The sequence below is a fragment of the Labrus bergylta genome, chromosome 8 (assembly GCF_963930695.1).
Source record: "Labrus bergylta chromosome 8, fLabBer1.1, whole genome shotgun sequence".
Classification (NCBI taxonomy): domain Eukaryota; kingdom Metazoa; phylum Chordata; class Actinopteri; order Labriformes; family Labridae; genus Labrus; species Labrus bergylta.
This window is the reverse complement of record NC_089202.1, coordinates 27843519-28123083: the sequence shown is the minus strand read 5'-3', so window position 1 is coordinate 28123083 and position 279565 is coordinate 27843519. Positions and strand designations below refer to the sequence as shown.

General features: G+C 40.7%; 2 protein-coding genes across 3 annotated transcripts; both read left to right on the top strand.

Annotated features, from left to right (window-relative positions):
- The first annotated feature begins 22412 nt into the window (after positions 1–22412).
- LOC109986373 (deleted in malignant brain tumors 1 protein-like) lies at positions 22413–31907 on the top strand. 2 transcript variants are annotated; one of them, XM_065958316.1, is made up of 9 exons: positions 22413–22507; positions 22654–22689; positions 23566–23880; positions 24197–24511; positions 26005–26319; positions 26637–26951; positions 27267–27581; positions 28977–29144; positions 29240–31907. In XM_065958316.1, the coding sequence occupies exons 1-9, from the start codon at positions 22441–22443 to the stop codon at positions 29551–29553; spliced, it is 2160 nt and encodes a 719-aa protein (XP_065814388.1). In that variant the 5' UTR covers positions 22413–22440; the 3' UTR covers positions 29554–31907. The 2 variants fall into 2 exon arrangements, with proteins under 2 accessions (XP_065814388.1, XP_065814389.1); XM_065958317.1 differs by lacking the exon at positions 26005–26319.
- A 6841-nt stretch (positions 31908–38748) lies between these two features.
- tsnare1 (T-SNARE Domain Containing 1) lies at positions 38749–195026 on the top strand. The gene is made up of 12 exons (XM_020637027.2): positions 38749–38854; positions 74292–74411; positions 97065–97142; positions 99394–99463; positions 118960–119050; positions 119158–119232; positions 119424–119480; positions 123878–124033; positions 146615–146687; positions 156658–156740; positions 173332–173441; positions 194414–195026. The coding sequence occupies exons 2-11, from the start codon at positions 74327–74329 to the stop codon at positions 173425–173427; spliced, it is 864 nt and encodes a 287-aa protein (XP_020492683.1). The 5' UTR covers positions 38749–38854; positions 74292–74326; the 3' UTR covers positions 173428–173441; positions 194414–195026.
- Positions 195027–279565: the final 84539 nt, after the last annotated feature.

The window sequence follows — 279565 nt, the reverse complement described above, 5'->3', positions numbered from 1 at the left end:
AAAAAACTTCATTAATCAAATGTCCTTAGTGCTTTTTCCACTGGCTCAGTCCACGGTGCCATGCATGTACATTTTAAAAAGACTTGTGCCGCTAACCAGCTTCTAAGGGGTCTTGATCATGTTAAAGTATTCAGGGTGAATAAACATGATATGGAGTTCTGCATATTTTGAATCTTAAGGGGAAAACACAAGAAGCTCATCTTCCAAATAACAAATACTGGGTGTTTGTGATTTTTCTAAGCTACTTGTGGAATTTTAATTTGGCTGTGAGGTCTGCTGGTGTGTAGTGCGAGGGATTAAAAATAAGTATGCGTGCAGACGTTGCAACGTCTTCATTGTAATAACGAAGGAGGACGCCCGTACTGTGGACTTATGGGATCTTCTGTCACTGGGGCCCATTCACCGTCACAAACATGAAGCTCTTTAAGGGCAGAAAGTGCATTTGGTGGATCCTTGAGACTGCATAAAACATTATGTAATCAATACTTTGTAATAGGTACTGATACCAGATGAGTAGAGTATTGAGTTGTGTATGGGGGTATGGATCGCCGTGGTATTGATCCAGACAGCTGTCACCCTCTCCTCTCTTATAGCTCGCTGCCTTTCTTTCTGATCCGCCGTGTTCTGAAGTGTTTTTCTCTCCATCCCCTTTTCTACTTCTCCATCTATATGCACTCCCACTAATCTGCAGGATTAACTTATTCTGCATCTACCTGTATTCTTTGATTATTGCTCAAAGCCTGAGCACTGGAAAACTGGCTGGGATTATCTCCCAGCGGAGTGTTTGATGTTCCCCCTCTTAATGAGGCTGGCAGCAGAGAAGCTGCCACGCTTAAAAAACCCCCTTCCCCTTTTATGTGCATGTAATGTTGCGGCCGTCTTAAAAGCAGTTATTACTGAGCCATCACATTCATTCAGGCATGTCCGCTCCTGCATCAGTGTTCGGTCACACCGGGGTCAAATGGTGTTTATGCTCATTGCATTGCTAATAGTTTGGATAGCTTGAGGCCGCGCTGGATTTCAGAGAGGGGCTGTTGAATTGCAACATCAAGTCAATGCAAGATAACACATCCACACACACACACACACACACACACACACACACACACACACACACACACACACACACTGTCACAGCTCATATAAGAAACACTTATTGGATGATGCACGGAGCTTAGTTCATTGACTGATAAGGATGTGTGTGCGTGTGCATGTGTGTGTCTTAAGGACTAAAATTATCATATCAAGGGACCCAGAAATGATAAAACTTGTACAAAATGTGTAATTCTATTGCAAACAGAAGAATCATTCCAATCCATCCACCTAAATATATTATTCTTATTATAAGCAGACAAAAGCAGGAAAGTTAGAAAATGGAAATGAATTATATGAACTGTATTTTTTTTATTGACTCTTGTTAGGTGCATGATTGTTTGGACAAAATGAAACCCTGTGCTTCTGAATTGAAAAGCGGCAGTTTTCATTATTGGCACAGTTCCATCGTCCTTGGAAAAGTGAAGTGGTCAAATATTGTCTCAGCTCAACCTCCACCACCAGACCTGAGCTTTTGTTTGTTGTGCAACCCATTTGGGATTAGTAGAAAAGGGGGACGGGAGGAATAGGAAGTGGATTAGAAATCTTTGTTTCAGCATAATTCATGAGCGTAAGCATCTGATTCATTGTCAAGGCCTGATGGGAGCTGTAGTAGGTGTATACTCACCAGCTAATTAGCTAATTGTTTAAGACTACTTTGATTAGTTTTTACCTGGATACTAAACGGTCTCAACTTTAAGCTGATGATTCTGTGTTTCCATTGAACCAGGACTCTCTCAAGTTAGATTGTCAACAGTGAATACAGCAGGCCCGGCGCCAGGATTCCAGTTTTGTTGGGTTCTTTTTTTCCAAATGTTTTTAATAAGGAGGAAACAATTGCAGCAGCAGACTGAGCACTTCGACTTTTTTGTGCAGCCACTCCGAGCACTTCAAGCTGAAAACTTTTCCACTTTTCAAAAAGGGGCTGTTGACGTCACCGGCACTCTTTTCAGACTGTATAAGATAGTCCCCTTATTTTTTGTCTCCTACTTATCGTGACCTGTACCCACCTCCTCCTCGCTCCGTTTCCAGACAAAGTAGGAGGACGGACATCCTCCTTTTTAATGCCCTTTTTAAAGTGAAGGGGAACAAAAGATCTCAAACATACAGTAAAAAGCAACAGAGCTTTGTTGGTCATACAGTGTTGGTCAAGTCCCTGTTGTCATAGAGACAACACACACTTTTATTCTCAGCTCGCAAACGCTTCATCCAATTTGCTCCAGAGCGCACAGCCATCCATTTCTGTATGAAAAAAAAAAACTCTAGATGGACACAGGGCAAAAGGAAAGTCTTTCTTCTCCCATTCAATAGGATGGACTAATAGCATAAGTGGGTGCCCCAGGACCTTAAGGTGGGTGACCCATAACGCCAGAACTGGAATACAGTACCGAGGTGATTTACAGCAGCTACGATCAGGACCCTGCCTCCTAGGAAAGTAAAGATGTTGAGGGTTCAGGCAGTAAGAGAGGCATGACGGCCTGAGAAAGGGTTAGCAGGGTTAGCCGTGGGATGCCACAAATCAAAAACGGCAAGAAAATCCACCTTGGATCTGTAAAATCCTTCACATCAACTTGTGTTAGAGTGACTGTTTGTTGACAACATGTGATGACGTGACGACATGTCAACATCCATGTCGTCAGACGTGCTTCCTTGCAGACATGCAGCACAAAATGCGCACGTTTCCAAACAAAAATAACCGCCGGTGTTTGTGCGAGTCAATTTCCTGATGTTTTTCATAAAAGCTGGGGTAATCATTTTTGCATTGCTTGATATTTTGATGCAACACCACAATTAAGACTTACAATATTGCACAGAGTACTTAAAGAACAGGTTTATCACTGTGACTCACTTTTCTGTACACTCAATAACTACGCAAAGAAAGCATAATTCTAGCATGGAATCATTTTTATATTGAGCATTTTGTGTAAGGGTACTTATAACTTATTTTGCTAATTCACTTGCAACATCATTTACTGACCAGCTATGGTTACACACATGAGGAACTTGACTTCTCTGAACTGTGATCTCTTTATACAAAAGTATGACAGTAAATAACCACAATAAACACAAAAAAGGCTAATATGTACACGACTAAATGAAACAATAGTTCATTGATGAGTCGTGCAAAAATGCTGACCAAAGCATTGCAACTTTGACGCAACAATCAAAAAAACCAGCCTGTAAAATCCTTGAGGGACTGATGAACCAATCACTATTGTTACTTGTTTTTTATTGATTTAAAATCCTTCCAGGTCAGAGTTTGCATCAGAGAGAGGGAGAGGCGTAAAAACCAAAGAACCGTATGCAACATGGCTACGCGCTAGATTGGCTAATTGATTGGCTAATTGATTGCCTTGATGATAAGAAACATTTAATTATTATCTATATTTACCACAGCCTGATTCTTTGTTGGTTTGAGATAAAACCTGGACTGAAAAACGGTTAGAGACATGGGATTGGTGTGGCACTTTAGTCTATAACGAACACAAGATGCTGCTTTGATTTAAGAGTTATTGAGATGACCAGTGCCATCCCCCTTTTTCCTCTCAGATATAAGATACTGATCGTTTTGATTGGGGACTGAAAGACCCTAATATCCTCTGCAGAGATAGATTAAGGCTAATGATTTAATGAACCTCTTTGAACACTGAAGGCAGGAAATTCTGAATTCACTTAAACATTTTTATGTGCTTTATGGTCATTGCTTAATCAGGCTTGTTAGGGGTGGCAGTTAGGAATAATTACAGGATATATTGATGGTACATTTGGTATGGCGACTGTATATGAACGACCATTATTATTGCACATTTATTTTAGAACCACCAGCAGTTGCAAAAAAAAAACTAGCAGCTTGAGATAATCAGAGAGCCTGATGGCTTCCTCCACCCTGACAAACCAATCCAAGCCAGCCCAGCTGCTCTGGAAGCACCAATAAGTCACGGTTCACTAACTGACCCTCCAAAAGGACCAGCCATGCAAAGCCGAGTGTGTGACCGGCATGGAATACATTTGCTGGGAGAGTGGTGTACATGCAAAAAGGAATCTTTCACACGTCTAATTCTACTGTCATCTTTACACGTTCATGAGATGTATGAATACGCACACACTAATGGATTGATGACTTAGAAATTGTTCTGGCAGAATGATATTGATCCAGGGCAGGACTCCTCCTTTTATTTGCCTGACCAGAAACTCTGTTTAATGTGGGTCTATAAATGCTTCTCTCAACAGATTCCAATGCCAAGCCAAGCTCTCAACAAATCAGCAATTTTATTCCACTTTAATTACTTAAATGGAAAATAAATTATGGCTGCACGATTCTTCTAGTTGATTCATCATATACGTCTGGGCTAAATAAAGCAGGCTAATTTAAAAAAAAAAAAAAAAAAAAAAAAGGAAATGAAAGAAGAATCCAGAGTATGCTGTCCCAGTCTTATTTTTGGAGCTGCTATTCATTTTTTGTGCTTCAGTCAAAAGGTGATAAAAGTGTCAGCTAATTCCTCACCTTTGTTTTTCCAATGCTGAAAATCAGAACACATGTCGTAAGAAATAAAAAAAAAGTGGCTCTGCTCTCTTCATAAAGCCAACGAGCGACAGGAAATCCATTTCTGTCGCATGCAATTACCGGCATGCTGATTCGGTGGAAAACACTCCTGCTTTATATTTCATCAAGGCCATGGAGGCGCTGAGGTGGCGCTCAATACTGGACTCCAGAGCAGCACACACAAACATAACATTACATTCATGAACAAATGTTAGAAAGGAGGGGACAGAAGCCATAATGGCACCATTTTCCACTTTTCAATCCTCACATTTATAGTATTAGTGATGAAAATATTTTCAAGCAATCATCCTACATGTGTCTGCAATCATAAGCCTCTTCAAGTGTTTTCTATAAAGTCAGCAGGAGGAATTAAACTGAACGTGAAACTCTAATATTTTATGAAATAGTGTGAGCTACAGTTTTATCAGGAGTAGTAGAATCAAATAAAGATTGATTTTACATGACGATGTGATATGGATGATCGTCAGAGAATCTTTGGCGCTTGAACTCTACAGGGTGACAGGGTGATTGAAGATGTCTGCCTTGTTTCCCCAGTGAGGTAAATACAGTTTTCTATTTTCATAAAAACTTGTTCCTATATTATTTTGTCAAACACTTTTTTGGTCCGAGTATTAGGCGACCCCACTTTTCAAGACTCGTTTTTGGAAGGAGCAAATCTTGTTTTTTAAATGATGGCACAAACATCTTGGGTGAAACAAGAAAAAAAAACCTTAGGATTGGAATGGAAAGTCTTTCTAGTCCATCAGGGGTAATATGGTTTGCAACAGAAGAAAAGAGGACATAAATACATCCGTAAAATACGTAACTACCATGGACGTCGTCATGATAAAGTTATTTCAAAGACGCCCACTCAGAAGCATAAAACATCCTTTCATGGTTAAAGTGCATCATCGTATGCTGGCTCTGTTAAGTAGATCTTTGGCTGCAGGTACTAAAATGTTTCTGACAGCCTGATGGAAGAAGCTGAAACTCTACATCAAAGAGGTTTTTTCATTTGTATGATAGGTAGGACAATTTATTTTTCCTCATTGAGTTTTCAAATGAATGCTTGTTTATCCATCTCCAAGTCATTTCTATACAATCAGTGATTGTTTGTGCATTTGGGTGAGAGGTTTGTAAAAGGAACAAGAAAATGCATGCATTAGTAGAGAAGAAAGAGAGGGAGAACATGTGGGTGTTGTAAGTTACAACTGGAAAAAAAGCCATTTTACAGCATGAATAAACATGATTACAACTTGGTACCAAAAACTAAACAGGTCTGATGAGTTATTGTCATCACTGGCAGACACTGTACGAGGGGTGACATTTTTAAAAATGTGCACCGTTTTGATTTTATGAATGATACGTGTTACCCGTAGTTAAGCGCGTAGCTGACATGATTGACAGGTGAGCGCGATGTAACGGCTAAGAGGCTGAAAACCCGCCTCAGCTCCAGCTCTCAGCCTGTCGATAGCTTGACTGAAAGTTAGGCTGAGACAGGATTTCCAGCATGGCGGCTGCTACTGATGAGACTCCTGAGCCCCCTGCAGGAACAGATGGCTGACGTCACTCAGGCTTCAAACAATCATATTTACAGTCTATGGTTTGGACATAAATTACGTCCATCAACCAATTATCCTTCAATGAATGTTTTTCTTTGAGGGGCCGGGCAAGAAGTCTTTGATTTTCTATAAAAGCTCTTTAAAAAAAAAAAAACAGTTGAGAATTGAGCAAAAAGAGGCTCAGAGCCTGCTATGGTTTCTGAGCCAGCAACAACACAGTGATTTCACAGCTTAAAGGGTCACCTTGTGTGTATGTGTGGGTAAAATGACCAGGTGGTCTGGCCATCCTGTAGAGATAGCTTGGAGCAGACAGAGCCAGGATAAGAGCACTTGTGACTGGGATTGTGTTCCTGTAGGTGTTTGATAATGGATGAGGTCCAGGGAAAGGGGGAAGCTGGAGTATCCTGCTCGGGCACAGGGTTACATCTGACAAAAAGGGAAGGAGAAAAAAAAAAAAAGGGAAGTGCATGTCTGTGTTAAATCCAGTGTAGTGAAAAAGGTGAACTTGTGCATGCATGTGTGTGTAAGTGCTTTCGTCTTTGTATTTTAAAGTCGGGGGCGCCGGTGCTCTGAATTGTTTTAAATAGGAATCTGCCCTCATAATTAATTGACATGCTCCTTCTCTTCCAACCGTTGTTGAATGTACAAAATATGAAAACTTGATGAGCGTTTCATGCATGAAAAGCTTGTTAATAATAAGTTAAACGTGAACGTCGTGTTGCCTGCTGTTTCACTTTGGTCGAAAAAGAAGAAACTTTCGGAGTTAACATTACGGTTTAAACATTAAGAGGGCAAAGTAAAGCGCGCTCCAGTCATCTCATGCATATCTCTCCTCCTAATGTCTTTAAGCTGTGGCGGTTCTCGGATTATTTCCGAGATGGCACTGAGAGAGTGTTGCAACGAGGGTGGGTGTGCACACAGAGATCTGAAGCATAAATGACTGTTTTAGGACACCTTACTGTAATGTTTTGTTAGGATGCATGTCACGTACACTAATCACCAAATGTATTATCTGCAGGTTTGTCCCTTTGGTGTTTCAACAAATTGTCACATTTAAAGCTGCATTTTCTTATAATTACATTTTTAAAACAAATACTTGCATCAGGATCGAATGCAGTTTTTTGTTTTCATTGGAAATAATCTTCAGGAAACCAAATGGTGTCACGACTGGGTTCATGTTATCGTCTGGATGCGCAGGCAATATCTCAGAGAAGTCTGTCTCGATTCATTTCCTGCTGCTCCCGGCTACTTGAAGCTAACCAGTGTCCAGCTTGATGACCTCTTGGCTTGATCAGACTCAGCCCGGGTCTGTAGTAGAATTTCTAGTATGAAAACCAAGCACCAATATTGCTCTTTAGCTGCAGAGCTCCCGTCACTCTGTCTCAAATGAATTACAGTTACACGCTATATAGCAAGCCTGATCTGCTATTTACTTTAAGGGAAATTATATTCATAAAAAAGAGAGCACTCTGAATACTTTTGCATTTGTTAAAATGAATCACACTGCACAGAGAAATTCAACTTTGTGATTGATGTGATTGGCACACATGGTCGCTGGACAAATGTAAATATAGAGGAATAAAAATATGTGTTCTTGTAGTTTCTGTGAATGAACTCTTTAAATAGTGACGACAATGAGTCCTAATGACTCTCCAAAAATAGTGTAAAATAACTAACTAAGCAGTCAGCACAGGCAATCTTGCAAAACAAATTGTGTTTTCCATTTCCCATCTATAATGTGCAGATCACACACTTGTGTGGACAGAGTCAACATATTTGCATTAACACACACATTCACACACAGAGTGGAGACCAATAATTGGAAAAGTGGAGGCAGCTTTGAGCTCAATGAGCTAATATGAGCAGCGTTAGCGCAGTGTAATTCAGCATTTTAGAGTGTGCTTCACACAGTCCATCTGCATTCCTCTGATTAGTCACACACCATCCCTTCAACACTCTTTAGTTTAGCCCCAGATCAGTGTGCAGGTCAAATAAGAGAGTTTATATTCAGAGTGTGGGGCAGAAACTATTCATTTAAAATCAAAACCTGGGAAATTTTCCTGCTGACAAGTAAAACGAGTAAAACGGACAAAAAAACAACAACGACGCAGACGAAGTCAGAAGATCTCGCTATTAAGGGACAAATTATTTGCTACGGTGGCCCTGAAAGTAAAAAACACAACACTTTGACATGTTATGATCCTGGTTGCAACAGTGGAAAAATAATTCAGTCAATCACAAGTGGCAACCTCCGGAGTTGAAAATACAGTCGATGTGGGTGTGCAAAATTCTTCAGATCGTTGAGACAATGAAAAAAAGCCAGAAATGAACATCTTTACTGGTTAGCTCACTTCTCGATCTACGCACATTGGGAGTGATTTTTTGATAACTGATCTGTTTAGATTTTATGAATGATAAGAGTTTTACACAATAAGGCATGCGTATGACCTGATTGATGGGCGGGCGCGGTGAAACGATTTGCCAAGTGGCTTAAAACCCGCCTCAGCTCCAGCCCTCAGCCTGTCGTTATTGGTTGACTGAAAGTTTGGGTGAGATATCCAGTATGGATAGCCCTTCACAGCCCTCTGCAGTAACAGATGGGTGATGTCACTCAGGCTTCGTCCATTTATATCTACAGTCTATGACTAATACAGAAAATGTAACACCATGATTTTAAAGTTAAAACTTAAAGTTTTATGTATTAACTTAAAGTGCATCGTGTGTTTACAGAGAATGTTGGATGAAACGTGACATCAGTATTGTTCTGACTTGTGGCTCATTAAATCGGTGAAGTCTGCAGTCCCAGGCGGACCGTCTGGAAGTCTGCAGAAAGTCCACTTGAGTCCCTCTGTTGACTGTGATCAGCCACCAGCACTCGCAGACTTTGCAGGAGTCGCCCACTATGTTTGTGAGTCAAAATCACAGCGGTGCGGACATTTGAATCCAGCCTGAGGCCAGTTATGTTTACAATGTTTCTATATTGAAAGAGAAAATGCTCATCAGGTAAAAGAAATGTCTCACCAGCTGTGTTGTTAGGGGTGGTTAGTGTTTTTATGATACTACTGATGTAAATCACAAAATTGAACATTCAGAGTGAAGAGAGGACATGATGACCCCGGGCGGCAGCCTCCCACATACACATAAAGAAATAAGGATTAAATATGAATTATGCAATATGCAATAAATAAAATAATGCTGGTGGAAGAGCTCAGCAACATGATTTATTTCACAAGTTTTGAAAAAATGAAAAAAATACTTTATCAAAAACAATTATCAAACAACATGTTGCTTTGTCTTTCTGAGGTTAATTTGCTGTTCATTCGGTGCATGTTTTGATGTAGTGTTGATGAAGGGATGGAATAAACAATAGGAGTCTGTAAATTGTGTTTTATTTTTAAATTGATGCTCGCTAACCACTGCGCCACCAGCGCCTTGACAATTGGATTTAAACCTGATTATCCTCAGCTTTCAGTAGTATTAAAGTGTTTCTGTGTGTTTGTGCATGAGTGATTACAACGGAGTATTAGGTCCTCTTTAAATTTATTTTTTTCTCTAAAAATTACATTTTAAAGTCGTGCATTTATGAGATTAAAGTCGTAAATGTACAAGAATAAAGTTGTACATTAACAAGAATACAGTCCTTAATTTACGATATGTAATATCGTAAATCGATTTAAATTAGGCAATGGTTAAAACTATTATGCTGAAAGGTGTTTCCAGAAGAGCAGCCATCTTTGAAGGAACCCTCAAAGCCATTTCCTCTGCCATAAAAGAGACAACTTCGTCCCAGTCAGTGTGGTTCTTTCTTCAGAAAAGCCACAGTTTCTTGCAGTATCTTTTCAGGGTCCTGATACTCATGACAATGTGAGGCTGATGTGCCAAAAGCACGTGTAGTTTCATATCAGCATACATAAAGCCCCAACACAACTAATTGGACATTGTGATATCTTAAAGCAGTTCATTCCACAGAGAGTTAACACTCAGTTCATCTGTGTCACACACTACACGAGGAAGTATTTCCTTATCTATAAAACCTTTACTCAAGTAAACTTCACAAGATGCTCCACGGTCCTCATTTTCCTACTGACAGCTGCTGCTCTACTGATAAAACTGTAGACTACTATAACCACTTTGTTCTCGTAAATGTACGACTTCTCATAAATGTACGACTTTATTCCGATACATTTCTGAGTTTTTTCTCATAAATGTATGACTTTTATCTTGAAATCTCAGATTATTTTGATGTGGCTCTAATAATCCTTTATAGGTGATAATGGCATATAATGTAAATATTTTAAAATAGTCAGGGGACTCTAAAGAAAGTGCTTTATTAGTGCAGTCCAATTGAATTCATGTCTATTAAAACAGTGATAAAATAAAAACAAGACATGCAAAACACTGACAGCACAGATCACATGGCTGTAAATGGTTCTAGTTGATCCAAATGCACCAGACCAATAAATACATGCAGGAGGAGAGCAGTGGTTCTCAGACTTTTCTGTCAGGCCCCCTCTTGGAGTCATATTCTCCTAGGAGATCAGAAATATATTTTTTGTCAGAGATTATTGAGCTATTTTTAAACCAGCAGCAGAAAAATGTGAAACCTTCTCAGTAAAAAAAGTGGGTGCCATTTTTTAGGAACCAGACATGTGTGCTCAGTTCTATTGGTTTAAGTGAGAGCTTTGACAGAAGTGTCCGGATTGGACACACACACTCAGCTGTAGGGACTGGGGTTGGGAACGGGAGGGTCGCTGGTTAAAGTCCCAAAGTGGACCATAATATATGGAAATTTACCTGGAAGCTGGAAAAGGGGGGCTAGGGGGTTTGGTGCCTTCCTCAAGTGCAGCAGTGCTGGGGAAGTGCCCTTGAACAAGGCACTGAACCCCCAATTGCTCTGGTGTGTAGCAGTGTGTAGCAGCCCCACTCTGACATCTCTCCACTAATGCATGTCCACAGGTCCTGTTTGTGCATGTGTGTTATATGGGCCCATGTGTGTGAGAAGCATGTCACTCTATAATTGAGTGTAAACCAGAATATACACCAGGGATTAGAAAAAATGTATAAAATCCCACCCCCCATGACCATACCAAGAAAAGACCATAACAGAAGTCCACCCTTCTTGAAATAAAGGCCGAAATGTGCTTCTGTAAATCTTTCCTGGACGTGATACCTCTAATTCGTGCTGTCCAAATGATAAAATGATAGTTAAGCTAAAGTGCCTCAAAGTGGCCGGCAAAGCTCAGATTTCTATTAAAACACCAGGATGTCCATCTTAGTTTTCAGTCTTTATAGCTCCGGCATCAAGCTGAGCAATGACTTTAAGATGTTCAGTGACGTTGAAATCAGAATTTGTGAAAGGGCGAGGACGTCTAACGAAATTGGGAACAGCAGGACTCTTCATCTGCCTTTCAGCACAGAGCAGAGATATTTTAAGGAAGGAGGCAAAGTCACTGCATGATAAGTACAAAAGAGCTAAACCACCTTTCCTGTCAGGATGAAAAATATCACAACATTATTATTATGTTTTTTGGTAGTGATGAGATCATTAGTAAAACGTATTCTTGAGATTGAATATTCATTTAGTCTCTTTTTGCACCAAAACTTGCAAGAACCCTCTGCTGTTTCGATACATTTGAAAGCATGTACATGTCTTTCTGTATTTTTCCCCCGTCCACTAGCTTGCTAACACATTCTCTCCTACTCTTATGTGAGTTTTCCACTTCCCTTGTGGCTGTCATGTACTTAAGATACTCTGAGATCAAGAAACACGAAGCAAGAAGATTCTAAATCTGTTAAAAAAAGGAAGAAGTGTAAGAAATATCAATATTTATTCAATTAAATACTGAAAGAGGACCAAATGTCTTCTTTCACACCCGAGTCTCCCGGTTGGTTTTCTCTTGTGGAAAGAAAGTGTTGATCCAAGCAGCAATTAGCTCTTATAAAAACCTCTAACCTTATTTTTAAGGCGATAATATTAGTGAGCCAAAAAAGTTTAGAGACAGCTTAACTCATGCCCATAGGCTGATGGGGGGGGCAATGAACTGATTTTGATTTTGACAAACATCTACAATCCGCCCACCTGCTCATTAGTCAGATCAGCCGAGCCCCCTGTTCTGGATCACTCTTCTCTTTGAGCTGTTCAGACCAAAATGTTTTTGGTTCCAGGCTATAAACATGTTTATTCCTTTATTATTTTAACATGGGGGTGTTTATGGGACTTCCGGATGTTTATGGGACTTCCGGGTATTTTGGGGCCAGCCAAAAGGTGACACTCAAGGAACTGCAGTTTTTTTTTGCACGTCCTCATTGGCTTCTTTTTTCTGCACCAGAGGTTACTGCTTGTGATTTAGATAAAATGCTAATGCTAACACACTACTCACTATTGTTGACTATATAGGTCAGAAGAACAGTTCATTACTTTCATTATTATATCTCATGAATATGTGATTAAAAAAAAAAGGAGAAAGACGGTGTCTGTTTGCACTCTCCCTTGTCCCCTCTGTCAATCAGCTCACAGAGCTCTAGAATAAAGACGTCTGATTGGTCAGTGGGTGGAGATTTTCACAGGATGATGCCAAGGATAACCTGCTCCAGGCTAGACGATCAGGATTAGTTCAATCTATATTTGTATAGCGCCAATTGATAATAAATGTTATCTCAAGACTTAACAACTTTACAAAAGAGCGAGTAAAAGGCCTTACTCTTTGTTATATTATCTACAAAGACCCAACAGTAATCCATCATGAGTACTAGGCAACATTTAAAGTCAAAGTGTCCATACCCCGCTAAGAAGTGAACAACACTTGAAGTACTGAGAATGTGGTTTTGACCCTGAAGTCACCCCGAAAAATCCTTCAGTCCACTCCTCATACATTCTGTGGTTTAACTCAATGGGCGTTACAATATAGACATCCAGCACTTTACCAGCCGAGATTAAGCACCCTCCCTTTCACTCTGACGTCCTGTTTTAAATGCTACTTGCAAATGCTTCGCAGGGTGACTTAAAAATCCATTTCCCACTTCACGTCCTTGCTCGCAGTCCATTTGTCTTCCCAGGATTCCTGTGTTTTGTTTATCGATTTGCTGCTGCCTGCTGTCATGCTCAGGACCAGAGGAGACCTTGAGAGAAGGCGAGGCCGATAATGGAGTCGTCTCCCCCCTCGTTATCCCTGGTAGGAGAGGAGGGAGCGGCGACTCCTGTCTGACCTTCACCCTGCTCCCCAAACACAACAGATGACAGGCCGTCCTGTTGGCATATCATGAAGACGACCTGGACATTGACGGGCGTGTGCTTTGATCTTCCAGTTTCCCTCCACCTGTCTGTCTCTACTGGCGACCGTCTACTGGAGGATAACAGGGACAGAGGGGGCATACCATTCACCTTGTACAACATCATTACGATAGTTCTAAGAAAACCTGTGTGGGGACTTCAATTCTGAGCGACTCATCGCCCTCAGACGCGCACTCACTGCAGGACGCTACACTGCAAGCTAACACAGGCTAGCACAGATAAACACATTCGGAACCAGCCTGTCCAATAGAAAGCAGGCCTACCTCGGTTCACCCTCGTTTTGGAAGGAGCTTTATTTGCTTTGCTTTTTGCCTCACTTTGATTATATTTTCGATTCTCTTTTTTTTTTATTTTTCTTTTTGGGCTTTTTGTTCCTTTATTGGAGAGACAGGACAGTGGATAGAGTTGAAAATCAGGGAGAGAGAGAGTTGGGAATGACATGCGGGAAAGGACACACAGGTAGGATTCCAAACCTGGGCCGCTAACCACTGCGCAACCAGCGCCCAGATATTTTCTATTCTTTGCCATGTCCATCATAATCGCCGGTTTGAATCGTGTCCAATGGCTGAATTTTATCCGCCCCGAAACTCACCTGCGCGCTGTAATTGGCTCGAGGAAATACAGCAAAAACTCCCAGATTCAACCAAAACAAAGCAAAACATGAAAATCCAGTCAGAGGACAGACTCTCTGCAGACACAGTCAACACTAAACATGTATGGAGGCCCTAAAGTGATGATTGAGCAGCATTCATTTTGTGTAAGTCTATATTTAATTGTTTAGGAAAAAGCTACTGACCCTACCTTCAATGTGAATAATGTTGATTGTTGTCTTTTTATGGCTGCATCATGGGGGAAGAGTCCAAGACAGCAGTTCTATAATCAACACTTTGGACCTCTTTCACTTTGCAGACAGCGTTCTATGGATGTGCTGGGGCAGCGAGAGCGCAGCCTCCATTCACAAGATAATTCAGTCTCTTGTTAGGCTGCCTGAGTGCTTCACTTAGCGCTTGGTTTACATTTTCCATCATTGCTCTTGCTCCGGTTCTCCAGGTGTCTCCAGGATGATTACGGTTGTGTGAGGGATTTTTCCACTCGCTACCATCTGGGTGGGAGTAACGCAGAACACAGCCATCTGTAATACGCAAAACCACACAACAAACCGTGCGTGAGCTGCCATAACACAGAATGTAAAAAAACTACAAGCATGTGAAATATACAGGGCTGGCATGCAATCAGCCTTATAAAGACACTTTCTGTCTTTTACATAATGGCTTTATAACCAGTCCAATTATTTGATTTATTTATTTATTTAAATTGGCACCATTAGAATGTATATGATTAGCTATTAGCACACTCTGGGCTGATTCACTTTGAATGGATTGCACCAGCGACTGATGTGGTACTCGACTCCTTTTGACTGGATGTATGCATGTACTGCGTTTGGACTTGGATGATGGAGAGGAGGACTCGGCCTCATTTATTGATAAAGACTGTGTTTTTGATTCTGTTAGTTTTTTTGTAACGGCCCTGGTGATTTGTGCAGTTTTTGCAGAGTGAAGCCGTTCAAACATGTTACTTTGTCTTTCTGAAGATATTTTATTATCCATGTTTTGACATGTTGTTGAAAAAAAAAATAAGATTGAGTCTGTATATTGTGTTTTACTTTGAAATTGAGGGCTGAGGGCCAATTTTGTTCTCATCTCCTCTGTAACAACCATCGTTGCCACCAAGCCTGCAGCTAACCACTCTGCCTCCTTTGACTTCCCTGTAGCTGAGCATTACATTAATGGTAAAAGTGTCAAAACAAAATATTTATGATATGCAATAGCTCCCTTTGTTTCCTCCAGACAGACAGACAGGCAGATAGGCAGACAGACAGACAGACAGACAGACAGACAACGTGAAAACTTAAAACTTTTAAAAATAAAATAATTTCTGGGGGCAAAAGTGTCAAACTTGCGTGTTAATGTGACCGGTTGTGTAAAGACTAGAATAGAGAAGTGCATTTACCAACATTTCCATAACTTCCTCATTACTCCAACATTGTTTCTTCTTTTTTCTTAAAAAAAAAAAAAAGAAAACATGGTCCTGAATGTGATGCACTTTTTTCCAAAAATATAGTTTTCAACAGTTGCCGGCAAGCAGCAATTTTAGTTATTAAAGCATAAACTCTTTGAGGCTGATTGCAGACCGGCTGTGCTGCAGCCCTGATTTAATACTGTATGTCAAAGTAGGAGTATAAGGAGCTAAGCAGCATATTAAGTTAGACAAAAACTACTCTGTAAAACATTTTTGAGGGTATTCCTTTAGGTGTCAGAGTGATTCAAAATGGCTAAAGCAAAAAAAAAAAAAAAAACCTATTAAAATCTTAAAGTGCACTGATCAGTTGAACATATGCCTGAGATATCTTATCTTGATCTCCTGCTTATTCATTCTATTCACATTATTTTGATTTTAATCTATATAGAAAATCACAACGCCATTTCAGTTTGTAAAAACATTCATTCTACTGTTTATTGATCTGTGTTTTAATAAGAATTAAAGGTTTTCTCCAAAATGTCTCCAAACTTCCCATTCTCCATATTCTCACTTAGGTCTTGTATTTTAGAAGTAAGATAACAAAAATATTCAGTTTTTGTCAGACTGTGAACAGACTCGCTGCTTGTCTACAGGCAAGGCAGGCAACTGCTTGGGGCCCCAATCCGGTAAGGGGGCCCCAAGGGCTGCCAAACCTTATACCACAGCAGCGGCTCAACATGTGCAAATTTTGCAACGACAGAAAACCTCCCTAAAGAGGCCCCATCTGACAGCACTCCCTCTCCATGCCCTGGGAAGCATCGCTTGTATTTACAAACCAAAGTTTGTGGCTGGAAGTCAGCACCAGGACTTTGGCAGACATGATGCTGAACAATGCTTGTTGGAAGGGCCCCCTATGACGGTTTGCTTAGGGCCCCGACAGACTCAAGAATTGCCCGACTGTGAAAAATGCAAAGAAAACAAATTAATTTTCAAACAACTAAATAACTGAAGATATACACTGTAGATATACACTGAACTTGACTAAAGAGACATTCAAGATACTTACTAGGCAATGGGATGAGGGCACCTCCCAAAAGAGCTTTACATCTTCATGTATTTGAGGAAACATAATGCATATAGAGGAAGTATAAAGAAGAAGTACCAAGACAAAACTGTGGTTTTGGTCTTGTGTTAGTTTTAAGACATTCTATGTTTTGAAACAAGTTTTAGCACCTTTTCAACTGCCAGCAGATTCACAGTCTGAGTAAATGCCAATCGTTATAAGGAAGTATTTCACATCTCTAAGGTTTTAACATCAACGACTCATACCGCTCTTAGTTATGAATATGTCTGCTCTAGAATACATTTGCCTGGATTCCTGAGACCTGGAATTCCATTCTTAAGGGTTTAAGGATTCAGAAGCCATACACACTTCAGATCACATTTTTTAAATGTATCTTTTGAGACGTATTGTCACTTGTCCTTGTGTTCCATTCACTTTAAATAATCTGGAATTTGGGTTGAAGGACTACAAAAATGCATGCTGTCTACTATGACAGCTCTTTAAAGAACAGTAATCAGTTTTGCTCAAATTGAAAACCATAAAAAAAGAATGCAAACAAATACAAAAAGGTCAACAAACGAATCGGCGTATATATTTCTAGTTTTACTCAAACAGACCGGGCCTCTAATCTTTTGATATAATGTTGTTTAAGATTTATAACTTGAATGTGATCAAGTTAAACAATATAATCAATGACTGAGTGAAGTTTTTAATCACTCAGTCAACCTCTAAAAACATTATGTTGAATGTGAAACAACCTAACTTTGATGCGTACATGTAACCAGAATAAACAACCCAAATGAGAGGTTAAACAAGCATGATGGTATTACTGGTTTAATCGCAAAGGGAGAGGACCCAAAAGTAGCCTTTTAAAATTAATTTAACAGACAAAAAAAAAAAGTGTAAACTTAAACCAATTTAAGCTGCTGAGTTCTACTGAACAGTACTTTTTGTTTAAAGGGGACAAAAATCCACTTGCACAATGTTTTTGAACATATATTTGGGCAACTTGAGTGTCTACGGACACTATCAAATTTGCTCCTCTTTATTCTCCTTCATTGGCTGAGGGCCAATTTTTTTCCTCATCTCCTCTGTAACAACCATCGTTACCACCAAGCCTGCAGCCAACCACTCTGCCTCCTTTGACTTCCCTGTACACTATAAAAAAGGATTTTTGTGGATGTAAATAACATCCATACAAATTGTCTAAATTTTACTAAAATAATATAAGTCAGCAAGTGAACTCTATTATAATGGGTACATTTGACCTTCTATACCTATTTTTCAACAGTAACAATTGCTACACAAATAAACTAAATAATATCTACCCAAAGATATTGGGTGTGCACTGAAGAGTGCGCATGCGTCATTACTTCTATGCAGAGGACATTATTGGTTGGCGGGACTCCATGTTCGGCAGGAGGTTCGGCATCGTGGTGGAAGGTAGGATTAATATTGATCATAAAACTGTTTCATTCGATGTATGGAAATGTGTTAGTCTGGTATATGGCAAGATTGATCTGGAAGCCTCGGTATAAAACATTAAAGTCTCTGAGACTTTCCTTAATGTTAGCATGCTAGTTGAGCACACTTGAGCACAAGCAAAGTAGCTTACTTATGGAACACAGCAATACATACGTTTGTGGCCAGAATGTGAATTAATTTAAACTAAAGTAGCTACATAATGTGATATTTAATTGGGGGCTAAATTCACAGTAAACTACATTTTCTAACTAACTTGTTCACATGGTTACGGGCACAATGTCGTATGTATGACCCTCGCCGTCTACCGTTGCCACCGTTGCTATGGTGATGCTTTTTTCCCCCCCACAGTCACAAAATACAGCATGGTGTTCTTGGAGGACACATATACGTGACACACACAAGTGATATTGACCTAGCGTTAGCGTTGAGCTCCGGTATACATTTACACAAACAAAGTAAGACGGGATGAAGTTCGAAACAGGTATTTTGAAAGTTACTTGATACCTCTCATAACAAACAGCTCTGCACCGAGCGAGTGTGTAGGCCAGTGATGGAGAGGGCGACGGTTGCGCTGAACGGACAGCTGTTCTACCGCAGCAGAAGTAAGATGTGAAGTAGTTATAAATATGCAGTGTTTAATTCACGTTGTCCACCAAAATAGCACAACCGCTCCTCAAAACTCAGGTAGAGTCTGTGTGTGTGGCCTCCTGCTGGGCAAATGTTAAGGTTTCAATTATTTTACACAATTATTTGAAGCTTAACTACGAGTCTCCACATTAAATGCTTGATGTAAATAGACAGCACGCGTGTAATATCCGTGCGTTTTTGTCAACATGCTTCTTATCTGTTTTGCCAAACTGTCATTAGGTTATTTTATGTCCTGACTAAATCTTTAAGTTTTAACACAATCAAATGTTCCGTATTTATTTCTGTTACTTATACAGCAGGATCTATGAAAACCTGTGAAGACCCATTGGAAATGCATTACTATGGTATGTCAATTTTAACATTTATATGCTTTAGATACATGAACTGAATGCTGAGCCTTCTAAATTAAAGAAAAAATAGGTGTTTGTTAACTTGTTTTGCAGGACATGTACTTACTTACTTACTCCTCTTCGTCCCCTATGGGACATAAGGCTTCAATAAGCACTCTCCATTGCATTCGGTCCCTGGCAGCATGTTGGGCCTCTCCCCATGACAGGTTCATCTGTTCCAGCTCTTGTGTCACAGTTCTGCGCCAGGTGGTTTTTGGCCTCCCAGGTTTTCTTTTGCCTGGTGGTGTCCATTTTAAGGCGACTTTTGTGATGCGGTCTTGCTCCATCCTCAACACATGTCCCAGCCATCTCAGGCATCTGTGCGTAATCTCCTTGGTGATGTTCCGGCTTCCCGTTGCAGGACATGTAGCTTACAGCTTTTAAAACCAACTGTATCTTTTGATGTTTGATTTATTTACCATTATCTTTAGCCAAATTACTTCACATCGTTAGATTGTGAGAATTTTGTCCCTTAACTGATTTTTAGATCAAAGAAGAGTTCCGGCATATAACCACTGTTCCTCTGGAAGAGACATTTATGCCGAAGCTAGACGAGCACACACCACGTCTTCCGCAGCTGATGCGTGCAAAAGGAAGAGCTGCTGCTACAAGGATGCAGCATCTCCTGAACACTGCAAATGAGGTAATTTTTCAGTTTTTATTGAAAATTGCAATCACCAGTTTGCAGATACGAGTAGTAACTTAAATGCTTGTCATTTCAGTTCCTCAGTATTGACAAAAAAAGGGATGTGGTTGTTAGTTGCCTCATCAAGTACCTTGGAGAACAAAAGGAAAATCTGTTCAAAGACTGCCAGGTATGGTATTAATCAATAATTAACTCTGACACAATTGTTACATTTCAGACATAATTTTATTAAGCTGATTGAGTGTGACTGTGCACCTGTTTTAGATTTAAGGATATGGGGTCAAGAACTCTGGATTGCCTTTGTTGTTCACCTGCTTGTAATAAATGACCGATTTACCTAAATGTCCTTTTTTTCAAATAAATGACTTCACCAAAAAACTTTTAATCAAACTGAAAAGCACCATGCTTATATGCATAACTTAAATAAAAGTGCTTATTCTTTGTTTATTTTCTTCCAGGAGGACGAACACGAGGACCACACAGACCAAACCATGAAAGTGCTTGTGATCCATGACCCCAGAGCTGAGGTGGATCCAGCAGATGTTTCTATCATGATAGTGGGCGACAAGGTACTGAACGGATGTAGAACTCGCACCAAGTCATGTATGCTGTTGATGGGATTGATTTACGCTCTCAACCTTGAGTATCCCAAGAGTCTGAAATACAACTTTGAAGTATTCTGTAAAGTTTTTTGGAGCTTGATGGAGCAAAGCTGCTCAAGAAGGTACACAGCCTCAAAAGTAAGCTTATTGTATTAACTTTTGCACATGCGGACTGTAAGCTTCTTCATGCCTTAAGACTCTTTTTGTGCAAATGATTTCTCAAACTTGATGTACATGATTTAAGAGATGTGTATGTGCACAATGTGAGCTTACGCTCTGCATCACGTTTTTGTTGCAAAAATGTTCTAGTATTTAGTATTTAATGTAATTGATTCACATTTGTGTTGGTGCAAAGTGTGTGTGTGTTCTGTGAATTAAGATCAAGAGCATTCTTTTTTCTTCTTCAGAAAAGTGGGATCTCAACATTTTTCTAGATAACCCCTCCCCCTCCCTTTTTTTTTCTTTTGCTGGTCAAGCACTTTAGTTTAGCTTGTTTAACACTAAATGTTTTTGTTTACATCGTGTAATGCATATTGTTCAGGTAATACTTCAACTTATACTTTGAGAAAAAAAGTTCTGTTTGTTTACATGTTACATATTTTGGGCTCAATGATACTTGTCCTTAATGTTTAATTTGATAAAGAATTGGTCAAATAAAAAAGTAATTGACAGGATGTATATTGTCTCGTGTGTCTGGCATTAACTTTTGGGTAAAACAAACCTAATTTAAAAAAGTAATCATTAATAACTTGTTTTGGTTAATAAATATTAAAAAAACATTAGGTAAATGAAATATCCCCTACTACAAATACACTACAATCATGATTAAATATTACTCATTTTTAATAGACATTTAGTTGTAAAATCTATTTCAAAAGGTTAAGTAGACTTTACCTAATTAATTTGAGTATAATATAGTCAATATATTCAGGTAATATTTACTCAAAGAATAGGGTAAAATTTACACAATCAAACTGAGTGAAAATTGTTAACTCAATTATATTGAGTAGATTCTATAGGTTGCTTTTTATAGTGTAGCTCAGCATAAACACCAGAGCAACTACATCTCTATGCAAAGGTCAAACTGCAGACACAGAGATGAAACTTTACTGAAACAGAGTCAATCAGGGCTGTTATTACATGTACGTAGACAGGAGAATTAAGCTGAGCATTTTTACATTTTATAAATACCAATTAAACATTACAATAATGGTAAAAGTGCCATAACTAAATATTTATGATGTGCAATATCTCCCTTTGTTTCCTCTGAAAAGGCACATCAACCTTTATCCAAATCAGATTAAGACACAGACAGACAGGGAGAAAACTTAACTGAAGAAACAAAGTGACTGGCTGGTTAAATAAAAATAGGTTTCTGAAAAAAAAAAACAGAGCTTCACATCTTGAAGTTAAGTTTTTAATCACTCAGTCAACCTCTAAAAACATTATGTTGAATGTGAAACAACCTAACTTTGATGCGTACATGTAACCAGAATAAACAACCCAAATGAGAGGTTAAACAAGCATGATGGTATTACTGGTTTAATCGCAAAGGGAGAGGACCCAAAAGTAGCCTTTTAAAATTAATTTAACAGACAAAAAAAGAAAAGTGTAAACTTAAACCACTTTAAGCTGCTGAGTTCTACTGAACAGTACTTTTTGTTTAAAGGGGACAAAAATCCACTTGCACAATGTTTTTGAACATATATTTGGGCAACTTGAGTGTCTACGGACACTGTGTCAAATTTGCTCCTCTTTATTCTCGTTACAGAGGAGTGATGTCTACCAGGAAAACTCAGGGGGGGGGTCATTGCATTTAAAGAGACACACACACCAAAACGGAGCGTTCTGAGAGAGCTGGTTTATACAGGGTCACAAACCTCCTCTGGTGCTTGAATCATGTTATATTTTGACCAAAGCACAGAACACATGTTTCATTTAGACCACAGGGAGACTGTTTGAAAAGGTGCACAAGGTGTACAATATGTCCTCTTTAAAAAAAAAAAACCATCAGCACTATAAAGAGGAAGTATTTCAGAAAAAACAGTGAAGTCTGTCTGTGGGCTTTTGTAAAGTCACTTTCTGTCTGTCCTTTCATAATGATACATGCACCCTATGCATCAGCCATGAGGAGCATACAACAGAGACACCTTTACTTGACCCTGGGTAAGGCGCATTTTTCTAATATTTAACATTTGAAAGCAGGTTAACAGAATAGTTACTCACTTTATTATACTCAATTAATTCAAATATTGAGAGAGAGTTGGGAGAAAAATGACTTTTATATGTCTGCACTTTCTTCTCTTCTATAGTGGCTTTACTCTGGACCTCTTCTTTGACTGCCACAGGTCAGTCCTATTTTATTGAATTACTTCATTTTCACAAGGATACTATAGCCTGTATTCAGTCTATTGTGCCTGAAAGGTGTTCAGTACGATGGAGGATTAGGTCCACGTTAAAGAAAAAAAAGAATCTAAAATTTCAAGATTAATCTCGTAAATTTATGAGTATAAAGTCATAAATATACAAGATTAATGTTGTTATTTTAGTCTATAGTTATATCAGAAGAGCAGCCGCCTGTTCAAAAATGGCAAACGTGGAGCATCTTTTGAAGTTATACTTTGATAGAGGTTTCAGATATAAAACTACACATTCTTTTCGCACATCATCATCACATTGTCATAAGTATCAGGACCCTGAAAAGAACATTTCAAGAAACTGGGGCTTCTCGGAAGAAAGAACCACACTGACTGGGAGGAAATTGTCTCTTTTGTGGCAGAGGAAAAGGCTTTAAGGGTTCTCCTTTCAACATTTTCACACAGGCCGATGGCTGCTCTTTTGATACAACCTTTTAGAATAATAATTTACATAGCCTAATTTAAATTATTGTTCGAATTTAATCTTGTAAATTTATAACTTTATTCTCCTAAATTTACGAGTTTTAAATCTCATAAATGTATGACTTTTTTTTTTCTTTAAGATTGCCCTAAAACTCGTCGTTGGTCAGATCAGATTAGTTGGGCTGGATTTAAAACAATGTTATGGTGGTGTGCTGACGGCTCGGCTGCTGTGCGGCTAGATGGTAACCACACCCTGCTGCATGCTGTTTGAACTGAAGAGCAGAATAACAAGTGTGAAATGTTCAAGGTGTCTTTCAGAAGCAGTTTTTGAAACAACAAAAAAACAAAGATCTGTGTGTGTGTTCTTCTATATGTTCTTTTAAGGTTCTCAGCTGAGATTAGCTGGGTTTGGATCTACTCAGTGCTCTGGAAGAGTTGAAATCTTCTCTGGCAGTACCTGGGGAACAGTTTGTGATGATGAGTGGGACTTAGAAGATGCTGAGGTGGTGTGCAGACAGCTGAACTGTGGGACAGCAGAGAGTGCTCCTGGAAGTGCCCTTTTTGGTAAAGGAACTGACCCGATCTTGCTGGATAATGTGGCCTGTTCAGGAAGTGAAAGGTCTCTTTTGGACTGTCAGCACGATGGATATCAGAATCACGACTGTACACACGATGAGGATGCTGGAGTGGTCTGCTCACGTGAGAACATTTTTTTATCAAATATTTTAAAATCAAGTGTGCTTTTCTGTAAATCAACCTCCCTTTTTTCTGTCTTTGGTGCATGTGCAGCCTGCAGGAACGTTTTAATATGTAAAAGCTGGTGACCACATTCGGCAGCGTGCTTTTAAAATTTGAGAGCAAAATAACAAGAGTCATTTGTTGACACAATATTTGGAAATTAATCTCTTTTTTTTCTCCACACTTGACTTCCAAAACAGTTTTTCACATGACCCATTAAGAAAAGAATGACATGTTTCATCTTGCAATGTTTTTTTCTTCTGTGATCAACTCTCAGATGCTGAGCTCAGATTAGCTGGGTTTGGATCTACTCAGTGCTCTGGAAGAGTTGAAATCTTTTCTGGCAGTACCTGGGGAACAGTTTGTGATGATCAATGGGACTTAGAAGATGCTGAGGTGGTGTGCAGACAGCTGAACTGTGGGACAGCACTGAGGGCTCCTGGAAGTGCCCTTTTTGGTGAAGGAACTGGCCCGATCTTGCTGGATAATGTGACCTGTTCAGGAAGTGAAAGGTTTCTTTCGGACTGTCAGAACAATCGCTCTCAGAATCACGACTGTAAACACGATCAGGATGCTGGCGTGGTCTGCTCACGTAAGAAATGTTTTTTTATCAAATATTTTAAAATCAAGTGTGCTTTTTACGGTGGCCGGTAGGGGTCAAACGCTCAGCAACTGATGAAACGACATACATTTAGAAAAACGCGCAGCATATATAGAAACGTTGCACATTCAAAAGAAAATGCAAACTGCCACAACAAATGCAAAGACACAAACGTGCTGCAAAGACACAAACGTGCTGCAAAGACACAAACGTGCTGCAAATAGGCAAAACAACTGCATAAGCATCAACCGCGCTGCAAGTACAGAAACAAAACTTCAGTCAAAACACACACAACCAGAAAATAACTGCAAACACAGAAACGCTGCAAGTTAATACTTAAACGGAAGTGCTCCAGGCCTGTAGGGGCGCTGTGGAACTGTTTATTTTGGTTTATTTACGGGATAGAGTAAGAGAGACAGCTAGGAACAGAAAGTTATGTTTAGATATGGGAGTTGTATTGTTGAAAGACACAGGAGAACTTCAATGTTACTGAAACGCAGAGATAAAGCAAGTCAGACCGGGATTTTGACATCGGGGACGAGAGCCGAGTGTGGGTCTGTGGCTGCAGCCGCGGGATGCCTGGAGCTAGTGCTAGCTCTGGGGCTGTGAGCTCCAGCTGCAGCTCATCCCTCTGCACCCGCTTTCCCAGCCTGACACTTCGTGCTTTCGCCATCCCCGGTGTCCGGGTTGAACTCGCTACTCATCTCTTTGCAACAGTTTAACATTCTCCCTGTCATCAAACACTGACACTTCACCCACAGAGAGCCCTCTGCCCTGGGCCTGACAAGTTCAGAATCCTGGCAGACGGAAGTCCCGTAGCCTACTCAAGCCGGGCAACGGTGCCGGTAGCCGGGCAGCCAACTTAGCAAAGCTACCGCTCAACAAGACCTCATTTCTCAAACTTGTGTTTTTCCCCCCTACATGTTATTAAGTCGTGTTTGCCTATAATAGAAAGTGGGGCAGAACCCCGGTGAACCAGCGTTTCTGTGTTTGCAGTTATTTTCTGGTTGTGTGTGTTTTGACTGAAGTTTCGTTTCTGTACTTGCAGCGCGGTTGATGCTTATGCAGTTGTTTTACCTATTTGCAGCGCGTTTGTGTCTTTGCAGCACGTTTGTGTCTTTGCAGCACGTTTGTGTCTTTGCAGCACGTTTCAGCCTTTGCATTTGTTGTGGTAGTTTGCATTTGCTTTTGAATGTGCAACGTTTCTATATATGCTGCGCGTTTTTCTAAATGTATGTCGTTTCATCAGTTGCTGAGCGTTTGACCCCTACCGGCCACCGTAGCTTTTCTGTAAATCAACCTCACTTTTTTTTTTCTTTGGTGCATGTGCAGCCTGCAGGAAAAATAATTGTAATTAATTTGTAAATTAATCTCTTACCCTCCCTCCACGCTTAACTTCCAAAACAGTTTTTCACATGACCCATTAAGAAAAGAATGACATGTTTCATCTTGCAATGTTTTTTTCTTCTGTGATCAACTCTCAGATGCTGAGCTCAGATTAGCTGGGTCTGGATCTACTCAGTGCTCTGGAAGAGTTGAAATCTTCTCTGGCAGTACCTGGGGAACAGTTTGTGATGATGATTGGGACTTAGAAGATGCTGAGGTGGTGTGCAGACAGCTGAACTGTGGGACAGCACTGAGGGCTCCTGGAAGTGTCGTTTTTGGTGAAGGAACTGACCCGATCTTGCTGGATGAAGTGACCTGTTCAGGAAGTGAAAGGTCTCTTTTGGACTGTCAGCACGATGGATATCAGAATCACGACTGTACACACGATCAGGATGCTGGAGTGATCTGCTCACGTAAGAACATTTTTTTATCAAATATTTTAAAATCAAGTGTGCTTTTCTGTAAATCAACCTCCCTTTTTTCTGTCTTTGGTGCATGTGCAGCCTGCAGGAACGTTTTAATATGTAAAAGCTGGTAACCACATTTGGCAGCGTGCTTTTAAAATTTGAAAGCAGAATAACAAGAGTCATTTGTTGACACAATATTTGTAAATTAATCTCTTTTTTAACCTCCACACTTGACTTCCAAAACTGTTTTTCACATGACCCATTAAGAAAAGAATGACATGTTTCATCTTGCAATGTTTTTTTCTTCTGTGATCAACTCTCAGGTGCTGAGCTCAGATTAGCTGGGTCTGGATCTACTCAGTGCTCTGGAAGAGTTGAAATCTTCTCTGGCAGTACCTGGGGAACAGTTTGTGATGATCATTGGGACTTAAGAGCTGCTGAGGTGGTGTGCAGACAGCTGAACTGTGGGACAGCACTGAGGGCTCCTGGAAGTGTCGTTTTTGGTGAAGGAACTGACCCGATCTTGCTGGATGATGTGACCTGTTCAGGAAGTGAAAGGTCTCTTTCAGACTGTCAGCACGATGGATATCAGAATCACGACTGTACACACGATGAGGATGCTGGCGTGGTCTGCTCACGTGAGAACATTTTATAATCAATATTTTAAAATCAAGTGTGCTTTTCTGTAAATCAACCTCCCTTTTTTCTGTCTTTGGTGCATGTGCAGCCTGCAGGAACGTTTTAATATGTAAAAGCTGGTGACCACATTCGGCAGCGTGCTTTTAAAATTTGAGAGCAAAATAACAAGAGTCATTTGTTGACACAATATTTGTAAATTAATCTCTTTTTTTTCTCCACACTTGACTTCCAAAACAGTTTTTCACATGACCCATTAAGAAAAGAATGACATGTTTCATCTTGCAATGTTTTTTTCTTCTGTGATCAACTCTCAGGTGCTGAGCTCAGATTAGCTGGGTTTGGATCTACTCAGTGCTCTGGAAGAGTTGAAATCTTCTCTGGCAGTACCTGGGGAACAGTTTGTGATGATGAGTGGGACTTAAGAGCTGCTGAGGTGGTGTGCAGACAGCTGAACTGTGGGACAGCACTGAGGGCTCCTGGAGGTGCCGTTTTTGGTGAAGGAACTGACCCGATCTTGCTGGATGAAGTGGCCTGTTCAGGAAGTGAAAGGTTTCTTTCGGACTGTCAGCACAGAGGATATCAGAATCACGACTGTGAACATGATCAGGATGCTGGAGTGATCTGTTCTGGTATGCATAGTTTTTTTTTTAAGATTTATTTTTGGGCATTTTGAGCCTTTAATTGAGAGATAGGACAGTGGATAGAGTCGTAAATCAGGGAGAGAGAGAGTGGGAAATGACATGCGGGAAAGGAGACACAGGCTGGATTTGAACCCGGGCTGCCCGCTTGGAAGACCAGCCTCCATAAATGACCTCTTTTTCGAGCAAGGCCTGGCCAGTTTTTAATTTCTTATACATTGATGCTGTAATTAAAGTTATCAAGATACCAACCCCAAACTCTTACAAAGAAAAAGTCAGTGTAATCACTTTGGTGTATTTGTGAGGTTTGAACCCTCTCCTGCTCCTCTTCATTTGGTGCAAGACATCTAAAAATGCTATAACTGCTGCGGCTAGCAGGATATGTGATAGTATTGGTATCATCAACTTTAGCAACACTTTTAAGCTCAGAGGGAAGTTATAATAAAACTCAGATAAAGTGAATACCAACATTAAACATACATTGGTTTTTAAAGATTTAAAATGTTGTGTCCTTTATTCAATTAATATTCATTATACTTAACAAGGGACTTCACCAAATGACTACTTAATAGTTGGTAATTTCCATACAGACGATTCTGTCTTGTCAGAATATGCAAATTAAGATCTTAATAATAATAATAATTTATACTTTATTAATCCCTCGAGGGGAAATTCAGTTTTACACTCTGTTTAATGAAAATGCTACACAAACATAGGCCAAAATACACACAGACGCACAAACAGGATCCATATGGACATGTATTAATGGAGAGGTCTCAGAGTGAGGGGGCTGCCAACAGCAAGTGCTCCAGAGCAGTTTTGGGGTATGGTGCCTTGCTCAAGGGCACCTCGGCAGTGCTCAGGAAGTGGACTGGCACCTCTCCAGCTACCAAAACCAATTTCTGGACTTGATCGGTGCCGGGACTTGAACCGGCGACCCTCCGATTCCCAATTCATTCATCTAAAGTGTGGTCTCCATAACATTAGTTAAAAGCAAGTAGCAGTTTGGACCATTGCAAGGTGTCAACTGGCAGCCCTGCCACACAGACTTGGTCAAAGTAAGAGAAGATCAATGCCTGCACAAAGCATTGAGTGTCATATTAACTTACTGGTGGTTAACACCAACTTTTCGATTCGATAAAGTAACAACATTCAGTTCAATTCAAGTCAATTTAATTCAAAGAACTTTATTTATTCATGGCATAATTTGTTGCCGTAAGTGAGTTGGAATTTCAGTCTTTCAATATAGTGAAACCAAATTAGGTGTGTTCATGTGATGCTTGGTTAAGGAATTGTATATCTGGTGGTTGTACATGAGAAGTACATTAGACTAGGGAATGCTGAGTGGTTAGATAGATTAATGAATCAAATGCTTTTCCCTCCCAGGGTCACTGATGGACTACCCAGTAGCTGAAAGCTTCTTGCAGTTGCCGGTGGTGCTGGTGGTGCTGGTGGTGCTGGTACTGTTGCTGGTGGTACTGTTGCTGGTGGTGATCTTTCTGGTCTGCAGGAGAAGACAGCAAGCAGAGCAGCCAACCCTGGTCCACAGCAAATGTAATCACCAGGACACACAGTTTCCCAATTATGAATACACACTTTCTCCAAAGATCATTCATAACTCACACATTGCTCCAATACTTCTGTTTCAGTGGCTGTCAGAGTTGGAAAGTATAGCAACGGTGATGCAGATAATGTGAATATGGATCCGGTGAAAACCAAGAAGAATCTCAAAGAGGAAACAGAATCAGTGGATGAGGACAATATTTATGAGGAACCAGGCAAATTTGATGATGACGATTATGAAGAATTAGGCCTAAATTCACGTTTTAGAAAGGACAAGGAGGTCTGTTTCAGTGTAGAAGAAACCAGTGAAGAGGAAGATAACTATGTGAATGTAGAACCACTTACTGAACCAACTGTTGTTATTCATGGAAACCGTGAGCATGTTTATCAGAACTTTTGAGATGTCCTCTTGTTAGCAGTGACTCTGTGGGTCAGTGGTAGAGTTGGTCATCCCTCAACCAGGAGGTTTGGCTTTGTGTGTGCGCGTGTGTGTGACTTTTCCCTCCTGAGCCCAGTCGCATCCAATCATCTGACCAAACTTTTACGATTTGGCACCGGAAGGCATCAGATATTTTAAAGGCATATTTAAAGATAGATGCTTTGTTTCTTTTAATCAACTATCTGAGAAATGCAAACATATTTCTTCTGATATTGCAGGCCCGACAATATATTCGTTCAAACCTACCTTGTTTCCCTTCAGAACCTGACACCAACCCTGTTGATGCTTTTCTTTCTTTCCTTTAACCCACTGTCTAGAGGTGCACTGTTTAAATTGTATAGTAACATCTCGATGTTGACTTGTTCACCTCTGGACAAGATTAGGGCAGAATGGGAACGAGACTTAGGACATATATCTGATGATCAGTGGGACTCTCCTCTTCTATCAACACAAAAGTCTTCAATCTGCGCATGGCATTGCCTTCGGCAATTCAGGGTGGTCCATAGGGCCCACATCCAGCCATCCAGATATACCTAATAATTCACTTTTTTTAGTCTACATCTGTAAATTTTGTAATTACTGTACATAGCACAGACTCTTGCACTTTCTGCTTATTTGCACTTCTGGTGAGATGCCAAACCTCATTTCGTTACTCTATACTTGTATATGTGTAATGACAATAAAGTTGAATCTCATCTCTCATCTCATGTCTAAGGTCAAAATTAGCTCGCATCTACCCTGGTATAACTCCCGCTTGCGATAAATGCAAAAAACGGTGATGCTACTCTGATCCACATGTACTGGTTTTGTCGTCGCCTATCAGAATTCTGGACAGATGTCTTCCATACTCTATCTAAAATATTATATAAAACTATAGACCCAGGGAAGAAACTGTTCTTATGTCTGGTTGTTTTGGCGTACAGTCATATGTAACGCCTGCCAGAGGGGAGGAGTTTGAAAAGTTTGTGTCCAGGGTGTGAGGAGTCTGCAGTGATGCAATCTGCCCGTTTCCTGACCCTGGACTGGTATAAGCCCTGGATGGGGGGCAAGTCGACACCAATGATTTTTTCTGCAGTCCTTATAGTCCGTTGCAGTCTGTGTCTGCCCAGTTTGGTTGCAGATCCTGATGATAGCAGTCTAAAGCATGATCAGCAGCTCCTGGGGCAGGTTGAACAGGGCAACAGGCCTGTAGTCATTTAGTGCTTGTTTGGCATTGCTGGTGTAGATGACCAACACCTGACATCAGCGGAGCACCGGGTTGCCTTTGCTCTGCTGATGGCTAGACGTGCAATCTTGCTAAAGTGGAAAGAGGCTGCCTCGTCCCTGCTTGGCCATTGGCTTCGGGATGTAACATCCTGTCTCCAACTGGAGATGCTACGTTTTTCTGTCAGTGGCTCTTAGAAAACAAACTTTAAAACCTAGGAACTCTTCTTAACGTACTTCCATAACAACGAAACCTTGTCAGCTTGAATAGTAATTTAATTTAGCCCTTGACACAAGCCTATGCAAATCTTGCCACTCTGTTGTTTCACTTTGTAAAGTAAAAAAATTATATATACATGATATTCTTTCCATTCAAAATACTGTTATTGAGTTTTACAAACCATAAAAAAAAAAAAACGAGAAAGAAGGGTTGGGCAGGCACAATATACATTACCACATAGAATACAGTAAGGTACAGAGCAATACAAATAAACAGACTCCTGTGGCAGTAACAGCAATAACTGATGTATTACAACAACCCTTCCCCGCCATCACCCACCCCCCACCCATCATCCCACAGATGTTTCCTGGATAATAACTAAGGCACAAAGAGTATAGGATTTAAATTGCAGCTAACTTGAAGGACTCAAGGAGAAGTTTTGTGTCTAAAGTCACAATGTAAACTTTTAACAAAAGGAAATGTGCACCAGCCTGTTGCATCACAGCCCAAATAGTTGATTGTAACATAAATCCCGCCTCTGACAAGGCAAATAGCAAATCAGAATCTAGTATTTTTTGTAGCTTGGCACCTGTGGTGGCCAATCAGATTTCAAAGAGGGCTCTGGCCAACGATTTAGTCATGACCCTCTTATGTCGCCCCGCAGTCTCAGAAGCACTTTCTTATTTGTGGAATCCCTTAAGTGAGGTTTCTGTTGTGACGTGACTCAATGGTACTTAGGATGGATTCATTGATGCCAAATACTGTTCTCATTTGTTTTGTCACTCTGCCACTGTACAAGCCCCCGGAGGGTTTTTCCGGCAATTCTCCCTCACATTCTTATTTTTACTTAGTCCTGTTATTCATGTGTGAATAAAATAATAATGAAAACATCCTTTGGCTACTCGATCACATTTCTCCACCCAGACTTGTGTTTTTTTTTTTTTTTTTTTCAAGGATTCAAATCAGTTCAAAGTCGAACAAGCCTGCCTCCCCCTTCCTCATTCGAGGATAAAGAAGATTCAAGAAAATAAGTAAAATGAATCTCTTAGTATCTAATTGTCACCACCAAGAGGTATAAATAAGATCAGCCATATATGGATATTCAGGAACAACAGTCCTGCTGAGAACACCGATGCATGCAGGCATCGTGCTTGCCCTTAAATCAGCCAATTCCTCGAGGATGAAGCGCGGTGCAGCAGAGTGAAGTGAATGGCACACTTAACCTGAGGGATTGTGTTTGTTATAGACGCAGCAGGCCGATGAACTATAGATCTGCCGTGAGTAAAGGGAGCTGTGTATGTATCTGTGTGTGTGGTGACACTGAGGAGGCCTGACAGACTTGTTCTCTGTCAGCAGATGGAGGCATGCATAATTCAATCTTGAGGCAGTTTCATGCTGTTTCTCTTCCTGTCTCATCACTGTTCCCAAAGACAGACAAAGCAGGATTAGGATATACAGGAGAAGCAGGGGATACAGTTGTCTTCCCTTATTTGCTCAGCAGTGGTTTGCCCCCTCCCTTGTACATGAGCTAGTTACAGTGTGTTCACAGATGTTACTGTTGATTTTTTTAGTTGTTTTTATTATTATTATTATTATTATTATAATTAATAATAATATGTGAGTGCTGTAAACTTGTAAATACACTAAAGTTGGACACACACTCGCATTAGATTTCTGAGGCCTTCACCGTGACATGTGTTTAAAAGGAATGGTCCAAAGACTTGTACGTGTAGCTTTAGCAAATACCAACACTGACCTGCAAAAGGTAAACCATATATGCCTTGATTGAAGGTTAGAGGTTTTATGGGATAAGACACTTTGACCAGCAATGTCCACTTTGCTCAAGCCGAGGATTGTAGCTTCTTTCTCTCCCTAATGTCTTGTCATCATATCAACCGCACTGTATGAATCGCATATCGTGCCCGAAAGGCGCGAGAAAATCAAGGTCCTCCATATTCGCTATTATTGTTTACAGCTCATCATTGAAGGGAAGTCTGGAAGGTGGAAGCGCCACTGCCAAAAAATGTCGGTCAATTTGCAGCATTTCGGGGCAGCGGTCTGCAGGGATTTCAATCTTAACTCCCTCACCTCTTCAGGCCCAACCTTTGCTTTCTGTTTTGGTTTTACTTGTGCACCGTCGCATGAGGTTCTTTGAACAAGCACTTGAATACTCGTAGTTTTTATTTCACCTCCAAAAAGAGAACTAACCACTAAGACACTAACCTGGCCTAACCTGACTAAGATGGCCTTATATGTTTACTGTGGCAGGCTGCTCATCAGCAGTGCTTTTTTGTACAGCAGTCCTCAAATCTCAGTTCGGAATGAAATGACAATTGATGGTAATGTTACAGAAGCTAATTAGTTTATCTCGTAGTATGAACGAGATGGTCCAAACTTTATTACTCTATTCAGTCTCCGTCATCAACTCGTCACCGGTACAAAAGCACAGCACTTCTGTTATTACCCTTCAAAATATAAAATCCCCCAGATAAATATATTGACCATATTAAGAGGCCTGGAGGCTAATTGACTGCTGGTTATTATTTAAGGATTTAGGCTACGTATGGCACATACGCAGTGAAGTGCTGATTTTTAATTTTAGGTTAAATGATGATCTTACCTGGTGACACATTAAAGTGTTTTGGTAACACTTTGAATGACATAGTATATAATATATTAACCATAAACTAGTTTTCCATTAGCATGCTAATTAGTAGCATAATGGCTGCGTATCAGTCATTATTTAGTATGGCCTGTAATAGGTAATATCAAAAGCATATTGAGATCATAATTCATGTTCAGCAACTCCCTCACTTACTATCAATAAGCAGTAATTAGGAGGGAATTGAGGGCAAACTCTTAGATTATAGTCATATAGAGGAAGGTACTAATAAGTGCTTAATAATTACTTAAAAGCCGCCAGTATGCTACTAGTTAGCATGGTGCTAATGGTGAATATTGTGACCTTAATTTTAAAGTGTTACCAGAGTTTTAATAAAGCATTTCACTTCTGGCTATTTGGAGGTTTCATTCTCAATCAAAAAGAAAGGCATGTAACACCAAGACTGACAATAGTGAGACTGATATGAGAGCTGATATGTTCTGTTTTTAGCCAGTTGTTTCAGCCCTTTGCTGCATATTTTGCTTCTGATTGTTTTCTCCTCCAGTGGGCGTCATTTCCAGAGAGGCAGAGTTGAAAGGAAAAACTTTGTCTTTTAAGACAACCAATCGAAAGGCAATTTTCACAAACTCCAGATCTGTTGTTTCCCTCCAGGGCTTCCCGGAAAACAATACATTTAGAAAGAGCAAATATTTGTGTAGAGTACATCATTTATTTTGCATCATGGTGAATTGGCATTTGAACAGTTGTTTCCCCAAGAACCTTGGAGCTCCTTGGACGTCCTGTGCTGTGTTGATCCGTGGACATATCTGAAGCATCTGTCATGATAAATGTCCGTCTGTTGCTGTCTGTGACGCCACTCCCCACCGCTGCTCCTCGCTGCTCATGCACTTTATGGTTGGCATATGCTGCCATGATTCTCCTCACTCCTCTCCTTGCGAGGTGAAACAGTTATACAGTTCGGATGAGTTATGCACCAGCTTCCCGTTTAGAATTGCTTCATTGTGATTTCAATGTCAAATATCACATCTTTGTTTGCCTTTTCAAACTGACTGTCCTTTATCTGTGTTGGTGTTCTTTTCAAGGTAAAGTTGTTTCTGCACAAGGAAAAGGAGGGGTGACTGCTGCACAAATGCACAGCCATATAGCAGTCTGTATCATCCAAACACACATTGAAATAAGCTTCTACACATTCTTTCTCCGCACAAACACATAATGGTCCAAGTCTTTCGCCATTAGAGGTCAATAGCAGTCATATAGATTATATTTGTTCAGGGGAAAGTGGTTCCAAAACTGTTCTCCTTACCCCCCTTGGATTATTAACAAGGAGCTAGTCACAAACAGTCTTTGCGGAAGAAGGTGTTGCATTTTTTTTAAACTGTAAGTGATAAAAATAAATATTACTTTTACAATTCACAATAAATACAAACCTATACAAGCCACCCCTCAAAACCTACCATTAGTCATCCCCACATACACCAGTGGTTGCCAAACTTTTTCTGTCATAGATGAAAATACTTTTAAGCTCTTTAAGATAAACACAAAACACACTGTCAGTCATGCTCTCTGCTAACAAATTCACAATTTTGAGAATTTTTCCCCCCAAAAAAGCTGCAAAAAGTACAGACTGGTAGTCCGCTGTGACAATAAAGTGGAAAAAACAAACAATTCACTTTAAAAAAAGCAGATATAAGTGATACCGTGACATGAAACTTCCACATTTGTGAGGCCTGATGGTGTCCTTTTCATCAGTATGTTTAACAGGAAGTCCTCTTACAAAATTGTCCTTGCTTCATTTGCAGTGAAAAACAGTGTGCATTGCTTTTGTAAAGCCATCCTAGACCCTTATAACTCCAGGCCCTCACTAAGGGCACCGGACCGTACTTTGGGAATCACTGACATACACATTCAGTCCTGATTATAAACATCAAGAAATCTCCTTCTTAAGCATTGGACGCATATTAAAATCACATTCATTATGAAAAGAAGTACATCCAAAACATACATCCATTTTTGCCCTGTTTTCTCAGGTACACTTCAAAACTTCCTTACTGCTAATAGGACAACTACTTGGATCAGTTATCAGTCCATTCTTGGATTAGAGCATCACCTCAACCTATAATAGGGCTTTCACACTTGCAGAAAACTCCTGAGATTTTCAGGAGGAGCAGTATGTGTGAACGCAAACAGCCGAATTTTCCACTCTGACTTGACCCCAAGTTTCTCCTTCCTATTTTCCTCGTTTTTTTTGGGCTTTTTAGGTATGGTACAATCACTTCTATCTGACGTTGGCAGTTCGTTGGCAACACCTGTTGTTTTACCATTAACCTGGCAAACCAAGTGGCATCCAAAATGACTGTTTGGGGGTGCCTACCGTCTACCTTCTCTGTTCTGAATAAAATCTAACCAGTCCTCACCTGAATCGAAGTTTAAAAGGAGGACATACTGGCTGCTGCATTGTTGACAGAGAGGCCAGCACTTCAACATAGCATGTTTCCTTAATGTCTGGTAATATAGTAAGGTCACTTTATCATTTAATTCAGTAGAAAACTAATATATTAGACCTTTAATCTGAGAGCAACTTTAGAACAACAGAGTTGTCATTATGTTTTTATTTTCTGTTCTCTGTGAGCACCTTTAAAATGTGTGGAAACAATATTATGGTGCAGCTTTTTTCACACAGTGACAGCATGAAGATTTAATTCATCAGGAGAATCCTCAATCTGATACGTATCACACGTGCTGCTGTCATTAACAGCTCCATTACTACATATATCAGTCTCAGTGTGGACAGGACAGCTGGCCTGGGTCCCTGCAGTTTTTCTTGCCATATGCACCATACTGATCAGACAGCCGGATGGTGTGTGAAGGTCAGTCTGGTGTCAGGAAGGCAGATGTCTCTCTGGACAAGATGCCTCTGAGAGATCCAAGTGTGTGGAGCAGTCAGAGCAGAGTAGCGATCACCTGTGCAGCACAGCGATGAATCAGGATGTCAGAGTTAAAACAGATGGAGAAAACAGGAGGTGTCTGCTTAAAACTTTTGAAAAATAAAAACGCCACATGTTTAAGGAAATGCATTTAAGGGTGACTTATGTCATTGAAAAAATTAAAGCTTTTCTTTTACCCTATTTTTTTTTTATCAACAATCTTTAAAATCAGTAAAGACCAAAGAAGAAATTCTGATTTGCTTTGACTATCAATGAAGTGACTATATTTTATACTTTATTACTTTTTCTAATCATCTAGAAAATAGTTTCACAATATAAATATTTTTTATTTAAAAAAAAATATTTAACAAGGAAAACCTAATTGAGACTAAGAATCTCTACATCTGGATATACAGTGTCCGAATATTTAAGACATTGTAAGACGCATACATGTATAAAACATCACTGAAATTGATCAGGGGAACGAAAATAGCAGCAGCAAGTGGGAAAAAATCCAGTCGCAACTTCAGCTTCTTTACAAGTTGCTGAATATATAGCTTGAAAGACATCATTCGAGTGTGAAAACATTATGAGTTTAGTTTTATCAGGATTCAAAATTAATTTTACCTCCTGAAATTGCATGTACAGAATCAAAGGCCTCTGGTAAGTGACAGAGAGCCTGATCCTGTGTAGGACTGGAGAAATAAATAACTGTATCATCTGCATATGAACAAACATTTACAATTAATGTAAAGTGTCAGTTGCCCCAAGACTGAACCTTGTGGCACACAATTTTTTTACTTCAAGATATCTGGAGGTATTGCCTTCAGTCGGCACACATTGTGATCTTTTTGATGAATAATTGATCAAATTATGGAGACAATAGTTGTGCAACTACTGCTTAAAAATTACACATGGGGTGTTGATGTTTGTTTATAGTATAGTTAGGCAGCTTAGCGAAATTATGCCGGGCACTTAAGGGGTTAAATTAATGCATGTGTTGCCTAGGAACCATGTTGAAAAATTATGCAATACATTGCCATAATTAAAATAATTATTTGATCTTCGCACAAATAATCATCTAGTGATATTTTCAATAGCTTTAATGAATTCATTGACCCAGAAAATGTCTATATTGACACCAAGATTGACCTTCTAAGTGGCTTGGAAGTCATATTGGCACTTACAGATTTTACATGGCTGCCATCTTGGAACCGCCATCTTTATGAAGTGGCTCCAACCAAAAATGTAAAGCTATGGTGATAGAGACTATGTGTAAAGAATTTAGTGCTTTTGTCCGACGTGTCCCCATTCTTTCCAAATCTGGTCCTAAGCCACCTGACTTGTATAGAGTTTATGCATCTAATAGTGGTAATGTTATAATTGAAAAAAACGTTGCTGGTGTAGTGCGATCATGCAAGATTCCCATTCCCATTCTTACAACCCGGGTACGATTCCTGGGCGGTGCACGTCTAAGGGCGGCAGTTGCTTAATCTGTATAGGGGCTTGGGTTGGGAACTGGAGGGTCCCCACTATGACACATCTCCACTAATGCATGTCCAATGCTCCTGTTTGTGCATGTGTGTATTTCGGGCCAATTTGTGTGAGAAGGATGTCTCTCAATAACTAATGGTAAATCAGAATTTCCCCTCACAGATCACTAAAGTATGCAAAATAAATTAAATCAAAATAAATATAAATATTCAAATATGCATTTGTAAAATGATCCTCTAGCATTACAGTTATATAAAACACAAGATGACTTATTTGGAGGTTGTCATGACAACATTTCCTACACCATTAAAATAATGTCATCATATGAAGAATTTTAAGAATGAAATTGATCCATTTTTATTTCCCCATATCTTAAATAATTTATTTAAATAATGTTCTCCACTGTTCTCCCTGTTAATAAAGATGTAAAGGATGTGTATACTGACTACATATACACACTTAAATATATAAACCGAATCATACTTACATACATGTTATTATTTCTACAATAGATCATCAAAGCAGGGGCTCAGAATGAAGTTAATTCAGACCTCTTATTTATTTTCACTTGGCCTTCACAGCCACAGCTCAGTACTGTATGTTATTTATAGAACAAAATCCCATCCTGTCCACCCCCCCCTTAAACTACAAATCCCAGAGATCATTGCTTCCTCTAATCTGGTCATATGACCCGGCAGTAGAGCAGGTGGTACTTGGTCATATGATATTGTGAACCGAGGCTGAGGAGCAGCAACATCTGAGCTAAATCACAGCCCACATCTCTCCCTACGCTGAAAGGTAAAGCTGGAGGAATCCCTCCTTTTCACACTGCGTCTTTGAGCCTTTAGTGACGGATGCTGCAGCCTTACACACAGGAGGAGGAGGAGGGGGAGGAGGAGAGGGGAGGAGAGGCAGGCAGAGATGAGGGGGATGGTAGGCCATCAGGGATGCCTCTCCGTTGCTTTCTGTAGAAAACAAGGAAGCACAGATGTTTGTGTTGTGTGAATGCATGTGCTGTAAACATGTTGGGCCTGAGGTTGTGTGTGAGGGGTGTGTGTTTGTGTAGGTTCCATAATGTCCCATACATGCAGAAATCACGTGGAGAAGAGATGGACTGTTGAGAGCTTTCTGTTGTTTTTCGGGCAGGAGGTCACACATGGATGGATGATTTTCTAGTTTCTGTTTCCCCCCATCAATGCAAACATGTCAGTGAGGTGAGGTCAGAGAGCTCTGTATGTGATTGTTACAAGGAAAACAAAAACAACAAAGTGCATTGAACTTTCCACAGCATGCTGACATTTTGGAATCTTTGTAAAAGACCAATATCCTCTCAGTCATTGTGTTAGCCTTTATCATATTATTAATCTAGTTCCCTTCTAGTAGTGCCAGTAAGGAATCACTTTTTTCAGTTTATAGCTTCAAAACAAATCAGAAAATGTTTGTTGACACTATTTTGTAAGATTTAACAAAATTGTCACATCGTGTTCCTTAAATATATAAATTAAATAATGTGGAGCAAAGAAGGGAAGGACCCAAACAGGAAATCATAAGAACTTGTTTGATTCATGTCCTTTGAGAGTAAACATGTTCTGTATCAAATCTGAAAAGCTAGCTAGGTTAGCATTACTTTGTCAAAAAGTGAGGCTATTACGAAGGGTAACGCCCTTTTTTTGTATCTAAGTGTTAACGAGTTGAAACAGCGAACCTTTTATTTTAGTTTTCGTATCTTTTTGATATGAGAGCAGACCACTGAGTCATCTTCCTGCAGCTCCCTCCATCCCCTTTTTCTAGCCCACCGCAGTTTCAGCAGATGTCTATTCATCATGAGTCTGGTCCTACTCGAGGTTTCTGCCTCTTGTAAGGATGTTTTATAGTGTCACTGTTCTTTGCGAAATGTTGATTAGTGCTTTGCTCATGATGTATTAATGTTGGGTCTTTGTAAAATAGCAATGAGTAATGTCTCTTAGGGCGCTCTCACATAGGCCCAGTATCCCTGTAACCGTGCTGAAGCACGATTGTCCCCCCTCCCCATTCCCAGCTGGCGTGCACTCACACTGTTCCAGGACTAACCGGGTCTGAGCACGGTTACCTCTTGTAGCCTACATAACGTTGCATCCCCCTGCGTATAAAAGCTGTTTAAGTGAGAGAAAAGAAGAATACTCACTGCTTATTTGAATGTCATGTAGGTGTTTTTAGATCACGGTCATTCAATGTAAATTTACATGTGAAGCTACGAGCTAACTAAAGAGCGCTACCATTAGCATGCTAACACAACAAATGCAGCTCGAGTAAAGGACAATTTTGTCCGCTGCTTTGCGCTTAATGCTTAATTATGGTGCGTTCCAATTTGATAACACCTTTGTGCAAATGCGAGGGGAGAGGGGTTGGAGGTGAGTCGCTGTAGGAGAGAGGAGGATTCAGTGTGGCGGAGGTGTCGCCAAGCAGCAGTTTGTTTTGGTTTCATGCTGGTGCTCAAGGGCGACATCTACTGGATCAAAGAGCACATTCTTCCTTTAAGTGGCTTGAGCTTACATTTGTTAAGAACTGGTGCTATACAAAGAAATATTGATTAAGATGGTTGGGTTGATGCTGGAAATGCTGAAGATTTTGTGAAGGTTAGTCCGAACTTCAATCATTCAGCACTCTTAGTTAGATCATGTCTAAAAAAACATGCTGTGTCTTTAGAAAAAAAAAACAGAAGTTTCCCCCTGTTCACAGTTATCTTCACAGTTTGCCACCAGGCATGACTGTTGTTGTAAGTGCAATGTAACTGTTATTTTTTCTAAACCCACAGACATTCAGTTCATCTTTAAGTGTTTCAGCTTTCCTTATGTTTTGATAAAAGTCAGGCTTAAAGAAGAAGCTAGTTTTATTTCTTACTGGGATTATGATGCTCAGACTGATACCCTTCATCAGTGCTTTTTGTATATGTGATTGTAAGAAACTGTGGCTGTTGTTAGCCTGTATGTAGCTTTATAAAATAGCTGAAGCAGGGTCAGATGGTTGGACATAATAGATCTCAGAGTCTGGTCTGTGTTGTCAAGGTGAGGTAAGGGTCATAGTTCTGCATACATTTTAAAATTTGAACAGATGCAGAGAGGCTGATTTCAGAATTACTACATTTCCCTGCAGATGAACCTGCATTAACAATGAATGGATGTTCAGTCAGCTGACCCCTGTGATAACTGAAACTACAGCCCAGTGTTACAGTTCACGTTTGTCTGAGAGTCATGGTACCATTTGGTACCCTTATTTCCCCTGGACCTGAAGTGGGAACATCTGAAGTTGGAAAATGTAAACAATGCACAATTGCAAAAAAAACAAAACTGCAGATCCTTGAGGTTCCTCTTAAGCTTTGCTCACACTGTAAGGGTTTGAAAGTCCTTCCCAATTTTGATTTCGGATAGCATCACACACATGAGGAGAATCCTAACAGACATCCTACTCCATAATCTCAAACACGCTCACAGTACAAAATATGAAAATCTGTGCAGGTAGACCTCTGCTGCTGGTCGCCATTACTACCCTTATTACAGTCCTCAGTCTCTCTCTGTGATTGTAGTCACACATGAGTTCCTCCAGACCCTTTCAGGACGTAATCGTCAAGATTCTAAATGTCAAACACATTTGAAATAAATCGGGGCGTCAACGACGATCGCCGAGGGGATCGGGGATGTTAAGATTGGATCTTTTTTTAAGATAATCTGGACAGATAATCGGTTCCGAGCAGCCATGAGTCGGGCCCGATTATCCTGCAGTCTGAGCCAGGCTTTAGGCTGGTCCCAAAAGCGAAACCAAAAAAAACTCTAATTAGGCCCAATGCTATTATGTACACTTTTTATTTTTATTTTTATTTTTTGGGGGCCTTTTGCCTTCATAAAATAGATCAGCTGAAGAGAGACTAGAAAACGCTGGGAGGAGATAGTTGGGGATGACACGCAGCAAAAGGCCGGGTGGGACGACTATTGCCTCTGTACATGAGGTACGCTACATACCTAACTATAGGCTGTCTGGCGCCAAGCTATGCCCACTTTGAAACCAGAAATAAAAAGTTTAATAGTCTGGTACAAAAAGCTTTTGAGCTTTTTTTTCCATTTATGACAACTGTAACCATGGTTACGTTTTTACAACACACCGGTTTACATTATATTAAGCACTCAGTCATACTCATTGATCGATGTAAGGAAAAAATGTGTCATGAAATCAACTGGACATGGCAAAGGAAACAAGGACTACATGAAGAAGAACAGAGGGAATGAAATAGATTGTTTCTCCTTGATGTATACAGGATGCCACGTATAGTGCGTAGGTGCACAGTTATGTATTCCAAATGACACTATCCCATAAAATGTTCCAGCTACCTTTTATGTAACTTACACGACTTAGAACAGAGTGGAGAGGGTTTATTAATATAATCTGAACTCCCTCCATATTTTTCTGGTACATCTGAAATGAGTTCTTCCTCTGTGGTGTGTTAGTCGGAGTGTATGTAACAGGATGTTGAGTGGTGGGTGTTCTCTGCATGACTCATTGCTCATCTAGCCGATCTGGACAACAGATTGTTCTATCTAACCACTTGCGCTATTCTTTCTTCTCCCTATTTTTTTTGCTTTTTTTTTTTGTTCTAGTCACTATTGATTATCTGCTGTTTGTTCTGAATATTAAGTGATGATTCAGTTCATCACAAAATGGGTTGGTGTGTTTTCTTACTTTGAAAATGGTGGTTATCACAATGTAGGCCTGAAGTGGGGTCTCCCACTTTGTTGTTTCAATCGACTTTCTTGTTGTCAGTCATCTTGAAGGACAGGGTTGTAACCACTCCATCACGATCGGTCATTACTTGTTTTTTTATTTAACAGACATAAACAGAGAGCTAGAGGACCGTTTCCAGAAATGATGGACGATGGTTCCTACAGCATCATGTTTTGAAGCGAGAGACCAAGCTGCTGTATCAGAGGGGGGGTCTGACAATGAAAAGGATGAAATGTTGTATCTTCTGAATGATTGTGCTTTTAGTTGGGGTGTCAACTTTAATGTCTTAAACATTACCACATGCCTTTAATCTCCTTAAGGCGTAACTTTTTTTAACGGGCGTGAACTGTGGCAACTGTCAATCACAGCAGCGCATACACCAAGAAGGTCAAACAAACTTTTTATTTTAGCCAAATGGGTCAAGATTCAGAAACTACATTAGACGTTTCTCGCACCAAATGCTTTCAGAATGAGATTTCAGTGCACTGTTTATCTATAAAAAGGTATTTTTATATTAAGACAAAGCCGCATTGTTGTTTCCTGTTTGAATGCTGGGGAAAATAGCGTTTCCTGTCAATCACGGGAGAATCCAGAATGACAAATCAAACGGCGGAATCGCGCAGCTCGCATTGCATTCACTTTAATATTCAATTTCAGTTGAAGTTCAACTTTTGTCCCACCCCTTTCTTGCATCTCCTATCTGTGCCTGCATCCCATAATCCTTTGCCCTACTCGCCTGCTGGGTCCAATACAAAGTGAATGAGCCGCGATGATAGTCGATTATACTGGGGCCGGGCCATCAGACTTAGTATGAAATGATAGTCTGCACTGTTGGTGGGTCAGAATGCTGTCATTATTAATTCATTTGGACTGATTTGTTACAGTATACAGTCAATAAGCATATTTATTTGATTGTATTGAACTAGTCATTGTGAAACTTTTGTTGAAGTCTGAAGAAACTGACTTTGGTTGTCTGGGCCTGCCAATAAAAATCAAATTCCTTGGCCAGTTACTTTTGTTGTTGGGACTCGGTGAAGTGGGGGATTCCTTGGCTTTGCAGCAAGCCTCAAGTGGACACTCATGGAACTACAGTTTTTGCACTTTAGCATTAGCTTCATTTTCTCAACAACTTGAGTTTTCCACTTGACTTGACCACCAGTGCTAGCAAATATAAGCTTCAAAGTAGCTTCTTAAGTCACCATTGTTCTACTTAAACCATGGCATGAAAACTGTTTATCAATCTTTTGTGACCTCTGAACCTTAATTAGGGCCTCTAAATTTTCCTGACATCAATAATCAATTATGTGTTGTTGCCATAGCAATTTGATGTAACGTTAAGGGATCAGGATTGAGGTTTCCACTCAGGACCGTTCCACCCTGATGCACAGCCGTGTCAGCATGACATGAGACCCACAACCTCCATCACATTTGTGAATAATGTTTACATATGGCTCCCATTCAGAACTGCCATCTGCTGCGCTGTTTGTACAAATACACCATCATCCTTTGGCACAGTCACACTGTGCTGATTATTTGCTTTTGCTTGGTATTGTGTGATTGTTACAGCAGTGATAACACAAGAAACAATTTTGTATACCTACCAGCCATTGTACAGTAACCCACCTCAACCCCTCTACTAATGTAAATTTCTCTATAGGGAAACACTGAATGAACAAATAGGGCTGCACCTTATTGGAAAAAACTGACACTTCTATATCTTTTCAATCAAGCCTGCTGGATATTAGAAAACTGCACAATTGTGATTAATTTGTGATTATTATCATAAAAAAGTTTGGTATTAACTTATATTTAAGATGGTTATATGTAACTCAGTTTTTTATGTTACTCCTATCTTTTTTTTTATACAATACAAGTATCTACAAACGAGTCCCTCCTTAAACAACAAAAAATTATATATTTTTAACCTCTAAATTGGAACCAATGAATCAGAAGGTAGCTGATAGTTAGCTGGAGCTTCATCCGAATGCATCAAGTGGTTGAAGGATGACCATCTTACCAGGACCTCCATCAAACAGGCACAATGTGCACAAACTGAGTGAGAAAACATTCTTCTTTGAATATAATTGATTTATTTAAGTTAGTGTGATAATTCAGACGTTTGCAATGTGTTTATTGCAAAAGCTCAAACGTTTGTACGAACGGTTTAAGCACAAATTTGTGCGTACCATAATCTGTAAATATTAATGGACGAAGCCTGAGAGATGTCAGCCATCTGTTCCTGCAGGGGGCTCAGGATAACACATATCGCTCATAACATGAAAACAGAGCCGTATAGTTTGTGCCCATGTGGACAAAAACAAACCTATTTGTTTTTTTGTACCAGGCTATTAAATACCGGCTTTTTTGGCTGTGGTGTGTATTTGACTTCCAGGGCTCCAGCCTCGGACTGGGAAGATTTTGATTCCGCATTGGCTCCATTTTTCAATTCCAGAGGTTGCCGCTTGGTCTGAACACATTGTTTCTAAATTGGGCCCAAAGTCATCGTGATGTGTTGTGCAGCTCTTGTTGGAAACTTGTCACCTAGTTCTTGCCTATATTTGTCATCATTCCACATTTTGTCAAAATGTTGTATAAAAATATTTTACTCAACTTTACTCTTCACATTTCAGCCTTAGAAATTAATATTTTTCCCCCTGCATGGGACCAACACTCTGTCAAGACAATCTATTACTGAGATATATTCTCAGTGGTTCTCTTTTTTTTTTCTCACGTTCAACAATTTGTATAAAAAAATTAAGGTTTATGCTGCATGTGAGCTTCAATCTCAGTTGTAGTGTGCCTCAAGGGCAATTCACTATCGGTTAAGAAAGCTTTTACAGCATTTCTTGGTCTTCCTCAGTGGTTGGAGTTCACCCAGTACTCATGGATATACAGATTAACAGGGTGTGAGTATTTATAAAGTAGACCCATCTCCATGACAACAATTCAAACTCAGTCTGCAGAGGAAAACTGTCAATGGTCATTAAATCCTGAGGAAACCGAAACATAAGGACCTTGGCGTTCAAACTCTTGTTTTTATGCTTTGTGAATCGAAGAATAGCAGCTGGGCTTTATATCACATTAGTACAGAACTATATATTTCGAGATCTACTTCCTCAGAGATTACTTCACATTTGGTTTGACTGTTCATTCCAGATTTTAGTGATCCCTTGCTGTCAACCTTCGTGTATCCCAGTGCATTAGCAGGACCCTGAATTCACAAAACTGAATTCACATGTTTAGCACATTTCAGAAAAAAATGTGTGCATCCTAACACATTTTACTTGACATTAACATGACATGTTCACTGAGTATATGTTTACTGACTCCTCCTCTGTACATTAGAATCATTTATATGAAAGTATTTAAAATATAAACATCTGGTATCTTCCTGGACAGTAAATTAAATTGGAAAAAAGAACACTGATGTCATATTCAAGATGACTCAGTGAAGCTTAGAATATTTGACATTAGCAATAATCTTCTACATGTCTTTTTATCAGGGAATCAGTGTCCTCTTTTATGCTGTGCAGGGGGGGGGGGGTAGCATCTCTGTGGATGATAAAAACACAATCAATACGCTGATCAAAAAGGCTGGTTCTGGGATCGGCTTTACTCCAGACTCACTTGGGGTTACCTTTGATAAGAGAATGAGGACCAAACTCAAAACTTTCCTTTACATCAGTGGTTTTCAACTGGTCTAGCCGAAGGACCCACCACCAACTCCTTCATGAAACTTGTGACCCAAATTTCTGATATTTTTTCAACCAATCAGATCAATGAATGAGAAAAGGTGCAGTTTGTACCTCAGGTGCAAAACATGTGACGGAACAAAGAGAAGGTACAAAACCAACATGTTTTAAGGGCGCTTCAAATACCTTTTAACACTTTTTTTTTCAGTCACATATTCGCGACCCACTGAAATCAGCACCGCAACCCACTTTTTGGTCCCGACCCACCAGTTGAGAACCACTGCGTTACATGGTGTTTTTAATGGACTCTGAAGCTCCTTTAGTGAGCGACTAGTGTTGCCTCAGCGTTTCACTAATTGACTCGGGAGGCCCTTTCTTCAAGCAGCAGTCAGATATTCTTAATTTTTTTGGTTGTGGCTCTGACTCCAGGCTGTACATGATGTCTCAAATGGTTTCAGTGGTGTTTGTTATGTATTCACTTCTTGTGTACTGGGGTTGTTCTGTCGATAATGTTTGTTGTGTGTGTGTGAATTGACCAGGTTGCAAATGAGTTTCCCCCGCTGGGGATTCATAAAGATTTCTAATCTAATCTAAAACTTGATCCCTGCATTTTTGGGCATAAGCAACATTATAAATGCATATTTTTAAATGCACAATCAGAGCTGAGAGTAATGGCAGATTACTTTTAATAAAGATGAGGTAGACACATTGTCTCTCTTGTGATCAGGACCTTTGTGGACTGAGCACAAGACTGACTTTTCAATTGTTCAGAAAGGAGCCACTTGTAGTGTTTCTTGCTTCTGATATGGCTGCACTCTGCTACCTTGTTTTAGAGTTTTTACAGTGACTTACAACTGGGAGGAGGTCCAGGTCACTCTGAAGGGGTTACATGCTTTTAGCTGATTATATGCATGGTTGTGAGTTTATTTAAACATCTGGGTCAATCCAATACAAATTGAAATACAATTTCTAAAGATACTAGGAAACTAGAAGAATAGAAATAACTGCCAGTTGAATGAATCTAAAGAGTCCATGCTTATGAGAGCACTGACTGATGTTTTACCCTCCATGGGCTTTCTTCAGGGACCTAAGGCCAAAACATATTGCTCACAAAATGTTTCAAACTAATTACCAAATACATTTTAGAACAAATTCCAAGCTTAAGAGTTCAACTCATGATATATGATGATATATATTGCAATATTGCAAGGTTGAAGAACATTGTACACTTGTAGAAAATATGCTTTGACAATGCAAACATTTCCCTCCCTCCTGCAGTCACATAACGATGTAAGGTACTGGAATTGTATTGTAGTATTATAGCTCACCTAATTGCTTAAGTAAGTGATTTGAATTCTTGATGGCAACTGAGACCCTTTTGTAAGGACAGAGAGGGAAAGGGAAGGAACCTTTTTTTTTGTTTGCTGGATGTGAATTCAGAGAGACAAGAGGCCCTGCCGTCAGAGATAACAAGGCCAGGCTCTGTGATGTGTGAATAATGGCCGGACAGAGGTTTAGACATCATTAGAATAATCAGTCCTGATGTGGACGGAGATGCACGGCAATACAGGGGAGGCCTACTGATGGCTGATAGTGCGCTAATTAAGATGCTGCTGGTGCACTCTTCTCTTTTTTTGACATTGTGGACGTACTGTGATCCAACCTCTGTGCGGGAGTTTAGTTTTAATATGAGTCGACTCATTTTCGTATGCCTATTAGTCAATCTTCAACTTGAATTCCTTATTCATTAGATTTCTATGCTTCCTTTGGTTAGTTGTGGCTGTGCTGTCTTTTTGCATCAACGATTTCTCATGTGTTTGTGGTCTCAGTTGTACATTAGTGTGTTCTGCGTTTTGCTGATGTAAAACAGTCAAGCCTTGGGAACAGCTCAGCTGCAGCTGCAGACCATTCAGCATGTTTGTGGTTTTATCGTATTCCACTACTCATCTTGCTGTCTGCTGGATTGGAAACCCCATTGATCATATCAGATTGGATAAGTAATTGATTGTTACTGGTTATTAACCTCCCAGAACTTTGGACCTGCTTGCCAGCCTCTGAGAACAGCCTGTAATCAGTCACAAATGGCAGCCGCTAATGAAATTAGTTCCTGGTTCTGCCTCACAACTTTGTTTGTTCCACAAAGTATTGGCAAGGGCATAGAGATTCCATGGTTTCCTCTCCCCCAGGAATGGAGTGATAGAACAACAGAATGCTGATAATGAGCTGCTGTGTCTGTGTTGTCTCTTTGTAATTACTCATGTGTCTGACCAAAATGTAAAAGATGAGGACATGGAAAGTTCTATTTGCAACAATTTGGGTAATGTCCACATTGTTGCTGCATGGAAAACTATTGTGCGCACATCCAGGCCAAATGCAAACAGGTGCAGGACAAGAAATGTGCTAACTGTTGAAAAAATGTCCTCACACTGTCCAGCTCCCATTGGGCATTTTTATTTAACCATGGGAACGTTTCAGTCTACAACAGCTTCCTCTTAACGTGTTGCAGACGTTGTTGCAGACTCAAGGCCTGAAGAGTCATGGAGCTAATGAAGAATGGTGTGCTGTTGCACATTTTTTAACTGATTTGTCTCTTGGGTGTGACTCTCCATGATATTCTTTTTTAATTTTGAGCACATGATATGGGTTCCCATTAAAAAAATGTCAAAACAGAAATCACATTTTACATTTTAAGCCATTGGTAAAGATCCATATCTTGTTAGTTGATTCTCAAATGCAATGTCTCTCAAATGTAGGAATTCCCTGCAATCAGGGACTGGTGGTATGAATGGGCTTGCCTCTCTATGCCCTCCCTTTCTTATACAAAGAATTTTCCTTTCACTTCTTTAGTGTAAATGAGTGGCAGGTCAATCATGGCACGTTCCCTTGATTTGCTGACCAATTGGGCTTAAAGAGCCCATATTCTGCCCTTTTTGGGGTTCGTATATTTAATCTATGTTCCTACTTTTGTACGTTCACAATGGCTAAAGTCCGAAAAAAAAGTGTCTGTTTTCATGTACTGCTCCTCCTTGCTCCCTCTCCGCTCTGAGTCCGTCAGCTACGCTCTGTTGAGCCCCCACTGCAGAGCCCCACGTGGGCCAAGTCTGATCTGATTGGTCTGCCGATCCGCTCTGTCGTTATTGGTCAACACGGTTCTCGGAAATGTCCCGCCACTTTTACCATATTGGGAATGCAGCCACTGGCTCCGTCCGAGGGGAGCATAAACATTAGCACCTTAGCACTACTATGCTACCGCAGGCTACCTCATAGCGTGGGCGTGCTACAGAAGTTAATGGGCGTGCAACATGAGCTGCTGGGCTTGCCACAACGAGCCAATGGGCTTAGATCAGTGATCTCACACTGACAATGACGTCGGAATGACAATTTTTTTTCGAGGGGGGCTAGAACCGAGTGTTACATGCGGCTAATGCTACAGCTAACAGGAGGACGTAGGGGAGGACGTAGGGGAGGACGTAGGGGAGGACGTAGGAGAAGCCGCGTTTCCACGGACTTTGAATTTTTGCACATAGATGTGTTTAAACATGCACAGGACACTTTGAAAACACACTAAAGGACATAGAAAACCAGAAAAAGCAAAATATGGGACCTTTAATTCATTCAGCCCACAGGTCACCAACATTTGCCCAATGACTCATTGAGAGATGCTAGGAAAACAACTTGCAATTTTTTAAGTCAAAAAATTGTTTTTACTTTAGTTATATCATTGCTTAAGTTAAAGGCATAACAGGCTAATTTCAAAGAAATGTCCAGCACATGTCACACTGGAGCACAAGTTGTTTAGACCAAAACAAAACTTTCCTTTGTCCATACTTCCTCTGTCCTTCAGCACTCTACTCCCTACCCCCATCATCCCTCCCTTAGTGTTTCTAGGACTGACCTCCCTTCTGATATGCTGCCCAAAGATGATTAGGTTCTTACTCCTTTTTAGTATTTTAGGGGTGGCTGTGGCTCAGTTGGTAGAGTCGGTCGTCCCTCAACTGGAAGGTTTGGGGTTTGCATGCTGCAACATTCCTCATGTGTCCATGGGCAAGACACTTAACCGTGAATTGCTTCCGCTGCTTCATCGTTGGCAAACATGTATGAATGGGGTTATGGGTTATTTCTGATGGTCACTTTACATAGCAGCCTTTTCCATCATTCCATGGTTGTGAATGGGTAGGTATGTCATGTTGTGTAAAAGCGCTTTGAGTTGTCAGAAGATTAGAAAACAGCTATAAAAGCTCAAGTCCATTTAACATTTACAAAGCAAAGTATTTTCTTCGGTTTGGATAGTCTTTTGGTTCATCTTCAATTGTACTCTTGTGAAGACACCCACCATTATGCCTCTACAAACAGCTCATCTGACTGGATGGGGTTATCTCTCTTCCCCCAGAGAGACAGGACTAATGGTTGGAGAGGGAGGGGTTCATGCAAGAATATGTATGAAACATGTATGAGCCTATGAGTGACACGCAAACAAATATAGGGAAGCGCTGTCCTATCAGTGTGACCATTGAGCTAGGAACTATGAACACAGAGGGAGTTTGTAAGACATTTCACACCTTCCCCTCTGTAGAATAATACACCTGCCGCCACTGTACTGCATGATTATGGGCCATATACCATATAACCTCAGTATATATAGCTACTAACATTTTTGCATAAAGCATTTGTTCATTTTTCACTGGTGGGTTATCCAGACTAGGTCTTTGAGAGAGCCAGATGAGAAGATCCATGTGCACATTATCATCTCTGTATGCTCAGCACTTTCCATCTGAAATCTCTTATTGTTTGTCAGATCTCTCTCTCGCTCTCTTTTTTAAAGAGTATAATACAACAACAAAGCAAAAACCCTAACTATTGCATTATTTCTTGATGATATTTAGTTGTCTGTTTTTGTTCTCTGGCAGTCTAAATCATACACGGTGTAAGACTTATCTCTTCTTTTTATGTGGCAGTAGCTCAGCCCATTGGGAATTGGGTTGCTGAGGTGCCAGTTTACTTGATGAGAACTGCTGAGATGCCCTTGAGCAATGCACCGAACCCCCAACTGTTCGGATGTACGTTGGTGTGCACCCCTTCACTCTGACATCTCTCTGTTAGCATATGTCCATGGGATTGTGTTTGTGCATGAGTATATTTGTGTATTTTTGGAATATGTGTATTAAGCATGTTCAATAATGGAATGAAAAAAAACATGCATTTCCCCTTGGGGTGTGTTTTGTGCTTCTTTTCCTTTCTTTTTAAAAATGTAACCTGAGTCGCCAAACCAAAACCAACTTTCATTAGAAGAACCAATAGCTTCAGGCAAGTTAATTTTTCTGAGGAGGAGGATACTGATTAAATCAGTCAGAAATTAGCACCATGTGAAGCCACTGAATTGTTAAAAAGGTATCAAACATGATGGATAAAAGTGCAGCCTGAATGGCCTGTATTCAGCATCATGAATCTGACAAATCTTTGCAAAATGTGGTTAAAAAATTTAGAAAAAAAATGCAATGTTTAGGTAAAGATCCACTCTCAAGGTCACGATAAGACCAAAACAAATTGCCTCCACATCTACAATGAACCTTTGACAATGTCGAATTAATTTTACAATCTTTTTTCTTTTTGAGCTCATTCCAATGGTATGCATTGTTTAAAACCACATTTCTGCGTAGTAAGAGAACCAATTTCTGCTCAAGTGTCCAGTGGCCAGTTAAGAAGCACCCTCCCCATTGTCATTTAAAATGCAAGTGATTCAAACTAAATTGTAGTGTTGAAGACTATTCATTGAGGCATTGCCCACAACAAAATGTCAACCCTTTGGCCCTTTTACAAATGTAATATTGTGTTTCACCTGATATGAAAAGAGAGTGTTGATAATAATGCTAATCTAATATTTCTAAAAATGCTGGACAGCTCCTCTGAAAGCTTTTTAGTTGCTGTTTAATAAAAATAGTAGCTGTTTTACTGATTGTAATTTACGTAGCTTATACTGTTTTGTCTTCATGTATACTTCCAAAATGTTAACCAACTGCCTGTGGATCAGATCTACCATGCTCTGTAGAGGAAATTAGATCGCAATATAATCAATCATATTTGCTTTCACAGTTTTCTGCTGATTAGCCTGAGCTTATCAGCCAGCCAACGCATCCCAATTGTTCCCAAAGCATGGCCAGATGACTGCCTGGCTTTGTGTTTGGAAATGCCTCTGATTATCTTGTCATAACCAAACAGTGAAATCCATTCACTCAAGAGTCGGCTTTTGTTTAGGCTTGACTGAGATGCATCTTATCATCTGGTAGCAACGATTCAGCTCCATGACATGTGAAATCCCAATATTAAGGAATATTAACAGAGAGTGATGGCAGCTACCCACTGTGGAGCATTACCAGTGTGTGTTAGGCTGATAAAATAATACCCCACAGTTGCTTTGGAATGCCTTGCATGTGGGGATTCGGGGCTTCAAGAGGGTTTTTAAAGTTGGTGTGTGCATTTGTGCATGCCGAGGTCTGTTTCCAACAATTGGGATTTTGTAGCCATGGAGATGGCTGTGAGGGACTGTGAGAAAGCAATCTCCAGGAAGTCATAGCCGCGGGGTGAAGCATATGTGGCATGAGGATGGCACCAGAAGGCCGCATCGTGGATGTCCAGTTGGCCATCTGTCGCGGCCCTGCAGCCGGGGCCAGGAAGCCCCCCGGAAACTACACAGGAAGAACAGCATTTTGAAATGCCAGGGCCCTGGACAGTGCTGGTTTCCCCCGGGAGCTCCTGGGCACATCCCAGACACTGTGCCTCAGACGCTCTCAGTGGGACTTCCAGAAAACATCCTCGACTGGAGCGATGACTCCGTGCGGTGCATTTGTTGGTGTGCAGAATGAGAATGCTTGAGTGGAAGTGACCACAGCATGATTCTGTAATCGGCCAAAGATCATTACTCTTCCTCATCTTGGGCCAAGTCCCCGGGCCGCCCCACTCCCATCCAAACAGGGAGCCCATTACCAGACTGTGTCGCTAGAGGCCGGTCCACAAGGCCTGAGGAGACAACTTGGCATTCCACAGCTGCTTTCTCCCAGGGACAGAGACAGTACTCTTGTATTCTGTGAATACAATTAAATGTTTATTGGGCGGTTGGATTCACTGTAACATAGAAGTAGTGACATGACCGATTAAGAGGTTGTGTTTCAGTTAGCTTTGTCAACGTTAACGCAAACAGGTATGTGTATTAATCTGGAGACCTTGAAGCAATAATGATTTTTTTATGCAAAGTAATCGTATTTCTTTCCCACTTCATATGCAAATGTACATGGAGCTTCATTCACCTTTAAAATTAAGATGAAGAACTGAGATGCCAGTCATAGAAGATAAAGGGACACCCGCCCTCATATAACAGAGCAGACATCTAACTAGCACTGCATTATTGACCGAAGTTATGAAACGTCCGTCTCCTCAATGCACTGATTTATCTTTGTGGGTCATAGCTCCTGATCAAGTCATTCACAGTATGTGGAGATGTAGTTTATTCATTATAATGGGGCGATCAGGCGACATAACTGTCACTTCAGAAAATAAAGAACGTCTATATCAGCCGGAAAAATAGGGATCTTCTGTAAGCCATTCATTGTCTTTTATTCTCAGGCAGTAATGGTAGGCTTTACAAACTCTTCCGTGCTAAAGTTGGGATATTTGGAAATATCTTCCTAAAATTGTTCATCGTGCAAACTTTTTTGCCCGACTGCTCCTGAACCTGTTTGCATTCATAATGATGCTTAAGTGCCTCCATATGCGTAGTGGTGTGTGCAATAAACTCAGGTAATATTAGCTGGGTGTCAGGGGTGGTGGCAGGCGCTGATCCAGTGATGGCATAGGTGGACATAACTTGAGGGACAAATTTAGCTTTTCTGTTGATCTGAACACACAGCCACCTATCAAGTCGCTAAGTGGACTGTAAATGCAGTACAGGGAAATAGAAGTCTTACCTGGAATTTTTATTTTAATGCTAATTGCTGGCTGACCAAGAGTTGGCCATTGTTCCCAAAAGGTCAATAATGTCCTAAGAAATGGTTAATGGGTTCCTGGGTTGCAGCCATACAAGTGAAATAAAAGTGAGAGTATCTCGAAGGTCCCAGAAAGAAATGTATACTTTCTGGAGTGATAATAATATCTGATTTTTTTGGTGCTTTTATTTTAAAGATAGGACAGTGGATAGAGTTGGAAATCAGAGAGAGAGAGAGCGAGAGAGGGGAATGACAGGCGGGAAAGGAGCCACAGGTCGGATTTGAACCTGGTCCATCCACATGGAGGACTATAGCCTCCGCACATGGGGCGCGCACACTAACCACTACGCTACCTACGCCCCACTAATCTCTGTTATTAACACAGATCCCACAATAACATTGAACAAGGTCTGTCATAATGACAACTTTGCCTTTTTACTAAAGAAGCAAAACCTGTTGGAATATAGTTGACTCGTGTGTGAACATGTTTGCATTTAACAGGTGACGTAACACCAAATTATTAGTATTTAGTGGAACTTGAAACATACTCTTTGGGCAATACAATTGCTTGCTAAACGTAGAATATTTATTGAATGACTCTATGTCATACAGTAATTATGATGACGTTGTGTAGCTTATAGGTTTGCTTGTAACTATATCAAATAGTTTTTCAGTTAGCTGCTAACAGCTGTAGGGTTCTGCACATTATACAACAACGTTATTATTGTGTGAAATGGTTAAAGGAATTGAGCTTGTATAGCGCTTTTCTAGTCTTCTGACTACTGAAATCACTTTTACAGTTCACACCTACACATTCACACCTATTCACGCAGCAGATGGCAGAGGCTGCTATGTAAAGTGACCGTCAGTCTTAACTAATCCGTTCATACACATTCACACGCCATAGATGAAGCAGCGACAGCAAGTTGGGGTTAAGTGTCTTGTCCATGGTCACATCAGACATGCAGCAGGGTTTTGAACCCCTTCCCTCCAGCTGAGAGACGACTGACTCAACCACTGAACCGCTGAGCCGTGTTCTTTCTCTCATCCCATTTAAGTGCCTCTTTGAGTGACCTTGGTGTGGCTCTACTTTTGACATCATCAGTAAGCCATTTTTTTCCAAGGTATGTTCAGGCCTTTTTCAGTTTTCTGGGATTCTAACAGCACAGCTCTGAAAACAAATGCCCTTCAAGGAGAAAGAGTGGACCAGCAGCTGTTTGTATGAGGCTCTACATCCTGTGTCTGAAGTCTTTGTGCTTTTGTCGAACTAAAAATATGTCTCTCTGACATATGAGCTGTTTTATTATGCTTCAGCCTCAAATATAATCCAACATGTGCCTTCTGGCTATTTTCTTATTTGCTTTTTTTCCTCATTCACAGGCCACCATTCTAAAAATACAATCAGCTGAGATAGCCTTTGAATAGCCTGAGATATTACTGTAGGCATGTGGGTGCCTGTTACACAGCCCTGAGGTAAGATAATAGCTACTTTTTCTTAAAGGTCAGATGAAAAAGAGGCCAGATAAAGTCCGCTGCATGCTCGGCTGTTCTTTAGAAAAGGCCACTGACACATTGGGAGTGAGAGGCTGAGGAACAAGAGAGAAGAGGGCTTTTTTTCATGCACAGATTAGCGAGTAGAGTTTGTGGAATACTGAAACAGCTCCCCCTTAGGACCATCACCTGCCCCATGCCACATTTCCATGCATGTGTGGCATCAGTGTGCTGCAGGAAACTCTCATGCTGCCATTGACAATCCAATCAAATAAGTGCGGAGAGGACAACCTTTTTGGTCCTTTCAAACAAATGAAAGCGGCATAGCGCCTCAGTCCTCTGACTCAAGGTCATCTTTCACTAAAGCATCCCGCGTCTCTCTGAGGGGCATCCAGGCTCCCCTTCTCTGAAGTGTTATTGATAATAGTGTTGCTGAAAAGAAGTGGGTGTTATGTGTTGTGCCTGCACACCGTCCTCACTAATAAAGATACAGCTGGTTCCCTTTAGACATAAAACCAGCATCTGTACCATTGCAATGATCTGACCTGAATCTGAGGATAATTCAAGTGTCATTGAACTTCGGTTTTATGAAATAATAGATTTTTTTGCAATCAGTAATTGTAAAAAAACATTGTAATTATGAAGTGAATGCCGGGGGTCTGGGAGAATGACGATATTTCCAGTTCTCAGAATTGTGAAAATGTATAAGAAATTAAACAAACAATACTCAAACTGACCAACATTAGAAATCTCACGATACGATGATATCGCGATAACAAGTCCATTGTACAATATCTCTTCGCCCTCCCCACTAACACCTGTATCCGCCATGTTTTCGCTAAATTGAGGCAGCGAACAAAGCGCAAAGGAAGATGGTCTTTGTAGTTCCTACTTCTATCTGCTCTGCTCCACTGTGGCTGAAACAAAACTGTATATTCTGGCGATATCGCAAAATCGACAATACTGTAACACCCCTGGTAAACATAAATAACAGTTTGTTGACTTGATGGTGCAGCTGTGTTCATCTTAATTTATGAAATTTAAGTCAATAAAATAATCTATCTTCCCACAGAACAACTTAAATCTGAAAACTGTTTTTGGACCCAAAGCCTCACCAAAACAATGATGAAACTACTGGATTGATACATCTTTGAGCTTAGGGTTTGATGGAAAACAAAATAACTTCAAGGCCGCGTCGATACTTCACCTCAACTCTGACTTTTTATGTCTTTATTCCCTTTGTTAGTTTCTTGCTTGAAGGTGGAGGTGGAGGCAACCATCAGTGTAACATATCTTCATACTATGGTTTGATTGCTGTGTCATGAAAAACAAGAATTAGTGTGCAATCCTGTGAGTGGCCAACGTATACCCATTGCTTTACTTGTAACTACAGACGCTTTGTACCTTCCCATTTTGGGGCCTTAGGCAGCTGCAGGGTCATGCCTCTGGTTGAAGTCAGTGAACAAACCCAGGTGGGGGTTGAGATAAGTCAATAACTGCCAATACAGCTAGTTTCACAGTTACCCCTGGAACATTTCTAGAAAATTTGAGGACAGCCTTGCTCTGAAATCTTCTTAAGTTTCTTGTTCACATATGCACCTCTTAGCAGCGACAATCCCTGTCAGACGGGAGGGGGGGTTCAGAGGACATGATGAGACAGGAAAACAATGCAGAATTTGAGGATGCAGCAACAGAGTCCAATGTTTTGATGGCAAATCTTTGCATTCATATCATTGCTACATGTAGTTCAACATAAACACTGTATCAACTAAAAACATAACGAAGCAGATTAGACCGGTCTACTGCCTGTTGCAGGATTTAAACATAGCCACCCACTCCCACTAGTTTGTGTGGAAATTTCCTGAACATATCATTTGGCATTCTAACTTCTGCTCATCCCGACTTCACATTGAGAATTACAATAGGGGTTGCAGGAAAAATTGTGTTGACGTTTGCGTTCTTTATAAGCCCAATATTGTTGGGGATTGGTGCAAATTTGAATTAATTATTTGGAATATATGTAAAGAATATAGAGAGCTTCTTTCCCCAATTATGATACCATTTGTGACTGAGAACAGTCTGGTTTGTACCATTCCATCTGCCAGTACATGTATCCAAGGTAAGCCAATTTAGGACCTTGGAATCAGTAAAGGTTTCCAACAGTTTGGCTCTCCACAGTTTTATTTTAGTATATTGTTAGTGGTGGCCTTGCAGTCCTCTTTGGTCAGCTCACTTTCCATGGTTGCCAGATTGCTTGCCCAAGCCTTTTGCTGTCTCTTTTCAAAACTTGTGTAATTGACGAGCTGTCGCACAGGAATGTGTTGGACAGTGTTTGACAGGGATGTGACACTTCCAATGTCAGGCACGTCTGTTTCACTTCTTTTTAACAGGGGATACGTCTCCATCACTGCAAAAGCTTAGACGACCTCACACAGCGTCTCCTCTATTGAAGGTGTCTCTTTCAGCTTATCAGCTCCCTGACCGAGCGGGCCGTCTCCATGGTTTCCAAACCCAATTAAAGAGGTTGTTCCAATTAGAGAGCTGAGAAAGCTGAAGTTTGATAGGTAAGAGCGCAGAGAGCATGGCCTCACCCAGTATGCAAGCAACCTCCCTCCAGTACTAAACTGTCAGATTGCAGTGCTCCTGTCTTTGATTTGATCATGTCTAGACAGTAATCAAAGCAGTAGGTGTGGCCCGATGGTGTTCCATTGCCCATGTATGTGAGGTGTTAACAGGTTGGCTTCAAGAGATACAGTCTGTCTCATAATATGTGACAACATGGTTGTAAATGTTTATGAGTGTATTCCCCCTGATGGTGATGCCAGTTTAATTTACATGGATTTATTTTCTAACCCCTGGGCTCACATTTATATGCAGTCAATATAGCATCAGTAACAAATCCGCACAGAAGCTCCCATCAACATGTGTAAGCTAATGACAATTAGCTGTGAATTAGCCTCTCTCCTTTTACCCAGCTGTATGTATAGAGCAGGACTGCTGCTATTGCCTTAAGTCAAAGCTGTGACGGAGAACAAACACAGACGATACATGCTTTGTCACCAGAACCTCCCAATAACTGTTTACTTTACCAATCCACACATGTTAGTGATGAAGAAAAAGGGCTATCATACTTCACAATTACTTGACATAAAATGATCTGCAGTCTAACGAAGATGAAGACAGTGTCAGGCTGCTAACGGCTCCACATGACAGCTCTGTGCCACCATTAGTTGGATTGCTTTGGAACAGCAGTGGTGTCGTAATTTGTGATCCCTAGAAAAGAGGGAGTTGTGCTCCGGCATCTTCAGAGAACTTCAGGGCTGGCATATTAGCTGTACAATTGCTGTGAACAGCAATCATTAAGGCCCCGCTACTTGTTTGTCAAAGAAGCTGAGTCCCAACACCCACACCTGGAAAAAAACAGTGATATATGACTGTCAGAAATTCACATATGTTTTAACAGAATAGAGTGGTTGACTAAGTAGCCTGAGATTTTGCGGTGAGGGAACATGTATTTCTGCAACGTTTTCCCTACAGACCTTTAAGTTAACTATTCAGTATGTGTGTCATCATTGTTTATTCTGCTTCATCAGGGAATCAAACTTTCTAAAAAAAACGGATTGACTCGGGATGCTGTCCTCTGCACATGAAAGGACATTGAAAGAAACATGAAAAGTATGTGTCCACGTTTTGCTGTGAGTCAAAAAGTAAGGATGTTTAGTGCCAGCATGTATTTTAAGGTCCGAGCTCATGATTAGTGACATCTCACACACACTTCCCTTTTTAGACATGTCGGTGCTTGGAGCAGACATCTACTGGCACCCATGCTCTTACTTTTCACTGTAATATTTTTTGACATGTTTAGTCATTTTATATTATTTTATAGCAGGTTTTTTTTTTTTTTTTTTTAACTGAGTGTTTTGAGTACCTTACAAATGGAACCAACCATCTGTGGAAGTTATCAGATTGGATTGTTTCTCTGTGTACAAATATCCTTAGAGTGGTAGTTTGTTTTTGGGTTAGGGTTGGAGATGAGGGTCAGTTTGGCTCCTTTATAGGGAAATTGGTCGGGGTACCCGCACAGAAGCTAGGCTATACTTGGACGTAGACAGGGTCAGCTTTACCACGTACTTTAACTACATTTAAGATGTGAATTACCTAAAAAGCAGTGACTCTGTATCGTGTATTTAGAAGGTTTTAAGAATAATACTTTGCCGTCAGCAAGCCACTTTGTTTCAGCACGACTTTGTGATGCAACAAATAAGTGTTCCTACGCCTTCAGCGCAGTAATCAGCTGCTTCAGGACTTTGAACAAATACATGAAAAGAAAGAATGATGACATGCCGATACAAGATGATACTTTGAGGGACTGGAGTACACATAGGAAAAAAACTTCTGCAGATGGAGACTCAACAGGTCTGAAAGAAAGAGGGGACACATCAATGGGTTCCCTGCTGTACTGAACGCTGATGATTGAGGGACCTTTCTTTTATTTTCCATCAAGTAATTTGGAAAAGCCAAATGGATATTTCTTTTCAGAGTAAGATTTTAGCTTTCACTGTTGAAGAGGAAAATAAGCTAACAAACTCTACAGCGATTACTGTTTGTGTCAGTGCCACTACTCTGCCAGAATTAATCTGGCAGAGTAGTGGCGTGAAGACCCGGCTTTTATTGTCAGGTTGATGACCAAGTTTCAGGTTACATAATTTACATATTAAGCAATACTACAGGTCTGCTGGGCAGTGGGCCCACCAGAGAATAAACCTTTAGAGAGGTGTCGGGGGGGGGGGGGGGGGGGGGGGTCTGCTGCTTAAAATGATCTCAAACTGGGATGCTGTACAATCTAGGTTCACAGTATTTGTACAAGTCGACTGACTAGGAAAAATTCAAGTGGACTTTGTACACAATCTACCCTGTGTGCCGCAGGCAGAAGAACAGGGATCCGATGTATAACAAAGTAATGCTAAACACTTCCATCGTCATTTTTTTTGGGTTATTTTTGATCTTAAAATAAGCTAAATTACATTCTAAACTGACCCTGTCTGCAGCCATGTATAGTCTATTTTATTTTCTGGCCATTGGTTTAATAAAGAGGCCATGCTGACCAACATATCTTTTGGGTATTACACTTACTATTGACTAGTACCTCACACAACCCCACTCCAGAAAATAAAAGTCTACTTGTGAAGGTTTTGGTTTAATGTGAAACACTAAGCAAAGACTGGCACGATCAGGCAGACGTTTGAAAGGTTTATTAAACCAAGAGAGAAAAGAGAGCAGGTAGTGGAGGCAGGGAGCTGGCCAGTAGAATTATCACTGGGAAGGTGTTAGGATGAAAAAAAACATGAACTGACACCTGTGAAGCCTGAGTACAAGAAAGCACAAAGGGAATAACAAAATTCTCAGGCTACCGGGGCGCTGTTGGCCAGGTTGGTTGGAGCATTGGATCTGACCTGGGGCTCCTTTTTCACTCTCTCTGTCCCTCACTCTATCCACTGTCCTGCCTCTACAATAAAGGCTAGAAAAACACACTACAAAAATGCAACCAAAGACCATTAGAAAAGTCACTACAAGAAGCAGAAAAAGTGAGTGCACTATCCAATGAGACAGAATTAATTTGGCAGAGTAGTGGCGTGAAGACCCGGCTTTTATTGTCAGGTTGATGAGCTGAGTGGAGCCAGGTGAGCCTCGTCTGCTGCTGAGGGAAGAAGCAAGCCACACCCACTGCCACACACTCATACCTGCAGGAGAAAAATACAAAAAGGGGAGAAGGTGAAGGAGGGAGAAGAAACACAAAAAACCCTGCAAAAAAAACCCAAAAAACGAGAACTATCCCCTTAACTTCAGAGAAAGTCATTTCTGCACTGATTTTTTTTTTGCTTCTCCTGAACATTGTTATCCATTATTTAGTGATGTGAGTGCATTTTGCTTTCAAGCCCACAATGAAGACCCATTGATTGCAAGGAGTCCCATCAATTTATTGATTTCTTTCTGAAGTTTAGCTGTAATGTTGTTCTGAATCTGAAGGTCTCAACCTCTAGATAAAACAGAGCTGGAAATAAGTATTGGGCATGTGTGAGCATTGGCTCACAATGAACCATCCAAACAAACAGTTTCACATTGTTGAAGCTCATGCATATTCATATTTCGGCCTTTTGTGGAAGAGCTTTAGTGAACATCTTAGGAAGGCTTAAGTTACACAACATTTAGACACTGATTCCTGCAGCATATTTTAACTGTCTGGTTTTAAACAGTCAGTGACAGCTTTGTTCCATAATGATGAAACATTTCGGTGTAGATCTCTTTGTCAAACCAAACTGACCAGAGGCAGTACTGAACCCCTCCAGCACACTCAGCTTCAGGTTGGAGAGCGCATTTTATAGTTCAGCTCGGATGGCATGTGCCACTGGAAGGTAAGCTGAGGCAGAGTTTAGTTATGGGATAGAATGGGGTGATTTATCTCAATAATGAGTCCCTTTTGTGTGACAAGGCAATTTCACTGCCCAGAGGTGTTTTTTTCCCTCTCCTCCTCCTCCCCGGGATGAAGGTTGTTTTCAAAGGAACGGGGAGTGCTGATGGAATGGCCTGAGATCAGACCGGGGACGGTGAGGAGAGGCTTTAGTAAACACACATGAGCAATCCTTAAGTTTGGCAGTGTCAGCCGAAGGGGCGACAATAAAGGCAGGGGATAAAGCAGAGCCACTGGAGAGAGACACACATCGGTATGGAGTTCATCTTTCTTTCTGTTCTGAGAGGTTACTGGAGCTGGAAACACAATGCCTTCTCATTTACATCTTTTCCTTTGATCCTGTCGTACAAATCCACCGTGTGGTTGCATCTCTATTTCAGAGTATCATACACAAAATAGTTTGCAATCAAACCAGCAATAACTTGGTTTTTCTTGGCGGTAACAGCAAAACATCCGTTCACTTTATAATCTCACATTGCAAGGAGGCATGTGACCTTTAGTGTATATAGGCTTTTGGATTTTATGTCACAGAAAAGCTGCATCAAGGTTATTTCAGGACTCAATCTGCTATAGCTGGAGGATTCTCTCTGTGTGGTTAACTTTCTGAAGCAGATTCTCCTTTGGGGAAGGACTTCACCCACTACGCTTATGTGATGTTAAAATAAGTTGATTTCATAAAATCAAAACAGATAAGTTATCAAAAGATGAACCCCCGTACATACATGAGCTAATCAGACCTATTTTGGATTTTGAACCAGACTGTAAACATCTGAATGTATGCTGTAAAAACGGCTATTTTGACCGGATGTCTTTGTGACTTCTGGTGCTTCTGCAGCCGGCCTCAAGTGGACACTCTACGAACTGCAGGGTTTTGCACTTTGTATTGGCTTCATTTTTCAACACTGGAGTTTGACGCTTCGTAAATGAAAAGTTAGTAAGCATTTCCAGCATGGCGACAGCCATCGATGGGACTCCAAAGCCTCCTGTGGTAATTGAAGGGTTACTTCACCCAGGCTCCGTCTGTTAGTATATCAAGTCAGGCATTTAACATGCTCTTTTAAAAATGTTTGTATATACTGTATATGGCAAACTTATTTTTACAAATGTTATCTATTGAAGGTCTGCCATTCCCTTTGTTGGGAGTGGTGAGTCAATATGTTACTTTCCAGTTGCCTCTGCCGTAACATCTGAAATCAAACACTGGAACAGCAATATTACGCTGTTGCAGATTTAATGTGAAAGTATAAAGTCAGGGTGACGGCAGGGCTTTGTTACAATGCTAATAAATAAGGCTTAAAAGAGTGTTCCTCCTTGAACATTTGCTAAGCGTCATACACTTTACCAGGGGTGATTCTCGAGTCTGTTGGGGCCCTAAGCAAGCGCTCCAACAAGCGTTGAACAGCATCATGTCCTCGTTCTGTTTTCACTCCCACACAGATCATTCTCTTCTTTTTCCTTCGCTGACTTCCATCGACAAACTTTGGTTTGTAAATGCAAGCGATGCTTACCAAGGCATGGAGAGGGAGGTTGCCGACAGTTATTGCAAAATTTGCACATTTTGAGCCCCTGCTGTGGTATAAGGTTTGTCAGCCCTTGGGCCGGGGGGGCCCTTACTGGCCTGGGCACCCCAAGCAGTTGCCTGCTGACAAGCAGCGCCTCTGCACTTTGCCCTATAAAATGAGCCTTTTATTAAAAGTAACATTTAACTTTCATAAGGATATGAAGTAGTAAAGGTTTCATGAGTGTTGCTCTGCGAGTGGTCCATGGAGGTTGTTCAGAGATTCATATTTTCTATGCAAGCAGTGCGCCTTCTTGTGATTGGCAGTTTCTTTTATCTCGACACACGATGTTAACTTCTTGACTATTTCTGTGTCTCTAACCACAACTCTAGGGTCGTGTGAGCTGCCTGAGGCAACCGATAAACATTAGGGTTAAATGAGAAACATTACGGCACACTGGAATATGGAATAATTCCAACAGACATTTTTGGGTTGGTAAATGAAACATATCTAACGCATTTTATATATCCATTAACCCGATAGAGTCACGTAATCAGACTGTGTGTGTGAGATAATTAGACAGGGAGCTTCCATCACTGGTAAGAATCGGGAAGCCTGGATGTCAGAAAGAGCAGATCGGTCAAAGAAGCAAGGCTGATGAGGGTCCGCTCTGTCTTTGAGACACAACATCGCAGTGTTAATGGTCATAACGCCTCACTGACTTGATTCCAGACCATTGAAGTGATGTAAGTATAATAAGCCCCGGTCAATATTTAGCTTTTAAACTTTCATCTTTTTGTGCCTCTTGACTAAACACAGCTTCAACAGTAAGTCAACAGAATATCACTGATACATGTTTGAAATAACAGTGAGGATGAACTAAAGATGAAATCTCACATATTGACTGGTCAGTGTCACAGAGTTGCCCCCCTGCTAACAATCAGGTATTGTGCTTCATTTAACTTTAACACCTTGTTATTCCCATCTTGGCAAATACAGCAGCTTGGTCTGTGGTTCTACAGAGAAGCTTTCTGTATTGTTCTCACTTGGCTGCGAAAAAAAAATTCCCCTCAGAGACAATAAAGTTGAAAAGTTGAAAGAGGATAACTGTGTTTCTAACAATTTCCCCATACTACGACGCACTACGGTCTGTCACCGCCATGCACTAAGTCATGAGTCACTAAGTCATAACACCATACAGCCAGTACTGCTACGTGAGAAGCTGGAGCTGATGCAGGTAGACACCACCACAAAATCATGGATCATATGGATCATGGATTACCTGACTGACAGACCACAGTTTGTGAGGCTGGGGAGGTCTGTGTCTGAGCGGGCGGTCAGTGGCATAGGAGCGCCGCAGGGGACTGTGCTGTCCCCTTTCCTCTTCACACTATACACCTCAGACTTCCAGTATAACTCTGAGGCTCGTCACTTACAGAAGTTCTCAGACGATACTGCGGTAGTAGGGTGTGTCAGTGGTGGAGAGGAGACAGAATACAGGATGCTGGTGGATAACTTTGCTGCATGGAGTGGGAAGAACCACCTGGTGTTAAATGTAACAAAGACCAAGGAAATGGTGGTGGACTTTAGGAGGGACAGGCCTGAGCTAAGCACCATCTCTATCCTTGGGGATGAGGTGCCGGTGGTGGAGTGCTATAAATACTTGGGGGTGCACATGAACAATAAACTGGACTGGAAGCACCACACAGAGGCCGTCTACAAGAAGGGTCAGAGCAGACTCTACTTCTTGAGGAAGCTGAGGTCTTTTAATGTGTATAGCAAAATGTTATCCATGTTTTATCAGACTGTTGTGCCAAGTGCCATTTTCTTTGCAGCCGTCTGTTGGGGCAGCAGCATCAGGGGCTTGTGACTCTAAAAAGCTTAACGAGCTGATTAGGAGGGCTGGCTCTGTGCTGTGGAGCCCCTGGAGGTGGTGATGGGGAGAAGGATGATACAGAAACTGTTGAACATTTTGGACAATAACATGCATCCCTTACACAATCTCGAGTGTGAACAAAAGAGTGTTTTTAGTGGGAGGCTACGACAGCTAAGCTGCAAAAAGCACTTTATAACGACTCCCCTTTAAGTAAGGACAGAAGACATTTAAACTTGAGCCTGAGTTGCATATATCATATATCAAACTGTATTGTGGGCTCATGTTTTTTGTATGGGTGGGATATGTATGTATATATGTGTTGTGTTGTGTGTTTGTATGTATGCTGGCTGCTGGAACACCTACATTTCCCTGCTGGGATGAATAAAGTATATCTTATGTTATCTTATCTTATAGTTCGCTGCCACTCTAGTCAATGATTGTGTTTTCACAGCGAGCGCCTCGGCCCATCTCCTGAGCGTGCCGCCAGCGCCATTACGCTCTGCTCCGTTTCAAATACGCTGTGAGTCTCTTTTTTTCAACGGCGTACGCTGCAGGCACACGTGAAGCTGGACAGAATATGACAAACTGGACAGGAAGTCAGACAAGGAAACGTACAGAGCGTTTCAAAATAAAACACAACATATGGACTCACGATCGTATTTTTCATCACTTTATCAACATTACTTCAACACCAAATGAACAACAAATCATCCTCAGGAAGACAAAGCAAAATGTTGCTTGCATGTTTTTCTCGCAGCCCTCACAGATGCTGGCTTTTGAAATGAGCGATGATAACAAGCCGGATGGTCCTCTTTAGTCTGGAAGATGGGGTGTCCAATATTTCAAAACAGGAAATCAAAATTGGACTCATTTGACCACAGGACAGTTTTCCACATTTACTCAGTCTTTTTTAAAAAACTTTTTGTTGTGCTCCACTTTGGGCTTTGAGGCACAAATTCCCAGTGATCAGGATAATAATTCCGCCTCTGTATGCCTTTTTGTATGATTTCTAAACAGTCTGTTAATATTACTTTGATATAAATATTATTATAAGAATACAGGGTTAAAACAAGCTGAGGCTGCCAGAGGCTTAGTAAATACACAAACCCTTGATACGTATGAGTCCTCATGCATGTCAGAACATCATTGGCACAATATGCTTTGTGAATTGGACGCTGAGACGAAGCAGATAGGGGGCGCAATTAATGCAAAATTCATGAAGCTTTTTTTTGGCAGCAATCCAGTAAATTCCCCATCATATGTAACTATATAACATATTCTGTTTGTTTCACTGCAATATATGTAGGTGTTTCTCTGGCTGCCATTGATTAAGGAAAAAGGATAGAAAGAAAGAAATATTAAATCATTTGAGAGAAAGAGAAAGAGAAGAGAAATAGGTCAGGATGATGAATTACATAAAAAATAACTATATTGTATGAACTTGACACAACATGACTTTGTTCATTTTTCTATGCAAGTTCAATTTAGAGTTTCTTTGAAATCAGGGAGTTCTTCAGTACTGTGCCGACTGTTCTCTTTCTTTCTTTCTTTTCTTTTTTTTCTGTAATTAGACAGTAATTGCTCGCTCCCCTGCAGGAAACCTCCTGAAAAATATCCAAATACCATTTCCTGTCAGGGAAATTATTAGCAAGCTGATGCACCTGCAATTTTCAAAGTCTAATGAAATGCATAGAAAAGAGTGCCAGGAAGGACGGCCATTATTTGAATCCCATATGCACTGGAGGATTGTAAGTATTAATGAACAGCAGATACAGTTTATTTACAGTTTGATGGAGGGTAACGACAAAACAGACATTTTTTGTGAACCCCAAAATAAATGAATCAGTCTGGTTTAAACAAAAGAGACAGAAGAACAACTAAACATAACACTGTTGTTTTAAATCGGAGGTTCCCAACCATTTCACCTCGAGACCCCCAAAATAAGGGCGCCGGAGACTGGGGACCCTCACTGTCCCTAGAAGGGGTCAAGGCAAATAACGGAGAACACAGCCATAATTGGCCTATCTGAGTTATTTTTTGATATAAACATATTTTTATTTTATTGTAAGAAAGAAAAGAAGCAGAATAGATGTCATTTTCATGCATAGACTTTATATGTAAAGAGCAGCAGACACCCACATTGTTGTTGTTGCTGCCAAACTTACATTGTATGTGTATTTTTACACATTCATTTCAATGTACTTAATGTGGTTTTATTTTAAATTGAGCTACTGCTTTGTATTTAATTTCACAATAATTGATAAAATATACCATTTCCTTTATTTTATTTTTTAATTTTAAGGCATCTCTCAGCCCCGTCTTGGCAGCTCTCAAAACACCGTGGGATCACGACCCCAACTTTGGGAACCACTGTTTGCAATATCTGTTAAAATTAGGAAGAATAGTTTTGCTCCTTATTGCCAGTGTTATTACTCTCATTTGTTGGTGTAACATGGATTGCAGCATCAACTCAAGGATTATGAAACACGTTTGGAGACATGAATTAAAATTATTTGGATTTAATTGTATATCATATTTAAAGGTCACATATTCTCCTCCTTTTCAACCAGTGTAAATAAGTCTCAGAGCTTCAAAACATGTCTGTGAAGTTTCTTGTTCTAAATCCACTCTGATCCTGTATTTGATCACGCCTATAAACCCCTCTATTTCAGCCCTGCTCAGAACAGGCTGTTTCTGTGTCTGTAGCTTTAAATGCAAATGAGCTGTGTCTGACCACGCCCCCTCTCTGGAAGGGGATGTTTGGCTCGGGCTTTTCTCACTCCATGTCCGACTGTTTATGGTGAGAAGGCAGACTCAGAGGCCAGAATAAACACCTAGCTGTTGGAGTGTCACCCACCTGGGGGACTTTAATAATACGATAGTTCTGCAAATTACCTGGATTTCGAAGAAGGTTTTGATCTGCAAAACAGACATAGCACTCACTTGCAGACAAACACTGAAAACCTCGACCAAATACAGTGTTACAGAACAATAAGACCAGGGCTGTAAATCATTTGTTTTCACTTAAGTACCCATGCTGCAACACCGACCAGCTCTCAGCTGTCAGTTAACTGATGCCATGGAAATGGGGTTGGAGGCAACAAAGACCTTAACACCAGCTCTCGTTTTTTTTTTTCATGCAAAGAAACAAACAAACAGTAATCATAATTGTTTCCTGCCTTGGAACACCCTGGCTGAGCCCTGGCTTGTTGTGCATAACATTCCCAGTCTAAGTGTTATTTTCAAAGACTTAACACGATCCAAAAAGAAACCAGTGTTACTGTTATGTGTTGCAGCCAGTTTGTTTTGAAAATGGTAAAATGTGCAAAACAGCTCTCCATTAATTATAATTCCTTTTTGTTTTCCTAAATACCTTCTTTTTTTCTTTTTTTTTGGCTTAAGCTGTTTACCACATAATGAAGACTAATGAAAACATCTCATAATTGGATTGGAAATGGTGGAATATTACGCATTGAGTAAAGAAAACATCAGTGCACACCTCAGTCTAGAGATATTTATATCAGCCTTCAAATGTCAATATCAGCTGAACCCACCCCTCCATACACACACAGGCTCCCACACACACACACACACACACTCCCACACAGTCCCGCCTTGCTTGTTTGTGATAAATGCAGCATTTGTGTCCAGGGTGTAGGCTTATTTCTGCTCAGTTGCCCGCTCTGGCTAAGCTAAGCCTTGTGTTGCTGATAATGACAGCTGTGAAAGGAGTGGGGGACTGAATGAAAACCAGTGGGGGTGGTGAGTAGCTGTGAATCCAGTCTGTGTGCCCTGCCAGGCCTATATTTACCATCCTTCTGTGTCCTGCAGTGTCACACAGGGGTGCACACTGCTCTTCCTCACATTCTGCTCTGTTTACCAGTGGAAGGGCCGATTTCTCTCCACTAGTGTGGACTGTCTCCATTTCCAAAGTGGCATTTCATGTGTTAGACAAATCTGACGCCCCCCCCCCCCCCCCCCCCCCCGCATGCGTTGGTATAATTTTTGTATTTGTTGTAAAACTGCTCCTCCAAACACTCCTTTTTACTTTCAGAAAATATGTGTTTCTTTCCAAGCAGACATGTTTACTTCCTGTCTTTCAAAGTTAAGACGAAGGAAAAAAGCTCCCCAAGTTTTTTGTGATAGACGATGGGCTGTTTTTGCCTTTATTCAACAGCACAGCTTAAGAGAGATGGGACATATTGATGCAGCAAAAGGGCCGAGGTCCGATTCGAAACCCACAGCCAAAAGCCTCTTTACATGGGAAGCTGGTCATAACTGCTTGGCTATCTGGCGCCCCTACGTTTGTATTTTCAAATCATAGTTTTCTACAAACATATTCTGCAAACAATGCTGAAGAAATGTCATGACTCTAACCACCAGCTGAGTGCAATTTGCCGTCCTTTTGCGTTTTATTGCGTAAGCAGAGAGAAAGGGAAAGACAGAAATCAAACATTTTTGATACACGGGGCTCAATGGCGTTAACTGTAACTAAGGCTTCACGGTACGGCTCCACTGGTTACGGCGACGGATAGCGTCTCGAGCCTTTCCATTCATTTCCTATGGAGAGCCGGAGAGGCAGTCGCGCAATGCATTATGGGATCTTTGCGTCGCTATCTCGAGAAAAGGCTCAGGCGTGCTCGGCGAACAAAAATAGACCTGAAGTCTATTCTATGCAAATGAGTACAGCAGCCGCCCGGACTAGCCGCGCGTTTTTCCAATCAGGTGCATTCATTGAGACTACTTCACCAATTGCGTAACCTATAAAAAGGAGGGGAGACAAAATAAAATAATATGCCAAGAGCCATAAAACGTGCATACTCCCATCAAGCGGCGAGTTGCGTGCTCCATCGCGATCCCTAGTGTCCTCGCCTGAAGCGGTGGAGGCGTACCATTAGGGTTAGCTGACAACAACTCTGAGTCCCATGCAAGACATTTGCACTCATTTATCAACATTTGACGGACACAAAACAAGCTAAAAAAAAAACATTTTCATGTTACGTTACACTCATGTCGTACTGTGATTCCAGTCGTAATATTATAGTCCATACTGTCAATAGGGTGTGGACAGTATGGGGCACAGCGCATTGTTCTTAACCCCAACATCATGGCTGTTAGCTTCCATTCAGTTTCTGTTTGATGAGGGATGATGGCATCATGTGCAGCAATTTGCCTTTTTTTTATTTCATCACCGTTCCAATGACCTCAATTTGCACTTGTAGGATCAAATAAGTGAATGGCCTTGTGAGATTAATAATCCTTTTCACTGTTATCGGGGGTAAAGTTATCCTAATGTGCGAGTGTGTGTGTGCAGACGTGGATGCGCATCGATGAATGTGCATCCTTTATGCAGATAGAGGCGTCGCACGTTTACACTTCAGAGAGATGTGAGCCTCAGTCACTGGGCTTGAAATCAACCAGTGTGAAGATTGTTTATGGACTGCCAAAAGTAATTAATCTCCCTTCTCTGTGAAAATTAATCGGATTAAACATTCTCGTGGCCCAGTGAATATGTCTCCCTGTAATGTCCGCACACTGAATCTCTTGCTGCTCCCATGTACCCGCAGAGCGCCAGCCCTATATGCCAGAGCCGCTTCGCTTCAGCGCGACAATGAACTGCACGATTATTCAGGGGTGTAATCACGTTGGCCTGCTCGTCTGAATGCTTGTCTGTCACGGCGGAGGGAGAGAGAGAGAGAGCACTGGCCACTTGACTAGTGTCATGTTGACCTTTGTTAGAGATGCTGAAATGCTGAGGGAGATTTGTTGATGAGCCCTTCATCTGTGTGTCTCTTTGCCGCGGGTGAAACACATGTTCACATGATGATTTGACCTTTTTAAGCAGAATTTTAGATGAGTAGCCGGTGTCCTCCGCTCATCATGGAAGTGGCTTATAAGTTAACACCCTTAAGGGGCTGACTCCAAAATATTCCCAGGTTACTTTAGCTGCATGCTTTTTGTGCCTCCACATTTTCCCAGTCCTGTCCTCTGCTGACACAAACAGACTTTCACAGCCCTATAAAGCCTACTAAATCATATTTGATACACACATTTGAGGTCATCATTTTCTTTCCTGAAAAACCTGATGAATCCAACCAGAAACATGCAGTGCATTAATTATTCACCAGTGGACAGAAGGTACTGTGTGCCTCATATGACCTTAGTATAAAGCAAGCAGCAACCTCCAGTGTTGAAAAATGAAGCCAATGCGGAAGTGCAAAATCCTGCAGTTCATCGAGTGTCCACTTGAGGCTGGAGCCCGAAAGTCACATACATACCACAGTCAAAAAAAACATTTTTTACAGCAGAAATAAACATGTTTACAACCTTGGGGCGAAAAATGAAGTACTGTAAGTCTGATTAGTTAATGTCAGGGGCACACCAGTATGGAGGAAGAACTTTTTTTACAACTTTTTTATCTGTTTAGATTTTTCTGAACGATACCTGTTATCCATAGTTAGGCGCGCAGCTGACATGATTGACAGGTCGATGTGATGTAACGGTTCATCAAGAGGCTTAAAACCCGCCTCAGCTCCAGCTCTCAGCCTGTCGTTAGGTTCACTAAAAGTTAGACTGAGACAGGATTTCCATCATGGAGGCTGCTGCTGATGAGCCTCCGGAGCCCCCTGCAGGAACAGATGGGTGACGTCACTTTACAATCTATGGAGTAAAGATGGCTATCATAAATCAGTGCCACATGTGTTTTCAAAGATATTTTTGCCAAATATGAAAAAGACAAGGAATGAAAAACATTAAATTTGTAACACGAAACGTAATATGATTTTTTTTAATTATCACTTGTCCATTCCAGAAAGTAGCGTTTTCTCTTTTGCATACCAAAGTAAACTAATGAAATGCTTGAAGGCATGGCATCATTTGATATATTTAGAGGGAAAACTAAAAATATTTATAGCCTATCTTTTATTTTTTTTGACATGCAATCTATTATAACCCAATTAAATTAGTAATTATATGAGCGCAGGGGTCATTTGCTCTGAAGTTTTTTCCTAATTGATTTTCCACCCAAAACTGATTTCTTTAAAAATGAAATACAGACAAATACTGAATTTCTGGTACATTTTCAAAGAAGCAAATATGTACTAAGATGAAGATATAATCAACAACAAAGCTGTCAATGTCATAATGAAGAGTCTCGGGGGATGTTTTTAGGAAGGTTCTAGAATAACTTAATGTTCAAAGAATTTTGATTTCCTGACAATTGTTTGAGAGTTTCGGTATCTCAGACGATATCAGATGAGATGGTAGGTTTTGAATGACAGACAGTAGTGGATGTGAGTTAAAATCATTCAGTGATGAATGTTGAATGATTTTATAACTACAAGCAACATTGTCAAAACCCAGAGAGGAGTCTTGGATTTTACAGGACGTTCTGGACCTCAGCCTCCATACACAGAGAAAATTGAAACTCTTCTAACATGGGAGATTTTATATTCGGTAAAGGGGTATTTAATTCTGAGTGAAGTCGAAGCAGTCTTCTGAAAAGAAATGAGAACATCAATTGGTAATTTCTTGGACCCACTTATAAGACCACAAACTGTCTAGAAATCTGAAGACAGAGAAGAGGATGAGATGTTTTCCAAAAGAAAGGCCATATTTTTTACATTGGTATATTTTTTGTTGATTTTTATTAACTCAATTTTATCTTATTAAATTGAGCTTAATGAAAGGGTTTCAAACTTTTTAACCATATTCAACGAAACAGAAGAAAGAAAAGTCAAGTTGCAGCTGATGCTCAGTGGCTGAGTTGGTCATCCGGTTGGGTCAAAGCGCCCCTGGGCAACACATTGAACCCCAAATTGTAAAACTGATGGACGGTTTACAGAGCAGCCTCTGCCGTCAGTGTGAATGTGTAGTGACCTGTGGTGTCAAAAAGTGCTTTGGGTAGTCAAATGACTAGAAAACCTCCACACATACAAGCTCAAAGCAAAGGCTGTGGCTCAGTTGGTAGAGTCGGTCATCTCTCCGATGTCCGATGTGTCCTTGGGCAAGACACTTAACCCCAAGTTGCTCCCACTGCTTTGTTGTTTGAATGTGTATGAATGGGATTAGTTACTTCTAATGGTCACTTTACATAGCAACCTCTACCTTCAGTGTGTGAATGTGTAGGTGTGACCTGCAGTGTAAAAGTGCTTTGAGTAGTCAGGAGACTAGAAAAGAAATATACAAGCTCAAGTCCATTTACCATTCAAGTCCAAATCAATTTACCAGGTGTAAGTGGAAACAGATTACTAATTGAAGAGTGATATGATAAAAGCAAAAAGGATCATCTCCTTCTTATCTCTCTCTATATCTTGTAACTCGTGTTGGAAGATCATACAGTATTTGTTTCCGATAGATGACGGCTCTGAGAAGTCTGTTGTCCCTCTGCTCATTTTGTGGGGGCAATATCTTTATACTGGTGGAGAGAACTGGAAAGAAACTGTTTCTGAATTGATTTCTGGTTTGTGTTTTTTCCACAGACACCAAAAGCTGACACCAACAACCGTCAGGCAGGATGTCGTACGGGTCCATAGACGGAGGCTCTTTTGGAGGTCGTAACCCGTTCGGAGGTCCTACGAGGCAGGGCTACCAGCCAGTAGGTGAGGACACATGATGGTTTTGTTATGATTTCATGAAATGTTTATGTGATTGTCCCTCATGCAAGGTCATATATGCAGCATTTAAATACCATAAACAAAGTGCTTAAAAAGAAACTTGTTTTTTCATAGCTTCTATTTTTCTGTGACTCACAAATTAGATTGTTTTTCATCAAATAAAACAAAGAATGTGGTTCCTTTAAAGCTGAGATTTTTTTCTTAGCTTTTCTTGCGAGACAGTTTCCTATAACAACTTTTTGAGTTATCGTGTTTCAAGTTGTCAAGGTTCCGGTTGTTATCTGAGAATGTTTTTCAGGCTTATGAACAGCCAGTATTTAAAATAAGTATTTAGTCAATGACAAATGGTTTCAGAGAGAGAAGGCTTTCCTATTGTCCTTGTACATATGAAGAAAATATTGGTGAATACAGATTATTGCTGTCAATCCATGAACATAATTAATTGGCGGAGTGGCCATCACATTTCTTGTGGGGCCCAGACCACCCAATCCACCACCTAGTCTCACCCCTGCTGCCCAGGCAAAATGACCTGAGCCCATCCAACTCACATGCGAATGCGCCTCTCATTGGCATATTTTGGTTGGAACATTATGGATGCAAACTTTGCACAGTTTTAGCAAGACGCTGCCACAACATCCAAACTTGAGGACATTTTTAGCCAGCTATTACTGCCTTAGAATTAAAGACAATGAACGGCTTACAAAGGACAACAGAAGAATCCTCATTTTCTGGCTGGCATGCATGTTCAGCATATTTTCAAGTAAAGGTTTTTTTTAAAGCAGATTGGCCCATTATAATGCATAAAGTACTATATAGTACTCTATATGCTGTGTATGATTCGATTGGTTTTTAAGATGATGAATAGCAGCGCATGACGAGAAAGACATTTCCTAACATTTCATGTGTTAATGATGTTGATCTTTTATCGGGGTATAAAGAGACTTGACTCTGTAGAGCAGTTTCTATGTGTCACTAAGAGTACACAGAACTTTTGAGGAAGATAAACGCATCATGATCTAATAAAGTTTTATACCAGGTCATCACTTCAGTCCATAATCACCTGCTACTCTTTCCAGCTGGGACACATGTGTGCAGGTCTCCCTTTCTCTGCTGGGAGTCTGAATCAAGGTGGGGAAGTTGTGTGATTAATTTGAGTAAATCAGTAAAGTCATTTGATTAATCACATGCATGGACACATTAATTTTGACAGGCCTAATGCAATATGCAAATCCAATATAAAAGACATGCATTCTAAGTTCAGATGAGGACAAATGATCATGGCAGTCTGCAAGGACACTGTGGCATCTCTGTAAGATGTAGGACCTGGAACACATCTTCAATAACTGCTTATTACCCAGAGTGCCACAGACCGGAACAAGATTGAGACTTTTGCAATTGCTGCTTCAGCTGCTGGTGAAATGTAAAGGCTATCTCAGAGTAGATGTGATTATGTTTTTTGTGCAAAGGGTCGATGGGAGTGAATACTAGTGTTGTAGTCACGACCACACCAACCGAGACCAAGACATACCCGAGACCAGAGAGCTCAGAGACCGAGACAAGATCAAGACATTTAGGGGTCGAGACAGAGTCAAGACTATGAATAAATTGAAGAGTTTTTTAGTTTTTTTAGAAAGGGGTGTTTCCTTCTGATAATGATGAGGAACAATCAGTGGTGGTCTAGACTGGTCTTTATTTTAAAATCTGGAGTCCGCCCAGTCTGAGACCGAGTCCAAAGACTGAGACCGAGTACAAACGCTTTTGATTCCGAAACTAGACCAGACCGCTCTTGAGACCATGACCGATTTCAAGTACTACAAAACCAGTGATTACTCACCCAGAGCTGCACACAGAATTCCTGTTGGTGATGTGAAGTTAACATGTAAGCTTGATAATTTATGAATCAACATAGAGGAGCAAGGAACAGCGTGATTAGTAATCAATCATTTGAAGAATAAAACATGAAAATAGAAAATGTTTATAATCAACCTCTCACACATATACAAAACATAAGCACAGCGCTCAAGTGTTACTGAAACCAGTTATATTTCATGATTGTGGCATTATACATGTTTGCATGATTTTTTCTCCCACATTCAAACTTATTAGAAGGTAATCAGGTGTTGCAGTCATTTATTATTCATAAAGAAATGAATAACTTAAGCAATCAGGCCTACATGTGCAAGAGTAAAAAAACACACACACAAATATAGCCATTACATGGAAACATGTTCAGATTTAGGCTGCACATGCACAGTCACATGACATTTTTTTTGTTTGTGCATTCATGCAAAAATCTGAATATGCCATGCACCCCTATATAACCTACAGTATGTGTATCAATCACCCATACGTTACGCTTAGGTGTGTGTTTGCTCCTGCACAGAGGCCACAGGTCGTTATAGAGGTTAAGCAGTGTCAAAATCACTTTCATTGGATTTGATCCTCTCACTGCTTTCATTAGTACTCGTAATGGGTTTGGAGCGGGACAGAACCCCTGAGGAAAACACGGAAAAACCTGCTAGCAGCCAAAATGTGTGTGCGTGTGCATGTGTAAGAAAACAGACATGTGGAGAGAGTATGGATGGAGATGTACACTATGCATGGCAATCTAGTTTTTCATGTAATAGCCAGGACAAAGTACCATTTAAACAAATCAATGTGCGAGACTAAGGAATCAAGACATGAGGTGGAGGAGTCTTTTCTTTATTATTATTATTATTATTATTATTATTAATAATAATAATAATAATAATAATAATAATACATTTAATTTATTAGCGCTTTTCAAAACTCAAAGACTGTACATTTGTTAAAAAACTGAAAGAATGGCACATTAAGGACAGACTAACAGTCATTGCAACATCACACACAAATCGTAAAGACAACAACTATACAGGTAAAACTACAGAAAACAGAACACACATCAGAATCAGAATCGGGGTTTATTGCCATTAAACATTAACACATACAAGGAATTTGACTTGGTGTATTGGTGCTAAACAATTAACAAGGAAATAAAGCAGAACTAGCAACAACTTAAATAGTACAGTACAAGAAGATATTACAATATATAAAATATAATTAAAAAATGTAAAATATAAAAAATAAAAATAAAAACACAAAATGTACAAAAGGTGCAATGAAGGAGCTGTGCAGTGGACAATAACACAATCATACTTTAAAAGCTTGTTTAAAGAGGTGAGTGTTGAATGTGTGTGGGGAGTGAGTTCCAGAGGGAGGGGGCGGCTATGGAGAAGGCTCTGTCCCCCCAGGTTTCGGTGCTTGGTTCTAAGTGGGGGAGATAGGAGGTTGGCTTTTGAAGAACGGAGGCTGCGTGCAGGAGTGTGAGGGTGAAGGGGGGGCCTGATGGTTTAGCCCTTTATGTGTGAGGAGAAGGATTTTGAATTGGATGCGTATATTTGTCAAAATGACGGGCTCTGCCACTTTGAGTCATTTATTGGGATGTTGGCCTTCCTTTCTAAAGCCGACAATTCAACGTGTTGGCCGTTGCAATGTTGGTTTTGCGGAGCCAGTAGTGACCATGAGAGGGTGACTCTGGAGAAAATCGAGGAAGTTGTTAAATGCCAAGTTATTAAAGCTTAACTGTCTGTGCCCATGGCTTATTCATAGCTTGTGAATCAGTGAGTTTAACCCTTGTGGTTCAACCAGAATGAACTTTTGTTTGTAGTTGTAGCAGAGCACATTTATTATTTATGAGGCTGTAACGGTAAGACAGCTGAGAAATGCAGCAGACACTTCTTGTTTGTCCATTGAAAACAAGTCTCATCACTGTAGCCTGCCGCCGGATATGAACCCACATCTGCTGTGACGAGGATTTTAGCCTCTGTACGTGGGGCGTGCGCATTTTGGTGCCCTAGGCAAGATTTTTAGCCTTTGCCCCTTAAATTGCAGCCAGTTTGACCACCAAAGACAATATTCATCCACTTAAGAAAACTGGCTTACAGCTTTATATTCTTTATTTTAAAATAAAACATACTTATCTACAAACATGAATAAAATGGTTATAACTCTAAGATTTCTTATAAATAAACACAAAATAAAATAAAAATAATAATTCCTTGGGTTTCAAGAGGGTCCTCGCTCACTCTGTGAGTGCTCGGGCCCTAATAAATACAAATAACTACTGTAACAGAACAAACAATACCAAACAGTGCAGGGAGCAGAAGTGGTCACAGGCGGCCCAGGGACAGCAGGGGATGGATTTAAATGTTTTAAAATGGCATCCAGAGAGAGATGAGCATTTGTTAAACAATCTGCATTTTTATAATATAGTGTGAACATGAAATATTATTTTTTGTTTAGAGCAGTACAGAAACGTCAGCATAGTTTTTCAGGTGAGCCCAAACGTTTTCCTAACAACCAGACCTACAGCATGCACACATCTATACAGTGAGGACTTCAAGCAGACCTACAGCATGCACACATATCTATACAGTGAGGACTTCAACCAGACCTACAACATGCACACATATCTATTCAGTGAGGACTTCAAGCAGACCTACAGCATGCACACATATCTATACAGTGAGGACTTCAACCAGACCTACAACATGCACACATATCTATTCAGTGAGGACTTCAAGCAGACCTACAGCATGCACACATATCTATACAGTGAGGACTTCAACCAGACCTACAGCATGCACACATCTATACAGTGAGGACTTCAACCAGACCTACAACATGCACACATATCTATACAGTGAGGACTTCAAGCAGACCTACAACATGCACACATCTATACAGAGAGGACTTCAACCAGACCTACAACATGCACACATATCTATACAGTGAGGACTTCAACCAGACCTACAGCATGCACACATATCTATTCAGTGAGGACTTCAAAGAGACCTACAGCATGCACACATCTATACAGAGAGGACTTCAAAGAGACCTACAGCATGCACACATCTATACAGAGAGGACTTCAAAGAGACCTACAGCATGCACACATATCTATTCAGTGAGGACTTCAAAGAGACCTACAGCATGCACACATCTATACAGTGAGGACTTCAACCAGACCTACAGCATGCACACATATCTATACAGAGAGGACTTCAACCAGACCTACAGCATGCACACATATCTATACAGAGAGGACTTCAACCAGACCTACAGCATGCACACATATCTATACAGTGAGGACTTCAACCAGACCTACAGCATGCACACATATCTATACAGAGAGGACTTCAACCAGACCTACAGCATGCACACATATCTATACAGTGAGGACTTCAAGCAGACCTACAGCATGCACACATATCTATACAGTGAGGACTTCAAGCAGACCTACAGCATGCACTAATGTCTATTCAGAGAGGACTTCAACCAGACCTACTGCTGCACTCATTTGTGGCGCCAGCGGCACCCCCTATGGAGGCTGGCGACCCTAGCATTTGCCTATACTGCCTATGCCACGGGCCGGCCCTGGGCGTGCGCAACATAACCGCTAGGCTATCCGGCCCCCCACGAAAGTCAATTCAACTTAATAATTGTTGCACATCATTCAAAGCATGATGTTGGTATCACTAGAATTAAGTTTCAGAGTGAAATTGAAGAGAAAATGTCTCTTTTTTTTTTTTTCTTTTTTTTTATCAGCGTACTATTTCATTATAATGTTAACTTTATAATTTGTCAATGCAATGATTGCTCAGAATGTGTTTGCTGCAAAGAGTGTTTCAGGCAATCAGAACCTCAGCGAAATGAAAAAAGCTGAAATCGCTGAGCAGAACATTTAGTGTAATCCACTGCTGTTAGCTTTATGAATAAGGCCTTGGGTGTGTTTTTTTTTTTTTTCTGTTCAATGTTCCCTATTTGGCCAGTCAGCGCCAAATGAAAATGCCCTTATCTGTCTGCTTTATACCGTGCATTTAGCAGTGTATACAGCAATGTATGTTTGCACCAATCACGTCTGACACTCGAGGGAAGTAGCTGGCACAAGTCATTATGCCGCAGTTCAGATCCAAAGTGGCGGAGGAAGGGAGGATGTGTCAGAAGAAACAAACATCGCATATGCTTTTTTGTCTCTGGACTCCAGCACACTGTACTCATATACGAGCCCTAAAAATACTCCCTCTCAGTCAGTCTGACTGTCAGCTTCTCTCCCCACGTCTTCTCTTTTGTGGAGAGACAGATGGAGCCTGAGTCCCCAGAAAGGGGGTGATGGGGGGGGTCTTTGATCACAGTGAAGTCTGGGTACATTATGAGGGATGTGAGCGTTGGTGGAGGGAGAGATGAGGGAGGGGGAGGAGGAGGAGGGGGGTTAGAGCAGGAGCCTGTCAGATATGCCGTCTGTTGCTCAGGCTGATCTGAAGGGGAGCTCAGGAAATGATCAAAGCCCAGGTTAAGTCTCTAATAGAGCTGTCTTTTAGGCTAATCTCTCTCCTCCTTCTCCCGGCAAAAGCTCTCAGCCCTCCACCCTGCACCCTGAGAGGCAGATTGTCACTTCCAGCACAGCCTGAGTGTGTCTCATTCAGGATGACAGACAACACAGCTTTCATATCAACACACAGTGACACGCCATATGTTGTTTTTTAATAAGTACTGAGAATAGAAATGTGCAAAAGCTCACTGATTTATTATCGACAGTTTACAGTTGGGGTTGAAGTTTTAGAAGGAATAAATTAATTTGTCAAATAAGTGATTTTGATATAATGTATTATTCTAACAAACGTATTTAAAGTGAAAAACACCCTCTATTCTTTCAAAACAAATTTCTTTAATCCCTGAATTCTTCTCCTTCACCGCTGAATGAAGGAGTTCTCAAACTTTGCTTGGGTTTAAATCACTGCAGAGTTTTTTTTCTTTTCTTTTCTTTTTCTTTGAAATATGTCTGATAAAAGTGAGATCGCCTTATATTGTTATATTCAGAGGCAATGTTTGTGAACAGGCAAGGCAGGCAACTGCTTGGGGCCCCAGACCAGCAGGGGGGCGCCTGAGATCTGACAAACTTTAAACCAAAGCAGTGGCCCAAAATGTGCAAATTTTGAAAGGACAGTAGAAAACATCCCTAAGTTGGCCCCACTCACTTTGGTCGCCCTGCTAAGCGTTGCAGGATTATTGCTATGAAACCAAAGTTGGTCAATGAAAGTCAACAAAGAAAATTTAAGAGGAATTATCTGTCTATAGGAGAGAGAAAAAGAAACGGGGAAAAGGAGGAAGAGGAGTAAGCGTCAGGACACTGGCAGACATGATGGTGGTGAACACAGGTTTGAGGGGCCCCTCAGTAGTTTTTGCCAAGGGCTCCAACAGACTCTAGAATCACCACTGGGTATATCGTTTTAAATAAATGATGTCTGGACTTTTAAATGCCAACACGAGTTCACAACAGTTGATGAGCCACTTACCTGTAAGGTCACTCACTGCTTCAGAGGGAGAGGGTAGGGAGACATGATGATAGTCCAAGCAAAGTGGCTCAGGTCAAGTTAACCGGCCACTGAGGCGGAGGCCTGGTGCAAATTTTAAAATAATAATATAATGCTTATCAAAGCAGGGTTTTTATACGTATATGTTCACAATCTAAGATTGATGGTGGATGATCTGCTGCGCTCTTTGACCTGCACACACAAGCTCTGCAGCAGTGTAGGTATCAGAGGGATGTTGAGTTATGTTTTTTTGGCAGCTTTATGAAACATGCTTCTGATGAAGACTGCCAAACGAACAGGCAGGGAAAAAAACTGGACACGCTGATGTGGGTATTGAAGAGGGGAGGGGGAGGAGTAGAACTACGGACAGAAATGCATATATTTGCAGTAGTCTCTTATTTTTTCTGGACCTGTGTAAGAAAAAAATAATTTCCTAATTATCGCAGACGAGATCAGATATTGCTTGACAAAAGCGTCCCAGCCCTCCAACATCTCACATCACAGTTTTAGGAATGCCACCGTTTTTTTTTTTCTTTTCTTTTCTTTTCTGCAGGAGACATCAGACCTGAACTCTTGATGTATCCACATGGTGAGCCTCCTGTGGTGAGCTCTCAGACATGACCCTGCTCATAAAGTCTGAATGAAGCAGGAGGTGGGGACCAGGTGTGACAAAGCTGTGATAAGCATTTGCTCCTCCAGCTCCATGCTCTGCTGAATGGCAGTAAGTGACCAAAGTGGGCCACATGTGAGACAAACACGGGTGGATTAATGGACCAACTGAGACACCATTGATCTCAAGTCCAGCCTGATGTGACCCTGCATTCTCATATGAATTCTTTATTGACCATTTGTCATCTACAGCTTCCTTATATACAACTTTGGACCATTTGATACCACTAGATGGCAGCTACAACCAGAAGGCCTTTTAAACCTGAGTTTTGGACTTGGGAAGTGATCACAAATTTCACCAGATTTTTTTGTTTTTCGTTGTCATGCAGTGGTTTGAACTCTCCTGAAAACTCTCAAATGAGCTGCATGTGTGGATAGAAACAGTCGAATTAACTCTGACATAACCTGGATTTTTTCCCCCGTCATCCATCCCCTTTTTAAGTTTTCTGCGTGAAGTAGGGGTGAGCTATAGTGAGAATGCAGCAAGAAATATTTAGAAAAATTCCCCGAGAGCCAATAGGAGGGGGTCGTGACATTTTAACCCGATCACCAGCACGGGACCAGCGTGCTAACGGTGTGCACAAAAGGAAACCGCTTTGTTATGTTTTCCCATTACAGTTTGAAAAGTATCTTTCTAACCACAAGTGGCCATGAAATAAAGGCAATAACTGTCATCATAGCGTGCATTGGAATTAAATGTGTCTCTACCATAGACTCATAATATTAATGTTTGAAGCCTGAGTGACGTCAGCTGTCTGTTCCTGCAGGGGGCTCTGGAGTCTCATCAGCAGCAGCCTCCATGCTGGAAATCCTGTCTCAGCCTAACTTTCAGTCAACCTAACAACAGGCTGAGAGCTGGAGCTGAGGCGGGTTTTAAGCCTCTTTACAAACCGTTACATCGCGCCCACCTGTCAATCATGTCAACTACGCGCCTAACTATGGATAACACGTATCGTTTTCAAAATCAAAACAGAGACGTTTAAAAAAAAAAAAAAATCAGCCACACCCTAATTATGCAAATATAAGGATAATTCTGAACCATTAAATAATCAAAACGTAAGAGTTATAAAACAAAAACAACCCCCTAATAACTAATAAAGAAATAAGCTATTGATGCCAGAACCAGGCTGCATACATATTTATTTCTGCTATAGAAATTGACATTTTACTGTATATGGGATCTTATGGGGATTCCTTGGCTTTTGGATCAAGCCTCTAGTGGACACATGAGGAATTGTAGTTTTTTACACTTTTGTATTGTCTCCATTTATCAACACTGGAGGTCGCCGCTTGGTCTACCTACCACAACCTGATCGGTTAGTTTGTGCTTTTGTGATGTTTGTTGACCAGCGTTAACAATTCAAAACAAGTCACACAACAATACAAAAAATATATAAAAAATAAATGGAGGTGGGAAAGGCACACCAGGAACTCTTGTGTTCTGTGTAGTAAAATGATGCTGATGATGGTTTTGTTCATGGAATCTTGAAAAGACCAATACAACATTTGTTAAAGTGACTTATACAAGGATGCTTTCTGTAATGTTGCCCGACACTCAGAAAACACGTCTTGATTACGAGGATGACATTCACAATCATCAACTTGTGTTATGAAACTTTGAGAGGTTGTGTTTGCAGCACTTGCTGATATGATGAACAATATTTTCTGGATTTTGCTTTTTCTGTCTAGAGCTTTCGAATCATGATCGTGTCCAGGGTCAAATACTCAGGCTGAGTGATTGATTTTTGATCAAAGCCAGGGTTAATTACTTGCAGTTATAAATATTATGTAACATGCGTTCATTTATCGAGGCCACCCAATCAACTGATTTGTTGATATTTGTACATATTTTAACTGGATGAAAAGAAATCAATAGTGCAAAATGATGGGTGAAAACAAGATTGCAAAATGGTGACTTTAAATTATTTCTGAAGGGTTCTGATCTGCAGCCTTCCCTGCGAATTCATTTGAATTTCAATCACTCTTAATTTGCTCAGCTCTCCGTCAGCCAAATGAATCCTGAGCTGTCCTTACTATCAGAGCACTGAACTTTCAGTTATATCTGTAAAAAAAAATCAATATGGATTAACATACAATCCAAGAGAAAGAGGAGTGAACTTCTCATCAGTACAGAATAAAGAGATGAGCCCACAAATGGCAACATTGTGCTGCAAAATGTTTTGTTTCAATGTTTCCTCTTCCTATCCTTAAATCAGATACCCTATATAAATATGGTGTGTTGACTAATGACTTCATAAGAAGAGAGGGAAGTCAGACTCTCTCTGGATTTGTTGTTCTTGAATCTATGTTCACATGGACTGGACGGTGCTTCCTTTAGCTTGTTAATGTTTCATTCAGAGGCTCAAACAAGTGTCATGCATGTTTCTTTTTTGGACAAACCCTTCTCTCTCTCCAACTGGTAACCCTGCCACCATGTGAGGGAAGAGAGACGGCCCCGCCCATTTACAGAGTTTTGTATCAAGCCAACTGAACAAGAACCAAGAACAAGACTTTCTTTGGCCTAACAAGACCTATATATATATATATATATATATAACAATTGAAACAACTTTGAGATGCATATCATTACTCCCAAATGATCACATAAAACTTGTTTTCACTCGTCTTACAGAACCCTGCAAGTGTAACAGGATGTGTAACAGGAGGGTTGTGGGAGCTGAGGGATGAAGATGTGTCTGAAGAGAGCATTTGTTTTGATCAAAATAGGCCTGTCCCCGACTAAAGATTTACAAAGTCGAGCCAGATTCATCAAATTTGGCCTGTGTTGGACTGACAGTTGAAAGTCTTGGTTTTTTTTCACACTTATTGATCAATATTCTCATATTAGTTTAATCACCTCATTATACTATTTGTCTTCTACTCATGGAATAACATTTTAGTCTATGATTGGACATTGTTTTTCTTACTCATAAAGTCTGCTTTAAAAGTGACTATAAAGTGACTTTAAAATGATATTACACACATCCAATAGTATTGAACGTGTGTAATATCAGCAGGCACACACACTTACGGCCTAGTGTGTGCGGGTCAGACCAGCGATAAAAAACAAACAACGTCTTTTAACTCACCATTTGAAGATTTACTGAATTCTCCTGATCATAATAATCCACCAAACTGAGTCCCCACGATTTCCATCCAGAAAAAGATTTTATCCAAACACATTAGAGCAATAAAAATCCACAAAACTGTTAAAGAAACTCCTCTACCCCGCTACCCTTTGATGACCCTTGATAGCAGTGTATAACAGCCAATGAGAGAGCCTTTGTTGAAAGGAGGTGCCGCCCCCTGTTCTGATGTCCAATTTCACCCAACTGTGCCGACGATGGACATCTATTGGAACAAATTAATTTCTCTGAACATGTATTTTCTTCTTCTATCAATACTTCTGGGTGATTTCTTCATGCACACTCTAAGGAGATTGATTTAAAGTACTAGTTGTTCTCAGAGCTGCATTAAATTAATAAGGTGATATTTTTACCAAGATATTCTATGAGCCATTTATTTGGAGAAAACAGACAAGTCTATGTCAAATTAGACATTAAAACACCCCCATGTCACTGGAATGGAATGATCCTTGTGCTGGACTATGACACTGGAAGTCCACTGAGGCGCTGACAAACAAATCTTCCAGTACTCAGCTATATGGGGTCAGCCCTGTATCAAAAATCTGCTTTTGCATTGTAAGCCTTCAAGCTTTTTTTTGTATAAAATTCTGCAGACAACAAAATGTCATTTATTCAACAATAATTGCATCCTTTCCAAATAAAGGCAGAGAATAATTGCACTTGACTGAATGCATCTTGATGATAAGGACGATCCATCAGCTTTTAACAGAAATGTACTGAAAATAAAAGCAATGCATTTTCTGTTTACATTAATGTATGGTCTGGATTTGACTGACAGGGAAATTATGAGAAAGACGTTTCATCCATTTGAGCACAGTTCAGACTTTAATCAGTTATCACATAATGAATGTATTTTTACATAAATATCTTAGCTGATCAATTTGTCAGCTTGTTTGCAAATCTTTCCTTGAACTGTTTTCAAATGGTGCGTCTCCCACCGAGCACAGAGAGATGTGAAATTGTAAGAAAGCTTTTATCAAAGAAATGAAAATATTTGGCTAAACAGCAGCGTCTGAGCAGTTTAGTGTTCACTTGAGCTGAACAAAGCTTTCCATGCTGAGTATTCAATGTTTGCCTGTGACATGGAACACACCAAACAGAGCAAAACTCCTCGAGATGCATATGGCCATACGCAGCGTGGACTTCCTCCCTGTGAAGTCGAAGGGAATCTTTTATGAATTCCTGTGGTTTGCTCCCTCTCTACACGTTACCCCACAGCTTGATTCAGAGTTATTCTAAAGATAACTGTATATGTATTATGTTAAATAACCCATGAGATAGTTGTTGGATGTTCCTCTTCTTTAGCATCATGAATGTTCAAATCTAAGAATTTAATGTACAGTTTGCCATGTGTGGCACCTTGGTATTGATGTAGCAGCTTCATGTCTGAGTTTGAACACAGTTTCATTCCAAATACAGCAGCTTGGTCATGACTCCATGCTTCAACATATGACCCTGCAGGTAGCCCTCAGGCACCAGAAATGGACACTGTCCACTAGCTTTTTGTTTTGATGTCACATAAGGTATGAAGAAAGATGAAAGTGTCCTTGAGCTAGGTTTGATTCCTGCGTTAAAAAAAGAGAGTACATTATTTAAGTAGTTCATTTATTTATAAAGCTCACTAATAAGTAAAAATGTACTTATTTTAAAGGTCCCATATTTTGCAAAATGCAATTTACCGTGGTTTTCTAACCCTAACATGTGTTACCCTGTCTAAATCTAATATCAGAGATATTTGGTTGTAGCACATCATTATTTAGATGTCTGGAAATAATTTAAATTCCAGTTTTATATGTATAATTAATTCAAGCAGGGAATTCAATAACAATGGATTGCAGCCAATAATATCTCCATGAATTGTGCCCGCTGTCTGCTGCGTCTCAAGGTTTAATTCACAAAGCATATTGGACTACTGATATTCAAGCACAAGCATGCCCATAAAACTGTTCTGCTCTATGATGTTTGATTGTGGAGCTGAGCTGTCAGCATCTCACCTCTCTGCTGCACAGAGCTGTGCTGTGTGCTCTCATCCTGATGGAGCTCAAATCTGTCCACGTGTCGATACTGGGCTGGAATGGGGAGGAGTCACTTTGTTCCAGTTTATCGTACAGTCAAGGCGTTAAAGATGTTTAAGAACCAATTAGAGCAGTCCAGATAAAATACACTCCCATACCCGAAGTGCTTAACGGCTTACACATGTGGACAAGGTGTGCAGATTTAGCTGGTTGCGCCTCTGGCAGACCGCTGACTCAACATTAAAAGTAATGTCAAAGTAATATCTCAAGACTTTATTTACAGATCATTTATATTAAGTCACACTGAGGCGTAATTATTGTCGTGATCACTGGAAAGTGAGAACTCACTTAAAAATACTGCGGCGCATTAACCACCAACTCTCAGCAGCAGTAAAAATTTCATAGCATTGTGTTGCATTTGTGAATCTGATGGTTTTTGCAATGAGGCTCATTTGCATAGAAAGGAACCGTATATTATAATGACTCATTTAAATACATGCAAACAGCGCCATCATGCAGACAATTCAGCTTTTTGCCCTGAAGCATATGTTGAGGTGTATTGTATTGTGACTGAAACTCAAGAGTAATTTCTGTTTTATTGTTTTAGAACCAAAAAAATTGGATGATGCTGGAACATAAAGTTTATATTTATAAAGACTGAGAGTGAATTTGTGGTTTTATTTGATTACACAGAGGTGGAAGCGAGGCTATTCCAACTTGGGTTTGTCAGTTTTAAAACACAATTATGCACAGTTATTGACTCGTATGAAATATACAAATATGATTATGTGAAAACATGATTGTAATACACGAGGGTGGTTACTATAGTGACCACCAACTGTCCCTGGCAGTATTAAAGCATCTCACCGCCTCATGGCTCCCGGAATTAAACCAAACAAAGTCAACCTCAAACACATTTCTGAAGACACTGAATCGGGGGCGTGTCTAGAGTAGTGGCATGGGCCCCCCAGAAATTCAATTTCCCACTCTACGTGATACCCCAAAAATCTGTGAGCCTTAGCTGTGATTGGCTTTTTGCCCTGTCAGAGAAGGGTCTTATGTTGAAACTAAATATTAGTAGTTTTGTTTTTTGCAAAGACTGCATGTAGTATTCCTTACATATCAATGTAGCACATTTTCTTTTGGTTGTACTTTACATTTTAAATAAAAACTTTGCACATCACACTGTCTTACTTGCAATGAACTAGACAAGGGATTGTGTGTGTGTGTATATTGGTCAAATCCTTCTGAGAATGATAATCAAACAGTGCCAGCTCCACCTGCTGTGGCAGCTGTTGGGATCGTTTCCAGGTTCTTATTCTGTCCCTCAGCTGCTCGGTGGCTAAATCGCAGATTTTTTGGGAAGAGTGAAAATGTGTCGCCCCTCACTGAGGAGAGACTGCCACTGACCTCGGGCGTAATGAGATAGGAGCTCTTGATTAAGTTCGTCTCTGATTTGAGAGTATAATTGAACATGTTGCAGAAAGCACATTTATGCTATCGACGAGCTACTCTGAGAGGGCACGATGGTAATTCATCCCCAGCGAGCGCAAGACTCACTCATTACTGTTGGAGAAATTAGGGCACTTTCTATTGATTATTCAGCCCTTAAAAAGGAGGGAAAAAAAAGAAATCCAACCACACTGCCAAACTGATAATCATCTATAATCAGTTCACTGGGGCTTATCATTGGCAACTGGGAATATGCAGAGTGAGACTTTGCCCTGCAGCTTTCTTTCCACTAGTTTCACTTCCAACCCTCGCTCATATTTTGACAGCTATGATTCTGTATGCAGAACAAATACTGAATGTCAGGAAAACAAACATATCATATCTGTGCTTTCCACTTCATCTTTATATCCTGTCATCGGGCAACCACATCCAGATTACAACTGTTCATATCACAGTATCTGGATTACCTGTTACATATCATGTTATAGGAAAGCCAGCTCTGAAAAACGAGGCAGACTAACATAAGCAAGTTACTTATACAATGCCAACATTTTCTAAAAGTTGGTGCACTGCTTGGAATGTAATGTCAGGTTTGTTGGGGAAAAAAAGACCCAAATGCCAAATCTAAACAGAAAAATATTTATTTATACAAAAAGGCAAACTAAAAAGTATTTCCTTAAAATGAACGTCCAATGAAGTCCACCAAAAAACAAATCCATAAAAGGTGAAGTACACAAGGAGCCACTGAGAAACAGAACATGTAGCAGTAGACGTAAGACCACAGGTAGGTCTAGATGAATGAACTGACAACAAGAGGGAAGGATCACTGAGACTAAATAGGCACAGGGGTAATCAGACACAGATAAGACCAATGACATAGGTTAAGATAATCAGGGCGATCAAAAGGGAGGGACACCAGACAAAGGATGGAAGGAGGACAAGACAAGAAACACTGGGGACAATAACTACAAAACAAAACAGGAAACAGTTAAGACACAGAGAACTGAAGTAACAGTAACAATACAAGAAATTACACAATAAAACAAGAAATGACACAATAAAACAGGAAACAGTAAAGACTAAACTACAATCATTAGAATAGAGAAACAAGGAACAGCAGGAAAGAATGAGACAAAATAAAAGAAAGTAACTCTGAACATATTGTAATGGAAATATTTCCCCAGTGTAGAAGATGAACAAAGACTAAAACCCCAATCATCTTTGTGAGCCTCTACAGGGATATTATATTGGACAAAAATCAAAGTTGTGTCAGACACACGGCTCAAAACCACAGAAAGACCAAATCTGTCGAGTGTGATTTTTTTGAAGGAGTGCCGATCAGTAAATCAGAAAAGGCATGCTGATACAAGCATGTTACAGTGTCGACACATTATTGTGAGAGAGCGATGTGAGACAAGTTTCGAGTGTTGAGAGATAAAAAGTTGCTGAAATGATCCAAACCATTTGCCAAACGTTGGCTGTGATAGAAACCTCTAAGGACCCTAAACCTTCCAGGGAGTCAGCGTCAGCGGAGTTAGTGCAATGAGCGTGAAATCAGAAGTGCAGATAATGTGTTGGGGGGCTTTGATGTGAAAATGAAGTCACTCTGCCATGAAAGTTTGTGACAATAACATCAACTTAGTATACTCATCTATTGGTCAGAAAGGTACAATGTTTAAAAGTTTAAAGAGTCTCTAGATTAATGCAATAAACTCTGACCAAGACTTATTGAGTGGATGTCCTCAGTAAGACGTAAAGCTGCGCTGACTGTGATTTCATTGGCTGATTCCGATTTCTGATCTTTTTCAAGGTCAGACCAGTAAATTCCAATACTGGCTGATTTTGATTTTCTTCCTATAAGGAGGGATGTGCAACATTTTACATGATTTTAATAAATCAAGTATATCCTGTGTAACTGTCTCTCTAAGCCATGACTGTCTACAATGAGTGAGAAGCTCGAGTCCCGTTGGCTGTGTTGTTGTCAGAGCTGAGATTACACGGACGGAGAGCCGACTCCTCCTCTTACGTATAAAAACTGTTTTAGTCAAGGACTAGACAAGAGAATAATAAAATACTCGCTGCTTGTTTGAATGTCATAAATATACATGCAATGTGAAGCTAAGAGCTCTTGTATTGGCCCGCTAACACAACAATGCAGGCCACAGGCAATTTCAGCTCAGGCAAAGGACAATTTTGTCCTCGGCTTGCTCGGGACTGCTTCGTGCGAAAGCGAGGGGAGCAGGGTCAGAGGTCGGAGGTGTGTCACTGGAGGAGAGCGGAGGCTTCAGTATGCCGAGTTTACTGCTTCACTGTCTTTGGCTGCATTTCTCCTGGCTCCTGAAGGAATAATAAATACCTGCCACATAACTTAAATTGGTGACTTTTTTAATAGCCACTCCAGCTTTCAGTCACACGACCGGCACAGAGGACAAAGAGAGCTTCGGAAAGTGGCAGCCACTATTGAACACAGTGTTGAGCTGCAGCACGGGCTTTTTCATTTTCCATATCTTCAAAACAACCTGTGTTTACATCACCTGACAACCACAGAAAAACAGAGGTATCATGATAAACTGCAACTTTTGGGAACCTCCGGGTCTTGTCCAGCACATTGGACACTATTTCACTCCCTAAAAACAGCAAAGTCCAAAGGCTTTTGTTATGGTTTAAAGAGTGACCATAACTGGCAACGCATTCAGCCGAATGCGTCTGTGATTGTTGTAGTTACAAAAAGATGTTGAAGACGGAAAGCGTCCTAATCAATGCCTCTTTGTTTAGCTTTTCATTAAACTTTAAGAGTATTTAGAGTATCTTTGAGATTATGATTATATAAAAACTGAACATAGAGTCATTTCCTTGGACATTTTCAGTTAATGTTAGCTTCCACTTGCAATCAAAACAGCAGATGGCAATGTTTTTTTTCTGACTGAGCTTTTTGTTTAGCATCACAAAACATGATGTTCTCCAACACTGATCTGAATAACTCATTTAATCAGTGATATTTATTTAACCTGACAGCATTAACTCTTTGAGGCCATCAGCTTTTTTGCTCTGACTGTATACACACTACGCAGTTCCAGATGTGTTAACGCTCTATAGATTTAATTTAAGGAGCTGAAAATTTTTTTTTTAAGCACTCCAGACCGACGGGGCCTTTATGAGCTGTTTTGGAAACCCATCCATGGTGGTTGCCATATTGGAAATTCTGGCTTTATCAAACTTTAGGTCAACCTTATAACAGCCAAAGAGATGGAGATGAGCCAAGGCCTTAAGTCTACTGACAAACCTCTAAATCAAAGCTGCCTGCAGTCAGATTGGGCCCTCCTCTAATTATGCATAACTTTTAAGCTTCAAGTTATTTTAAAAACTCACCTCCCAATAGTGTGTGCTGATGAAGACATAAACTTATCAGCAGGCTGTAAACAGGTTATTTCTGCTGTGTGTTGAGTATGGGACTTCCAGGTCTTTTGAAACCAACCTCAAGTGGACACTTGTAACATTGGTTACATTTTTTTCAATACACCAGAGGTTGCCGCTTGGCTGGTCACGATGCTGCACTCATCAAAAAGCAACAGTCAGTCTCTGGTGCTGCCACCGCTCTGGTGTCAGATAGTTTTTATAATAAATCGACATGTTCTACCTGCCATGCTGAAGAATCAGTAACTTCTCCATGTTAACTCATTCAGGCAGGGGCAGCCTTGGAGCAGTGGGGGCAGTAGCATCCCCCTTCACATCAGTTTGGCACAGATGACAGAGGCGATGGCATTGGACAAGTCTGACATGGAGATTAAACAAGTCCATGAGGATCCTGCCTCACTACTCAACTCCTCCACAAGGAGACTCCTACACACCACATCCCACACAGTGACGGGCTGCCCAAGCTGCTCCTTATACTTATCCCTCCATGAGTTCAATGTAAGCCTTGTAACTTGGCTGCAATGTAAAAGCAGAAGGTTCATGTCATCTGTCTGCAGGTATTGGCAAGATTCCAATCCATGAGTGTAACAGGTCACTGAGAAGATATCTCAGTGGTGATCCAGATCATTTGGCTCAGATCACCAACCAGAGCTTCGCCTCCCAAACGGCTCTTCATTTGGTACCAATATGGCTTCAATCAAATCAGCCAAATGGAAGGGAAAGGAAAGCTGCGTTGTATTATGTTTACAGTATGGCTGCTGGTGTTTGTCAGAAACTATGTTATTTGTTCTGCTGCCTGTCTTTGCCAGGACACTCTTGAAAAATACATTTTAAATCAATGACTTTTTTCCAGGTTAAAAAAAAATTGGCTTTTTTTTTTTACAAATGTAAAAATCAATACTATAACAATATATACACGTTTGAGAGCTCGGAGCTACAGCATCTTGAAGAAAGTTTTTTCCTACTTACCACCCTGTTTTAGCATGAACATACCCCCTGAAAGATGAAAAAATGCAATCAATCAAAACAGAGTGGACATTTTTCCATTGTAGGGAGTACATTTCATAAACCCGTTTAGTCAGGGTCACACAAATCCTACCTACGTGATATGGGCTTCAACTGCAAGTGGGCTTATTTTGCTGCCAACATGGCCAAATTCTACAACTGGGAATCATTTAAACAGAGAACATTGGTGCATGTTGGGTCCAAAGTGGGTAACAATGTATCTAATTGGCACCTGTGTTTAGCCCAAAAAAGGGTTATCTGGGTTATCCATTGAGGTAATTGATGGTAAATTGGCTGGGTACATAGTTTTGGTATCATTTGGTCCCTACCATCAACTACACTAAAAGAGGAATAAAACAAAAGCCCCCTTAATGTGAAAATAATATTTAGAGCTCCCCCCACCACCTGAATGCAGTGTTGATCATAAACCCCACCTCCTCCATGCAAACAGATGGGATAAAGGGTCAATTTTGAAATTAGTTCACACTTCAAATAAATTTCCCTCAATCCCGGATTCTATCATGGTGGTTAGTCTCATAGTTTTCCGTTTTCATAATGTTTTTCTGACAACCTTGGATTTAATTAGTTTTCTGATATGAAAAAGAGGATTACCGGTAAGTGTCATGATTTACAGATCTTACAAATAGAGCTCCTGCAGTGTAGATGACGAAAGGCGCGAGAAAACATGATGAAAAGAGTGACTGCTTCAAATCAACTCAAAAGCCTGTTTTTCTGTGGACTGCAATGACTTGAGGGATCGCTGACGTTTATCTGCGAAAGTAAAGCTGAAGGGACGAGGCGTGGCCACCAGCCAGATCCCCTCTGAGCATGTCATGGCTCAAAATGACGTCACCAGAGCAATAGGTGAGCAACCATGGTGAGGGCATTTTGGGTTAAATTTGGTAAAAAATGGAAGTAGATGCAGACGCAGCCTCCATACATTCCGTCAATAGTCCCAACATGGGCGTGTTGGCTCACTTGATGGCAGAGATGTGTGTGTGTGTACATAGAGAGTACATGAGAGAGCACTAAAGGTTCCTCAGTTGAAAAATTCCTCATGTATCACAATCGTGTAATGCTGCTCGACTGACTGCATGCAATCATGTAATTACCTGGACCATTTGTCACTACAGCTCAGTGAGTAGAGTTAATGACTCAGGATGTACAGTGGAGGTCTCACAGTTCTTCTCCATCCCACACCATGAATACCTGTTCCACCGTCCAACTCTGCTTTGTCTCTGCCTCTACCTTCTCTATCCCTCTTCATGAAATGCCAATGTTAAATCTCCGTCTCCTCAATAACATCACTTTTCAGCACTTGAACACCTCTACATTTTATCTGCACCCCTGTACTTTTGTCCATGTCAGAAAAAAAAAAGCCAATTGCAGTCATTAATGGGTGCACCGTGCAGTATTTGACAAAAAGGTGGGTGAGATGGCTTGAGCGTGCTGCTTATACAGGTCGTGATGTTGATCTCATCCCGCTGTAATGGCTCGGGGCCATTAACCCCCCTGTCATTTGTAATGACATGTGCTTTAGAGAGAGGGAAATGGTGCTGCCCACATACAGCAGCCTCACCGCTCCTGCTGCCAGCCTGTGGCTTAGTGCCATGCCATTTCCCCAATCCACTCCATCATCGTCACTGCAGTTAGATTTTACATTACAAGCTCCCGCAGCCTTTGAAGTCCATTCAATTTCCACAACTATTCATCTTACTAACAATACGTTTCAATATAATTACTCTAAATTGTGATTTCTTACTATCTCCTGTCTCTTATTAATGCAACTTCTGTTGCTTCTTTACATTCTCCACATTTATTCTTTTAAATTCCGTTTGTTCACAGACCCTGAAGTAATTAACATTTCATGAATGTTTGAATTGAAAAAGCAGATAGCTGAATATTGCATGAGTAGCAAAATGGACCATTACTAATAATCATTTAAAAAAAAAAAAAAGATTCTTACCATTTTTTTCCTAATGAGATATTTTAAAGTGAGCAATGCTGCTTTAATTACATGCTGCTGGTACCAAAACGGAACCAAAACCTCAAGTACCAGAAATGACATAAACCAATATGAGCATGCAGAGTCCATTTCACCAAAAAATTGCTTTTTGGCAATAAATGGCTGCCATATTTAGACAATAAATTGATACCAACTTGTTACCAAGCTCTCACTGCAATTAGTAATTCTAGCAAATTCCATATGCCTGCACATTAAGGTATTATTTTTTAGCTAGTAATATCTTAAAATAGGAAGTTTATCTGGACCTGTCCTGTGAATGCTGCCAACATTGAGTGTAATTAGATATAGTTGAATACATTAGATAAATACACATGAACGATTTCATTTGCAGCATTTTCTCAGTGATGTCACTTTTGACTTTCCAAGCCCTACAATGGCGTTGCCATATTGTAAATTGAAAATGCTGATTCAAACTAACTAAGTCTCCTGACAAATAGATACAACTCACCTGCCAATCAGTCAGATCAGCCACATCCATTTGTATGCAGAACTTTTAGCTTTAAAAGAAACCAAAACATGTATCCCCCATAAAGTTTGTGCCAATAAAGAAATTAGCTTTTCAGACCATAATTGTGTTTGAACCAGTCTGACAACACATGCTGCAACAATGGGCCCTTTATCTTTTGGTTGTAATTGGCACGTCCAGGCATTTACAGCCAGCCTAAATTGGACATTTGTGGAACTGACATTTTTTGCACTGCCGAATTGGCTTCATTTTTCAGAGATTGCCGCTCGGTTTTGCAATCCTCAATTGCAAAATTGTGTGCACATGTACCCATAAGTAGCACTCGTGCTGCATGACCAACTGGTGAAATGAATCAGATCATCAACTATTCAGAGTACATAAGTAAAAAAAAGAAGCTCCAACATTGGAATCAATTGGCTTACTGCCTTGGGGGAAAAATAAAAAGCAGGACATATAACCATCTGAAAGAAACATCATTTAGCTCTGTGTGATTGGTCCTTGTTTTGACAGCATCAGTTAAAGCTGAATAACCACAGACTCCAGAGGGTCACGGACATTGTGTCAGTTATTCCTCTCTGGGTTTTTCTTGTTGGATGTAGTTTTACTTATCAGATCTGTCAGTTATTGGAGCCACATTATTTAGGTTTGAGCAAATTTGTGGGTAGCTGAGGTGAGGGAAGTTTAAATGCCGAAGCCAGACTATTATTTATTTCAAATAGGAAAGACAGAATGAAAGAACCAACCACCAGAGAAATAGGGTCTGCTGTCAACAGCCTAGCCAGGAAACAGTATCATTCTAATAATCATGTCTTCCCCAACAATGATGGCCAATCAGATAATTAACTTCTTTATTAGCAATGAGATATCATGTGTGATTTACACAACACATTACAATCATTTACTGTATATATTTTTGTTTTTGTTCCAACACAGTAGTTTCAACACAGTAGCCCCTTCATGTTGTTACTGTGTTGTCAGCTCTTTTCTTGCTTTAATGTCACACTCCACTGGGCTCAGAAGTGTTTGCTGATATCATGTTTTCTCTCCAAAGCCACACAGGTCAGCCCCTCAGAACTGCAAGATGTGTTTCAGGAGACCTCCTCCAATATCTTCCAGATCAACGCCAACGGTAAAAATACCAATCATCAGCAAAAGTGTGTGTGTGTGTGTGTATGTGTATCTCTGTGTGTACTTGTGTGTGTGCATTTCCTTGAGTGCTCCTATCTAACAGTAATACTCAAAGACCTTTGATCAAGGACATTTTGGCCAGTCTACCTGTCTTCAAAAGGATAAGGATCTGGGTTTAAAGATGAAAGTAGGTCAGCAGGATTAGGGCTTTGAAATAGGTAATAAATTGAGTATTGTACGTGGATTAAAACAGGTTTAAAATGCTCAGTCAGTTCTGATTTACAGTAAGCATAGAACTGCTTCAAGGAAATTGTAGCATTATCTCTTGAGTTTAGGTTTGAGTTAAAAAATTGTGAATTTGTGTTTGAAATGTGTAGTACCATTTAAAAAAAAGAGCTAAACTAGTGTGAGACTTTAAATGATGAATTATGATTGATATTATTATTAAACCTAAATTAAGTTTAATTTGGCATTATATCAAAGGTTAAGTTAGTACTTATCTTAAATCATGTTTAATGTTTTTTTAATGAACCAAACTGTGAGTTTAATTCTTAAATGAGTGCTTGAACATTGGTTGCAATGTGGCCGGAATTGGTTTCAAGGATTTTAGTTCCTCAAAATGGTTAGTAGTAATAGGTTTAAAATGTAGGTTTATATAGTTCGTAGCATTTTGTCTTGGGTTTATGGTTAAAGTTGTACTAAACTTTAATAATGCATATGGTTGACTTTCATAACAGTTCAGAGGCCCTATTGAAAAACAGTTTACCGAAGTAAGACAGATGAATTACATTTTTGAGGGCCTAAATATTCTCATAAACTCATGAAGCATTACAAACAGAGAGAAAGTTGTAAAAAATAAAATTCTCTACCGATCATGCAAATGGATGTTACCAGATGCCTCCATGGCCACCTATAAATGTTTGATCAAGTACGCCTTGCAGTGTTTTTCACCTACAAGAACAGCATTTGGTAGAGATATGTAAAAGGTCCAGAGCTATAACCAAATGTGCCCAACTCTGAACTCAACAGGAAGTCAACTATTTTGGTGAGAAGTTGAAAATTATGTGGGTTAGGGTAAGGGTCCATGTCCAAGGGTGATACTTGGATTATCTCCTCCAAGAGGATAATCTTAATCAAGCTCAAATTTGCTGCACAGCTACAAAGAACTTGCTAAAGTAATTTTAAAAAAAGTGTCTTCTGTATAAAAACTCAAACAGTGTGGCGGCAACGAGTCCTCAAATTTGCATGTTTTGCCATTAAACAGGAAGTGGTTTATAAATCTGCTGTAGATGCTTCAATCTTAACAAAACGTTACATGTATGATAAGGGTCCTGACCTGAACACAATCATGGTTAATGGTAATGGTAATACTTACAGCACCACCGTCCAAGTCTTAGTGTAGAATTGTAATCATGTTGGATTGGCCATCATCTTATTGTGAAGGGGTAATAGGCCTTCGTTTACATTTGGTCTAGTTTGGTTTAAAGACTTTGGTGTCAAAGTCTTGTTGGGTAAAAATAAGATTTTTTTAAAAATATACTGTAGATAAGGGCAAAGTTCAAGGTTTACGACAAAGTAAAGACTTCAGATGATTTTAGATGAATATGTCAAAAGGCTAATTCTTGTTTAAAAGTCAAGAGTTGGAAGTAGCTGTATTTAAATTTTCCTTGTCTTTCCTTGTCAAGCAAAGGCTAAAGGGTGGGTTTAAGAATTATTCACACTGATGAGCTTGGTCTGGGTTGAAGAGTAAAGTAGTATTAGGTGTTATAGGGCCAAGATCTATAAGATAAAGTACTGAATTGAGGGTGTACATTACTAAAGAAGGCTTAGATATGACCTAGTCCAGCAGTGTGATTTGGGTATAAATTAAGAAAGTTCTATTTCATTAAAGAAAGGCTGAGGTACCATAATAAAAGTATATTTTAAATTAAAATAAGGGTTGGGTAAGATCCATGGCTTTATTTTAGCAACTGAGTGGTTGTTAGAACAGGGTACAAGTTAAAGTAGTTTTAGAGCATCTAAGTGTAGCCTTTAGAAAATAAGTACCAGGGTTAAATTAAGATTATGTGCATGAGTGATAGCTGTAGATCAGGGTTAAAGTCATTTTTAATTAAGATGTGAATTTAGTTAAGACCTTAATTAGTTTTAGAGTAAGGTGATAGAAAATGCACAGATTCCTTTCCGAGTTAAGTGCATGAGTAAGAGTGTGTTTGTGAACCCAGTGTGCACTTTTTGTTTTATTTTTTCTCCAGTTGTCACATTAGAGAAGAACCTTCAATCGCTGGGAACATCAAGAGATACAGCTGAGCTACGACAAAGTCTGTGAGTAACAAACACACACACACACATGCACACACAAACGGCCGCACACCACGGGTGGAATGTACGTCAAACACATTTCAGGTGTCTGCACTTTATTTGATTAGTCTTGTTCATTGACAAATTATAGTTCTACTCCACTATAATTCATAGAAAAACAGTTTTTACTTTACTTCCTGATAGATATTGTTGTGTCTCATTTTGACCTGTTAAAATGTTCTTACATGAAATAACTTAAGATAAGATAAGATAAGATAATCCTTTATTTATCCCACAACGGGGAACTTTACATTGTTACAGCAGCGAAGAGCAAAGATTGCAAACAAAAAGTGAACTTTTTAAATGATACAAATTCAAACACTTAACTACAAAACAACACAAAATTTGAGTTAAAAGCCAAGAATGACGAGTTGATAAGTCAGTTCGCGAAAAAAGGAATATTGTGAAATTTAGAACGATCAGGTCATGGATACAATCAATGAATTACATGTTACTCTAAACATGCTACTTTATAAGGTAGCTACTGACAGCAACAGCTGAAACAACTTTTAAAAAAATGTGCAGCACATTCAGAAACGATGCAATTTTCAAAAGCACATATGCAAAGTTCAAAACAGATGCAATGTCTGAAACATGCTGCAAAGAGTCCAAACAATTGCATTAATGGCAAACAAGCTCAATATACATAAAAGATGCATGAGCAAAAACACAACTTTTCAGAAAACAAACTGTGGAGAAGTTTATTTGGCACTGGATGTTTGACGACAGAATCATGTTAAAAATTACAACAAGTTGGAGATTTAAAGCAAGTCTTACTCCAGGGATAGTGGACCAGAGCAAGGGTTCAGTTTGGCCCCATGACCCCATAACGTACATATTGTTCCCTTATAATTAATAGATAACTTTACAGAAATGGTCAGCATTCTATCTAATTGTCTTTAACAATCATAACGAGTCATGAGTGTGGATTTCCATCATAACAAGCCAAAATCCTCTCAGAAATGTTCTCATCAAGGGAGTTCTACTTGTAATAGAGTATTTCAGTATGGTGATGTTGTTATTGAAGTACCCACTAACACATCCCAGTCCTCAGTCATCCCTACTCTTTCATGGTGCTGGTCCAGCTTGTTGTAAGGGTTACATTTATCTCTGCTTTCCAGAAAAGTGCTTATTTTCTCTTTGTTTTGTTGCCCTCTTTCATATTGATTATTCTCTTTTAGTTGAGCTGCCAGCAATTACCAGATTCAAAGCTGATGACAAAGTGGCCAATCTGAGATGATTGCGTCTGTTTAAAATGCATTACATCCCACTGTGTTGGCTGGCATGTCATCAATTCTATTGAACATTTTTTATGATCGCCTTGGAAACTTACTGACAATGCTTGGCTGCTTTTATTTTTAACTGTCCATTTTCCTTCAGCGGGATGCAAACAGCACATCTAGTGCCGCCGACTGATGCAAATTACATCCGGAACTATTCTTTTTGTTATTCAGCAGCTCTCTGGGTTTTGGGAGAGATTGTTCCAGAAAGCAGTCAGAAGGCTTCCTGATTCATGAATGCGATAGTGACTTTAAAGGCTCATTAACAGACGGCCTGTGTTTTTACACTTCTCTCTCATCGCCTGTAATCAACTTTAAAATGAACTGATTCTTATGACACACTGGCAGACATTCAACACACATATCTAGTTATGGGATTAAGGGTGAAGACAAGAAGCAGTGCCATCCCCCATGTTGATTAAATGATTAAAAAGCATCCTTCTTGTTTCTCAAACATACTGTAAGAGCCAGTTACAACGTGGATCTAACAACACAATGAGCGGCATCCAACCCATTTCCACAGAGCGCCATGGTCGCCTGTTTTCAGAACTATGTAACTTGGGCAGCAGTTTCACTTCACAGCACTAGTTCAATGACATACCTTCCGCGAAAAAGAAGCCAGATAGCCTGTCTCTCTACTATTTGATGGCTAAGGCTAAGGGTGCGTTCGAATTGTCCCTCCTATCTCCTTTCACTATCCACTTTACCTTAACCCCAGAAGTATTTAAGTGGCGGCCATGATAAGAGCCGTTCGAATTCTCTAAAGGTTAAGGAAAGGTGGGTCAATGCTTCCTTTATAACTTCCTTTAGCATAAGATACACTGGACCATCCTTTACCAAAGGAGATGAGATATGCCGCCCCACAATTCCTTGCGGCCGCAACATTCAAAGCGAGTCGCGCATCCGACCGTTCACGGAAATGAACGATGATCATGAAGTGACACAGATCATGTGAGGTATAAAAAGATAAGAGGCATTTTTATCCAGATGATGTTTTATTCAACATATTTTATTCACTTAAGAATGTTTTGTGCAGTTGTACATTTGTATGTTTAAAACAACATTATGTATATCTTGCATAAATGTAACAATTAATTTCATACAATCATACTTATGTTGATGTTGATTTCTGATTGGACAGGAAGCTGAAGGTTTCACTTTTGTTACTTGTAGCCTGGTATTCTATATTGCTTTTATTTCAATCCCAACCTTGTGGTGATTAGGATTATTTCACCGGCAAGAAGGCGCAGGGGAAAGTTTTTTAGATGCGTTTTTTTGTAGTCCATTTTCGGAACATTGTAGTTTCAACACGGCAGACCTACGTCATTAACCTCCGCCGGCCCGTCGCATTTAATGACGTCGCCTAGTGGTAAATGCGGTCGGATTGTCAGAGCAACGAGATCGCCTTTCCCTAAGTCCTTTATGAATTCTCCTAACATCTTTCCTTAACCTCATGACTTTTTTCGTGGGGTTAAGGTAAAGTGGATAATGAAAGGAGATAGGAGGGACAATTCGAACGCACCCTGAGAGTCACAGATGAAGCCAGCGTTGGACTGGGAAGGAAACTTTGCTCTGGTTGGCTCCTAACAATAGGTTGAACATGATAGGACTGTACATCCAGTGTTGGGCAAGCTACATGAAAAATGTAGTGAGCTAAGTTACTGGTTACTCCACATAGAATTAAGCTTCATTCCAAAGTTAGAAAGAAGAAGAAAGTTAGCAAGCTAAGCTACAGCCACATGGAAAAAGTAGCTAACTATAACTAAGCTATTTTCATGTGATCATAATCATAATAATAACAAAAAAACAAATCACCTACTGTTACCCCCCCATAAAAAGGTATAATATTGTGATATCCTTACCCAGGGTTAAGTGGCTTTTCTCAATCTTCTTTGCAATATTTACAAGACTGTTCTACCTTAGTAAGAATCCCAGGGGAATAAAACAGACATTTTAAATGATTCTAGAAATGAAATAAAAAGTAGTAGCATCCCTTGTGCCTGCATCATGGATTGGTGAAAAAAAAACACAGAACAGACTGTAAGCAAAACAAAAACCTTAAGCTTTCTTGATGAGGGACTATTGACTGCACTGCTGTTTTCTCTTTGAATGTGTATTGACTAAGCTGTTTATTTTCCTAGCCTGGGTCTATTGACTGAAATGCTGTTGAACAAAGCCAGGACATCTAAGGTTAGCATAAAAGCGGTCTGTTTTAAAGAAAATTGTCTTGAAATGGGGGCTTCATCTGCAACTTTAGCTGCACAATTCCAAAGTAAGGAAGCAGGACGAGATTGTGGTTTTTGATTGATTTGTCCTTCATGATATTAAGAATCAAGAAACTGCCTCTTTATGTGCTCCATGTAGTCGTCCATAAACTTTGGCTGTCCATAATTGAACGTGATCTTCATCAACCTTGAGTGTCATCTTGGTGTTGTAATTGGTGTTCCCAGCCCTTCAGAATTCATACTTGCTTTAAAGCTGAAACTGAACTCTGCTGATGGAGAGCGTGGAGTGATTAAAAACTCCAGACGTCCAGGGAAACTAAAAAACTGACTTTATATTGACTTATGGTCCTCGTGAGACATTTTCTCAAGCATTTGAATGACTGTGGTTCAGTAAGGGATGGTGCCTGGGCAAGTCATGCCGGAGGAGGAGGAGGTATGTAATTGTGTATGTAACACAACAATAAATAAAATGAATAATCTACAATATCAGTAGCAATACTAGCTAGGGAAAACTTCAAACAGGCAAATAACAGTCTTACTATTTTAACCCCCATTATTGTTTGGTTCCTTAACTAACACTGTGTTGGTATGACGGGATGAGAATCCATAGCACATTTTTTAGGATTAAAGGGGGGAAAGAATGTGCATCATTTTTTTATAAGCTGTCATATGGGAGATATCATGACCAGTGGAGCAGATTTCTGTAGAAAGATGGTGTGGTCACACTGGAGCAAGTTCCAGTGGCTCGAGTATTCGTCGGCATACGATCCAAAGCTAGTGAATATGCTAACAAGTGATCCTTGAAATTGGAACCACAGGCATGTGTTTCCAAGGTCAAGTATGAAAGCCTCCACGCTTAAATACCTCTTTAGTACATTCCTACAGTGCTTCCTTTCCTGCCATGTTCCATTCCCGGCAAGCTTCCCCAGTGAGATAGTATGGTTTTGGTTATAATGTTATGATGTGATTTTTCATTTTTTTATTTAACATACTTGATTTATCCCTGAGGGGTAATTTGCATTAACACTCTGTTATTTGAGAGTCATGCTACTCACACACAAAGGCCCGAAATACACACATGCATTAGCAGAACCTTTGGACATGCATTAATGTTGAGACGTCGTAGTGAAGAGGCTGCACATGGGTGGGTGAACCCCTTTGTTGTTGGGGGTCTGATGCCTTGCTTAAGGGCATCTTCGAAAGTGAACTGGTACCTCTCCAACAACCAGGCCAATTCCAATGCTTTAACCCTTATCAGGACTCTCAGAGACCCTCCAGTTCTCAATCTATGTCACCACAGACGCCATCTGCCAGTTTGTATGACAAGGTCAAAAGCCATGTCTAATTCACAAAACACATGCAAAGGGTTAAATGCTCCCTAAACTGTGTTGCAGAGCAAATAGCCTCTCTGAGCTCTGGTGCTGTTTGTGCACATTTCAATGAGCAATTATGGAGTCATTTGGGGCAAACCTGGCCCCTTTCTATGCAAATGAGCCTCTTTGCAAAAAAACATCTAATTCAAAACTGCACTAACAGCCATGAACAGTGAGAGTGCAAATGTTACTGTCAATTTAGAGTTGTTGGCAGCAAGGTATTCATTAGGCATGTCATGCTCAAACTTTACATTGTTCAGGACAAAAAAATCCAACTTTCTAAGACCTAAAATCGATGATCAATTCTTTGTGAACTCTCCCCTCAGAGGAAGATCTGCCTGAGGGACCCACTAAGGAAGAAGTGCTCCCTATGGTGTGATGCTGAGTGGATCTCAGATAATTATACATTACATGATGAACCTCAGATCAATCTCTCATCAATGGCTAGTTGTTGAACATTATACCAAAACTTCATAGGGAAGAGTAGTTTAACGTCTAAAATGGCTTTAAAAGCAAAGCAATGTCATATTACCCAGAGGAAATCACACTTTAGACCTCTACCCAGCCAAACACCACCTGACACCCCTGCATGTCCACTCCACGATTAACTGCAGTGACACAGAGGACTACAACCATTTGATCTCCACCTGACACTCAAAAAGGCCATATATATGCATATTCTGCTCTCATCACACACACAGCAGACTGTCATACACATGTCCTTTGCTGGAAGCAAACCTCTTTTTGTTTTGTCAAGTAAAAGAAAGTCATGTGTGTGCCCGCGGTTAGAATGGTAACTCGCCATCTGTCCGCCTGTCTTCAGGCAAAAATGACTAAAATCTCACGGTTAATAGAATTTGACCCGCCGCCGTAATCGTGAAAATGCACACGGCGAAAAGTCTAAGTGGATTAATGGCCCGCACCCTCTGAGTGTCATTGTCTTTGTTAGTGCATTAAGCATTCACTGGTGTTCTGTCTGTAACATGCCAGAGGACAGGGCTGGGTTTTGAAGAGAGCGCCCCCTACTTACTGACAGCTTCTTTGCAGACACGTTCTGCTACTGTACACCATAGAACCAGATGAACTGACCTTATACAAACACAAGTAAAACTTTAATCCTGAAGAAATTAGAAGCTTAAATTATTCATTTGAATTTCTTCAACTTCCACTCCTCTGCAGGAACTATTGCAGCAACTTTTTTGTCACATTTTACTTTTTGTTAATATTTCCTTAATGAAAGATTTTACTGTCTGAAACAAGTGAAACAAATGCTTTGAGTTTTATCAAATATTATTTCGTATTTATTTTGTCAATGACATTTTGTTCTAAAATGATTTCAATCCATTTCAATGAAGGTCAACATGTTTATATTCCCATTAATCTAAAATATCACTATTAATAATTATGAAGTATAAGAACTGTATCTTGTGTATCTCCCCAATTTAATAAAAATAAAAAACTAGGTATGTCAATGTTAAAATGTTATGTAATTAATCTAGAGACTTTAATGCATTCATTTTGTTACCGCTTCAGATACAAATTTACACTGAACTTCTTTCCCCTTAAATTGCCTTAAAAAATGATGACAAACACACAGAAGAGAAATGGAGACCTCTGCTCGTTATTACTGAGCAGCAGACAGACATCGACCTAGCGGGACCGAGAAGTTATTTAAGGTGTCTCCTCACCACGCTCCATTATCCTCCTGCATTATATGTTCGAGTCATTCCCAGCATGTGGAGACATAGTTTTGTTCTATAATGGGGCCATTGGACTTCAAAACTGCCACCTGAGAAGATGGTGAAGATGGGCACCTTCTGTTGCAGTCTGTGAGCCATTATTGACTCTAATTCTGAGGCAGTAATGGAAAGCTAAACATAATGCTCACTTTTGGATGTGTGGTAAACATCTGGCTAACATTGTGCAATGTGCATACATTCATAATTGAGTGTTTGCTTCCATATTGTTGCATATTAGAAGCCTCTATTTGCGTAGTGGCAAGAAAAATCAGCTGGATGGACCCAGGTCATTTTTGGCTGGGCAGCAGGGCTCAGTCCTGGGGTGTTTGGGCGTCAGTACTTCAGTTTGCAGATGACACCGCCCTCGTTTAGTTCACTTTCAGGGTTTTTGGCTGGCTACAGGTGGGATTTCAAATGTATTGTGGTGTGGACAGCATAGCTCGCAGCTCAGTGTTCTGAAGCCGTTCTGTGGAGATGGCTGTGGATACCATCCTCTGCTTTGTGTTTTCTCGAATTTCCCCTCTGGGGATCAATAAAGTACTATCCTATCCTATACAAGGAAGAGTATGGTCAAACACTTCCTTCAACCTATCTGACTCCCCACTGTAGAGCCATAACAGATTCCTGGTTACCAAGAAGGCACAGCAACAGATGCAAGAGTCAATCATTATGCACTTCTACACCTCCATATTTAAGTCCATCCTCACCTCCTTCATCTCCATCTGGTGTCCTACTGCCACTGCCAAGGGACAAGAGCAAGCACAAGATTCACTCAGCCAAGAAGGTGATTGGATGCAATCCGCAATCCCTTCAGGACCTTTATGCCTCTAGGACCCCGATGTGTGGGAGAGATTGTGATCGTCCCCTAGAAACTGGGACATAAACTCAAGCAACCTCAAGCTTAAGGCTACAGACCATCAAGATGTCGCTAGTGTCCTCCCAACAGCTGATCTCACCTACAGTTATTTTGTCAAAGGAGCCATACAGTGTGTAAGATAGCTACTTAATTAAATCATAAAGTGACCTTACGTACTTGAAGGAAACATGCTATGTTGAAGGGCTGCCTTCTCTGACAACAATGCAGCAGCCAGTATGTCCTCTTCTACGTTTAGATTCTGGTCCTGAATGATCTGTATTTGTTTGGACCAAAGAAGGTAGGTAGTTTTAAGGCACCCCCACAAGGCCATATTGGTTTTCCAGAAATTAGACCAATTGTCACGGCAGGTGTTGCAACAATCTAAGCGGTCGAGCAAACTGGGTCATACATGTCAGTGTACAAACTTGGCGTTGGTTTCACATCCATCACCCAGCAATGGTTGGTGTGCCAGAGGGTGTTGTTGGACGCAAAATTACTGTTTTCTCCAGTCACTGCTGTGTTCATAATAATTGGTGACCATATGTGGCTCAACAAACAAAGATCACATTCATATCAATAAAGCACAGAACAAGCTTAGATCCAAAGAAAGAAACCATTTCATTAAAAATGAAAACAAACACAACTGCAGTTTGCCCTTATCACAAAGTTCTTCCAAACAAATACAGAGATCTTAAAGATTAGACATTGGTTTAATTTGGGTCCAATTGATGGTCAGAACTGCCCGATCTTAAGCGATTGGCACAAAGGGTATAAGAATGTGTCCCACTGCATTTTGTTCGCCACTAAGCAGCGCACAATCTGGGCACAATGTGAAGCACAAGGAGGTTTGATTATACATAGGTGTGTAACATTAATCAACCCAGTCTCTTTTCCTTAAAGAAGCAGGTGTGCTTGTATACTCTAGTGTTATTTTTACGGCAAATATCAGGCTTTATGGTCCTTAAAAGATCAGGCTCCAGCCAGCTCAATTAATTTATCTTTCTGTCTCCTTGCCCCTGAACACACAGTAGTGGTGAGCGTTCCCTTGATGTACCTGACATCACTAGACTGGCCTAATGTTGAAAGAACTATAAAGACGACCCATTGAATACTCAATTTAAATGTGTATATTTTTAGCAAATGTAAAAATGTATGTCATCGAGCAGTTTGACCCTGCTGTGTTTCCCTGTGTGTATCAGGCAGAGTGGAAAATTGTTATATCCTCATATATATATTCTCATGTTTTGAACACACCAAGGAATATACTACTTAATAGAATTTCGACTAGGACGATTTTTGGGTGGTCTATGGTGTGGGTGTTTTTTTTGGAAGAACACACCACCTGTTTGCCTGACCACACCTCATTTAAAAACACAACAATGGGCGCTAACTCTGGCGCAAGTTTGCTTACTTTTTACAAAATGTGGTTGCTAAGGGACAACTGTAAACAGGAAAGACACCTCAATGCATGCCAAGCCGTTCTACGCTGGGTGTATGATAGGGTCCTCTGTCTCTCCTTTCACCACATTATTTGTAACGGCTAAACACTATGACACTAAGTGCAAATTCCTTAAATGTAAAACCAAAACTTGTAGAAGACCTCATTCTGATTCTATTTGTGTTCTCTAAATTTTGCCTCTAGTCTTTTGTACAATGTCAAATGTTGTCTCACTGTTGGGTAACGCTCAGAAAATGCTAATGTGATTCCTTTTAGAGGGCAACGACAAAGACTGATTTAGTCATTTTCTTTAAATAACCTGTTGAAATATTCATAACACATCCATATTTAAATATCTGCAACCATATGGACCAGCACAAGCAGGAGATTCCATAAGTGAACACACACAGCTGCAGCAACCTAATTGACCATTTCCACTCGTTTACCGCCGTGACACTGGAGGCCCCCGAGTCACAGAACTGGTAATTACTGTACTGTGTAATCGCACACCAACATCAAGCTATTCTTTGGAAAGTAGAGATATTAACATTCATCATAAACGCAGCTGGGAAGGAAACAGGTGGAATGTCACAGCCACCTTTAAAGACTCGGAACATGACTGTGCGGAGGCACCTCTCCACCTCGTCCTCCTCCACTGTTACACAACAAGCAGGCATCACTCTGCCTCTCAAACCCACGTTAATGCACCACTCTCATACAGCCATGTGAACGTGGACCAACAGTAGGTGTATGTTCTGGACGAGATGCACGTTTAAAATGTCAGATGGATTTCTAAACTGTGTGAGTGTGTGTGTGAATGTTTTCATGAGGATATCATTCTACAGTGAGGCTGATCTTTAAATTGAACTTCACTTTCTGTTGCTTTCATCTTCAGATGTGCTCCTGAAATACATCCCTATAAAAGTAAATAGAAAATGTCAAGTGTGTTTGTGTTCATGGGCATCATCACATATAGTCAGGCACATTGGAGCTATGTTTTTCAAAGGAGGGCTGTTAAAGGTACAAGATGAATTTCCTCGTAAACATGCACAATAACATCAAAAGAGTTTCTCCCTAGAATACATTATGTGTTCAATTCATTCTTAAAGGTCCAATATGTACTGATTTAAATCAGAAAATGACCTCATTATATCATCAGACATCAAGTGCTTGTTTCTCTGACAACAATGCAGCAGTCAGTATGTCCTCCTACTAAGTTTAGATTCTGGTCCTTAATGGTTTGTTCTTGTTTTGATCAGAGAAGGTAGGTGGTTTTTAAGGCATCCCCACATGGCTTGGTTTTGGATACACTTTGGTTTTTCAGGCAAATTACAAACCAAAAGGTTGGAAGCAGCAAGATAATTGGTTAGGGTATAACTGAATCTACCCGACCTAAAAAGCCTCAGCATGTTTTTAATAAGCCACACAAACAGAAAAGTGGTAAAACTAGTACAAATATTGGGGATGCTTTTAAAAAATGGAGCGAGGTTAGAACACAGAAAGGCTGTAAGACTGATGCAGAGCTGGATTAAAAGCATAAATAGCTTACTGAAGCTTCAGTGTCCACGACATGGCAACCTGTGTGCACATTGTCTCCAAGGAGGAGGGGGCGGCAGGGAGGAGACAGCTCTCTCAAATGTTTTACATTTAGACTGAAGTACCCATTTTAAACACTAGGTGTCAGAGTTACATATTGCTCCTTTAATGAAGATGTTGGGCGCATTTCATTTTGCGATAAACTTTTGATGATTTTTGCATCAATGCGGGATATCCACTCTTGACCATTAAGAACATTTGGTCGGGAGATTGTCATCTTAAAAGTGTAATTATGATGAGGTTGTTTTCACAGAAACTCTGACTAAATTAAGTGCCTAGAACTGGCTGTGGGATAGAGAATGGTGCTGAAAAATATTTACTGATATTGTAAGATATTTCTTTCCATGTCATAAATTGTTTTATGAAAAATAATTATGACGGGTGCAAATGCATTTTGTTGATGAAAATGAGACAATTACTTAGCTATTACATTTGTGTAAATGCAAATGAATTTATCAATTTTGTAAGATTTTTAAACATCTGCTTACAGTTATGGATGAAAATGATTCACATCATTAGATATCAGGTAAATGAAGCTTTAATCCGTAGATACGTCACTGTTTTATAGAGGTGTTGATCAACTTCATGAGTACTTTGGAGACAGTATACAATTGTTGTTACACTTTTATTCAGCAGATGCTTTTTTTTACAAAGCAACCTTCATCTAAGACTAAGAAACACATGCAAGGAAATAGAAAAGAGGAAACAAATTCAGAGCCAACAAACAGCTTTAAGTCTGATCGAGCACAGGTGCTGCTGATAGGCAGCGCACAGAGGCAAAGCACAGGTTGTACAGAAGTAGATGTTTTTGATCATCAACAAAAACAGCAGCAGCTTCCACATCATAATCATCACCATCATCATCAGCCACATCAATAGTGTGTAGGTGTTTGTGAATGAGCTGGGTCTTTAGCTTTCTCTTAAAGGTGCAAAGATACTCTGCAGATAGAATTGAGGTCATTAATTCCACCACCGGGGGATTACAGAGGAGAAGAGTCTTTCTAGAGATTGAGATGCTGTTTTGGGACCAGGCATCTTTTTACTGGCAGAGTGTGGTGGTTGGGAGGGATTGTAGACCTTGATCAGGGTGTTCAGGCATAAAGGAACAACAGGGTTTGAATTAGATGGTAGCGGTAACTGAGAGCAGGTGGAAAGAGATGGACAGTGGAGTGACTTTTGGTTAGGATGAAGACCAGTCATGCTGCTGGGTTCTGGTTAATCTGCAGAGGTTTGATTGTGCATGCAGGGAGACCTGCCAGTAAGGATTTGCATATGTCAATATGTGATATATCAAGAGCTTCTCCAGGATGTGTTTTTAATGCTAGATCGGGCAGGGTCTGATATTCCTGATGTTTGAAGAACGTATCGACATGACCCAAAATGTTCAGCTGGTTGTCAGTCATGACACCAAGGTTCAGATGGACTTTGTGGATATATTTTTGGTTAGTTAGTTCAAGCTTGGTCTGACTCTGGTTGTATTTAGGGAGTGCCTGGGATGACAATGAGCCCAGTCTTTGCAAAGGTTTAACTTTCATCCATTTACAGATATCAGCAAGGCATGACTAAATCTGCGCCATGACTGTTATGTCATCTGGCGGGGTATCGTCAGCCTTGCAGTATTTTGCCTGAACCATGTATATATCAATGAAAGAATTTCATTCTCGTCAAAAAAACAAAAAACACACAGCACATCAATTTTTCCACATGACACACATTACTACTGTATTGAGAATATACAGCACAGTGCTACATTGGAATCAATAATCCTCTGTGAGTTATTTTATACATTTCTTCAAAAGTAGAGCCAGTCTCCCTCGCTATGGCTCACCAGTCAATGGCATTCTGAATGTTATCTTTATAAGGCAGAACGAAGAGGTTCCCGAACTGTTTCCAAAATCTCCTGATCCACTGACACAGCAACAATACCAAAGACAGAAAAGGACGTGCACAACTTGTGCCTTTTTGTAAGCCTTAGCATTTTCCACCGTGATCAAATGGAACCCATTTTTTTTCTGTCCAGTTAGACGATCAGTGTGTCCGATAAGGTGCTCTGCGCTCGATGCTTCTGATGACTTGGCCTGGAGGCAACGTCTTGAATGTCAGGACTTAGGCAGGAAGGGCAAAAAGAGAGCCCTCCAAAAAAAAGGCTTGTAAGCTGGAACCCTTCATAGTCACTTTCTCCTTCCAGATAGATAGATGTTGAGCATATGGGTGAGCCACATGTGCGCAGGATGAGTCACCCAAAGATGGGACAAATTTATATAATGAGCCTTACCATGGGGTTACAGGTTCACTGAGCATGGGCCGCAGAACGCAATCAGAAGCACGCAGCGACCACACAGCGGAGGCCCTGCTATCGTTAATATTACAGATAACACATTTATTAGGCGATGAATGAATAGGTTTGGAAGTCATGGTTGGGATGCTGAGAGAAATCATCCTATATGATGTCATTCTGTCTGCTGCACAAATTTAGATTTTATTAATTTTATCCCATTTAAATGTTCAGCATTATTCTTAAGAGTATTAACACAGCTCCCATATCTGTGGCCTATGTTTGAAGTGTAGAATTGAGGATCTGTTCATTTTCTACAGGTGACACTTGGATGTGTGCAGATTATCTTGCAGTGAACACACTTTGGAGTTGTTTATATGATGCAGCATCAGGCTAGCAGTTATGACATGCATCCCATGTAAAAGAGTTAATAGTCCCCGTGCAGCAGCCGAGGGGTTTGAATCCAACTTTGGCCCTTTGCTGCATGTCATCCCTCATTCTCTTTTCTTAATATTTCTTGTCTCTCTTCAGCTGTCCTGTCTGATAAAGGTGAAAGGCCCAAATAAATACATAAACAAAAGAAGTGAGAGGAAAGAGATACTAGTCCTTATGATGGGATGGCCTTCTCCGCTGTGCCATTGATACACTTAATGGTATACAAGGAACCATTGGTGCACCCAATGCTCCATGTCTGACTGTTAGTATTATGGTACTCTCATCAAATAGTCAGATATTTTAACCGTTGTAGAGCCACATACAGTTAAAGCGGGTAGGTACAATTTTGACCAAGCGGTTTGCATGAGCTGCATGATTCATTTGCACAACCACAAATATAGGCAATGGTAGTTTGTGATCATGTATGAATTTACAAGATTTAGCCTAATAGGTTCATAAATGTAACCATTAACTTATTGATATGATTCTTTGACAACTATGACTTTTTTCTTTGACTTCTCAGTAATTTTTTTAAAAGATTTTTTTTGGGCCATTTTAGCCGTTATTGGATAGGACAGTTGAAGAGAGACAGGAAATGTTGGAATAAAAGAGTGGGGAATGGCATGCAGCAAAGGGCCGCTGCGACGAGGACCAAAGCCTCTGTAAACGGGGCGTGCAAAATAACCATTAGGCTACCAGCGCCCCAGATTCCTTAGCAATTTGATCCTGAAACATATGCCTGTAACATTTTTTTATTGACATTGAAAGCAATTAATTATGTTCGCTTAAAACTTAATTGCAAAAGTTTTATAGTATTTTGGGACATAACTCTTTTCAGTACTTCTGTTTCTCTGTACAGAAGAGTTTAAAAACCCCTCCCATGAGGGGGTTTGTTAAATAATATCTGAACATTTTTCAAAAACTTCAAAAATCTATGCAAATTGCAATGGTTTACAATGAGAAAGAAGAGGGGATTTACGTCCTTTGCATTCGTCTTTTTCATGAATGCAGTTTTGTTTTTCTCTTTTGCAAAGCGTTTTGGGTGTGCCACCTCCAGGCCACCGTACACAATTATTAAATACGGTAATTGTAAGCCCACACTAGTAGTACAGTTGTAAACACTGATGGAGGTTTGTGGGATGAAGTGTTAACATCACTTGTGGGTCATTGTCGACAAAGTGTCATAAAAACGGCAGGTGTATTATAGATCTAAATTCATGCTGAGTTTCACAAATGTTCTGCATTTTCATCTGTGCGAGTGAGGGGTCAGCAGCGAGTATGAAGAGCTCTGGTTTGGTGGTTTCATCCTTATCAGAGCCCAGTGTAAGCACTGCTCTATCCTTTAAAGCCTTGAAACTATGATTGCACTCAAGAGGACAGAACTCCCCCCAACCACCTTGTCCCTCCTGACACTCTTCCCCCTCCATCCTTTACACCTCCCCCTGCAGCCAGCTGCTCTCAGACTCCTCAGTTCTCCTTCACCAGGGCCGACCAGACCTCAAAGGAATACCAAACACCGAGCAGGCACCAGAAACACACAACAGAGGTGACTGATTGAAATTCACAGTGTGAGCAATTCCAATCTTTTGCATGCTGTTTCTGGCCGCCCCGGCTCTACAGCTTGTTGTGGTGGGAGTGTGACGAGCAGATGTATCACCATGCAGCGATACCGCAGAGGTCTTCTCAGGGGTCCTCAGTAGTGGGCGAGCTCTGATTGTTTGGTAACAGTGTGTCGGTGGTGGGCGGGGCTTCCAGTGACTCACAGATGATCTATCAGAGCTCATCAGCGCTGAAGCACGGCTCAGGTGATATTTTTAGACTGCAAGTTTTCAAGGATTCCCTTCAACTCACCGATACTTCCACCCGTCAAAAGAATCCCATCGACAGTAGGAAGTTGAGTGTTTGGTAAAAGATTTCCAGTCAGGTCAATGAGCAGTGTTTGATATGCACATGTTTTAAACTAAATCTCTGACTTAAAGTGAACTGAATGATATATGATCAATTTTGCAGTCTGGCTTAAAAATCACATCATTTGCCTGTAAGCATATTTTAGCATCACAATTGCTGCCCATCAAATACAAAGACACAACATGAGTCAATGCAAATGTTCATTGGAATGGTTTCTGATCAATCAGGATACAGAAATAATACCGATTGTCAACCACCTTGCATTCGTAGGACTTATAACCTGGGATACAGCAGCAGTATCCAATACAGGCGATTGAGCTCAGTACCCTGAGGGTAACGTAAAGAGGAAAATGGCTGCCATCCGAATCTGATGAATTGTGTGAAATAAAATCTAGACGTTTCAAATAGGTGTATCAGTAGAGGATTAGTTCTTAGGCATCCATGTGGATTGGGAGCCAGCAGGGAGTTAGCAGCTCAGTTTGAGGGTCGCTAATCCTGATGCTCTACAGGGCCAAAAATGTGCACACAGCATGGCCTGGCGATGCAGTCGGGTGCCAAGCATGCAGGTTCTGGCAAGAAAAGGTCTGACTGACTGTCGGACTTCTGCTAGAATAAAATGTTGACATTTGGACGAGCACTGCAGTGGACATTTGAGAATAGGAAAGAGGACACTCCTGGTTCATTTCTTTATTACCTGATGATTTATTTCCGGGTTTCTTACATTGTTTCAAGCTGATCTGTTCCTGCATTTGTCCTGTCAGTTTGCTGAATAGAGATTGTTGCTTTTTGAGTATTGCTTTACAGTTGACTTACGTGAAGTCAAGTCAAGTCAAGTCACATTTATTTATAAAGCACTTTTAAAAACAGCAGCAGCTGACCGAAGTGCTGTACAATGCATCAAAGAAACAGTTTACAGGGGATTACAACATATACAAAAAACACAAAATAAAATCTGATAGAATAAATAGGAGAGATAATGAAAGCAATAACTGGGATCTGAAAGAACCGTCTATTCAGGACCAGAGGAAATATAAAAATAAGTCTTTAGAAGGGACTTAAAAGAGTCAGTAGAGGATGCAGACCTGATGGGAAGAGGGAGGCTGTTCCATAGTTTTGGGGCTTTAACTGAAAAAGCACAATCTCCTTTTTAGCTTGAGTTGTGAGCAGGGGACAGCCAGCGGGCCCATAGCTGACGATCTCAGGGGCCTAGATGAGGAGGTCAGCGATGTATAGGGGGGCCAGGCCATTCAGGGCTTTAAAAACAAACAAAGCAATCTTAAAATCGATTCTGAATCGTATTGGGAGCCAGTGGAGGGACGCTAAGACAGGACTGATGTGCTCCCTCTTCTTGGGTCCAGTCAGCAGCCTTTCTGCAGCATTTTGGACCAGCTGCAGACGGGACAGGGACGACTGGCTTATTCCAGTACATAAAGAATTGCAGTAGTCAAGTCGAGAGGAAATGAACGCATGGATAACTGTCTGTAAGTCACTGAATGAGAGAATGGGTTTTAACTTTGAAATTGTACGAAGTTGAAAGAAGCTGGATTTGACTATTGCATTTACCTGTAGCACACCAAAGCCAAAAAAAGCAAATTTTAACAGCAGAAATTAAAATGTTTACAGCCTTTTATTAGGTATTAGGTCTGATTAGTTATCACCCTCATGGGCACACACTGAACTGGGGGTGGATATTTTTATAACACATCCATTTTGATTTTATTAACGGTACGTGTTATCCATAGTTAGGAGCGTAGCTGGCTTGATCGACAGGTGGGAGCGATGTAACGGTTTCTCAGCCTGTCGTTAGGTTGACTGAAAGTTAGGCTGAGACAGCATTTCCAGCATGGTGACAAACAAAGCCCCCTGCAGAAACAGGTGGATGACGTCACTCAGACTTCTTCCATTATTATTTACAGTCCATGATTAGAATTGAGGTGCCTATAACTTACAGGTTTCTGCCGCTATGGCTCGTCAACGAGGGCCGAGAGGTATACGAAGTAAATCCACTTTTTTTGACCAAGTATCTTCAACTGCAAAAATACCAAACTAAAGTCTTCAGAGAGGGGACTTTGAAACCGACAGGGGACATTAGGTGGCTCCATCATGCATACTTTTTATGAACGCAAATCATCCCTACACCCTTAATACTTTCCAAACAGTTTAAGAGCTTAACTTATTCCAGAGAGTCAAAGTCAACGTATGCCAGCTTCCCCTCTCACATTTTAACGAGTCACTACTTGACAAGGTTTTCTGTCATTGTTGAGGGCAGCTGTATAAATGAACACACCTGTTACTGAATGTTTGATGCTGCTCAACTGAAACTCTCCATATGTTTTAACAAGCAATTTGCTCATTCTCTGCATTTTCTCCAGATCCGTAATGCAGAGTGCCAGGCGTACAGTCTGCGCTCCGCTGTGTCATTTTTGGTGGGCAACATGATGGAGCATTAGCTGGCTGAGATTTCAAAATAATCCTTCACGTCTGTTGCGATGCAGCTAAACGATGACGCATCAGGCTGAGGTTTAGCACTTGTTAAATTTGTCTGTTGTATGCGTTTCTGTGAGTGTGAGTGTGAGTGTGAGTGTGTGTGTGTGTGTGTTTGGGTGTGTGTGTGTGTGTGTTCCCAAATGATGGTCGAGGCCGGTGTTTTAGCGGTTTGCTTATGTGCAGTAAATTAACATATTTGGCAAATCAATACTTCAGCATGTACAGTTCATACCCCAAGACAAGCAAGCCAATTAAAGGGAAATCTCATCCATTATTCACTTTACTTCTTTTAAGTAGTCCATTATTTGGCACATCATTTATTTATATTATCATACGAAATGATCTCAGGCATTTACAGATTTACTATCATCTCACAGCAGCAATGAAAAACAGCATTCTGGCTATTCAAAGCTTTAAATCCTGATTAGATTATAAGTGTAAAAACCTCTTCACATTGAAGACACTGTGTCTTGTCTGTTGTGACTTTGGCTGCGGAAACTGGCCACGTTCCAATTTAATTATTTCCTTACAGTAAAACTTTATTTCTCGTAGCCAAATTAACTTCCACTCGGCCTGCTTCCCTGACTCTTCAGCTTGTCTTTAACCCTGCTCTGCACCGATATGACGGCTGCTGTTTTTTTCAGGTATTTTTTTCTTCACTGTGACACTTGGATTTTTTTCAAAAAAAAGAAAGACAGAATTACTGTGACTTCCATCCCTCTGCGCACTGTGGTCGTTGTGGCCCCACCTGCCAGCAGCTACGTAGATCAATATTCGAGAAGGGTATGCAGCAGCACTAGCAGCAGCATGGGTTGTGTTTGTGTAGCTATCTATCTCGGTGTGGCAGGCCGCTGTGGTGTCAAGTCTGGAGGATGGGAGCTGGCCTTTTGGGGAAAGCATGCTGCTGTAGGGGGGAAGATTGGAAGGCCGGGGTGACCTTACAGTGTAGATATGTAATACCTGGCTAAACCTGGACTTCCAGCAAATGTGCTGCAGAGTTATGAAAATGGCCGCACCTTCAGCCTTTCACCCCAGTGAAGATTCTGAGGAAAGAAATCATGAAGGAACAGAGAGGAACAGAGTGGATTTGACAGTGTTAACCTGTATCAGACAGCTGCTAATATTCTCAGTCACTCTACTTTAGTCAAATGTGATCTCTGCCATATAGAAGACAAGGAGAAGGTTTTGCGTTATGACGAACCGACAAGGAAGAGAAAGCACACAGATACTTAATGGACCAGGAGTGACTGGACACAGGTGTGACAAACAGGACTCAGGTGAAAGTGGTGAGGGCAATCAAAAAGGGAGGGAGTAAGACGGAAACCCTCAAGATAAAGTAGGGAAATGCACACAGGGAGGGAAAACACAAGGATACAAATGAGAAAATAAAACAGGAAGCACTAGATACATATACAACACAAGGCATGATTCAAAATAAAACCGGAAAAAAATTCTAAACACTAAAATTAACAAAAAAAAAGACGAGAACAGATTATGACATTTCAGTCCTTATCATTTATTGTCTTAATCTTTAAGCTTGGTTTGTACAGGTGTTAGGGTTAGGAAGCATTTGTCAATATCAGCAAAACATCTAATGTAGACACTGGCAAACCGTTTCAATTCAGAGTTCTTTGGGGTTAAGGTATTATGTGTAAATATAAACAATAAGATATCTTGTAATAAATAGAGATTGCTTCAGTGTAGCAGCTCAACCCTTGTAAGAATATATTTGCATATTGGCAAATGTCTTTGAATTTTAAGTGTTTTCATAGTTCAGTAAATGATCTCTCTCTCTCTCTCTCTCTCTCTCACTCTCCGTCTGTCTGTCTTCCAATCTTCTCTCCCCAGACACTCCATGCAACAGCAAACCAACAAAGTCATCACCAGCACAAGCCAGCTCATCAAGCAGCTCTCTGATATAATCAGTGGCTCTTCACGGGTATTTGATGCTCCCCTTTCCTCCCTCATTCACCGGCCTTCTCTAGAATAAACAGTGGATTAGACAACATTTGAGCTAATTAAAGCTTATCTTGATTTGTTGCACAGCAAGACCGTCTGCGCCTGACCAGACTAAAGACTGAACTCTCCGAGTCCGTGCAGCGCTATGGAGATCTGCAGAAGGTATCTACATTCACACCATCTCCATTATTTTTTTATCAATATGGCAATTAAATGTGTTCATTCTTTGGGAGAAAGTGGAAAATATCTGATGCATATGAATGCAAAATGGAAAAAAAAGACAGTCTGACCTCTTTTAATAAGGAATACAAAGACTCCTCTTGACCCGCTCTCTTCATTTGCTCCTCTTTCAGAAAATTGCAGAGCGCTCGAGGGCCCTGCTCCCTCCAGCACAGAAAGACAAGAGGAAGGTGAGCTGATACGGAGGATGAGAAGCCGTCCTTTGTTTCACTGTCATTCATAAAAGAGCAGGATGATGAGATGGCATTTTCTCTGCTTGATTGCCCCCTCACAAGGGCTCCTTTGAAGCTCTGTCTAGTGTCTTCCACTCTCTTATGTTCCAGCGGAGTCCATCCATCATATATAACTCATATGCACTGCTGAAATGTCATTGAACAAAAAAAAAAGAAAAATCTGAATCTAAAGAGGTTACTGTCAAGAGTTTGTTTTCACAGTGAAGCTGTGTGAAAGCTGGAATCTGAAACTAGGTTGAAAAAAAGTGAAAGTCAATCCAAACACAGACTAACTTTTGATTGCTTAAACATGATAATATAATTTCAAACATATTGATCTGGTTTTGTTGATTTGTTGATTGCTGCACCAGAGTTAATATCCTGCAACAAATAGAAGTCAGTGTGTGTCCTTAAATGGAGTGGATGCACAGATTCTATGAAAAGTCAGGCAGAGTGGCTTACTTGATGTAAGTGTGAAGGACCAATTTAGGAGAATTTCAGGGGCAGTCGAAATTTTCAGGAGTGCAAGCAGCTTCTATTACATACAGGTCCTGTACACGTGTTAATATTAATGGTTGAAGCCTGAGTGACATCAGTGATCTATTTCGGCAGGAATCTCATCAGCCAGCCTCAAGCGGACCATTGATGAACTGCAGAGTTTTGCACTTCTGCATTGGCTTCTTTTATGCCAGTCTGAAGATGCCCCTTTTCCCTGAGCCTTCAACAGTGTTGACTGATCTGAAGTCAGTTGCTTCCAGCGCTGTAGAAAATGTATTGGCCTTAGTTTCGTCCAAAGGTGTGTGGTGATTTTGCACACTCCAAAGTGCTCCGCTGGATTTGCTAATGGGGTTGCTCACTGGTATCAGTCCGATTAGCTGCACCTGTATGCATGGATCGTAGATTGGAGCTTCAACTGGAAGTTCTTTGGTGATATTTTAATTCTTTTTGACACAAGGTGCATGTTCCTTTTGGCTTGTTAACTTAACTATGGGGGACCATTTAAAACTGCACAGGTGTCATTTTGTCCCATCACTACAGCAGTAGGTATACTCTACTTGTGACAAAGTGACAAAATAGCACTTGATTAATTCGATTTAAAATAATGTATTAACATCGGACCTTCATCAAATTGCGATTAACAGGTTAATCCTGAATACCCTAGATTTTTTTTGGCACATGGCTTTAATGTTCATACCTTCAGTTAAAAATTTGGAATCCAAATAACACACCTTCGATTTAAAGATAGCATATTTTAAACCAGCAAAATGAACTAATAGAGAACGGTTTACAACTACTTTAAATAAACCTCTTACAAAGGGGAGAGTCAGATATATCAGAGTTTTATGTCCCTCTGAAGGCATATTATTGGGACTCTTATACTGACAGTGTTGGAGGTAAAGGGCTATGGGGGCGGTGGCGAGATGGAACATTATATAGCCCTGATTTCTCTCAATGCATAGATGCAAGTGGACTTAGCAGTGATTCCATTGTGGCAGGACAAAAATACTAAAATTAAGTCATTGGCAGTAGGAATAGATAGTCTGTGTTTTCTGCACAAGATGAAGTGGGAGCTTTTATCACTTTGTTATATAGCTATGGATGGGAGGCGTTGGAACGTTTAGAACGCCATACATATGCATTAAGACAAACACTTTGGAGATCAATGCAAATGCTATTGACTGCTTTCCACCCACATCCTTAAATTCACATCATCAACTGGAATCGACAGCAGCAAACTTTTTTTTTTTGCAGTGAGTGAACTTCTGCAATAAGGTGCCAGAATGATTGTCTTGAGAGGTTTCCTATAAGTGTGATGTTCTAATGTATTCCAGTTTGAACATATGTGGAGGAGTGAGCACGATGTTGCAGAGTTTGCTGAGGAGGGGTGAGTCAGATCATGGGCAGTACGCAGAGCGCTGTGACTCACTTTAAGTTGGTCTCGGTGCTCTGACCCACACTGGGCCCTTCTACCAGGAATTAGCTGTGCAATCAGCCACACAAACTTGGAACATATTAGCAATGCAAAAAAGTAAACCAGGCATTTCTCGTGACTACGCTTCCTCCCTTTCCTGTGCATCCGTTTGCTGGTTCTGTGTGTGCATCTGCAGAGTGTACATGGATTTGATGGATTAACAGCCTCAGTCTGAGACACCAACTTCAACCCTCCGCACTAAGCTAACAGTCTCTGTTAAAATATAAGTGACAGGGTGGACCAAAGTGGACAGGCCACTTAATTAATAAGGTTATTTTTGATTTAGTGAATAAAATCCATTTGGTTTGATCGTTCTATTTTTTCCAAAATAAGCATAGAACTGAAATACAATGATCAATGTTGCTCTGGTAACCACAACTACGTCTTACCTCAAAGGGATTTGAGGAAAGGAACTTGTTGAACAACATTGATTTCCTTCATAGAAGAAAAATGGCTTTTAGAAATATCGATCTGTTGACCTGGAGGTTTTGGTGAAAGATTTAAGAGGCTTGTTTGAAATTAAACTCTAATTAAACTCTTGTTTGAAATTAAACTCTAATTCTGGAAGGAAGGGAAATCAAGTGCACAATCTTTCTTATCAGATGAATTTATCACTAACCGTCGTAAACAAATATAGACTGAATCTGTAGGCCAGGGACCAGAGGTTTGGTGTAGTAAACCTACTGATTTTGGTTGTCTGAAAAGTATTGAATATTAAACCTTGATCAGGCTTTGGATGAATACGGGGGAAAAGCTAGTTGAATGGCAATATAGGAGAACTATGCAAACCTCAAATCAACCAGCCATCATCTGCCTTTATTTGTATATATATGTTTGAACAATTGGAAGGAAGGAAGGAAGGAAGGAAGGAAGGATGGATGGATAGATGGATGGATGGATGGATGGATGGATGGGTGGGTGGGTGACGGATGGATGGACAGATGAATGGATGGATGGATGGATGAATGGATGGATGGATGGGTTGGTGGGTGGATGGAGAACAGACGGACGGACGGATGGACAGACAGATGGATGGATGGATTTATGGGTGGGTGGGCGGATGGATGATGGACGGACGGATGGATGGATGGATGGATGGATTTGGGTACATAACAATCATTTCCCAGGTAACATCTCCTACTCTATTCTGTATACTGGTGTTAAGGTTGGCAGCTCTTTTAGATTTAGTCTAAGTCTTTGGACACAAATGCAAATTTTTTTACCCTCTTTAGTTTTAGTTCAGTTTTAGTTGACGACAACTCAAAACATTGTTGTCCATTTTCTCTCTTCAACATGTATAAGCCTAACACAGGTATCTGAAATGTTTAAATCTGTAAAGCACGCTCTTAACACTTTTACTTGAGTCATATCTAGAGTCTTTACCTTAAATGGAAGATCTATCCTAGACTCCCACACTGATGCAAAGCTGCTGTGCTGTCCTTGATGATCTGATATGCTAAGATAAGAGAGTCCATCACAAACATATGGAATGGCAATATAATGCATTGTTCCTGACTCCAAGTAAAGAAAAAGAAAACATTCTTTCTTGGACAACGTGAAGGTTTGAATACAGGCTGGCTTTGATTGTCATAAGTCATTTTAAATATAGACCAAAAATTGCTATTAAGGTCCATTTCCAATTGCATCTAAACTTCAGGCGTTTACTGCTTACTACTATCACTGTGCCACTATTGTTTCTCCTCCTATCCCCACAGGGACTGCTACAGTGATGCCTTTACTTTCATTACTGTCGTTCCAAAATCTGCTCCTGCTGTTATGTTTGTGTTACTCCTGCTCATTAAAGTTTTTGCACATATGGCTGCTAGGCTGTTTAGGTCTTTCCACACAGGGAGCGGTTGGTGCTGCCACCTCAGAGTTTTTAGTGTCGACTGACCACTGAGGGAGAGAGAGAGAGAGCAAGAGAGAGAGTTGCTATCAGTCTCTTCCATTCCAACCATGGAAACCAAATCCAGGACAATGATGGAGCGATTGATTTATCAATGACAAGTTATTCAACTGTTTTTCTGGGGCAATAACGCAATGGTTGTGATCAAAGTTAGCTTACTGAGCTATGTCTTACATCTTAACCATATCGTATCTCATGCTTCAAAACTGCTGTACTGTAGTTATTTGATGATGAGATGACAGAGGTTGGACAGCAGCAGTCCAAACTGTATAATAGAAGGAACTAAAATCCAGTCAGGGGGGATTTTTTTTCTGCTACTCAATGAAATGACGGAACATCAATGTAGCTGGACATCGTACAAAGGAGTAACCACTCACTGTCAGAAAGTTCCTTTACTGCTAATGAATTTCTTTCTTGATTATCTCATCTAACCTTAACGATTGATTTGTGTGTGTGTGTGTGTGTTTGCACCTACAGAGTCCTCAGACCCCGCTCACCGAGCAGATTGACGAGGGGCCGCTGTTTGAAGAAGCGCTAAGCTCAGAGGGAGGTGTGGAGGCTTTCCTGTCAGAGATCAGTGAGGAGGATGTGGAGGAGCTCCGTCAAAGGGAGGAGGCCCTGCTGCAGATTGAAGTAAGAACACAATCTGACATTTCTTATGACAATTGAAAAACTGTCAAAATTTGTTCAGTAAAACCCTAACAACTGTAATGTCATTGCGGAGCTAATGAGTGGCTTCAGTGGAGCAGCTGGAGATCAGAAGCCTTGCTTACAAATACAGAACTCTGTCAAAGTTTTGACAGTGATGTTGCCACAGTTTGTATAGATTGTGCCTGATGCCTCACATTGTACAAACCAAGGATGTGGGATTATGCGAACAGAACAGTTCAGAGCCTCTTCTTATACATTTAGGCAGCCATCTTTACTCCTTTTCTCCTTTTACTCTTTTTCAGCAATATTCTCAGAGGTGGCGACTGGTCAATAGAGGGCGCTGTAGTGTTGTCTGGAAGTCGTTTAATGCTTACCGCTTCTTTCACCAGAGTTATTTAGCATCTGAGATTCATCTGACATTGCACTTAAATATGAGCCAAAGAGAGGTCTTCAAACACCTTTTTAAAACGTAAACAAGTTTGGTGGGATCCTATTTGGAAGAATAGCAAGGATAAGTAGAGCTGTGCATTTTCACTGGTCTCAGTTTTCTATATTACTGCACATGGCTACTTTTTGATGAACGAAGACAAGCAGTCATAGAAACATGAACTCCTTTTGTATAAATTGGAAAGAGCTTTAGACATCACTTCATTGTGTTCAATATGTCCTCTCCCTGCATCGATGCATCGATCGTCCATGTCTGCATCGATGTATCGATTGAACAATTCATTTCAACACCCAAAAAGGTTATTGATGATTTCAATTGGAACTTCAAAGCAAAGTTTGTTAAATCTCGAGCTGGGCAAGTTATATATGACTCTTTACTTCTGCTGTTATTAAGAGAATATCTTCAGCAGGAACTAATCGGCTTTTGCTTTGGTGCAAAGAGAGTCAAGAAGTCACAAAGTATTACAAGTCGGTTGAACACTTGCTGATTTCTGTCTTCTAATTTATGAAACCTCTGACCCCTTAACTCCTCTGCACTGTCCTTAAATTAAAGTCAGATCCCACAGAAATGGAGTGGTTTGGACTGCTACCAGAAAAAACAAAAAAAACTTTTTTTTGCTGTTAATAATCTAATTTTCTGAGTTGCATTTACCATAAAATGTTGTCCCTCTGCAGATACATTTCCCACATGCATGCCCCAGCAGCCAAGAAAAAATGCCACTTGTGGTTCTCTTTCCCCACTCATGTATTCCCAGCCAGCAAACAAAATCCAATCCACCAACCTTGTGATCATAAACCTGTTTGCCAATATTCTCTCAGGGCTAAATTTACTTAGCTGATTGCAACTTGTCTCCAATATTTCTGTGTGCGTAAATAATTCTGTTCTTTAGTCTTGTATACACAACGAAAACAAAACATCCCTGGCCATTTACCTTTAAACCAACCAGGTATCTGAGGTGGAAAACACCTGAATTTCAAACACTCCAAATGGAAAAAAAACAAACAGAAAAAAAAAAAACCTACTTATTTGTTCTTTGCCTCCTAGGAGACCAACACACGCCAAGTTAGTAACTAGAAACTCAGTCAGACTCGCACTTTGGAAAGCTTATTAGTATTTTGTCACAGTACCCCCATGCTGCTGCAGGATATTGAATGCTACCCAATTACTAAGGTGCTTATACAGACTTGTTTGTTCCTTTACCTAGGTAAAGTGTGTGTGGAATCATAATGCTCCCACACTTAACATTTCCAACCCACACTAAAGGCGACGTCGTTCTCCCTAACAAGTGTCAAGTACTTTCTGAATAATGTCTTATTACTTTGTTTCCCTTCACTTCATTTTGGCAGCTGTTTTGGAATTTAGTCTTGGTCCTATGCTGGCCTTATATCAAACGACATCTCAAGCGATTTCAAAGTCGATGACAAATTACCAAAGTTGAAATAAAATCCTGAAAGTTTTGCTAGAGTTGGAGCGCTCCCATGTTCTTGACCGTTGTGTGTGTAAAGCCTGGCTCACAGTACAGAGTGAGCACATAAATCGCATGGTCTGGTTGGGCGTCTTAAACGATTCAGTCGTACAGTGCGAGCTGACATGCTACCTCGACTTTTATACAATCGGGGGAAAAATCGCACAGTGTGAGCCAGGCTTAAGGTGGTCATAAAACTTAATCTGAACTTTTTGTTTAATCATGTCATCACAGGTCTTAAAGGCTTCATTCAATTTTTCATACATAAATGTAATATAAATCAAGTATCTCCTCTGAAAATAACTCTGTGAGTCATGACTGTCTACAATGGGTGTAACACCCGAGTCCCACTGTCTGTGATGTTTTCAGAGTTTTCAGAGTCCTATCTTCAGTTTGTTTACATCGCCAGGACGGCCGGCTGACTCCTCCCCTCGTGTATAAAAGTTGTTTAATTGAGGGACTAGAGAAAAGAAGAATAACATACTGTACTCACTGCTTAACTGTGTTTCTAGATCACGCTCATTTCAGGTAAATTTACATGCAGTGTGAAGATACCAGCATAATAAAGATCGCTAGCATTAGCATGCTAACACAACAATGCAGCGCGAGTTGTTTTGGTTTCATGCTGGTGCTCAAGGGCGACATCTGCTGGATCAAAAAATCGCATATAAAGCCTTTAAGTCTTGTTTTATGCAAATTGTGTTGTACAATGACGTGACCATTGTCAACAACCAATAGGAGCGTCCTCGCCAGCATCGAACAGCAAGCTGAAACTTATTTGTGGGAGCATTATGATTCACATGTTCTTTTATAAAATTTAGCTGGGAACCCAAGCCAGAGCTGAAGCACTCTGCCAGGGACTTAATTCACTAAATAACCGTCCAGGTCAGGACGGCAAAACAAAAAAAAAAAAACTGGAGCCATGTTGGATGCATTGCAAGTGCTGCATATTCCACTTGGTACTCAGTGCCCTGCAATTCTCGGTGCCTTGAAAGTGAACTATGCTCACGTGCTCGAGCATGAGTTTTAAATTGAGCCACTCAGTTTTCTGTTTCACCAAAAGTACGAGCACATTCAATGAAATTACTCTTTTGCTGTCACAACACTTCCAACATTCCTTATGACGGGTGGAGTTGAACATGCTGCTCTGGTTTGTGCTAAATCTCATAATTACTTTATTAAAGGACATAATGTAAAACGTCATCATCCGTCTTTTTATATATATATATATATATATATATATATATATATATATATATATATATAATATTTTGACATAAACTTCATTTATTTGCTCAAGTAAATAAACATAAACACACACAGGCTGCATGAGCCGCTCAGGTAGAGAGACAGATCACAAGCATCGTGAAAATATAACATAAATCACATTCACAACAATCAAAAGTTTTAACCATAAAATTCAAAGCAACATACAACTATAAGACAACAACACACCTTACAATCAAACAGGATTGTATACTTGACTGAACTTTACATTGCAGCAAAACGTTGTCATTTTCTGACGTTTCAGATGAGCATGTAGGAATGGTATGCTCTTACAAGGCACAATTTAAATACAAAAAGTCCAAAAAGCAACATCCACATGATATCCTTATCATTATTTCACAGAACAATCATCTTCATGTATATAGACGATCTTTGGCTGATCAAGTGACCGCACAGAGCTCTCCTGGGCTCAGTGATGACAAAGTCGCCTGTTAGCTGAATAGTGAATCTGGCTAACTGGCTAACTGACACAGCACAGCAGAAAGTAGGACTAACTTTTGTTCAGTTAACATTATTTGACTCGTGAGTGGTGGCATTGGAGCCCTAGCAGTAGCGTACCTCCTGTTGGGAAGATATTTTTATTATTTTGCCCAAACAACAACTTAAAACTGTTGGTTGGGCTTTCTTTTTCTGTCATGCTGGCTTCATACATACACGGGGAGAGACTTATAAAGAGCGAGGAGGGAGGGACGCACAGGTCTGAGGTGGGCAAAACCAAATCTCAGAGTGGGAGGGGGCGCAGACAAACGTCACTATTTTTGACTGCTAAATTGAGAAAATCTACCACATTGTTGTGTTTATAATACTTAAAATTCATTATCAATAATTATGATATCATATTGGGTGGGTTGTGGTGGCTGGTTTGGATTATTGGGTGGGTTGCAACCCACCCATCCCCCCCCATAAATTACGCCTATGTCCGTCTCACAAGCATATGGCAGAATGAGAGCAGATAGAAAGAGGCCTGACACATGGGGACACAGCCTGCTCTTAAAGATGACAATCCTCTATATATATACAGTATGTGGCAGTCCAGCTTTTGGACTGCAGTTATCCATCCAGCGGTTTGAAGACTAATGATAATGTTTGAGCAGCACTTTGCGGCATAATGAAGATGTATCGCCTTGCCCAGTTGGAGCTGTCTGAACTTCATCAACGCTTCAAATCAGCTAATCCCACTGCAGGAGCCACGCTGAACGAAGCGAAAGGAGGAAGAGCATCAATCTCTTCCTGCAGAGTGACACAGTGAAAGAGCCGCAGAGCGGATGACAGCTTCATTTCAGCGCAACCGTCGAGACGAGCCAGGCAGAGGATTGGTGTTCAGATAGGGCCGTCTGGCCGGCACTTTAGTCATAGCATCATGGATGAGTGTCATAGTCAGCACTCCGGCAGGTGCTGAGGGGCTTGACGTTGCTCCCATTGGGAAGAGTGATAGTATCTGACAATGTGCTTTCTCACCTCCATGCCACCCTCCCGGCACAATCCCTTCATAGCACGATGTCAGCAGTGTTTATGTGTGTCCCAAAACACTCACATTTCTCCACTGCGCTCCTCCCAAAGGACCAAGGCAGTCTAGATCCCGTCATCGTTATCAGCTCTGCTCCCTCCAGGTTGAATGTGGTGTGGAGGTTAATTTAGCCCTCCTTAGAGACTGGACATGAGTGATCTCTACTCTACAAAACACTTCCTGGCTTCAGCTAGTGTGTGACAAGTCATGATGTAAATAATGCTCGCCTCTCTAGAAAATTCAAATCCTTTTCACACTCATATTTCCGCGGCTCTGGTTCCCGGAAGTCAAATTCCCCATTCAAATCCTTCATTGCCAATTCACAAAATCCTTTTATCAAGAGATTGCAGCCTGAAACCATGACAACCAGCTCCCCAAATACTAGGGACTATAGTACATTTGATTCAGCACGTAAACAGCATTGAAAAACAGAGAAAAACGCAAAGGTGCAAGACACAATTTTCTTCAGGTGTCAAGGAACTACCAATCCCACAATCCATTGTGAATTATATCAATTTTTCTTAAATGTAACTTTAGTCATTGTTATTGTGTTTATACTGTTAATACAAGTGTTGTACTACATTTGTTGCGGTACCCTTTTCTTGTGTTGTAGTCAAGACCACATTAACAGAAGAGGTATGACCAAGACTTACCCGAGACCAGAGTGCTCAGAGACCGAGAAAAGACCAAGACATTTAGGGATCGAGACAGCGTCAAGACAAAGACAAAGACCATAAATATCACAGAAAAATTATCAACTTGTGTGCAGCGGAAGTTTCACTCACTTAGACCGTAACACGGGGGGGAAGGTTGGGGCCGTAATCGGGGGATAAAAATCAAATAACAAATTCATTGAAGTCGTTCTTTTAGAAAGAGGCGTTTTCCTTCTAATCACAGTAATGGTGGAAGAATTGCTGATCAGTGGTGGTCTTGACCGGTCTTGATTTAAAATCTTGAGCCCGCCCCAATCTGAGACCGAGACATGACTGAGTAAAAATGTTTTCCCTTCCGAGACCAGACACTGACCTTCAAAACGTGGTCTAGAGACCGGTCTAGAGACCGGTCTTGAGACGAAGACTAATTTCGGGTACTTCAACACCACCCTTTTCTAAATGTCCCTTCTGACGAGACATAGAAGGCAGACTATAACTATCCAGCCTCCGCAGCACATTCCAGTTCCCGTTAGACCGCCACCTCCCAGCTGCACTTTATATGCTTTGGCACCAGAGATCATTTCATCAAAAATGAATTCATAAAAAAAAAAAAAAAAGCTCAGGGCATAACAGAGGACAGCTTTCAAGGGGAATCTGAATACAACACCTGGCCCGGCAGAAAAAAGGAAGAAAAAAAAAGAAAAAGGCCCACAACAAAGCGTGTCTGTCCTACCAATGTATCCTCGGGACAATCTATCCACAGTTTACCCTTGAGGGGAGACAGATACAGTGGGAAGAGAAGACTCATTCTAGCAGATAAACTTTTTCAACCCTCAGCAGAAAAGATCTCGCAGAAGGCGGTTTTATTAGCAGAAGCGTTTGTTATTAACCCTGGCAATCAAATCCGCATCGATTTCCCTCTCTTTACACACCGAAGCTAATAACGTGATGGCAGATCACGTACTGCTCGCCAGCTCCCCCGAGATAATGAGAAACATCAGCCCTTCTGTGAAATCCAAACGCTGATATTCCACTTAAACCTGATTATCCACTAAAGTTAACGAAGACAGGCGTCAGGTTCCTAATCACTGACACTATTCAATCACTATATTTTGTGGAACACTGTAAAGACAAGAACACAGTGAACACTGCAGGTAAATTAAAGTGTTTCTAATATGCACTGGGACGACTGTAGCTGCAGCCATGCACAGTATTGAGATACGCAGCTAATGAGCCCTGACACTTTGCTGAAATTGAATTGAAGTTAAGGTAAAAGTATTGATGTAAAAGCCTGTTTAATAAAAGATAACTCAGTTACACTTTTTAATTGAAGAACATTATTATCTTTATTTCATGTGCAATGCAAAAAAAAAAGAAAAAAGGCAGAGGGCTGAAGTTTGATTAAATTTTAATTAAAATGTTATGCGGTGAATGAATGATGAAAGCAAAGAAAGCCATTTTTGTCTCTTTTTTTTCCCCTCCTCTGCCTGATGGACTGCCACTGCTAAACACACGGCAATCCATTCTCATAATGTAGAAAAACTATGAGCAAAGAGCAGAACCTCAGGCAACAACAACGGCTAAGAACGTCTGACAGACACAGTCTACAACCATGTGACATGGCTTCAAAGTATAGAAACTTTTAAAGAACATTTTATAAGTTTCTGCATGAGAGACTGACATGAGGATTGTTCAGTAGGAGTTTGTCAACCAGTATGTTGCAGGCACAGTGGTCAGTGTGGTTAGTAATATCATGGCCCATTCCTCCAAGCGTGAGTCCCGGGTTCGAATTCGACCTGTGGCTCCTTTGGACTTGGTAAATGTATTGCGCTTTTCTAGTCTGCTCACTACACAAGTGCTTTTACACCGCAGGTCACACCTACACATTCACACCCTGATGGTAGAGGCTGCTATGTAAAGTGACCATCAGAAGTAACTTACCCCATTCATATGCAGCCAACAGAGCAGCGGGAGCAATTTGGGGTTAAGTGTCTTGCCCAAGGACACATCGGACATGTGGCCGCAGGAGCTGGGGATCAAACCCCCAACCTTCCAGTTGATTGAAAGCCGACTCTACCAACTGAGCCACAGCAGCATGTCATTCCCTGCTGTCTCTCCCTGATTGCAGCTCTATCAACTGTCCTATCTTTAAAAATAAAGGGATAAAAAAAACCAAAATACATCTTTTAAAACCCAAAAATAAATCTTTAAAAAAAAAAAACTTTAATATCATTAAAGAGGACAACAACCATTTTATTTTATTTTTTTTAACTCTAAGGAATTGTTAAGATGAACTGAGTAGCTGACCTTTATGCCGAGCACAACTGGTTGATAGTAAAAAAGGAGTGACAGTTGCATTCATCCTTGTTATTTTAAAGCCACAGTAGAGAAAGCAGGTTGAACCTCAGCAGACTGTAACCTCTGTCTCTGATATTTTCATCCCTCTCCCCTCGCTGCCCTTCAGGCCCTGCTGCTCCGTATTCAAAGGTGTTAGTTCCTTGGGCTACTGCCAGAGAGGGAAACATGATTTTACATTTATAAACCGTTTATGCAGTAAGGGTAAAAAAAAGAAAAAAAGAAAAAGAGATGTTTCTCCTGCGGTCGGTGTGGGAAAAATGTCATCGTTTTTTTTTCTCCCCCCCCCCCTTCTCTCACCAAGCGTGCGAGTAAATCTGCTTAGCGGTTTTTCTGCTGTGGTAGTGACACTGTGTCCTGTTGCCCGATGCCTTTGGGCTCTGGTGGAAGATGTGGGGAGAATTTCATATCAGCATTAAGCACACTTATCAAAGAGAGAGAGAGAGTGGTGTGTGGGGAGGTGAAACGACTAAGCATGAGAGCGAACAGCTGATACATTTATTTGTCCTTTTCCTGAGCCACTCTGATCATTCTTATCTTTACATGGCGATGTGTTTTATGATCTGTTCCTTGATTACTATGGTAACTAGTACAACATATTAACATAGACGGAAACTTAGTTAAAAAAAACAATTTAATTACATGCAGCTAAACAATTTATCCTTACAGACAGAAGTTGTGTGTGACTACAATATAGTAACGAGAGACAAGGGAGGACTGTAGTCATGGAGACCAGCGGCAGGACGCAACCCGGCGTGTTTTTTTTCCGTTTTCGGTACAGATCATCAGTGCAGCACTTTTCTGAAACTTGTATCCGTATATATCTACGATTGTATCTACTTTCCTATATCCTAGAACAACTTTCACTGCCTTCTCTTTCACCAACCGCAGTCCGTTGGAGTTTTCAAATGAAACTTTATTAACAACTGTCAACGCTCCGTCCAGTTTCACTTCACGACAATCGGGTCGTACAGTGTGAGCACATAAAATCGCATAGTCTGGCCGGGCGTCGTAAACGATTCAGTCGTACAGTGTGAGCTGACATGCCACCCCGACTTTTATACAATCGTGTAAAAATTGCACAGTGTGAGCCAGGCTTAATGGAATGATGACATTTCAATAGAACCTCACAACAAGGGACTGCCGGTGTAAGTTAGCTTTAAGTTATGCAATGTGAGAATGATGAATAACCTTCAGAGTCACCAGAGTTAAACCCAGTTGAACACCTGCTGGTGATCGTGGACCGGTGTGTTTGTGTGTGTGTGTGTGTGTCTCGAAAACAAGTTGAGTCACAAACTCAGAAAAAAGTTCCTATGCACATATTAGGGCTGTCAATTCTTATTCTGAATTCATATATTCATTCCAACTTGCAGGAGAAGTTTACATACGAACTGCCTGAAGTAGTTTTAGAGTTTGATCCAGCAGAGGGCGCTCTAACCGTAACTTGACCATTGCATGCCCTCATGTACCTCAGTAAATGAAGACAGTAAGTGACGGGGGGTGCGATTCAGAAGATGCAAACCAACATGAGGGAGACCTCTCTCTCTGGCGACAGAGAGGTGGAGGGGCACGGGGTCACTGAAAACTTGCAACACTCCAAGCTGGCTCGCAAAGACTTGTGTGTACCAGGAATGTCTGTGCGCTATGAACGGGTGTTCTAATCAGTATTAATATTAGTAGCTGCACTCAACCTCGGTCAAGTTAATGGACTTGTGTTTTTTGGATAAAATCCAAAAAAAACAAGTTGGTGCTTTTGTATTGTCAACAGGCTGTTGGTTTTAGGTTTATTATTGATACGGTAAAATTACGTAATGAAAATGTTTTGTGTCTGTGCAGAAATGAAGTCCATCCACTTTTATGACCTCAAACACATGAAAAACTCGTGGCTCTACTGTCGTAAGACCATGAAATCAAGTGTTGCAGCACTTGTCAGCTCCACCTTGACTCTCACCTCATTTGTATGTGGCTCTGGACGAAGTACCTGCCAAATGAATACATATTTTTATACAAAGAGGGTCCGCCTATGATTTGTTCATGGGATGGTCTCAAGTGTCTTCACTGAAGGCCCCTCTTATGGAAATAGCCGTTCAGTGTCAGATCATTCAGAACCAATTCCCAACCACTTGTATTTCTTAGAATTGAAAACACAGTCAAGGTAATAAGCATAGCATGAAATACGTACAAAATGAACGTGGTGTACGGCCAAAATGTACAAGTATCAGACATTGAGCATAATTGAGCCTAAACACAACCCGAAGCTGCATTTTCTTTCTGTCATCCTGACTCACTTTTGATTCAGAACTGATTTGGAAGTGTTGTGTGTCTTTATGGGTGTGGTTCTTGTGGGTGACACTGAGGACTCATATCTCATGTTTGATTGGTCTCCACAGTCATGTGACATGGGCACGCAAAAAACGATCTGTCTCGGCACAACACTGACAGAAAATGGCAGAAAACTGTTTTTTTAAAAAGCATTGTTTGAAGTACTCATTTGGTAACAATATATTTTTAGAGTAATCAATACCAAATGCAGCAAGTACTGTAGTATCAATACTGCAGTATTGAAATGCCCATAACTACTCTGTTGAATCTGAACTGATGTAAAATAATTTTCCGGCTCAAAGTCGGCACCTGTCTAGTTCAGTTTAAAATGATGTTTAAATTAATTTAGATTGAAGAAGACAACTGTAATATAAAAAGTATGCAGAACATTACCAGACCAAATAGAGTTTAGAGGTCTGCCCATGTCTCTGTGGGCAGAGAGATTACCCAGCACCTGCAGTAAAGGAGGTTAATTAAGTTTGTGTTCTTCAATTGAAACAAGTTAGAAAGTCATGTTTTGATGATCCTCTTTCAATTAAAAAAGCAAAGCCAGCCGCTCTCTTTCTTCTCTCTGAAGCACAGGAAAAACTACGTCGAGAAGTGCAATGAGATGCAGGTAAGCTGAGGTAACTTTTATATGCAATATGCTGAAGGGATTTCACAACACAGACAGCATGTAATGCCGTGAAATCATGGTCTACATCACGGGGGCTTCTTTATGTAGCGGGAGGTTGGAGGTGATCGAGAGGCCTGTCTACTCACGACAGAGCTCTTGCAGTTGCAGTGTTTCATTTTGACTCTGTTGTGAGGATGTCGCTCTTATTCTAAATACTGTGCTCACTTGAATCTTCTATTTTGCTCTGTTTTGCAGTCTTACTGTGTTATCAAATGTCTGGATATTTTTAATGAAAATGTTTCATTCAGTTAATCTGAGGCTCCACACTGCTCTATATTCAGGGATGATGTGAGCATATAGTTACACTGAGGTGTTCAGCGTATTGTAAAGAAATCGTTCCCCCTTGCAGGTTGCAGCCTTGTCGTTATGCACTGAGAACAGAAGGGACTTGAAATGACAAGTGTTGACTGCAAATATTAACTTGTATTCCTTTGTATAGTGGTTACATCACCGAACACTAAAAGCACAATTAACATGAGTCATTGCATTTGTTCGGTAAACATAGCTACACCTGATGAACAAAAATCTATTGTGAAGGAACACAATGCAGCACAGTTTTCCACTGTTTGTATTTGTTTGCACATTGTCATCGTTGAGAAGGACTTTATTCAACCCATTATCTCATACACAGCACCAGTTAGAGATAAACATCAGAAATTAAGTGTAACACACAGACTTTATAAAACATGGACGTAAGCTCAGTTATGTCACCCATCGATTTATGAAGTGCACTTTAAAGCCAAATGATGGTGGTTGCCATGCTTGAATGCCTTTTTCAATCTAACTTTCAGATATCCTCACACCAGGCAAAGAGCCTGAGCTAAGGCGGGTCTTAAGCCTCTTGATAAACAGCTTCATCGCACCAGTCCGTCAGTCAGGGCAGCCACGCCCCTAAGTATGCATGATTCTTATCCTTCATAAAATCAAAATGACTGAATCATACAACCATTCACCCCTGTGCAGTATGCGCCGATAAAGATGTGAGCCATTCAGACCAAACATCTTGTTTTGAACCAGGTTGTAAACATGTCTATGTCTGCTGTAAAAATTAGCATTTTAGAATGTGTGTGTATGTGATTTCTGGGGCTTTTGCAGCCACCCCCAAGTGGACACTCCAGGAACTGCAGTTTCTTTTTTTTTTACACTTATGCTTGACTTAATTTTTCAACACTGGAGGTTGATAGATTTATATTTTGGATGGTATAATAGGCCTGTTGACGTCATAATGGTAAAGGTATATGTGTTCACTGATATGTGCTGATAAATTAAGTAACATTATAGATCCTATAATAATGACAACAATGTTTTGTTGGACTTTTAAATAATCACATGGAGTTTGTCCATGCAGGAGAACACAAACTCCATAGTTAACAGCACTTTAGCACAGTCGGCAGCTGTAATTTGTCAAAGACTCCTGAACAAAGTGATTTGTATAGAAAACAGCCTTCTTCAACCTTTGCTGAGTCAAATTGATAGTAGAAGTAGGAAAAAGTAGACCTTTATTCCAGCTTGAAAAAAGTCATTGACGGCCAGATCGCTGCTATTTTCTACTCTTAACATTCTTCTTCAATTCAAAAGCTATGATAATAACAAAGTAAAACAGTGGTGATGTTCTGGACAAAACCATGGTCTATCTGTTGTAGCTTTAAGAAGATCTTGAGCATCGGCATAACGGTGTGGAGGGAGTGGGGTCGGCTACCTAGGACCCCAATAGAGAAGGCGGATCTTATTGGGCCTGAAATAAATATTTATTTTTTGTTTAGATGTATTTCTCTCTGAGTCATAACTGTCATAATAAAGGTAAAATTGGCCTGATAAATTATACTTAACTCTTCTTAGGGGTGTGGCTCAATTGATAGAGTTGTTGTCTCTCAACCAGAAGGTCAAGGGTTCAATCCCCTGCTCCAGCAGCAATACTTCTGATTGTCTCACTACATAGCAACCTCTACCATCAGTGTGTGAATGTGTAGATGTGATGTGTGGTGTAAAAGTGCTTTGACTAGTCAGAAGACTAGAAAAGAAGAACTATACAAGCTCAAGTCCATTCACCATTCTTTCTTAAGCCTGAAATAATTTGCAGATATTTTTTTAAAATCTATATATCTTTTAGATGCTTAAAAATTATTTGAATGCCAAAAGATGCATAAGTTACATAGTTTCATTCATCGTTAGTGCTTTATTTTAACAGCAGTTTTTAAGGCTGAAACACTAAGGTAGAGTTATTTTAAGTAGTTATGATGTGTCAGAATTTTGAATAGGGACAGTAAAGTAAAACTCAAATGTAAACTGATATCTGTTTGGATACCACAACACTCCTGCGCTGTCTAAATTGCACTAATACATTGGCAACGTTTTTTTACTCATGCCTTCTGAATGCGGCTTATTATGAGAAAGACTTATTCAGTACTTTGAATAATCAACAAAAGAATCTGTGGTGTTGAAAAGTTTCAAAGAAGGAACATTTTAATCACCTTAATTCAAAGCTTTTAATGGCTCATTTATGGAACTGTATTGCAGGGTTAACTGAGGCTCTGGTGCAGGGGCCCCAATGTGATAACTTTTCATGGCGCCCAGAAATCCTTGTGACACCCCTGATCATAAGGACCTAAAGACAGGATAACAAACCTGGATAAAAATCTAATGTGAGATGTGAAACACAGCTCCCTTCACTCTTATGTTATGTGAATGAAAGTGGTTGAATGAACAGACAGCGTATGGCTCCGAGGACTCTCTTTAGTTTGCTCCTGGTCGGTTCATGCTCAAAGTCCAGACAAGGTGTCAGTCTGGTTTAGGTCTGTAGTGACAGACTCCTTTCTCACAGAGGTCTCGCTCTGATTTCTGTGCTCTCATTTGGCCTAAAGAAGCAAACTAAGTGGGAGAGAGCACTTCAAGAGTTCCAAGTAAGTTCTCGGAGCGTACAAGGTGTGAAAATGCCTTAAATCTCCCAGACGCCTCTTCAGGGGTCATGCTGTCTATCAGCAGCTTCCCTTCTTTGAGGCTGACTCGCATACTTAATCAGCTTAATACTGAAGCTGGTTCACCTTAAAGAGGCTGATGGGAGCGCTCTGCTGTGCCACACTTCCCTCTGCAGGCACAACACGGCAGTTTGTCTCATCACCACTCTGCAGTGTAAGACTGAATGACATGTTAGCATGTCTGCTGCTGGCTTTTATAAAACTGAAAAGTGCACCACATGTGTCCCTGTCTCTAATCCCTGCAGCTCGCTGTCATATCCGGGATTGTAAATCTTCTGCATTGCGCTGATAGCTTTCAGGTATCAAACTGTTCCCTTTAATAAAGAAAGTGTGGTTAAAGGCAGAAAAAAAAAAAGAATAAAATAATCACACAGGGGATGCTCATTGATGCTGCTACTGATTTATTTTTCTTATAGATGAACAGAGCACTCTTCTGCAGACATGAGCGTTAAAGGGGAAAAACAAGAAGTCAGTTTTTTTTCCTGTTTTGTTCATCCTCTATCAAACAATCTGCATGTTGCACAGCTTTGGAATCGAGCTGCAGTATCTCCCAGAAGTGTTTCTATCAGCTACTATCAGACAGATTCTTATGACTGGAGTAAAGTGAGGCATGCAGCACTGCTGAGTGAGGTGTCAATCAGATGCCGCCGGCAGGCTTGTTTTTTGTGACTTTTTTGTGTGTCTTGGCCTCCGGTTTAATTGTGTTTCTGCCGTCTCTGAGGTGGCCCCAGTGTCAGATGGAAGAGATGTCTGAATCGCAGTCTGACATTTTGGTCTCATGAAAATATACACACCCTTGTTAAGTCTTTTATTTGCTCACATTTGTTCTTTTCACTGGTCAAACACAATCAAACCAGCAGCAGGATTGACAGGAAGCAACAGAAGGGCAGCAGAGGGGATCATTTACAGCACTGAGGAAACGTTTAATCATCGGTAAATATTAGGGATGCAACATTACAGTCAGCCCACTATTCAATACGTACTTCGTTTTTTTTGGTCACGGTATTCGGTTCTGATGGCCCAGGCCATTGTAATGTTTTTTTTTGGCTGAGGGCATGGGGCTTTCATTTTGAGGAGTTTTAGGCGAAGTTTACAGGAACAGCAAGGGGTTAAGGTGGTTAAGGAAAAAACTTACAAAATGACTCCTGTAACATTCAGTCCCCCACCTCGTGGTTATCAGTTTGTGACTGAACGGTCTCTGTTGGGCCACGTCCAGGGTGTGGAGTGGGTGTGCAGGATTTTCTCAGAATGGACTTTGAAAGCATTCTTGCCTCTGTCACCTGCTGAAGGTTTTCCTTTTCCATTTCAGTCCCAATGATGGAGCTGGCCTTCCTAATTAGCTTGTTGGTTCTGCTCTGCGAGCCCCCTATGCCCAGCACACCACACCAAAGAACAAGGCACAAAGCAGTCTGATAAAAGGTGCACAGACGAGGCCTTCGGATGTTAAAAGACCTCAGCGGTCTCTAAAAATAAAGCCGGCTTTCGGCCTTCTTGTTCAGCGCCTCCCCGTGGGTGGACCTGTGCATCAGTATTTAAAAATGGTTACAAATTCCACTGATATTATTGAGTCAGGGTCCTTGGTTTTTCCTCAAAAATCCACACCCTTGTCCTTATGTACGAGTGCTCAACAGACCATTGAAAGTATTTTCACACCTCACCTGTTGAAGCTCAGACGAACTCTGCACATTTTTTTTCCCATTAGGTACGGTTCATTTAGGCTGAAGTGGGAGCTGTTCTGTGAACAACCATACAAAATCCCCCTAGGACAGTTGGTCTTGGTCCATTTCCCAGCTAATTTTGCTGCAGATTTGTTTGTGGCGAAGAGGGGAAAGTGGACAAACACAGTATATGGGACGAGTAGCATTTAAAAAAATGCCAAAATATGACTCAGTCTAAAATATGACACGCTCTTTAGATGTGCCAAATGATGCAATTTTCTGTGAAGTCATGAAATACATGTGCTACAATCTAAGCATGGTTACATGTTCATGTTTTCATGTTTGTTTCTTATACATGATCAAGTGAAGATTTACATCTTCATCTTACATTAACAGCCCAGTAGTCACTATTTCAAGCTAACAACACAGTAGAAGATGGACCACTGAAATACTGTAGCTGACAGTTAATGACATTAGCTGTCCTGTTGCAGTCTAAGTACTTAAAACAATAACAGCTAACTTTTATATACAACTTTCCTGAGCACCAGAAAGACAATATAGTTGATCAAATGAGTTACTGGCAGATTCCACAGGATCTATGTGTGCAGCATTCCGTCTCGGCCGTGGTTCTGCTCCGTCCTAAGGCGCGCCCCCTACCCCACTGGGTCCGTTTCTGCCATGAGCAGCTGAAATCACAGGTTCACAAGATCACGGGAGAACTACAAGATCACACAGGAATAAAGAAATCAACTTACCAAACATCAGGTTACTTACCGAGGTTGATTTGATGTTCATTTGGTGGCTGCCTTGACTTAATGTCGATTAAGTGATGGGATATACAATCAGGAGTCTTGGTATTATGTTTTATTTTGAAATTGACAAGATGCTCTGTGCGTTCCCTTCCTGTTTGGGTCCATCCATTCGGTTCAGCTTCACACATGGTTGCAGCGAGCTCTGTTGGAAATAGACCCGGTGCATATTTGAAGCATAGCAGAGCGGAGACGGACCGCAGTGGAAACACAAGCATTGACTAAAGGATGGAGCGATCGGCTCCATGGTGAGCCATGCTGATGGAATCAGGCTGTGAGATGTCCGACAACATAACTTTATATCAAAATCACTTGGTTCAGTCGCAATCAGTTTGTAGCGGTGTGTCAGACTCATGCTAACAACTAAATGTACACATCATATACAGATTCTCATAGTGCTATTTTAGCAGTTACTGTACAAACGTAAACATGGGACATCAGACTTCATAACTTTCTGGACTTTGCCTTCAAGTTAAACTGCAAAAACTAAGAATAATTAGTCTTTGTGGTTGATGGATTCTATTTGTGTCTGGCTATTTTTTTTATATTAATTAAAGCTCCTGTGAGGAGTTTGCAGCTGTGAAGTAATTAATACTGATGCATCTTTATGACCTACCAAAGCAATTGAGAACATCAGCATGAAGATTGATCTTTTCTATTAGGTTATTTTCTTTTATGTAGGAAACTGCAGCTCGGGGGGGAATTGTCAGATGAGAAGAAAATCAGCCATGCAGAAAAAGACTTTGTATACCTGAAGCACTGTAAAGACTCACGGAGAGTGATACAAGTGTCTGTTAAAAGAAAGCAAGAAGATATTTTCTAGTAAAAGCACTACTTAAAGGTGCACTATGGAGTTTTGGTAGAGAAATGTGAAAGTTGGAGAAGTGTACAGATTCTGTGGTATATGTTCATAACTCTATACACAAACTGTCCTCAGAGGAAAATTTGGCCCCTGGAACACCGTTTGAAGATAAAGTGATATGCGAGAAGTTATGGTGAGGGGCCCACAAAAATGAAACTGTAACTCTCCTGGTAGCTTTTTAGCTCCAAAACAGTATTCAGGGACCCATTTTTTTCCTTTGAAAAAGGTTTGTGTATTTAGTTCAGAAAATATAGCACAGAATTGTTTCACTTCTCCAAATTACAAATTTTCACGACCACATCTGGATAGTGCACCTTTAAACATGTACAGGTCAAGATCAGTGACACAAAAGGACACAATTCTGTAGTGGATATCACTTCCAAGAAACCATCGTCTACTAACACAGTTCATTATTGCACATTAAAATGCTAGATGAGACTCTAACATGCAAAGAGGAAATGTGTATATAGATCTGTTTCTCTGGCTCATGTAAAAACGGGCGGATGAGTCGAAGTGTGACTTTCTGTTTGTTAATCCTGGACGCTCTGTTCTCTGGACTAAAGAGGAGCGACACCATCCAGCTTGTTATGAGTGTACAGTTCAAAAGCTTGCATCTGTGATGGCATGGGGGTGCATCAGGGGGCAGCTGTGCCTCAGTGGTAGAATCGGTCATCTCTCAAGCGGAGGGCCGGTAATTTGATCCCCAGCTACTGCAGCCACATGTCACATGTGTCCTTGGGCGAGACACTTAACCCTGGGCTTCATTGGCAGCATATGAATGTGTATGAATGGGATTAGTTAATATGGACACTTTACATAACAGCCTGAGCCATCAGTGAATGCATGCTGCACGGAAATGATTGCCAGCGTCCAGACCTCATTGAGAGCGGAAATTGACTGAACTGAAAGGCAACTGCTTTGACTCTTTATTTCTTACTCCAAGACCTTCACTATGTTCCTTTTCAGAGAAACTGAAGCAGGGCTATCTTCTGGCTGTGCTCATACACCTGCCCTTGCTGATAAGTAAACCTCCTGCTGGAAACCTGTTGTTGGAAACATAATAGAAAAATCTCCAGTACTGGTTCCCAGCCCAGTGCCAGTTTCCAGTGGCTGCTAGATTGGCCGTGAGGAGAATTTAAAGCCCATGAAATATGAAAAAGGCCACAATGTTGGCCCAGAGCCTGGCCACCCACTCAGCCCTTGGGCGGAGGTCCCAACCCATCACATCACTGCATCCACCCTGTGTGAGTGGTTGCCTCTGCCCATTCACTTCCACACACTATTTGCTAAATTGGTTACACACTGCCATCATTATGATGAAATGAGCCCTGATTGCCCAATGCTTTGCCAGGTAAAATACATTTGTTATTCTATTACAGCTTGATAGACAGGGTTGCCCAAAGATAAATGCAGAAAAAAAAGGTATTTGGCGTGACAGGGCTTGCCAGGGGCCATTTTGGCTCCAATCAAACGCTTTGTGCCAAGTGGCAGAATAGGCGCCAGCTTCCACAGCAATCTCTGCCACCTGTGATGGATGGCCCAATGGGTTAGGCTACACAAACGCAGCTGTGATTGCACAGAGCCATAATGGAGGGAAAGGGGACCTGTGAGCAGGAGATAGACAGAGGTTTTTTTTATAAGCTTTCATATTGCTTTGAGCTGAAACATTGAGAGCAGATTCAAAGCTTGGACTGTGGAGAATTAGCTGCGGTCAGCCATAGCTGCTCTGCTTTGCACTGTACCATGACAGAGAAATAATTGAACAAAAACTTTGAACTGCTAGTCAAGCCAAGCACACAACATTTGGGATTACACAACAAATCCTTTGACTTTGTCAATTTGAGGGATGTGGAAAGTGCTTTAGATTTTCATTTTTTCCAAATATATGCACAGATAGATGCCCATTTGAGGTCTTGTGTAAAGGTTTACAACAAAGCAAATAACTATATGTGGATTTATTTGGTCTTCCTTTTGGAAATCGTTTATGCACTGACAAGACCGATTCATCTTTTACCCTTTTGTGTTTACTGGCAGCAGTTTCTCAAAATGTCAATCTTACATACATATTGTCTAAGATTTCTGAGGCATTCTACAGTGTCTTTGAAGGACCAAAGCAAACACATTTAATTCATGTAAAAAAAAAGAATGCGTTTGAATGTAAACAAACATTTCACTTAATGCAAAAAAAACAAATCATAAAAAATGTGTTTTTTCTGTTTCATTAGATATTTTGGGGGTTTTGTGAAACCTTCAGGGCCACTGTACATTTCACCATTTACTGGCATTCTATAGAGCGGTGGTTCTCAACTCCTCTATCCTCAGGACTCACCACCAACTCCTCAGTGAAAAATGGTGAACCAAATTGATAGTTTTCGACCAATCAGATGCATTTACTGGAGAATTGTGCAGTTTGGACCCCAGACGGTACAAAACATGTAACAGAAGCAAGAAAATTAGCAAAACAAACGTGCTTTATAAGCACTTCCACAGACCTTTTTACACCCGTTTTTTCCAGGCACGCAATAGCGACCCCAATGAAAATGGCTCTGCAAGCCATTTCTGGGTCCCGACCCACCAGTTGAGAACCACTGCTATAAACCGAACAGTTACTAATTAATCAAGAAAACAATTATTAAAGCAATCTGAAATGAAGATCCCAGTTTGAAGATACCATGTCTTTATTTGATTGTATTTGTTTTGGACATATCATATCATTTTGGCGGTTTTACCCGGACTTTTCCAGCCAGCCCCCCCAAGTAAAACTTCTGCATGAAGTAGCATTGAGGCAATGTGTGAGTAGATTTAACCCATACGACGTGCTACGGTTATGATCACGCATGCAATAAAGCACTTTCGTACTCTTTTTCTGGTTGTGAGAATCAATCACTTGTTTGTTTATATTATAAATACATCAATCACACATAACATCGATATGAAGGGACAGAAAAACATGTCATCATAATGTTATAGTCTCTCGCTTTGCCTGCCAGCTTGGATTTCCGCAGCGTCTTTTTTTCATCATGTCTCACCTCCCGTCTAACAGGGAAAATAGCACACTGTGAGGGACATGTGTGAATAAGTATCTCAGGGGCAGTCTGTCCTGAGACTTTCAGGTTTCAGGAATGCATGTGTGAAAACAGCTAAAGTTGAATGTCTTGTAGGCACTGATTGTCAGACAGATCACTTCACACATGGCAAACCTGTGATCACAGACATTCAGGAGTGGGAGCAATTTGTCCATTAAGACTGAAAGCAATTATCACAACATGAGCAATCTGCATAGTGATTGTAAGGGGTGCGGAGTCAGGCCCCCATTAGGGACTGAGGATTTTTTCTTGTTATTTCTGTCTCCTCTCTGTCCTTTCTGTGTCTGTATGGCACACTAAATCATGCTACATTCATGAGGCCTCAGGATAAACGACATTATTTTTCTCAAACTGAAATGTTTTCAACTCAGTGAATCCATCTTTGTGTTTCTTTAAACCACCGTAGGCACTTGTTTGTGTGTCTTGTTTGTACCCACTTGTGCCTTTCTATTTAGTTTTATGATTAAGCCTTGTTTGGCATTCTGTCGAGGGAGATTGTTGGAGGGTACTATCAAACCCTAGTGCTCTTCTTATTTACATTACTGTGTGTATCTGAAGTTATCAGTGTTACATTTGATTTCCTGCGGTGAAAAATTCTCGCAAACATGGCAGACGAAGCAACAGAGTCGCTATATGGCGCTTTAAGGAGAACTTTTGCCTTTCGCTACCTGAGAGTCAACACAAACATAATGTCAACAAAATAGCAAAGGAACATACTGGAAAGAAAAAGAAGCAGTTTCATAAAGTGCACAGATTGCAATGGTTGCTAGTGTGATGTCATTTTTTTGTATTTCTATTTTAGAGGTACAGACATTTAGCTCATTACCTGCCCCTGACCACAGTCACAGCTGATAGGGTTAGCCGCGACTATGCCAACCAGGGTCACTTTGTGTCTCCCCTCATATTTGGATTGTTTGGTAGACTTAGTGTCTTCTCTCCATTATCATAAATGTTATCATTCAAGTTTTAGATAGAGTAATAAGTGCCTGACTTTAGCATCATCTTTAAGATAATACAAAGCCTATGGACAGGCTGACAGAACTGGCTTGACAAGATACTGTATCACATGTTTGCTGATAATGTAATTTCTCCATGCGAGTCATACGTAAACATCTTCAATTTAAGCCGTCTGAGTCTCCTGAATCTTTCTTTCTTCTTGAAGTCAAGTTTCTACAGATTTCCTCAACAGCTATAGATACAGTCTATGGTTGTGCACCAGCTGCAGAATATAAACATACCCACTACCTTTCATTTTCCTGATTATTTCTTGCTGCTTTCCTACATTGGCTCCTTTTAACTTAATATGAAAACTTTACTCGGGGGCTGGCTAGGATATCTCTCACCCAGCTCACCCTGAAAAACTTCAGGAAGCTTTCAGGAGTCTTGTAGACATGTAAAAGCACCAATAGTGACAACAAAAAGTGTCAATAGTTCACGAGGGACTCATGCCACCCCTGACCAACCCTCCATGCATGTTACCGGGGGATTGTTATCTTTGATCTTTTTGAAAGCAGGGTCACACATATCGACACACATGGAGTATGTGGAAATTAGCAGTTGTGTTTTCTGTTCCTATCGATGTTCTGGTTTGAAAACTAGGGATCTATACATGTGCGTATTAGCTGGTTCTGGGCTAACTCATTGGATGATTTTTACTATGATACATTTATTCTGAACATGTTCCTCTTCTGCCTCTGGTACAATGTGCTATTTATTTTACAATCTTTTTTTCCACACTTCTTTTGTTCTACCTCAGGCTGCATAGGGAAAAAAATACAGTAGAAGAGCCACTTAAACATAGATAAGAGCTTATTTAGATAAGAATCCCTCAGATAACCTAGAAAGGGTAGCAAAGAGTACTATACCAGCTTGTGAGAAGTACAGGTACTTGTAACTCGTGTAGATGAGTACTGGCCTACTTCAGCTACTTATTTTACTGTATGTGTAAAGTAGAGCCTTTGTATAGTGCCTCAGGAGGGAGCAGTAATAGGTCCTATTGACGTCCTAAAGAAACATCATCTGTGTCAGCGTCAGTTCGGGCTAATAGTAGGTTTGAAAAAGTGAAGAAGCTGGATTCAGATAAAAGGAAGGAACCAGACCTCTATAACGTCTTGGCTATAGGCTCACAGCTCAAGGCCACAGTTGTTGCTATACTGGCAATAAATATGTGAATCTGTGAATCAAAGAATCTTTATAAGTTCTTGTGACATTATTGGTAGTACTGTCTGCCACAAGGTTTTGACAAAGAGTAAAATATGTATTTGTTATGACAAAAGTACATATATGCACCAGGGCTATAAAAGCCCCCTGCAGGAAAAGATGGCTGACTTCACTCAGGCTTCTTCCATTAATATTTAAAGTCTATGATGTTTACTTATCTAGTGTGTACCAGTGACTGATCTCCAACAACTGTGTTGCATTTAAGTGACATCATTTTGTAACATGTTTTTTTTTCCACAGAGAGACATGCTGGATGTCAGTCAAATCATGAAGGACCTGGCCAGTATGGTCCACGAACAAGGAGACTCCATAGGTAAGATATTTTGTGTGTTGCATGTGTTTTGAATAGTGTTTACATTGTTGTTCCAATTAGCAGAGATAACCTTTGCGGTCTTGTTTTTTTTTTTTTTCCGATATGCTTGATTATTCACGTAAGCTAGAACAGTCTGCTGGGCAAAACAAACTTTTTAACCTCCACCATGCAGCCATGCTGTGAACATTCTTTGATGAGGAGCAAAAATGCTCTGGGTTTATAAAAACTATGGCCTGTTAGAGAAAATCCATTTAGACACCCTGATATCTGTAAACGGCTCTCCACGCCCTGCAGTGATTCAGGCTTGGCAGAACAGAATGAAAGTTAGCACACCGATAAAGAGCAGATATAGAGGCACGGCTGCTGGGTCATAAATCTGCCATCAGCTATGTTTGACTCCATCATGAACATTCACCAGAGGATCGGCTGATGCTCTATAATGTGAACCACAAAGACAAAGAGGCAAACTTGAAAAATATTGTTGTGACGGGGTTGTAGATCAATTGTGAACTGAGTGAAAGGTCTGATAAGGCAGATGGCTCTCCAAATTGAGGTGAATGCTTTCAGCTGTAGTCTGTGCGGCAAAACATTTTCAGCTGTGGCTGGAGGAGGTTGTGTTCATGTGCAGTTCAGCTTTTGTCTTATTCAGATAAACAAGAAACTGTGAGGCTGATTTCACCTTTTAACCCGTCGATGTCTGCAATTGAAACGGTTAATAAGTGCTAACATTGGGGCTCATGTTGATGTCACTTCTAGGAGTATCTCTTAAATATCACATATCCCTCAAATCTATACAACCTAAGCTGGAAGTTTTTTAAATCACTAAACTAAAATTCAGTGCATTCTGGGGTAGTTTTTTGGATAATGTTAATTTCCGTGTTGGAGGCCCACATGTTGTTAAACTCACAGTGTGTAAATTCCCCCACCAGGGGGCTCTCAATCAAAACAATAACAAAAACATGACGTCAAGGCTGGTGGGGAATCGTGGGAGTTCTCTTTGCTACCACCCGCCCCCCCCCCATGAAAACGAACTCTGAGTTAACCATAGTCAAGATTAACGGTCGAAACAGACCTGAGGAAGAGACTATGTTTAGAGGCACAGGAAGTTAGAGAAAGCCACATCCGCCTTCTTATGCCATTGTTTAAAAAAGTGTTGAACAGCTGGTTTAGACGATATTATTTTTGAAAGGGAATTGTGTTGTATGGGCGACTTTGTGAAACGTACTGCTGATGAAGAATTTCAAAGACAATAAGCATCAGCCTGACGCTATGGTGTCTGCGAGGTTCAAAATCCAGATGGTCATTGATTACTTGATTTGTGATCTCAGCTAACGGCTCTATCACTTTCTCTCCTCTTGTTGAGTGTGCAGGCAGGCCCGAGTGAGTTATGGTTACCCCTCATGTCTGTCAAACTTCGTCCTGACCCCTCTTAAAATCAAAGTTTCTATAAATACTCAAAACAACCACTTCTTCACTGCATGATCACCAGTGTTGGGACTAACGCCTTACTAAGTAACGTGTTACTATAACGCAGCTACTATTTGTGGTAACAGGCTACTAATTAGTTCATTTCCAGAATTGAATAATGCCGTTATAAATACTGAACTTTAAAAGCAGCTGTTACTCATTTCTTCATGTAATAAACAGCCAACAAATACTGACCAAGGAGTACACACTCCATCCAAACAGCCGGCTTCAAAACATGGTCTGCTCCACGATCTGTAAACCGGATAATAGACTGATAGACAGCTATGTTGATGGCAACGTGCATCAACTGTTGAGTCCGTTACCTTCAGAGATCTAATTGGTAAAATAACTAAAAAAACTGAAAACGAGTACGTGTGTGTGAAATGTGCAACTTATAAAAGTTCAATTCTACCACAGCAACACTGAATGATGTGAACATCAATATGAGAATGGAAGCAAAATGAAGTAACACTGAAGTTATTCCACCAAGTTACGAGTTACTTTTATAATACAGTAACTCCATTGGTAACTCGGCTAGTTACTAATGTTCAGTAACATGCCCAACACTGATGATCATGTAGATGTATTGAGGGATTGGCAGAGAAGATTTGGCAAGTTGTCATGGGCACAACCCACATACTCAGCTCTGTTGCTTATCCCACAAATGAATGTTCCTTATAAATGTGGCAACATTTAAAATGGAAATAAACAGGCTTTCCAAAGGGATACAATTTATTGCCAAGAAGCATTGTTACAACAAAGAAATAATCTACCAAACACAAATGTCCTTACTCTTTGTGCAATGTTTATTTCGATGACCAGTGAAAAATTATGTTGATACAGACAGGTCCAAAACTGGAGACCGAAAAAGGCCAAATTAAGGGCACAAAAAAATTAATCGGAGAGACAATGGCTAGCAGACCTTAAAGGTCCCATATTTTGCTTTTTCTGGTTTTATATGCCCTTTAGTATGTTTTCCAAGTGTCCTGTGCATGTTTAGTCACATCTATGTGCAAAAATTCAAAGTCCGCGGAAACACGGCTTCTCCTACGTCCTCCTGTTAGCTGTAGCATTAGCCGCATGTAACGCTCGGTTCTAGCCCCCCTCGATTAAAATTTGTCAGTGCAGCTTCATTGTCAGTGTGAGATCACTGATCTAAGCCCATTGGCTCGTTGTGGCAAGCCCTGCAGCTCATGTTGAAATTTCCGAGAAGAGTGCTGAGCAACTGACCAATAACGACAGAGTGGATCGGCAGACCAATCAGAGCAGACTTGGCCCACGTGGGGTCTAACAGTGGGGGCTCAGCAGAGCGTAGCTGACAGACTCAGAGCGTAGAGGGAGCAAGGAGGAGCAGTTCATGAAAACTGACACTTTTTTCGAACTTTAGCTATTGTGAACGTACAAAAGTAGGTACATAGATTAAATATACGAACCCCAAAAAGGGCAGAATATGGGCTCTTTAAAGAGATATCAGCTGTATTTGTCGATAAGTGAATTGGATTAGAATCTCATTCCACGCAGTGCGCAGTGTCATTACAAAGACTTAATGCACATTCCAGCTTTATGGTGCTTAACAGTGTGGTGTGAGGACTCAGCAGATGTGTGTGTTTCACTGTGTGTGTGTGTGTGTGTGTGTGTATGTGTGTGTGTGTGTGTGTGTGTGTGTGTGTGTGTGTGTGTGTGTGATGAAGAATTGGAAGCAATAACTTCTGCTAATTGCTGCCTTTTTGTTGGAGAGTGTCCTTTTGTCTGCTGCTTTCAATCTGGCTAATGTAGATGCCCTTTAAATACCCTTTAGAGTCCGGCTGACTCACACTGGCCTACCCTAATTCCTACACAATGGAATACCTGTTTCTATCCCCCCAGCCTTATTTTTTCTTCTAACGCACTATTTTTTAATGAGGATGTCTAACATTTATAGAAACTAATGATACACAATATTCAGAAGTCTTTTTGTTCTCCAAGTGCCTTTTATAAACACAGCCAAGGTAGAGTTGTTTGTCTGTTTTTTTCACAGAATTACAGCAGCACTACAGACCTGGTTTTCATGACTTGGTGGTAGGTTTTGACATTAGCCGTTATTTTTTCCATATCCGTGACTCATTTTGAACTTTAACACAAACCTCTATGCTTTCAGTTTTACTGGGCATGTCAGTTTAATGGTCCAACAAAGGATGCGAAGTGGTCAAATATCAATGGGGCTTTTTGTGCTTAAAAAAACATCTGCAACATATCCTTCAATGACATTAATGCCCCTTGGTTGTAAATGTAACCACACCTCATGGTGTTCAGAAATCATCAGATATGCATGAACTGCACTGCGTTTTCAGTCGTTTTGTCATTCGCACGTGAAAGGCTGCAGGTGCGGTGTTTTGCACATGGTAGGTAGAGGAACACAGTGTGATCCCACCTAAGTGGGCCAATTGAGAGAAAAACGAGGCCTCAGCGGAAGACTGCAGAGTTTACGACATTATTACACAGCAGAAGTCCAATTTGATCATTACAGCACAGAGCATTGCGATAATGGACACACTGAAATTGCCTTTGGCGTTTTTCAAACATGGCTTTTTTGGTGTAGTGGCGGATATGAATAATATGTGATGTGCTGTGGAGGCGTTTGTATGAACGCAGCAGGTAATACAAAGAAATGAATATGCTCAAGCAGGAAGGATTAGTGCTTTTATGGCCTATTCATGCTGGCTGTGGACACACTATATTAAAGCCTGTGAGCTGAGATACACAATCAACAAGGTTGGTTGAGCAGGCAAACTCAAACTGTGGCACACAAAATAAAGGAGGTGTTAAATACGTATTTCTTTGTGCACATCAAAAGAGAACATTCTCTTTGTTTCTGAAGGTGATTAAAATATTCTGGGATTACACGTGCTGTTTCTGTTGGGGAGTATATTACACAACATATCTGACTTTATTTGCCATTCGGAATGCTGTACAGTACCAAAGGGTCCGAGCAGAGTTTCTCCTCTGTTACGGTCTCCTTAAGCAGAATAATCAGAACGAGGCTCAAAAACAAAGGAGCCCATAGCATAAATGATGCCTCACAGATATAAGGTTTTAACCATGAGCTTTGCTTGTAAAAAAAAGAAAAAAAAAGAATCAAAGGTAAACAATGAAAGGAATGAAACAAAGAGACTGGAGACCCCTGCAAAAAAATAAAAAATGGGAAGGCAGTGTTGAAAAAGAAAAAGTAATGGACTTTTCTAGTCTTCTGACTAGTCAAAGTGCTTTTATACCACATGTCACACCTACACATTCACACACTGATGGTAGAGGCTGCTGTAAAATGACCATCAGAAGCAACTAATCCCATTCATACACATTCACATAACACCGACAAAGCAGTGGGAGCAATTTAGGGTTAAGTGTATTGCCCAAGAGCACATCAGACATGTGGCTGCCAATCGAACCCCCAACCTTCTGGCTAGGAGATGACAGTCTCTACCAGCTGAGACACAGCCACCCTATAGCCAAATAAAGAAAATAGGACTACCAGATATCTCCAGCCCAGACTAAAAACCAATCCCAGCAATCCAAACATCCATGAGTAGCCAAATACTGAAAATCAATACCTGATTGGGGAAAAGGAGAAGAAAACAAAGGAGAGCAAAGAACTGCTCACCTCCTGCCCAGAGAGTGTGTGACAGAGCTCCTCTGCACCCTGCCACTCTAAATCACCTTCTCATACCTGAGTGCACTCGGGTGTACAGCAAGCAGAGGAAAGAGGGGGAGCAGAGAGAGAGCAGGCCAAGCCTAATACCCCCAAATAATTCTGAATCAGACATGTGCAAATAAATTATGAGGGGGAGAAATCTTTGGCAAAATGTCAACAGTGGCCACAGTGGCGTGAAGGTGGCTCATAATTGAGTTGAGGGGTTGTTCCTAATGAGGCAAGGAGTGTTTTTTGTGAATTTGTGTGTGAAAATCAGTGATATTGAATTGACATATTTCTGTGTACAAATGAAAATGTGTCCTAAAGTCTTAGACATGGAGTTACCCGTAAGGCTTTATCTTCTGGGGTCCATGAATATCCATGGAAAGTTAAAGTAGCAGGGGTTCCCAAAATAGGATATGTGCCAGAGAATGAGTAGTCGTTTCCAAGAATAGACTTTTGCAACGACATAAAATATGAAGACACACAGGTGTGTGCATCTTAGTGTGTAAAGAGCTGCAGACACCTACACTGTATCTCGATACCATGTGCAAACTTACATTTTAAGTATTTTAACCCTTACATTTTTTGATAGTTTTTTGGAAGGCATCTCATGACCTCTGTCTTGCTGGCTCATTTGCCTCCTGGGGTCCCGACCATCACTTTGGGAACCAGCGACATATAGGGCGGCATCCCTGGAAAAGAGATCACTGTCTCAGGGGGTCCTTCCTTCTTTTTACCTCCCTTCTTTTGTTTCTTACTCATGTATTGATTTGTTTGGGTTAATGTATCATGTAAAACCTATATTGTTATTAAAAAGGGCGTATTGGCATGGGATTAGCGTTGCCTTCGGACCTTTGGTCATTTAGGAATTACCCCAAAGGTGTTGGTGTTTGGTGCCGCACATTTTAAAGCAAAGTCTGTGATTGAATATCTCCAGGCACTGCATGACATCCACTTTGCCTCCGGTCGCAGAAAGAAGGTGGATAACTTTAGGACATGTAAAGTTTATAAGCTGCAACACAATAAAGCAGTTTGTGATGAGCCCACCACCTGGCTTTTCCCCTAAATTGAAATATTTCAAGACATTGATTGGAAAATGTCTCTGTGCATGATTTAGTAGCTGCTCAGTAAAAATAATTGAAGCGCTGCGGTCTTCTTGTTTTTACAAATCTATACAAAAGGGCGATGAAGTGCACCTACATTGAGGAGACAATGGCTCAATGTACACAAACTGTTGGCACTATAAAGGCATTTTATGTGAGCCTGTTGAGAGATAGAAAATGTGCTTTCTGCTCATGTGTCTCAGTACTGTGTGAGTGAGATGAGCCATGCTTTCTAACCCTCTGATTACAATGTCCAACACAGCCTCCATTATTCCTGACCAGTAAAAGGGTCAGAAAAAACCGCCAAGACCATTAAAAAAAAAAAAAAAAAAGGAAAATGCCAGCTCAAATTGCTGAAATGCAGATTCCAAGTGGATTACTATTATCAGAGGGACGCTGTGTTTACTGAAATATGGTCGGTGATCCGCCCTGTAATGTTTACCCTGCAAATTACAGATGTGGATGAATTGCACAGGATTTAAATCACAGATGTCCTCTGCAGTTATAACGAATTATCAGAGGTCCAAAGTTAAAGTTAACCCTGGCATATTGGGCACAAGTGTGATGGGTCATGGTGTGTTTAATATGAAGTTATGAAGCAATTCTAAAATGCTGGAGCATTGCAGGTATAACTTGATTTTTGCTCAATAAATTTACCTAATCTCACTTCAATGGCCATCGACATGATACCCTTCAACCTAATTACAACTGTTAGGGTCACTGTTGAGTTACATGTTAAGCTTCAGAGCTGCTGAACAAGCTGCTGTTTGTTGTATTGGAGGTTATTAAAGGCTGGATTATAAACTTTAGTTATCTAGTTAAGAGTAAAAGAACTGATGTCTTAAAGAGGACATATTATACCACTTTTCCACCTTTTCAAACAGTCCCCTGTGGTCTAAATGAAACATCTGTGCTGTACTTTGGTGAAAATATAACATGAATCAAGCACCAGAGGAGGTTTGTGACCCTGTATAAACCAGCTCTCTCAGAACGCTCCGTTTTGGTGTGTGTGTCTCTTTAAATGCAATGAGCCCCCCCCCCCCCCCCCCTGAATTTTCCCGGTAGACATCACTCCTTCGCTAATAAAAATGGCCGACCTGTGTAAAAGTTTTGCTCTAGACTTGGGGTGGAGTCCATGGGTGGAGATACCAGGGGAGGGGAGGGGATTTTTTAACCAGAATCCCACTGTGACATCACAAGGAGAGCAAATTTGAAACTCTCTGTGGACAAAGGACTGGAATGGTTTTATTCACATTTTGTAGGTCAGTAGATACTCAGGTTACCCAAATATATGTTCAAAAACTCTGTAAAAGTGGATTTCATAATATGTCCCCTTTAAAGCAGGGTTTGCTAATATATGACAACAATTATATACAGTTACATTCATTTTCAAAACGCTTCTGAGGTTTCATGAATAACAACAGCTATGTGGTTCTAATCCAAGGCTTGACTTTTGTCATTCTAAAATCAATTCAAACATAAAAACATTTGTCGGTGATCTAACGTGCTGTTGTATAACAGAAACACGACTTAAAGGGACGTCGATCGGAATCTGTTTTAAATAAAGAAGAGCCCTGAGCAGAGAGGCCGGGGAAGAATGAGTGAGTCACTCTCTCTCAGGAAGTCAACCTTCCTCTGAATGTCAGCTGGTGACGGTGTGTCCCTCCGCCTTCTCCACCTCAGGAGGAGGAGGACGAGGACGAGGAGGAGGAAATGTATTTAGTCAGTCAGCACCATTCAGTCCTCCAACCTCCTGCTCTTGTTGAGTTCAAAAGTTAATTCTTTACAAGCTCAAGTGGTGCAGTAATTATCCGAGGCCATCACATAAAGAAACCGAGCGGTCTTTACCCACATCTCCAAAGTGGCCTCAGCCTTTTCACTCTCGCAACACCAAAACAATCAATAGCACTCTCGCTTTGTTCCGCCAGTTGTATATATATGTGGGTAATTACCAAATATTTCTGAGCTTCCGCTTCATTAAACGTGTTTTGTCTCAACCCATTAACTTGCTGTGTATCGGCAGCCCATAAATGAGGCCTTGCTGTTTTCGCAGTGTTAACTATCAGACCCGTTGTCCTTGGTAACACTGAGGGGTTGTCACGTAATGCGCTGTCAAGGCTGTGCGTGCTGCAGAGTAACACTATGAACAAAAGTCACTCATTCCATTACGGTCAGGATGATTCAGCAAGTAAGGACACACAGAGATTAGAGGAGAGCACTCTGTGATGTGTTTGTCATGGAGGAGGACAAATACGTAGCCTTCTTTTTCTGTTTCCTCTCAGAAGGACTTGATTAGAGGCAAAAATTTCATTTTTATTTTCTCTAAACGGCAAATGCTTCACCTTGTTGTGTGTCTACATATTGATGGATGCTGCCACAAGAAGTAATGGTACTTTGGAATGTCCTGTTGTCCCTTAATTGCTCAATACATATACAATTAACCATTTAATGTCTGGAGTGTATTTAAAGGTCTAACAGTGCTAATATTCTACGACGTGATACATGATGTTGTTGTAAAGTACGTTATGTCACATTACTGTTTATCCTGTTCATGATTAAAGGCTTTATATGTGATTTTTCACACTTAAATGTAATAGAAATCAAGTATATCCTCTGAAAATAACTCAGAGTCCTATCTTCAGTTTGTTTACATCGTCGGGACGGCCGGCTGACTCCTCCCTTCGTGTATAAAAGTTGTTTAATTGAGGGACTAGAGAAAAGAAGAATAACATACTGTACTCACTGCTTAACTGTGTTTCTAGATCACGCTCATTTCAGGTAAATTTACATGCAGTGTGAAGATACCAGCATAATAAAGATCGCTAGCATTAGCATGCTAACACAACAATGCACTGCGAGTTGTTTTGATTTCATGCTGGTGCTCAAGGGCGACATCTACTGGATCAAAAAATAGCATATAAAGCCTTTAATGTTATGTGTTATGATGTGTTGTAATGGTTGCATTGTCACTATGTAAAGTCTGTTGTAAGGACCCAAGGAAGAAAAGATGTTGCAAAGCTGCAGCTAATGGGGATCCTAATAAACTAAAAGTTTACGATACATCACAACACATCACAACACTCTCGTCCCTTTGGGGAAATGTCTCTTGGACTAAAGTGCTTCACTCATGTAGCTGGCTCCACAGTAGAATCTATTTTCCAAAATGTTTTAACTCCTTCTGTAAAAAAAAGAGGCATGTATGATCTCAAAATATTAATGTGCACAGACATGTGATGTACACATGAATCAGAATATATCAGAATATATAATCCCAAAGGATGTCAGATTACGTCCAATGGATTCTCCTCTGTCCTGGTGATCAGGGGTCAATGAAATGAACACCGTAGATATCAACAGATTAAAAACAATAGCCATTTATTTTAAAATACCACTGGACGATTTTTGTCTCATTACGGTACAATTACGGTAAAATGAGCATTTGGGAACCAGATAGCCATGTCACACTCCTTTACCTTGGGATATGGATAAAAGGATGAATATGGATTAATTTATGCAACCTAGCAACAATGAGCGCTAGTGAGTAGCGCTCTGAAACAGAGGTTGTGCAAAAAGCACTGCCTGAGGACACCGGCCCTAACTTTAGCGACGTTTTGTACAAAAAATTCTGCAATTTAAATAAAATATGGGACACAAAGGTGGTGCTTAAAGATACTTCTATGAATATCAGAGAGTAACCCATTATAAGTCAACCTGTTCTCTGTTTCCTCAGACAGCATTGAAGATTATATCCAGACCACAACATCCAATGTGGATTCAGCCAATCAGGAGCTTGCCAAGGCCAACCAATACCAGGTACAGTTGACCGCCCCGTGCCGCAGCGTGCTGTGTACTGTTCATTCACTCTGCTCTGTTTGACTTTTTTTTATAGTTGAGTGAGCCCCTTGCTTTGTAATACAGTCACAAGAAGCTTAGCTTGATTAGACATGCAAACAGGGACTCTGCTAACTAGATTACACAGCTTTATCACAATCCCCACTAGCATAATAACAACGATGATGTAATTTGGTGTCATACTTTACTAGCTTTTGCCTTCAGTTAAACTAATTGTATGAAGAGACAGGAAACATGAATTCTTTGCTTGGAGTCTTTTAAAAACACAAAGAAAAACACACCATTCCTATTCCATGAGCCAGTCCTATACTCCTTCAGAGATAATAGTTATGCATTTGTAATTGTATCCTACAAGTAGTATTGACTTAGAGAGGAAATTGCATTAATGGGCAGAGAGAACTGCAGCCAGAAATTAAATAGAAAATGTTTATTTTTCTCTGTCTGTGTTTTTTTTTTTTTTTTTTTGAGATGGCTTGAATTTCCACTTCACAGCACATATTGGAGAGACGCTTTATGAGATGCCCAAGGGTCTGCTTTCGCTCTCTCTTTTTCAAGGAAGTATATGTGTCTTCTGCCGTTCTGTCAGGGAGTATCTCAGTAGGCCAGAGAGCTGAGTGGCTCTGTGCTGTGTAGGCCTCTGGCGATGGTAAATAATGTATTGACTTAAGTGTCACTGGGTTAATAAAGGATATGTACGTTTTGTGCACAGCTTTGGAGCTGCCTCCCAACTCACCTGCAACCCGACAGTCATAGGAAATGAATTGTTGTGATTTTTTTTTAAAGATAGTGCAAGTTTAATGTTTCAAATAACCAATTTTAGTAATGAAGGGACAGTAGAAGTATAAATGTACAGTTTATTAGCTCAGGAAACTGGTTTATTCTTGCACCACAATCATGTTTTTTTAACTTTCATTTGGAAGATATATGAGCAGCTCTCTCGACCACAACAACAATTGCCGGGCAGTTTTTCAGAGTCTGTCATGAATGCAGCGGTTTCTGTCTGTCCCCTCGTTGCTGCTGCTCCACTAGTGAGCGAACAAATGAGCGAACGGCAACAGCTTTCCAGTTAATTGTCATTTCATTATCTCAAGGAGAGCTGAGGCGTAACCGAGCTCACACTGAGCAATTTAGCTCTCCGCCAATCCGGACTGCAGCCGTCTTAACAGAGAAAGAGCAGCTGAATGGAAGAAAAACAACAAAGGAGGAGACGGACTGGAAGACAGACAGGCACGAAGTTGAGTTACACAGACAGGCAGTCAGACAGTATGGTGTACCTGAGAGAGAGACATTTTTGGGATTTTGCACAGTCCAATGTTGACATCAAACCTGATCAATGTTTTTTCTACTCTGTGAAAGTGAAAGACTTTGTAGCCCCCACGTACTGTACAAATGAAGACTAACTTGTTATACAAAACAAATCAATGCATGGCTGCTGTCAGCGCCATGGTTTTGATCCGTCGGACGGCGCGAGCCCTGCCCCACTGAATCCGTTTGTGGAACGTGAGCTCAGCGGAGCACAGCCATCAGATACTGTACAGCACATCACAGGAGAACTACAAGATCACATCTTTCTGAAACGTCAGTCCTTGTGCACTGCAGTTTTAACTTCACATTTTTATACACAAATAATTAATTGGTTGATGGTTTACCACAGTCAGCCAGATCTAAGTGTTAACACCTCGAGAAGATTTCAGATTTAACATGAATCAATGAAGAACACAATAGAATGGATGTTTATTGCCACTTGCAGAGGTACAGAACCGTTCAGGTGTATTAGAATTAGTGTGTTTTAGCCGTGTAGTCATCTTTACAATGTATAGAACAGGAGTGTCAAACTTACGGCCTGTGGGCAAAATCCAGCCAGTTAGCAGGTTTTGGGACGAAAGGGGGCATTTTTTTTATTTTTTTTATTAATAAAAGTATAATTAGCGACGTAAAAATGTATTATGATGACACAAAAATGTATTAAACGGGACACTTTGAACTATCTTCTTAGATAACAGTAACAGTAACAACAGTAACAAAAAAGAAGAGTCGCCAAGCTCACAAGCTGCCCCTGCGTTACGTTGATCAGTGATCAGGCTGGACAGAAAGACAGAGGTGACACAGAATGCAGGTTTTCAAGAGAGATGGAAGGAGCGGCGTTTAATTGGTCTTCTACACAAGTTGCCAGAATGTTGTCAGAGCTACGGACGACAGGCGCACAGCTGCACCGCAGGCACATGGAGCTTCCTTTCCACCTTATTATTATCATGTGGTACAAGTCTGTCGATGTCACCATTGATCTGGTGCTCTGATGTGACATGGTCAGTTTGTAATTCTGCAACATGTCAAAGTATCTTACAGCCTTTAATGAGATAGGACAGATGAGAAAAGACAGGAAATGTGAAGAAGAGGCAGTGGGGGGAGACAAAGAGCAGAGGTCGGATTCAAACCCGCTGCGATGAGGACTATAACCTCTATACATGGAGCACGTACATAACCACAAGGCTATCCAGCTTGTCATGGGATAGTTTTTTTTATTTATTTCATAGACAGATTTTTAACCCCCAAGTTTTTCAAAAGTTGGGTAAAAAAAAAAGGCGGTCAGTGTTTTGACCAGAGGTGCAGATCAAATGATCCAGACCCTTTACCGTGTTGATCAACCAGGACCCTTTTTTAAAACTAAACACTGCAGACTTTGCAGGGCTTAAATCAAGATCAGCTTCAGTTAGATGCGGGTCATTTGGGTGTTGCATCTGCCATCAAACCTCTAAATCTGCTTTAATTCCCTCTTGGGGCTGATTGGAACAATTTTACCAGTTGGTAGCTTGTATTTACTCAATATGAAGTGAATGAAGCGTGAAGTTGATGGCACTATTGTGAGCTCATAAAAATTCACCAGAGAGGGGAGGCAGAGAGGAGGGGGGGGGGGGAGCAGCCTGAACACTCTTTGCAGTTAATCCGGAGCGCTGATGTAGCCTTGAACACTCCTCGACGCTGGTGTTCATGCACCGCTGCACATCTCCACCCATGGTCAATTAAGAGCGGATGTCATTTTCTTCTTGGGACCCGCCTCGTCTACTCACTTTATACCGAGAACAAATTGAATCTATAATCCATTATGCGAAGGCAGATTACTCTCCCCGCTGCAAGTTTATCTCGTTGCCGTGATGTTTTATCACCTCATCTGTGTTCAGTGGACCACAATGAACCCTGATTGTTGATTGCCGCACAGGATGGTTTATAATTAACAATAAAACACAGATGTTCCAGCAGTTCAGTGAACAAAGCTGTGGCTATTTCACACGTCTTGGAAAGAAAAAAACAATGAAATACCTGAAGTTATTATTGATTGGATCTGCTGTCATTGTAAAGACTTAACAGTCCATCCATCTTCAGAGCTGGAATTGATCTCCCACTGAGAGACTACATCCCTCTGAATCTAAAAAGGAAAATCGATGTCAACACAGTTTTCCCTTGGCTTAATTGAGGAGAATATAAGGCGCTGGCTACTGTGATTGTGTAATGAACAAAAGGAACGTGGAGGAGGGGGAGGAAAATAAGATGAAAAAGGAAGATGGCTTGCAGATGAATGGGTGGACGGATGAATGGACCCATCCACACTCAAGACACAGACAGATTGTTGCCTTTTTGACAAATAAGATAATGAAAAGGAATGGGCTAATCACAGTGGTAAAGCTCTGACTGATCACTGCACTCGGACTGAGGGGGGTGGGGTGGGGGAGGGGGGGGGGGGGGTGGTACCAATGCTGACACATTGCAGGGAAACTGGTTTAGCGTTCAATCCTTCTTCCTGCACTCCCTCTGGACTTTGAAGGATATGGAGGAAAAATAACAATGTTTGAAGTTCCCCTGGTCGATGTCAGTGACACTTATGTGGCTCCCCCCCCCCCCCCCCCCCCCCCCCCATCAGACACGGGTGACCTGAGCATGTTGGAGGAATAGGAAAACCTGACTTCAAATAAAACATGGATTCATTTCTTAGATGTTTTTCTTAGTGAAACTTTCAGCTTTGATAATATGTAGAATTTAAAAAATATTAAAATATCTAAATTAATTAAAAATGAACTAAACCTACTGTATGTTATATTTATTTATTTGTTTAGTACTTACATTATCTCAAATATTTACAACAGTTATCAAAGCCAGAGAAATCAGTAATTTTATAGTAGTAACAGGACATGTCTTGTCAAGGCGACCGCCATGAAAAAAATTGTTTAACGTTGCCGTGGAAACACTAGATGTTACATCAAAGACTGCGACACAGGAAAGAGAGAATTGCTACAGAAAGCTGCCGTACTGTTGCTGTATGTGCTGCTGCGATACAAACCTCATGGAAGTTATACCAGTTCGTCTTTATTATGTCAGCGCAGAGTTTTCAGCGAGGGGGAGTTGGGGGGAGTAGCAGAGAGAACTCCCATGATTCCCCGCTAGCCTCGACAAGATCTTTTCCAGCATGGCGGCTTCTGCCGATGAGCCTCCAGACCCCCCGGAAGGAACAGATGGCTGACGTCACTCAGACTTTATCCATTGATGTTTACAGTCTGTGGTCATTCCCCACTCTCTTATCTCCCGATTTCCTTCACGTTCTTAAAAAGAAGGCAAAAACCCAAATATCAAACTTTAAAAAACTCTGAAATTTCCCTGTTTTTGGAAGGTTACATGCCCATCTTGACTCAGAGGCTGAGAACACCTGATGGAGTATCTCATGTTTAATGAGTTAAACTGGTCATCCCAGAGAGGCTGAGTCACTCTGAAGTAAGGATGGGGAGGGGCTCAGCACTCTGTGAAAGAAGTTTCTGGGAAATCTCAAATTCTGCTGTGCAAAGAGAAAACTGTAAACAAACCAGTTTCAGAAACATCGTCATCATCTCTGGCTCATCCGAAAAGGACTGAGGCGAAGTGGAAACAATCCAGAAGTCTGATGAATCAAAATGTGACTTCCTGTTTGGAATGGATGCCCTGTTCTCTGGGTTAAAGAGGAAAGGGACACTTTGGCGTGTTAGCAGTCCAGAGAGCCAAAGCCAGCAGCCAATAAATAGAGAAAATAAAAGTTCATTTGTATAGCACTTAACAAATCCAACATTACAAAGTGCTCTAAGGAACATTAAAGACCAACAATAAAACGTTACTGTTGCCCCTGTCCCTACTTTTTTAAAACCTGCTGTCGGCCTCAAATTCAAACTGGGCGTATCATTTCCTAAACCAATGACAGTCCTGAGTGTTTTACATGTTGTCTTTGCAATATATTTAATCAAATCTGAGGTTTCAATGTTTTACAAATCATTGACATTTGACACAACGTCCCAACTTTTTCTGAAATGAAGTTGTTAATAGAGTATATTCTGTTTTTAAATAGCTCTTGTACACATGGCAAACTCCCCACTTTTTCAGATTCAGATTAGAACTAAACTTGTGTATTTAGAGAAGATGCTGTTGACAAAATGCCTCCTATAGAAATTTGATGAACAGAAAATCCCAAATCAAACAATCCAGGCAAAAAAAAAAAAGTAATCACAGAAATGCTCATGCTGTTTGATTGACAAGAGCTCTGAGGAAAGAATCTATGCAGAGCACAAACATTTAATGACAAACTGAAAAGAACACCACAGAAAAGATGACTTTACTTTTCAGGCAAACTTCAAGACAGTATATGTGGAAGCTTTTGTTTCACATTGTTTATATAAGGGAGGTATGCCTTTAGTGTAAATGGGTTTTCATTTGCATGTGAAGACATGGCGATGAAGTAAAAAAAACATCACTGCTAAACATGGACAGGGTTCATCAGCTCTGCAGGGAATGGGGGCTCAAAAACAAGTTTAAGGAAAAAATAAAAATCTAAGGCCATCATTTGGGGGTCAGGGGCATGGCTGTATGGGTGGTTTGGGTCCCCTTGAAACCTGATTGGCATTACCAGATGGCAAGCAAAAAACCTAAACTTTGATTGGCTCTGTCAGTTTTTTTTTTTTTTTTTTCAGTTTTAAAGGCCGCAAAGAATGTCCATAGAAACATACAGCAGATCTCCACACCAACAGACACTTCTCAAACCTTGCCTTTCTTTTCACTGAGACTCTGCTCAGGGATTTAGCGGTAGTACTTTTAATTCACAAATGGATGAGGAATGTTCCATTGAACTGCAGGTCACATGCAGTCTGAACAGTGGGAGGGGATCTGCACGGATCATGGGTCGACTGTGATCAGTTTGCACATTGGAATTTTACAAATAAAAAGTTGTGTTTTTATGAGCCCAAACCTGTTTGATCGTCTGCATATCTCTGTAATCGGCGTTTTGTGTCCATATGCTTGACATGTCAGTGTAGTCTCAGATGATCCTTATATGTTTTATAAATCAGGCTGGGGTCTGATAGCATTTTTACCACTTCAATCAAGAATGCACAAACTGTTGAAGCTAGTAAGTCATTTTGTCCTACTTTTACTTTTTACTTTCATGCAGCTGCTTACAAGAAATGGTTTTGAGATGCCTTGAAAACCATCCGTAACATGCTGCTTTCTGTTGCGCGCTACAACTGTAACTCAAGCTGCGATGGTTATTGTCGGGACACTTTTATGTAAATTACCTAAAAATCTTGTGCATGCGAGTAAGAAGGATCTCTGAGAAAGTCCCAGACACACTCGAAACAACAATATTTTCATGTTGGTAGGATCCATAGGGTACTTGTATTGCATGTATGCATCTAGAATGAGCTGCACAAGTCTGCCTTCCTCTGTAAAAAAACTATTTTGTACCTCAGACCATAAATGTGTGAGCACACGTCTGCTGGGTTGAAAGCCACCGCAGAGTGATTTCCGTCAGAGCAGCAGTACAAAGCCAGGTTACACCACACCTGCCTCGTTCCATTTGACTTCCACACACACACACACACACGCACACACACGCACACACACACAGACAGACATGTGATGTGAAGCACTTTAAAGCCAGTTTGATTGTACACACCAGACTTTGCTCTGAGATTAGTTCACCTTCCTTACTGAAGGTTAACCTTCAATAGCAGCGATGACGATGCCTTTGTAAGTGAAGAAAAAAAAGGTTAAATCTGTGTCACTGTAGTATCTAAGAGTTTGGATGAGTGAATTACATCAAAATAAATGACTTTGCTGCCTTTGAAACAATAAGATCTGAAGTAGTTTGTCAGAGGTGAAGCCTTGTGTGTTGCTATGTAAAGGCCTGTTTTCCTCCTCGTTGTAGCTGTGCCCTCTAATGTACCCCGTTTGATTGAAACTTAAGTATCTATTTTGCATCCTAAATTAACAATTCAAACAAGAAAATCAAACACTATTCTCAAATTTACTGCAGAAATTTACGTTTTTTTCACATGATTTCCAAACCATGTGTTGCTATATCTTAAGCACGTTTCTAACAGGTCTTTAGATTTCTTAAATGTTATGCACAACTTCAATGGAGCCATCTGAAAGCACGCGTCAAGCATAATCGATCAACCCGGACAGGAAGTCAGTCAATTTTGCAATGACAGTAGGAAACCTCCCTCAGAGGGGCCCCATCTGACAGCACTCACTCTCATTGTGCTGCTAAGCTTCTCAGCGTCCTATGAAAACCTGAGTTTGTAAAAATGTTCGACAAATGAAGAGGAATTATCCGTTTGAGTAAAACATTTTTTTTAAAAGAATGAGGGAAAAAGAATGAAGACATTAGATCACTTAAGTTTCTGACACCAGCAAAAGAGAAGGATGAGGTGTTGAACACCAGTTGAAGGGCCCCCAGTAAATTTCTGCCAAGGGCCCCAACGGACTCTTGAAACGCCACCGGCACCATCCGACGGATCAAAACCGTAGCGCTGACAGATTGCAACATGCATGGACTATGTGGAAATCGGCAAATAATTTGTTAGGGGATCAGATGCCATTGCCATTAACATGCTTATAATCTTCTAGCGCCATGCACAAGATCAACTTTAATCAAGTTGCCTTTGGATCAAGCTTGGAATTACCATGACCTGAATGACTGAGAACCTACCATTCAGAAAACAATCACATTTATCAGCTTTAACATTTTGTCTTTGTGCTATTTACAAGTGAATATTGAGGTTGCAATGTGTTGCAAATCCTCAAATTCTGTATTTATTTACATTTTACCCAAACTAGTATAAGCTTATTAGTTTTCTGTCAATTCCTTGCTCTGGTCAGGGAGAATCCTCCACCATGTCAGCGGTAGACAACGTGATTGGCCGTTTTGCAAATGTTCACTAAAGTCCAATCAATCTGTAATACACTGCCAAATATGCTGGTGCTGGTGTGTGTGTTTTTCGCTCTATTGTGGACAATGACTATCACAGGGCTTTCTCCCAGGATGCCAGGCTTGGCCGTGAAGTCTGTGTTTATTTTCTCTTAAATATCATAATCAGGATGACTGCATGGGACTCTGAGTTTTATGTAAATTGCACATAAGCCGATTACAAGTGAGGCAGTTCCGCTGTAAACATTATTTATTTCATGGACTTCCAATTTTCCCAACCAGATGCGATAAAGGGAAAATAATATTATGGCCATTATCATTGCATGGCATTATTGTTGTATTATGAGGATATTTCTCATGTCACACAAGGTAAGTAGTTCCTCTCCCAGAGACACTGCCAGTTTGTCTCCCACGTTTCGGGAGGCACGGTTGAGATAAATAGTTGGGTTTGTTTGGCAGTTCTATCATATTTAAAGGTCATAATTTGTTTTTGTTTTTTTGCTGTATTGTCCCTTGGGATAGAATGTTTTTATAAAATGGTGTTGAAAAGGGAAAGGCCAGCAAACCATTTCCACCTTCTTCTCTGTATCTTCATTCTTCTGACCCAACTCCCTCTAGTTTTTAACCTGCTGACTTTTATAAATCTCTTTAATCCACAAGTGGGATTTCTTGAACAGGCACAGTTCATTATTGGGCTTAGAGAGAGGTCAAACAACAAAGAGTCTTAAAGGTTTAGGAAGCAACAGTTTAATGCAGAAAAAGCTGTAGCTGTACCAAGGGATAATACCAACCTTCAACTAGGATGGCTTTATAGGGCTCTAACACCTCACTGTAGTCCAAATGGAGAATTTGGCCCCAAATACGGATGAATAACTTAAAAGCATAGACTGTAAATATAAATGGATAAAGCCTGAGTGACGTCGGCCATCTTTTACTGCAGGGGGCTCTAGAGGGTCATCGGCCGCCATGCATTTCTGCTGATGTCTGTTGAGCTGCTGCCACGTTTAACCCCTGATTAAAGTAATTATAGTAAAATCGTGAAATAGTAAAAGTTATATTTACAGACAGTAGTTTATTTTTAGGTCAAGCAAGGGTGGAATTGCGGTCATGAGCTCCATAAAGTTTACAAGTGACATCCCTTATAAATAAATGTTATAGACACTTTTCTTCTGACTACTTAGGCAGTGTTCACACTGGACTTCTTTTTTCAGAAAAAAGCGCTGCCTTCAGCGCCTTTTGAGCGCTTATGCATGAGTGTTCTGTAACCATAACAACGGAACCGAGCCTACGGCGCAACCGTGCCGGAGCCGGCCGGAGCACAACGCATCAATTTAGCACAGAAAAGAACAAACGGGACGGGAAGTCAGACACCGACACAACATTAAAACATCCGGTTTATTTTCAGAATAAAACACTCCGTCTTAACGGTTCAGAAAAACAACCGTTTGTGTGTTTGTTTACGTGTTTATAAGGTTTGTATTGAGTTTTATACCACGAACATCGTATTATCTCGTGCTGTCGCGAGTGAATCTGTAAAATTACTGCAGAAATTGCTTTGTCTTAATACTCCAGCTGTCCGGCTGTGCTCTCCGTGCTGCGGACTGAGAACGCAGCCGGTGGGTGTTGACGGACGAGGATGCACGGACCCGTAACAGACCGGAGCGGACACGCAATGCACACACATCTGGTGGAAGTTTTTGGGCACCAGTAACTAGGGACGTAGGTTACTACTCGTCCTGATTGGTCAGCTGTCAGAAAGGCGCTTGAAGTCACCCAGCGCTTTTCTGAAAAGTTGAGATAATTGTGAAAATAACAACTGAAAAAGGCGTCGGGTGCAGCGCTTTTTGAAAAGGCGTCTGCTTTTTAAAAAGACCTCATTCTTTTTCCATCTTCCATAGGCTTGTATGTAAAAAAGGCGCTGGCAGTTGAAAAACGAAGTCAAGTGTGAACAGGGCCTTAAAGCGCTTTTACACCACAGGTCACATCTACACAGTCACACACTGATGGCAGATGTAGTGTGTTGCTATATAGTGAGACCATCAGAAGTAACTACATTTTTGCCCAAGGACACATCGGACATGCAGCTGCTGGAGCTAGGGATCGAACCCTCGACCTTCCAGTTGAGAGACGACGACTCCCCTTGTAGTGCTAAATACTGCAGCACCACCTCCGCCACGACCACCAACTCTCAGCAGACAAGTTGTTAAATGTTTTAGCAACAAGGCTTTTTAGCATTCTAAATATCCACACACAGCACTGACGCACAGATAAGTTTTCTGCTCTGAAGCACATTTCGGGGTGCATATAACACTTTGCATGAGCTCAGTGTTAGACAATGTATTTTTGTTGTATTTGCACAGATTTAGCAGCCAGTGGCGTTTTGTAGTCTTGGAGAACACTTGTGATTTTTTTAGGTCATTGCTACGCGTACCTTCTTTTGTGCTTGGCCTGTTGCGAATTCGGCAGACTTTTTATTTTTGGGTGACGCCGGTCTTGCATGAAAGCCCTGAAATGTCTTCTCCGATGACCTCGGGCTTGCATTTCTGCTTTTCATCGATGATATGGTTCTGCCAGCTCTGTGAGCCTGTGACCTCCACACTTGGCTTTGTGGGGCAGCCGAGTGTGAAACGGTCGGAATAAGGGTTAGCACCTCCAAGTCTAGGGACAGTATTTCCTGTCAGAAAATGAAGAATGGTTCCCTGTAAGGTAAAAAAAAAAAAGGAGCTAGTGCACAGATTGTAAGTATCTGCAGGGTTCTGCTCACAAAGGAGAAAAATGGAGATTAATGCAGGTGTGTTTTATCTTTGTCTCGGCTTGTCGTCATGGGGAGCTACATTTACATTTTGACCCTCACCTGTGGTCAGACCGCAGCTTAAAGCAGCCTAATACTCTTCCTTTGACAAGATTCCTGGGCTCACCCTCATGCATACCAGGATGAGCTGTATCAACTCACTTCTTTACGTTGAGGATACAAACAGGCTTCAGTTTGAATGATTACTTGCACAACTCACATGCAACTGCGTAGATGTCCAATGGGAAGCAATAGGAAGAACATATTTGATGATCTTCGAAAATGAGAATGGGGAAAAAGGTTTGCACGTTTTTTTCCGATCAAAATACATGTGCATGCGTGTGCATACTGTGACTACACCTAGCTGTGGGAGTGTCACCCACCTGGGGGAAGGGTTACTGCCCTTTGTGATGTCACAAAGGTAAAATCTCCAAACAGCCTGTTTGAGCAGCCATTTTTATAGACAACGCGGTTTGGTTTGTACCTTTGGGGTCACTGTTCGAGTCCGGTATTACACCCCAATATTCACCACTAGCTTGTGCTTATCGGCATGCTAATTAGCAGCGTGCTTAGCTAAAAGGCCATTAACTAAGTTTGCCCTCAATACTGTCCTAATCACAGCTGATGATAGTAAGTGAGGAAGTTGTTGAACATGAATTATGATCTTAATATGCCTTTGCTGACTTACCTTATAAGGCCTTACTAAGGGTATATTCACACCTACCTTGGTTAGTTAGCTTGAAACGAACTAAAGCCCTGGTGCGGATCTTTTGGGCAGGTGTGAATACAAACCATGGAACTCGGGTGCGCACCAAACAGCCGAACCGAGACCCAGCCGAAGAGGTGGTCTCGGTTCTCTTCCAAACGAACCCTGGTACGCATCGTTTGAGATGTGAAAGTGACTGGACCTCAGTCTGACAGAGTTCTAAAAATCATACAACTTCATGGACTCCGCAGCTCTTCTTGCAGCACGTCTTCGTCGTTGCAAAATGATAAGCATCGCACCATAAAACCGATCGTTGTATCAAACGCTCTTGCTGCTCAAAATGTTCTGCAAACGTTTGTAACTGTATGAACCCAATCAATACCAGGACAACGAGTGCGTTCTTGTTCTCATTTACCGCTTTAAACCGCCAAAGACCTTTTTGTCCAATAATTGAACGACCTTTGCACACGTGTGGTTCTATTTACATATTCTGGGCCTCTTGTGAAAAGTGCAATGTGAAAACGAACCTCACCAAGCCAAAAAAGAAACATTGTATTTGGTCCGGACCAAAGAAAGTGAACTAAAGGACTTTCCTGGTGTGAAAACACCCTGAGTGACTGTCTGATAAGCAGACAGTATGTTACGGATTAGCATGCTAAGAAGCAACAAGTTAATGGTGAGTATTGTGACATTCATTAAAAGTGTTCTCAAACAAAAAGTCCACAATTCATATGTCTATGTTTCTTTAAAGTATTTAGACCTGACAGTAGAGCGAGTTACAGTTTGTTTGGAATGACTTTCATAGTCAGTACAACCTGTAGTGTATTCAACATGAAACCAAAAAAGAGAAAAAAAAGATGTAAAATAAAAAGCAACACAGAAATGAATGAAATCTCTGGATGTTATTTATATATAAAAAATAAATATTTAAAAAAAAAAAGGTGTTAGGAGCATATATATTATTCATAAAGTAACTTGCAAAGCCTGTGAGGTTATCAAGCACCTTTTAAAGGTGCATAATGATCCCTCCAAGTTGACAAAGTGTCACTGTGAGATAGCTTTAAGTGTCGTGGGAGGACCATCCATCTGTTGTTAGTGCGAAAGTGGATGAGGAGGAAAAACTCCTGCTCCATCGCTGCTCGTGAACGCCAGTAAAGGGCGCAGTATGAAGTTGCTGACTACAGCTTTAACATGGGCGGTTCTAGGCAGGGGCCAACAGGGGACAGAAACGCTGAGATCGGACCCCCCTGTGGCCACCCCTCCAAAAGGAAGAGCCCCCCTATTAAACATACACAGTATTTGACTCAACAACTGGACTCACAATCTAGTATTAAATACTGTTCGTGAAACAAATTTAAATGATGGTATTTTATGTTGTGGTATTTAAGGATTTGTGCTATTATTTGGCATAATATATATATTTTTAAAGCGTTCATCTTTGTCTATTTTGCACCTGGGTTAAATGTTCCCCTCTGACAAAACAACTGGCCCCTTCAGTAAAAGTGGTCTAGAACCGCCACTGAGCTTTAAGAAGCCAAGCCTAACTTTAAAAATACCAGAATGCATTTTAAATCCTGAAAAAAACTAAAACTCCAGCTTAAATATGAACTATTCCCCTCGTATTAGACATCGTAAGTGAACAAGAAGTCTTCTCCCTGAGGGCTTGCAGCGCCCAAAGGCCCAGAGGAGCCTGCTCTGAGGACACATTCCCCTCACAGATTGATAAGAGCATCCCTCGTCTATCCTCCTCTGTCCCTCCCTCTGTGACTCTTTCTGTCCCGCCTCTCTCTGCCTGCCCTGCAATCTGTGAAAATTCCTGGTTTAAAAATACTGCAACACTTCCTTTGTTATACTAAGCGCTTTTTTTGTTCCCCCTCTACCTTATTTATTTTTCTTGTTCTCCCCAAATAACAGCAGTGCTGGGATGACCGAGGAGGAGGGAAAGAAGAAGAAGAAGAAGGGAAAGAGAATATAGACGCGGGGGGGGGGGGAGTGTGCAGGGGATACAGTATATAGTGAGAGGGAGTGACTCGGCGCTGTCAGAGCGAACAGAGAAGAAGAGGACGGCAGAGAAAGTTTATAAGGCGTAGTTTAGGAGGAAAAACGCGTGAGAGAAGCTGGGGAATCTGTGGTGGCCAGCTGCAAGAGGGGAGATAGCGGAGAAAGGCTTTTAATTCTCAATCCCCACAGAGCCTTTGAAAATTACCAATCTTCTTATCACAGACGCAGGGCTGCTTATGCAAATTGTTGTGGAGTGGAACGTTTAAACGGAAAATTACTCGACAGCATTTTTTTTTTTTTTTCCCTTCCCTCTCTCGGCTCCCCCCTCTCTCCCTCTCTCCCTCTCTCTTCCACACAGAAAGCCTGTTTTGAGTCTCAGATAAGAAGATGAATTGCTCTCTCCGTGCTTTGAAGCGCGTCAGGATTTAAAGACTCCAGCCTCGGCTCCGGTCTAAACCGCTGCTCTTGCTGCCTTTGTAGCAGAAAACAGGCTGGGGGAGAAAAAAAAAAAAACGGGAGAAATAGCGTTTCAACACAACATAGATTCTGTGCTCCAACACATCGTTACCGCCCGGAGAGACTAGGAAATATAAATATTCCTCCTTCACTCTATTTCCTTTGATATTTCTGCTTAACACAGCCAATACTTCTTTCTTTTTTTTTAAAAGACATGGCCAATAATTGACATGGATGACTGAAGCTCATGTGCTGTGCAGAGGAAACATTTGAAATCTAAATGACTCTACAGGCAGTATTAGAAACGAAACAGAAAGAGGTGTTCACATCTGCTCAAGAGGTTTTTGCACTTAAAATGAAAACCACTGAGGGAGTGCATATAGCCATGAAAACATGCAGTTTCACATGTTTCTGAGTCACATGTGCTGTGACCAAGCAGTTCTTGATGCTGAGTGTCTGGGAACAGCTTTTGATTTTTTTTAAAGTTCTGTATTGTTTTGATATAAAGTATTTAAATCGTGCACGCTCTTTGTTAATATCTGACTGAAGAAGTTGCTTATTGTAGATTTATTTTCTTTGCAGTTTGGAAATGAACAATAAGCATGTAAGGGTTTTTTGGGTGGCCGGTAATGTGTCTCTGTTTTTTGTTTTTTTAAACTGAGGCTGTTTTAAATCAGGCTGCACTGGTGCAGTGGTTAGCTCTGTTGCCTCACAGCGAGAAGGTTCCTGGTTTAAATCCCCCGTTGGACTTCTCTGTGTGTGTCCCAGTGCATGCGTGGGTTCTCTCTGGGTACTCCGACTTCCTCCCACAGTCCAAAGACATGCTCGTTAGGTTAATTGGTGACTCTAAATTGCCCGTAGGTGTGAGTGTGACTGGTTGTTTGTCTCTACATGTCAGCCCTGTGATTGACTGGGGAACAGTCCAGGGTGTAACCCTCCCTCCCGCCCAATGACAGCTGGGATCGGCTCCAACCCCTGTAACCCCAAACAGGAAAAAGCTGGATGGATATTTTGAACCAGAAATGTTGTTTATCTTTTGCATTAGAATGTATATATTTTGTAAATGCGATTTTTTTGAGTTTTTATTACACTATGCCTTTTCCTGCCCCTTTGGGTTGCACCCCTGACGTGCATAACATATTGTCACAACCCATGGCTCAGTTAGATAAATAAAAAAACAGGGAGACCACACAGTTTTAAAGTTATTTAAACTATAATTTATGGAAAACTAAGGCAAAATATCCTAATAAAAGAATATGCAGTCTGTAAATCAGTGGTGAGTGTAATGGTGAAAGTGTGTGCATGTATTAAATGGTAAATGGAATTGAGCTTGTATAGCACTTTTCTGGTCTTCTGACTATTCAAAGCGCTTTTAAACCTCAGGTCACACCTACACATTCACACACTGATGGTAGAGTGTCTTGCCCAAGGAAAAAAATGGACATGTTGCTGCAAGAGCTGGGAATTGATCCCCTGACCTTCCAGTGCAGAGACAACCGACTCTGCCAACTGAGCCACAGCCGCCCAGTTGGTAGGGGATTGCTAGAAGTTGGTAGCTGAGGTAAAAAAACAAAGACCACAAAACAAAGTTAGCTGTGGCAAGAGAGGGAGAGAGAGAGAGAGAGACTGAAGAAGTCATCTTAAATACCAAGGCCCAGCAGACTCAGGCGCATGACATCAAATGAACTGGCAACCTGAGAGGGGAGAGATACTAGGCAACAGGAGGAGCACTGACACGTCCAGGGGTTGTTGCAATATCACAAAAAGGCCTTAAAACGAACACTAATATTAACATTTGTGAGACTGTCAGAATCTTGATTGTGTACACCACAAGTCTTGTTTTCCATTCATCTCGCTTGTCATTTTATCTACAAGTCAGCCTGACTCGGTATCTTATCATTCCTTCACTGTAGTTTCAGCTTACCCTGTGGACATGCCTTTTTCTGAGTCGTTGAGTTCCCTTTTGTAGTTGTCAGCCTTTGTTGTTCTTTTATTGCTTGTGAGATATGTAACTCGGGGCTTAAGGGTTGCATTGTATTAGCTCAGAAGCCACAAAACATGGCAGCCTGGGTGTTGTGGCTGTTTGGTTAATAAACAGGAGCTTGACATTTACAGAGCTGATAATGGATTGTGGCGATGACTTTCATGTTTACAAAAACATCCAGCAGTGGTTCGGCATTGAAAGCTGTATCTCTTTTAAACTGTGAAACCACTTGTTCAGTGACTGTTGTCTGATGTAAACCACAGGCGAAGATTTAAAGCTCCATCATTATCTCCTCTGAGATGACTCGCTCACAGAGCTCACAGAGCAGTTTAAGACAGTGCGCCATGTTTGATATGGTTGTTGGCTAATGCTTGAACTCTCCTTCCTTTCCATCAGAGGCAGCTCAGGAAGAGGAAGTGCTACCTCCTGGTGATCGGAGCCGTCGTCCTAACCATCCTCATCATCATCATCGCTGTTTCAACAAAAAAATGAGACTAGCCTCTGTGGTAAGATCGAGCTTCTGCAAACACAACACTGCGACCCTATAGCAGACATCTGACACTTTCTGTGTGTGTTTAGAAAAAATATATTTTAGGGATACGATTAAAGGTATTTACCTTTCACTAAACTCAAAATGTAATATCAACACACGAGCAGAAGGGTAATGGCCTTTATTTTGAAACTGTGTTCTAAGGTATAGCTTTATGTGGACACTCACACACGTCACTCCCCCCTTCCAATTGGCCCGAACTGAATTCTCCGGAGAATATCCTGCTGCGTTCTCACCTCAGCTCATTCAGACTTGCTGTGTGAAAAAATACCAGGGGTTTGGCAGGAGACACTACGGGTTAAGTCCGAGAGAAAAATTAGGCTGTTTGCGTTCACATATACAGCTCCTCCTGGAAGTATCAGGAGTTTTTCAGGAGATTTTGGCTAGTGTGAAAACGGTATATGAATCCCATTTTTCTCCGGTATTTGTGGGGCACATTATGATTGTTGAAAGGATGAGTCTTGGTCAGTAAGTGTAAACGGACAGGTTATAACACAGGTCATTATTTAATGTGGAGCTGCAACAATAACATACTTAAAGTCCTTTGATTATTGTTTTTAATTATTTGTTTCTGTCGCAGCTTGATTATTGTTTAGTAATTTGGTCTTGAGTTCCAATGAAAGACGTAAAAAAAATAGCAAATTGCTCAAAATAAAGCGGCCTGTTGTGCTTTAAGGTTCTCTTACAGAACGAGAGACATGTAAGACCGTCTTGGCTGGCTAACTGTTACACAGAGATTCACCAACACACCTAATGCTCCGATGTTGCCAACAAGTGATAGATTTTTTCTTTTAAAAAAAAGACTAAAGGAAACATTTATAAGAATAAGATGCCCTCCTCTACAGCCTGCAGGTTTAGTAACGTGACAGTGAAAGGCCACCTGACTAATTTTAACATCAACATACTCAAAGCAGGAAAAGTTCTCTGTCCTTTTCACTCACTTTATGTTCAATACAAGATGCGTCAGCTCGCATTAAGTATTGAACCCCAGCAAAATGGAAATCCAGTGGAACAAAGCGTTCTGTCCGTAAAACAGCAGGCTGAATCGATGCTCCCATGGCGACCGGCCCATGTTGAGGCTCAGCCATTGGCAGTTGGCGCTCGAGTGGTGAGAGATTTTAAGTGTCCACAGCAAGACAGTCTCAGCACTTAGAAAGGAAACTAAGAGACGACGTGGAGTACATCACCACGGTTTGCTTCAGTTTTAATGTATTTATAAAAAGATGTATTGAAGTTTACCGAGCTCACCTTCTTTGTGTTTGTATTTAAGTCCATGGGGAATAAAAGGGAGTTGATAATGTTGTTTTAGTTTTCATTAAAAGGTAACCCAAAGTTTAAAGTTCTAAGTATCGTACCATACCATACCAATACAATCTGAAAATATTCCATTGATAAACGATGAAGCAAATGTAAAAAAAAAATGAAATGCGGAAAAAAAAACATGCCACTAAAAATGTGATTAATCGCATTTTTTTTACATGAATGGTTTGACTGTTCTAATTAAAATGTTTCAACATATAAGAATTGATTTCACAGATTGTTTTGTGAAATCTGTTGGACAGTTTTTAAGGACTCTGATTTACTGATGAACTGTTAACATAGGTCAACGTGGGACAACGGCGGCAGTTGGTTAACAGTTGAATTAGCGTACTCTTGATCGCGTTTTTTCAAGACGATTTCTCTGTCCCTCTGTCTTTCATACCCCTGGCATTGTAGCTGTGAGTGACAGCTATTATATTTATATAGTGATAAAGTGATCAAAAAATACAATCGTAAATCCATATTTTGTGTTTTATTTTGAAGTCGACAAGACGCTCTGCGCGTTTCTTTGTCTGACTTCCTGTCCGGGTTGTTCTGTTCTGTCTACCTGACACGTGCCTGCAGCGTACTCCGGCGCTCGCTGTGGAAACACAATCATTGACACGAGTGGCAGAGAACGGCGTTGTAGTGTGCAGCGCTGATGGACAGCTGCGCGTAGAGAGTATTTGGAATTTGGGAGTCAGTCACGATCATTATATGGACTACATATGTTGTGAAACTAAATCAATTTGGCTTTTAAAATGAAACACTCTGAATGTAAGAGGATTGGAATTTTGTCAGATGTGTTATAATGGGAAAACAAACCCTGTCTTATACTCGTACCAATCATGTATGTTTCTGTAAAAAGCAGCAGTCTATTTTAAAGGCTCTATTTGGGTTTTGTAAGCAGTGCAGTATGTCAGAGTTTGCAGTCTTTAATGTTAATTTGTTTACTCTACACAGAGTACAGGCTGTGCAGACAGATACTTTGGCCAGTGTGGAGCTTGTAATATCCCAGTTCATAAATCATATACATAGTAAAATGAAAACATAAATATCGGCACTGGATCTAGAGTCTGAGCTTTACCTTACACAGCACAATAAATACTAATAAATGCAAAACCACTAATGCCCGATGGAGAATTTGACTGTACCCCGTCGCTTCAGTTCATCTTTGATTGAGTCTGGCCTAACGTAATCTTCCCATCAGAGTGAGGTAGGTGGTATTTATGACTCGTCTGGTATTTTTTTTACATGTAGTTTAAAGTAAAATAAGATCATTTTAAAGCTGTGATACTATATTTTTCATCTGGCAACACTGGCTCCATGAAACAATGTGGAGTTTAAAACATCTTGATCTCTCTGCAAAGACTCCCCGACCTTTTAATTAAATGTTTAAGTGATTTTTGCAGAAGAAATACAAACATTAACACTTTGGCCTTCTCCATAAAATGTTATTGCCATGCATAAATGTTTTAATTTATGAAGTGTTTGACATCCCTTCCTCTGAAATACTTTATTATATAATACTTTTATTACATTAGAAAACAGCCACTGTCAGAGTCCAGTTTACTTAAAGAGAGGGCATCATCATCCAGGACCGAGAATCGATGTGAACAGATACAGAGACGAGTCAGCAAGAACTTCAGCCCGCTACCCCCAATATAACGGTGTTAAAGTCTGGGAACCCCGATTGTCCCTGGTGGTGGTTAAAACATTTAACGTTGCACACAGCCACGCACACTATGAGGCCTAACCAAATCAATCAATCATTATTTGTATAGCACCAATTCATAACAACTATTATCTCAAGACGCTTTACAAAAGAGCATACGGGATAATATGCAGGCAAGATTTCTCCTTTGTATTGAACCTGTTGTCCACACTTCCTTGCTGCTGAGGTGGAGGTCGGAGCAGGCCATGCAAGCTCTTTGATTATAAACTTAAAAAAAATTAGACTTGTTGCAATTTAGTGATAAGATGAACCAATTCGTCCATCAGCTCCTGAGAAAGTCAATCTTTTTTGCTCACAGACCTTGCACAATGTTTGAAGTTAACCTATTATACTGATCTGACACAAGACCAAGACCATAAATATCAATAAAAAAAAAAAAGCAGGGGGCGTGTCACTCACTTAGATCGGAACTACGGTAAAGATGCGGCCGTAACATGGAGATAAAAATATATATATATTGATGAATTGAAATTATTTGTCAATTAAGGAAGGGGTGTTTTCCTTCTAATCACAGTAAAGACAGAAACCTATCAGTGGTGGTCTTGATTTAAAATCCTCAGTCCACCCAGTCTGAGGACGAGACCAAGACCTTCAAAAAATTGATCCCGATACCGGTCTTGAGATTCAAGTACTAAAACACTAGACCTGAGTTACATGTTCTCAACATCAACATTGGAAGCATTGTCAGATGAAACGTATTGGGCCCTGTATGAGAGCTCTTGCATAACTTAAGATTCCAAAGCTTTTTATTGGTGAATCTGTTAACAGCCATGACGGTCACGTATACCTTTAACCGACGATCCAAACACGCACACAGTTTAAAAAGCTGTTCAAGGCAACAAGTGTGTTCCTCGCTTTTTTATTTCCTGAACTCCAGCCAGAGTGCAAAGAAAGGGTGAGAAAAAAGCGATGGAGAACAGAAGCAGGAGAGGCAGAAAGGAGGATAGCTGGGCGCCGTACATCAGTTTAATGAGAGTGACGATGACAGAAATAACTGCAGAGCTGCTTCTGCTCTGAAATCAATAGCCTGGCGCTTTATGGCACTCTAAATAATGCAATAACTGCGCCCTGACACTTATTCCTATACGAATTATGTTACTGGCAGTGCCCTCACATCTTGTTTACAAAGTCATTTGGGGAGTGAGATTTCTCTATATGCATGTCAGCGCCATGTGCTTAAACACTTTGTTCATTGTGTCGTTGCTGATGGGTTTCCTGTTCTCTTTGAAACACAGCCGAGAAAATAAAACAACACTTTCTCCCTTTTAATGGTTAAAATAATGAGCCATTCGATTTTACGATAAGTACATTTGAATTGTGCTACTTTTCTTCACTTATTTATAGCTACAACTAAGACATTTCCCCTCTGGGTTTCCAATCTTAAGTCACCCCAGTCCCAACCCCAGCTTTGAGTCAAAATGGGGCGATGAGAGTTATACAAGCACCTTTTTACATTTCTTCAAATGTTTTTATTTAAATACGGTATATGTCTCCTGAGAGCAGTCCCTCCCATCGTTTGGGGAAACTTTACACTATGTGGGACATATATGAAAAAGCAACTCAGTAAAATTCCAGGGACAGCCTGTCATGAAATTTTCTAGAAGTTTCCAGGAGTGCATGTGTGAAGACAGCTCTGGTTTACACACTAATGTGGAAGTAGCTAGTCATGTAAGTAATGCCCGGGGGCGCTGGTGGAGCAGTGGTTGGTGCAAGCGCCCAGTGTGTGGATGATGTAGTCCTCCAAGCGGGCGGCCCAGGTTCGAATCCAGCCTGTGGCTCCTTTCCTGCATGTCATTCCCTATTCCCTAAAAAAAACAAAGTAATGCCTTATAGCATACCCTGTGGTTTTGTCCACTTAACTCTAAATGGCATCATAACTTACTTAATGAGCCTGATTTTTTTATTAAAGGAGCGATATGTAACTCTGACATCTGGTGTTTAAAATTGGTACTGCAGTCCAAATTCAAGTCATTGGAGAGAGCTGTCTCCCCCCGCCCCCTAATCCCTAGAGTCGATGTGCATGCAGGTTACACTGAAGCTTCAGTGTTTAGCCAGTTCCGCATTGGCCTTGAAACCTTTCTGAGCTCTACCCTCTCTCCATTTTTCAAAAGCATCTCCAATGTTAAATCTAGTTTACCATGAGTCAGGTTTTGAAGCTTATTAGAAACATGCAGAGGCTTTTAGGTCTGGTACAGTCACTTCTATTTGAACCACTTCTCTTGCCTGCTTCCATTGCTGCAGCACCTGTTGGTTTGACGTCTGCCTGGCAAATCGAGGGGCGTCCAAAGTGGCCATACGGCATACAAAAACAAACAATTCTGCACCGTAATCTAAAGTTAAAAGGAGGACATACTGGCTGCTGCATTGTTTTTCAGAGAAGCCAGCACTTCAATATAGCATGTTTCCTTAATTTCTGATGTTAAAGTAAGGTCAAAAATGATTAAATTCAGTAAATATCTTACATATTGGTCATTTAAAGAAGACTTTAAACTATCAAGACCATACACTCACCATAAAAATACTACTGAGGTAGAAGTCAGGTTATCTTCTTATAGATATTTATTCAACTTCCATTTGAAATCAGTGTGCGCCCTGCGGCAAAAACACAGGATGCATAATGAAATAATGCAGGATGCATAATGAAATAATGCAGGATGCACATTCAATTATGTTGAAATCGAAACAGTCATGTGTACCACATCATTTTTAAGAAAAGTGACTCACTTTCTGAAAGGAAACAGACTTTAGAAGAATAACAGAGCAGATAAGATACAGCCTTTTTTTTTTAGTCTAAGTTGTCAAGCAAACAGCTGATTACCTGTCCTGCACATTATCTATAAACTGCTTTTTAAGGGTAATATGGAGTTCTATACCCACTGCATTTTAATGTTCATTCTTTTATGTTTTGAGAATCATTTCCACTTTCCTCCAAAAATATATCTTGTTACTTGTTGTTGCCATTTATCATAATTCTTGGTGATCAACAGAATATAAAACGCTCTTCAGTTGAGTTCAGTTCAGAGTTTGATCCCTAATGATACGACCACAAATCAAAGACAGAATTCAGACGGTTCTGTTCATGGATCTTACACAAAGCCAATTTAAACAAAGCATAGGATTTGACTCACTACACACCTGGTTTCACACAAGTATTAGAGGGTACGAAGGATAATGGAAGAACACCTCAATTCATTATAAAAAAGGGAAAGTTGCACACATGTCATGTTGCTTTAGTAACTACCGCTCACACAAAACATCCAGGACTGAACTGTAGACCGTCTATAAGAGGGGATCCACTGTGACATCACCCAGTGGTCTGCAGACTAACCTGTTGAAGCTTTGACTTTTTTTTAAAGGTGCTTATAAGAAAGAAAAACATATTTAATGTAACCTTTAACCTTTTTAAGCTGTCTAGTCATGACAGAATTTAAAGTATTAACATGTAGCGCCGTCAGCATTAGTTATATACTACTATTTTAAGGTGTGAAAATTACATGTTGTTGCTTTAAGTCGGAGGATGAGAAAAAGGAAAACACAAAACAAAATTTTGTGATCCATTGTGATGGAAAATACTTTTTAATGCCCATCAAATTTTTTCACCGGTTACTTGCTGTAACAAATAGCAGATAACTCATAGCTCTATCAAGATAAAAGGAAACACTAAAGCAATATGTATTCAACTTCACATTTCATGGGGAAACGATCTCATTCAGATGAACTCCAGCTCCGAAGGAGTAATGTCATGAGACTAGTGCTCCCTCAGTGGATTTGTGTGCTTAACTGTAAACATATACACAATAAATGTGATGATTATACATACATTTTTAATAAATCTAAAATGTTATGCACCCACAAGTGGCCATAAGAGGTTTTGAAAGTAGAATAGCAAACATACAGATGTGTTAAGAAGCAATCATAGAGATCCATAATACAAATGATGTTGTTCAAAGAGCTGTCAGTATTTTGGTCTTATAGCGACAGTGTGAAACAAGTCCACAGTTATTATATTCAAACAGTGTTTACCTTGACTTGAAATATAGTTCTTGTCAAAACCAAAGTAAAACCAATCGAATATCAATGGTTACAAAACTTTGGCAAGAGTCGATCATAGCTCTGTATTTATTAAAATACTGATTTCAGTACATCACTACCTTGAAGAAACAAGATGTCAGGGGCGCTGTCGTTGGTGCTCGCGCCCCATGTATGGAGGCTGTGGTCTTCCAGGCAGGCGGCCCAGGCTCGCATCCAGCTGTGGCTCCTTTCCCAACTCTTTCTCTCTCTGATTATCTTTACATTAAAGGCACAAAAATCCCCAAAATACATCTAAAAAAACAAAAACAAAAACAAGATGTCATTTTTCAACCTTCAAATAGTGGTTTCAAAGTCGGGCTAAAGATAACTTTCAACAGGGATAATGGTGTCCATCACATTTCCACAAAGCGTCCCGGACGCCTTCTTCCAGCTCTACGTTACTTTGGCAGCGGGCCGCAGTTCTCTCACGAGAAGTACGTACAGCTTTACGGCACTAGTTCACACACCAGCCTTCAAATAAAAAGAAGCCAGTTTGTGAGTTTGATACAAAGACTGAGGCAAAGAGACAGAAGAGGACGGTGACGGATGAGGCTTAGAAGAGAAAGAGAGTGACCGAGCAAGAAGCCGTACTAGAGTGAATATTGGACAGGACTTTTACACATTGACCACCGAACTGGCAATGCCAATACACCATGTGTTTTGCAATAGAACTCAGAGACCTTATGGCTGACCCCCAAAGCACACCAAACCGATGTCCATAATGTTGCTTTAAGTCAGAGATATACTTGCTGTCTAACCTTGCGTCGGGTACACAACCAACCCGGGCACTGGATGTTATTGTTCATTTACTTGGCTATGCAGTATGCGTGCTACTGTAGGGTTAGGGTGGTGCTCGATGTTGCCATGGCAATGTTTCCCCCCTCGGCAGCGGATGTGAACAAATTGTTTAGCTTGCAGGCTGGCTAGCTAGTTAGCTAACAGGAAATGTACTAATAACCTTGTTATGCCGCAGTGATTGTAATTTATTCAAAAATACTAACTATGACATATTACGACACAATAACAACTACAAAAGTTCTGTTTCATAATTTGCAATGGATTATGGGATGTGTAGTTCCTTGACTCTGAACAGAAATGATGTACACAGTCTTGTGCCTTTGCATTTTTTCAGTTTTGGCGCCAAATCAGATGTACTATAGCCACGAGTACTGCAGTCTCTGGTTGTCTTGGTTCCAGGCTTCAATCTCATGATTTAAGGATTTTGTGAAATGTCAATGGAGAATCTGAATGGGGAAAAAGTGGGCGGTCACTGTTGAGCTCTGTAGAAATGGAATTGATTGCGAAGTGAATGTAAAATGTTTTGAGTTGTGGCCTTTAGGAGGAAACCAAACAGAAACGGCTGCTCAGGCAACAGTCAGAAATAGCAGTTTAGTATGAATCAGAGCACCGTTGTTATTCATGTGTTCAGCTCAATGACACAGCTAGACTTACTTTAAGTGCTTACACAACAGCAAAACCTGCCTGGTTACAAAGTGTACCCATGATTGTTCAGCAATCTCTCTGCACACACTTGTGGTTGTTGTTTCTTTCTCTTGCTCTTTTGAGTAGTTGCTTGGTTTTCACTTATACTCTGATTCTGTATTGACTCAAATCTGTGAAGCTGATGAGAATGCAGCCGCCATCTTAAATAAAAACTAGAACAAAAAGGAACTTAGTCATTTTTGCATCTGACAGCTGAGGCTGCTTTTTTCTGTGTCATGTTGAAATTTATATAATAACATTTCTACATTACATCATGTATGGCAACAAATAAATTAATAACCAGGTAAAATGAATGGCTGCCATAATACGGCAGTGGGTCATGTTTAACATGGTTGTGTGTAAGTTGGTTTATTAAGAACAAAACAAAAATATTTTCTGAAAATAGGTCCTTCCCTTTTTTTCAACAGAGCTTTCTAGGCTTCTGTCTTTTGCAGTATGTGAGGCATTTCATTGATAACATCTTTAAAAGTTGGTGAAAATCAATAACCAGCAGGAGATGACTTGATTTGGTTGCAGGAGATCATTGATGTAGTTGTGAATGTTTAGTAATATCATGGCTGTCAATGTTAATGTGTAAATTGTGACGCAATTGAGGTTCAGAGTGAACGCGTACATTTTGATTAATCACATTCATGACATGTTTTTTGGTTCATTTTGCGGCACTGAATCACTTCCTGCTGCTGCTGCGGTGTTCGATAATATCGACCCCACTGTGCCTCAGAATTGTTCCTTTCACCTTAAAAAAACTTCCCACACGGCTCACGGTATGTCAAAAGTGACAGGCACCAAATGTCAGAGTTAAAATATAACTAAAGTACTTTGAGTTTGAACTTCTACCTTCAAGCTAATCATACAGGTAAAGCTGATCTGACTGATGTCAGCGGGCAACCACATCACCAAAGCTAGCAACAATATTTTGGAGTGTGTGAATGAAACTACATTCAAGGAGTGAAATATAGCGCTTGCTAAATGAGGAACGAGGACCTCCTGACTAGACCTCCTGAGACGTACAAATGTTGTCACATTATCTGGATATCATTGGACATCAGTGAGTCATATTGTACATTAACTTCTGCATATTTCTTTAAAAAAAAAATGTATTTCACCGAATGACAACTTTGAAGCTGCCTCGCCTCCACGTCGAGGTTTCTAAAAGTCTAGATCATGAAGAACTTTTATTTGCACTCTTTTGATTCACAGATTTAGATACCAGTACGACTAATATTACAAATATTGAAACGTTCTGTTTTCATTATCATTACGACGTAGCAACTTACTGTAAAATCCACTCGCTTTGTCACATCGGCGGCTTTCCAGTGATGACATCTGTGCGTTTCTGTGACATCCAGTCGTTTTTTTATCCCACTGAGAGGACCAGTGTGTAATCAGTGACTATCCTCCCAAAAATGAAGGTAACCCGTGATGATTTATTTGTACATTTTAGCGTAATAGTGTAACTTCTGTTAGCTCACTTCGCAAATGTGGACGCTGATCTTGTTTTGGGCTGTCAACCAATCAGAAGAATCAGCAAGCAGCTGTAAGGGCCAATGAGGAGCCAGTGCAGCCTCAATCAGACGTCACAGTCTGCTCTCAGCACAGACATATGAAAGATATACCAAATTAATGGAAACATTAGGTGGAACAGTCTAAGTCCTCAGAGAACATAATGACTTACATACATGTTTGCTTGTGTACATGCAGGTTGTAGGGCTATTAAAAAAATGAAGATACCTTAAAAATGACATCACAACAGGACAAAAATCCCAAAGTATTCACTTTTTGAGTCAGTTCTGTTGCCCGGTTCAAACCCTGTGTGTGCTTTACTCGACATTCGTCATTTGGCACCTAAACAGAGTTGTATTTCAGTGTGGCTGTAATGTGCCACACATCCCCGACACAACACTGCACACAAGGGAATAAACTGCAACTCTCATGTAGTCTCATAACAGCCTGTTGTCAGTCTTGTGAGCAGCTATCAAACAAGTGAGTCAGTGCTCAGGCGGCTATCGTAAATCACACTGTGGATCGGCAAACACAATGTGGGCAGCGGCAGACAGCATAGACAGAGAGTTTTATTTCTTCTTCGGGTTGTTGTTGAGGGATTTGTGCTGCCCTGGGGGGGGTTCAGTTTAAGCGTTTGTGCATGTTGGATCAAGTTGTGTCAGAACTTTAGCACAACTTGTGTATTTGTTTCATGTCTTCCTGATGAATTTTTAACACGGATATACGCTGTGTTCTGAGCACCTTCCCCCTCCCCCCCCCCATCCTCTGATAAATATTAAAGAATTAATGCAGTGGATGTTATATTTAGACTCCAAAGCTGCTTTAGTCTCGATGAAACACAACGCACTCGCTCGCACTGAAAGAGGCTTATTCAAATGATGTAAAAAGCTAAGTTGACAACACGGAGCGGGAATTCAGGAGCGCTGCCGTACTGCGTTGATATGGCGGAAAAATAAATATTGAAAAGAGAAATTGATATTTAGGGAACAGGAGGAGAAGTTTTTGGAGAATCGTTTGAAACAGAGATGTGGAAAGTCGCCCCCGTATTTGGCTTCCTTTTTTTTAACTTTAGAGGAAGATTAATGCTTAACAAACTGGCTCTGGACAAATATTTGACGACGTTAAACAAATATGAGGTATTATGCCAAGCATGCAGCAGACAGTCTGATCCCCGTCCCTTTGAAACGGAGATCTGAGCCCAGTGAAGGGGAACTTGTGAGTTGCTGCCACAGTTATTGGACTTCTTTAGGCCTGGTATCGTTAATCCATGTCTATGAACAAGTGTGACAATAAGCTCTCTGTCTGAACAGCAATCCTCTTAGGCGAAGCTTTGTGGGTAAACTCGCCTCATGCAAATTCTAAACCCCATTAGCTTTGAGGGACTAGTCAGCTGCATTGAGATTAATGGCCAAGTGACTACTTGATTTAATAGGGTTATTTCACATCTTCCGGGGGAAAAATAAACAACAAAGTTAATGCAAGACATTTGTCACTGACGTCCTCCATCTCTCTTCTCTAAGTGGGAGAACTTTTCTTGTGCTTATAGATGTGTTACTTGTTCATTCTGGCAATGCTGAAGTAGCTTAGCAGACGCTTCATGTCTGTTATAGTTTGGAAGTTAGGAATAATGATTTCAAATAGTTTTCATTTGTTCCGAGTGTGAAAAAAACAAAAAGGTGGAAAGTTTTTTGTGCATTGTGTGAAATTACAGCACGGGACTATCTCAAAGTGTGTTACAGATAAACGCAGCGCAGAGAGAAAAGTGCAATGCAATTTTTCATTACGGGGTGAAAAATGAAAATCCTTATTTATCTTTTTTCCGTGCTGTCAGCTTACTCCAAACTTTGCTGCAGGGGATTACTGGCTGGGTGGGTATAAGGCTCTGTCACCGCAGAGTGGGAGACAACACAGTGTGACAACGGTGATCTGAGAGCGCATGCCGACTCCGCCGACTCACAGCTGTAGAGGAATGATTAGCCAGAAGTTGAGCAGCGGCGTCTAAATACTTCTTCATGACCTTTAATCCCCAATCAAATTAAACGCCATCCCTCCACTGCAGAGCACAAGCAAAACACTCTACTGCCTGTCCGCCCAGCTCCCAGCATGCACTGCTTACAGCTTTCAAGAAGATGGGAGATTACCTAAAGCTGACTGATTACCTTAACAGGTGGAATGAGTGTCATGCTCCAGCGGAGGATTTAACTCTGGATCTCATCGTGTGAGGACTGCCACGGGACGGGATCAGATTGTTGAAACAGTTTAAACACTGTTGTGGCAAAAATCCATCAATAAATCAATCTTTATTTGTATACCGCCAATACATAACAAGTGTTATCTCGAGACTCTGGTAAAAGACCTCACTCTTTCTTATTGAATATTTCATAAGACCTTACTCATTGCTATTAAAGGCCCAACGTTAATCCACCACAATGCAGCACTTAGCGACATTTAGCAAAGTTACAGTGGCAAGAAACAACTTCCTTTGAAGAGACAGACAGCTCGGGTAAAACCAGACTCATGATGAAATGATGTCACTGTCAGAAACAAAATCACTGAATTCTTGTTGAGTAAAACAAAGTTCTACAGAAATCATGTCATGATCATCAATCAAAGAGGATGTTTGTGTTTGTAGAAAAGTCTGTAGTTGTTCCCTAAAGAACTTGTCATTTGATTGGTGGTTAATCACATCTAAAGGGAATCTAATGACATGGGGGAAAATGTGTATAATATAATGATATAGAATGGTTAGAGTTATAATATGCAACATTTTAAACATTAATATAACAGGTAGCAAATACATCCTAACTCAATATATAAGTGAGTTATACCTTTCTAAAAAAGAGAGAAGTCTCTCTGGGTTTGTTGTTCTCGGCTCTGTGTTCATTAGTGACCGGAAGGCGCTTCCTTCCTTGTCAAACCATGAGCACTGCCACCATGTGGGGAAAGAGAGACGGCCACGCCCCCTCAGGGACGCTGCTAGTAGGAGGCATAACAGTGGAGTTTCAATGCAAGACTATAACTCAAGGAGAACCAACAGACTTTCCAAATTGAAGAAAATACCTTTTTTTGGTATAAAATACTTCAAAGAAACGAGAACCAAATCCACTTTGGGCTGCGTATCTGAATGGAGATAAGTCGTAGAAACCTCAGTGGTCTGAATCTGACACTGTCCTGTTAAAACTCAATTGGAGTGTATCAGCGAATGCACTGATATTGAATTGTGGAGTCGGTCCGCTGTTGTGCATCCTGTGTGTGTGTGGAATAAGCTCAGTGGGAGAACATTTTGAGCTTGATGATGTCTCCTTGTCTTTCTAGAGCTTCCCCTAAACAGTAGGGACCTTGACTGCTCCACAGACTTTAGACCCATGATGAGGTTTTAGGCTCAGTCGTTTTCTACATCGTCAAGATAGGAACGCTTCACCTTAGACAAACCCACAAACAAAGCACTAACAGGGGCACAAGTTCATTTGCTATTGAAACAACATGAGCACTGGGCGTTAAAGTGAGAACTGTCAGGTGGAAAAAAGGAAAGACACCTACTCTGTGAACCAAGACTCTCTGCGCCGTGCATATGGTATAGTGCTTTTTGTCAAAGTTATGATATATTACATTTGTCTTACAAGATCAGGAACAGTTTTCCTGAAGAGTAGCAGTATATGTAGTGGTTTTTAACAGAGGGTATTTGTTTCAGTGGATTTTCCCTTTCAGTTTGCTTGCACAGAAAAGCAATGAAGAATAGATTGTACTTAAGATGGTTGCCAATTGTTGTCATAGATTTTACACCAGCTACTTTCACGAATTGCGGCTGAACCCAAATGCAGACCAATCGGATAAGGTGTCCAAAATAAATAGATTGAAATTAATAAATTGGGCTGGAGGTGGCTGGCTGGCAGGTTGAGTTGCTGTGAGTTGGATAGGGCAGAAGAAGGTCCTGGAGACTAACAACAGGTGTCAGAGCAGTGGCAGGCAACAAAACCAAGTCTTAAAGGTTGTTAATACGGCTAAACGGGAGCTGGACTTGTGCCTAAACAAACCATGAATGACACAACGATCCATTGGTGTTGGTGTAGGGTTCTTGTAGGCAATTGCAGGCAGGTGTGTTGATTGTAGATCCAATGCAGGCTGAGTTGAATGAAGAGGACAGAGTGGAAGGGTGGATGGGACAACAAAACACACCAAGCACTCAGCACTCACACACAAAAATAGTCTGAAATTAAATAAAAAACACACACCTCATGCAAACCTGAGTCAAAGAGCAGGTACTGTGACACTGCTATGCACAGGAGTCCAAAAATACTGGCATATGTATTTCCGGCATATTTTAAATTTGTTTTTCACATTTGTGTTATAATGATTAAACACTTGGCTAATTGTAATTAGCATGCTAAACAATGAAATGCACTATAGTGAGTCTTTTGCTTTTGTCACTCTTTTTAAACCCTTCAACACCTTGATTTATCAATGATCGATACGACACCTTCGCCTATAAATCCCTCTGTCCTGTAAGGAGCTCTGTACATTTCACTCCCCACTGACACTACGTTGGCTCAGTCTCCATCCAACATCACACAAATGCGATTCATCCTGCTGCTGACTGACAATCAATGGAGGTGCCACGGATCACATTTGTGCTGCGATTGATTTGAGCTATTAGCACCTGCACTCTGAGCTCTGGTAATGTGGCCGGACAATTCTTTCTCAGTGAATGAGTCTGAACTGATGCAGACAAGAGTATAACTTTGTGATCTACACTCTGGAAACAAACATACTCAGATATAGTTTGAGACATTTAGCAGTGGACTTCATGATGTTTGTTTGATGTCGTTTGCCATATAATGTGTAATAATAATAGTGTGCTCCATAACAAAGTGCAGTGTTTAGTTGATGATGATGTAATTCAACAACTCTCAGAGCTCCTTTAATGTGAATTATCTGTGAACTAGTTTTGCTGTCGTGATTCTGTCTGTTAACTCTCATTAGGAAACACATTAAGGAAATGTTATTTCCTTGGAAACAAGATACGCATCATACAAGAGTAATTCATATGAACTGATTTGTGGCATGCACGAGTGTTTTTACAAAGCCCTGAAGCAGAAACAACTAAACGTCTATCTCGTATGCTGTGTATGACTATAAACAAAAGACTGTATATAACATGGACGTAGTCTCAGTGACGTCATCCATTGGCTTTTGAAGAGGACTTTTGACATCCAAGTAGGTGGTCACATATTGGAAATGCTGTCTAAATCTAACTTTTAGTCTTCTTGAAGCTGAGTCAGGCTTTAAGCCTCCTGGCAAACAACAACAACAGCCCCACCTGTCAGTCAGATCAGCCCTTAATAATGAAGAACTCCCAGCATTCATAAAATCAAAAGGATAAGTCATACAATAAATTCATCCTGCGTACAGTGTGTGACAAAAAACACATGAGCAATTGATACCAGATTTGTTTTTTTGAATCAGGCTTAAAACATGTTTATTTCTGCTGTATAGATGGGCATTTTCATATAGGTGGCTTTTAAAGACAGCCTCAAGTGGACACCTGAGGAACTGCAGTTTTCTGTACTTCCGCATTCGCTTAATTTCCCAACACCCAAGGTTACCTTTTCAGTGAACGCAGGAGCATTCTTTGAGTTTCAGAGTGTGGTTTGGAGAGGATGTAGGGCAGTGATCATCAACTGGCGGCCCTCGGGGCAACATCCGGGCCCCCCAAAGCTTCCCATCCGGCCCCCAGAATATGAATCATTTCTGGTGATTAAACAAGAAACATAAAAATAAAATCACATCGCTGAAATACTTGCATTAGGTTAATGGGGGAAATTACATTTCCCATCTGGCACCAAAGTCTTCACATTGAGCTTGATAGCTGTCTACTATGTGCATGCATATTTTAAAGTCCAGCCCCCACAGTGTCTGTCAAGAAAAAAGCTGGCCTTTGAACAAATGTAGTTGAAGACCCATGATGTAGGGGTTGGTTTGAGAAAGGCCTCTACAAGGTGTTTGGATTGAATCAAACCATAGCTTTTAATACTTCCTTGTCTAACGGCTGTGGCTCAGTCGGTCGTCCGATGTGTCCTTGGGCAAGACATTAACCCTGAATTGCTCCTGCTGCTTCGTCGACGGCGCATGTATGTGTATGGTAGTTACTGTTAAAACCTTTTGTTACATCAACACAAACAGTAATCTTATACTTCTTAAGCCCATAGTGGATTTTTCCATGGCTGAACTACTGGATTCTCCCCCCATCTCAAAGTGCCATTTGGTTCAGTCCAGATTTTGAACACCCGGTAGAGCAATGCTTGTTCAAATAAGACAACCTCTAACAAGGAAGTGGATTTCTTTCAACAAATTATTTATATATCTCAGCAAACCAAAAGTCAGAAAAAAAACCATCTTGATACCTTGTGAACATTAAACTGAAAAACACAATCAACCCTTTACTCATCAGTTCAATACTGCTTCAATTCTACGTCACCAAGCATGTAATTAACTCAGGGTCAATCCCACAGGAAAGACTGCAGATATATGGACTCACAGAGAGTGCTCGATTTGCCATTGAAAAGTCCACATAAGAGCCTTAGCACACTTGTGATTTCACCCAGTGACAGCACTAAGCACTCACACACTTACCAGGAACGCACTTCATGGTCTGCGAGTCCCTGTTGTTGAAGTTTTGGGTTTAGCCAGCAACATCCTGAATCAGGAAGTGGACCTTGAAACTAAATAACACGTGTAAATTTAAAACAGTGAGTCCTAGTTTTAGTTCATAAACACATAATGTATCTTCATGTCAGGAGTTTTTAAAGGGATACTTCACCCATTTGCATTTAGCATTAAACATCACCTTAGTGGGAGTGGCCTGTGGTGCTGTGGCTTCTGGGATTTGGTGTCTCTCATCCATATGAGCCAAAAATACCTTTTCTGCTTTTTCTCGGCCAAGAAGGCACCAATTTCAAAATGTATTTCACATTTCTACATATATGACCCAATGTCAATACGCATTCATGTTCCAACGGGTGAGGTATCCCTTTAAGTGGAAAAAACATTTTTGTTCGGTACATCATTTTTTGTTGTAACAATGCTTCTTGGCAATAAATCTTATACCATTGTAAAACCTGTTTATTTCCCTCTTAAATGGTGCCACATTTTTAAGGAACATGCATTTGTGGGATGAGCAGCAGAGCTGAGTATGTGGGTTGCGCCCATGAAAAAATTGACAAATCTTCTCTCTTGTTTTGTGTCGTTCTGTGGATTGGATGATTGAAGTCTGAAGAACAAGACATATTGGTTATACAACACAATATATAACACTGATAGATAAAGGATGATGAATGATGAGAGTCTTCAAGGCCGACGTTAAGGTTACTACAAGGAGCAAGTAGTGGTGAAGGTTGCCGGCAGCATAATGGACTGAGGAGTGAATTTGGTCTTGGAGTGTGTGTGTGTGTGTGTGTGTGTGTTGTCCGGAAATAGGGGTGGGGGGTGGGCTCTTTGGTGGCAGGCAGACAGAGCTTTGATGTTGCTGTGACTGGCAATGCAGTCTCGACTGTTCGAGCCAAGCAGACCCATTCACCCCATGGCCTCTGATCTCTACAAAGAACCATCTTTACATCTCTCTCTTCATACACACACACACACACACACACCCAAAAACACAAAGACACACATATAATCAGATCTACCCATGACATAAATCGTCTCCATCCACCTCCTCACCCCTTAAACTGGCGTCCTTCCAGTCGGTGGGGGATTGGAACATTGTGCAGACGGGCACAAAATCACCGATCTGACGGACGCCTTAGGTCTTTTCATGGACGAGCTCTGCAGTGTAGTCATGTTCATTCTCCTGTCAAACTTCATACTCCTCTCATCACTCTTCCTCCCCCTACAGCTCTCTCTCTCTCTATTATTCCTCTTCCTCCAGCTCTATCCTCCCGTTCTCCCGTCCTCATGCTCACACTTTTCTCTGTCAATCTGTGAGATGCTTGCTCGATCTGATGGCGGGTGTCGATTTCTTAAGTTTCCCTAACTGGCTCAGATCCACGATAGCTGTGGCTGAAAATAGGGAAAGGCTTTTGTCTGAGGAATTTTTTTTTTTTTTGTCTCCCTGTCTTTTGTCAATTTTTATTATAAGCATCAACTGTTTTGTATTGGAACAGCCTCTAGCTTTATCTTTTAAAAAGTATTCTTACTTTAGTACATTTGTGTTTGCATTTTCCCAGGAAATAAGCAATATGAGCCACTGTTTGGTTTCCTGGCTCTGCTCACCTAATGCAATTTTAATCTTTTCTTTATCACTCCGGGTTTGGAAGCCCTTGAGTCAACCAGAAACAAATCTGAATTCCTCTCTTATTTGGCTTCATTCAGTTTTTATAGTCTTTACTTTTTTACTGCCAGAGTATCTAAATTGAAATTCAATAAAAAAAATGAAAATAACTGCTGCATAAAAATCATATGAAAAAGAGGTAAAACAAATGTCCTGAGTTTGTCTGGGTGCACCTCTCTCTCTTTAATAAAGTGTGTGTGTGTGTGTGTGTGTGTGTGTGTGTGTGTGTGTGTGTGTGTGTGTGTGTGTGTGTGTGTGTGTGTGTGTGTATGTGTGTGTGTTGTAGCCCCCAGCAGGTAAAATATGAGACGTTGCCTCCTTTAGTGATTTCCAGAAAGATTTTCTTAAAGGTTATGGACTGAGGAATCAAAAAATAGAATTCACTGGGTGTAAGAAGTTTCACATGAAGTTTATTTTTTTGTATTGAATGATAGAGCAAATCCCTGTAGCTGTTGAAGGATGATAACCGTGTTCTTGAAGGTCAAAAATAATTCAGTAAAGGCACAAAAGATTTCACAGAACACACTCAAACGTTCGATAATATTTCTCCAATGCAAAATTTTTATAGAAACACAATTAACATCTTCAAAAATGCAAAAACGTTTCATGAAAAAAACACACACCTGGTGGAAGTTGGCCGTTAGAGCGTGCACCACAAACACAGAAGTCTCAGTCCTCAAAGCGGGCAGCCCAGGTTTGAATCTTACCTGTGGCTTCTTTCCTGCATGTCTTGCCTGCAATGTGTTTTCACATTGTTTTTACAGTTAACCTTCAAGGCCACCGAAGTTGATCCCTTTATTGATGTCATTTTTTTTACTGAATGCTGCAGCTTTAATGTCTCACTGACTGACTGCATACCTGAACTCGAAGAGATGTCAAGTCTTCAATGAGAACAAACACATCAGAATGATTTTGGAGAAGATGTGTAAAAATAAATAAGACAATCTCAGATGTCAGAATCATGTTCAAACTGTTCTCATTCACTGTTCCTACTTATACCAAGAGAACATAATGCATGTAATTCATAAACCAGGTAATATTGAGCCGATTTGATACATTTAAAGGAATACTAGACACTCTGCGCTGCTCTACCAGCTGTCCAGTCTGTGGGCAGCAGTGTGAGGGAAAATGGTTAACGATAAAAGTCAGGTTACAGGTTGTTTTTTCTGCATTGTGACTCCACTTTCTTGATTTACATTTTCCATGACTTTATTTGTCTTAATCATCAAAGCTGTAGTAAAAACCAGGGGGCCGTTTTCACAAAGCTTACTAAGGACTAAGAGTTTCTGTTACGGCCAAAATCCTGAGAAAAACTTTTAGAATCTGGACATTTTTGAAGAATTGCTGCAGTTTCTGAGTTGTAAATTAGTTCTTCAGTGCGTTCACATGATTTCAGTTCAGAAAGTTGGAATATTGTCACAACTCCAATAAAAACGGTGGCTGCTACGAAGACGTGTGAATGTCTCTGCCTCAACATTAACAAATCTATTTTGCCCCCCCCCCCAAGGTGATGACGAATATGACCACAAGTCAGGCACCTCATTTTTTCCCAGAGTTTCTGAGTTGTTGTTCAGACTTGAGCAGGCGCGTTCATGTGCATTTTACAACAGAGGAAACACTCACTTTCCCGATGTGTCCGATACAACATGAATGCAGCATTATTCCTCTTGTCTGCTCTGAGGATGTCTGAAGTAGATTTCCCATGTTAACTCAGAAAAAGTAACGGGTACTGGATAGTTTATACAAATGTCTGTAGATAAAACTGTGTAACAAATACAATCAGGTTCTAATGAAATCAATTAAAATGTTTTTATTTCAAGGAATATTCTTTTTTTTTTTCAAATGAATTTTTTTTTTGGATCAATAAACCATGGCTGACATTTACCTTTTATTAGAAGTAGAACTCAATCAGTGCAGCACCACTCCGGTGTTTATAGAATTTTAATGTAAAAACGCTGATTGTTAAGCCAATAAAGATGTCATAAATCCTTATTTTGATCAGTATCAACCTATTTCTGTTCATTGAATGCCACACTTGATCCTTTAAAATCCTCTTTCCTCGCAGGGCTTAATTCTCTTACATGTTTCCTGTTGGCAAACTATTAACTGTAATCCAGATAAAAGTGATGCGCTTTGGCCTTTCATGTAGCGGCTTCGTCTGCTAGCTGGTGATTAATGAACCACTTCCATCTCCAGCACCGTGAACCCCGACCCGGACTTAATTAAAACTCTGCTGTTGACCACCAATCATAAATTACTTCCCCACAACCTGTGACACTTTTAGAATAAAAAGAACAAATTGGTTTCTTACCAATTAATAATTCACAAATGAAAGGGAATAACTGGCCCAGGGGGGAAAGGCTCCTGTTAGGAGTTCAACATCCTCCATGTGGTTTGTGGAGGCTGATGGCGGCATTTCTGAAAAAGAGGCGGGAGGGGGGTTGGATATGGGTGATTGATGCCTGTTGTCTGCTCTGCTTGTGTTTTACAGGTAGCTGCTGTCATTACAGTGTCACCTCGACGCCCCTGCCCAGTCTGATCCCTGACCTGAGCAGCTGGTTTCCAGTAGGAGGGAGCTGCCCTGCAACAACAAATCTACTCCATCATCCCTGCCTCTGTTTACACGTGCAGCAGTCAGGGAGTGGAGGGCCTTCTCTGCATACAAATTTTGTCAAAGAGTCATCCCCAGTCTGAGCCTTTCGTTTAATCAACATAGTGCATCATGTTTCTTTTCTTTATTCTAGATTGTGGCAGTTATCTGTGACTTGAATGTTCTGAAGCCACAAATGTGAACATAGAGATTGCATCGGAGCAGCACGAGCCGGGGGTCGTCAATGTTATCGCACATCTATAGCTCCTAACTGTTGTGTTTTATCAGAAAAAAACAAATGAAGGTGGAGCAGAGGTTTCAGGGTAAGATGGAGCGGCTGAGCCTTTACTGTCTTCACTGTATGCCGAGATTGTTTGATGTATTTTTACGGAGATTAACTTATTATTTATCAGCCTGTAGTGTAATTTAATCAGTATTATACTGTCGCATTTGTTGATATTGTTACATATTGTTTGACTAAATATATCTTCCAAATAAAAGTCTGAGTTGAAGAGCAAAAATGTGTTGTTTTTGTTGTGTTTTGGTCATCTGCGATCATGTTGCTGTGCCTCTTTACAGCTTAGCTATACCCCAATGAGACCCAGATAATCAAACTTTATTTGACTTTTTTAGTCATTTCAGCATAAATTCCTTCTAAAGGATGACAAACAACAAAGCTAAAGTTTTATAGTGGGCATCAGGACGTTTTAGAGTCTTTATTTCTCACAGTTTTGTGCATACGCAGCATTTATAAATTAGACCCCTGAACCGTCCTGATTTCATCCTGTTTTAAAACTAATTTCAACATTGATATAACTCATGGTTAGTGTTCACTGGGAAAAGTTATTGAACTATCTACACAGATAACACAGCCCTTACAAAGTTGGAAGTTTACATACTGTTGACAAAGGTCCAAAAACTCAGGAAACACAAAATTAAGCTTAATTAAAGGTGAACTATGTAGTTTTGGTAGAGAAATGTGAAAGTTGGTGAAATCTAGATTATGTGGTATATGTTCATACTAAATACACAAACTGTCCTCAGAGGAAAATCTGGTCCCTGTAACAGTGTTTGAAGATAAAATGCTCCCCAAGAAGTTATGGTGGAGGGGCTGCAACAGTGACACAGTAACTCTCCTGGGAGCCTTTTAGCTCCAAACAGTGTCCAGGGACCCGTTTTACCTTTGAATAAAGTTTGTGTATTTAGTTCAGAATAAAGCATATCATAGTTTCACTTCTCCAACTTTTAAATTTCACTTCCAAATTTATATAGTGCACCTTTAATTTGAATTGCTTAATTCGCTGTGGAGGTCTACATGTGCACAATGAAGGATAGAGGGGTTAACTTAAAGGATTTGAAGTTTAAGGTAGCAGTACGTAATGGCTGGCTTAATGTTTTTTGTTGTTAGTATAAATGGTTTCCAGTAAGTGGTGCATTGTTAACTAGTTGAAAACCACAGAGTGAACTTTACCTTACAGGTCGTTGAGCCCCTTTAGCAATAAATGCTAATTAGTGAGCAGTGTGTTTATTTGCACACTCATAAAGTCACACCTACTGTAATCATGTGACCCGTATGATGCAGGTTTTGTGTTGGCCTGGAGCGTCAGTTAAACATCAGCAGACAATCTGTTTTCATATTATCGTGTCTCAACATTTATTGCAGAAGCTCTTATCTGAAGATAGTAATGGGCTTAATTTGATCAGTATAGGAGGGATGATAATGTTGTGTGTTAGTCTCCCTCCAGGCTTTGTGTTGTTTCCAGGGGCTCTACAGCGATAAGTATGTAGTCATACTGTGCAGCTGCAAGGTCAAGTCTCACAACCCGCCATCCCTCTTCTTTTCACCCACTGCCACGGAAAAAGTTCCTCTCAGATTTGTCCATCACTGCTGATATCTCTTCGAAGGACTTATCCGGTCCTGAAAGTGCCAACGTACTTCAATCAGTCACATTTCCCTCAAACCATACTGACTTGACAGCAGCCGAGCGATTCATTTTTAATGGAGTTTTTAATAGGCAGAGTGAAAACAAAGAAATTAAACAAAAGAGGAAAGCCTGTATAATTTGCCTTTTGTTTCTGACATTTATTTCAAAATATAATTGGCAAATTCATTCTCTTTTTTTTTGTGTGTCTGTGATTGTTGAAAAAGGCCAGAGAAACGGGTCTTTTTAAGGTAATGTTTCCCGGGGTTTTTCAATTTATTGAAGGTGTAGTAATTAAAGTAATAGAAAAACTGGGACATCAAACCGCTTTGAAATATTTGAAGAAAGCAATCAAAGTCAGGTTTTTGCTCTCCTGGAGGCCTTGTATCTAGATTTAATTCAGTGCATGTTGCTGGACAAACTTAACCCCAGTCTTGATTGTTCACAGCGGTTTGCTGTCTGATGGCCCACTGCCTCTGTAAATACAGCTTGAACAAGGGGATAAATCTCCAGAGAAATGTGGGCTGAGGGGAATTTCAATGCCATGCGGAGCAGTTATCACCTCTGGTCAATGTCTGGAATGTTAACGAAGGTTTTTATTTGAGTCGGGAGAGAAACCCAGAGGAAGAATGTGTCGTAAGAGCAGAGGACGGGCGGGCTCGTCTCCAGCTTCATTACTGGTTATGTTTGTTGTGGTAAGAAGAAATACTTGTGAAAAGGGAAGCCCTCAGCTGGAGAAGAAGACATGGTCAATTATAAACCACATATTTGTATTTCATTATATATTTGTTGTTACATTACATGTTTTCCAACCAAGTCACACTTAGCTGGTTGTCTGCAGAAAGCCTCTAGGACTAATAATGATGAAACACATTCCCAGTGTTTGACAAAGCAGTCTTCATCACATGTCCGCTCGCAGTCTTTTTCCAAAGTTTTTAATGGAATTACTGCTAGTTCACTAACATTGACTTTGATTGTGATTAGGTTTTCCTTTGCAGGTCATAAGGGCATAATAGTGTAATTTAAAACTGTTGAAGAACAACGTAAAGGAAGTTAAAAAAAAAAGATTTAAAGATAAATACATTCAAAAAAATCATAAAAAGTGAATACAGATTAGTTACTGTTAAGAATTAACATCAATTTGAGTTGTTTTCATCGATTAATTGTTCTACCAAAAGGTCTGTGTATGCTATCCAAGTGGTTACCATGATTTTAGTTAATATGTGCAAATCTTATTTTGACTACCTCAGAGCAGACAAGGCCTCGTAAGTGCTTTCACACTTGCAGAAAAAAAACCTTAAAACAATCCAGATATTTTCAGGAGATGTATGTGTGAACGCAAACAGCCAGATTCTTCCCTGGGATTTTATCCAGAGTTTTTTTTGCCAGACCCCTGGTATTTTTTCAGCAGTGAGCTGATGTGTGAATGCAGCAGGATATACTCAGGAGAATTCACCTCAAGCAAGTGGGAGGGGTGGTGAGGTGCACAGTGCGTACACTTGTGACCGCGATGATCTCTGTGCACATAATTGAACTGCTTTATGTTTTATGTTTTTTGTTCGTCAGTATCTGCTCTTACAAGTGGCCTGCCTCATATTGTGAGTCTTCTTTAAAATCACAAAAAATCAGCAATTTTAACAAATATGCAGAAATCTCAATCTCTGAATCATCATCGTCGTCATCACCTATTGGTTGGTTTTACCATGATGTTTGATATGACATTTGGCACAGGCAGCACAGAGCAGCTTGTTTTTAAATGTACTTTATCATCTACACTGTAGTGCAGTTTGGCTTTGTGCTCTGAGATGGGTTTTTTTTTCTCTTACACTCAAGGCTCTATGCAAAGTTTAATTTTTCAAACGGTGAGGAATAGCTGTGGTAATTTGCTCTCCCTGTTTCAAACCTCATGAATCTTAATGGTGCAAAGTCTGCATGCAGGACCAATCAGGTCAGGCTGTTCCCTGGACAGAGTGCAGACCAGCAATTCTACACTTCTTTTACAGCCACTGCATTTTATGAAAGTAGGCCACAGTTTGGCCTTTTGTGTGAATTTGAATTATGGAGTTTTTATATTGTAAATGTGACCGGCCCAGAGGGGACTCATTCCTATTTGCATACGTTTGCATAATTTAAATTGATCAATCCAATTATATTGTGTTTATGATAAAACATCATATCTCCTTTTGCTCACTGTTAATGTTCAAGTGAGCAACTTCCTAATAGATTAACATTAATACAATTTTAGATCATGAGCACAGGTAGCCTAGTGATTAATGCATGCAGCCCCATGTACAGAGGCTATGGCCCTCCAAGCAGGCGACCTGGGTTCAAATCCCACCTGTGGCTCTTTTCTCGATGTCATTCCCCTTCCTCTCTCCCATATTTCTGACTCTATCCACTGTCATATTTCTCATATAAGACACAACAAGCCCAAAAATAAACCTCTCAGGAAAAAAATCATGCACACTTTTGCTGAATCTAAATGGCCATGGGTCCCTGTGCACAGCCTGTATACACTCTCAGGTGCGCATGGTTGCAGGAACATAGCACACTGAAAATAATCTAATTATATTTTATTGTGAGCGAACAATGCGTTTCACCTCTAGCTTCCTCAGGTTCGGTCAGCACAATCACAGGGCACGGGTAGGGAACAGGACGGTCGCCTATTCAAGTCCTGATGCAGACCATAATGGAAGTTTGTCTGGTAGCTAAAGAGGTGAGGGACCTCTTACCAAGTAATGCCGAGGTGCCCTTGAGCAAAGCATCGAACCTCCTACCGCTCTGTTGCGCTCCCTGTGTAATAATAATAATAACTTTATTTGTATAGCACCTTTTAAAAACACAGGTTTACAAAGTGCTTTGACAAACAGCAAAAACAAGAACAAAGCAAACTAAACCAAACACAGAAGAACATAAACAACAGCAAGAACAAACAAATGCAAAATACTAAAAATAATTAAATACAATTCAACAGCAAAGAACCCATAGTGCACGATACCCAACAGACATATATCACCCGACCATCACAAGAACCATCATAAGAACCATCACAAGAACCATCATAAGAACCCAACAACACGAGCTGAGACCAAGAGGACCAAAGATTTAAAAAGATGTAAGAAACTAAAAGAGATAAAAGCAAATCAAAAGATAACAGCAACAAGAAGGTAAGAGCAGTAAAAGAAATAGAAACAAGTGGTTAAAGGATCAAGAAAACGAAAAACTATAATATTAAAAAAAAAAAAGGAAATATAAATATAAATAGCAGTGTGTAGCAGCCTCACTCTCACATCTCTCCACTAATGCATATCCACAGGTCCTGTTTGTGCAGGTGTGTGATTTGGGCCCATATAGCTCTCAATTACCGAGTGTAAACCAGAATTTCCATCAGGGTATATAAAATTCAAATTCAAAAAATGTGTCTTTAGCTTCAGCTCCCTCTTCACCAAGACAGTCTGGTACAACACCGCCGTTACTGCTGACACTGCGCCAACCCGCCTGCTGATTTCATGATCCATCTCACCCCCACTCGTGAACAAGACCCCCGAGCTACTTGAACTCCTTCTCTTGAGGGCAAGGACTGGTGCTGGTGTTCTCGCTCCAAAGAAAGGTTCAAAGAGTACCAGCTGGAGTACCTGATATTTTGATGTAATATATGTTTGGAGACAGAAAAATCAGACTCTGTTTGATGGATTTTTAAACTAAATAAAAAGACACTATGAATCAAACAACAGGGGCTCCAACCGACTTTTGAGGTCCAAGTAATCCTTCAGTGACCATTTCTGTGCCAAAAACTGAACACTGCAACCACAGCAGAATAGGTTTCCCATGTCAAAAAAAAAAGGAAAAAAAACATTGAAATGATGTAATAAAAGAAGCCTGGTTTCAAATGTTACACACTTCAGTGGGGGTTTATAAAGGGGGGGATGATTTCTTTTAATTGAAAAAACTTTCCTTTAGAAGATAATATTTCATCCAAACAGGAAAATGTTTTTTCTCACAAGTCAATTGCACCAAGTCTTTTATTTCTGATTGAAGCTGAGACCCTGTTCTTAAACTGATAAACTTGAAAAAGTGCTTTTCATATGTTTTGCAAATGAAGTCATTCATTTTAATTAAATTTTTTCCTTGAAATTAAACTTTTCTCTTTGTGCGTACAATTTGTCTTTGCTCTTCTAAAGAGGAGTGCAGAATGTGCAAGTCACTGTGTGTGTGTGCGAGCAGGCTGGCAGGCTGGAATCACAGTACCAAAACTGATGCTAATTTCTTACTTCCCCTTCCATATTTAAACCAGTGTTCAAACAGTGGTTTAAATAGCTGTGGTAGTACATCATTAGCTTCTCTCCAGGCTCAATGTGCAGAGCAGTAGGAGAGGGAATAAATCAACATTTTATAGCTCCTAGGGGCTCCGCGGATCAGACAGAGCTCTGCAGTGAGAAATTAAGGGCTTCCTAATGGGCCGCACAGCCGAAACATAAGACTGGATCTGAGCACACAATGGCGTCCCTTCATATCCTCACATGGACCATCAGAAGTTTGAGTTCTGTCGACAAAACAAAACAGTGCTGCTCCGCTGAGCCACAACAGACTAATGTGAAGTGACAAACAAAACAGAGATGATGGGGATAATAAATCAACATCATAAGAATATTATACATGGGATAGTTTGCCACCTTTTTTGTGGAACACAAATCTTTGGACTATAGACACATTGGGCCAGATGGTACCATCGATTATTTTTCGATGTTCAATATCAGACATTAGGCTTCCCAACAACTTAAAGAGGACATATTATCCCCATTTTCCACCTTTTCAAACAGTCCCCCTGTGGTCTAAAGGAAACATCTGTGCTGTCCTTTGGTCAAAATATAACGTGAATCAAGCAGCAGAGGAGGTTTGTAACCCTGTATAAATCAGCTCTCTCAGAACGCTCCGTTTTGGTGTGTGTGTCTCTTTAAATGAAAGCAAGCCCCCCCCTGAGTTTTCCTTGTAGACATCACTCCTCTGTAGCGTGAATAAAAATAGTGAACCTGCGCAAAAAGTTTTGTTCTAGGCTGGAGGTGGAATCTATGGGTGGAGATATCAGGGGGGGGGGGGATTTTTTTTTTTTTTACCAGAATCCCACTGTGACATCACAAGGAGAGCAAATTTGAAACGGAGCATTTTACCCTGAGTTGTAAGACTTATGCAGACCACAAAGGGCGGGATGGGTTTATTTTTTACATTTTGTGGGTAGGTAGACATTCAGGTTACTCAAATATATGCTCAGAAACACAGTGCAAGTGGATTTCGTAATATGTCCCTTTTAAGTGTTTCCAAGTCCAGTCAGATACATTTTTCTCCACCATGGTTTCTCTCGGTTTGTTCTTGTCTTTCAGCTTTTATGTCCACATGTTCACTTTTTTGAGAAGTTTCTCTTAAATTGCTTATTTGATTCTAATAAAAGGGGATTCATGCCATGAGAGACATCTTAGTTGTCAATACAGAAGAAGAAGATGGAGACAGGTTGTACATTTTTATATACAGTCGATACGTGTATTTTGCATCGTTTTCATACTTGTCACTATATTTGGATTCAGACTATTGCAATGTTTTCATTTTAAGGTGAAGGTGATTGTTTGGGACAACTATTTTTTTGCCTCTACACTTTATTAAACCTGAGGGAAATTAAAATGTTCTTGTTATTTTTGAAACACGCTTGATTCACACACAGGCCCGAATGCTCAAACAGAACCTACACACATGCGTTGATGGAGGGATGTCAGAGTGAGGAGTCCGCACAGAGACCGACGCCCGGAGCAGTTGGGGATTCAGTGCCTTTCTCAAGGGCAGTACTCTCCATCAGCCATTTCCAAATTCAACACGAACCTGGTATGAACCAGGACTTGAACTTGCGACCCTCCAGTTTCCAACCCAAGTCCCTACTGACTTAACAAACTGCCCCCCCCCCCCCCCCAAAGAGAGTCTGTATTGTTTGCTGGGATTCTTTCTACTTAGCGAACAACTGGACCCAAACCATGTAAGTAAAATGTCTCCACAAGAAAAATTGGCCACCAGTTCCCATTTCTGTTGAGGTAGCATACAAGCCTGTGTTGCATCTTGGATCACTTCCTGACAAGTTAAAAATATGGTGAAGGATGACTCATCTGAGCATATCACCTTTTCAAACATCTTATTAGACCATTGCCATTTTTTTCACGACTGAACTTTCAAATGTGCACTTGTCTTTTCAATGAGGGGTTCATGCACTGCAATCTGTTACATATTGTATGAATGCATGAGCATCACATCCATCCAATGTGCACAGGGAACCACAGTCCCCATCCTTACTTAGTGATGTCCTTCATAAAGATCTAAATGTAGATGCAGTTACCGTTCCTATAGTAACTCTTGCCATTTGAGTAGTCTTTAAACGACAGCTTCTGTATTTTGTGCCTCGAAAATGAACTCTCTTTCAATGTCACTCAGTGGTTATGAGTTTTTTTTTATGATATAGCATTGGGGACAGTGTGTGATGGTTGTAATGGAGATATGATAAACCCCACAGTTCTAGAATGAGTTTTTCCATTTTTAGCTTCAATAAAATGCATATGAATCATAACAGCTGTTGTGCTTTTTCAATTTTTTTCACAATGATATTGTGTCATGACCGATGTTTATTATGGCATAAACTATTGGTGTAAAACCTCCCTGCTGTCTGGAATACTAAGTAAGGATTATATCTCAATGAACTGCCCTTGTTGCAGCCACATGTACTCATTTCCTACATTCAGGAAATAAGTACATGTAGTCAGTTCTATTCAGACTAGAAAAGGAAACCAGAGGATACAAAAAGAAAAGTTACTGGTGCACAAAGTCATTAGCTGAAACCCTCCAATGTTGTGTACAAAGGAGCTCCATAGCCCAGATCAGCACCATGGAGAGCACCACAGTCAGTGAGTTTCCAACCCCATTTCTTATGTGCAAATTTAACATAAAATGGAAACACTTGGATGGCTACTATGGTTTTATACGGTTCAAGATGTTTTTGTGGGCCTGTGTGTATGAACACTTGGACAATCATTTGAGACCTGAACAGTCATTAGCAGACTTTAACATCAGAAGCTAAGTTTTATGTCCTTCCAGCTGGCTAGGAAGTACTTTGGTCCTTAATACACAAAAAACAATGTATGCTTCAAGAGATTTGTATGCCTAAAGTTTTTCTATTTCTCTATAGAGTATAGACACAGGGTTTCTCCACAACGATGATGCCACCACTGTTACTTTGGCCATTTAGGTTGATCCTTGACCCACTGATCTGACAGTGATTATGAGCCGGGAAACCTCAGCCCATTGCTAAGGGGTTAGCTTGTCACTGTACGACTGTAAGACAACTTCTTCTGCTGGCAAACAATTAAAATAATTAGAGATGGTGTCCAGATGGTCCATAACGTTCTGATGTGAATTTGACCGAAAGCTCCTGCTGGGTAACTCTCCGCAACCCGTTGGGCTCTGCCCACAGATCACGTCATTACTCTGTACAAACAAAAATCTTCTATAGAAATAGAGTACATCCATGGGTGATTGTTATTGTGATGTAATTCTTGGAGATTTTGAAATGCACCCTAAAATCTATACCATTTATTCAATTAAATTAAACGGAAATGTTCAAATTATGATTACCCAAGTTACCAGCAAAGATACATGTATTTAACTGCAGACATGTCATCCTACTAAACTGTTGTTTATTAAAAATGACTTCTGACTTAACCCCTTTGTCCATTTAATCTCAGTAATTCTGTGTTGTTACCTAAAGCCACTTAAACATGTGTGGGTTTTCTTTTGCCAATATCTGACACTGGTTGGCACTGGTTGGTACATTTCTTGGGCTTAATAATATGTTTGCTTTCAGTAGTGGAAAACATTTTGCAGCATATGTTTCCTCTCGAGGGATGAGCAGAGATGTACTGAACATTACAGCGTACCAAACAGCCGTCTGTGCTCCTCCATGGAGCAACAGTCACACAGATACTGCAACCATTGGTTCCACTGTTCTCTGAGAATTACTAGAAGGGGACACAAAGCTGCGTTTTAACATTTTTCCAAAAAATGTACAATAACCACATTTAAAATCTGCTTTTCCTCAGTGAACAGTGCAGTGATCAATTTTGGTGAGTACAGCTGTTTTTGGGGAAAGAAATGAACAGCATGAAATGTGACAGAAAAGAATGGCATCCACGGAAATTCAAGCTTTATCGACACACAAACACAGCATTGCAGAACTGATTATGGAGGCAAAATATAACTGACACAAAGCAGGAATTACAGCTGTGACAGCGCTGTCCTCATGCAAAAACATATGATGGATTGCCTCTTAATCCAGCCATATCATTGCACATCGATCTGCCTTACAAATCAGAGTGATATCTTTGTAGAGAAAAGTGCTGGTAAGACAAAGCTGTGCAGATAGTTGGCGACAGCACATTAAAGGTCTCTGTGGTTCAGCGGTCAGCATTAATGGGCTGTCCAGGTCTTTTCTTCCATCACATTTCTACATCATTACGACAGAGCTCCCAGCTGCTGAGCCTCGGCCAGGGTCAGACTTTTAAAGGAAATGGAATTGGCTTCAAACAAAGATATTACTGTTCCTCACAACATCAAAGATGGACCATTCCAGTTCCATGTCATACTTACAGGACATGGGGAAGAAATTGCCCTGTGCTTGTGTGTGTGTGTATGTGTGTGTGTGTGTGTGTGTGTATGTGTGTGTGTGTGTGTCCTTTATTAGTAATTATTTTCATCTGCCTTGATGGTACATTGGATTTCTTTCAGTGACCCTCTGTAGGACTCCATCTAACATGGTGCTCTGAAACTGCCGTGTCTTATTACTAATCACAAATACCGGGGATAGCAATCAGCGCAATCTGTGCATCTATTACGATTATACAATTCACTTAGCAGATGCTTTTATCTAAAGCGACGTACTGTACATCAGAGAGTAAGTACAACACAAGCAAGGATCTAGAAAAAAGGGAACAATGTCAGTAAGAGCAAACGATCAGCTTTGAGTCTGATTGGACACACAGGTGCTGACAGGAAGTGACCAGAGGCAAAGCACAACATTGAGACAGTTCTTGAGAGCTCTGATCAGTATAGAAACCATCTTATAAGTCGTCGTTATCAAACAAAAACCATTGTCATTACCATCATCATCATCAATAATATGGAGACCATCATCATTAAGTTAGTAGGTATTCATGAAAGTGCTGGGTCTTTAGCTTTTTCTTAAAGGTGCAGAGGGACTCTGCAGATCGAATGGAGTTTGGAACTTCATTCCACCACCGGGTATTAAGGCTGAAACAAGAATCACATTGTACGCATCTATCTAAAAACACAACAATGCATGTCAAATGATTATCTTAGCAACCGACATTTATCAGAGAAAAAAAGTGTTTACTGACACACCTACCAATGGTCCATCTCAAAGCCCCTGTGTTTGTATTTTACTTATAAATATTAGACCCTTCTTTCCCTTCCTCTCACATAAAAAAAACTGTATAATGTATTCCAATAACCATAATTTTTACTTTAACATAGCCTAACAATACCCACTTTCCTAAAGTAACTATGTGCACATCATTACATAAGAAAACCCATGAGTCAGTGATTGTATTGTCCCCTGAAAGGTTAATTCACCTGTTGAGTATTTGTGTGTGGAGTGTATGTAGAGTGCTGTATAATCATATTTTAGACGCTACATATTATCCTGTCCTGGCCTTTCAGCAGCCCTGCTTCTAATCTGTCAAATTGTTGTGCTCTATTTCTAGAACCATCCATAGAGTGTAGACCACAAGTCTATAAAAGGTTTGAGGAATTTCTACTTCCTACCTGTAACTTGTCCCCACTTTTCTTTAGAGTATTGTTGTTTTTACTGTCATGGGTTTGATGTTTAAATTTGTTAGAGATTAGATAAACCACCAGACCATTTTTTTCATCTGAAAATCCAATGTATATGGGTATTAAAAAATGTTGTTGATCTTGTCTAAATCATTTGAGTACAAAATAAAGTACTTGAATTCTACATAAAATCCGATAAATATGCATAACACTGCCCTCTACAGGTTGAAATTTGGTTACTGCAATTACATTTTTCAAATGGCTGATCTGGTGTTTCGTGATTGTGCTACCAGCTTCCGTTACCAGACCCCATAAAAAATCTGTCAGCAAATTGTCGAGTGGATTGAAAGAATTGCACATCTGTACTGAAATACAAGTGGCTTTTCTGTGACTGTAATCTGCAAAAACGGAAGCTATTTGTTTAAAACTGGTTTGATTGTAAGTTTGGCCCAGTTGGATTGTGAAGCAGATGGCAGCCTTAAATAGGATGTTCCATCAATTATTCAAACATGGTTTGGCACTGAACAGGTTTAATTGAAAAGTTCTTCTTATTCATGATACCAGAATTTTTAAATTCACTATGACACTAGTAAGAATAAAACAACATTACCACGGCAACAAAAAATAAGCCCTTGTTATCCAGAATTGTGATTTCCTAGATTGTTATTACCAACCCGTGCACAATGAAGGTACAGAAAAAAACACCAAACTTACTGCAAGTCCCAATCTGTAAATCTTAGTCACATCTTTTCCTGGGAGCTCCTGAGCTCCCGTAGGTTCCTGGTGGATGGTTATTGGGCGGCCTGCCTGAACCCCCAACCCCCCTTTGTCCATATCCTTCTCCCTGTATCTTATCCCATCTCCTTCTATCATCTCCCATAATTTCACTGTGAATACCGGGTGGAGATGGAAAGGTGGAGGGTCACACATAATAATGGAATGAATGAACTGGGGTTAAAGAAAAGCCGTATTTTAAATCGACAGTTTCGATATGATTGGCTTACAGTGAGTGTAGCGCTAATGGATAACTGGAGATGAGAACAGCTGATGACTGCTGGAAAACTGGAGTGAGCATGCATGGCGGGAGTGAACACAACATGGGAAGGGAACGATGGAAACAGCATTCAGAATGTCATTTTCCGACTGAACTTTTGCCAGATCTCCAGCGAACAGAGCAGAAAGTGAAAGGCTCAATTATAAGCAAATCAGCCAGCTGGTTGGAAACTATTAAGAAAAACTATTACAAAACTAATGTGTTTATGCAAATCACTGTGTAGCTATGGTAACAAATATGGCCCATGTGTACAGGGTTTTTCCCTGATAAATCAGCTAATTGGAAATAATGAAGACTGTGATTATGCTGATAATTTGTAATTTATTTGAGAGTTTTTTGTGACGTAAGAAAACATAAATAGACACATAAGACACATTTATGTGATGCAGGTCTTGCTGTCAGAAAATCTAATGGATTCATGTTGATACAGGATGACTGCCATCAAATGTGCCCAGATAGTGATAAGGTGGTCTCTCTAAGCGTGTGATTTACTTGCCTTTGAATACATATAAGCAGGAACATCGTGATGGCCTAATGTCCCCTGTGTCTGTCGGCCATGAATGTCTCAAAAGAAAATCACATGATGCAGACATGAGATGCAGTATGCACATAAATAATAAGGGCAGTGTATGAGCAGTGGCTCGCAACTGATAGGCAGGGACCCAGAGGTGGGTCGCGGAACCATTTTCAGTGGGTTGCAAATGTGTGCCTGGAATAAAACTTGTGTAAACAAGTCTGGACTATGTTCAGTATCTATCAGCTCCAGTATCTGACTTGAGAACCACTGGTGTAGAGGCTGAGGGGGATGTTACAGAATCAACACAGCAGCAGGGACAACAATGGCATAAAGTTTGAAGGAAAAGCTGAAAGACCAAGTCTGCCATTATCCACATCCTTACAATGTGCCATTGTTCCTGCAAAACAACAACTATGCCCGTCAAACTAACTGGTGAGCAATATGTTCCATTTTAGAAGATAACACCGAAGCCAGAAAATCTAAGTGGAAACAAGTGTGGGATCATTATGTCCATGCACAGAGGAAAATGTTGGAGAAACAGAGTGGAGATTATGCTGATGGTGTTACTATTGATTAATGTTTTTATTGATGTCTGATCTCAGAATTACAGTAATGGTATCATCCTTGAGCGTTGCCTATAGACTGTAAATATTAATGGACAAAGCCTGAGTGATGTCAGTCATCTGTTACCACAGGGGGCACCGGAGGCTCATCGGCAGCAGCCTCCATGTTGGAAATCCTGTCTCAGCCTAACTTTCAGTCAACCTAACGACAGGCTGAGAGCTGGAGCTGAGGCGGGTTTTAAACCTCTTGACAAACCGTTACATTGCACCCACCTGTCAATCATGACAGCTACATGCCTAACTATGGATAACACGTATCGCCCCCGTATAGTGTGTGCCAGTGATAACAATAACTAATCAGAACAATTTTATATTTTGTGCCAGGCTGTAAACATGTTAATTTGTGTTGTAAAAACTGGCTTTTTTTTGGCTGTGGTGTTAATTTCACTTCCGGGGCTCCTATAGCCAGCCTCAAGTGGATACTTGACGAACTGCAGAATAAGGACCTTCCGTATTGGCTTCATTTTTCAAGACTGGAGGTTGCTGCTTGATGTTGCCATGTTTTTTTTTCTTTTTCACTTCTAGCACATCTTGTAGTTGCAAATGACCTGAGCTCTCAGGTGTGCTCTAGAGGTATCCTCTAGTGACATGCACAGTGAATAGTCAGGTATGTGAACACTTTCAGTCATGATGCTGCTGGTTGTGTGTAAAAACACAATGTGATTCAATTTTGCGATTATTTGACAGGAAAGCTGAAGAAAGAAAGGAAAAAGTCGAAAAGAAGTAAATTGTTCTTCTTATAAAGGCTTTTTGCACCTGCTTTAAAAAAAACAATTGGAATTAATCTAATAGCTGTTTCAAACCCAAAGATGTAGACCCCCATGGAACCACATCAACATATTGTGTCTATATTCTTGATTAACCTTTTCATGTTATTACACCTCTATATTTTTAGTCCCATATCTTTCTACATTTTATACACTCTACTATTAAATAGTTAATTTCACTGAAAATATTTAAAGAGTTCATAAGCTCTCAATGGTCCTATGTATGTGCGCCCTGCTAGTACAGGCCCCTTTGTATAGAGATCAGTTAAGGGTTGTCACACGGCTTTGAAAATGTTGTAACAAAGAGCAGAGCTGTCATCAATAATTAGAACTCCTTGCACAGCTCCAGAGTTCAGCCTGGCTAATCAAACACCTGACACGCAAAATCTCATCCCAACACAGAGGGGCCGACTCTTATTAATGATCCCCTGAACACTGATGGTATTGATCCCGTGTGCAGGAGTGTTTCCAAATTGTTGATGGAGCTGGTTCTGTTTGTGTGTGATGCACAACATCATGAGTTACGCTGACAAGATGCCTCTTATAGCCGACATCTGGATAAATGCCTCTCAGAGCTCCCCAACTCCTCTCAGGCTGCATTCCCCTGCTCTTCTTGGCCCACCCACTGCCTCTTAAAGAGCATCCAAATGTCACATATCAAGACACACAAACACTGATTTATGGACTCTCCAACTGCAGCTGACTAGAGGCTGTTAGGCCAAATCAACATGTATAACCAACCAATGAGCTTCATGAGAGTGGGGTTTGTGTCCTGCTTGGCAAGGTCATAGATACATATACATGCCTGATATGTTGTTGCACATATGCATTCATTTAGAAAGATGTATCTGGCGTATAATCTTTATCAAAAACACCAGGAAATTGATCAAATCAATGGCAACATTACTGCTTACTTTGGTATTCCTGGGCTAATCAAACAGTTTTATTGGTCTGCGCTAGAGATAGTATTTTGTGCTACAAAAACTGTAAAGGATCATGGTAAACTATAGAAATCACATTTTTAGAATCAACATTTTGAGTTATGTTTGTGCAAAACTTAATTTATAGGTGCAGTATGTATACACTGAGATGGAGTGTTAAATATGGGTACTGCCGCCCAAATTCAAAACATTGGAAAGAGCTGTAACTCCACCCACTCCTCACTAGAGTCGATGTGCACGTAGGTTGTCATATCACGGAAGCTGAAGCTTCAGTGTTGAGCCAGCTCTGCAACAGTCTTTAAACCCTTCATCGTTTTAACCTCTTTCGATTTTTCAAAAGCAGCTCCAATATTTGACCAAGTGAGCTCATAAGAAAATGCCAAGGCTTTTTAGGTCAGGTAGAATCAGTTATATTTGAACCAGTTTGCTTATCCCCTGCAACACCTGTTGGTTTGCTGTTTACATGGCAAACTGAGGGGTGGACTTAAAACCTTCTGTGATCAAAACAAATATAGACCATTCTGGACTGGAACTCACACTTAGAAGGAGCTGCATTGTGGTCAGAGAAACCAACACTTCAACATAACATGTTTCCTTAATGTTTGATGATATAGTAAGTTAATTTGTCATTTAATTCAGGAGATATCTTATTTGTCCTTATTAATTACCATCAAAAACAAAGCATGTAAGGTATGAGATAAAGGGGAACCTATGAAGAAAAACAAATAAAGACATAACTTGGATCACTGGATATATTAGCAGACATGTTGTGCGCCCCATGTATGGAGGCTATAGTCCTCATCACAACAGCCTTAGGTTCATATCCATTAAAATGTTAGTACAACAGAAAGTAGACATTTGCAAACGTATTTAATGCTAATCTGCTAACCTACTCTTTTTTTACTTTTTTAAGTTTCCTTAGTGCACAAGGCACGGGTAACCTACTCATTTGTGATGACTCCATTAATGTTGAACCATACAGTATATATCCTACTGGTTTTTGAGCAGTTTATGCTGCCAAAACAACTTATTGTTCAGGGAAGGCCTTGCTTGTTTCAAAGGGAAAATGCCAAGTCAAATTCGGGACACATGACTGCATAGAAAAAGGGTCTGGATGATAAACTGAAGCAGGAGTGAAAATACCATCGTATTCAACCAGATCATTGGAATCAGGGATTCATTTTGTACATGCACTCCTGCAAATCCGTATCCTTATATAAAAAGAAATCAAGACTAAACTAATACCACTTTATAGCCGTCTCATACCTCTAGTCATGGTTTCAGACCATAGCAGTGCAGCACTTATTTAATTATTTAATCTAAAAGCCAAGCTCATATAGAAGTTCATTTATTTTCATTCATTTGATTCTGAAATCATGACACTCAGATTTTTGCAAAATAATGGAATTAAAAACATGTGATTAAAAACATTATTAATTGTGATGAATCGCTGAATCTTTTCTGGCCTACCTGATTTTAATGTCTTACAGATATTTTTCTAACTGATTGTTAATAGTTACTCATACAGCAGTGAACGCCAAATGATCCCTTCCACTTCGCTGTCACACTGCGTTCAGAACTGTGAACCTAATGGGGGATTTGAATTGATGAGGTCTTTTAAAATGTTGGTTTACAGTGAACCGTATTTGTCATATTCTCTCTGTGTATAATCTATGTATAGTTCTGCACTATGCAATCAAATTAAGACACAATGGGAGGCCTTGGAGATGTGCAATGAAACCTCTTAAACTCTAATTAAAGCCACGGGGAGTCATCAACGACCCTTCTCCCACACTGTCATGGAGATATGAACATTGTCTTGCACAATTACAATACCACCTCACTGCATATGTAACAGAGTAACTCTTATTCCTGCCAAGAATACCTTTAAAAATCTTATGTTTGCGTGCTTTGTTGATAGTATTTTATGTGTGTAGTCAGCGGCCACATTCTGCACCCTTTACTGAAATGTCACAGCTTGGGCTCTCGTCACATTCCTCATCTTAGCTTCAGTGCCTCCCCCCCTGCTAGCCACTCCACAGAAACCCCCCGATCACACAACTTAATGATGTGGAAGATTCATCTCAAGGCCCAAAATAACCCATTATCTAACTGGCAATAGACACATTTCGGAGCTCCAACACTCTGTCATGTTGTCAGCCCTTTCCAATGACGCTCTGGCTTCTCCCACAATGCAAAATGCTGCTGGGTAGAGTCTCCCTGGTTTCTAAATGAGGGTATTGGTGGAAATGAGACATTGTTAAGAAACAGCAGGAGTATGATGTGAAGGATGAGAGGGCATCGCACTTGATTAGCATTGAATTGCAGTCTTGGAGAGCCACACCAGGCACGAGAAGCCATGCCCCGCATAATTGGTGGAAAGATTGCAGGTTACCAGGAATATCTGATCTTTCCCTCTGTGTAAAACAATAACCATATCTCCAGTAAATCTTCTCTTTCAGCAGCCTTTGACACTCTAACAATAAGACAAGCTTAGACAGACTATGTCCCTAAAGGTGAGAGCCATTCAGAAAAAAAAAAAAATCACACTTCAAGTTTATCTGAAGGCTGAACTCAGTAATAACAACACAAAGGCGAATATCTAAAAGCCTGGAATGCACAGGTTCCCCAACATTACAAAAAGTCTAGATATGAGCGATTATTAAAATAATGAAAGAGAACATCATTAACACTAGGTTGAATAGGGCAGTCTGTTGGATTCACGGCAGTAAAATCCATTGGCAAGGATCAGTTTGAGAATTTGCAGCTCAGAATTAGATTTGAAAACCGAAATGGTGAAGGGACATTAAGGAATAAATAAGTGAGGAGGAGGATTTTGCTTGTGTGATTTAAAGACTTGATCGGAAGTCATTTAAAGCACGTTTAGTTTGAGGTGATGTGCTGTTATAGGGCTATGTGTGATTGAGAACCGTGGCATCTGCTTCCTGCACCGACTCAAGCTTCTTTAGGGCTTTGCTAAACTAAGCTGGACAATAATCCACTGAAATAGTCCAAACAGTTTGTGACAAATGCAAATGTTAGCATTAACACCAGAATAATCTAGGGACTTTACCCCCGTAAAAAAGGGCATTATGCAAATATATCATAGGACTTAAATGATTCTTACACAAATTAGCCACTGAGATAATCAGTGAAATATACAAACAGAACTGCAGACTCAAGCAATCTTTTCCCGATATTAAAAACAGACAAAAACAAACTGAAGACCTATGCTAAAAAAAAAGATTCTCCGTCTGTTGTGCTACATAACCCATTCATCTTTTTTTAGCTCTCATATAGTAATAGTAGGCTAAAACTGTGTAGAGTTCAAATACAGTTTGATGGGCAGAGGTAATTTTGCCTGGGCAGAAGCAGAAGTATCCAGTGGATGACCTTGGTCTGACTTCGAGCTCTGATGTGCCACCCCAAAGATCCCAATTCAAATGTTTGGGCTGTGTTGAAATGCTCCACTCCCTCATCGTTAGCCTAGCATATTGCTGCTGTCTTTTTTACATACAGTATGGCTTTCTTTTCCACTCGTTCATTTGTGACATCGTTCAGGCGACCCTCCCCCTCCCCATCACCACCAAGCCTTCACAGTTTCCCATCACCACCAAGCCCTCACAGTTTCCCATCACCACCAAGCCTTCACAGTTTCCCATCACCACCAAGCCTTCACAGTTTCCCATCACCACCAAGCCCACACAGTTTCCCATCACCACCAAGCCCTCACAGTTTCCCATCACCACCAAGCCTTCACAGTTTCCCATCACCACCAAGCCTTCACAGTTTCCCATCACCACCAAGCCCTCACAGTTTCCCATCACCACCAAGCCCTCACAGTTTCCCATCACCACCAAGCCTTCACAGTTTCCCATCACCACCAAGCCTTCGTCACTTTCTTCATCCCAACAGCCTCAGATCACATCATCAGCCATCCCGTCCCACTTGTTCTTTTCTGTGCTAACCGGACTGCCGGAGCTCAGACGGAGCTGAGACGCAGCGCAGCGGACCCAGTGGAAGCACACACATTGAATAAAGTGTAAAAACTTATCACCTCCGCTGCCGGAAAGGAGTGGAGACGGACCGGACACGCATCTGGTGGAAGTTGGCCGTAAGTCATTAGAGCTCACGTTGCTAGCCTACTATGAGGAATCTACATATGGTAAGCAACACATTTTAAGTAACCAACCACAAAAGATTAAGACATTTCCTTAAACACATGAACACTACCTCCTCACTATGAAAGCAGTGCTTGTCTTCACTACAGTACTGTACTTTACTCGACTACATTTATTTACCGTTATTTGCAGTTAGCTTGTTAGTTTTAGCTCACAGAAGACGATCGATGTAAGCAGTGAGTGTGTGTTCGGGCCTTATTCATTGCTGTCAGAATATAAAGAGATTTTTTAGTTACACATAAAACAAGTTCATTTCAGTCTCAAGAAGGAGGGAGTTTCAAAGTACCAATCAAACATGAGTCAGCGGATTGTTTTGTGAGTCTCATCATTCAAACTAAACTTGACATTTACTAATCAAGCAGCTAATAGATGTTGATAATTGCACACAGACATTTACACCAGCGCAGCTTGTTTGGTTTTTAATGAGTACTGTATTTGTAGAAGTAAATTCATCTTACTGATTTCTGTAAAACTCAATTACTCACCTCTTCTGCATTAGCTTTCATATAATTTCTACTAATACTCGGTTGAAGGAAGATTTAGCTTTCATGAGTTTCAGTTTCAGATGTCATTTTTTTTTTTTTTTTAATCCCTGTCTGGTTTAAAGAACAGCTGTGTTTATCAGTAAGTAACTTGACACACTTTGGCATTTCTGCAACGGGGCAAAAGGACAAAATATGGAGAATATGTCTTGTGTTTCAGTGGTTGTGTGTAGTTGAGCAGTAACAGTAATACACAGTGCAGTGTGAAGCAGCATGACTCGTGCGACACAGGTCGCTCATGCATAATGCATCCGTCCTCCCGCCTTTTTAAAACAGGGAACTGTCACTCCTGGTTAGACCGAGCCTTGAACCATATTACACTGTGTCCCACTCAGCCCTTGCCCGAGCCCGTCCGCACATTAACACGTCTGTTTTCATCACAATGCTATTCCACTCGGCCTCTGCTCGAGACATTCTGGCAGAAATAACTCTGTTAAATATATTACGACTATATTACACAAAGGGCGAGGCTAACCATCGGCACAGAGGAAAAGCCGAAGCTGTAGAACTCAACTCCAAATAAATGTCAACACCATGGACACTGCTGTGTGTAAAGTGTAAAGGAACCTAGTGTCGATTATAAGTTATTGTTCTTACTTTACAATTTACCAAACCAAGAGCCAGCTGAAATATATTGAAGATTATTTTCATTCCCTCAGCTACAATATACCTTCACAAATGTGCAGGTCACCAGTGCCATGGATACCAATCACCTCAATACCACCACAGATTCTGGCTTATACCGTTTCCTCTTTGCATGGTAGAGTTTCAGCTTGCATCTGAGGATGCAGCAATGAACAGCCACAGAAACCTGTTTTAAATGCAGAAGTGTTTGAAGGCTCAAAGATCACGGCCAACACATCTTTTTTTTGGTGGGCCTTGTCCTCTGCATACAGAGATGTCTTCAGATTCCCTGAATCTTTTAATGATGTACTGTACTGTAGACAATGACATCCCCAGATTCTTTGCCAATTTTATTTTAAACAAACGTCATGGGGATGTCAGTGGCCTAGTGGTTGGTTTGCGCGTCCCATGTACAGAGCCTGTTGTCCTCGAGGTAGGCAGCCTGGTTTCAAATCCTTTGTGATGACCATTTTAAAACAAACCCTATATTGTCCAAAGCAGTCACCACTGAGATGTGAGTTGTGGAACTATTTCCGGAAGCGTGCACCTGGCATTGCAACAAACAAATGTCTGGTACTCTTTTCCAATATTAGTCCATTTATTATAGTTCATGATCGGGTTCACTAATGAACATAAATGTCTCATTCTGTCAGACACATCATAAAGCATAAACTGTTACATCCAAGTCAACCCGACACGCCGACATGGTCAAAAAACTATCCTTCCAAACACACACCTGAATCCAATTACCTGGAGCCTTGGCTTTATGCACAGCATAAGTCAAGACTCCACCTAGTGTTCAGTGTCGGAATTACACTCAAATACAAATTTATAGTGTTCTGTTAGGTTTCTTGCAAGGATCAAATAAAACAAGCATTTTGGCTCCTACATCCTTTAATTCAGAAAGACTCAACCTCTCTGAGAAACTTGTTTAATACACAATCATGTTACTTACCTGGAGCCAGCTATCAGTATCCATTGTATGATATTCCATCATGTGTTTTAAACTATTTCACAACTCTTACATTCTTTTGTCGCCACTGTCAAAAGTTTTTTGGGAAAATTGTTTTACCAGGTCAAATTCAAAATGGGTATATAACTTTCTAGAACACATTGTAAATTCTCAGTTTCAACATTTGATGTGCTGTCTTTGTGCAATTTGATTTCAAATTTAGGGGTTAATTGTAATTCACTTACTCGTTCCTCGACACACTATTTCTTCAAACTTCTCTTTTATCTTCCACTCCATAGTCTCTGCTTTATCTCCCTCCTTAGTGAGAGATTCCTTCATGCAGCCCCTTCAGAAGAATCCAGGTCCTGATCTTATCCTCCCATAAGTCACAAACCCGTCTCAATTTTTCATTTGATCCAAAATTAAGCAAAAGCGGATCTTCTCAAGTGTCCTTAATTGCTTCAGCTACAAGAGAAAAGTTCCACGCAGTCTAGTTAAAGAGCCTACTAAAGTACTGAGCCTGCCCTGATTAAGGTCACTGAAGATTCACTGAGGGATGCCGGTGAATCCTCAATCTTGATCCGTCTGGATTAAAGAACTGCATTTCACATGAAGCCATCCCTGAGATCTTTGCTAGGTGTGCCACTGCCTTCAATATGTTGCATTTCCATCTCATGGATAAAACATCCCCCATGGTTGGTGATAATGTCTCCTTTTAATGATCCTCCCTCACTGTTGGTGTACCGCAAAGATCTATGCTGGGCAGTTTAAATTCTTGCTATTCGTTCGAGCATACAGTTCAATGAAAAACCTCTAACCTAGTTAAAAATCCTCGAGTCAGGCCTGCATAGCTGATTTACTTTTTCAGATACCCAGCCCAGAGTGTGTTTGTATCATACTGTCTTTACGTTTCATTTAATCCATGTGGCACCCAATTTAAGCATTTCAAATACTGTACCTTTATAGGTAGTTTAATCTACAGCATTTCAAACGATAAGCTAACTGGAAGCTATGCCTTCCTGGCATTGCGTTTGACTTGTTTCTTTGTGAAAGCACCAGGTGCCACCAGGTGAGCTGAGCTGTTGCAGAACCTTGTTGATGTGCTTTTTTTTCTGCTGGATGTCATATGTTGCTTAACAATTATGACATTCACAGAAAAATCTAACCTCCGCACATGAACTCCAGCCTGAGCATGTGTCAAAATGGTTCCTGCTGAGAGGAGGCAAAATCAACTCCACACAGCCCTCTTTTCTTTCACATTTTATTTTGAACATCCGTCAATGCAGCACAGATTTTGGGTGTTGCACATAAGCCTCCTCCTCCTGCTCGGTGCATTTGAAAGCAGGAATGACATTCTGTCATTGGCTGGTGGAGGGGAGTGATGCCAGGGCAGACAGGATGAGGACTGGGCTGTCACTGTAAGCATTCAAGCGATTATTCATGAAATGAAATTACTCTCTGACAATGGCACTGCTTTGCTTTTGAAGCAGCCTGTCTTTTCTGAACTGTAAATCCTTTGGCTTGCACCTCTCCTCCATGCTGCCCCTCCCAGCTCTGTGCCCCCGCTAACTGCAGAAGTGCGATTGCAAAGAGCAAGCTTTTCTTACCTCCACACAAAGAAACAGGATTTGTCATCAACATTTCCACACCTCTATGAAAAGCTGAAGGGATAAAGCAAACACTGATTTGCAGATAGGTCCCCTGAATGCATTTGTTTGGAGGGGGGGGGGGTGACTTAAAGTTCTACCACAGTCTAATTTCCAATGCAAAAGAGAAGTGACTTCCAGCAGAATGCTGCTGAAGACCGGCCTCTGTGATTGGCTGACTGCCTGCTGAGTGTCAGCAGAGTGGAAGTAAGCCTCATGAATATCAGTGAAGTTACAGCATGTCTTTGGGTAGACGTATTGTAGGGAGCTGGAAGAGAGGCAGTCAGCTAAACGCAATGCACAACGAGGAGAATTTTAAAAACATGTTAAAAATTTTATTTTCAGGGAAGTCAATTAATTATTATAATAACTGAACAATGGTGGAGCAAAGAAAAGATGCCATGCGTGTCTTATCAGAATAAAAAAGAAAACATTGCATGTATGAAGTAAAAATAGATCATAGAACCAGCTGTAGTAGCAAACAAAGTCAGCTTTCACCAACATTTGATTGCTTTTTTTCTTTGTCTATTCTTCATCTTATGTTGGATTACCTTCAAATTAAACAACCTCAAATCCGTGAAGATAATTAAAGTTAAGCTATTTTAAGCCATTTTTTTCACATGTAAAAAATCAGGCAGCCTGCCCATCAAATCTTCCTGAGTTGCTTGTTCACACATGCACCTCACAGCTGGAGGCTTTCGCTATCGGACAGGAGGGACGGCTATTTTCGAAGGGGGATCGTGCCGAAAATACAACTTGAAAAAGGCGGACGAAACAACAGAAATGTACGCTATGATGGCAATGTTTGCCTTCATGTAGTTCAACATATTCTCAGTCATTCATCAACAGAAAGAGCCGAGATGAACAAGCTGCAAAACAGAATCCAGGATCCATTGCCTAACGTGCACAGAGTTGAAGCAGATGCTCTCTGGTCGCGTGATAAAACACAATCAACCCTTCCAGCAAACCAGTGGTGAATAACTCCAGCTGTGTTTTCACATCAGCTCATCGTGACTTCTTCAACAGAAGATTTACTAAGTAATGGTAAATGGACTTGAGCTTGTATAGTGCTTTTCTAGTCTTCTGACTACTCAAAACGCTTTACAAGCAGCAGGTCACACCTACACATTCACACACTGATGGTAGAGGCTGCTATGTAGAGTGTTCATCAGAAGTAAATAATCCCATTTTTACACATTCATACACCACCGACCAAGCAGTGGGAGCATCTCAGGGTTAAGTGTCTTGCCCAAGGACACATCGGACAAGTTGCTGCAGGAGCTGGGGACACTACCACTAACCTTCCGGTTGGGAGGCGACCGACTCTTCCAACTGAGCCACAGCCAGGGGATGGCAGACGAAGGGGGATGGAAAGGGGATGGCAGAAGAAATTCTGGTTAAAACAAAACTCAGCAGTACATGCAGCTCAGCTTGAACATTTCAGGTAGTTTTCAGAAGTTTAGTGAATTTGTAAAGACACCATTACAGATTTTTAGAACAAGTAAATGTCTGTCTGACTCACTCACACAACATCCACTGCAGGTGCAGCATGTGCAAAGACAACACTCCTGCCAAAAAAACTGTAATTGAAATGATGCAGCTTTTTATATTTCAACATGTTGAGATCAACTTTTTTATTTTGGTTGAGCTGAAAAATGATCCGATTTTTGACCAAAAAAAATCCAATTTGAAACTTGAGGTTGTGATCTGTGACACCCCTGGTCTGTACAGGAAGTACCTTGCATTATATATGAAAAGATTACTTGCATGAAAACATAGCACTCCTCAGCCACAAGACATCACAGACACGGGTTAGTGCAGGATATTTATCTCTGAGTCTGAGCTCAATCAGAACACATCCTTGTGGCTCTGCTGAAGTCGTAAGTCCCTGCTCTGTAGTTAGCATCCATCCTCTGATGAGTGCAGTACTTGTGCAGTGAACAGGTAGAGTCGCCGGCCTTTTTGCTGCCACTATCCCCTCTGAGTGCCTCCCCTTTGTGGAATCCCAGAGGCAGTGTAAAAGCTTTGACTCTTGTCTCTGTGTGGCCTATTGCTTTGAAAAATGATCAAAGTGCTACGAGCTGGTGAGGGCCATGAAACAGACAAGAGAGCCAAACATCAATTTGTATGAATCAAGCGGCCAATTCTCTCGGGGTCAGAAAAGTTGTCCTCTTTGTGCTTCAAAGGGAGAACTAATGAAGCCAGAAGTCTCTGCTTTGAGAGAGAGACTTGGTGTGAGGTCAATTATTGGGACCTACAGCCCACAGTAAACCAATTAGACATTAGCACCAGGCTGTCAGGCTGCTGATGAGGAGCCCCATTCAACCACACATGGAGAGAGTTCAAGCATTAGGTGGCACCTAAATTACATGGTGTGCTCTTTAAGTGGGATTGTAGCCAACACAATAGCCCTGTGTACTGAATAACAAATGATCCTGTATTATCCGCTCATCAAACGGCTGTTATCAGTTGACATCAGGGGCATAGATGTACAGAAGCAGAGTCCCACTCTACATAAAAGTCAGCTGAGCAGGCCACTAATTATTAAATGGCATGAGGAAACAGCTCATATTTGCCAGACCACATAATAATCACATTCACATATGCACTACTGAAAATTTCAAGATTTAGAAGGACTGCGCCGGAAATCTGTTACACCTCACAGCAGGGGAGTTCAACTATTTAACTATATAACTGACAGTTAAAAACAATAATTATGACAGATCTGTCACTAAGAATAGAAACATCTGGAGATATATAAGTAGTCCTTTGCCTCAACAGTTGTACTTATAATAAAAGTATACTAATTAAAAGATTGAGTTGAACTGTAGTAATGTCCCTATATATTCCCCAACCTAATTCTTCATCACATAAGTATTTTATTTTCTGGTATTGAGCTTTCTTTTGTTGTTGTTTGTGTTTATATTTGTTTTTTTTATCTCTGTACTTTGGTTAAGTTATGACTTAACTTGTTTGAGAAATAATCTTGGTGTACTCTGTGTGTATGCTAAAAGGTAAAATAAAGAAAACATTGTTGGAATTAAAAACCCAATAATTTTGTATGACTTTACTAAACTGTCTTTCTCACTTATTCTGTGAATGGTATTTGTGGTGTGACGACCCTGCTGGTTCCTGGTTCCTTGTGTCGTCCGTCTCTGTTTCAGGTGCCAGTGGGCGTGGTCTGTTCGATCGGGGCTTGAGAACACCTGGGCCTGATGTTCTCAACCCATAAGAGCTGGCCTCACTTCCTCCTTGGGGGAGACGTGGAGAAGGAGATGGAGAGATGGGTGTCTCGATGCTCTGTACTTTTTTGGTTAGCGTGCCGTAACGTATAGCATATGTGGTACGTATGTCACTTTGGAGGCGGGTGTTAGCGTGGATTCCCTGTTTAGACAGACAGGCAACGTTCTTTGTACATGCAGCCCAATGGAGCTAGCTGTGATCTTCGAAAAAGAAAGGAAAAAATGACCTGAGTCCTCCTGCCACTGGTTGCAGCATTCAATACGCTCGTGAGAAAGATGCTGGTGTTGAAAAAGGCTTTGACACGGATAATGAAGAGGTAGACATGACATCTTGTTGTTGAGCTGACATCAACAGGCCACAAGTCGTCATATTCGTCGCCTGAAGAATCTAACATGATGAGTGCGAGAGACGCTATAACAAAGCGCCCACAGAGAGGTTAAAAGTCAATAAGGACAGCAACTTGTTTGAACACAACAAGCAGAACACAATGAAAGCTGATCAGTGCTCAAGTGACAGCGATAATACCATTGACCCCACGCCACTTGATGTAGACAGTGAGGACAAGGACAGTGAGGACAAAGACAGTGTACCTGAGCTGAAAAGAACTGAGAGTGTTTTTCTGACAAATGCTGGGGTACACAGACTGTCCTCTGTCAAGTTCTGGGAGCAGCGAGGAGGTGCATGTTCCTGATTCTGCTGACGAAAACGACGATGAATGTTCAGAAGAAGACAGTTCTGCCGAGGTCGAACAGCACAAGTAGAAGAGGAAGGCCAAAGAAAAAGAATTTAACAAACACTCAGGCAGCACAAATCGTCCAACCACACAAACGAAGACGGAAGACACATGCATATGGATGAGGTAACCACTGCTGTACGCAAAGAGAAAAATATTCTGAAATATGGAGAACACCTCTTTGACAATGTTGAAAGATCAGAAAGAGATATGCAATTGTTGATTTTTTTTTTTATCATTTAATTCTTTCATCATTTTATACATAGGTCATGAAGTCATAACCTTTTTCTGCTTTCAACATTTCCTGTTAAACTTACACACACTTGTACGCTCCTGTGAGGTCAAGATAGGTGTGCCATACATTGAAGCAAAACCATATAGGAGCTCATAGGCGTATAGTGTTTCTGAGTATCTGCTCGGTTCACGGTCTTCGAGCTGAAACCACATATGAACTTGGTATTACCTGTGGATGCATCACGTTTCTGCGAACGTGCATTGTTGAGGTGTTACAGGATCTTGAAAAAAGAGAGACTTTTTGGCTATAAAAACGCTGCAGAAAATCTGATCAAGGTTCTTTTTTGGCTTTGCTAAACGAATCCACGTCACTCTGACTTTTGAAATCCCATTTTGGGACTTAGTCTCTGAGACCAAGGTCTTCTAAAACCTCAAGTGTCTACACTCACAGGTTTAGACTTTGGTCTTTGAGTTTTGTTTTTTATATTTTTATATTTTTACTTTTACTCTTTTGTATTTGCATTCATAATATCATTTGAAGTTTTTTAAATACATTTTCGGAAACTTTTTGAAATAATTTTCTGACTGAAATCATTTACACCACAAAAGACCGGAGTCTCTCTTAAGGACCCCGTGAACCTCGGAAGGTAAGTAGTGAGCAGTCACACCACGGCACACTTGTCTTACTGATTTATATTACACCCTTCATACACACCTAACATCCTAGCGGGGGGAGTTCACAGTTATTCCCTCTCTGGGGGGGGGGGGGGGTTATCCTTGAATCTAATTATTCTAGAAATGAATGTTAGGCAGATAATCCTGGGGCTGTGATTATAACTTGTTCATCTGTCCTCCAAAGGGTGTTAGAGTAATTTTACATAGCTCCTTCCACTAGGAAAGAGGAGACGAGCAGGTTGGTAGGGAGTGAGCTCTCATTTAGTTCAATAATTAGTTAACTAATGTGTGGTGAGCTTCCGTTAGCTATAGTAAAGTTATTCACCCCTTTTTGCATGTCCAGGACATGCTACACAAACATGGACATGATGTCACCAAACACAAATACATAAGACAGAAGATGTGGGCAGGGTTGGGAAGTAACGGATTACATATACAATAAAATACAAAATCGGAGGAACTGTATTCCGTTATAGTTACAGTTTAAAATGGTGTATTCTGAATACAGTTACTTTCTCAAAAAAAGGATTACTTGTAGGGATCACTTTACGGCACTACACGCAGGTTGCACTGTGCGGATGCAGAAGCAAGTGGCATTATGTGCGCAGGTACGCTGCAAGTCAATGCGCGAGAGCACTTTCCACACAACCGCATGACAATGGCAGAGGAGGAGAAAAACGACCAGGAGGAGGACAAAAATGCATTTTTGGTATGGAAATTCAGAGAACATTTTACCTACAAACCTGGTCAAGAAGGCTGCAACATCACAGTGTTTACATGTTTCAAATGGCATGCATTTATTTTTTTATTTGATTCAATATTCTAATCATTAAGGAAGAGAAACACCATGATTAAACATACAGGCTATTGTTGCCATAGCCTACAGCCAAAGAAAACTGAACATTCACAGCCTCTGCATTCTATAGAATTTCAACATTGACATTTATGTCTTCCTATTTCCCTCTTCTCACCAACATTTTATTTTAAACTTGGGATTTCCTTTTTCTCGGGCTGCGCGTCTCTCTCCCAGCTCGTGCACTCCTCTCCATAATGCGCTCGTCACCTCCCTCTACAGCCCGCTGCTGCTCTGTAGGACGCTTGGATTGGGGGACCTCACCACTGCTTGTACCCCCGTCTTCGATGCCTCTTTCCAGGGCATTTTATGTCCGATCAGACACAGCGCTGGCCAGCTGTCCGGTGCGCAACAACGGCGAGTGTAGAGCGCCCGGTCCACAGAGGACACAGCTCGCACCTCCTGCGCAATGTATGACACTTCATTCTTAAAATTAAGAGAAGAAAAGCGAGGCCCTGTTTCATGCCGAGGTTTTCTTATCACCAAAAGTTTCTTTGTAATATTCAGATTTATCTCCTATAACTAGAAAGTATTGTGCGTTTATTCGCCTCTCCCACTGATACCTATTTTGCGCTTGCAGTCATCCTGCTTTCCGTCCAAACTCTCCGTGATGTAAACCAGAAGAACACGCAAAAACCTAACTTAAATAGTTCCGCCTCCACAAGGTTTGCACCTGATGTCATTCACGCAAATTTTCTTCGTAGATCACCCGCAAAACGCCCAGCAACCAAACGTGCAAACTTTTGGAGTGAACACGCAATTTAGTACTCTGTAATTGGGAGCTCAGTAAATCTGGCCCTTAGAGTATAACAAGTGGCAAAATGAGTGATGAATGATGAAGGAAAGCAGAATTAAAAACAGTCCACTAGTGGTGGACCTCTTCTGTTGTATATGCCAGCAGCCGACCATTTAGTCCATAAATGTATTGGCACCACGAGGTTGCAGGACAAAATTTACCACATGTTTTGTGTACTTGTATAAGTTTTTATCTGAAGACAGTAATTAGATCGTTCTCTCAAGCATGTGTTAACTAAATTCAGTGTTCCAGATAAACATGCTCAGCTAGACGATTTTGAAGTAAGCTAAAAGTAATCCAAAAGTATTTAGAATACATTACTTTCCTCGAGTAATCCAAGGGAATACATTACAGATTACATTTTAGGACATGTAATCAGGAATCTGTAGGGGAATACATTTTAAAAGTAACCCTCCCAACACTGGATGCGGGAGATCGGGGAGAGAGGATGTCTTGGCGCTCTGTAGTTTTTGGTTTAAACGTGGTGTGCTGCAAATAAACGTGATTGTTGAAGCGTACTTCCTTGTCTCCTCCAGTTTTGTCATGGGTTTGTGAGCCGGCCGTGACAGTGGCCAGAAATAGCTTTTTTAATTCTCTTGTTTTGAATCTGTTAACTAAGATCAAGTGACTCTATAATAGTTCCTGCGCAGTGATACATCCCTCAGCAGGAAAAACGCTTTAATCACACGCTCACATGCTGAGTTTTTATTATTTAAGTGTCCCACTGTGACCGAAGAAAGAATATTAGTGAAATCATTTGAACACGCAAAGAGGGAGAGAGAGAGAGAGAGGGATAGAGTGCATGGATAGCTCGGATGCTAAACAAAAACTAGTGGAGGTACTTTTGTGGCAAGGACAGTGAGTGCCTGGAATGGTCTTTGTGTATCCTCCAGTAGGTCGATGCTTTTTCACCTCTACTGATGGGCACCTCACATGTCCACACGTTAGCTTGTGCATGTGTGTGGCTGTCGGGTAAGAGTTGGTGTTGTTGTTGGTATGGAATGAAACTGGTGTGTGAATCTGAGATCAGATCAGAATAGGAAATATTTGAGAGGACTGGCCGGTCACAGAGGAACAGACTGGATATGACCAATTCTGGTCAAGAGACGATCAATCGCTACAGCTCTTTCATTATAATGGAAATTGTAAGTGGCCAAAGGAGCCTATTTGGGTTGTTTGTTGTTGCTCCACCCCGGAACATGAATTACACGTTTTAGCGCACGCGTCACACTTGAGCAGAGTTACGGTATGTGTAAGGCTAATTTGTTTGTAATGGTCAATTGTTTGTTTGCTCCAAACGCGATACTAAAACAGGGTTTTATGGTTTAAGCATGAAGGTTCAAAGGTTTATGGAGATCGCTGCGTCCAAAGATGAAAGTTTGCACCCTTGGCAAGCAGAGCGAGGTACGTGGGTGATTTGGGAAGGTGTTAATTGAATGATTTATGAATGAATTGAGGTTCGCTACTAGAAGGGATTGTGCAATATTGTTGTAAGTGTTTAATGTGATGCGTTGGGTGTTTGAATCGGGCCTGTTGTGATGTGGATGTTATTGTTTGTGTTTGTTTAAAGTAAAATGTTGCACTGTGAAATGCTTGTTTAGGAATTAATCCTAAATATTTATATATCTGTAATGAATTGAACACACTGTTTTCTGAATGTTAATTTTGGCTTTATTTTTTTTTAAAAAATTTCTAGTTTCACGGTGCTCGAAACAAAATAAATAAATTGCATCGATCGAACGCCACGCTTCCTTATATGTTGTCTTGGTCGAGGGCTGCTACAGAAATGTTTTTCATTTTTTTCCTATTTATTCTAAGTGCAGTTATATTCACTTGATGCATGATGGTGTTAATCAAAACTCCATCTCAAACACAGCACAATGTTTTCAATGTGGCTGCACAAATAAAGTCATGCAACCTGTTCTGCTGCTTATCTAACTCGCTGAGACCAATACAGTCCCTGCATTTGTCACCTGCGTATACCTGCGACACACCACAGGATCTTATCCACGATTGCACCCTTTACGCTCACAGCCGGCTATTACCTGGTCTAATTACCAGGCGGCGAGCAATAAGTCAACGGAGGCTGAAAATAACCACTCAGGCTCCAAAAGACGGAGAGTCCCGCCTGCCCCTGAGCAAACGCTGTCATCCATTTTAATAAAGATGTCTCCTCTGGCAACCGGGGGAAGATGACAGAGGGGGAAAAAAAAAACACTGATAAGGATAGGTGATGTGACACATGGAGGGAGAGGAAGACATCATAAACTGCTGCAGTAGCATCAATGCTTTGTAGGCACATAATACATTGTGTCAGTCAGAGAGGGGAGACTGACACAGGTTTAATTTGTTTGCTTTTTTCCTCGTGATTTCTGCAGTGGTTCTCTTGCTGATTGGTCATTTCAAGAGTACATTTTTTTCCACTACACTAGACTCATGTAATGAGTCGCCTCTCCCACATGTAGTTATTTAACTTTTAGGGTTAACAATGCAGACTTCTTCACTCAGATGTAACTGCAGGTCGGCTTTGTGTTATATAAAGACACATAGATCTGATAACAGCTCTGCAAGTGTGTTCAGTCCAAGTTGCTTTTAGCTCAATGCTATTAGCATTAGAACTCACAGGTGATGTGACTTACAGCTGATTTCCACATACTCTGTGCACGCTGCAGTCTGTCAGTACCATGCACTACGTCGCCGCTCGCTGCCACTCTAGTCTATGATCGTGTTTCCACAGCGAAGCTCAGCGGTCCGTGATGTTTTTGCAGTGCACAGACAAAATACAGTGCTGGCATGGTGGATCACTCAGATACAGACATCATAGGTGAAATTCTAACTACTGTGGGGATCCTTTTTTGTCATTGTGCACAACAAAACACCTGCATGTGGACAACAATCTCCACTGTCTGTGTCTTAAGCAGAATACAAATGTTAGTAAGCTGAAGGGACCAAATGTCAGACAAGTGTCAGAAAACAGTTCTGTCATGTTAGACTGTAAAATGATTTATTCTGTTTCTTTTCAAAGTGAAGTGATGGTATTTTAAATCCTCTCAGATCATCACATTCCCAGCTTGTCCTTTTCACTGTGTTGTCTTTAAATGTTAAACACACTGAACCGTTTGATATACTAAGTTGTCAAATACTGACACTTTGTCATTCCCCTCATGCAAATGCACACGGTGGACTATGTTTATTCTCTTTTAACATGTGGTTAATGAAACCAAGGTTCCAGCACAAAATGCATTTGGTTGTTTAGAAAAAAAAGTCACTTGGTTAAATTTGGGAGAAACACCAGGTCTGGGTCAAGATGGAAACTCATTGTTGACTTTTGAGATTTCACATGGGACATAAACTCCCCCAGAGGGAAAAAAGTCATCCATGATTTGACACCTCCAACGCCCCGAAACCACAACTCGAAACAAACTTCATCAGCCTTTCCAGAACTTTACTTTGAGAAGCTGCTCTGGGCATCGACGCATGTGGATATATTTGTATTTAAATTTGTTGAGAGCCCAGTGAGTCTCATGCAAATTGAATGGCACCATGTGTGTCCATATGAGACTCAGAGTGCTGTGACAAGTGTTGGAAATGGAAAACTCTATTTGATACATTTCTCTCTATGTAGTATGGGAGGTAAAGCCTTCAGTTATCATGCCTCTCACCTCTGGAATTATCTCCGAGTCAGTGTGCGGGAGGCAGACGACCATATGTGTCGTTTCTATTGTCACTGACAGATCAGTCAAAGTACTGTTCTTGCATGCTGATACAACAGATCAAGGTCAAGGTTTCTTTATTCGTCTCCCTCGGGAGAAATTTGTCTCAGATAATGGGAAATACTTTTACAATATCAACGGCATAAATAGCCATGAATCTGTTGTATTTGTCGTCCTCGTTGTGGTTGTTTTTCTGTTTGTTTTTCTTGTTCCATTTCACTTTCTGCGAGCCTAACACAGTCACAGCAGGAAACTGTACAACATGAGTCAGGTTCTATACTGGGGCCAGACAAATAAAGAATGATTGATGGATTAATTGATTGATTGGCAATATCATTATCATTCAGAAGGACACAATATGTTTCACTCCATGGTTTCGACTACCTTCGCTATAAATAGGAAATTCTCTACTCGAACTGCTTTTTATTGCAGGAGAATGCGGATCATTTAACACAGTTTTGATCCTCTATGATTAATAACAGATCATAGCAGGAACTAATGAGCCCGAGGAGCAGATCAAAACAAAAATCAAGTGATAGAAATGATAGGCAAAGCGTAAACCTCAGATATTCAGCTGTCCATACATCTGCTGCAGAAATGTCGAAGCTCTCTGCTCTCCAGCAACGCCTTTACAGACTGCAGTGTTTGTTCAGCCTGACAGCTGATGGGGGGGAGGGGGGGGCAGGCTACAGATTAACGTTTGGTATCACAGTGTATGTTAGAAATTCTTTAATAATCCCTCTGTCGTTTTTAATGAGATTTTTTCTCCCTCCAGCAGATACATGATGCAGCCATCACAAGCCTCACTGGGATCTTGACAGCCAATCCCGACTCAGAGTACAGGCATCTGACCAAAAAGATGGCTAAAGCTGCCTCACGCAGTCACTCATCAGCGGATATAATCTTTCCCAACAGGCAGCCAGCCATTCTCACCGCTGCTATCCTCAGGTTGTGTTTTACTGCCACGGCGGGAAAAAGTGGACGTCCATGCACTGAGCAGTCAGTCAGTGCAGGATTTATCAGTCCTTAATTAAAGTTGCACTAATTAAGACTGTGTTCAAAAAGGAGCAGGGCTCCGATAGCATTAAAGTAATCACAGAAGGGCTCACACAGTGATGTTGTACAGCGGCTGAATGCTGATAGCATCTCCAACTATCCACTGAGGAGTTTTCCCTGTCTAATCCAATTCTGCTAAATTGGTTACAGAGCGACAACTGCTTGTAGAGCTTTTTATGATGCGGCTCAATGTGCTGATGTGCAGCAATGTGTTCCCCTCCCAATGTGCAAAGTGAGAAAAAGTTTCAAAGATATGGAAGTGCTTGAATTGGGGTTACACTGGTAATTGGCCTCCAATAAACTACATGTTCAGGACTGATATTTGGTTATTTTACATATTTCATTTAGCACGTTCTACAGTTTAGTGGTCAGGGGTTGCAATGGACTGACTGTTAAAAAGAAGGGAGACTAAACACTCGGACCTCTTGTCCCGTTTGGCATAAATGTTGCATTTGATCTAAGGCCACTCTTAAAGCTGTCATGACTCTGAAGTCCAATTTCAAGGCGCCTTAATCCCCCGATCTGTGATAAATTCATCTAAACTGGCTCACTGACTCGCCTTTCTTCAGATGTGTTGACTGTGTCTAATGCTAAAGGAACTTGAACAGCTTTACTGGAGAAAAGCCCTGTGATCAGAGGCTATACTCAAAGCTTTTCACAGAAATATCTGGTCACAGATGTTTGTTCACAAGGTCGAGAATAAACAGCCAAGTTCAGATATTTTTTAAATATTCTTTGAATTTACCTTCTGACTCTTGAATGTTTTCATCGTGGTTGTGCATCGATGAAGCGGTGAACAGCGCTTAGCAGCAGCTCATTCAGGAGAGACTTAGTTAACAATGAACCATGATTTATTTAACATGTTAGGAAATAAACGTGCGAAGTCTTTGGGGATTAGACTCCATCATGACGACTTCATGTACTTGGAGGGGTAATGAGGCCAACCGCAGGATCAAATAACCTTCCCCCTCTGTGGAGTCTAGACCCTGGTGGTGGTGATAGAGGAAAGCAGGATGTGATGGGTTTATGTACTTTTGCATCTTGACTGTTCATGCAGTTGTTTTGGTATTTTCTGACACTGAGATGGGCACACAATGGATACACATGTGGACTCAGACGGAGCGTTCAAAAAGGTAAATAGATTTAATGAAGTCCAGGGTTTCGTTACACAATAAGACAAACAGTCGGCAGACAAATCCAGAGGGGAAGGCAAAAGGCTGGGTGAAAACACAGGCAGAGATCAAACACATGACGGCTATGAAGAAAAATGCTAGGACGAGGGGAAACAGTATGAACTAGCAACATGAGGGAGCACACACTGGGATTAAATACACAGACAATCAGAGGATAACGAGACCCAGGTGTGGGGAATCAGGGCGGGGCTGACACACAAGGTGGGAACATAACGAGCAGGATCTGAAATGGCAAAATCAAACAGGAACAAATACAATTTAAGAAGAACAAGAAACATGATCTATTTTAACAGCGCAGACCGTGTCATTTTGTCCAAAAGTTTGTGCATTTGCAGCTTGTTTCAGCCATGAATTTGCTGCACATTTTTCCAAGTAAAAGTAGTTTCAACTGGCGCAGATCATTTTCCCCTCTTGGCCATGTTATGCCTCTGCTGGAAATCTTTATTTTTAGAACTACACTTTGACTCTATGTTTAATTATTTTCTCCTGTATTGGATTTAAGCTGTGCATGTGTATACCCCCTTAAAATGTTCTTGGAACTGTTCATCAGTGAACTTAGAGTAATTAAAGTAGTTTTTTGTTTTTCTGATTTATAGGGTTTTTACACTTGTAGAAAACTCCTGAAAAACTCAGGATGTTTCCAGCAGCTGTATATGTTCCGTTTTGGTCTAACTACACGTAGTATTGATATAAAGGCAAATATTCATTATAGCGTCGTATAGCGGACTCTGTTGCATCGTCCTCTACTTCCGCGTCTTTTTAACGTAATGTTTTACCTCAGGAGACCCTCGTCCCCTCCCATCTGACAGGGATAGTCTCCCGCTTTGAGGAGCATATGTGAACGGTCAGGTCAGGAGAATATCCACAGCAGTCCTCCTGAAGTTATCTAGATATTTTCAGGAGTGAGTCTGCCAATAAATGTGATTTTACAACACTTACCTGTAAATGCTTCAAAAACATTTTAGAGTGTAGCATGATCAGTTTGTTATAAACACATCAATGCCAAGATTTAGCCGTTAGCATCATCAACCCAACAAAACAAATACACGGAAACCAAATGAGTGTAAATCAACCAAGAGCTGAGAAGTTATACAAATCCAAAAAAAAAAAAAACTTCTACTGTGAACTGTCTGCTAAAATGATCACCCAGGTTTAATCAAAGGCGCTTGCATAATGTATGGCATGCATTCATTTGCTGCTGCAAAACAAAACAACAGAGAACAAAGACAAACAGCCAGGCCAAACAAAGTAGGATATTCATTATTTTGTGTGATTCAATTACAAAAGGGGACGTCTGTGCGTTTGCATTCTAACAAATTACCTCCATAGTAAAATAAATGCCAGACATAAATCATTTGTCATCTTTAATTATGGCACAAACCAGGAATGGTTATGCTCTGATTTCCATGCTTTTCCCCTGATTACTATTCCCACATTTTTGTCTTTGTGCTGCGGCGGCAGAGGTGCTCTCTTCAGCTATAAGCTCGTCTGAGTTTATTGTAAAAACAAACCCAACCAAAGATTTCTCTTTACAGATGCTGTCCTCTGTCGCCATTACAGGAAAAATAACTCCTTAGTTCATTCTTTACTTGTCTACCACATTATTTGATTTCATCTGGAATATTATAATTTATGTAATTTTATTCTAACCTGTCTCCGACTCTGTGATGACTCGTACTATCTATGCCTTCTGACGATTCTTAAAGAGCGTTAATGTACTTGCATAGTCAAATCAAACTTCTTCCATTCCTTTTTTATGAAGAAGAAGAGCTCTCATTTAATGGACATTTGTGCCACTGCGTTTGGGTTATTAATGGATTTGTCAGACAGTATTGCTCAGATAAAGAAGCCTTTGCTTTGACATCCTAATGGGGCACGTCAAAACACCAACTCAAGAGAGATGAGAGGAAAAAAACAATCTTTCCTTTTTCCAAGGTCTGATTAACAAGGGACAGAAAATATAAAGTGTAAAAGAAAGTCATGTCTGTCCTGTCTTTCTTGTGTCTACAGCTGTTTCATTGGAATAATTGAAGCGTCACTGCACATTTCCAGCCAATGGATTTCATGAAAAGCAAGTGTTATCAAATGGTTGTTATCAGTTGGATAGAGCCCTTTAAATTAACACTTTTAAGTCTCTGTAGCGCACATCGACCAACAAGGAACAAGGAAGTTGTGGGCTCTGCAAGGCCCCAAACTAACTTTTCTCACAGCTTGTTAGCCTGTTGTGCAAATTCACAGAGCAAAGAATTAAATATTTAACGGATGCAGTGTGGACAGCCAGCGTGCCATCATATAACGCATGCTTTAGGACACGGTGTAGCAGGTTGGATGATCCATGCTAACATAGCAGCTGTAATAATCAGGATGAAAGAAAACAAGCAAGTCAGTAAAGTAAAAGCAGGTTTAGAAACCGCCATAAGGAAGTGGTTTTGTCCGATAGACAATACTGATTTGTATGAACGTTCACTTTGCTACCTCTTCTAGCTCTTTGTTAAAGACTCAGTGAACACATTCCAGTGTGTTACTTTCCATAGTGCTGTGTGTGTGTGTGTGTGTGTGGTTTGTGTTTGTTGATCGCTCTCTATACTCTCCACTGCAGCTGGTGATTGAGCTCACATGACCAACTACCAATCACGTCCACAGCATTAAAAAAAAAGTCGGTCATGTAGTGATTGTGTGTGGAAGCAATGGCTGTGATTTTTCCTCAGTGGCAGAAGGGTGTTGTCTGATCCATTATTAGTGTTTCTTTTGTTCATTTTAACTTTGAGTTATTGTTGAGTTTAGATTTTCTTCTGTTTTTTGTAAGAATCTTGCTTTCATTTTATTTTTGTTTTCACTTTAGCTATGAATGGTTTAGTTTTCATTAGTTTAGTAATAAATAAAAAATCTAAATTCCCAACCATTCCAAGACTGTTTTCCATTTTCATTTTTCATTTACCCCCCCTTTCATCTCCTCGCCATCTCCGACAGTATGACTGACAGTTTAGGAACTGACCATGCATTCATGTGGTGTAAGACACATTGAAAAACAAGTCTCCGAGTTGGAAAATGCACATGAACTCCTGCTACAGTCGCAACAAAAACTTAGAAACTCGGTAAAGAACGAGGTCTCCTATAGTGGCTGGAGTCTTCCTAGCTGGCAGCCCGGGTTTAGGACCGGCTTTCTCTCTTCCTGATATCTGATTCTATCCACTGTCCGATCTCTACAATAAAGGCAGACATTAGAATTAGGTGCCTGACTTGCTGACTTGACATCATATTTGTCATCACATGGAGGGCAAAATACGTTTTGTTAATGTTAAGATAATCTTTATTAATCCACGTATCGCACATCCACTTTTTGCTCGAATAAAACCTGTAACAGTGACACTCCTCACATCTTCTGTGTTGCATCCACGCTGTTGTTGTTGTCGTTTCTACATTCTGACTTTCAGCCCTGAAGTCGGAAGAACGACTTCCCTACTTCTAAACTGGGACCATTCGAGGAGCACAAGAATGCAGAATTCATTTCAAATTATTTTGAATTATTGAATATTATTAATCAAACAGTTTTGTAGCAATTATTATGTCAGAGACAAAATGTCAAATAAGTTTGAGAAGCAGTGGTGGTTTAAATGTCCAAGACAGGACAGCAGAACAAACCTACAGTGAAGAAACACATGTTGGGTTCTCTTGAGGACTTGCTGAGTTGCACTCTAGCCTCTTGTGGCCTTAAAGAGAAAAACAAAACACTTCTTTTAAATTATTATCCTGTAAAAATATTAATTGCAAGCCAAAAACATTTTCCTCCCTTTGATGTCATACAGCATTGGAATCTGACACTTCATTATCATAGTTTTTCTTTTTCTTATTAGAAGTGTTCAAACTTAATTCACACAGCGCTACGTACAATCATGTAGAAAACTTGTTGGAAAGAAGAAACTGGCATTTTGCAGAAGACATTTACAAACAGTAGCCGCCCAAAAACCCTGTGATATAAAAAAAAAGTATCAAACAAAAATATGATGACATTTTGAAAAAACACATTTTACAAAACAGAAAACACAATGACATTTGAGAAGCCATATCAACACCACAGAAAAGTGTGACATTTCAGAGACAAATCAACAACAAGAATGCACAAACGGGTAAAGGTAGATGGCAAAGGCAAACGCTGCGAAGTTGCTTTGTGTACCTGCCTCGTCACAAAATGCATTCACTGACTTCATCTTTGACAGTTAATTGTTTTTTTCTTCTAACTTAAGCTCCACCCGACCATTGTTTTACTATTTACACTATTAAGGTTTGTACACACTGATTTGATCAGGTTTAAATACCTTAAAATTCTAAAATAGTTATAACTATTAGTAACTTTCTTCTACATTTTCATGTGAGTTTTTGAAACAATCAACACACAACCTTAAAATCTGTTTCCGTGTGCAGATTTAAAAATGATGGCTGGTGCACCTGTGACCTAGTGGTTGGGTTGCACGCCCATGATCAGAGGCTGTAGTCCTCCAAGTGGGTGGGTTCGAATCCAACATGTAGCTTCTTTCCCTCCTCTCTCTCTCTCCCTGATTGCCGACCACATACACTGTCCTGTCTCTCAAATAAAGGCATACAAAGTTGGCTGTGTATATTATTATCAGAGGTAATTCCTACATTTTGTAAACTCTATATAAATTCATAAATCATGCCTTGGTCATTAGCATTGTTTGTTATTGTTTGATCATTTCCAAAGTCTATTTTCTTATTTTAAATATTGTGTTTTTGGCCTTGAAAGGACAGGAAAGAAATATGAGGGGAAGAGGGAGTGGGGATGATGATATGCACCACATGATCGCAGGCCAGGAGTCGAGCTGTGACCAGGACCTCAGGGACCTCACCTCTTTATAGGGGGGCACCCACTGAACTAAACAAGTACCCCAAAGTCCCAGAAAAGTGTGAGCTGTTTTTTTCAGCTTCAAAGAAAACCATATAAGATGACATTACATGTATTTACTGTATGTAGATCTTCACAGACCCATATACTAAATGACATGAGTTTAATTGTCCCACTCCTTCTGATTGTCTCTAAGATCCTTCTGTATTACATTGTGTGACATTTTAACTGATATCTGTGGTGAACTTCTTTTTCAAGTAGCGTGAAATCAGCCAATCAGCTGCTCACCTGCAATTAAGAGGGAAAAAAACACAGATTTTTAATTTATTTTGTATTTTCATGCAAGCACAGGTATTCTGTAAAACACAAAGAACTCTGTGCCCCCACGTCTATGTTACTCAAACTGATAAATACTGTTAAATTATCTGAAGCGTTCAGTGCACACAGGCCTGTTCTTTGTATTTTCATGGTGTAATTATGTTGCACATTCACTGCTCCTTGCCAAAATATACTCAATGTCATTAAAACAGTCTATTATGAGACTGCTCTTAATTACATCCCCAATTTAGACTGCTTTGTTTAGTGCGACCCACAATAATTAATGTCCCAATCAACCTTTGGAGGAACAAATGATACTACTTCATTTTGGATTGCTGTCACATTTGCATACGGTGAAGAAATGCTAGAAAAAATTCTGGATGGAGATCATTACAAACAGAAGCAGCAGAATGGTCAGATTTGGGACTATTATAAGGATGTTAGTGATAGTGATAGTCAACGATTCCTTGTTAGCATGTTGACTTTCTTTTGTGTAAAATCAGTGATAAAGTCAAATAGCTTTTGGTCACATGATGTTTGTAGTTTCAGTGTTTAAGTATTGAACTTTAGGATGAACTTGTATTAAAACATCAAAAATCAAATATCATGGGGCGTCAGTGACCTAAGGGTTAGTTGGTGAACGACATGTACAGAGGCTGTTGTGCAGGATTGAGTCCGACAAAGTCCCCATCCCAGCCTGTGATTCTCTCTCTCTTCCAGGTTTATGACTCTATCCTCTGTCCCGTCTCGATGAAGGCCCCCAAACACCCACCCCACTTAAGACTCTTAAGTGGGGTGGGTGTGTCCAAAGTCCAAATACCTAACTACAGGTAACCAACCTCCTGCAGGGTTGAATGATGCTACTTGGAACTGGAATATCTCAAGTAGAACGTAAAATGAGGCTGTATTGTTTAGGTGGCATCTTTCTCTCATGTTTAACAGCATTACCAGATGCAGAACGTCATCTAAACCCAAGTTATGTCAGGCTTGCATACAAATAAATCCATATTATGCCAAAGTTGTCTCTACAACAGGCTGTAGACGTTAGCAGAGTCTACGGGCTGTTGTATTACTGTTTAAAAACTGTAACTTTACTGTACTTTGTCAGTCGACATGGTTCTTTGGCTTCCCACAACACCGCCCCTCTGCTTTTCAACAAATGCCTGTTGTCTGTGAGAGGGAGTAGTGGGGGAGGTATAACAGCACTGTTTTACTACAGTGCCGTTGCAGTTGGCAGAGTCGGTTGTCTCTCATCTGGAAGGTAGGGGTTTCGATCCCCAGCTCCTGCAGCCACATGTCCTCGGGCAAGACACAGCTCCAATGTGCTCCCGCTGCTTCATCGGTGGCGTTTGTATGAATGGGATTAGTTACTTCTGATGGTCACTTTACACAGCAACCTCTGCCATCAGTGTGTGAATGTGTAGGTGTGACCTGCGGTGTAAAAGCACTTTGAGTAGTCAGAAGACTAGAAAGCTACACAAGCTCAAGTCCATTTAACATTTACCAAAATGCAACAAACCGAATTTCTACATATTTTAGTTATAAACACATATGTTGGATGGATTGGTCCTATAACTTTGGATTACATTTTTTTTTTTTTTTTTGATTCATCTCCAAATAGCTACATAGTTTCTTCAATTCACCATAACTAATTTCTGCTGTTTTGCGTAACTTTCTTATTATGATGGTCAACATTATAATATAAGTACTTTCATTAGCTGTCTCATTACGGTGATGTTAGCATTAAGCTCAAAGTATGTGCTAGCTTGGCTGTAGATGCTCATCACTGTTCTCAATTGCTTATAATGACCCCTGAGGGTTTTTATTGTAGAAGAAAATCACACTAATATTGATTTTAAACTCACCTAAGGCATTGTTTATCCATAAAGCAGTTTAACATTTTGCATGCTGGGCCCCAGACATCTCTCAGTGAGCATGAGAAGAAACCCCTATTGGTGTTTAATCCATGAATGTAGCTCATACAGCTAATGGTTTCAGACTGAGCAATGCAGAAGAATACTGGGCAGATTATGTTCATTGTTTCTCTGAAGGATTCCCAGTGTGCTTCCTTCTAGTTGAAGGAGGAAAAAGATGCCATTATAATTGTGTTTCTGTACTTAATTTCTCTTTAACACCCACGTCGATTACATAACAGTATCTTAAGCTAAATGTAAAGTTTCACACTAATGACACACCAATCTTCTGAACATATAGGCTTTTGTCCTGTGCCTTAGCGACCAGTTTGCACTGCAGGAGTAAGGGCCAGACATCCTTGGGCCAGTGCAAGGCGGCAGCAACCCGCTCAAAGGCACCAAAGTAGGGTTTCCACTTCACTTTCTCAGAATTGAGGGACCAAAGCAATGTTCTTGCTCACATTGAATGAAGTGTGTTTGGTGCTGAAGGGGAAAACACAACATAAGTTTCAGTTTCATGATTTTGGGATTCTAACTCAAGCTGATGGATTCTGATAGCTGCCTTGGCTTCAATTTTACGGCAACTTAATTGAGACCCTAATTCCTTTTTTCTTGCTTTTTCTTTAGCTTCAAGCTGAAAGGAGCTAGGTGTGCCGTTAAGCTGTTAAGCGGGCATCAACATTAGACATTAGAGGAGAATCTATAGAATAGTAATAATAGAAAATGGCTCAAACCGTGGAAGTGATTGAGGTGGCTGATCAGGGAGAGTACTGCCTTCTCTGACCTCAGGTTGACTTGCCACACAAACAACCTGTGTAGCAGTATCTTCAGTACCTTCTGCAGGGGTCTGAACGTCCAGACCTGCTTGGAGAAGCACACCTTTCTCAGCTAAAAACATTTAAAATAACATTCTTATAACTCTTTCTTTCTTTTACCCATGTCATGAACTCAGAAATGTCATAATGTGAATGTATCACACACAGATCATAATTCCTAACAGTTTAAATAAAGGATTATGCAAAAACTTTCCAAATTAAAATGAGTCATGATCAATCCCGGGCAAGAACACTGCCGCAAGTAACAATTACCTACTTGAAAAACAAATTGTTATTCAAAATCCTTCATCCCCCTCTCAATCAGATGGCTTGTGTTTGTTTGGACTGTTTAAACTTGTATCAGTCTGTTCAATATCAATATTTACGTTAGAGTTTAATTCATTTTACCTCATTATGTAGAGTTCTTTGTCGTCTGTCATTGTGGTTATTTTTGGTGTATTTTATGTCCAAGTTGATTCAAGAGAATTGCCCCTAGTTGTCTTAAGTAAAGTTGTTTGATTGATTGGTATCAAATCAAAGTTACCAAAATAAAAGCATTAGTGAAAAGTCAAAAAAGGTAGTAAACCCTAAAGTAGTGTTGTACTACTCAAAACGGTCTTGGTCTCAAGACTGGTCTCAAGACCACTTTTGGTGTTGATAGTATTTATGGTCTTGGTCTCAGTCTTGCCCTGCCTTGGTCTTGGTCTTGACTTGGTCTCGATCCCTGAATGTCTTGGTCTTGTCTTGGTCTCGGAGCACTCTGGTCTTGAGTATGTCTTGGTCTCGGTTGGTGTGGTCTTGACTACAACCCTACCCTAAACTAGAACGTATTATCTCACTCAGCATTGTGATAGACTGGTGTACTGTGTCTCTTGCCCACAGAGTTTTAGGATAGGCTCTCGCTCCCCACACAGGATAAATGGATTTGGATAATTAATGGACTCTCTGGTGTATGTTTGGAATCCAAACAGTTGCAGATGGATTGTGTGTTCATGGGACCTCAATTATCATGAATCAACTTCATGGCACTGCCTGAGAAAGCAGAACACACACAGACATAATATGCTAGACCAAAATAGCATTAAGGAATGGAAGTGAAATTGATTAACATTAGCAATCAATGCCACCGAAAGAAGAAAAAAAAAACATGCTTGTGCTGCAAAAGCAGTAGCTTAAATATGACGTAACCAGAGAGATCGGTGTTGTAACACAAAGACCCAAGACAGTCCAGTCAAGTAACTCTATTTATAGCTTTTTAAAAAACAACAGAGTTGAACCAAAGTGCATTACAGCAGACATAAATCACAGGAACAAAACTTCAATGCATATGTGTGAGATTTAAAACAAGGGTTCAAGTGTGAGATTCGGAGAAGCCCAATAAAACTAACACATATTTCATAATCAAAAACAAAAACAATAGAAACAAACAAGTGAATAGTGGAGCATTCATGAAAGCCATAAGACGACCTCAAAGCAGGGTGCAAGAGGTAAAGGGTTAAATGCACAACAAACTGCACAGCATAACAAACTGTTCTCCACTGGTGTTTGCTTGTGTTTAAATGAACCTTTATGAATTGATCTGGGGCAAACTTAGCCCCTTTCCTTGCAAATGAACCAAGCTGCAAAAAAAAGTCAAATTCACAAATGACACAAACGGCCACAAAAATTTAGAGAGAAAATGTTATTGTGAGTTGAGTGTTGGTGGTAAATGCGCTGCAGTATCTATTAGGGGCGAGTACCAGTAATGATGTTGACATTATTTCATTACATACACAACGTTTAACCACATTGACCCTGAACTTCCACCAGAGCCGTGTGCATTGCGTGTCCACTCCACTATAGTTTAGTGCACCCTCGGCGGTCAACACCCACAGGCTGCGTTATCAGTGCGCCATCAAGACAATCAAGTGTTTTATTCTGACAATAAACCGGATATTTTAATGTTGTTTCAACACGATCTATAGGCTGACGAAATACAGGGAATATCATACATTTGGGAAAAGAGCGCCGGTAACGTCAACAGCGCCTTGCTGAAAAGTAGAAAGCGGAAAACACAAAAGCCGGAGCGCTCAGTAAAAATAAGGCGGCAGCTTCGAATGCTCTCTCTACTTATTGAGCACAATTTTTTTTTAAAAGCCACTCAAAAAAAAATCCCTAGGTTGACTCTGGCCTTATGTGAAACATAACTGATGTTTCTATTTTATCTACTTCATCAGATGAGGTGAAATTAAACCAAATGATAAAATTATGTAGTTATGTATGTGAAAGAAAAACAAACAATGCCATAAATTCCACCAGGTGTTTGTTAAAACTAATTCAGCTGTAGATGAGATGTATCTTATTAAACTGAGCAGGGTGTTGTCTGATATATTTATTTTTTATCATCAGTAATATAAACCAGACACTGCTAAAAGAAGACAAACAATACAAAAATAAATCACAACTAAAAATAGAGTTTCTTTATGCTGTATTATAATTTGAGGACTAATCATCTTGTTCTTTTCACAGCTGCTCGTTTAACGAAGAGCCTCATCAAGACGTGGCGTAAAAGACCAATGTGTTTGTTCTCACTTTACGATCAAAATTTAATGATCTCCATAAAAATGCAGCCAAAATGCACCAAAGCAATTAGCACCTAAAGATGGAGAATTCAATAGCAAAACAGAAACAGCAAACATGTCACCCACGGATGACTCAATCCCACTGTGGGCCGTTTACAAGAACACTGAAACACATTCCCTCTAGTTTCCAAGATATTATGTGTGACTCAGAGACGCTCTAATGTTGACACACTCCTCATAGACAATCCTAGTTTGTGGAAATGGCTGAGATGAGACAATGATACACATAATTCCCTGATTGATTCCTGGAAGTAGCCCGTGGGATAACGCATGTGATGGACAGATGAACGGACAGATGGACCAAAGCGGCTCCACAGTCCCTCTCTCATTTCCTTTTCCTTTGGATCTGAAATAATAAGGAAGTCAAGCATCGCTGACGTACTTTGGTACTAATATAAATGACATGACTCAGACTTAATGAAAGACGTCGTCAGTCTGTTGAGGGAACTGAATATGCATGGTGGGCGGGTACTGGAGAGTGAGTGGATGAACCAAAGGTGACCAGAGAGAAATGAGCACCTTGTTTTATGAGATCAGATCAGCAAGAGGTAAATAACTGAATTCAAGAGGTAAATAACTTAAAGGCTTATATGCAATTTTTCACACTTAAATGTAACAGAAATCAAGTATCTCCTCTGAAAATAACTCTGTGAGTCATGACTGTCTACAATGGGTGTAACACCCGAGTCCCACTGTCTGTGATGTTTTCAGAGTTTTCAGAGTCCTATCTTCACTTTGTTTACATCGCCCGGACGGCCGGCTGACTCCTCCCCTCGTGTTTAAAAGTTGTTTAATTGAGGGACTAGAGAAAAGAAGAATAACATACTGTACTCACTGCTTAACTGTGTTTCTAGATCACGTTCATTTCAGGTAAATTTACATGCAGTGTGAAGATACCAGCATAATACAGATCGCTAGCATTAGCATGCTAACTCAACAATGCATCGCAAGTTGTTTTGGTTTCATGCTGCTGCTCAAGGGCGACATCTGCTTGATCAAAAAAATATAAAGCATATAAAGCCTTTAACTCAAGAGGTAATAACTCATTTTGACTGCACATTTCCACACCCTGGGGTTCTGGAGCGCCCCCATGAGCAGGAGAACTACTAAGATCACACAGGAATAAAGAGAAGAGAAGAATGTGCAAACATGTTGATTTTTCTGAGGATGATTGTTTTTTTCGTTTCAGTGAAAACATGATTGTGAATCCGTATATTGTGTTTTATTTTGAAATGAACCTGTCTGTGCGTTTCCTTGTCCGACTTGGACTCACAGCGAATTTGAAACGGAGCAGAGCATCGTGGCGCTGCTGCCGAGCTCCGTAAACAGACTTGGCATTCGCTGTGGAAACAGGAGCGTTGACTAGAGTAGCAGCAAACAGCGCTATAGTCGCCACATGCACAGAGTATGTGGAAACTGTCAGTCAATATTGATATATGTATTTTTCAGGTTTGTCTTCATTTAATTAAACAACACAGATAGAAGATAATATACAATCTTCAAAATGCTCATAAAATGGCTCAACGTTTTCGCAGTCGCAGTCTATTAGCAGGAAAAGAGCCGTCTCCCGTCAGCTCACTGTAGGGACTCCAGCTTTAGCTCTGCTATTAGTGTCTGCATCATGATATATATGTCCTGTGAAGATGTAACAATAAAATGAAAATGAGGCTAAGAAGACCTGGGGATGTAAATTGTCTAAAGCACTAAACCTCATTCTGAAAATCCTGAAATTAACAGCCCGATCCTGGCCGTCTCTGTCTCATAACAAACCTCCTCAGACGGCTCTATTTCCTCTCCTCCTCCATTCAGACAGAAAAAGAGAAGAGAATAGTCGAGGAAGCATGGTGTGCATGCAAATTGTTTTAGAGAACCCAGAGAGAGGGAAAGAGTTATAATGCTTTTAGTATCCAAAATGAGGTGGAAAGGTAACATAATGATACAGCACGAACATCAGACAAAGGGCCCCCAACTCCCAAAAGGAGGCAGGTGATGTAACCTGAAGTTTGGCATTTTGGCCAGTGCCACAGTTTCCTTCAATATAATGACCATGAAGTGTTTTGAATTTACTCTGAGTTTGATTTGGCCTCAACAAGCATAGCTGCCCTGCTTTGCCAATTTGGATTAAAGGGAGGACCTCGAGATTTGACATTTTTAAATTGCCAGAAAACAACAGCACTAGCATTGTTAGCAACATGCATTCATAATTTGATGGTAACAGTGAAATAAATTGAAAAAGAAATGCACCAACTGTATGAAAACACATCTCCTCAATGTTTTTTTTAGGTCAACGTTATATCTACCAAGCCTTTTTTTCCTACACAAGGTAGCCACAACCCGAGAAAACCCAGCTTTCTTGTTCCTTTAACTCTAAACTCAACCTTATAATTTACAAAAAGAAAACAATCTGTCCAGGTTAAGACTTCAAACCAGCGATAGATGTTTATTGGGGTAACACATCAAGTGGGAATGATAGTGACTTCATACATACCCTAAAACTCCTCAATACTTCCTGAAATTTTCGGGTAAACACAAGCTAACACATTTTCACTTTCCTGCCAGGCCCCCATTTTTCACATGAAGTCAGGGTGAGCTGATATGATAAGCAGGAAGCACAGATCACGCTGATGACACGGCCCATCATAACACATGAAGCTGACTTTGTTTCTCAGGCTTGTTATGTTCATCCAGCAAAGTTTTCAAGTGATTCTGCTGGTAGGTCAGGACATTCAGGAGGTCAGATTGATGATGATGTGTGTAACTATTGTAAGGAACAGGGACACTGGAAAGCAGAAAGTCCTGCTTTTAGAGCCAAGAGAAATCCCACTGTGGATGGGCAGGTGAGAACTTCAGCACTCGGGTCTTTTGGTCAGGTAAGTGTGCGAGCTGATGACAAGGCTAAGCTTACCATCCGTTTGAGTCAGATGATGGGTATAGTTTGGTAAAAGTACCAGTTAAGATCCTGAGGGATACTGGTTCCTTGGATTCTTTAGTTTTGGCTTCTGCTCTACCTATGTCGAAGGAGAGTTAGACTGGTGACTTTGTTGAGGTGCGTGGTTTGGGTGTAAATGTGGGTATCGAGTTCCGCTGCATAAGATGATGCTTGACTGTGGTTTGGTGAAGGTTGAGGTTAGGATGTCTGTGCGCCCGGCACTGTCCATTGAGGGTATTGAAGTAATTCTGGGTAATGGTTTAGCAGGTAGTCGTGTCTGGGCAGATGGTCCTCCATCACCTGTGCTAACATCTTCACCTTGTCTTTCAGAGCAGCCTGCATGTGAATGAATTTCCCCTCGGGGATTAATAAAGTATATCAAAAGATGTAATTGTAAAATTTCTTCTTAAACATGGAGAAATAGAAGTATTTGTAAGACTAACACATTGTAGATTTAGGTTTTATCCAGAGATTTGATAACAAAAGACTTGAAATGCACCACAAGTGCAAAGAAACAAGTTTCAACCTTTTCATACGGGTTTGTCAGAGACTATTTATCCCAGCTGCTAGTCTGCAGAAAGTTGTTAGCCCATATTAAGCCATCAAACTTTCTGTCTTCTCCCTGCAGCTCCCCCCTTTTTTTTTTTTTCCCCCGTCCCCCTTTCTGTTTGCATGCAAACCTTCACCGTGCTCAGTGTCTCTGCTGTCCTTTTGATTCGCTTCCATTAACCCAGAGGTGGGGAAAGGAGGAGCAAATAAAACAAGATCTAAAAAGAATCGATAAATGTTTCATCAGATTTAAAAGACGGCGTTAGCCTCAGCTTTATGGGTGCTACACCACAGTTTCAGGGTGGCCAAGTCCTTGGGTTTAAAAGAAAGGTTTATGGTGCTGTAAACATAGCCCAATTCTCTTTTCCATTTCGACCACATAAAGTCGTGACAGATCAGTAAATCTACACGGCAGAGTGGGAAGCTCTTTGCCCTCGCTCTTTCTCCTCTGCGGGTTTCTCTCCACTCTCTCTGGTCTCTGCAGTCAAGATCACATGAAGGGTAAACGCCGGGATCAGGCTTCAAGTTAGTTGTGACTTGAAGCAAAGCGAGACCATCTTCAGCGGTGACATAAGCAGAGAAGTGCTGAACACACATCATGGATAGCACAAAATGTGAAAAGCTGTGATTTAAGATGATTTAATTATTGATATTCAATGACATAAAGGTCTTTGTTATTTTTTACTGTATTTTATTTTAACTTTGTTTAATCTGGTGAGGTTTTGAGATAAGCCCTCATGGGTTTCTACCTCACCTGCACCTGTGCTTTATTTTTTATTTGTTTTAATTTTCTGTTTGACTCGTGCAAATAAACGAAACGAAACGAAACTAAAGTGACATGGCAACTCACCAGACCAACTTCCATACTTGAGTCCACACCGGGACATGCTTTGGTTTGCACCGGGTCTTGAACCAGCGACTATCTGGTTCCCATTTCAAGTCCCGATAGACTGAGCTACTGCCACCCCCATTTCTGCAGTTTGTCAGCTCACATCAGTCCAACATATAACCAGATGTTTTGAGTGGATCAGCTACTAAAAAGTAGTGTCACTTGTGATTCATTACCAGCTTTTATATAGTCGAACTTGTAGAATTTGTTTTAGTCTTTTCCCCAGCATGTCTGACATTGCTGCACACAGCGTGGATGAAACCATGTTATCTTTCTAACTCATTTCCTTTCGAGATATTTACAGGCACTTGAAGCTGTGCACATAAACAAAAGAAATCCCCTCTCACTGGTGCTTCTGTCCCCCAGGATCACATAAGTAGCAGAGTGTAGAGTTAAATTTAGGTCAGCACTTTATTAAGTGTAACAGATGCCTTGGGCGGTCTACCCCTAGGTTAGGGAATTGCATTTGCGGCCCGCTCTGACAGAAAGGCAGACAGTTATGATAAGAGAGCGGCAGGGTGGAATCCATTTAACCTCAGACCACGGCAGCAGGGAGCCAACCGGGCCAGTGTTTTCCTCCACAGGCAGGCGGGGAGGGGAAAAGCAGGTCGAGGCAGAGCGAACAGGTGGTGGAGGCGAGTTTTCCCAGGACAGGGGAAACCACCACTCTTCAGCTTATCACCCCAATTTCTACCTAATTAACCTCGCTCAAGAACACCAGCTCCACTGCAAGCACGAGAGGAGATGTCCTCGAATAGGAAGGTCAACAAATCCAAGTGAGCATTAGCTTCAAAATCAAACTAGACTGCCTTTTATGACATTTCGACTTTTTTTTCCACATATCGGTAATTGTTATTCATTTTCCATGAACATGTGTCCTACCAGCAGGGAGTAGCTACTAATTGGTTGGTAATGGAACTTCACTAAAGGAAAAATCCTTTAAATTTCATCTCTTTTAAAGACTTCTGGTGGCTTAGCTAATAGGTAAAACATTTATAATGCACTGATAGTCAGGTTTGCTTGTTCAAAGAATTTCTTTCTTCCTACTTGAATTGGGAAAGCGACTTTGTGCAGTGTGCAGCACTGGGTTGCACCAGCTCTGTGCAAGTTCAAATGAAGCCAAGTTTGAAATGTAACAGATCTGACAGATCCCCTCCACAAGCACAACTTTCACCATATTAGTTCATGGCAAATGGTAAATGGACTACTCAAAGCGATTTTACACTGCAGGTCACACCAACACATTCACACACTGATGTCAGAGGCTGGTATGTCAAGTGGCCATTGGTATTAGCTAATCGTACTCAAATGCCAACAAAGCAGCGGGAGCAACTTCAGGTTAAGTGTCTTGTCAAAGTACACATTGACATGTGGCTGCAGGAGCAGGGCATCGAACCCCCAACCTTCAGGTTGAGAGACGACCGACTCTTACACTAAGCCACAGCCGCCCATTCAATGGATTAAAATTTTAAATAAAACTTTGAGTACGCAGATAATGATCAAAACACAGCAGTCACACTACGAGATTTTCTGTTTTTTATTTGGTTATTTCTTGGCTGATGGTCTTGGTTAATCTGTTCCCATTATTTTTGTTGTTGTTTTGCCTAAAAACTTAATTTGTTTTGGCCGACAAGTCCAACATCAAACACTGATTGATGAAAACATTTATTTTCTGTGACTAATGCACAAAAATAAGAAGGGGCAGGACCAGAAAAGTTTTTAATTTCTTCCTATCCCTTTTGAACATGAACTTTATTATTTGAGTTATTTATTTGTTGCAATGGATCCTGATGATCCTGTTTCTCTTTTTTTAATTTGTGTTTGTATTATCTTAACATGTTCAATAAATTGACTAATATTAATAAAGATGTGTGTTGTGATGTTGTTTTCCTCTCTATATTAATATCTGTAAACTTTCTCGTTCTGATTTTAAGAGGCACTGCTTTAAGAGGATGTTTAGTCACAAACGGTGCATTTTTTTTTTTTTTTTTCCTCTGAGGCATTAGCTGCGATAAATCTCCGCCCGCCTCCGAGATGCCCTGCCGCTAGGTATGCGTGTGACCAGCTGGAACCAGCAGATGTGTCAATGGATTCCAACGCTGAGCGATTGACTGCTGTTCGGATTCATAAGCAGGGCGATTGACTGAGGCTGGGATTCATAAGCTGCGTGATTGACTGCTGTTGGCACAAAAGCTGCCAGCGGCGCAAGTGGCGGCTGACAAACGACAGAGTCGAGGTTGGCGGCGAGGGAAATTACCTCGGCTCTCTGCGAAGCTATCCGGCAATCATCCCACATCCCTGTGTCTTTCTCTGTGCCGCTTTTTTTACTGCCACACTCAATCACTGCCACACAGATAATGCAGCCAACTCACACAAACACATTCACAGCACTCTCCGAATAGCCTCCCCGATGCACGTCTACGTAGGACATCTAAGACACCTAGATGATTATGAACATCTGTACGCTCCTCGCCATAAAAAAAAGCGACATGCCATTAAATATAACAAAAGGTAATGGGACTGCAGGATATGAGGGGGAAAAAAAAGTGATCATGAATTACCATTCCCTGCTTTCTGTCTCAAATTTAATTGTCTTGAGGAACCTTAATCACTGAGAGCTGACTGCTTAAGTCAATTTGTATTATGTTTTAATTGACTGTACAGCCGTCAGGTGGCAGCCATTATGAAGAGTGGGAGATGAGAGTGCTGCATTACGCTGCATTAAAGTCAATTAATTGGAAAAGTCCTCTGTGAGGGCCTGCACTCCTTCACTGCCTCCCTGTAATTATTTTTATACACTCGCACTTATGCAGAATCCCTGCAAAATAAATGTTTTATAACGACGAGGCTGCAAAGTGTGGGGACGCAGGAGACGCAGTGTTCCCAGAGACGGTTTAATCTTGGAGGAAACTTTGACTCTGATTTATGGCTTTTGTTCATTGTAGCTTAACACAGTCTGGGGGGGGGTTCTTTGTCTACTCCTGCTCTTTCAGTCTGTGGGTAAATACTGGCAAGCACGGGCAAAAGCGACAGCTAAAACAGAAGCTTGTTTGCAAAGGAAGCAAAGTATTTTGACAACACAAGAAGGCATTAACCTGAGGTCTTGGTTTTTTAACCTCACCTGCACTTGTTCTGATAATTCGATCATGATATTATGCAAAACAATATGATCACTGAAAAGGGATCATTTTCTGTCAAGTGGCTAATTAAAGCTCCGTCTGTGTCTGTGATGTAATGGTTTTTCTTTGAACAATAGAGATTAAACATGGATTCTTTCTTCATTGTGTCATTTTATACCACCTGCATGCACCGTACGTTTATTGATAGATAGCTACCCTACCTTGCTCGTATGATAGTATGATATAATCTGTAGAAATTTAATTCAGCTCTGCTTCCAGGTACTGAGCCCCTGCCCTCTCTCTCACTCCATCTAAATTGTTTGTCTACACATGTTTGTGTGTGTGATTCTAAGGGTTTTTATGGTGCTAGTACAGAAATGGTTCCTGGCCTCTTGTCCTATGGGGAAGGTGAGAAAAGCAGAAATTGACAATGAATTGAATCAAATAGTTCTCAAATGTCAGTTATCTGCCGTCATGGGGAATGCCCAACCATTCATTTCAAACGAATGACACAAAACGTTGATTTCATGACGTGCCCTCTGACAGGAAAGCATAATTTGTGTCCAACCTCAAATACCTCAAGATGAAATCTATTGTGATGTAGCAATGCTAAAGTTTGGTTAGGGTTCGATTCAGGCACAGATACAACTTGATGAGGTTAGGGTTACGGATTAGTTGACTTTTTGAGCTTTACTGTTGTTTAGAGCCCAACAGATTTATCAGCCAGCCAATAACATCGGCCGGTATTAACAAACCAAGTGACTAATGACTGACGATATCAGCAAATTTTGGCAGAAAGACGCAGATATTACTAGATGGTTTCACCAGTCAAATATAATGTAATTCTAGTATCATTGTATTACAATAACATATTTGTTTCTGGTATTCAACAGCTGAGTGTGCTATATGAATTTCAGCTAGCTTTATCACAGTGTCAAGCGGTGATGAAGCGGTAATGCACGTACATGCCAGTTGAGTGACCATCTCGTCTTCATTATACTGTACATCTTTTCCAAGTGTTTGATATCTGCATTGGAGGGATCAATTCAAAAAACGTGTATCTATATCTATCTCTACAGAAAAACAAAAGATAGAGCTAACAAAGATGTCAGCTGATGTATGGGGATCAGATTTTTTTTTCTTTCTCTTTTTTATATTGATATGGGCTCCAAAAATCCCCAATGGGTCGGGCCCTATACTGTTGTTACCACACTACATGGCCTTTTTTGGTACATGGCAAAAAAGGTTCCTGGTTTGAATGGCCCATCAGACAGGATCCTTTTTCACTTTGAGTTTGAATATTCTCCCCAAGTGGAAAATGAAGCCAATGCGGAAATGAAAAGAAAAACAGTTCCTATGGAGTGTCCACTTGAGGCTTGCTCCACACACATCTCTTGGAGCGGGATCAGTTGATGGATGGTTCATGTCAATGGTGCTGTTGTGATGTTTTCCAAATGACATGCTGGAACATTTGACTGACTCTAAGCTAATGTTTCTATAGAATAATTACATGTGGGACGGGTCTGGTAAATACAAATTAAATGTTAATTGATAAAAACATTGAATTCATAAATTCATTCACACATTTTGACAGCAGAAACAAACATGCAGCCTGGTATAAAAAAAAGAAAAGGTAACCAATTGATGACAAAAATGAGGCGACACCAGCTAGCTACTTCAGGCAGTCAACTCGAGCTGCACTGATTTCACACTTGACGTGCCTCATTCTTACAACCACCTGACAGCACCTTCTTCCAATTAACTGTCTATTCAAGCTGAAGGATTTCCAGTCTCTCTCCTTCTGCTCTTTCATTGCCAGCTCTGACCTGCACCAGTACTGCACTCTTGCTCAGCTCCCTCCCCCCCCCCCCCACCACCCCTTTAGCATCCACCTGAAGGCTTTCAACTAAGAGGTTTAACATATCATCCCATCACTCCTCAAATTTCTGCAAGTTAATTAAAACTGAGAGGAGTCATGCGCTCAGAGCCTAGACACCAAACACAAGGATAAGGGATACAAACTTGAGTTGTCTGACTGAAATGATCAAATTATTAATTTCCAAAGTCAAGACAGCAACAATTTCTTGCACACTGTTGGCTCTCATGTGAAGTGAGCTGCCGTCTCACTTGTTATAAAAGATATATGTAAAAATTAAACAATTTGACCACATGCAAGATCTCCATAATTGCAAAATATTAAGCCAGATTCTAATTTCGGAAATATGAGATGTTGAACTTTTTCAATTTGTACATGAAAGCATCTCTTCACTATTTATTTTAATATTACATTTTCTTTGGTCATGGCTCGGGGCTCTAATGTGTTTCTGATCATTTTAACAACATTACAGCTGAAGTCAGCCCGCTCTTCAGAGGCGATGATAGTCAAATAGCGAGGGGATAGATGACGGCTGTATCATAGACAGCACCTTGTTCTTTCCAAGGGTTTAATTGTGGAAAACATGGTTAGCCTTTGTGACTGTTTTTCTCACCACTGTAGCTAATTATTGTCTCACTTTTTTTAATGAGGGTCCCTTGAGGCCTCCTCATTAAAAGAGTTGTCAGGAGCAGTAAGCTAAGCATGACCCATAAACCCATAACACATTGTTATGACCTAAGCTGTAGTTGTTGTTGGTCTCCAGGCCAAGACAATAAAGTCTGCTGTGATAAACAAAGGGGGTGATTGGGAGTTTCTAAGAGCAGCATAAAGCATGAGAAATGAGAGGAAGTAGGCCTGTGTCACAAGTTTAACATAAAGAGAAAGTGCTTAGAGAAGCTAAAATAACATCATTTGTTGCCTAATGTGTGGCAAATACAAGAAATCAAGGTTGGGTACATTATCATGTATGTACATCAGCGATCTTTAAGATGTGGTATAATGCCACAGAAAGAACCTTTTTTTTTTCCTTTGCTAAAATTAAATCTTGATGCAATTTTATATCTCTGAATCCAACACCATTTTAGTCTTTCTGAAGTTTACTTACTGCAAATCTTTAAAAATGATACGCTTGTAATTTGTTATCAACACCCAAAATGTCCAATGAGATCAAAAGAACAAGCACACCGCCAAAATTTAAGAGTAAAATGAAAGGTGGATGGGGTGGGGGAGTTCTTCAATTAAAATCCAGAAATCTTTTGCTGTGTTCCTGGATGTCCCTTCATTTTTTTGCTGCTGCTTCCTGCAGGACATTCTTTAGTGCAGCCTTTGATGTTCTCTTCTGTAAGGGGGCCGGGGGACAGTCAAAGGTGGGTGACTCAGTGAGAAAGTGTGCCAGGTGTGTGTGTGTGTGTGTGGCTTCTTCAGCTTCTGCAGTTGAAGATGAGTGAACATCCACCATAGGGGTTCAGGTTTGCATTGGCAAAATGACTGTTCTGTCCTCTCCTGGGTCTGTTAGAGATTAGACCTGTGATTGTTTCTGAGCTCATTATTTATCCACAACTTTACTTTAAACCACAGCAAACTCACTGACATCATTACAGCTGTGAATGATGCTGCCGTGACGTCTCCTAACAAGCGTGCAATGCATCTTCCTAATTGTGGCCAAAAAACAAAACAATCTGTACATTACCTGAGAATTGAGGAGACTTGAGAAACTGTAAATTAGTTCTGCCAATTGCTTATAAAATGAATCGTAATTGATCACAGTCGAGGAGCCTCTTTTTCCGCTGGCATAGATGTTAATATCTTCTGAAGGTGGAGTTTTGAAGTCACATCAACCCATTTTAATGCATGAAATACATCTCTGCATGCTGTGAATGATCCATAAGTGTATGATAATGCAGCACAGTGAGGAGACAGACGTTTCATTACAAGGTTACCTACATTTTTGATGCTGAGCTTTTGCTTGTTTTTTTCACTGTAAAGAGACTGAACTTTGCAGTGCAGAACTGTATTGGAACACCAGGCTTCATGATCATTGTTATGATAATGCTTTAGGAGGATTCACTTCAGTGTCTTTAGCGGTAGGTGTGGTTGGTAGGAGGAGACGCAGGGTCAGTACTGATGTCACACCTGAGGGGTTTTGTAGTCAGTTTTGTATCATTTAATCACTTCAGTCCGTTTAGCTGCTGTCTGCTGCTCTGTAAAATGAGCACAGGTCTCTTCTCTGCTGTGAGTCTGCCTCACAGATGTCATCATTTGTTTTTTTTAAAGGGTTATTAAAGTGAATGAGGGTCTGTGTTAGTTTGCATATGAAGGGGGAATGTCATTTGAGTAATTTGTGTTCATCAATAATTAACACTATCTCTAGACTAATTGCATTTTAACACAACCTACATCATTTCTGCTGATCTCTCCCTCATCTGTCAACACTATAGACACTCGACATGGCCATAGTAAGTAACTTTGCTAAATGTTGCTTAGTGCTTCATGGTGGATTAACGTCAGGTCTTTGTAAATGAGCAATGACTTCAGGTGTTTTTTTTACCAAAACAGTATTTTTGTCTTCTGTGCTCTAAAGCTCTTTTTGGTCCATGTGAGGCTGTAGCCAAAAGTCTTACAAGGTAACCCTTCATTTCACGGCTGCTGGAGCACTGGAGTGTGTAGAGATGCTGAAAGGACACGTACAATGCTCTGTGCAATGAAAAGCCGAAGAATCAGCATCTGCACATGCACTGAAGATGCCTGACCCCTGCTGCCGGGTAAGAAAGACACCATGTTAATACCGCCGAAACAAAGGCTGAAGATACGGTGCCAATTAAAAGAGTGGCATCATGGCCAAGAGAGACTTTGAGAGGTGCAGTGTTAAATTAAGCGCTGGTTTGACAATGGCAACTGCTTTATGCAGGAAAAAGAAAATATATATTATTACAAGATTTGGCTCAGTCATGGAGGGTAAAGGCTTTAAGGGGGCCACTAATATTATTAAATATTGTGCATCATCTGCTCTCACTTTTTGCTCAATCTCAAGATCTAATTCACAAAGAATATTACACTAGTTAATGGTTTTCAGGTGCAAACACATCCAAAAAAGTCAATTCAATATTTACAGGTTTATTAATACAGTTACCACATACTCTCAGCAGATGGTCACATTTCCACTCTAACTACGTGTGGCTGTTTGTGCTGCAATTTGTGAATTAGATGGTTTTACGGCGCTCATTTACATAGAAAGGGGCCAATTTTGCGTCAAATGAAGGCCTCATGGCTTATGTACGCTATATGTCCTGCACGGCATTTAGGGGTGTATTTATCCCTTTGCTGGAGGTGCTCTGTGAATTAGAGGTGACTTTCTGTCTCATTTGCAAAAGTTGTGAATTCCTTTTGTGAATCAGTCTTTCCCTGTGGTAGTTTCAGTGTTCAATTTTTCGTTTATGTTATTATCAGGGGGGAAGTCAAAGCCAAAAAATGTTCAGTCAAAAAAAAAAACTGAAACCAAAAAACCGAGGTAGAAAGAAAATGAGTTTGAATTTTCCCTGCACTATGATCCGTGTCCTGAAGCGGCCTCGGTGCGCTGGGGGAGCTTTCTCTCTGTGACTTGATGAATCTTCTCCATTCACTGACTCCGTATCCATCGGATGTGTTTCTCTGTGCGAGCACCTAACAGAGGAGAAAGGAGCCATCCCCTCTTCCCCTGAGTGACCGTGCACTCTCCGAGACTTCGCAGGCAGGCATCACCCGATTGCACCGAACTCAAGCATGCAAAACACATATTAAGGTCATACTGTACTCTCGTATACTAAATAATGAGATTTTCTTCTGCACCGTGGGCAGACGGCGGCCCTCCTTTTTTAATAGTCTGATAAACAATTATTATAATTGGATTTAAAAAGAGTGACACCACAAATCAGATTGTTTCAGTTGGGCAAACACATGAGAAAGGGAGCCGGCAATCCATCCCTTCAGAGAGCTGAAATCAATTAACTTTTTATTTATACAGTCATCTTGTGATGATTTAAATATCCAGTACTCAAGCGCTACTAGTTAGCTATGTAGCAAGTCTTTAAAATGTCATTTATTTAGAGACAAACAAAGCTCGGTGTGAGTTCAAGCAGGAAGACTGGTTCTATTCTCTCACACATTCATTCGGTTTTCTTCAATCAACTTAGACACTCCCTCTCTTCCTCTTCCACCGTCTCCCTGTTCTGGTGATCAGCTGATTTGGGGCGTCTACTTTTTAAATAATAATCCAACCCGATTCTGTCACAACCTCTCTCCACCAATCATCCTGCCGCGGTCAAATTTTTAAAAACCTGTTCTCTCTCTTCCACAGTCAGGTTGTCATTTCACTGCAACCCTCCTCTGACCCGATCACCTCCATTCCAGCTCAGCAGGGTTCAGATACAGCCTCAGAAACCCACTCCTCATCAAATCCTGCATTCTTCTATCACCACCACCAGGGTCTTTAGACTCCATAGGGATCTAAAGACCTCCTATCCTGCTGTCTGCCTGACTACCCCTTAGAGTATGTGAAGTTGTCACGATGGAGTCTAATCCCCAAAGACTTTGCACATTTATTTCCTAAATTGTTAAATAAATAATTGTTCATTCTTAATTAAGTCTCACCTGATTGAACTAACGAGTTCAATGACAGCAACAGCTTTTCTAATGTTTCAAGGAAACTTCCTTTTAAGACGGAGGAACCTCTAAAAGAAGAAAGCACCTGGTCGAGGTTTTTATTGAAGCCATACCGGCCTCTCAACCAGACGAGGTATCTTCAGGTTATCTGGCTTTCCTAGCACTGATATAAGAGATTGTGCTAAGCGGTCAAACCGAAGCTGATAATCTACCTGACAAGTGAACCGGGAGTTTCTATAAGTGAGTTCATGGGGGGAGCTGATGGCCAGGCTTGGGTCCTCCCAACAGAAATAAAGGCATTCAAAGCAGAGAGGGTGTCTGCCTCACCCAAACTGTTCCAGATCAGCTTCCTTTTAAGGCTGATTCAGAGTGACAGATCTCAGATTTCCCACAACACCATGTAAGCTGACTCTTTCAAATCCTTATTTTTTTTCCCATCTTTAAGATTGTATCCACATTTAAAAGACATTGACAAATCATTGATGATGTCATTTCTCACTATTTGGGAGAAAAATAATTACATTATAGTCCATCATGAGTCCCACAGTTGGTGGTGAACTGAACCAGCAAAGGGAGCCAATGGAGAGAAATGAAATAGGCCAGCTTGAGGTTGTTTGGAGCAAGAAAGCGGGAAACCAATCACAAGCTAAGGCAATCCTACAGGCTCACAGTTGGATCAGAAAAGTGCAAGGGAGGAAACACAAGTGTACGAGATCGTCCTCGAGAAGGTCCTCATCAAAAGTACAACTAGGGGTTTAGTGCAACAGGTTATTTCATGTCATATTTATATTTAGAATTAAGTTGTGTTATGGACAGGACTTCTATTCTTCATCTATGTTTTATCTTCTTCATTTAATTTATAATTGTAACTTTTATATCTTGAGATGAACGGTTGTATTTTACTTAAAGTAGTGAGCTATATCTTTTCAATTTTTCCATTAAAAAAGAGATGAATTCCAAAGATACTGCCTGTTTTAATAAAGGCTGAATTATATGATAATAAATGGGTGAGGAACAATTGATGTTTCCTTTTCTGTAGTGTTGGCAAATATTAGTTTGCCCCCATTGTTTCATGTCAGAATTGTATGCATCTGGCCCATGAATAATTAAGTGCATGTTTACTCTGTTAATCGTAGATCCAATGCCACTGTAAATACCAATTTCCACAAACTCCGTCAGCACCGCGATTTTGCTCCATCAGACGGAGTGCGGCCTCCCCCACAGGGTCCGTTTCTGGAACGTGAGCATAGCGGATGCTGGCCATGAGTAGAACTACAAGATCACGCCAGGATACAGAAAGAAACGTGCAGACAACATGTTGTTTTGTCTTTCTGAGGATGATATGTGTTTGGTGCCTGTTTTGACTTGCAGTATTGTTGATGAAAAATACGATTGCGAGTCCATATATTGTGTTTCATTTTGAAATTGATCGGACGCTTTGAGCGTTTCTTTGACAAAAAAAATTACAGCAGATGATTAAAGTATAATAATTCCAGAAAGAATACAAATACAAAGCAGCAATGGAAAAAAGGCCAAAAAGACTCTGACTCAAATCTATTAAGGGGCAGGTACTCTATCAGTAAATGATTCCTCTTCAGACTGAGGCAGCGTATTAGACAACTTCATCATCTGTAATAGTACAACTGACTCTGTTGTTGTGTCAGGAAAAATGTGCTGTTGACTTTCTTTCGATATGAGCTTAGATACTCTTGGAAATAAAATACAAGATAAAAATAAAAGTAGATTTAGACTTGATTCATCTCTTAGATAATACATCAAATCAGTTCTGTATTAATGTTCCAGCCACGATTTGTGGTTCATTCCCGACCACAAAAAAAACCCCTGCATTACTGCAGAAATGCAAACATATTAATATTATAGTACTGTTATTTCCCCACAAACCCACCCTTCTTTTACAGTCCCAATGGAGCCGCTGCACTGACCACCCAATGAAAACACAACCACTAAAGGCTTTCCAGATTCATATTGAAGAATTTCCGCATGGATACACCCACTGTGTGTTTCCTCTTTCCACTCTCATCTGAAAGAAATGTTTCTCCTCGCTCCTCATCTCCTCAGAGAGGCATTTAAGTGATTGGAACATCTCGATGACGGAGGACCTCGGGCAACTTATGGGTCACGGGCTTGTGGATTGAGGAGCAAAGAAGCAAGGATGAATAATTAGCTTAAAGGGAAGCGTGCATTGAATCAGGAAAAGACACACAAAAAACAGTCTCACAATACATACCTTTCCTACCCTGGCAATCCCTCTTGGCTGGTCATACAATGTGTGGATTCAGGCTCTTTCTGGCATGATTTGAAGGTTGCACGACTGCTTCTGAAGTCAAGCTGCTCCCAACGGGTCAGATGACCCTTGCTAGTTGAGAACACAATTACTATTTGATCGAACAAGTTATTAATATCTCAACACAATGTGAAATATCAACGATAGTCAAAGACTGTGCTCAAACTTGAATGGAGCCCATCACCACTGGAGCTGAAGCTGTAGATTGGATGTAGCCTCAGCTGGGCCTTCTCATCGGGCTCTACTTCCTAGATGTAAACAAGCACAGATAGCAACTTATAGGAACAGTGTAGTCTGGGAGAATTTCACTTTAACTAAAATAAATAAAAGTGTAAGTAGGCTGTGTGAGATTAAACTGGCATCTGGACTTGGATCGATGAGTAACCACAATCAGCGCATGTGGGCGTTAGCCTGCAGGGAGGTCTGAAGGCTAGTGGAATGTATGAATAAACTTTGCTCAATTTTGACTGTTTACTGAAAGTGGTCTTACCTTTGGACTGGCTGGTTAGTTTGAATTAAAATTTTCTGTTTAACCGACTAAGAAATGAGTCACTATGTTAACAGTCCCTAGTGGTCATACCACTGCATACTCTTACACCCTGAAAGCAGAGGCATGAGCTCGCTAGCCAACTTGTGTTGGTTGGTGATATTGGGTGTGTGTGGGTGTGCCTTGCATATACTATAAATCAACTGAAATAGATTAGATTAGAAAATGTTATTAATCCCCAGCGGGGAAACTCATTTGCCACCTGGTTAGTTCATACACACAACCAACAATATTGACAATACAATCACAGTACACCACAAGTAAATAAATAACAAACACCACTGAAACCATTTGAATAATCATGTACAGTCATGAGTCAGAAACACAGCAAAAAATGTTCATTAAAATATCGGACTGCTGCAGGAAGAAAGAACCTGAAAAGTCAATCAAACTTGATACTGAGTAGTTGTAGAAGTAGAGGAAAGTGAACCCACAAAGTCAAACATTTTTATAATTTTACTCTAAATCAACTGCACCTCTCACATGCTCCTTGTTATATTTTCAATAATTTTCAATATCCCATTATTTTGGCTTAATAAAATGCATTACCCAGGGCCCACTCAATGACCTCACTTGTTCTTGTCAGAATCAAAATCCGGTTTATTGCCAAGTACATTTACACAAACAAAGAATTTGAATTGTTATTTTAATGTAATAAAGTTGTTGACTTTGTCTTGGACTTCGCATGTGCTTTTGAACTTTTGAACTGCACTCGTAGTTTAACGCTTCTTCTACTTTTTCTGATGAGTAACTATTTCTGCACTGTTTCTCATGATGCTACACTGACCAGCTTCCAGTGCTTGTGAATCTGATTTCTTGTACTAAAGTGTGTTTTGCCTTGCCTTGGCGTACGTCTAAGTAATGTCCCATGGCCTCCATTAAATGGCGTGATAAGGAGCTTTGTAAAGCCACACTGTTGGTGCACAACAAGATGCATTTTTAAACAGCAGCAGCGTGTTTGAACGTGTTGCAGGAAATGTTGCTGTCACTTCCAGTCCTGCATTATCCCATCCTGAACTCCCAGCACACCTCGCCAATGATGGTGCCAAAGCAGACTCTTTAATTATGAAGCCAGGCTAGTTTTTTAATGGAGTGTGTTCATGTTGGGGTTTGTACATATTCAATGTGTCTATGTGACGATGTGTGTTCTCTTAAGCGCCTTAGTGATGACTGGTGGCTCTCCAAGTACCACCATTATGGCCAACATTGAAATACAGTAGTGTAGGGCTTTACATATATAAATTAGTTGACACAGGAGGCCATTTATTGTTGGTATGCATATAATTTATTATTGACTGCCCACCACACAGTGCGGCCTGGGCTCATTCTCTGTGCCACTCCTAAATAATCCAAACTGGATGTGGATTGGATCATTTGTTGCTAATGGGTGCCGGCATTGCTCCCGTCGCCTCTTGCACTTGTGCTGGGTTCACTGTCGTTGACTTCACTTCCTGCTGTGCGGCTGGACGTATTCGCCGCACTTGTCTTTCTGATATTTCCTGTTTGGAGCCACACATGCAAAACATTTTAACCGTCATATTTGCTTCCTCGTCTTGGCATCACAGCTTTGCTCGTCAACCATTTGATCTGTACATGTTTATTACATTTTTATTTAAAGAATCAGAGACTCCTAGTGTACCACACAGAGGATCCCGCGTACCACCGGTGGCTACCACATTTGTGTAGCTACTAGAAGACAAATGAGGAACTAACTACTAGTTAACCGTCAGTTAGTGGTTAAGTAACCATTAATTTATGATCAACTAATTACTTATTGCCAGCTTCCTATAATATTTGTAACATTTTGTGTACCTACCATGAATGTCTTATCAGCACTCAGCGGATCTAACTTGGATTCAGTACCTTTGGGCTAATGTTAGCTAACATTAGATCAATAAGCGATGGATTGTTACGGCTTTAATCTATAAACCATGACAGAGAAAAAAAAGTCCCTAGCTCGCTTCTTGCAACTTCTTTTGTTCAGTTTAGATCGACGGTGTGCAGCCCTCACCAGAACACAGCACCGGATGTTTTAAACTTGATTAATCAAGTATTTAATGAGAATGATTTAAGCTAATGGTCCATTAGTAGCAGCTTGACACGGCGCTTAGTCTCTACCTCTCTCTCTCTGTGTTTCTCTCTGTGATGGACAGGGAACGAGGAGGCACAATCCAATTAAAATAATATAACACAGGGGAGCTCAGTCCAGGGGAAAGTATGTTGTTTAGAAAACACATGTCCTGAAATCATCCTTTTAAATGAACACAAAACGTATTTTACATCTATACACATTCCCTTAATAATAAATGAAGAACATAATAACCAAGATATTATTTGGCAATTAAAGTAAATTATGTTTGTATGTTACATTGATGATTTGGCAGCTGTGACGGTAGGGCGGGTCGTCTCGCAACCGGAAGGTTTGGGGTTTAATACCCAGCTCCTTAGACTTAGACTTAGACTTTCTTTATTGTCATTCAAACTTGTACTTTACAGTGCAGATAAGAACGAAATTTCATTGCATTTGGCTCGTTGTAGCGCAGGATAAAAAACAGCAGCATGTATTTACATATAAAAAATAAAAATAAGGTGGAGATATAAATAGATATAAAAAGAAAAACTATGAGTAAAATTACTATACTGCAGCCGCATGTTGAAATTTCCTTTGTACAAGACACTTCATCCTAAATTGTTGTGCTGCTCAGCGACGTTTAGTGGAATAGTCAGTTGGGCACTTTACGTATAACAGTCTCAAATGTGGTGTTAAAAGTGCTTTAAGTGGGGGCGCTAGTGGCACAGTGGTTAGAGTGTGCTCCCCATGTATGGAGGCTGTAGTCCTCCAAGCTTGCTGCCCAGGTTCAAATCCGACCTGTGGCTCCTTTCCCTACTCTCTCTCTCTCCCTGATTTTTGATTCTATCAACTGTCCTATCTCTCTAAAAAAGGCAAAAAATTCCCCCCAAAAAAAATCTTTAAAAAAAAAGAGAGAAAAAAGTGCTTTAAGTAGTCAGAAGACAAGAAAAGCTCCAAACAAGTCAAAGTCCATTTACATTACTCACTCACGCAAAAAATATTTAACATGAGGGAAATTAACTTAAAATAAATCCATTGACCTTTTATTCTACACAGAAATCAAACTCAAACTCACTTAAGGCGAAAATCCGAAGTTTGTAGCAGCAACCTCCAGTGTTTAAAAATGGAGCCATTGAGGAAGTGCAAAAAAAGTGCAGTTCCTCAAGTGTCCACTTGGGCTGGCTGCGCAAGCTCCAAAGGCAAGATTAACACTCATACTCTTATGCCCATTTTGACAGGAGAAATAAACATGTTCACACGTGGTTAAAAAAAACGAAGTACCTATAGACATGTAATGGAGGTGATTTTAAAAGTATTTTTTTATAACTTGTCACTTTTGAGTGAATTAAGTCCATGAGTTACATTCATTTGCATGAGTAGGGGTGTGGCTGATCTCACTGACAGCTGGGTGAGTTGTAGCTTAATGCCTGCCTCAGCTCCATGTCTTTGCATGTTTTTAGGTTTACTGGAAGATAGTTGAGACACCATTGTTTGAAAAGGTCTGTCTTCAGAAACCACTGGGTGACATCCCTGAGATCATGTCCATGTTTTTACACAGTCTATGGTCCATTGCCCATGAGCATGCCAGTAAAGCAGCCTTAACTCAGGAAACATGTTCATAGGCAGAGGCTACCGGAAAATAAGCCTATAACTAAAACTCCTATTGTAAATTGCCTCTGTGATGTTTATTTACTGCCGCTTGTTTACATTGTGATTATCAGCAGCTGGATATTGTAGTTTACCTCCTTTCATTTAGTGCTACATCACTGAGCTCATCTTCCTCCTAACCATCGTCACGCTCCCTCAGCTCTGAGCTCAGTCATTTCATCTGTTCAGAGAGCCGCAGGGCCGAGACGCTCAGCATGGATAAACAAAGTGATGCAAATCAAACCACTTTACATCGCAAATGTCTTTGTAAAAAAAAACATCGGTGTAAAAGCAAATAAATGCTTTACTATTCTTCAGGGTTACCTTCCCAGAAACAGGGTTAAATTACAGATGGTTGTTGTGATGGAGTTTTAAAATCAGGTGAGTGCAAATTGCTGATAGAAACGGACAGATATATATTTTTTTCCTTTATAAAAACTGCTGCACATTTGGAAAAGAGAAGTCTGCTGAACGCAGCAGCAATTTAGTCCAACAGGGCAGAAGAGATGAGGAGAAACAAGGCCAGCTGCTCCCCGCCTCACTCTCTGCACGCCAATAAAGAAAATGTACAATCCTACATGAATGGAATAACAGCATGGAAACATTTGCTGTCATGGAAATGCATGCATAAGGAAAGAGGTCTGTCACATGGCTTTCACATGAAGTGCATGGTGCCCAGTGAGAGACCCATTACATAAAGGTCAGAATGTATGTTAAACACAATTTAATGAAAATAATTAGAATGTGAATTTTCCAGTCTAGAAGACGCCGACCCAATGCCAACATAACACAAACAAAATTAACGTATAGAGTCAGACGGGAAACTGGGAACACAAGGTATGGGAAGCCATTCAGACACACTATCAGTGGATTGGTGGTTACATCATAAGTAGACATATTTAATATTTTATTTGTTTATGCAAATGAAGTTGGGTGCATTCTAAATTGTTTAACGTAATGGGGTTGTAGCTCTCTGTAATATTATTGACTAAAGCTGCATCAATTGATTCATTATAGAAATGTATTATATAAAATAGGGGCCGCTGGGGCTCAGTTGGTAGAGTTGTTGTCTCTCAACCAGAAGGTCCAGGGTTCGATCCCCAGCTCCTGCAGCAACATGTCTGATGTGGTAAGATACTTGACATGAAATTTCTCCAGCTGCTTCGTCGGCGGTGTGTGTATTAATTGGATTAGTTACTAATGATGGCCTCACTACATAGCAACCACTGCCATCAGTGTGTGAATGTGTAGGTGTGATGTGCGGTGTAAAAGTGCTTTCAGTAGTCAGAAGACGAGAAAAGAGCTGAACAAACTCAAGTCCATCTACCATTTGAAAATGTCAACTTCATTAAGATTTTTCAGAAAAAAAACATCAACACCAGACAGACCAGAGCTTCATGCTCTGGGGACCATGAAGGTTTGTAAAACGGACATCTTCCACCGGTATACTCCCACCCGCACTCTCAAGTCTGCAGATGCAAACCCCCTGCCCCCCCCCCCCCCCATTGCAGGACAAACTATCGATCCTGGGGGGACAGGGCCTTCTCCATTGCTGCTTCCACCCTCTGGAACTCACTCCCAAATAACATCCGAGACTCCCCCACTCTCCCTCAAAACTCACCTCTTCATCACCACTAACTCCCCCCCCTACATTACTTCTTCGTTGTACTGTCCTCGTCGTTTTTTGTTTTGTTTTATTGTTTTATGTTTTTGTCAAAGCGTCTTTGAGCTTTCAGAAAAGCACTATATAAAACCAATGTGTTATTATTATAATTATTATTATTAACATGGTGTACCAGCCTCAAGTGGACGCTAGAGGAACTGCAGTTTTTTTGCACATCCGCATTGGCTCCTTTTCAAAAGGTCAACTTCTTTTCATCATCTGAGGTTACTACACAGTCAAAGGTCTATTCTGACCTAAAGGAGTTCTCAGCTTTTGATCCAGTATGTGTCCAAAAGAACAACTGCAGATGATGGAGCATCATCTCAGACAGAAAAGCTTGCTAAAATCATTTCTAATAACATTTTCGAACATCCAACAGCGTGTTAGTGGCACTGGAATAATTCTAAGGTTGTATCTGACATCTCCGATGTGCAGACACAGACTCAACCACATGTCCCTTTTTTTATTTTCTTTTTTTTTTTTAAGTCCGCCTGTCTGATAAACTGAGCACGCTTCATGATCACGGAAAGCCATGCATGTACAAACTTATGTACAAGAGGTAACCATGCTCAGGCCCGGCTAGTCCTGGAGTGCAGGCCAGCGAGGGAATTAGGAGGGGAGTCTTGAAAAAGCGGATCATCGAGGGTCCCTTTGAGGCTGGCTCCAGGACCACCGGAAGTCACTTAAACACCACAGCCAAAAGAGTGTGATTTGGACTTAAGTCTCCAAGGATAGGAGGCTTAATAAATGAAGTACCTATTTAATAAAAAAATGCTTAAGTTTTAATTCTTCAGAACTTAGCACTTTGTGATCTAGACTGATTAGTACAGAAACTTTAAGACAGAGGGAGACATAATGAGCAAGAGAGAGACAGGGTGAGAGGGATGATGTGAGACCGAAGCTCCTTTCTTTTCTTTTTTTTTTTGAGAGCTGTGAATTTCCTCCGAAGGAACATTCCTTTCTCATTGTGCTAATGTAGTTACGTAACACATCAGTAAATCAGCAGTGTGGAGCGCCGGGACAATTAGCCCTCCTGTGGAATCAGTCACAATGCTACTAAGGCCTCACACATTCATCTTGGTTTCAAACTGCTATTTTTAATTAGAAGTAACTGACAAATCGACTCAGAGCCCTCCTCACATGAATGTGTGGGTTTTCCTGCAGCTCTTTGAGGACTACAAGGTGATGCTGGGAGAAGATTTTTTTTTTTTTGTGAACTTGAAGCTGTGTGCTTGTGCCTGTTTTGCTGAGATAGTGGTGAAGTCCAGAAACCCATCTCACTGCTATCTGTGGCCTACACACACACACAGACACTCACACGAACGCACGCATTGATGGGTTGTTGGAGGCTGCATTTACACACGGAGGGCAGGCTGCTCTGGACACACAGGGAGATTGGAGGAGGAGGAGGAGGGGGGGGGGGGGGTCACAGGAACTAAAAATGGCCAGAGAGGAAAGGAAGATTGAAAAATGGAGGGGGGAAGTGGAAGCGGAGTGGTGTGTGTGTGTGTGTGTGTGTGTGTGTGTGATGTGTGATAAGAAGCGCTGTGCTGTAAAGGCTTTTGAACTGACCTGTGTGTGGGCAGAAGAAGGTGAGGAGTGAAAGTTTTAAAAATGGACAAAGTCAAAGGATTGAGGTTGTGTAAATGAAGCCTCGTGGATAAGGAAACCAAGAGTAGAAATGGTGCAAAGAAAATGTGGTGAGTTTGTGATGGGAAAAGGGGGTCTCCAGAAAAGGATTAGGATGCTGATTTGATGAAAACGGATGAATTGGTTGAAGAAGCTGCGATCGTGTGACGTTGTGATTGACATCAGCCAATCAGATTGCTTGAAAACACAAACAAATCAGCATTTACAATATTGTCAAGTAGGCTAAATCTCAAACACAAATGTCATGCTGCTTCAACATATTCTGCTAAATGAATATCAGGCTTTTACACAGAGGACCAATGACAACCAACTGGTTTTTCTCATTGCTCATCTTTGCCCACATTTGCATTATTGCACATTTCCTATCTCGTCTTTATTTGTATATGGAGGTCAGTGTATTATTTTAGTTGATATTTTCTTACTGTTTTAGGTAACACCAGAAATTCATCAGATAAAGGGCATTATTTTTATGAAAATAAAAACAGAAAGCACTGGTTTGTATGTGATATATGAGTTTTTAAGGGGTCAATTATTTCATTAGCAAGGGTTTTAAAAGAACCTCGTATGGTTTGTATATTTATCTTCGTTCTTTGAAAACATTCATACCACAAAAGTGTCATACCTAAAGTTTATTTATGAAGTTGTTTTTTTATGTATTTTGAAGATCATTGTGAATATGCAAACAATGTTGTCCTGCAGCCAGACGGGGAGCAACCTTCTGTCCTCCAGGTTCCATCACTTCTCTCTTGAAACATCAAATATCCTCATCATTTTTAAACAGGGTTTTGTAATCATTTATAAAGGCAAAGAGAAATAATGTAGTCCCACTCATATGTATGTCTGTAATGGCCTACCATAAGGCGTCCCTATGGAGATTATAACAATCCAGAAATTGACCTAATAAAACACATTAAACATGTTAACATAATCCCTTTTCACACATACACTGCTCTGGATATTCTCCTGACCTGGCTCTTCATATGCTCCTCACAGCGGGTGACTATCCCTTTCAGACGGGAGGGCGGGGTAGGGGGGGTCTCCTCAGAGAAAAAGAGTCCTCTATACGATGCTACAGTTTAACGAGAGTATTTGCCTTTATATCAATGCTACATGTAGGTCAAGCGTGTATACAGTCAATGCACCGTGCTGCAGTCACACTATATAAATGTCACTCCCCCCTCCCATTGGCTTGAAGTGAATTCTCCAGATAAAATGCTGCTGCGTTCTCACATCAGCTCAGTCGGACTTGCTGCGGAAAAAAAATAGTAGGGGTCTGGTAGGGGAATCCTCCGGGTGAAGTCTGACTGGAAAATGTGGCTGTTTGTGTTCACACATTCAGCTCCTCTGGGAAATGTCAGGAGTTTTCTGCAAGTATGACAGCCCAAATAGTCAAAATGAAGATATTTTAATCAGACACAAAATAACTAAATAATTAACAAAAGTCAACAACAGACTTAATCAAAAAGACAACACACATTCCCTGACTGAGAGGCAACACGCAGCAGTCCCAACTCCTTAATCCTCTGGCTTCACCTGCCTCAGTAGCTTCACCTGGGTGAGCTGGAGACGACAGAAAGGGAGAGGGGGCAAACAGCACAGGGAACAACATACAACCTGAACATGACTGATGTAAAAACAACATTGAGAAACGTAACACTTTCTTTGAAATGTCGACTTCACACTTCCCTTCAGAAGGTAAAATAGAGTGATGATGGTTCAGAGGACCTCTTAAACTGTTTATTGTCTCTTCATTGTGTGCTACCTTATTTCATGTCGTTGGTGGTGCTGTGTACTCTAGCAGAGCTAAATAAAATTAAGTTGGATGGCAATACACCGCTGGGTTGATAGCTCCCTCAATTTCGGACTACAGAGCCTGTTCTCTCAAAGGTCAGCACTCTCAAGATGGATTGTAACTGGTCAATGTTGCTAATTTGTTCGTCAAACTTTTAACAAAGTTGAACTCTTGGCAAAAGCCAAACCTAGCCCGATACAAGCCTCCAAAAAAGAATGGTTAGTAAAGAGAGATCCCGTAAAAATTAAATGCCCATCCAGTTTTCATCCTTAATGTCAAATAGCCATTTCAATTAAGAAGCCGTTAATAAAAAAGACGACTTTAAAGCCTCTAACAGAGACTGTGCTTTTTCATTTCGACTAAATGTCACCCAAACGTGCAGTTGTGAAAGGTTCTGAACACAAAGACGTTTCCTGCCTCCACAGTTCTAGATGAAATTCCTCAGCATGATGTCGCATCATTTGGCGCTGGGTTACAGAAAAGTGGAAATACATCAACAGACAAGAAAGCATACAGCCCAAACATACAACCAAAACATCACATATACAACCAAACCCCCCTCACAGCACAGCGACTTACTTGAGTCCGCTATGTGCAAAATCAATCAGATAAGGGCTGAAGAAATTCCACCGCGCTCTAAGCTATGAAGTGTTGATGTGAATTTCAAATACTTTGAGGCAATGAGGCCATGCCGAGGATCTCTGTCCTCCGGGGCTCAGCTTTGGCTCGCTTCGTGAGCTATCATGTTGTGCCCGATGAAGGAGAAATAATGCCTTTACTTCCACTTCCTGTCCTGGCAGTGTCACGCAGCACTGTCTGTCACCGCTTCCCAGTCCTGCAGGCCTTCCCAGTCCCCGTCTGGAGGGCGGTCAGGGGGGCTAAAAGCCCTCTTCACATGAGAAGATAATACCCCTTCTAATTGGCTAGGCTTGTCGCTGGGAACTAGGCTTGTCGCTCCCCCTTCGCTCCCTCCTGTTGACTGTTCCTTGGCCAGCTCCAACAGATTATTATAGATGACAGATGCCGCCATCTTATGGGAGACGGCAGGATTATCTTGTTGTGGCAGGCGGAGCATGGAGAGACTGTCGGAAAAGGGTTTGAAACTGAGCACGGCGAACAAAGACACAGGCCCGAGCCAACAGGCATGGAGGCTGGTATACGCTGCTCAAACACAGATAAAATGTGATAAAGCACTCGCACACTATAACAAAGCAATAAAAGCCACCAGTGATTTAAACACCAGAATGATAAATGGAGCCTCAAGTGGTCATTAGCTGATCCAAGCCTGTGGGACAAATCATTTGACACTGAGAGGACAAGCCCCAATTTATCATCAGGAAGGTTTTATCAGCATGTCTAAAGAATGTCTGGCAGATGTGTCACTTCAGGTATGACACACAAAGTTGTTTGGAATAAGGCAGGTTTTGGCACGATACCTGCGATATATTTAGCTTGAACAAGTTTGATCCAAGTTTCTGCACTGCCAACTTATTTTGGGGGTTAATTGCAAGGAAACCGCAAAGGGTTACATCATCTAATGTGTTAATGATGTAGGCAGTGGCAAAATGTAGGAAAACAAGGTACTGCCAAACAACTGGAACCATAAGTGGAGCAAACAGCGTCACTTAAAGGCCACATGCTCAAACGGGCACAGCTAGGTGTTTGTTACGCCTTCTGAGCCTAAACAATAGGGCATGGAGCGAGAAAGCCCGAGTACACCCAAGCCCTTCCAGAGGGGGGGCGTGGTCAGACACCGTTCATTTACATATTTAAAGCTACAGACACAGAAACAGCCTGTTCTGAGCAGGGCTGAAATAGAGGGGTTTATAGGCATGATCAAATACAGGATCAGACTAGATTTTTTTTGTTAAAAAACTTCACAGACATGTTTTGGGGCGTTCTGAGACTTATTTAAACTGGTTAAAAAGGAGGAGAATATGTGAGCTCTAAATAGGCGCCCAATTAAATTGCACTTCACTCCAATAGGTTTTTGGTAAGATGGACAGTCAAACAAAAAGAAAGATAAGGATATTTGAGTTTTCCATCCATTACCTACAATATAACTTGAAGATTATTATTTTATTTATTTGCACAGTAAACATTGTTTTTATGTAGAGCCTTATTTGAATGACAGGCACAGATACCATGTTAATAATAATAATAATAATAGTACGTTTTATTTAAAGGCGCCTTTCAAAACTCTCAAGGTCACCTTACAGAGCAGAGATAAAAACAACAAAGTAACAACACAATGATAAAATTAACATTAAAAACACAAAAAAAACAGAAATGTACAGGATGTAAAGGATTTATGAGACCGGGTGGATGTTGTGTGCCATTTAGGGGTCGGCTGGGGATCAGTTGTAAAGTCGGTTGAAACTGTTTCACTTTTATGCTGCACCCAAAAACACTAGCAAAAAATGTGATGTGCAACATTTCTTAACGTATATGCAGAGACGAGCTCTCAGCATATACGTTAAGAAATTAATGCGAAGGATCCAGAGTGTGACATTACTCTGCGTCACCTCATCTGCTCTGATTATAAGCCATGTTCCACTAATACACTCCATGTCCCCATCCATCAGACATCAGCATGAAACACGCACACAGACACACAAACGCACGCACGCACGCACACACGCACACACACACTTCATCCTCTGCCTGACTGATCCATTTCAGGACCTGACCAGCTGCTGGTAGTGCCCACAAAAGGTCAAAGACTGACCTTTACTTCTACTCTTAGGTATCACAAATCTCCCTTGAACAGCATGACTGTGAGTGTGTGTGTGTGTGTGTGTGTGTATACGTCCCAGGTTGATGTGTGTGATCCAGCGCTTCAGCAGAACGAAGCTGGCAGGCTCATTATCATAGTCCTACTCTCAAACAGATAAGGGTGGGATCTATCGGACTGAAATGATGGGACCTGAGTGGGCTTCTAATGGCCGCGGCGTTAGTCCGGCTTGCCTCTGTAAGTGGATTTCTACTGCGATCTGCTGTTTGTTTATTGGAGTGCCTGTTGTTCTGGATGCACTCCATAGAGGATACAAATTGCATTATTCACGGCAGGCAGGCTGGTAATGGCAAGGATGAATGATGGCCCTTATTTCTCTCCTGACAGAGAAGGTCGAGAGAGGAGCTCTATACAATTACACACAAGTTTGTGTTCGATCAGCGGATAGCCACGGGTGAAGTGCTCGCCATACGCAGAGGCCTGAAGGATTGGGGTTTAGGGAAAGGACGGCTCGGAGTCCCTGACTCTCTCATAGGAATTTCAGGGTATATGAAGTGCAGCATTACTAAATTAATTTTCCTTTACTGAGTTATATTCCCAACTATCAGGGGATTTTAGTGTTTTTAACTTGACCATTGATTTTCTTTGCTAACTCGATGTATTTTTTCTGCAAACAACACGCCGACATAGCAAATTGATGTAAAACGCATGATCTTCACTATTTCTTCTCTCCTCAACTTTTCCTTGCTCTCTATTTTTTTTTTACATTACAGAGTATAAAGTCGACAGTGACAGGATAGATTTCCAACTATATGGATTTGGATCAATCAGGTCAGCCATGTGCCTTATTGTGAATAACATGTATCCTTCAGAACTTTTCACCCCCCTTCCTACAGTGTGTTTCGATCGAGACATGAGCTAATCAGACCTATTCCTTTGTTTTCAACCAGGCTGTAACATGTTCATTTCAAAGGAGTTGTTCATAAAACTCATAGATGAATCCAACCCTGGTAGGTTTACATGCACTGCTCATCATCTTGCCCTTGCTGCGAGTGATGCAGCCAGGTCTATGCCACAGCTACCAGAAGTATAAAGCTGCATACATTGCAGAAACAGCTGGATGAGCAAATGGCTTGCATCAAACAAACACACGGACTCTGACAAAGCCAAATGTCTGTCCCTCACAGACTCCTACCTGGACTTCTCCACAATCAGACCCAATGCTTCTCATGAGATAAATGGTAGTCCACCCTGGCCTTGCAGAACAAGAGATCTTCAGCTCTCTCCAGGGGAACACGTTTAAAGAAGACAAGCTTTTTGACTAAAAGATTTTAAAAAACAGTCTTTGATGACATTAAGAGCAGATATGTGGGATCGTTGATTGATGGAATAGAAAATTCCCTGCTGGAAAAAATGGATATTCTATCATCAAAATTTTGGAGCTAAAAAAAGCCATTATGGCAAAACATTACACTGAGGGCCTTATTCGTTATAGGATAGCGCTGCTTTTGCGCCTGTTTTGCAATTGATCAAAAAGACACAATGTACTAATTTACAAAACACACACAATGGGTTAAAAGCATCCTGCCAACCCCTCTGTGCAAGTCAGCATGAGAGCTCATCTCCGCAGTAGACGAGTAGATGTGCAGACAGCTTTTTTCCACATTAGCTCTACATAGCTGGAGCAAATTATGCACAACTTTTTTTATACTGTTAGCGGCCGCAATCCATTCTTATTGATTCAAGCTCACAGAATGTCTGTCTTTACTGTGCAGACAAACTCCTGACACACCTTTAAAATAGTGCGAGCACAGAGGAGGCTCAGTCAGAGTTTGTGACCCTGAAGCAAGTCATGGTCTCCAGTGACTCCTGTGACCTTTCAAAAGGTTTGCAGAGACAGCGGTACATGAACACAGCCATGTAGTCACTGAAATGGAGAAACTCAATTCCATAGCAGCGTGTCATGGGAACATGGATTTAGCACACAAAAACAGAATAACAGCTAAATGTAGATACAACTTAATCAGCAGGATGTTCATTTCAGAGCTTAGACCTCCTGGAGAGCACTTTGATTTTATCAGAGCAGTTTTCAGATGGAAAGAGATTCAGCAGAGGAGACAGAGGACGGGGAAAGAATAGGACAAAAATACCAGAGGGAACTGAAAGCTCTGACCACTCCATTTTTACTAACAGTAAAGGTCTTTAAAAGGCACACTAAGTCATTTTTTCTCGTCTGAAATTGCCGCATGTTTTAAAGAAATGGGATCACATGCTGTTTCAATCATGTTTGCACACCGACTCAGAAACTTTAGTCATTATTTTGTTGGAATACGTTCAACTTTCTGCTTGTTTTCCCGCAATTTTTGCATGTCTGTGTGTGTGAGTGTCCCTTCCTCAAACATTCTGCTAGCCACTTTTTAGGACCAATTGCTTCGTGGAAATTGGTGGTTAATGTGTGGTTCAGGTTTAGCAAGCAGAGTATCAAACTGGACATCTGACATCATGAAGCACACCTGAAGGCGGTGGGGATGATCCTTTATCAACAGGTGAAACTCTCCGTTCTCTTGCCTTGTCTTCAGGAGGAGAGGGACTCAGTGTTTTCTTTTTTCGCCACGGTTTTTGCGATGTCGGACGGCGCGCGCCCTGCCCCACTGGGTTAGTTTCTGAAGCGTGAGTGAAGCCATGGTGCAGCTGTTCACACATCACAGGAGAACTACAAGATCACGTGGGAATAAAGAGAAAAAACGTGCAAACAACATCTTGTTTCCTGGTCTTTCTGAGGTTGCTTAGCTGTTCATTCGGTCCCTGTTTTGGCGTAATGTTGATGAAGTGACGGGATATACGATCGTGTTTGTCGATTGTGTTTTATTGTGAAATTGAACGGATGCTCTGTGCATTTCTTTGTCTGACTTCCTGTCACTCTATTGTGTTCAGCTTGTCGCGCGCTTGCAGCGAGCTCTGTTGATAAAAACGTGTTGCGTATTTGAAACGGAGAAGAGCGTGGTGGTGTTGCTGGCATGCTTCAGAGCCGGGCCTTGGCATGTGACGTGGCAGTGAACGGTGCTGATGGACCGCGACACGCACAGACTATGTAGAAATTGGCAGTCAGTGTGCAAAGACCTTAAGACCTGAAAAATCTCCCCAATCTAATAAGGAATTCAATTAAGTCTTCCTTGTCAAATAAGACAATATTAACTTTCATCTGATGCTTGATTAAAATCTGAGCCCAGGTACAAGTACATGCTCAGCATCAATACTTGACACATTCTTCAGAGCATCGTGTTAAGTGCAGCCACTTAGTTGTAGCATTTTGCCGTCAGGGACTATTTATTTCTAATCAGAATGAAGCAGGCTGTGAATATTGCTATTTGAAGCATATAAACTTGACAAAGTTTCCTTCACCTGATGGCTCTCACTCTCATCAGCTACTTAACACATTACCTTTTTTTTCAGCATCATTAATTAGGAGGAAGATGTTACCAAAATATTTTTCTATACATGCACATGAAGAAAAAAGATTCAGTTTGTATGTTCAGAAATGAAGCCTTAATATTTACATACAAGTCAAAGAGAGCAGATGAGCTGTGCTTCACAGTACACAGTCCTGCTGTTTTATTCTCCCCTCTCTATTGTATTAGTGCCTATTAAAGCACTTTTTGAACTTTCTTGGCACAACAAATGTGGTTATGTGAAAAATCAGCCGAGCATTTTGTTGGAGCCATATGTCGATAAAACTTTGTGGTTGTCCTAAAATTCTACAAGACACCTGGCCTTGTGTCATGGGACATAAAGAGTGGCTATAAAAAATAAAATAAAATCACTGGTCGATTTAAAAATGTTTGTCCAGCAGTGGCGTCATGGCTGTGGAAGAAACGAAGACCTGCTGGGTTTTTGTGCTGCTGCTTTGGTGAGAAGCATGGACTGTAGATGTTAACGGACGAAGCCTGAGTGACGTCACCCATTTTCTCCTGCAGGGAGATCCGGTAGCTCATCGGTGGAAGTCGCCATGCTGGATATCCTGTCTCCCCAAATAATAACCCCAAATATCCCAATCTCCTTGTGCGCCACGGTCCGTCAGCAGCGTGGTTTTGCTCCGTTGGACGGCGCCTCCTTCCTGGAACGTAAGTGTTGTAAGGTTCAGAATGTCTTTGTTATTGTCAGTCTTGAACCTGAACAAGGCAATTTTCAACTCGTGAAAGAGAATGTGAGTGTAGTTTACTCCGTAGACAGTGAATGACTGCTTAGGTTCCAAAGTCAGATATGCAGCACGCTCTGCTTGGCCAAGACGTTAACTGACTGTGCATAAAAATTCTGATGGCAATGAACGCCCCACGAAAGCCTCTTCTGGTTTCAATTCAATCAAATACACAGTATTTCCACCCACTCAAATACAAAGTAATAAGATAGCCCTGTTAGCTGTTAATAAAAAGGAGATTCTTATGACATGTCTAACAACACTGAAGCTAACAAATAACAGCAATGTAGCAGGAACCTCTATATCTACAGATCGGTCGTTTACGCTGTATGCTAACTGAGCTTGTTACACCAAGACTTGGGGAAACCAGACGCAGCATATAAGTGACCCGCTCCTCTCCTTACTCCCAAGGATGAGCCAAAAACAAACAGACTTTACGCTACCAGAACCTGTCCAATAATCTGCGGGCAAGCAGCACCAGCTCCTGTACAATCATCGGCAGGCACCTGTTGCACAGCATCAAGACAGAGACAATCTAAACCAACAAAACAGCACAAATCCCACAGAGGCAGATCAATCGAATAATAATAATAGAAATACGCACATTCACACTACTAAAACTAATGTGACTTTCAGTCATAACAAGCTAAAGTAAGCAGTTCGGTGCTATCGGTAAGCATGTTCGACCAAAAATATGATGAAAATCAAAGCTGTCCAATGCCATAAAAAGCTGAAAATATACTATCTCCATGGTGAGTGGCAAAATGAGCGTTTTCAGAAAATGTATGGGACAAGTGTGTGTGCCTTATATCTGCATTTCTGAAGGAACAAGAAGTAACGCAGAGCGCCACTTCATCAAGTCCATGGAGACTTCACACAGGATTTCCCAGCGGGCAACATGCTATGAAGTGAAAAGATGAATGAGCTGAAGGCAACGCTTGAAAACAGCAAACTGTATCCACCCAGGCGACAAAAAAAAGGCCAAAGTAGTAACAGAGGCACCTTTTAATGTGACGTACATCCCAACAAAGAACAAGAAGCCATTTACAGATAGTAGGGAAGGTGAGGGAAACGAAGTCCGCCATGGCCGCGATGCTACTGGGGGACCCTAAAATTGAGAACAAAATTATGTTTGCTCTTGCTGATGAACAGTTTTTTACTAACAAAGTTGCACGGGGAGTCTGTGCTTTTTAAACTTTGAGTGTCGACATTTGACAGATTCATTCAGTTGGTTCATTTGTTCCACATTTAGACGGTGATGTCAAGCTCATGCGTAGTTTATGTTTTTTTTCATAGACGACGTTAAAAACAATCTTCTTGTCTTGATGCGGAGAACCATCTGTCATTTAGTTTGAGCACTGTCTGTAATTTACGTTGATGATAATGCGTTCACTTCAGCGTCTTTAGCGGTAGGTGTGGTTGGTAGGAGGAGAAGCAGGGTCAGTACTGATGACACACCTGAGGGGGGGGGGGGGGGAGGTGTGTGTGGTGGCTCTGTCTCTGTAACCTTCATTAGCAGCACCTGCGGAAGAGCCGAGACGCCACGAGGAAGACGCGAGAGAGAGACTGAATCTGAAGTAACGTTTGTTTTTGTTTCAACACTTCACGGGTTCTTTTTGCACATGAACTAAACTGATATGAAAGAGAGGGCTGGCGGAGGAGATCGTACCCAAGTGACTCCGTGGATCGGGCTGGTCGCGGCACGTACGAGGATCTTTGGGGTGAGTCACCTACATGCACCCCTCAAACAGACAGGACAGTTGCACTCACATTCACGTAAGGCAGGATACACATTCACGTTTGCGCAACACGTAAGGAGAGACATTAAGTTACAGGCTCACTGGCCTTAGCGTTGGGCACAAGGATAGCATTTGGCTGTGTGGTTGTGTAGCGGCGTAACATAAATCCTTAAATACCTAATCCATAAATGAAACTTTCACGATGTACCTTGGTACGAGGATAGAGCTCGTGTTCACTGCTATTCTTAAACTGTCAATCTGCACCGTCACGCTGGCAACCCTCGTACCCCCTCAAACCAGAAATCATGACAGAAAGTCTGTGAAAGTCTTTAGCTGTATCGCCCCTACTGCCAGAGTTTGGATGCAGCAGGCAGAGGAACATCGTCCTTTTACAGAAATCTATTGATTTATGGAGTTCATAATCTGCAGTGGCACAGAGAGGGGGGAGATGTGGCTCATTCCGGCTTTCTGAGACTTACACTTTAATGAAGTCATTTATCTCTGATCTGAGGCTCTGCTATCACGCCATCCATCCAACCACACACACTCCTGCAAACACATGCACATGAGCAGCACCATCTTGTCCTCTGAGTACACTACAGAGTGAATAAGAAGTGAGGCCAAAGATGACCTCTTCTTTTTTAAGATCTGCCATCAAGGTTTATAATCGTAATAATTAACATGTCCCAACTCATCAAACACAGCAGTACACTCGCTATAAATTTAAGGAGCTCTCTATGGTTGTGATGATATTTGGCATCTCAAAGTCTAGCCAAATCCCTGTGATTGGCTGGCGACCATTCCAGGGTTTAACCCCTCCTCTCGCTCAATGACAAATGGGATTGGCTCCAGCCCACCGCAACCCGAGCAGGAAAAAGGTATATATACTAGATAATGGATGGATGGATGGAAGTCTGCACCAGTGGTTCTCAACTGAAGAAACCTTTTAATAAGGCAGTTTTTTCTTACCACTGTAACTTTTGCTGCTTTGCTAAAGTGCTCATGATGGATAGGCCGGGTCTTTGTAATATAGCAATAAGTAAGGTCTTTTACCTGCTTTTTGTAACATAACAATGAGTAAGGTCTTTTTACCTGCTCTTTTGTAATGTTAACAGACAATAAGTAAGGTATTTTACCTGCTTTTTGTAAAGTGTCTTGAGATAACACTTGTTATGAGTTGACGCTATACAAAATAAATTGAAACTGAATTGAATTGAACTGGTCTAGCCTTATAGGTGCTGACACTGACTCTTTAGTGAAAAATTGTGACCCAAAATTCTGATATTTTAATCAACCAGATTTACTTTATGAAATTTCTTTGCCTTTTGGACCTCAGGCGACACAGCCATGTGACAAAATATAAAACAGATCAAACTAGAGATGTGTAAAAAAAAAAAATCAATTTATGTAAAAAAAACGAGATTCTTATCTTCTGAGATTTAAAAAAAAAAAATCATAACTTCCAATTTTTTGGGGGGGCAAATCAGTCACTCCCCACTAAGTGCTAATGCTAGCTCTTTAAATCAGTAGAATGCCAAATGGAGCAGCAAGAAATTCAGCCAGTCTCAGAGATGACTGGAGTAGATCCTGAAGTATGTACTCATTCAAAAATAGACTTTGAATCATGAATCATGAATCATGAATCGTTTTGAATCGAATCATGAGACTCCCTAGATTTCCAGCCCTAGAACAAACAAGTTGGTATCCAGGCCGTGCCAGCAGCGCCACTATTCTCTGCTTCGTTTTAAATACGCTCTTTGCAAGCATGCCTCAAGCTGGACAGAATAGACTGAGCCGGACAGGAAGACAATGAAACTCACAGAACATCTGATGAATTCCAAAGTAAAACACAATATACAGACTCACAAAAGTATTTTCCATCACTCCATCAACATAATGTCAAAACAGGCACCAAATTGATTTTTGATATACTTTTATTAATCCCCAAGTGGAAATCCAGGTTTACACTCTGTTACTCATAGGGACATGCTTCTCACACACATAGGCCCGAATCACACACTTTCACAAACAGGACCTGTGGACATGTATTAGTGGAGAGATGTCAGAGTGGGGCTGTGCACCAGAGCAGTAGTGGGTTCGTTGCCTTGCTCAAGGGCTCCTCTGCAGTGCTCGGGAAGTGCCCTGGCACCTCTCCAGCGACCAGACCAACTTCCATATTGTGGTCCGCACTGGGACATGAACCGGCGACCCTCCGGTTCCCAACCCAAGTCCCTACGGACTGAGCAGCTGCTCACTGCTGCTCTCCACTCACGCTCTAGAAACAGAACCCATTGGCGCAGGGCGCGTCACCCTAAGGAGCTAAACCGTGGGAATGTGGAAATTGGCAATCATGCTCTCTATACAACAACACCTTGCACATAATGAGTGAGAGGTAATCTTTCATAAATAACTCTATCAAAGTATCTACAGAGTAATATTTCTGGCCACTGACTGAGCTGCTGTATTTAACGAGTTAAGAGTAACAACGTGCTGAAAGAAGATGATTCACTCTGGAAGGGGTATGCGCTGAGAGTTTGTCAGAGCGGACTTAGCGCTACTCATAAAGATGAAGAGATAGGATGTTTTCTTTTAAACTTGTTGATGGATTACAGTAGATAACACGAGCTTATTATTACATAAGTTATCTATTATCACTGGCACTGCAGGGCAGTAAATCCAGCTCACACAAGAGGAGATTCTACAATGAAGTCAAATGTCCTTGTTCAAACAGGGCTGCTGCAGAGGGGGCACAGCGATGTATTTATCTAGGTTACCTCATCTTTTTACCATTTTCTTCATTACACACTTTGTGCTCTATCTGCTGCCCCAGGTACTCCCAGTCCAAGAAGCTTTTGTGCGATAAAGAAAAGAATGAATTTGGTAAATCTCGCTCACACATCATCATGTAAAGCGCTGGCACCCACCGTATCCTGCAAGTCATGAATAATGCATGCTATTCAGAGCTCCCCGTCTTGTTCGCATATGACCTATAGCCAAAATGATTATGCAGATTTAGGGAAATAAATAAATAATCAAACGTTATAAATGGTCACCCGGGGCATGGAGGACTACGGAGCATTTATCAGTCTGCGGGGGACAGAATGAAGGCAGTGTTTCCATCTGTTATTTCATTTATTTATTTTTTCTGAAGAAGTGATTGGCCTGAATTAACACCCTAATGTGGTGGCTGTTGTTTGCGCAAGCCATTTAAAATGTAATTATTTTCAGGCTGGTGATGGCAGCTGAGGCCTGCAGCTTGTGGATTAACTTGCCCGAGTAACGCTCAGACACAGTCCTGCAGTGAGTCTGTGACTAAGAGCGGGAAAAAAAAAAACCCAGCCTGACTGAGAGCTGAAGACTCACTCAGTGACTGTCGGTGCGGGGAAACCTCATGTATAGTTTTTAAATCTGAAATATACCTAGTTGAATGGGTGTCAGGTTAAGTGGATTAAAGTTAAAAGTAAACGGGCATGAAACAGGTCGCAAGACAAAAAAAATTGGGCAATAATTGGATTTATGTGAGAGACCCAACGACAAATAATAAGAGATTAAACAGTTTAGTTTCTAAAGTGTGTGGGCTGCAGGTTTAGTCCTAACGAATGCCTCTTTGTTAAGTTTTCACTAAAAACATATCTGATGATTATTTTTTCGCATTTGCACCGTCCGTTTTCAACATCTGTTGTAACCGTGACAACCACAAACACGTTCAGCTGAAAGTCAACTGTTAACACGGCCTCTCTAAACGGTAACGGCCTCACGAGAACACCTTTTTGTTCTCGGACATGCTCCGTTGTAAGCTACATTTGAATAAATGAGACTTCATGGACTGTCAACGATCTCCATGCAACAAAAATGTAAATACAGGAGTAAGATTAGACCTTTGCTGAGATGAAAGCTCATCATTACAGCTCTAAAAGGTAGGCTATAAAACTCTATTTTTCTCTTTTAAGATTCTGATTTGATAGAAATATACACATTGCATGCACGTTTTGTGTGTCACCCTGAGGAGTGTGTATACTACTGGAGAGGTTTGCTTTGGAA

Bases quoted from the DNA above. Each gene is read 5' to 3' on its own strand.
- LOC109986373 (XM_065958316.1), top strand. From the start codon at position 22,441: ATGATACATGCACCCTATGCATCAGCCATGAGGAGCATACAACAGAGA. The intron at 22,690-23,565 runs GTCAGTCCTATT...TGTTCTTTTAAG, and splicing joins CTCTTCTTTGACTGCCACAG to GTTCTCAGCTGAGATTAGCT. The intron at 26,952-27,266 runs GTGAGAACATTT...ATCAACTCTCAG, and splicing joins TGCTGGCGTGGTCTGCTCAC to GTGCTGAGCTCAGATTAGCT.
- tsnare1 (XM_020637027.2), top strand. From the start codon at position 74,327: ATGTCGTACGGGTCCATAGACGGAGGCTCTTTTGGAGGTCGTAACCCG. The intron at 119,481-123,877 runs GTGAGCTGATAC...TTGCACCTACAG, and splicing joins CACAGAAAGACAAGAGGAAG to AGTCCTCAGACCCCGCTCAC. The intron at 146,688-156,657 runs GTAAGATATTTT...CTGTTTCCTCAG, and splicing joins CGAACAAGGAGACTCCATAG to ACAGCATTGAAGATTATATC.